This window comes from Pongo pygmaeus, chromosome 21 (genome assembly GCF_028885625.2).
Source record: "Pongo pygmaeus isolate AG05252 chromosome 21, NHGRI_mPonPyg2-v2.0_pri, whole genome shotgun sequence".
NCBI lineage: Eukaryota > Metazoa > Chordata > Mammalia > Primates > Hominidae > Pongo > Pongo pygmaeus.
Genome location: NC_072394.2, coordinates 32,277,341 through 32,539,917, shown reverse-complemented (window position 1 = coordinate 32,539,917; position 262,577 = coordinate 32,277,341). Strand labels below are relative to the sequence as shown.

Below are 262,577 nucleotides of genomic sequence, written 5' to 3'. Positions count from 1 at the left end.
TCCAGAGAGCAGCAGGATCACATCATCATTGCTACAATCTGGGGATTAGGAACTCCAGAGCCACACAGCAGCTGCCTATATCTGCACCAAAAAGTGGATGTCCTTCACACTGCCACTTGGACACCACTCAGCTAGCTCATCCAAGTTCAAGGCTCAATTGAATGCATCTGGTTGTGTTGGAACCTACATGGCCTCTCAAATGGTACTGGCATGGAATATTGGGGAAATGTCTTTATTCCCTCTTCCCACCTTTCCTGGAAGGTGCACTGGGACAGAGGTCTAGTGAGCCAATCTTCTGTGTTGTCTACGCCATGGACCATGATATAAATGGGTACCACAGCCTTGTATGCCTGAGCCTAACCATCTCCTGAGATGCTTGCTGTAAGTACACATTAGTACATGCTGGGCCCCAATCTAGATCTCAAGGGAATGGCCTTCAGATCCATTTTTTACAAGTTCCTTTTGTAATTCATATGATCATGCAAGTTTGAGAACTGAGAAGGGAAGGGAAGACCTACATCCTTGTTACTCAGACCACCAGCAACAGCAGCATCACCTGGGAACCTGTTACAAATGCAGAATCTCAAGCCCCACCCCAGACATTGAATGAGAATCTGCATTTTAACAAGTTCTCCATGAGATTTGTGTACTTAAAGTGTGAGAAGCTCACATGTACTATGTCTTTTTCCTTTACATGAATATCGAGTACAAAGAATTGAGCCAGTCAGTCCTCTTGGTTAATGGCACATTATGGTTAATGCATGCAAGAACTCTGATTTGAAGTTTTTGTTGATTTTACCCCCAGTATCCACTCCATTCCTTTGCCCCCATGGGTCACTTAGATGTGTTTCGTGTATCTTTAAAAATGCAGCACCTTTATAGCATACATTATATCTTCAAATCATAACCATAATGAGGTGTTATCCCCATTTCCTGTACCAGAAAAGGAAGGATTGGAAAGGTCCAGTAATTTGTTCAGGGTCAAGCAGGAGTCTCAGACTCAGTCAAGCGTGGTTACTCACAGCCCTCCCTTTGTCAGTGTGTGGCCTTCCTCATCCACAAAATGAGCATCACCCCTACCTACAGGATTCTTGCAAGATCCAACCAAATAATGTGTCTTATTAACAGAGAGTTGGGGCTCGGTGGGTGCTTGCTGCAAATGTTACTGAAGTCATATGGGTAGATAAGGGTGGGACTCAAGGACAAGAGAGGAAGCTTGGAATATCCCCCAGTGCAGGAAACAAGCATTTATCAGGTGCACACAGTGTGCTAGGCTTCTCCTCATCGCATGTAGTACCCCTGACAACCCCAAGGTAAACACAGCTAGTGGCATTAGTTGAGATGCTGCACCTACCCCCTGGGGTGGCAGAATCGTGATTGGAACCCAGGTCAGTGCTCTTTTCAGTAGAACTGCTGTACCCAGACTTCACATCCTCTCTAGGTGAGGTGCATGGGTCCCTGGGCAAAACCCATTCCAGAAGCTGGGAAACCACGTCAGGACTTGTGTGAGAAAGGAGTGCTGCTTCATAATCCCCAGGATGGTCTTAAGGCTCCTCAGTCAGTCCTATTTGCACAGCGTGCCTCATGCTCCTGAGTACTTCCACCTGCAGCCACAGTGCCCAGAGCACCTGGTTAGGAGGAGCATCTGAAACCACCTGCACAACCTTCATTCCACAGAGGAAGAAACAGGCTCAAGAAGCCCGTATGTGATGGGGAGCTCCTAACAGGCTTCCCTGGGCCACAGGAATGGGCTCGGGCTCTCTGCTGGGCTCTGTCACCTGGCCCCATGTGCTGCTCACCTCGGCCTTCTGAGTTTAGTAGGATGGCGGCTACTCTTCCCTATTGACAGGTGAAAAAGCAGGTCCACAGCTGTTGAGTGACTTTCCCAAGGCCACACAGACCACAAATCCTGGCTCCAAGTCCAGGGCATTTCCAGTAAGCACTGTCCTAATCAGTTATGGAGGTCCCTGAGTGACAAAAATATGAGGGACCCCTTCTTTCCCCCTCCCAGTTTCCGCAGCTAGGCTGAGTGTTAAGAGGAAGGTGCCACACAGGTTCAGCACCCTGGTCAGCGCCCAGCCTCCCTAAAGCCGCTGGAGGAGGCGTTTGGAGCCAGGTCAGGTCAGTGTCTGCTGCTTCCTCACCCAGGATGGCCCACTCTTGGGGACAGACAGGCATCCTGAGAGGAGGGGGCCTGGACCTAGGTGTCTTGCCACCCAATACAGAGCCCTGCCCTCTCCCTCTCCTTCAGAAGGAAGCATGGGAGCAGTTCCATCCTCAAGGTTTCTTGGTTCCCAGGACAGAAATTCGAGTGAGAAGCATATGAAGAGAGGGATGGCCCAGGGGCCCTTGGCCATGGTGGCCTTGGACAAGTTTGGCTTTCCCCATCTGTAAAATGTAGATAAGGATGGACCCACCTCCCCAAGATCCTGCCTATCTGTGAGAGTCCATGACTAAGTGGGCCATGGGCTGGACTGAGTTCAGTGCTCCCCAACCTGCCCTCCTCCTCTCCCCTACAGAGCTTCCCAATTTACATGTAAACCTTGGGCATCAAAGTGACAGCTGATAGCCCTGGTTCACCCACAAATGTGCTCTGACTGGCGTGCATGTTATTAAATTTGATAAGATGCATGATGGCAGCTATTAAATTTGAGTTTTGACTCTGTTCTTTACCAGTGGTGTGACCTTCGGCAAGTCAATGTGGCTGTGCCAAAGCATCCTCATATGTAAAATGGAGGTAGTGATAGGACCCCTCTATAGGATTGTTGTGAGCTTTAAATGATCTAGTCCATGTAAAGACATAGATGAGGGCTTGGCACAGAGAGAACACTATTGTTTAAAAATAGGGTGACTTAATGTGTGTAATAAGTAACTGGTTCATTGCAGTGTACAAACATGAAGTGTTTTCTTTTTTATTCAGCTGACCTCTATCAAATACTCCTTTCGTATCTCAACATCTTGGGCCCAGCCAATAACTAACTGGGCACTTTGATTTTCAAACTCAGTCCAGCCCAGCTTAAACTTTCCACCTCCCAAACTTCCAAGAGGTGGTCTCTGGCTTCTTCTGAGCTCTTGCTCCTCCAGTGTGGTGGGTGAGGGGGAGGAAGGGAGAAAAGTAAAGTCTCTTCACTGGCCATGGTGATGAGGATGGTGAGAGGAGATTTTGGTTTTTGTTTATTTGTTTTTTTAAGAAACAGAGTCTCTGTTGCCCAGGCTAGAGTGCAGTGGCATGGTCAAAGCTCACTGCAGCCTCAAACTCCTGGCCTCAAGTGATCCTCAAGATGGAGTCTTGCTATGTTGCCCAGGCTGGTCTTGAACTCCTGGCCTTATGTGATCCTTCCACCTCACCCTCTGGAGTAGCTGAGATTACAGGCACAAGCCACTATGCCCAGCTACAGGTGGTCTTACTCTAATTCATACTAGGTTTTTGGGTTTGGTTTGGTTTGGTTTGGTTTGATGCTGGGGTTTTCAGTAGACTACATGCATAATTTGGGAGTGGTGGTGAGTGCTTTGTCCTGGACCCTCAGAGAGGAGTGGGGATCGCTGTCCAATCTAAGAGGCTCACAGCCCATCTCTTTGACATAGTATGCTGGGCTACAGTCACTTGCGCCACCCACAGCTCAGCCTCCTCTCATCTCCCTGCATCAGTGCTTGGAGCCCCAGGAACACTGGGGTCCTTCCCCTACCTACAAGGGCTTCGGGACACTTGGAGGGGAGGTAGGACTGTCCCTCCTCCTCCCTGATCCCCAATACCACCATCCCTTCAAGTCAGCATGGGCTGTTCCCACGAGGGGCTTCCCACTTCAGGAATTCTCTGGTCAGAAATAGACCTCATCTCCATGTTCACAAACTCTTCTGAGCTCCAGAAGATACATTTTAAACCCTCTCAAGAATACTCTCCTTACATTTTTCATCTGTTCAGTGCTGTATCTCCAAAACCTGGCACAGAGTGCTCAAATCTTTGTTGAAAGAATGAATAAAGGGTGCTTGGATGGGTAACACTCAGGTGGTCCGCAGGCCCTGCAGCTCAGCCCTGCAACTGGGAGGCAGGCATCAGTCCCCTTCTTAAGTGATTTATTAAGTCCTGGTCAGGGGGAAGGGTGTGGAGGTCTGGTCCCAGCAAGTGGCATCTCATTGGACACTCCCTTGTCCTCAACCACCATTCTCAGGCAGCGGGATAATCCCTTTCAGCATTCTGTTACCCACACAAAGGTCCAGCAGTCCAGCTGCTCTTGAAAAATCAGAAGTTCTGGTAACCCTGAGCCCATCCACCACAGGGCAACAGCCAGCCAGAGTTGAAGCAGACCTCCCCTTTAATCCTGCCGCTGTCCACAGCCACCTGCTTAGTTTGTTAATGTCACCTGCTGAGCCCTGCAGGCATTTGCACTTGGGTCCCTGCTTTAATCTGATGAGAAAGGGTGGGGACTCTCAGGAGGAGAGTCAGCAGTAGTAACAACTCTCCTGTGGGTGCCTAACCCCCATGAGTGACTTCAGTAAAATGAAATGCAGACATGAAAAGGAATAAAAAATAGAGGGATAGGGAGAGATTGGAGGAAGGGAAGAAAGATGAGATGGGAGAGAAATGGCTTTGCTGAATGCCCTTGGCCCTAAGTCAGTACTGGCCCAGACACTGAGCCACCCGGGAAGAGGTTGGCATGGAAGCTGCCTTCTTCCTCTGCCCTCCCTGCTCCCCTGGAGCCAGCTTTCCTTCCACTTGCTAACCTCCCTCTCAGCCCAGGAGAGCAGCAGCCACCACCTTGACCTTCGTGGCTCAGAGTCCAAGTAGGGACAGGTTGTTGAGATGAAGTACCTGGAGCTTAAGGTCATGTCCTCTGGCTGCAGCGGGATCCCTGAGAGAAGGGCTGGGGGTACTGGAGTCCACAGTCCCATGGACAGGCCTCCCCAGCGCCAGTGTCACCCCTAAAGTGCATGACATCAGAAGATTCTTCTTGCCACACACATCTGCAAGTGATTATAATGGCTGACAGTGACCTCTCTCCATGTGCTATACACTGTCTCTGTGAACTGATTCTTCATAATGGCCCTGTGACTTCAGTACTGTGGTTGTCCCCATTCTATAGATGATGAAACACTGAGGCATGCCCTTCAGTATGCCTCATCTCCACACTCCAGCCCAGAATGCAGACCTCCCTCCCACCCCCTGCCACCCCCCTCCCCACCACCACCAACCCCCCTACTCCCACCACCACCGCAGTGCACGCCAGACTGTGTAGGCCTCTGAGCCTCTGCTCATGCTGTTCCTCTGCCCTGAGTGCCTTTCCTTCTCCACTCTCTCTTCACACTGGATACTGCCTCATTGTTTAAAATTCCCATTAGACACACCCTTCTTTCCTGGAAGAAGGGTGACCCTTTCTGACGCCAGTTCAGTCAGATCTCTCCTCCACACACACAGCCCACTGTGCATGCCCATCACAGCAGCAATCACACTGTCCTGTTGCCCCAGACAGCCTGTGACCAACTCAAGGGCAGGGTCTGTGTGTACCCTACAGCGCCTAGCTCAGGAAGGAATGCAGATTGTGTGTGAATGAATGAACGAACGAACGAACACAAATAGCTGACATCAAGCAATTATGGGGTGCCAGGCACCGTGCTAAGTGCTTTACAGGTATCATGTTATTTTCTGCTCACCACAGCCTTATGGGGAAGGCACTGTTACTAGCACTACCCTTTTACAGACGAGGAAACAGGCTAAGAGGCATTAAACAACAACCAAGCATCCAGGCAGTCACACTCTAATCTGACTTACACTCTCATTTGATGGACCATCCTCAGTGGACCTCCTCTGTAAGGGACCCTGCCTCTGACAAGCTCTCTGAGATTTGAGTAGGGAGAAAGCTCAGAATCACTTGGCCCTCTGGGAGGAGGAAGATGGTCTTCCTGCAACCCTCTGCACCATTTAGGTGTCCTGGTCCTGTCCATCTGCTCATGGAACAGCTTGATCTAGAAGAGAAATAATGTGGCGAAGAGGGTTTTTGGGGCAAAGACAAGAAGATACCACAGGGCCAGGGTTGTTACTGTCTTTAGCCAGGATCTGGCCATTGGGACATCGGCTCCCCTCAAAGGGCGGGGGGGAGGGGGGAGGGTTGGAAGCTTGGGGAGTCTCTTGGCTAAATCCTACCCATCTCCACTATGCTTCATCCCTAAGATATCCAACACCTGACCAGTAGATGCTAACATACCTCCACTGACAAGAAGCTCCCTACCACTCCAGCCCAGATCTCAGCAAGTTTCTCTTTCTCTAGCTGAAATGTACCTCTTGGGGAACATCAAAAGGAGTCCATTCTCCAGGAGAGACCAGCAGGCCCAGATGGAGGGCCTCCCTGACTTTGTGAGTGCCTCCTGACAGAACCTGACACAGAACCCCACCTCCTGTGGCTTCTTAATAATGCCTCCCTTCCCCCGTACTCCTGCCCCTTCAAAGCTCTCCAGACACACAGTACCAAGCTCTCAACTTTGGAAAGCCCTCTGCCTGTGTTCTCTGATCCCCCAGCTTTCAGAGAAGGCAGAGTGGGAAGGTTTCCAGTTTTCCTCTGGTAGACCAGAGAGATGGAGTAATTTGCCCAAAGGCCCACAGAGAGAAGGGGTGACCAACAGGATCTAGCTCTCCTGGTTCCCAGCCCAGGATCACACAGTCCCCTCCAGAAATGCCAGGACAGAAATGCTCTGGACATCTCTCCCCATCCTGCTAAGGGCGGGGGAAGCAGGAAGAATACAGAGAAACCAGCCTCGCCTGGGGAGGAGAAACTTGATTGTTGCTGTGAGGTTGGCATTCTGGGAACTGCAAGGCCTATGGCTGGTGGAGAAACAGAAAATGTCGTCAGTCATCCAGAGGATGTCCTGGTTTGAAGCTGCTTTACTAGATAGGTGTCCTTGGCCTCTGGGCTAGGTCGGACAAGAGAAAGCTGTGTGTGTGTGTGTGTGTGTGTGTGTGTGTGTGTGTGTGTGTGTGTGTGTGTGTGTGTGTGTGTGTGTACACGTGCATGCACATGTGTGTGCTCATGCACATATGCACATGTGTATGTATAGACATGTCCATTCAGTGAGGACATTTTAAAGAGAATCCCAGGGAAATTAATGCTTATTCTCAAGGAAGGGAGCAAAAATGGTAGAATCTCAGGCAGCTGGCATTTTGGGCTGGGAGATGCCTGAGGTAAGTGAGTAGATGTGATCATGGATACTGGGGTTCCAAAGGGCCAGGCCTGGGCACTCAAGGTCCTTGGATGGGAAGAATGTGGTTGGTTTATCTCACAGGCCCCTAAACACCCAGCAAATGTCTCCCAGGTTTAGCTGGAACCTGAGTATGTCCCAACAAGGTGGGGGGAGAAGGGTCTTCTGAGGGAGACCCCTGCAACCCTTCCACATAAAGCCCTACCAAGGCCCAGGGAGAGGAAGGCAAATGGATTCCCAAGTTCCCAGCTGCAGGGCCCACTGACAAAATCAGTGCCTTTGAGGCATGTGATCCTTTGCACAACTGATCGTCACCCCTAGAGAGGGCTCCAGGAGTCTGGGAAGGAACCATGGGCCTCCTGGGTCCTGCATATGGCTCTGCAGCACTGGCAGGTATAAGAAGCTTTTGTCACATTTATTCATCCATTCATTCAGCAATGAGCACTTACTATGTGCCAAACATGTTTCTAACACTGGGAGTACAGCAAGAACCAGTTAGACCAAAATTCTGGCTTTCATGGAGCTTGCAATCCAGTAGGGGAGGTCGTGGGTGGGAAAGACAAGTACAAGGCTCAGCCTGCTGGGTCATGATAAGTGATCAGAGAAAAATAAGGCAGCGAAGGAGAAAAGGGAATGAGGTGGGATGGGGTACAAATTTAAATATGGTGTTCAGCAAAGGCTTCACTGAGGAGGAGATATTTGAATAAAGCCCCTAAGGAGGTGAGGGAGTGGGCCTTGCAGATATTGAGGGGAAGTACCTTCCAGGCAGAGGAAACAGCACGTCTGAAGTCCCTTGGATGCGAGCGTGCCCAGTAAGGTTGAGGAATGGTCAAGAGGCAAGTGTGGCTGGGGTGAGTGAGCAAGGGGGTAAGGGGTGAGAGATGAGGTCAGAGAAGCACAGGGTCCCAATTGCTTAGTGCCTTGTAGGCCACTGTGAGGGATGAACCCTGGTTTGGGGGTACCTGAAGCTTATGCAGTCCAGTGGGGCATCCTCAAGATAGATAAACCAATTCAGGGCCTTGGAAGGGGCTTGTGCTAGTGAGAGGCCCGGACAGTTAAGCTTTGCCAGTCTTGCTATAAATCTGCCACTGGTTGTGGTGAGAATTTTGGCTTTTGCCTGGAGAGGGAGCCATAGGAGAGTTTTGAGCAGAGGAGTGGCCTGACCTGACCACCTTCTGGCCTTCCTCTGGCTGCTGAGTGGAGGATGAACCTGGTGATGGGGCGGGGAGGAGGGAAGGAGAAGGGGGTAAGAGAGAAAGCCAGAACACCAGTGAGCAACTCTGGACTGGCAGTGACAGCCGAGGGTGGACAGCAATCAGATTCTGAAAGTGGAGCTGACAAGATGCGCTGGTCTGGGATGTGAGGTGTGATAGAAGAAAGGCAGAAGGGTTGACCACAGCGTTTGAGGCCTAATCCAGCTATCCCCAGTTGAGGTGGGGAAGGAGAGCATCCTCATTCCTGGACCTCATACTATGCAGTTCTCCATTTTATCTGTAATCTGCACCACCACCCTGAGGCAGAGCTTTCATTAATTCCACTTCACAGATAGAGAAATCCCGACTCAGAGAGGTGGAGTAACTTGCCCAAGGTCATATAGCCAGTAAGTGGCAGAGCCTGGATTCCAACTTTAGTCTTACCAACTCCAAAATCGGTATCTGTTCTGATGCACCAGGAAAAGCAAGGTTTGGGGCCCTAGGAGCAGGTTAGGTGGGAGAGGCAGTTCCTGGAGGAGAGGCACATTCCAGTAACCACAGAGGCCCCTGGGATGCCTGCAAAGAAAGTTCTCAGCATCCTACTCCATGTTCCTAATCACCTCCTTCTTAAACCTGTTTCTGATCCATCAGCTGGCAGATCTCAGCTGTAATCGTGGGGAAATGTTTTTGTCATCTCTTAAGTTTTCTTAATTCACTGACAAGGTAATAATGCCTCAGTCCATTATACACATTTTCTAAAGGACTTTCAACATTAGAATGCAAAGCAGGCTTCTCTGGCTTAGAAAAACCTGAGATTCCTGGGATTTAATCATCAAACAGATTTAGCCCCTAAATCTGTTTGATGATTAACATCAAACATTTCATAAGAAAAAAACAAATGGCAGTGCGGCCAGCATGTCCAGGCCACCCAAATATGCCTGATTTCTCCCCTAAACTAACTCATTGCATTTAAACTGATAAGAACTGATGGTCCCAGATGCATTCACTCAACAGGTTTAGTATCCAAATGAGTCTGCCACCATCACAGTAATCCATATGACTTGGTTGATATTTTCATTATTATCATTATGGATTGAAAAGCCTTAGCCCATGATTTGGGATGTCCAGTCCTCTGTAGTTTACTTAGAACAGCTCATGCCACGTTCTGTGGCTGTGCCTTCTTGGAGCCTGGGAGAAAGCGACACAACAGCATAAGCCTAGGACTTGTGAATCTTTTACAATCTTGAAGCCTTGCTCTTTTCAAACCGTACCCCTTCAAGACCACAACAAAAACCTGGGAAGCCAAGCTAAACAACCCTTGTCCCTTCCAGCCTTCCTCTAGCTCTCTGCTCTTGGTAAAACCTACCAGTAGGAACAGATATTTGATCTGTCATAGAAGCTGTGATATTACACTCCCCAGATGTTCAACTCACTGGACTGAAGGCTCAAGTTACAGCTAATCAGGGCCTCTCTATCCTACAGACCCCATGCCCCCCCACCCCCCCACCCCCAAGAAACAGGATCCTCGGCCCATGTGGCCAACTGAGATGGAGTAAGTAGGACCTACATGGGGCAGGGGATTCACTAAAATGACTCCTGTAGGGTCTCTACACCAGTGGCTTAGAAGGCATGTGCTCTCGAAGCCCTCTGGGGCCATTCAGACTGAAGGATGCCTCCCCACAGTCCTCAAACACCTGTATCTCCTTGCCCCAGGGCCTACTTCCTTTCCTTATCAAGAGTTTAAAGAAAGTCTGCAGGAACCTAGAAACATTTCATAAGAAAAAAACAAACGGCAATGTGGCCAGCATGTCCAGGCCACCCAAATGTGCCTGATTTCTCCCCTGAATAAACTGTGGCTTCACCTTACTACTATATGGGGGAGATTAAGGTTACAAATTCAGCATAAAAATGTTTTTTCCTGCTATCCAAATAAGGTCAGGAGCAAGAGACATACTATGGAGGAGAAGGTGATCAAGGCCTGCATCATACCCACAGAAATAAAATAAAGCCCTCACCCTTTCCTGTGTAAAAGATCCTTCTTGCCCAGAGAACTGGGTAATATTGTGCACTTGGCTTTGTAAAAATGTGTCACTGCAGGAAATTAGACCCCAAGACCAAAACCAGGCTGTAGCAAACTTTGAACTGAACCCAACCCCACCAGGGAGCTCTTTCCTGAGACCATGAGAGCTGCTGGCTGTGGTGGTTCCTGAGGTCAGGCCAGAAAATGGCAGGGAGAATGGTTAGTGCCTGGTGGATGCCTTCCTCCCCTGGAGGGGTGACCGGACATAGAGACTGGGTTCCCATTCCCAGGGAAGAACTAGAGGGACCTGAGGGGTCATCCAGTCCAACCCCCTCACTTGAAGGCAGGGCAACTGAGGCCTGGTGAAGGTAGGATCACAGTTTAGTCAGTGGGGGCACTAGGGGTCACTCTGGTGCTGCTGACTTCTCCCCTCATCATGAAGCCACCTCCCACCTTAGATGGTCAGGGCTGAAAGGGACCCCTCCATGGCCAATCAACACCCTCATTCAGCCGATAAGGACAGAAGAGGTCCCTCACTCCCCAAGGCATGAGGGAAGACGATGGGCAATCTTTCAAAACAGCTCCCAATCTTGAGAAATGCCAAGAAACCTCATCCTCCAAGAGCAGCGGTTTCCAAACTTTTGTATTTTTAGCAGCAGAAGCCATCCTCCAAACAAAACCGTATGCAAAACCTCAGCTACAAAACAGATCAGTGGGCTGCTTGCCCGTGTGGGGCATGGGCTGGTCCCCGAGCTTTCCCTCCAGCACCCAGTACTTCTTCCACAAGGCCCTATGTGAGCTCAGTTTGAAACCCCAGGCCTTGGCAGGGGTCAGGCGGGCGGGAGCGGGGAGTGGACCTTGTAGCACTAGAGCTAAAGCAGCCACATAAGATGGGCTAGTTCTTAAGACCTCTGGAGGGTGTGGCTAGTCTCTGAGACCTGGACAACTTCATTCTCCACCAGGGCCTGGCCCCCATCCCCATTGAGCTGTCTCATGCGCAGGTTAATGGAGCCGTAGGTCTTCCTGGAGCCCTTGCCAGGGACGAAGGTCCTCCGGCGGTACAGCTCGCCCTTGCACAGGGAGACCATGAGCAGCACCGACAAGAGCATGCCGCCCACCGTGAGCAGCCCGAGGCCTGCAATGATGCACTTGTCCAGGTGGGAGCCTAGGCGGGCGTAGTACATCTCTAGTCGTTCCATCTCCCGCGCTGTCACTGTGTCCGGATTGACTCGAGCCTCACGGGGGATGGCATATGCTGTCACCACTAGAAGAATCCCACTCACCAGGAAAACGAGGGCGGAAACAAAGCCATAATCCACTGGGCGGCTCACGGGCTCCAGGGCTGGCCCCTCCTCTGAATGAAGGGACAGATCATCCCGCTGGGATCGGGGCAGTGAGGAGGCACCCCCAGGGGGACTGGGTGAGCTGCCCAGTCTCGTGTTCCCAGAGTTCTGGAAATGGGTCTCGTGCTCCTCTGAAGAGAAGCAGGCATTCTCCACACCCTCCCTGGATGGGGCCACTGGGCCCAGGGGAGCTGATCTCCTTGGGGCTTGGGGACCATTGCTCAGTGTCTTCAGTTCCAGACCAGGGTGAGATGCCATTGGGAAGGAGGGCCCCAGCTCATCCCTTGGCCCCTTGGCAGCTGGAAGAGAAAACAGAAAGTCAGTTGAATGTAGCAACCTCTCCCTGTTGTGGAGGACATCATACCAGTCCCCAAGCACATGAAGGTGAGTCAGGCATGATTCCCACTTGGAGGTGTCTGCCAGACAGAGGGGAAGACAGGGAATAAGACAATGACAGAACAGTGTGATCCGGGCCCAGATCCCACTCCACCACCAGCTGGGGTATGGCTGTGGGCAATTCACTAATCCTGTCTGGCTTCAGTTTCCCCACCTATAAAATACTACTACTACTGCTACCTTCTAGTTCGCAAAGCTGGAGTAGGATTGAGATAACCTATACAAAGTACTCAGAACACTGAGTGCTCAGTGTTAGCGATGAGTTCCTATTATAATGGAGGGAATGTAGATAGTGTGAATATCAGGCTCAAATCCCAGCTTCACCACTTGAGCTTGGGCAAGTGATGTGACCTCTCCAGATTCGGTCTTCTTCTTATCTGTAAAATGGTAATGAATAAAATGCCTCCCTCATAAGGTTGTTGTGAGGATTTAATAAAATAGTGCACACAAGACCCTGGCCAGTGCCATCCATGGACCTTGTTGTATGAGGGAAGGATGACGGAGGGGTGGGGGAGGGGGTAGAAATGCAGAAGTTGTGGGAACAAAGAGGAAGGGAAGTTTCTGGGAGTTGGTGGCATTTGAGCCAGATCTCAGAAGATGAATTGGATATTTCCCAGCAATGGAAGGTGATGAGGGCATTCTGGAAAGGGGAACAGACTGCCTCAGAGGCCAGCTGGGGCCGGCTCACAGAGGACTCCGAAAGCCAGGCCAAGGAGCTCGAGAGCCATGCAGAGCTGAGGAGCTGAAGCAGGAAGTGCTGACATCTGCCTCGGCTTCAGAAGAAAGGAGGACTGATGGGATGGGAGGGGGCAAAGTGGAGGATGGGGGTCCAGCAAGGAAGCCAGCAGGTTCGGATGGCATGGCTAAAAGGGCCAAGAGGAAGAGGCAGACAGGAGAGCCATGACTAGGTAAAAGCCAAATGCCTCTATGTAAACAGAAGGGTGGGGACCTGGACTAGGACCACAGGAGGGGAACCAGGAGGGAGAGGCAAGGAGAGGGACTCTCTCTGTGCTGCAAGAGGAGTTACCCCACCCAAGAACCTGAACACACACCCACCCAGACACAGACAGCACATGTGCATTCCCACTCAAGGATACTGACTTACAGCCTGGGGACCATATTTGGCTGATAGAAGTTTTGCTTTGTTTTCTTCCTGGCCTGTTCATTTGTTTTTGGTGAATTAGTTGCAAATGTATAAAAAGCAAAAGATTTTAGATTTTACATTTTAAATGCTGGATTCCTGGCTTCTCCTGCAAAATGAAAGAATCTGGCCACCTTAGGCCCCCGTTCCCTTGTATACTCACCTGGAGTTTGCAATCGGGGCTGTTAGGCAGATCTAGCCTCTCCCCGACAGGTCCCACCTCAGCCCCCTTCCCTGCCTGGCATATGTCATTCCTAATCCACAGCAGAACTGCATCATTCCTTGTATACACTGATGGCCTGAGGGCACATACACTCAGAGCCCTAGGCGCACAAGTCCATGGGCTACAGAGACCACCAGGTGCAGAGTGGCTCACATGCTCCGGTGTGTCTACGCACACATACATGCACACACACATGATTCTCTGCATTCTCATGCCGGAGTTTATTCTCCAGTGCACTGTGGTTCGTTCTGTGTGTGTGTGTGTGTGTGTGTGTGTTTCTCTTTCTATGTGTGTGTGTGTGTAAATATGAGCAAATGAAGTGAAGATGAATGGAATGAATGAATGAATGAAACTCTAAGAGCCTCAGTGCAGGAAGACATGTTTTTCAATCTTTCTGACCTTCTTGTCAATATGGACTAGCATCAGACACCTCCTCTTAGCACATATAGGGCCTTTCATGTGAGTACAAAGCTCTTTTCCCTTTACAACCCATTTCTATCACTACGTCTCTCTTTCCAGCGTCTCAGTTTAGTAAATGTTTACCAAGCACCTACTAGCTGTTGAGCCATGTACCCGACACTTCATGCAGGAGTATCTCATATCACCCTCACCAGCCCCACGATCCGGAATTACTGTCTCCATTTCATAAAACATGGCCAAGATCCCATGGCATGTATGGGAGGGTGGAGGACAGGAGTTGAATGCAGATTCCCTAAGAATTATTATCACGTACAAACCTGCAAACTCATACCCCTGTGCTGGTGGCATCACTCCACCAGCCTTCCCTGGCTCTGCATCCCTCACTCATAGACTCTTCATTTTATCCAGCTGTTTAACAGCAACCGTGAGCACCTTGAGAGCAGGGATAAGTTTGAATTCCATCTGGGTCCCCAGCCTGCGCCCAGACTGCTTTTACTTTCCAGTGAATAGACAGAAAAAAGAGATGTGTTTGTTGGTTGGCTTTTTACTCTTAGCACCAAAAACATTTTCCTGAGTGCCCAGGCACAAACAGGGACCAGCAGTGGGTGCCACATGGGTGCTCAGAAGTGGCCCCCACCCACACCCTCAGCACCTTCCACCCAGCTCAGCTCCTGGAGTGGCCCAGGAACCCCTTTCCCAGACTGACATATTGATGCCTCCACACCCTGGAAGAAATCTGGAGCTCCCAAATTCCGGGAGCAGAGCTCTCCTTCATGCTGCAGGGACCCAAAACTTTTTTCTTAGGATGCCAGTGAGAGGGCAGAGAAAAACGAGGATTCCTCTCACCCAGAGTTAGGACATCTCTCTGTTTCATGCACAGGTTCAGAGATACTCACCAGTTACACAAAGGCCGTGCCCAATTACCCTAACATAAGCAGAAACACACCAACTGACACAGCTGCTCCTGCCCACCATTCACACCCCACGACCCCACCAGTTACTCTCTAATTTCATCTGCAGTCAGACAGGTCCTGAAAGGAACACTCCAGTTCCACACTCACTCCCCCAGCAGCTGTTCCCACAGCAGTACCCACAGACTCCCAGAAGCCACGTAGTGTGACCCTCGGATCTTCGGGCCACACGAGTACCCATACCCTGGGAGGGGGCAGGACTGGTCACACGCACGCGCGCGTACACACACACACACACACACACTCTTAAGTGCCCCTGGGAGTAAGATCCAAGCCAGATCCACCAAGACCCGCAGGGGCCCAATACCCCATCCACCGCGCGCACCGACACCCGGAGAGAGGGACGCACAGCGGCTGTGGATGAAGCTTCACAAAACCCAATCGATAGACACACGCACGAGTTGTACACAAAGCCTTGGGGCGCGCAGATACGCACACGCAGGTCCACGCTGTTGTACCCAAAGTTGCGCGCAGAAAGCCCCAGCACGCCGGCTGCCCACCGCGCCCGCTCCCGCCGGCCCGCAGTCCACACCCCCTGCTCCTGCCCTTGACCACAGACGCGGGACGGGGCAGGCCGAATCAGACCAGGCGGAGGCCCGAGGAGGCCGGGTCCCCTGGTCGCATGTCCTTCGGCGGGCCGCGAGGTCAGGGTAGCTGTCCTTCGCCGCCACTCCCCGCCCCCGGCCCTCGGCCTCCTGCCGCCCCCAGCAGTCCCCGCTCCGCGTGCGTACCTGTGCCGGGCCTCCCTCCCTGCCTCCCCACGCTGGGGCGAAGGGCGCCCGGCCGCCGGCGGGCGAGGGTGCGTCCTCTCCGGTGGCCGTCCGCCTTCCTGCAGCCGGCGTCTGCCTGCGGGGGTCTCTCCCGCGGCGCAGCCCGGAGGGCGCGGGCCTGGCCGTCACTGCCTCGCCCTCCCGGTCTCCCGCCCGCTTCCCGGCCCGGCCCGGAGCCACTGCCGAGGCGCACGTACCTGCTCGCGCCGCGCGGAGCTGCACGGCGGCGGTGGCGGCCGCTGGGGAGGCGAGGGGGATCCGAGGACAGAGGGACAGGAGAAGGGGCGGGGGCCGGGGCTCGCCGAGCGCCGCCGAGCGAGCTCCGCCCGCGGCCGGCGAGGGCGCCCGGAGAGTTAGCATGGAGAGGGACGGGAAGGCGGGTGATGGGCTGGGGTGAGGGTGCGGGGGCTCCAGTCCATCGTCCTCCCCTCCCCTCCAGGCAGATCTGGATCGCCAGCGCCTGGGCTTAGGGAACTGGGGCTTCGAGCCCGAGGTCCCCGGGCGTAGGGGCGGGGCGGGCGGGGGGGTGCTGAAGAAGACCCCTCCCCCGCCGCCTGCCTCTCCACACCACTGGAGAGCCCCTATAGCGCCAAGCCCAGGTGCCTCCCCACTCCTCACCCTCACTCTTCCACTTCCCCTTCCCCCCACCCCCCACCCCACACACAGCCCCCAGGTAGGACCCTGGGTCCTCTCTGAGGTCCTTAGGTCGGGACGGTCTCCTCAGGCGCTTGCGGCTCCATGGCTCAAGGGCGCCACCTGAAGGCTGCAAGAAAGAATCTGACGATCCCCCTCCCCCTTTTCGCTGCAATTTTTTCTCCGTGGGACAGTGGAGTGCTCCGCCCAAGAGGGGTGTTCTCTTGGGGGCATTGCCAATGGCCAAACACACCCTCACCCTCCAAGGCCCAGCTGTGGGGCCTCTTCTCCTGGAACCCCTCCCTGGGCAGAAACCCACTCACCCCAGGGGCCCCTCCATCTGGGCTCTTCTTTTGCCTGCACTGTTTGCTCTTATCTCTGACGGTCGTGATTTTGTTTAAGGGTCAGCCTCCTCCATCGGACTGGCAGCTCCTGGAGAACGGGACCCATGTCTGATCGCCTAGAACGACCTAGGTGGGTGTGGGTGAACAGGCTATGAATAGGGGTGACTTTCACTTCTTTCCTTTACAGGGCCGGAGTTAAGATGAGTCCAGTGAAGTAAGTGCCTAGAGTACCAAATTCATGGAGACATTTCCTCTTTGGGGAACACACGTCAACCCCAGAGACAGGTTTGGTCTGAATCGTGCAGGTTCCGGAAAGACACGGTGACCAGCTGAATCGTGTGGTCTCGGGTAGTACCTCTGGCCTCTGAGCCTGTGTCCTCTTCTGTCCATGAGGATCGTGAATGTGCAGGCTTCAGGGCTCTGGGAAGGCCAGCAGAAGCTGGCCATGTGGAAGGACAGGCGAATGAGAGTGCCATGTCCTGCTTCTCGGCCACCTCATGAGCGGAGCCTGACCTGCCTTCCTCTAAAGTTCTGTGCAGCCCTCACCAACCAGGAGACTGGAAGTCACCCTGGATGATGGATGCCTGTGCCTTCAAGGCCAGCATAGCCTAGCCCTAGGCAGGTCCACCAGGGCTGGGAAGGCCTCCGTTTCCTCCCAGCCTTACAGAGGCCTGGCCTGTTGTTAGAGACTTCAAAGGGATACTAGGCCCTGGCACCGCACTCCTGTTCAAATCCCAGCTCCACCCCCACAGCTGGGTGCCCTGGTGTAAAGGACTGCCCTCCTGGAGCTCGGTTTCCTCCTCTGTGACACGGATGTAGGAAGTGTTATGGGAATGGGATGAGATACCTCCCTTAAAGAACTCACTGTTCCTTCCCTCAGTCATGCGCTGTCCTACCTCAGCCTTTGCGCTGGCTGTTCCTTCTGCCTGGGACGTTTTTCTTTCTGATATTTCCTGCACTCAACCCCTTCCCTCACTTCCTTCAAATCTTTGCTCAAATGCCACCTTCTCAGAGACGCCATTCCAGGCCATCCTTTCAAAAATAGCAGTGCCCCAGCACTCTTTACTCCCTCACTCTGAATTTTTCTCTATAGCATTTACCAACTGACATTAGTTTCTGTTTGATTATTGCCACCTCCACTAAAAAATAAGTGCCAGAAGAAGAGGGTTTTTGCCTGTTTCCCTCCCTGCAGTATCCCCAGACACTAGAAAAGGGGCTAACACCTAGGAAGCTCTGGATAAGTGCTCACTGAATAAAGAACAGAGAAAATGGGCAAATACTAGTTAGCTAGGTAGACTCCATCCCTACACTCAGGAAGCTCATATTCTAGTGGGAGAAAAGGATAAGTAAATGTAACATTGCTGTTATAGTAAATGCTACCAAATAAAAGTATAGAGTGCAAGCCTCAAACAAGAGTGCCAACCTAGTCTTGGGGATAGGAATGGCTTCCTGTAAAAGTGTGGATTGAGCTGAGATTAGAAGGGTGAGTAGAAGGCAACCAGATAAAGAGGGGAGGAAAGAGAAGTCCAGCAGAGCGCCTAGCATAGGCGAAGACCTTGGAGTAGAAGGAAGTGTGTGATGAGTTTGAGAGTTGAAGGAGACCTGTGTGGTTGTCATGGAGGGCCTGATAAGGAACCTGGTAGGAGACGAGCCTGGGCTTAGCAGGCCAGGTCAGTGCAGAGCCTTACAGGCCAAGTAATTTGTTCTTTATCCTCAGAGCAGTGGAGAGCCTCACTGATGAACATAAGTAAAGGGTTAACAAAACCTTTTCCTCTTTTGCATGAGAATTTGACCTTTGGAAGCTCTGTTTCCTGGAAACAGATAAACATATGTCTGCTATGTTACTAAGCAACATTGCTTCTGATAAAAATGACCCCTGAGGAGGAGGCTAGAATGATCCATGTGAACAGATTAGAATTGGAGATACCAGAATGAACTCATGTTTAGCTTAATATAGATGCAGATGATTACATACAGAAAGTTATATTTTTATATATATATACATACACACACACACACACACACACACGGGCTAGTATACACACATTTATTTCCTTACTGTCAGGCGAGAGGGCCTAGAAGCAATGATACTCCATAGCAACAAGCACACGTAGCACTGAAATCTTGGTTTCTAATACCATTCTCCAATAAAAGGATCCAAGGCTCCTTGGAGAAATTGCTGTTTATAGGACTTGGGCAGGAAACACTACAGGATGAGCCCAGAGCATCTGATAGTGCCAGAAAGTAAAGAAATGCTACACACACACACACACACACCACACACACACCACACACACACTACACACACATGCCATACACACACTCTACACACACTACACACACCACACACACTACACACACGCCACACACACACTTTACACACACACTACACACACCACATGCATACCACATGCACCACACACACCACACACACTACACACACACCATACACACAATACACGTACTACACACACACCACACACATACACTACATACACACACACTACATACACACACCACACACACTACACACACACCACACACACATACACACACACCACACACACACACAAATGGTGGGGGTAGGAGCTAACTGAAAGAGTTCCCAATGGCCAAAGCTGGAAAAATTTGAGTGACAAAATAAATAAGGTAATATTGGACTGTAACAAAAAGTATGAAATAAATATCTATGAGTCCATACCGATAAAAATAACTGAACAAACAGGTAGAAAAGATAAATCTCCCGTGCAGAATTCCCAATTCTGTATCTAGATAATTCAGTCCTTGAGGAGGGGAACTATAACTCCCCATTTTGAAAGTGTGAGTTGCACATAATGACTCCCTTTCCAAGAGTGTTTTATGGAAAGCGCTGGGGTGGCGGGGCGCGGGCGGGGGGTGGTGGGAAGTAACTTTACAGTGGAGAAACTGACAAACGTGATGACCTCAGCCAGGTGATGAAAGTCAACTCCAACAGTCAAATCATGTCACTAGTAGGTACCTTGGATATGATGCGGCACAAATGGCACTTTACCTCTGTTGTCTTCCTCCCCAAAACCCATAGCTGCAGTCTAATCATCAGATAAACATCAGACAAATCCCAATGAAGAAAATTCTACGAAACATCTGACTAGTTCTCCTCAAAGGTCATCCAAACAAGGAAAGTCTGAGAAATTGTCACAAACGATAGGAACCTAAAAAGACGTAACAACTCAATGTAGTGTGGTACCCTTGATAGAGTACTGGAACAGAAAAAGGAAATTATGCAAAAACTATGGAAATATAAATAAAGTATGGACTTTAGCTAATAACAGTGTATCAGTATTGGTTGATTGTAACAAATATACTCATGTAAGATGTTAACAGTAGGGGAAAGTGAGTTTGGGGTTGATATCCTTTGGATGTTTGTCTCATCCAAATCTCATGTTGAAATTTGATCCCCAGTGGTGGACTTGGGGCCTGGTGGGAGATGTTTGAATCATGGGGGTGGATCCCTCATGAATGGCTTTGTGCTGTCCCCACGGTAATAAGTGAGTTCTCACTCTATTCATTCACTAGAGAACTGATTGTTAAAACAAGAGCCTGGCACCTTCCTCCCCTCTCCCTCTTGCTCGCTCTCTTGCCATGTGATGTCTGCTCCCCTTCTCTTTCTGCCATGATTGGAAGTTTCCTGAAGTCCTCACCAGAATCAGGTGCTAATGCCATCCTTCTTGTACAAGCCCACAAAACCATGAACCAAATATTAATAAACCTATTTTCTTCATAAATTACCCAGCCTGAGATATTCATTTCTTCTCCATCCCTCCTTCTCCTCCTCCTTCTTGTTCTTTCTTCTTCTTCTTCTCCTTCTCCTTCCTCTTCCTCTTCCTCTTCTCCCACTCCTTCTTCTTCAGAGATGGGGGCCTCATTCTGTCATCCAGGCTGGAGTGCACCAGCACTATCATAGCTCACTGCAGCTTCGAACTCCCAGGCTTAAACGATCCTTGCACCTCAGCCTCCTGAGTAGCTGGGGCTAGGTGTGCACAACCAAGCAGGGTTAATTTTTTTCTTTTTTTGGTAGAGACAGGGTCTCACTATGTTGTCCAGGCTGGTCTTGAGCTCCTGGGCTCAAGCAATTTTCCTCCTCAGTCTCCCAAAGTGCTGGAATTACAGGCATGAGCCGCTGTGCTCTGCCTAGGTATTCTTTTATAGCAACACAAATAGACTAAGCGATATATGGGAACTCTCTGTATCATCTTCCCATTTTTGCTGTAAATCTAAAACTGTTCTAAAAAAACATAAGTTGTTGTTGATGATGCTTTTAAACACCTCTGAGAGATAACTTGCGTCTGGGCTGGAGGGAACTATAAATATCTGGTGGGAAGTCATACTTTTGGTGTCCTAAATATAGTGATTCATGTAACTGGACAGGTCCAAAGGCATTGGCTCCTGTGGGACATGAAACTTTTAAGCCAGGATCATTCCTGCACCCACCTGATGGGGATTTCATCTGGCATCTGAGTGGTACTGCTCTGCCGGAAGAAGCAAAGATTCCTGCCAAGAAGAGCATTGCGTGCTGTGCTAGCAAGTGGAAGTTCCTGTGCTGTATCCTTCAGAGTAGGTCAATGCCAAGTGTGGCTTGTGGTCAGCTGCTGAGCCTGAGTGTGTATTGAACCTAAGAAGACTCCCTTGTGGACATGGCAGTGGGTGATAAGCGAGGGAGTGATGTGAGTAGATTTGCACTGCGAAAACATTCTCCCTCTGGCTACTCCCAGGTGCAAGGGGACAAGAGAGAAAACAGACCATGTGGGAGATTATCATGGTCATGTTGGCACACAGAAAGTCCTCAATCAGATAGCTGTAATTATGTATCTGTGGAGATGTGTGATCTGTGAGACAGAAGGAGGACTTCCTATAGGAACGTGAGGAGAAACACTTAGTCTGGAATGTTCCAAAAGGTAGTGGTATAGAACATAATTTTAGGTGTTAAGTAAATAAAGATGTTTTGATTATCTATCACTGCATAACAAACCACCCCAAAACAGCAGCTTAAAGGAAAAATATTATTTATTTTCTCACAGTTTTGCAGTTTGGGCTGCTCTCAGCTGAGATAGCTCAGCTCTCGTCTGTATGGTGTCAGCTGGGGTGGCACAAACAGCTGGGAGCTGGCTCAGACTGGACTGTGTGTCTATAGGCTTGGTTCTCACTGTCAGCTGGGTTTTTTCATTCTCTCCTACATGAGCTCTCCATGTAGCTAGCATAGCCTTCCTTACATAATAGTGGTCTCAAGGTAGTCAGAGTTCTTACATGGCAGGCAACTTTCCCCAGAGCATGAAAGAAAAAGCTGCTGGACCATCTTAAAACTGAGGCTTGGAACTGGCCTGGCATTGCTTCTGCTGCATTCTATTGCTTAGTGCAGGTCATGGGCCAGCCTGGATTCAAGGGGAGGGGTCTATATAAGGATATGAATACCAGGAGGCATGTGTCATTGGGAGCAACTAGAGTAACAGTCCCCCATCATCTATATTACATTTATCTCTGTATCTATACACACACATATCTATAAGTGTGTATTCATTTCAGTGACTAAGTGTTTTAAATTGTTTTAGAAAATGTATAACTAGCGGCTGGGCGCGGTGGCTCACGCCTGTAATCCCAGCACTTTGGGAGGCCGAGGTGGGCGGATCACAAGGTTAGGAGATCGAGACCATCCTGGCTAACATGGTGAAACCCTGTCTCTACTAAAAATACAAAAAAAATTAGCCAGGCGTGGTGGCGCGCGCCTGTAGTCTCAGCTACTCAGGAGGCTGAGGCAGGAGAATGGCATGAACCCAGGAGGCAGAGCTTGCAGTGAGCCGAGATTGCGCCACTGCACTCCAGCCTGGGTGACAGAGAGAGACTCCGTCTCAAAAAAAAAAAAAGAAAATATGTAACTAGCTCATGAAACCAAAGATATCATGGGTGATACTGACGAGAGTAAGGGCAGAAAAATAAGTCTATATGAAGTTGATGCAATAAAGTCTGCTGGTTTCCTCCAGTATTCACTCACTCTTTCTTCCACTGTAATAGGAGCTTTGATCAATAGTGGGTACAGTGCACCAGAAGAAGGATTTCATTTCCCAGCCTTCCTTACAGCTAGGTATGGCCAAGTGGATGGTAAGCCATTAGGATATGAGAGGACGTAGTGTGGGAAAAATGCGTTAAGTCTCCTGAAAGGAAAGGAGTGTGCCCTCTTACTCTCTTTTTGTCCTTCCTGCTGCCAGGATGCAGAACTGATGGCTGGAACTTGAGCAACCATCTTGGACCATGAGGTGGAAGCCTATTAGGTTGGAAGAGCAACAAAATTGAAGGCACCTAGATCGCAGATGACTAGATGGAAACACCAGAATGGGATAGTTCCTCATACTTTTGTGGATGAGAGAAACAAACATCTATTTTGTATAAGCTACTACTACTTGGGATTTTCTGTCACTCAGAAGAACTAAGTCCATCAAAGTAGAATCAGGCTGGGTGCGGTGGCTCACCCCTGTAATCCCAGCACTTTGGGAGGCCAAGGCAGGTGGATCACCCGAGGTCAGGAGTTTGAGACCAGCCTGGCCAACATGGTGAAACCTGTCTCTACTAAAAATACAAAAATTAGCTGGGTGTGGTGGCATGCACCTGTAGTCCCCACTACTCAGGTGGCTGTGGCAGGAGAATTGTTCGAACCTGGGAGGCGGAGGTTGCAGTGAGCCGAGATCGTGCCATTGTACTCCAGCCTGGGTGACAAGAGCAAAACTCAGTCTCAAAAAAAAAAAAAAAAAAAAAAAAGTAGAATCAGTAGGCAAAAACTGAATAGGTATATGAATAGCTGAAGATTGAGAAATACAGATGCAATCTGATCCCTTGTGTTCCAGGTAAGAAATCTCTGAAGCCAGCCTGTAGTATGTCCAGGAGGATGATATGAAAGAATAACCCAAGGGAGACTGAGGTTTTGCTAGGTGAAGGGAGTGAGTGGAGCAACGAAAAGTTCCTGGAAAAGGAAACAACACTTAAGCCCAGAGATGAAGTAATAGTAGCAAATTATTTGTGTGTTTATTTTATTTGACAAACACTTATATAACCCTTCCCATATGCGAGGCACATGTTTTTACAAATATTAACTCACTCAATCATCTTAACCACCTGATCATGTGCATACTATTATTGTCCCCTTTTTAAGATGAGGAAATCAAGGCACAGAATAGCTAATAACTCTGTGTCCAAAGTTACACAACTGGTATCTCATGGTTTGGGGATTCAAAACCAGACCTCAGCTCAGTGCTTGTAACCACTCTGCTGGCTTTCATCGTAATTTTCAAAGCACTCACAAAAGTCTTGAGAGGCTGTTACTATCATCTCCATTTTCACATTTGGGAAATTTGAGTGCCAAGGAGAAAGGAGATTATCTTACCACTACACTAAGGAAGCAAAATTCCAATCAGACCCAAGGGCCCCTGACTTCCAGGTTGATTTAGGGACCTCAGATAGACCTAAAGTCCTGGGGCTGATCAGCCCCATGCCTAATCACCCATACCCCACTCAGTTTTCACCTTTCTCAGAATCTGGCTGGGATCTGGTGTTTGGGTTTGTTTACTTGTGTCATATTTACCCCTGGCATCAGCCTGGCTCATCTGGTTTTCCTAAAGCTCTAATACTTTCATGGAGTGGCCCTGATATCACCGTAATGGGACATGGTTCAGGGATTTCAGGAAATTAATTGGTGGTCATGCTCCAGGCCCTGGAAGGAGGGTCCACATTCACACTCACATGCACACAAATCTTCAGCTGGCCTGGCTGGCGTTCCCTCCCTTTCCACCTGGTCTGTATGAATCTCCCAGCCTTGGGGAATAAAAATCCTGAGTGTTGTGTTCTGTCTGTGCTGTGGAAAGAGTAAGGGGGGAGGCGAGGAAAAAGAGAAATCAAGACCCATATTCCTAGCTTCTACAAGAGTGAGTGCCCCTACCTAGCAGCTCCTTGGGGGCAGAGGTCTTATTGTCTCTCATCCATGTGCTAGCACAGGGCCTAGCACACTGGGGGTGCTGGGTTAGGTAGATTCCAAGCCACTCCCCTGGGAAAGGGCAGGCCCAGGGAGAAAGGAGGAGCCACCGTGATGGAGGTTGTTTGATGGTGCACCTTTTGTGTGGCAATCCCTGCACTTGGTCCTCTGCACTCTGACAGATTGGTAACCTGGAGTTTACTCACCATGGGAGGAAACTGGAGCTCAGATAAATCAGACTACCTGCCTCAGAGTCACACCCAAGGCTGGTTGAGGCCAAAGGATGCTCTTCTGTCTGTCCTATTCTGCTTCACCAGAGTCTCCACCATCTCACCAGGGTCAAGGACTGCCCTCCATACAGTAGAAGATTGCAGGATGGTGTCCTAGATACACCAGCATGAGACAGGTGTGTATAGGACACAGGTGCAGAGCAGAGGGTGAGAATACCCGTGTCCAGAACACTCCTGGATAGATATGCACAGGATAGATATGTCAGAAAGGGGTGCAGGGTGCTCATGTGTACAAGGCACATATGGATAGGACACTGTTTTTGTCCCTTTTTGCTGCTATAACAAAATACCTGAGACTGGGTAATTTATAAAGAACATGGCTAGGTGCAGTGCTCATGCCCATAATACCAGTGCTTTGGGAGGCTAAGGCAGGAGGATTGCTTGAGCCTAGGAATTTGAGAGCAGCCTGGGAAACATAGACAGACACCATCTCTACAAATAAATTAGCCAGGCATAATGGTGCACACCTATAGTCCCAGCCACTTGGGAAGCTAAGGAGGAAGGATCTCTTGAACCCAGGCTTTTGAGGCTGTAGTGAGCTGTGATCGCACAACTGTACTCCAGCCTGGGTGACAGAGACCTTATCTCAAAAAAAAAGAACAGAAATTTGGAGGCTGGAACATCCACAGTCAAGACACCAAAATTGGCATCTGATAAAGGCTGCTATGTTTCCCAGATGGTGCCTCATTGCTGTGTCCTCACATAGCAGAAGGCAGAAAGGCAAGAAAGTGCTCCCTTCAGCCTGGTGCCTTTTTATATGGGTGCTAATTCCATTCATGAGGTCAGAGCCCTCATGAATTGCCTCCCAAAGACCACACTTCTTAATACTGTTGCATTGTGGATTAGGTTTCAACATCAGTTTTGGAAGGGACACCAACATTCAAACCATAGCAAATGTGTTGTGAGTTGAGTTCCCTCAGAAGTAGGCCCAAGACAAGAATTTGAGTGCAAGTGGTTTATTTGGAAAGTCATCCCAGGAAGCACAGCAGAGGAATGGGAAGTGAGAGCAAAAAGGAAGTGCATCCAATACACTACAGGTGCATTAGTGAGTCCCTGACTGCCATGAGCAACTGGGGCTCAGTCCCATTGGACTGAGTACTGTTCCACCTGAGATCTGAGGCCACAGAGCTCTCACTATTTATCCGCCAGCACCTGTTTGTCATTGTTGGGGGCTATTCCTGCACTTCCAGCCTGTCCTCTGCACATGTCAAGCATGTTCCTTAAGCAGAGTGAGACCTACTTGCAGTAGGAAGCCATAGGCACACATGGAGAAGGTAAGTGTTGAGGGAATATGAGTGGGGCCCACAGCGTTTGCTAGAAGACACAGAGTACAGGGCACATGTGTTGAGGACCCAAAAGGACACAGTACAGGGCACAGGCAGAAGACAAATGATTGGATTACTGGCCTTGCTTGTCTAGGCTAAAGGAAGAGCCTGCTGAAAGGGGGTAAGGAGCGTCAGAGAGATGGTAATAGGCCACCTGAGCCAACTGGTGCTCTGTCCCCATGCCCCCCCGGTTAGAGCGACTGCATGTGCTTGTGTGGTAGGAAAGGCAGGTTGAAGGGTTCAGCGGCTCTAACAGTGCAGACACTTCTCTCTTCTAGACCTCCACCTCATTTGTATTTTACAAAGGAGATGAGGGCTCAGGTGCCCAGAATAGGAGGGGAGGCAGCCCAAAAGGATGGGAAGAGCCCTGGACTAGGAGTTGGACACAAAGGCAGAGCTAAATGTCATCTCCGAGCCCACTTGCCCCATCTGAGGAATGGGAATAACTCCACCCTTGTGTCTCAGGGCAGATTACCTACCATGCTTGCATCTTGTTTTCCCTGTCTGCATAGTGAGGGTCACAGAACTCTTCTCTCTCCTATGGACTTCACAGAGAGCTATTGTAAGGAGCAGATATGGTCATGAAAAAGAAAACACTTGAAAGAGGGTAAAACACTTAAATACATAGGTGGAGGGATTATGGAAAAGGCTTGGAAGGGGAAAATAGGGGACTTGGCTTCTGCTCTAGCTCTGCTGCTATATTGTTAATAAAGACATTCAAAATAATCGTGCTTTCAATAAAACAGAACTTATTTCTCTCTCACAGAAAAGTCTACTTAGCAGCTCAGGCTGACATGCTGGTTCACCAACCATGAGAGACCCGGGCTCCTTCTGCATTGTTGCTCGGCCATCTTGCACATTGCTGCTCCAGCTCCAGCCCTTGTCACTACATTGCATCAGCAGAAGGAGGATGTGGGGAAGTAGGAGGTACATTCTTCCTTCTTCTTAAGGGAAGACATTGAACCTTAACCTAGAAATTGAACTCATCACTTCCATTTGTATCCTATTGACCAGGATTTAATCACGTGGCACACTTACCTGCAAATGAGTCTGAGAAATGCAGTCTTTTGCCATATGTGAAAGGGAGAAGGGATATTGAGGGACAGCCTGCAATTTTTGTCATAGCCACTGACTAGCCTCATTTATGTATTTTATATATATGTTTATTTCTTTTGAGACTGTTGCCCAGTGTGAGGTGCAGTGGCTTGATCTTGGCTCACTGCAACCTCCGCTTCCTGGGTTCAAGCAATTCTCCTGCCTCAGCCTTCCGAGTAGCTGGAATTACAGGTGTGCACCACCATACCTGGCTAATTTTTGTGTTTTTAGTAGAGGCAGGGTTTCACCATATAGCCCAGGCTGGTCTCGAACTCCTGGGCTCAAGCAATCCACCTGCCTCAGTCTCCCAAAGTGCTGGGATTACAGGTGTAAGCCACCATGCCTGACCAAATTGTATATACATTTATATAAAATTATATTTATATAAAATACATGAGCCAGCTTCCCATATATGTATATTATATATATTTATATATATAATTTATATATGTAAACTTTATATATAAAAAATACATGAGCCCACTTGCCACATATATATATATATATATGCACCAGGCTTGTGGTATAAAGTAAGATTTTGAACCAGCTGATTGTGAATGGACCCTCTTACTTGCGGGCCGCAAGCCCTGAGAGGTCAGGCGTGAGGTCTTTCTTGCTCACCACTGTATTCAAAGCATGCATTGCAGAGTCTGGCACAGGGGAATCCATAGTAGTATTGGCTGCCCATGGATGAAGAATGGCTGGCCATTCTGGCTTTCGTATTTGCTAGTGACACTTTTCCCCACTCAGGGGTTTAAGTTCTTTCCCTTTGCAGGCCTCCTGGCTCCACCTTCCGCCATCTTCATGTGCCAAGCCTTTCTGAGCCCATGAAGTAAAATGTGCTCTGAGCCAGAATCCTAAGAGTGGGATTAAAAATAAATGAAAATGCATCAAAACAAGTTAACCACAAGAAATGGCTTTCCAGGGTAATTAGGTGTCAGCGCTGGAAGCCAAAGACAGAGCGCCAGACTCTAACTGCCAAGTGCTGCTCCTGTCAGCACCACTACTGTACAGGGCAGAGAACACCCTAGGCCCAGCCTGAGCCCCTGCTTGAGTCTCCACCAGTTCAAGACAACAGGCAAGACTCTCTCCCAGAAGGTGAGGGAGGATGGGTCCTAACTCTAGTTCTGTCACTTATTGGCTGAAGTGATCCTAGGGAAATCCACTCCTCTCTGAGCCTCAGTTTTCACATCTGTAATAAGTTGTGAATAATAGGATCTATGTGTAATCGTCTACAAAATGCAGATAATGATGATACCAACCTCGTAGGCAGAGGTCCCCAAACTTTCTCAATTCATGACACCCTTAGCATCTTAGTAATTTTTCACAGTATACCAGGCCCCCTAGAAGGTGTAGCAGTTGTTTATTAGGTAGTTAGCTTCAAACAACATAATAATAGTTGTTGGCATAGTATCTGACAGATGTCATTGCATTTCCCTCAAAATTTTAGATACGTTTCAGTGCCTCTGTGAGTTTTCTATAGTGCCTCAGGGTGCCTCAGTGCAGAGTTTTGGAATTGCAGTCATCAGGTTTTAAAGATGAAATGAAGTTATGCATGTCAAGGACTTAGTGTGATGCCTGGTCTGGAGTAGGAGATCAATAATGCTGGTTGTCCTAAATCATCCTTCAAGTCTTATCCTGAGATCACTTTCTCTCTAGTTCTTTGTGTGTCTCCTCTGACTGCCACAATGACATCTGTCTGATACTGAGCCAATAATACTTCTGGCCTCCCGCTCTTGCCACCTCATGGTCTCCACTTGCCACCTTCCCTCTGGGCACCTCCAGGCCTGTGGCCCCATTTCCACGCAATGCTGACTTCTGGCACAGAATTGTCAGTCTCACTTCTTCATCCCTCCCTAAGTCCACACACTTGCCAGGCTCTCTGTAGTGGAGCATACATCCTTGCCCCTTAGCTTTGGGCTTGGCCATGTGACTAACTTTGCCCAGTGGCACATGGCAAAAGCAACAATGTGACAAGGCAAAAGCCTTAAGAGGCTTCCCATGGTTCCACTTGCTCTCTTCTCCTTTGCCAAGAGAATGTGCCCCAGCAGCCCTGTGATTCCAGGAGAAGGACAGGAGATCTGTGGAGCAGACTCAGAGCTGCAGATCTGCAAACATGATCAATAATAAATGATTGTTGTTTGAAAGTATGGAGTTTTAGAGAGGTTTGGTACACAGTGTTCTTGTGATAATCCAACCTCCCAATCTGTGGCAAATTCAACATGTCTGAGAGAAGATCTGATTGGATCATCTGGTAACCACCCAAAATGCAGCTCCTCAAAAACCAGTCACCCATGAGCCAATGATCGCTCTCCTGTCCAGTCTGTAGATGGCTGCTTTGGGCTGGGGCACTCATCTCGGCTCCAGGCAGTTGTCCCATGATTACAGGGCATGTGACATAAAGCCTGGTGGCCTGTTTGGAGGAATCATCTCTGGTCCCTTGTGTTCAGAAGAGGTGTAAATGTGGCAGGCAGGAGTTTCTCTGATTCTCTTGGGTTCTGAAAAGTGACAGCTGAACTACGAGAAATAGCACATAAGATTTTGTCTGCATGTGGCAGTCAGAATGATTCTCAAGCTGTAAACGCCAGGATATAAGAAATGTGACGTTCCTTACAACTCGATTTAGTAACTATTTTGAGCCTCATTATGCCTAAGAGGGAAAAGACGAGGCCCAAGTTCACACAGATAGTTTGGCAGAGCTGGAGTTAGAACCCAGATATCCTGGCTCCTTATTACAGTATCCCTTTTCCTGCCTAGTCAGTCTTACACTTGGAAGGAACTCCAGGTCCCATCTTCAAGCCAGTAGAGCCCCTACTCCAGTCTCTCTGATCATCTGGGCTATGCTTCTGCCCTCCATTGACTGAGCGCCCACTGCTTGGAAAAATTCTAAACGACACCTTCCTCCTACTGAATCCCAGTCTGCTTCCCTTTGTCCTATATCCACTGTATAGGACAAAGGTAGTGATGTACAGCTACTGCTGTAGTGATGCAGGTGAACCCTAAAATTGGGGCTCAGTCAGGGAAGGTTCTTGGCTTCATAAAGGAAAGAATTCAAGAGTGAGCCAACAAAGTAAAGTGAAAGCAAAGCAAGTTTATTAGAGCAACAGAGTACAGGAAATGACTGCTCCATAGACAAAGCAGGGCTACCCCATCGGCACAGTAGCCTTCGTGGATTGCTGGCTGACTATATTAATAGCTACTTTTTATTATATGCTAAATAAGGGGTAGATTATTCACAAATTTTCAAGAAAAGGGGTGGGGTATTCCCCAGACTGGGGGTTCCTCTCCTTTTAAACCATATAAGGTAAGTTTCAGGCATTGTCTTGGCATTTGTAAACTGTCATGGCACCGGTGGGAGTGTCTTTTAGCATGCTTATGAATTATAATTAACATTCCGTGAGGAACGAGGGCTTTTATTGCCATCTCGATTTTAGTTGGTTTTGGCTGCCTACTTCATGGCATCCTGTTTGAACAGATCCTGTTTTGATCAGTGGAGTTGTGACTGGGATTGTAACCAGTGCTCAGAGAACAAGTCTTGCTGATCTCCTACCTCACTAGCTCTGTCTTCTGGTGCTACAATAAATATACACTCTTTTCTCTTTAATTTATAAACACTTATTGTAATTTTAAGTTCTATAAATTCTATTGCATTCTTTTTCAAATCTGCCTCTTAAAAAGTGTCTCTTTTGGCCGGGCACAGTAGCTCATGCGTGTAATCCCAGCACTTTGGGAGGCTGAAGCAGGTGGATCACTTGAGGTCAGGAGTTTGAGATCAGCCTGGCCAACATGGTGAAACCCCATCTCTACTAAAAATACAAAAATTAATTGGATGTGGTGGCAGGTGCCTATAATTCCAGCTACTTGAGAGGCTGAGGCAGGAGAATTGCTTGAACCTGGGAGGCAGAGGCTGCAGTGAGCTGAGATTGCACCATTGCACTCCAGCCTGGGTGACAAGAGTGAAACTCCTTCTCAAAAAAAGAAAAAGAAAAAAAGTGTCTCTTTTTTTGTATGATTTTGATTCTTTCTTGTATGCCTCTTCTTTTCAAATACTTGTCTTTTGAGACAGGGTAGAGTGCAGTGGTGCAATCAAAGCTCACTACAGCATCGACCTCTTGGGCTCAAGCAATCCTTCTGACTCAGCCTCCCGAGAAGCTGGTACTACAGGCACGTGCCACCACACCTGGCTAATTATTGTGTTTTATTTTGTTTAGATATGGGGTCTTGCTATGTTGCCCAGGCTGGTCTCAAACTCCTGGCCTCAAGCAGTCCTCCTGCATTGGCCTCTCAAAATGTTCAGATTACAGGTGTGAGCCACCATACCTGGCCTCAAAATACTTTTAATTATCTTCATCTGAAGTTCTTGGGGTAAGGGGGTGAATGGTGTCTGTTGACTCTCATTTATGGTGAATGGCTTCCTTGTGTGTTCTTATATGAGTTCATCTTCAGGGGAGCTCTATCTGAGGATATTTTGTGTAGCCAGATTGAGGGCAAGTTTCCCTAAACTGGGCTGAGTTTGCTTTGCCAGTCATTTCACATCTTTATCTGGGGTCACTGTGCTAATTCTTGGTTTGGAGTTTCCAGTGCATGTGAGTAGAATAAATTTATATATATACATTTGCAGTCTCAGTTCACTGCAACCTCTGCCTCCTGGGTTCAAGAAATTCTCCTGCTCCAGCCTCCTGAGTAGCTGAGATTACAGGCGCCCACAATCACACCCGGCTAATTTTTGTATTTTTAGTAGAGACGGGGTTTCACCACGTTTGGCCAGGCTGGTCTTGAACTCCTGGCCTCAGGTGATCTGCCCACCTCAACCTCCCAAAGTGCTGGTATTACAGGCGTGAGCCATCATGCCTGCCCAATAAATTTATATTTTAAAACATCTATGTGAGAATAGATTCTACGTATTTTCATCATAGCATTAATTTGATTGTTTGTTTCCAATGACTACTAGGATGTCAGCTCCAGGAAAGCAAGGCCTTTGTTTCTCTGATTTTGGTTGATAACCCCAGTGTCTAGAGCAGAACTCGGCACACAGTAGACATTCAATAAGTGTTTAGCGAAAGAGAGAATTGAATACCTGCTTCACAGTGTGATGATGTCAGTGGCATTTGAACCAGAGTAATTCCATCTTGAATAGGGGCTGGGTAAAATGAGGATGAGACCCACTGGGCTGCATTCCCAGATGGTTAAGGCATTCTAAGTCACAGGATGAGATCAGGACAAGATACAGGTCATAAAGACCTTGCTGATAAAACAATTGCAGTAAAGAAGCTGGCTAAATCTCACCAAAACCAAGATGGCCACAAGAGTGACCTCTGGTCATCCTCACTGCTACACTCCCACCAGTGCCATGACAGGTTACAGATGCGACGGCAACATCAGGAAGTTACCCTATACGGTCTAAAAAGGGGAGGCATGAATAATCCACCCCTTGTTTAGCAGATCATCAAAAAATAACCATAAAAATGGGCAACTAGCAGCCCTCAAGGCTGCTTTATCTATGAAGCGGCCATTCTTTTATTCCTTTACTTTCCTAATAAACTTGCTTTCATTTTACTGTATGGACTCCCCGTGAATTCTTTCTTGCATGAGATCCAAGAACCCTCCCTTGGGGTCTGGGTCGGGACACCTTTCCTATAACAATGGGAAGAATAAATGGTGTGTCAGGACAGTGTTTGCCTGCAAGTAGCAGAGTGTCCCATTAGAAATGGGGTCTGTTGTCTCATATAGATGCTGTTGCTGACTCAGGGGTGCAATGATTTCTAATGGCTCTGTGTTTTTCTTGGGCTTTGTCTTATGGTAGCAAGACAGTTACCATAGCCCCAGACATCACATCCACATTCAAGGCAGAAGGAAAAGGGAGAAAGTAGGAGTAAAAGGGAAGCGGCAGTGACATTTTCCCTTTTATTAGGAAGGTAAAAGTTTTTCTGGAAGCCTAACAGCAAATTGCTGCTTTGATCTCATTTGCCGGAAATGGGTCACATGGGGATTCCAGAAACAAGGGAAACTTGGAAAGTGAGCATTTTCTTTATCTAGACTCTATAGATAAGTAAATGAGGACGGGGACTTGGGACACCCGTGGAGGTATATGCCAAATGAGACATATACATACTTTATATGTAAAGAACAAAGCAAACCCTTAGAAAAGAGTGCCTGTTTTCATAATAACCATTATTGTTGCCATTTAAAGCTTTGCAGTCTCTGTGATCCTGTTGGCATCACATATTCTTGGCTTCTGGAACCAGCAGGCACCAAGGTACTCGGACCCATAATGGTCTCCCTCCCTTCCTCCTTGTTCTGTTCAGAGCACTAAAGCCCTTTAAAAAAAAAAAAAAAAGCATCAGATTACATTTTTCAATGTGAGCTACTTCCTGCTCTCATTAACTCCATCTTCAGTGATTTGGCCAGAACCTGCTGCCAGTCTGAAAGAGTTGGGGGAATGTACAAGTCAAAGATCCCTCAGGCCCAGAACCAGGTCAGTGTCAAGGTCACTCCCAAGGACACTGAGATGAAAACAGCGGAAGAGCCCAGCCCGAGTCTTGGGCAGACCTTGGAGTGGCTGAGAAAGGAGCTGGTAAGGTTTTGCATTTCTTTTCCTTGATGCCCCGACCACATATTTTCCAAGGATCTCTGGTTTTCCTTCCCGGGTCCCCCCTGGGGCAGAGGCTGCAGGCTACGGTATGGACCCTGCAGTCTCCCCTCTGGGACCTACCACACAATGCACAATTGTGATCTCAGGTTCAGGGATAAGTAGGTCGTGGCCTACATAGGAGGTGCTGGGTGTGGTGCTGGCCAGACTGGTTTTAGAATGACACTGAGTCCTCCTTGTGTGCAGAGTCCTCTGTGTGGCTCTAGCGGGGGTTTTATCTCTTTGAGCGTCAGTTTCCTTATCACAAAATGGGAATAACAATAGTACCAATATCGCATGGGGTATTGTAAGGATTCACTGAAGAGACGCTTGTAGTCCTCTTAATGAATACTTGGCACAGTGGTGTTGGCTATTATAACCCTGACCCATATGGACATGCGTACACCCAATGTCTTAGCCTGGGTCCTCTAGAAAGCAGAGGCTTGGACAAGGATTGAGAAACTAGCACTGTATTTGGAAGTACAAGCCAGGGTGGTGATAGGGAGGAACATAGGGTGTGGCAGCAGAGGCCAATGCTATGCCAGGCAATTACACCAGACATTGTATTACCAAGCAGCCTACTACTTCAGAAGGTGCCTTAAGGAGGCCCAGTGGGTGTCTCAGCAGCTGAGATGCTCTGCAGGGGTTGAAGGAGGAACTGCACATTGGGGGAGAGAGAACGAGAGGAAATTCATCTGCCCAGCTCATTCCTGTCTCTCATTTCCCATTGGCAAGGGCCTCCCCCATGGAGCACTAACTCTCCTGAACCCATGTTATGTTACTTGGTCCTGTGGTTGCTGCTCAGGAAGCCAGGCTTATGCCTTTCATTATGGTATTTTCTCCAAGTCCGAAAAAAGAGGGGTGCCCCCAAGTGTGTGGGGACACCAGCCAGGAGAGAGGAGGCAGCTCAGGGAACCTCAGAAAAGGTTTGTTTCTCAATATACACACCTCTCATTCTGGGGAGAGACAGACAGGATTGTCTGAAAATGACCTTTCTGGGTTGCCAGGCAACAGGCCAGCTGGGACCCAACCCTGTCATCACCCCAGAGGAAGGGCTGACCCAGTAGGGTTTCTCATGGGACCAGGGGATTCCAGCAGCAGGGACTGCAGCTTCCCACAGTCAGCAGGCATCCAGCATTGGGCAGCTGTCTTCCTTATGCTCCCTGAAACTGTGGGTGCCTGGATGCCTCAACATCACCTCCGTGCTGGGAACCCCATTGTGGTCTTGTAGGCACATACCCAGAAGTATGTGCAGGAGGAAAACCCTAAAATCGAGAAAACACAGAGTGAATGTTTTCTGAGGAATTAGGAAAAAATGGGCCCAGGACCACTCGCTCTGCAGCTTGAGTTGTCCCAGTGTTCTGAGGACTACTCCTTTGCTTCACGTCTTTCCTTTTTTTTTTTTTGACATGAAGCCTCACTCTGTCGCCCAGGCTGGAGTGTAGTGTGGCACGATCTCGGCTCACTACAACCTCCGCCTCCTGGGTTCAAGCGATTCCCCTGCCTCGGCCTCCCCAGTAGCTGGGATTACAGGAGCATGCCACCACGGCTGGCTAATTTTTTTGTATTTTTAGTAGAGACCGGGTTGCACCATGTTGGCCAGGCTGGTCTTGAACTCCTGACCTCAGGCAATCTGCCCACCTTGGCCTCTCAAAGTGCTGGGATTACAGGTGTGAGCCACTGGGCCTGGCCTCACATCTCTCTTTCTAGCTACATATTCTCTTGGCAGTGTTACTCATGCTTGAGTAGAGGATGCAGACTTGGTCTTCTTGCTTGTAATCAGCTTGTCACAAAAATGAAAACACTATTTTTAGTGGGGAAATAATGTTCATAAGTATCTCTTGCAAAGAAAGACAGAGAAAGAGAGAGGCTGAGAATCTGTATATCTAACCATGTGTTGCCCTGACCAGCTTTGGAAGGAAAAACAGAAGCATTTGCAGTGGCTGCCTCTGGGGAAGGACGCTTGAGTTGAGGGATAAAGTGAGGTGGGTGGGAGAGACTTTTAAATATATGTCCTTTTGTAGCTTTTAAATTTTCTATCATGTGTTAAGAATTACTTAGTCAGAGAATAGAATTTTAACATTTTTAAAGAGAAAGTAAACTTTGGGAGCTGAGTTGAGAGGATCGCATGAGCCCAGGAGTCTGAGACCAGCCTGGGCAACATGGTAAGACGTTGCCTCTACAAAAAATACAAAAAGTAGCCGGGCATGGTGGTGTGCACCTGGAGTCCCAGCTACTTGGGAGGCTGAGGTGGGAGGATCAGTTGAGCCCAGGAGCTCGAGGCTGCAGTGAGCCATTATTGCACCACTCCACTCCAGCCTGGGCAACAGAGTGAGACCCTGCCTCAAAAATAAATAAATAAATAAATAAATAAATAAACAGAAAGAAAGAGAAAATGTATGGGAAAAAATTATCAGGGAAAAATGGGAGAAAGAATGGAGATGGCTGAAGATGACAGTATAGTTCTAATGCAGCAGTTCTCAAACTTTTGGGTCTTAGGACCTCTTTATGCCCAAAAAAATTATTAAGGTCACCAAAAAGCTTTTGTTTATGTGAGTTATATATAACAATACTGACTGAATTAGAAGCCAAAGCTGAGATATTTTTAATATATTTACTAATGCATTCTAAAATAATAACAAACTCATAATATGCTAATAAAACATTACTTATTCAAAATAACTATATTTTTCAAAGCAAATATTTAGTGGGAAGAGTAGCCCCATTTTACATTGTGGCAAATTGCTTTAATGTCTGTCTTAATAGAACACAGCTGGATTCTCATAGCTGCTCCTGCATTCAATCTGTTGAGATATTACATGTCATTAGCTTCTGGAAAACTCCATGGTATGCTCATAAGAAAATGAAAGCAAAAAAAGGAAAATAATGTCTTAGTATTGTAACCAAAGTAGTTTTGACCTCGCTGACCCCTTGAAAGGATTTTCCCATGGGCAAATTCATTCAGTCCTCATGAAAGCCTTGAAAAGTAAGCAATTTGCTTTCTGCTTTGCAGAGCAAGAAACTGAGGCATTAGTGGATACGGCTTCTGTGAGGCTGTGCGAATCACAAGTGGGCTGGTCTCTGATGAGACAGCGAGGGAAGGGGCTTGATGGGGAAACATCCAGGGCTCCACGCATCCCCTCATAGGCTCCTTCTCTCTCCTAGTCTGAGATGCAGATTCAAGATCAGAGGCTCCTGCTCACACTGAGGCATCTTCACAGTGTCCTGGAGGAGCTGCGTGCTGACAGCACCCACTGGGAGGACGCCAGGTCCAGCGGAGGGACATCCCCCATCAGAGCTCGAGCGGGCTCCGAAGGCAGGGGCTGCCAGCCGGTTTGCTCAAGGGGTCTGGCCCAGCTCCTCCGAGGGGAAGACAGCAGACGAAGCTCTCTCCCTTAATTGGACAGAGATGACACTGGGCTTTAACACTCTCCCCATTAGTCTAAACTTTCACTGTGATATTTCAGGGGCAGAGTGTTGGAATGGGAGTCAGAAAGCCAGGGCTCTGGGTTCATTTCTGCCCTCATCTGCTGTGCATCCCTGGATCTGTCACTCAACTTCTCTGTGTCTCTGGTTCCTTTTCTGTTACTTGGGATTTCTTGGTGAGGCACACATAAGGTATTGAATGTGAACACACTTTTCGACTGAAAACACAAACGTGCTCTAGTGCTCTGGCAAGCACTATGGCAGTAACCCTATCCTTGGGAATTTTTCACAAGGCAATTGTTACAACAAAGAACTAGATGTGCAGTAATGGTTACCAAGTGTTGCCATGGTGAAAATTCCAAACCCTGTGTAATGACTTAGTGGCTGTTTTCTGTCTTCCCAGGAAGCCTTCCCATTCCCCTTCATCTGATAACATATTAGGCCCCATAACCACCCTGGCCATAGGCATGGGTATATTACCAGGCCTAGCCAATGATATAATCCATGGTTGCCCTAAAAAGATGATTGGCCCAATGGATGGGCATGTGAACCAACAGAGCCAATCACCAACCTTCCCTGAGATTGCTACCTGGATGTTCTTTCTATTACACTTAGGCTGAGGCTGCTGGTGGCCATGTTCCTACCAGGTAAAGAAGACCTGTCTGCAGTAGGAAGGAAAGAGGCTAATCTCCAAAGAGAATTAGAGAGAGGGCCACACAACAGATGGATGGAGAGGAAGAGCACTGGCTCTTTTTGGTCCCTGGTTTTAGGTCCTAGTTTTGTGAGTTAATCCTGCATTCTTTCCAGGGACCAAAGCCAGTCAATTTCACCCCCCACCACAGCCACACACAGCAATTTGTTTTTGGTTAAGCTGATTTGAGCAGTTTCCCTCATTTGCAGCTAGAATGGTCCTGAGGAATACGATCCAGATGTTCAAAGAATCAAAGAAGAGAAATCAATATGAAAATGGCATTTCATTCAATGAGGGTTTGTGACAACAACCTCTGTAACAGCAGGCAACCAGGCTTGTGATAGAGCAGAGACACTCAGTTGTGTGGGGTGCTGCAGTCATAACTGAAAAATTGTATCTGCCTATAAGAAAGACTAAAACAGAAAAGGTGAAAATAAAAAAGTCATGGTGTTAAGATGGTCTGATGATTGGTAGGCCTTTTTGTTTTTGAAAATCTACCTGTATGTTGCTAGAACATTGTTTTTATGGCTTTGAAAAAGTAAATCGATTGCATGTAGAGGCAGAGTGGAGGGGGTGCATTATAAGTATAATGTTTGTAGTCAGATCAACCTGTGATTTTTATATTTGATAATATAAATGATACCTGCTCTGTGATGCTGGAGCTGGGTCCCTGCAAAGCACCTTTTGGTGTTACCAGCTGCTCCCTGTTAGAGTTTGTTAGGCTTTGCCAATATACAGGGTGGAGTTAGACTTCAAGTCTAGAGGAGAGAAAAGGGACTTGCTCCTTCTTCTTGTTTCCCTGTGGGCTTCCTGTTCCTATGAACATCTCCCAGCAATGTTTCTTCACTACAGGCAGCAATTCCTTCATGACCAGACTTCTCCAGGATCCAGGTTCCAGACTCCTGGGGCCCCTTCCAGGAGCTCAGAGACATCAGCTTCAGATGCCAGTCCCTCCTCCCCTGAAGTGTGGGTCCCTGCCTTACCTACCTGGCCCTTTCCTGAGCTCAGAGATACCAGCCCCAGCTGAGCTGAGTTCCTTTCTCAGATAGCTGAATTTAAGCTCCAGGGAATTCCTCCTCTAAGTTTTAAAGTTTGATAGTTTCTGCCTCTTTTCTTTGTTCCCTCAGCCCTGGAGATGGCAGATGCTTGCTGCAATTGCTACCTTAAAGTTCTTTTTATAACCTTTCAGTCACCCAGTTAACAACTTTATACCTAGTTAGCAATTCTTTATATTAAATTTTCTGTGTTAAAATAACTGGTGTGGTTTCTGTCTCCTACCTGTCCCAGACTGACACAGCTTTTTGCTATTATTACCAATTGCCACTGTAACCATTCTTGGTTACACTGGAAAGGCTAATGAATGGCACCTTATTATTGCTGCATGATTATGTTCTGATTTGTGAAACTATGACTATTACAAATGGACAAGCTGATTAGCCACTATTATCTTGAGAGACATCTGCCTGGCCATGCAAAGTAGAAATGACATTGGTCTCCCATGCCCGATGCTAATCACTAGCACCCTCTGCCTCTCCCTGCTTTCCACATTTGGGCCCAAAGACCAAAAATCCCTGCCAACCCCTCCATCTCCAATCTGGAAAGATAGACCTAGAGACCCGGAACCTGCCTTTCTGTTGGGATATTTGTTGTTCTCCAAGACCCTACCTTTGGAACCAATGTTCACTTCCTGATCCTAGGTCAGAGAAAGCCAAAGCTGAGCCCAGATGCTGGACAGGGAGTTGGGATGGAAATGACATCTTCAGCGTTGGTCCTAGAGGTCTGGGTTGGAAATCATGGCCATGCAGGACAGTGAGCACCAGAGGGAGCATGTGGATCATGGTCTCAGGAAAATCCAGGGTTTTCTCTGCTAAGGCAGCAAAAACAGGACTGCACACCTAAGCCTGGCATCCAGGAGGAGGAGATGAGGGGACAGAGATGGAAAAAGAATTCATGAGGTCAGAAGCTAAAAATTTAGGAGCAAGAAGAACAGTTCAAGATGTGAAACCTAGAGTGGGTCACGGCAGGCAAGGCAGGGCTTACTTACACTGTGACTGATTAGAAATGATCTAATCTCTCACACCTTTCCATGAGAGCCAGCTTCCAGTCCTGGGTCAGCTGTGATACCTTACGGAGCCCATGTGTTGTGGTGTATATTGATGTGTAACAAACTGCCTCCAAACTTAAATACAGCAATCCCTTTATTATTGCAACAGCCATTTATTATTGCTGTAAATTATGTTTCCCATAGTTCTGGGCTCAGCTGAGTGGTTCTTGGCTTTGGGTCTCGCAAATGATTGCAGTCAGGTAGTGGCTGCAGCTCGATTTATCTCAAAGGCTTATTTGTTGCCCTCTGGCAGGTGATGCTGGCCTTAGCTGAGGCTGTAAGAAGGAATGCCTATACGTGACCCTGCAGGTGGCCGGGCTTCCTCACAGCATTGTGTCAAGTGTTGAGCTTTACTTTCCGGTCTTTCTGCATCTTTTCAGGTCCACTCCCACTGCTAAAGATTTTACTCTCCTGCTATTTCTTTAAGTCGCAGTTTATAGAGAGGGAATCTCATTGGTCAGCTTAACTTTTGACACCTGAACATATCATAGGTTATTGGTATAAAGGAGGTTTATTTTTGTCTTCCACCTCTCCTCCTTCCTCCTTCTTCCACCTCTTCTCCCTCTTTCTTCTCTTCCTCTTCATTATCATCATCATCATCATCATACATAGCTAATTAAAAGGGAGGACTTTGACATCAGGCTGCCTGGGTTTGAATACCAGATCTGCATCTTATCAGCTCTCTAACCTTGGGCATATAGCATAACTTTTCTATGCTTCAGTTTGTTCTTCTATAAAGTGGGGATAATAACAGAAATTACCTCATAGGACTATTGAACAAATGCAATGAGTCAACATGTTCCTGGCACATAAGCAGTGCTCAGTAAATCTTAGCAATTATTATTAATAATGACAGCTACCATTTTATTTTATTTTATTTTACTTTAAGTTCCGGGATACAAGTACAGAATGTGTAGGTTTGTTACATAGGTATACGTGTGCCATGGTGGTGTACTGCACCTATCAACCTGTCATCTAGGTTTTGAGCCCCATGTGCCTTAGCTATTTGTCCTAATACTCTCCCTCCCCTTCCCCCCACCACCAACTGGCTCCGGTGTATGTTGTTCCCCTCCCTGTGTCCATGTGTTCTCATTGTTCAACTCCCAGTTACGAATGAGAACATGCGGTGTTAGATTCTCTGTTCCTGTGTTAGTTTGCTGAGAATGATGGCTTCTAGCTTCATCCTTGTCCCTGCAAAGGACATGATCTCATTCGATTTTATGGCTGCATAGCACTCCATTGTGTATATGTACCACATTTTCTTTATCCAGTCTATCATTGATATGCATTTGGGTTGGTTCCCTGGCTTTGCTATTGTAAATAGTGCCGCAATAGACAGCTACCTTTACCTTTTTTTTTTTTTTTTTTGACATGGAGTTTCGCTCTTGTTGCCCAGGCTGGTGTGCAATGACACGATCTCAGCTCACCGCAACCTCCACCTCCTGTGTTCAAGTGATTCTCCTGCCTCTGCCTCCCAAGTAGCTGGGATTACAGGCATGCGCCACCACGCCCAGCTAATTTTGTATTTTTAGTAGAGATGGGATTTCTCCGCGTTGGTCAGACTGGTCTCGAATTCCTGACCTCAGGTCATCCGCCCGCCTTGGCCTCCCAAAGTGCTGGGATTACAGGCGTGAGCCACTGCGACTGTCCGACAGCTACCATTTTAAAAGTCAGGATAGTTTAGTGATTGTAAGTACAGCCTGGAGCCTCAATGCCTGTGTTCAAATCCCAGCTCTACAATATACTGATTGTGTGCCCTTGGGCAAGTCATTAAACTCTTTATGCCTTGATTTCATCATCTGTAGAATGGGGATAATAGTATTGCCTATCCCCTGGGGTTTTTGTGAGGAATAAATGAGTTAATACATGTAAAACACAACAGTGCTTGTCATCTAACAACAACTATGTGTCATGTAAGCTATTCATTATCATTATCAATCATCTGCCCTAAATACCAGCACCACACAAGGCACTGTAAAGATCTTATTGCACTGAACACACTCAACATCTCTGCAAGGGTGATATTAAATCTCCATTTTATGGATGAAGGAACTGAGGCTTAGTGGAGCTAAGTTGCCCCCCAAAAAAGCACAATGAGTAAATGGCAGTAGTGGCATTGAATCTCAGGTCTATCTCCTGCCTAAGCAGGGCTCTTACTATGATATGATGTTGCTCTTCTGATCAGCCACAGTGGGGGAGGGGCGCCATGAAGAGAGGAAGCAGTCATGTCAGGCTCATAGGATCCCTGCTCCCTCCTTCTGGCAGGATCTGGGGCAAGACAGTCTCTAATGTGTGTGAAGGCAACTCTAAGACAACACCTCTGTTATCTCTCTGGTAAGTAAGCAGACACAGAATGTGGTGACCCCAATAATGCACACCCATCCCTGCTCCCAGCATATCTTGAGCCCCAGTTCTGTCCTGTCTCTGCCACCCTGCTTTGTTTTGCCCAAACCCTCCCCAGGTCATGGGGACAGCTCCTGTTTCACTGGGCTGAGGTCAGTTTCACTGGACCAAAATCAAGGTGTTGGCCAGACTGTACACCCTGCTGACTCTAAGAGAGAATTCCTTCCTTGCCTCTTCCAGTTTCTCGTGGCTGCTGGCAGTCCTTGACTTAGGCTGCATAACTTCAGTTTCTGTCTCTGTCTTCTCATAGCCTTTTGCTCTGTGAGTGTTAAATCTCCCACTGTCTACCTCTTATAAGGAATCACATGATTGCATTTAGGGCCCACCTGGATAACCCAGGCTAATCTCTGCATGTCAAGATTCTTAACTTAATTACATCTCTAAAGACTTTCACCTGCCTTTCTTTCTATCTAATGTAACATATAAGGATTAGGACGCGGAGGCCATTTTTCAGTTTACCACAGTAGGTGATCAACAAAAGGGAATTTCCCTCTCATTCCTTCTGGAAAGCATTCTCTGGCCAATGTGCAGGGCTAAGAAGAATCTCACATAGCTGCAGACTACCTTGGTCGCTGTCAGAAGAACGTATGTTTGTTGAACACCTACAATGCACAGGCATTGTAACAGACCTGACCAGTGAGTACGTGTTAATATTTCCATTCGATCGCGGAGAAAACTGTGACCCAAGGAAGCAAAAGCAGGACACTTGCAAACAGATGAAACTGAAGGTTCAAAGCTGGGCTTCTGACAAATATGTTTAGATTCCGTACGTGCGCCATCGAAGACCAGGGTAATTACGCTGTGTGTGGGCGCCACCTAGTGTCCATACAGAGTAAGTCTTCCGTGAATCAGCCCGTTCCGGGTTGCAGGACTGGCTCCCTCACTATCAGCTTTCCCGTTGTGGGGCATCTTACTGGGAGGACCACGGACCAAGAGGCTTTCTGGCCCCAGAAATCTGCGTTTGAACTTTAGCTCTGCCGTTGACAGAGTGATCTGGGGCCTCCTTCTCTGATCCTTCACTTATCCTTAACTCTAAAATAAAAATGACACCTCTCAGAGCTGTGGAGAGGATGTTGGAAAGTGCTTTGTAACAAACTGGGAATAACTGGAGAGAATGGAAAGAAACATTGTCTGCAGTTGACCAGGCTTGGATTCATTTTTAAAAATACTTAATGTGCACCTGCTGTGTGTCAGGCACTGTTATGGATGTGGGAATGTCGCAACAAATAAAACAGACAAAATTTATGTTTTTGTGTGGCTAATAGTCCAGCATTCCAGTTTTTGAGTCATTCATTCATTCATTTACAAATATGTTTCTGGCACTCCTGTGTGCAGCACTTTCCCAAGCAATGGGCACAGAGGGTATCTAATATGGCTGGAACCGAAGAAGCCAGGGGAACAGGATGGAACAAGTCCAGCTTTGTGGGGCCTGAGCTTATATGATTTAGGGTATCAATCATATACCCTAAGAGAAAGAATGCAAAGTCAGAAATACAGAATTAGGCTAGAAAGAGTTTTTTTTATAATGAGAGATGAAATAAACTTTAGCTGGAAAAAATCACAAAACATAAAATCTAGAAAAATAGCACAATATTAACTGCATGATATGGCTCTATAATAATTTTTCTCTACTTTTTTTCTGTATCTTCTTTGATCATCTAGTCATGACAACAATTTTGTTATTTTATTTTCTTCAGAGACCGTGGAAATAATTCAGTCTCTCCTCTACAAGATTAATTTTTTTGTGTGGGTACTTTAAAAAATTTAAACATTGTAAAAATGCCATGTATATTTTTAGGATTATTGTCAGTTTTGGGGAAGCTTCTATGTTCCTTTTATATATGAGCTGTAAGCCTTCTTGTAAAGTGACTAATTTTAAATAGTATTTGAATGGATGGTACATTAGCCAATTTATTGTTGCTCTCCCTATTGTAGGGGTGTATTAGGAGTTCTACATTTTCTTCCTGTATGTCAGTATTTCATGTTAAATAATTGAGAAATTAAAACTTTCCCAATGTATTTATATGATTCACTCCTTTTAATTACTTAGATTATCAAACAATCTAAGTCCATTAATTACTTTTGTTGCCAGAAAAGGGGGTCTTGATCCAGACCCCAAGAGAGGGTTCTTGGATCTCGCACAGGAAGGAATTCAAGAAGAGTCGCAGAGGGCACTGAGAAGAAGTAGTTTTAGTGAAAGCTACTCAGTTACAGAGTAGGGCATCCTCAGAAAGCAAGAGGAGAAATACCTCATCTCTAAGTTTTTCTTATAGAGGGGACTTATCTATGTAAAGGCTAAGATATGTCTACATACTGGTGGACTAACAGCATGACAAAATTTAGTACTTTGTTGATTTAAAGAAAGTTATCCTTGGCATTTTAATGTATACATCCATCAAAATGACTACAATCAAAAATGTCCATCAAGACGACTATAATTATCTTGAAAGCACATATTGTTATGGATACTGGAACATCTGGACTTTCTGTTGTTGTAGGAGTGTGTCCTTGCAGGTATCTTTAAGTTGTTTTCTCAACTGTAAACGTCTTATGAACATGGGTCATGACTGGCCAGGAATGGGTCTTGCTAGTTTTACGATGGAGTCCATTTTAAAATGGTGTAACCCTGGCTCTCCTATGCTCCTGTTTCCCTGACACTTTGGTTTGAAATGTATCTATTTCTCTTAATGAATCACTACTTTTGTTATGATCTGTAGGCTAGTTCATCTGTAAACACCTGACATCGCGAAGGCAGAGATGGCCAAAGAAGACATGAGCCAGTACAATGAGATCATAAACATGCAGCTTCACACATGGATGTACTAGCTGTTTACAGCACTGCCGCATGTTTGTGCTCTATGAACACGAGATTCTGATATCTTCTAGTTTGTGCAATTCCTGTTAGAAAGGAAGAAAAAATGTGCAGTGCATTTATAATTGCATATGTTGTGTTGTCAGATAGATTTCAGGTAGACAGATAGACAGGAAAGAACTTCTGCTTTAACTGGGCTTTGATGAGAACCAAATCCTCTGCTTATAGTTTAATATGTCTGATGATTGGAAGAATTCTCAATAGACTAGTTTCTGACTCTGTATGTTTCAAATTTTGTTTCTTATCCAATACATATGTACTCCTGATGCTACGCATTAAAACGATTTATGGCCCTGTACCTTCATGTCACAGTGCAGGATGAGTCAGCATGGTGGGCCGTAGATGTGTTCCTGGAAGCCATTCCTAACTAAGATAGATAGCAATGACTTGACTATAGATCGAAGTGACTGTCAACCACATAAATTGATCCCTCTGAACCTGTATTAAATGTATATGTAACTCAGCTCTGCCTCAGCCGCATCCTTCAGCTACTCCATTGCCACCCACACAGTGTGACAGACAGAGAGTTAAAGGGGAAAGAGACATCCATCTTCAAAGATTACGGTAAAATACCTGATTTTTGAAAACTTTACAAAAACACACACGCATATGAAAACACTGCTATGCTTCTCCCAGGTCTTTGGAGGAGGCCTTGCAAGTGAGGGTCCTGAAACTGACAATTCCTAATTGTTAAGGTAAACCCACCCACGTGAAATGAAGCCAGAATTGCAAGTAAGGGGGAGACCATGTAGGGCCTTGTAGTTGTTAGGAGAAGTTTGAGTGTTATTCTAAGAACAACAGGAAGGCTTAAAAGCCTTTAAAAGGGAAACCCGCTGGTTGTGGGCGGAGGATTACCTAGGTGCCGAGGCAAGAGACTGAAGGCACAAACTATTTCAATATAATAAAGAAAATAGTTAGAATAAGAATAGTCATAATACAAATTAGACATAGAGATGATCATGAACAATTACCCATCATTATTATAAACACTCTTAATCATTAGCTTTTAATATTACTCTTTGTTGCATTACTAATATAACCTAGGAATAACCAGTGAGTATAGGGTCAGGTGCTGAAGGGACATTGTGAGAAGTGACCTAGAAGGCAAGAGGTGAGCCTTCTGTCATGCCTGCATAAGGGCCGCTTGAGGGCTCCTTGATCAAGTGTAACGCCAGTGTCTGGGAAGGCACCCGTTACTTAGCAGACCGCAAAAGGGAGTCTCCTTTCCTTGGAGGAGTCAGGGAACACTCTGCTCTACCGGCTTCTTGTGGAAGGCTGGATATTATCCAGGCCTGCCCGCTGTCATCCGGAGACCTAAACCCCTCCCTGTGGTGCTGTGCTTCAATGGTCACGCTCCTTGTCCACTTTCATGCTCCTCCCGCACTGCTGGTTCCTCTTTGAAGTTCATAGTAGATAGCGGTAGAAGAAATAGTAAAAGTCTTAAAGTCTTTGATCTTTCTTATAAGTGCAGAGAAGAAAACGCTGACATATGCTGCCTTCTCTCTCTGCTTCAGCTACCTAAAAGGGAAGGGCAGGGCCCCCTATCCTGTAATCACGTGACTTGCTTCACCTTGTCAATCACTTAGAAGATTCACCCTTCAAATACAGTGGCGCCAAGATGGCTGAATAGGAACAGCTCCAGTCTGCAGCTCCAAGCGTGAGCGACGCAGAAGATGGGTGATTTCTGCATTTCCAACTGAGGTACCGGGTTCATCTCACTGGGGCTTGCCAGACAAGTGGGTACAGCCCACAGAGCAGGGCAGGGCATCGCGTCACCCAGGAAGCACAAGGGGTCAGAGAATTCCCTTTCCTAGCAAAGGGAAGCTGTGACAGTCGGCACCTGGAAAATTGGGACGCTCCCCTCCAATACTGCGCTTTTCCAACGGCCTTAGCAAATGGCACACCAGGAGATTATATCCCACGCCTGGCTCGGAGGGTCCCACACCCACGGAGCCTTGCTCACTGCTAGCACAGCAGTCTGAGATCAAACTGCAAGGTGGCAGCGAGGCTGGGGGAGGGGCGTCTGCCACTGCTGAGGCTTGAGTAGGTAAACAAAGCAAAGCGGCCAGGAAGCTTGAACTGGGTGGCACCCACCGCAGCTCAAGGAGGCCTGCCTGCCTCTGTAGACTCCACCTCTAGGGGCAGGGCACAGCTGAACAAAAGGCAGCTGAAACTTCTGCAGACTTAAACGTCCCTGTCTGACAGCTTTAAAGAGAATAGTGGTTCTCCCAGCACGGAGTTTGAGATCTGAGAACAGACAGACTGCCTCCTCAAGTGAGTCCCTGACCACCAAGTAGCCTAACAGGGAGGCACCCCCAGTAGGGGGGGCGACTGACATCTCATAAGACCGGGTGCCCCTCTGAGATGAAGCTTCCAGAGGAAGGATTAGGCAGCAACATTTGCTGTTCTGCAGCCTCCGCTGGTGATACCCAGGCAAACAGGGTCTGGAGTGGACCTCCAGCAAACTCCAACAGACCTGCAGCTGAGGGTCCTGACTGTTAGAAGGAAAATTAACAAACAGAAAGGACATCCACACCAAAACCCCATCTGTACGTCACCATCATTAAAGACCAAAGGTAGATAAAACCACAAAGATGGGGAGAAACCAGAGCAGAAAAGCTGAAAATTCTAAAAATCAGAGTGCCTCTTCTCCTCCAAAGGAATGCAGCTCCTCGCCAGCAACGGAACAAAGCTGGACGGAGAATGACTTTGATGAGTCAAGAGAAGAAGGCTGCAGACGATCGGTAATAACAAACTTCTCCAAGCTAAAGGAGGATGTTCGAACCCGTCGCAAAGAAGCTAAAAACCTTGAAAAAAGAGTAGACGAATGCGAATGGCTAACTAGAATAAACAATGTAGAGAAGTCCTTAAATGAACTGATGGAGCTGAAAACTGTGGCACGAGAACTACGTGACGCATGCACGAGCTTCAGTAGCTGATTTGATCAAATGGAAGAAAGGGTATCAGTGATTGAAGATCAAATGAATGAAATGAAGCAAGAAGAGAAGTTTAGAGAAAAAAGAGTAAAAAGAAACGAACAAAGCCTCCAAGAAATGTGGGACTACGTGAAAAGACCAAATCTACGTCTGATTGGTGTACCTGAAAGTGACGGAGAGAATGGAACCAAGTTGGAAAACACTCTTCAGGATATCATCCAGGAGAACTTCCCCAACCTAGCAAGGCAGGCCAACATTCAAATTCAGGAAATACAGAGAATGCCACAGAGACTCCTCAAGAAGAGCAACTCCAAGACACATAATTGTCAGATTCACCAAAGTTGAAATGAAGGAAAAAATGTTAAGGGCAGCCAGAGAGAAAGGTCGGGTTACCCACGAAGGGAAGCCCATCAGACTAACAGTGGATCTCTCAGCAGAAATTCTACAAGCCAGAAGAGAGTGGGGGCCAATATTCAACATTCTTAAAGAAAAGAATTTTCAACCCAGAATTTCATATCCAGCCAAACTAAGCTTCATAAGTGATGGAGAAATAAAATACTTCACAGAAAAACAAATGCTGAGAGATTTTGTCACCACCAGGCCTGCCTTACAAGAGCTCCTGAAGGAAGCACTAAACATGGAAAGGAACAACCAGTACCAGCCACTGCAAAAACATGCCAAATTGTAAAGACCATCGATACTAGGAAGAAACTGCATCAACTAATCAGCAAAATAACCAGCTAACATCATAATGACAGGATCAAATTCACACATAACAATATTAACCTTAAATGTAAATGGGCTAAATGTTCCAATTACAAGACACAGACTGGCAAATTGGATAAAGAGTCAAGACCCATCAGTGTGCTGTATTCAGGAGACCCATCTCACATGCAGAGACACACATAGGCTCAAAATAAAGGGATGGAGGAAAATCTACTAAGAAAATGGAAAACAAAAAAAAGCAGAGGTTGCAATCCTAGTCTCTGATAAAACAGACTTTAAACCAACAAAGATTGAAAGAGACAAAGAAGGCCATTACATAATGGTAAAGGGATCAATTCAACAGGAAGAGCTAACTATTCTAAATATATATGCACCCAATACAGGAGCACCCAGATTCATAAAGCTAGTCTTGAGAGACCTACAAAGAGACTTAGACTCCCACACAATAATAATGGGAGACTTTAACACCCTACTGTCAACGTTAGACAGATCAACGAGGCAGAAAGTTAACAAGAACATCCAGGAATTGAACTCAGCTCTGCACCAAGCGGACCTAATAGACATCTACAGAACTCTCCACCCCAAAGCAACAGAATATACATTCTTCTCAGCACCACATCACACTTATGCCAAAACTGACCACACAGTTGGAAGTAAAGCACTCCTCAGCAAATGTCAAAGAACAGAAATTATAACAAACTGTCTCTCAGACCACAGGGCAATCAAACTAGAACTCAGGATTAAGAAACTCACTCAAAACTGCTCAACTACATGGAAACTGAACAACCTGCTCCTGAATGACTACTGGGTACATAACGAAATGAAGGCAGAAATAAAGATGTTCTTTGAAACCAATGAGAACAAAGACACAACATACCAGAATCTGTGGGACACATTTAAAGCAGTGTGTAGAGGGAAATTTATAGCACTAAATGCCCACAAGAGAAAGCAGGAGAGATCTAAAATTGACACCCTAACATCACAATTAAAAGAACTAGAGAAGCAAGAGCAAACACATTCAAAAGCTAGCAGAAGGCAAGAAATAACTAAGATCAGAGCAGAACTGAAGGAGATAGAGACACAAAAAACCCTTCAAAAAATCAATGAATCCTGTTTTTTTGAAAAGATCAACAAAATTGATAGACCACTAGCAAGACTAATAAAGAAGAAAAGAGAGAAGAATCAAACAGACACAATAAAAAATGATAAAGGGGATATCACCACCAATCCCACAGAAATACAAACTACCATCAGAGAATACTATAAACACATCTACGCAAATAAGCTAGAAAATCTAGAAGAAATGGATAAATTCCTGGACACATACACCCTCCCAAGACTAAACCAGGAAGAAGTTGAATCCCTGAATAGACCAATAACAGGTTCTGAAATTGAGGCAATAATTAATAGCCTACCAACCAAAAAAAGTCCAGGACCAGACGGATTCACAGCCGAATTCTACCAGAGGTACAAAGAGGAGCTGGTTCCATTCCTTCTGAAACTATTCCAATCAATAGAAAAAGAGGGAATCCTCCCTAATTCATTTTATGAGGTCAACATCATCCTGATACCAAAGCCTGGCAGAGACACAACAAAAAAGAGAATTTTAGACTAATATCCCTGATGAACTTCGATGCAAAAATCCTCAATAAAATACTGGCAAACCAAATCCAGCAGCACATCATAAAGCTTATCCACCATGATCAAGTTGGCTTCATCCCTGAGATGCAAGGCTGGTTCAACATATGCAAATCAATAAATGTAATCCATCATATAAACAGAACCAAAGACAAAAACCACATGATTATCTCAATAGATGCAGAAAAGGCCTTTGACAAAATTCAACAGCACTTTATGCTAAAAACTCTCAATAAACTAGGTATTGATGGGACGTATCTCAAAATAATAAGAACTATTTATGACAAACCCACAGCCAATATAATACTGAATGGGCAAAAACTGGAAACATTCCCTTTGAAAACTGGCACAAGACAGGGATGCCCTCTGTCACCACTCCTATTCAACATAGTGTTAGAAGTTCTGGCCAGGGCAATCAGGCAAGAGAAAGAAATAAAGGGTATTCAATTAGGAAAAGAGGAAGTCAAATTGTCCCTGTTTGCAGATGACATGATTGTATATTTAGAAAACCCCATCATCTCAGTCCAAAACCTCCTTAAGCTGATAAGCAACTTCAGCAAAGTCTCAGAATACAAAATCAACGTGCAAATATCACAAACATTCCTATACAGCAATAACAGACAAACAGAGAGCCAAATCATGAGTGAACTCCCATTCACAATTGCTTCAAAGAGAATAAAATACCTAGGAATCCAACTTACAAGGGATGTGAAGGACCTCTTCAGGGAGAACTACAAACCACTGCTCAGCAAAATAAAAGAGGACACAAACAAATGAAACATTCCATGCTCATGGATAGGAAGAATCGATATTGTGAAAATGGCCATACTGCCCAAGGTAATTTATAGATTCAATGCCATCCCCATCAAGCTACCAATGACTTTCTTTCTTTCTTTCTTTCTTTTTTTTTCTTTTTTTTGAGATAGAGTCTCTCTCTGTCACCCAGGCTGGAGTGCAGTGGCGCCATCTCAGCTCACTGCAAGCTCCGCCTCCCGGGTTCATGCCATTCTCCTGCCTCAGCCTCCCGAGTAGCTGGAGTAGCTGGGACTACAGGCACCTGCCACCACGCCTGGCTAATTTTTTGTATTTTTAATAGAGACGGGGTTTCACCATGTTAGCCAGGATGGTCTCAATCTTCTGACCTTGTGATCCACCACTTCGGCCTCCCAAAGAGCTGGGATTACAGGTGTGAGCCACCACACCCAGCCTGACTTTCTTCACAGAATTGGAAAAAACTACTTTAAAGTTCATATGGAACCAAAAAAGAGCCCACATTGCCAAGACAATCCTAAGCCAAAAGAACAAAGCTGGAGGCATCATGCTACCTGACTTCGAACTATACTATAAGGCTACAGTAACCAAAACAGCATGGTACTGGTACCAAAACAGAGATATAGACCAACGGAACAGAATAGAACCCTCAGAAATAATACCACACATCTACAACCATCTCATCTTTGACAAACCTGACAAAAACAAGAAATGAGGAAAGGATTCCCTATTTAATAAATGGTGCTGGGAAAACCAGCTGGCCATATGTAGAAAGCTGAAATTGGATCCCTTCCTTACACTTTATACAAAAATCAATTCAAGATGGATTAAAGACTTAAATGTTAGACCTAAAACCATAAAAACCGTAGAAGAAAACCTAGGCAATACCATTCAGGACATAGGCATGGACAAGGACTTCATGACTAAAACACCAAAAGCAATGGCAACAAAAGCCAAAATTGACAAACGGGATCTAATTAAACTAAAGAGCTTCTGCACAGCAAAAGAAACTACCATCAGAGTGAACAGGCAGCCTACAGAATGGGAGAAAATTTTTACAATCTACCCATTTGACAAAGGGCTAATATCCAGAATCTACAAAGAACTTAAACAAATTTACAAGAAAAAAACAAACAACCCCATCAAAAAGTGGGCGAAGGATATGAACAGACACTTCTCAAAAGAAGACATTTGTGCAGCCAACAGACACACGAAAAAATGCTCATCATCACTGGCCATCAGAGAAATGCAAATCAAAACCACAATGAGATACCATCTCACACCAGTTAGAATGGCGATCATTAAAAAGTCAGAAAACAACAGGTGCTGGAGAGGATGTGGAGGAAGGAATGCTTTTACACTGTTGGTGGGACTGTAAACTAGTTCAACCATTGTGGAAGACAGTGTGGCAATTCCTCAAGGAACTAGAACTAGAAATACCATTTGACCCAGCCATATCATTACTGGGCATACACCCAAAGGATTATAAATCATGCTGCTATAAAGACACATGCACACGTATGTTTATTGTGGCACTATTCACAACAGCAAAGACTTGGAACCAACCCAAATGTCCATCAGTGATAGACTGGATTAAGAAAACGTGGCACATATACACCATGGAATACTATGCAGCCATAAAAAAGGATGAGTTCATGTCCTTTATAGGGACATGGATGAAGCTGGAAACCATCATTCTGAGCAAACTATCGCAAGAACAGAAAACCAAACACCGCATGTTCTCACTCATAGGTGGGAATTGAACAATGAGAACACAGGGACACAGGTTGGAGAACATCACACACTGGCCTGCTGGGGGGTGGGGGGAGGGGGGAGGGATAGCATTAGGAGATATACCTAATGTAGGCTGGGTGAGGTGGCTCACGCCTGTAATCCCAGCCCTTTGGGAGGCCGAGGCCGGCAGATCATCTGAGGTCGGAGTTTGAGACCAGCCTGGCCATCATGGAGAAACCCTGTCTCTATTAAAAAAAAAAAAAAAATACAAAATTAGGCGGGCGTGGTGGCACATGCCTGTAATCCCAGCTATTCCGGAGGCTGAGGTAGGAGAATGGCTTGAACCCAGGAGGCGGAGGTTGCTGTGAGCCGAGATTGCACCATTGCACTCCAGCCTGGGCAACAAGAGCGAAACTCCATCTCAAAAAAAAAAGGAGATATACCTAATGTAAATGACAAGTTGACCGGTGCAGCACACCAACATGGCACATACATACCTATATAACAAAACTGCACGTTGTGCACATGTACCCTAGAACTTAAAATAAAATAAAAAAAAAAAGAAGAAGAAGATTCACCCTTCTTACCCTGCCCCCTTGTCTTGTATGCAATAAATATCAGCAAGCCCAGCCATTCGGGGCCACTACCAGTCTCCGCATCTTGATGGTAGTGGTCCCCTGGGCCCAACTGTTTTCTCTTTATCTCTTTGTCTTGTGTCTTTATTTATTACAATCTCTCGTCTCCACACACCGGGAGAACACCCGCTAAGCCTTGTAGGGCTGGACCCTACAGCTGGTAATAGGATTTGATCTATATTTTGAGACAGAGTCTCTCTGTTGCCCAGGCTGGAGTGCAGGGGCGCAAACTTGGCTCACTGCAATCTCTGCCTCCTCGGTTCAAGCGATTTTCCTGCCTCAACCTCCCGAGTAGCTGGGATTACAGGCACCCACCACCACTCCCGGCTAATGTTTGTATTTTTAGTGGAGACGGGGTTTCTCCGTGTTGGCCAGGCTGGTCTGGAACTCCTGGCCTCAGGTGACCCCCCTGCCTTGGCCTCCCAAAGTGCTGGGATTACAGGCGTGAGCCACCACACCCGACCATGATCTATATTTTTCAAAGACCCCTCTGGCTTCAGTGTAGAGCAGCAGTCTCCAACCTTTTTGGCACCAGGGATCAGTTTTGTGGAAGACAATTATTCCACGAACCGGGTGGGCGGGGGGTCATGAGATTCTCATGAGGAGCGGGCAACCTAGATCCCTCGCATGCGCAGTTCACAATAGGTTTCGTGCTCCTGTGAGAATCTAATGCCGCGGCTGATGTGACAGGAGGCGAAGCTCAGGCGGTGAGGCTCGCTTGCCCGCTGTTCACCTCCTGCTGTGCAGCCCTGTTCCCACCCGGGGCTGGGAACCCCTGGTGTAGAGAATGGGCTTTAGGGAGGTGAGTGACAGGAAGGAGACCGCTCAGGAGGTTGGAGCTTTTCCAGCAGAGAGGTGGCTTAGACTAGGGTGGAGTGGGTGGAGATCTTGAGAAGGGATAGATTAAAGTCATATTTGAAGGTGGAGTGATGGGCTGGCATTAAAGCAGACATGAGGGTGGCACCAAGGGTGTCTCCCAGACATCCTCTTGAATGGTTGCCGTGACATCATTTCCTGAGGTCGGAAATTGGGAGCTAAACTTCAATTTGAATCCTGTCTCTACAATTCCCAACCATGTGACCCTAGACAGGTTGCTATTTTTTCTCCAGCCCTTTCCTTATTCAAAAGGGGGAAAACCAATAACTACTCTGTGAGATTGTTTGAAGAGTAAATGAGACAACCCATGAAAATGCCCACCCAGGAGCCGGAACCTTATCAATAACCTTATATTGGATGCCATTGCCGCTCCAAGATTTATTAGTATTTACTATCAAACTCAAGAGAGGAAACCAGCCTTGCATCCTGATGCTCTTGCAGGATTTTTCTCAGGTTCTAGCACTTGGCCTTGACTACTGAGAACTGTGATATTCCAGGCTGGAAAATATTTGCTGTCCCCAAAGGGCAGGTCAATGTGAATAATCTTTTTAATAATAACAATAATAATAATAGCTAATATTTGTAGAGCACTTATTATCGCTTGGCTGTTTTCATGGTTCATTTTATTTATTTGTTACAATACCCTACGGCGCAAGTACTTTTATTATTTTCACTTTACAGATGAGAAAATCTGAGGTTCAAGGGATTAAATAATTTCTCCAGTGACCTCCAGCTAGTAAGTGGAAGAGAAGACACTGGACTGCATCATAGGGATGTTCAGAGGTAGGCCAGAAGGATCACCTTTCACAACAGGACTATGGGGGCCCAGGCCCCATCCCTGTCATGCCCCTGCTCAGGTATCTCAGGTCCGAGCGCCAGGACAAAGCCGGAGACTGCGCACTAGGACCGGTGTGCCTTGCTCACTGTCTGCCTCTATCCCTCCGGCCCCGTCCACTGTCCCCACCAACGCCCTGCACCCTTGTCCCTCTCAGTCCCGGTCCTCCCCACTCTAGCGCACTGCCCTACCCTGTCCTTACCCCCAGCCGCCGCCGCCGCCGCCGCCGCCGCGCCCAGTCCCTCAGCCCCGCCCAGTCCCTTGGTCGCTGCCCCGCCCTTCCCCGCCCTTCCCCGCCCTTCCCCGCCCTTCCTTCCCCGCCCTTCCCCGCCCTTCCTTCCCCGCCCTTCACCGCCCTTCCTTCCCCGCCCTTCCCCGCCCTTCCTTCCCCGCCCTTCCCCGCCCCCTGTCTCCCGTCCCTCAGCCGCTGCCGTGCCCCGCCCCTCCATACCCCTCCACGCCCCTCCCCATGTCCTGTTCGTCCCTCTCCATCCCCTGCACGCCCCGCCCCTCGCCCACTGCCCCGCCCCATCCCCCTGTCAGTCCCGTCCATCGCCCACTGCCCCGCCCCATCCCCTGTCAGTCCCACCCGTCGCCCACTGCCCCGCCTTCTCCACGCCCCGCCCCGCGCTTGCCGCGCATTGCAGACGCCCAGCGGCGCCAAGAACCCGGCGCCCCGGACCGGAGAAGCTGGCTTGGCGATTCCTCGCAGCCTCTACTCTGGCACGCCACACCTCAGACCAGGCTTTGAAAGTAGGGCGCAGCCTGAGAGGCCGGCCGGACCCCGAGTGCTGTAGGCGGGCTGGGAGATGGGGGCCGCCGCCACCCACATTCCCACAAGCACCCGGCTCCGGCGCCTCACGCCGCGTTAGCTCGCGGCGCCAAGCCCGGAGGGTCCCGCTTGAGGAAGAAAGGTCGCCCGCAGCCCAGCTGGGGCTGGAAGCGCGACCCGGGGTCTCCTTGCCCGCACGCGGAAGAAAATGGGCGCTGTGGCCTCAGTTTCCCTCTGTGAGCAGCCGGCCCAGAACTCTGAGGAGTCGTCTGTGGAGGAGCCTTTGGCGTCCCCCTGCACCTGAGGGTGGCCGTCAGCTCTTCCCAGCCCGGCACTTTGCTTTCCCCTCCCTCACCCCCGGAAGGGTCTCGCCGTCTCTGGCTCAGCCCTCCCTCCCCACTCCCCTCTCTCCCCACTCCCCTCTCCCAGGGTCCCCCCCCCGTCTCCTTCGGACCCCTTCCTCCCTCCCTCCGCTCCCTCCCCGCCACCGCGGCCACCCTGCCTTTCCCGGGCCGGTTTCCACGGAGTGGCCCCATCCCGTTAGCTTCACTTTGCACGAAGTCAGTTCAATCTAGAGACAGAAAAAGCCTGCAGGACGTGGGGCGGGAGGGGCGGGGGGGAGTTTGTGTGCATATTTTGTGGGGGTGGAAAAAAGGGTAGGTAATATGTGCTCGGGAAAATCAATGTCTCAGGAATAGTAAATCGCAGGGTTTGGGTTTTTTGTTTGTTTTTCTTTTTTAAGAAGTCCATCACTTAAAAAGTACATTTATTTTTTTGAGACGGAGTCTCCCTCTGTCGCCCAGGCTGGAGTGCAGTAGTGCGATTCCGGCTTACTGCAGCCTCCGTCTCCCGGGTGCAAGCGATTCTCCTGCCTCAGCCTCCCAAGTAGCTGGGATTACAGAGGCCCGCCACCGTGCCTGGCTACTTTTTGTATTTTTAGTAGAGACGGGGTTTCACCGTGTTGGCCAGGCTGGTCTCCAATTACTGGCATCAAAGTGATGCCCACCTCAGCCTTCCAAAGTGCTGGGATTACAGGCGTGAGTCACTGCTCCAGGCCAAAAAGTACATTTTAAAAGTACCTCACACTACTGGGAGCCATTTAAAAAGATAAACAGGAATTTATTCAGAAAGAGCGAAACACACAGACTAAAAAGGAAAGCAGTGGAACCAACGCAAGGCACAAGCCATATACATTAAACTCTCCAGCTGCCCCGTAGGGGAACATGGTTTAGCGGATTGCATCACCTTTAGTTGGGGCATAATGATTGAATTCTTGAGGTACAAATGGACACTGATCGAAGTTTACCTAAGTTTTTAATTCTGTCGCCGACTTTGTGTTCGTCTTGGCTCAGTTTTCTCTTTTATCAGTATCTTAAGTAGAAGAGAAGCAAAAAGAAGCTTCCATAGTGGCAGTGTAAGATTACTTATATGTAAGCAATAATTTGATTGTTCCCTAGAAGTCAACCAAAGTGCTATAACATCCCTTCTCATCTTTAGCTTAGTAATAGAGCCCTACGGTGTTACCAAGAATAGTACAGTTTGTAAAAATGTGCATTAATTCCTTCTCTTTGTTTTAAGTGAAGGTTTTCTTTTATCGTTCTTATTTCAAAACATTTAAATTCGATTCTTGTTTCTTCCCTTGCCTTCTAACTATTTTCTTATAGTTTCTTGTTTTCTTCATTTTTCCACTTTATGGAGTGGAAACTCCACTCCACTTTTTGGAATCCCATGATTTTAACTTCAAAAATTAAAATATTGTTGAATAAAACAGATTATCTTGAAGAGGGCAGTGAAATTCAACACCTGCGTATAAATCAATAATCCAATCCTTCTTAAATTCTTACGTTTTAGAAAAGAGGTGCCCTGTATTAGCTTTTCTTGGTTTTGTCTACCTTTTCCTACTCTTGTTTCTTATTTCCATATCTTATATTTTCAGCCTTCCTCCTTTATTTATTTGGCCATGTTAGTAAGAAGAGAACTCAAATCCTTTTTTGGATAAAATAAGTGAAATGTAAGAAGAAATCATTAATCAGGATGCATTTAAGCCAGGTGTAGAGGTGTAGTTCACAATTTACTAGAGCTTTGTCATTAGGTTATAATTTTATATTCTAAATAAGTTTCTCTTATTTACAAGAGAATAACTTGTATTGAATAATTGGATTAGAACATAATCTGAATGTTATTTTGTAGAATTAATAAATATTTTTCTTATAAAATAGCAATAAAAAGTTTTTGTAATAAAATTTTAAATATCTTTTCGTGTTCTCTCTAGTTTGTTAAATACAAGTAAGGAACACAGGCAACATGTTCTACACACATGTGCTTATGAGTAAACGAGGGCCATTGGCCAAAATATGGCTTGCAGCTCACTGGGAGAAGAAACTCACAAAGGCCCATGTATTTGAATGTAATCTAGAGATAACCATTGAAAAAATTCTTTCACCCAAGGTATGTTACTGATTAAAATGATAGCTTGTATTTACCATGACTTTGGAAGAGGAAAGACATGAAGATACACTTATATCATGAAGTATATTTTCAAGGAAGTTTTACTTGTCAAATGGTCTTTCCTTTAATTCCTGTAGCATTTAGTGTTATAACAAACATACTGGTTTCTGTTGGTAATTAACTTTGTCATATATCTATCGTAGATAGATTGGACCCTAAGGGATAAAGGCCATATTTTATGCATATTCATATTCCTTTCTTATTCACTAACAAAATACAGTAGACATAGTAGGTACTTAATAAGCATCTCTTAGAAAATAATGAACAAATGGGGAGGATAGAAAGCGGACTGGTTATAAATCCAAAAATACGTGAAAATATGTCATAAACAGTAAAGTACTATGTTCATTATAAAACACTAAAACTGATTAGAATTTGCATTACAGCATTTAATATTGTTATAAGTTAAGTATTTTTCAACTTTAGAGAAGGACAAATTGAAAGCCTATGGTGTGTTAGGCACTAGGCCGAACTTTATGCCTATAAGTCTATTTAATCTTTACAACAACCCTATGAGGTTGGCATCTTTTAGCTTCTGTGAACTGTAGTTACCATGTTTTGAGTTGGTCAAATTTATATTTAATTATTGCTTTATCACTTAATAATTATATTACTTTGGGCATCCTACTTAAAATATCTGAGTCTCAGTTTTTTCTTCTGTAAATAGAGGTTGTTGTCAAAATTAAATAAATTAGTGTATGAAAAGCTCTTAGGACAATGTCTGGCATAAAATAAGTACATAATAAATTGTAGGGAGGCTGAGGCAGGAGAATTGCTTGAACCCGGGAGGTGGAGGTTGCAGTGAGCCGAGATCGCGCCACTGCACTCCAGCCTGGGTGACAGAGCGAGACTCCGTCTCCAAAAAAATAACAAAAAAATGAGCTGTAGCCATTTTTATTACACTGAAGTTCAGGAAGTTTAAGTGACAGCCTCAGCAACTGAACCAAGACCTGAACCCAATTCTGACTATAAAGTTTATATTCTTCTCATAATACCAATAATAGTATACTTCACTTAAATGCCATATTAGATTAACTTCCTTGAATAAGAATAAAAAAATCATTTTGCAAGGTGAGGTAAAAAGTTAAGTGATATACTTTAAATAAGGATACAAAATATCTGCTTTTTTAAGAGAACCAATTCTTACGATGTCAGTAACTTTCAAAGAATAGGATTTATGAACCTAATCTTTACTCTTCTAATACTTCAAAAATTATTGAAAGGTGAAAATAGCACTTCGAACTTCAGGACACCTTCTTTTGGGAGTTGTTCGAATCTATAACAGGAAGGCAAAATATCTTTTGGCAGATTGCAGTGAAGCATTTCTTAAAATGAAGATGACATTTCGCCCAGGTATACATGTAATATTGATTTGTCTCCTTCTTGGTTCCGTTTTGCATTTTAATTGGGGATGGGCTCTTTTAATATGCTTCAGGCTAGTATGGTGAATGTAAACTTAGATTTGAATGAATCTAAGTTTCCATGGTTGAGGATAAATTGTGTTCATTTCCTTGCTCTTTTTCTATGCCTGCAGGAAAAGGTTATGCTTTCCAAAACTTGTAACGTTCCTACATATTTATGGAAGACATATACTTAAAGCCACTACACTTGCATAAGAAACTCTGATATTCTGTTTTTAATGGGCCATTTAGTTTGTTGTGCCTGTTTTTGCCTTTATAAGAGAAATTAGAAATAGTATGATTGACAAAACAGAGATATCAGTAATTTTGTTTTCAGAATTCTCAAGACTCCAAGCAGCTTGCTACTTATGACATATCAAAAATTCCTAAGCATTCCAAAGTGCCAGAGATTTACATATGTCATAAATATAATGCCTTCAAAATTTATATACCATCTGTTTCATTTTGAAGACATTTTTTATTTTCTACCTTGTATTATGGCTACTTAGGTACAGATCTTGCCTCTGTCACTAGTCTTGAAGCTTCTTGAAGGCAAGGTCTTTGTCATAATTATTTTCTGAATCTCTTATAATATCTGTCTCAATGCCTTGCACATACCATTTCCTCAATCAACATTTGTTGAATCAGGATTGACAGATTTTTTTAATCTTCTTCATTTAAAATATTTGTATAATCTCTAGGTGGATTTATATTCATATCAAGTATGGTTCATTTGTTCATTTATTATTTTTTTACATATTCCACAAATATTTATTGATTTCATACTTTGTACCAAACACTATGTTAGGCTCTGGGATATAAAGACAAACAAGATAAATAAGATCCTTTTCAGTCAGGTGAGGAAATCAGATAATTAAAGTATTTTTAAAACATTACAGTAATTGTAATTTGTAATTGTGCTATAAAGGAAAATAAACAGAGTGCTACAACAGAAAATAACAGAGAAGTTCACTTTAGTTAAAATAATTGGGAAAAGCCTTTCTGAGAGGATAGAATTTAAGCTCAGACTTGAAAAATGAGATCTACCCAGCCATGTAAAAAGTCCCTGAGGGAATAGCATTCTAGGCGGAGGAAACTGCAAGAGCAAAGGTCTTGAGGTGGAAAAATGCCTGACTTTTTCAGGGAACAAAAAGGCTAGTATGGTCAGTATGGTGAATGTCATTAGATGATGCCTCTTAGGTTTTTAGGGTTACAGAGGCTCCAATTAGAAATTTTGATTTTATTAAATGCACTGGAGAAGTCACTAAATCATTTTAAGTTTTAGAGGCATCTAATCTGATTAGTTTTTTAAAATATTACTCTGTCTGCTTTATAGAGAATGGACTACAGAAGGGTAGGAGTAGATAGAGGAAAACTAGTTAGAATAAGCAGTAGTCCAGTAAAAGAATATAGAGTTAGTTGGGAGTTCTTTGTTTCATATAGCATTGTTGCTTATTGAGTGTGGTTTTTGATTCTTTTCAGGACTGGTTGACCTTCCAAAAGAGAATTTTGAAGCATCTTACAATGCTATCACATTGCCAGAAGAATTTCATGATTTTGACACCCAAAATATGAAGTAAAATATTTTATTTATTTTCCTTCAATTTAATTTTCTTGATATTTGTTTTTATATTCAAATTTCATTGAGGCAAATGGAATGTAGTTAACAACTGAACAAGTACAGATGTAATTGATAAAGACTTATATTTGGTATAAAATCCCAAAGTACAACAACAAAAGTGTGTCATTTTATTTATTGAATGTAGTTTGCAATATTGACAGTATATTCATCTATTCATTCAGTAAATATTCACTGGGTGCCTTCCATATGCCGGAAACTGTTCTAGGCACTGAGGAGATAGCAGTGAATTAAACATAGCTGCTGGCCTCATGGATCTTAAATTTTAGTTGGGGTAGCTAATAAATAAACAAATAAATATATGTCAGGAAGTGACCACCATTGTGAAGAGAAACAGAAAATGAAATAAATAAACAGTAAGACAGGAAAGGCTTTTCTGAAAAGGTAAGAACAAATCTGAAGGAGGTAAAGGAACAAATCAGTAATGTGGGGGAAGAATATTCTAGGAAGAGCAAGTAGAAAGGCCCTAAAGCAGGACACACTGGACATTTTCAAGGACCAGCAAGGAGGCAAGTGAGACTAGTGAAGTAAATGAGGAGCTGAGTGGTAGGAGATGAGGTCAGAGAGGTAGCAGGAGACACAGATGATGTAGGGTGTGATATACTACAGTGGGACTTTTATTTTACTCAGGGAACACAGGAAGGTTTTGAATAGAGTGACGGGATCTGACTTGATTTCAACATCATCCCTCTGGCTACTTACTCTAAGGGAAAAGGGAGGAATCAGAGAGCCCATGAGAAAGTTATTGTAGTAAGAAGTCCAGATAAGAGAATATAGTATCTGTGATCAGTTCTCAGTCATCATCTCACCCAGGTGGTAGCAGTCAAGTTACAGATATATCTGGAAAGCGAAGCCAGGAGAATTTGCTAATGAATTGCATATAGCTTTAAGAGAAAATGAAGGATACTATATGATTTTTGGCATGAGAACAGACTTAACACTTAATAAGATTAGTATAATCAGATTTAAAGGGGGCAGAGAGAAGGAAGTAAACTAGGTTTTGTATATAAGTTTTGGGATGACTGTTACACATCTGTTATGGTATAAATGCATGTGTTCCCCTAAAATTCATATGTTGAAACCTAACCTTCAAGGTGATGGTATTAAGAGGTGGGGCTCTGAAGCCAGAATGACCTTTTAGGAACAACAACAACAAAAGAGTTGGAAGTGATTAGGTCATAAGAGAGGTGATTAAGTCATAAGAGAAGTGATTAAGTCATAAGAGAAGTGATTAGGTCATAAGGGCTCCACCATCATAAGTGAGATTAGTTCTCTTATGAAAGAGACCTGCAGGAGTTTTCTCACAGCAAAAAGACACCGTCTATGAGGAACAGGCCCTCACCAGACACCAAATCTGCTGGCACCTTGATCTTGTACTTCACATCCTCCAGGACTGTGAGCAATAAATTTCTGTTGTTTATAAGTTACCCAGTCTAAGTTACTTTATTCTGGTGGCCCGAATGGACTAAGACAATATCGAAGGGAGTAGGTAAGTAGTTGACCCTCTGGGTCTGAAATTCAGGAGAGAGGTCTGAAGTGGATGTATAAATTTGCAGGTTGTGAGTGTATAGATGGAACTTCAACCATGGAATCTAAGAGATCCCCAAGGTAGTGAGTATACATTTAAAAAAAATAGAGAGAGGGATCTGAGGACTGAGTATTTGGTCATTCCCAGTAGTTAGTCTGGGATATTAGGAACAGAAAAGGAGCAGATAGGAAGAAAATGGAGAAATAGTGATACCTCAGAGGCCAAGAGAAGAATGTATTCCATGAGGAAGGGAGTTGTTTAGTCTGTTTGGGCTGCTATAACAAAATACCATAAACTGGGTGGCTTATTAACAATAGAAATTTAGTTATCATCATTCTGGAGGCTGAGAAATTCCAGATAAACTTGCCAGCAGATTCATTGTCTGGTGATGGCCTGCTTCCTGATTCATAGATGGCAACCTTCTCACCGTATTCTCACATGGTAGATTGAGGCAGCTTCCTGGGGCCTCTTTTATAAAGGCACTAATCTCATTCATGGGAATCTGCCCTCATGACCTAATTATCTCCCAAAGCTCCCACCTCCTGATACCATCACATTGGAGATTAGATTTCAAAATATGCATTTGAGGTGAGGAAGACACAAATATTTAGGCCATAGCAAAAGTCAACATCTAAGTCAAGTGTTGTTTGTTTGTGCAAGTAAGATAAGGGACTGAAAATTGACCATTGGGTTTGGGAGCCTAGAGATTATTTATATACATGTATATATAATAAACTAGTGTTTATAAATAATACTATTGAGAAAATGAAAATTGTTTTAGTTTCTTCACTATATCAATGATATTTTTACAGTAATTGTTTTCTGTCCTCATGTTTTTCTCAACCTTATATTTCTCCATAGTGCTATTGATGTTTCAGAACACTTTACTCAGAACCAAAGCAGACCAGAAGAAATCACTCTTAGAGAAAATTTTGACAATGATCTACTTTTCCAAGCTGAGAGCTTTGGTGAGAATATTTGAGAACTCAAAATTACAAATTATAATCAATTATATTTGTATTTGTGTATTGAAATAATGCCAGTAGATGTAGCTATAGAATGAATCTTTTGATGTGTAAATGTAATTCCCAATACATTTTTCCTTGCCTTTTTCTAGTATAGATATCAATGCCAAGACTCAGTCTTAGGATATACTTCTATTCTCAGTGTATAACCATTTACTGAATACCTACTCTGTATCAGGTGCTATCAATAGACAGGGCAGTACCAAAATTTAAAGAAGCAGTTCCTGCCCTCAAGGAGATTCTGGGTGTGAGAGAGACACATAAATAAACAGTTAAGATGGTCAACATACATACAAGATTTTATATGTATGCTGCATGAAATGCCTTCAAAATATATTTCTTCTGGTATATGATAATATCAATTGTAAAATGATGCCTTTTAAATCAGCCTGGGGGTGAGGAAGAGGAAACACTACCACACTAAATGTGTATATTGATTGTGAAACAGAAACTGATTTTTAAAATGTTAAACTCTTGTTTGGGCAAGGCGATTGTACTTTATTTTTAATTTTTTTTTTTTTGACACAGGGTTTTGTTCTTGTCGCCCAGGTTGGAATGCATGATCATGGCTTACTGCAGCCTTGACCTGGGCTCACAATCTTCCTGCCTCAGCCTCCTGAGTAGCTGGGACTGCAAGTGCATGCCACTACACTCAGCTAATTTTTTAAAACTTTTTTGTAAAGACAAGGTCTTACTATGTTGCCCAGGCTGGTCTTGAAACTCTAGGCTCAAGCAATCCTCCTGCCTCAGCCTCCCAAAGTGTTGGGTTTACAGGCATAAGCCACTGTGCCTGGCTAGTGTACTTTAAAATGGAAGCAATATGGTGTAATTTAACTATAGAGTATTTGCTCTTTTTTTCTGGCATCTACTATTCCCTGTCTTATATCATGATATTTATACACCTCTTGTCTTGGTCTACAAACTCCATGAGGATAGAATCTGTGTAATGTTCATATTTGAATTTCCTATAGTGCCCAAAACAATGAGTATAGGAGAAAGATGGCCTATGTCTATCTTGGTTGGGGAGGGGAGTCAAGAAAGTAATGCTTGAGCGACATCTCTAACCTCAGCTTCTCATCCTCACTCTGCTTCCGTAACTCTTGCTATATCTGTAGCTGTGTTTCTCAGCCTGTGGTGAAGGACCAGTTTTCTAATATTTGTCCATTTTCAATCTGTATTATATTTTACTTTGTAAAATACAATAAAATGAATTATTAGAAAAATTAAAAATTTAAAAATCAAAATACAAGGCTCAAGTTTTGTAATTAGAGTCAACACATATAAAATTGCTCTGTCAAATTTCTGTAAAACTTTCTGAACATATACTTTTATTTCTGTATTTTCTTTCTTGTGGACCAGTACCAATTCACAGATTATACTTTAAGTAGCACTGATCTCTTACTGGGTATAACCCCAGACCCAGAATTGTAACACATTGGCAAAGAGGTAATCATATTCCCTACTCCCAAGACACTCTTTACAAATTCCCCTACTATTCTTATTTGGGCTTGAAACTTTAGGATCACTTTTTTTTTTTTTTTTTTTTTTAATGGGGTCTTGCTCTGTCACCCAGGCTGGAGTGCAGTGGCACGATCTCGGCTCACTGCAACCTCCGCCTCTCAGGCTCAAGCGATTCTCCTGCCTCAGCCTCTGGAGTAGCTGGGACTACAGGCATGCACCTCCACACTCGGCTAATTTTTGTATTTTTAGTAGAGACGGGGTTTCACCATGTTGGCCAGGCTGGTTTTGAACTCCTGGCCTCAGGTGATCCACCCACCTCGGCCTCCCAAAGTGCTGGGATTGCAGGCATGACCCACTGTGCCCAACCAGGATCACTTTTAACTATACTTTCTGTCAGCTTCATACTAGTGCTGGGTTGTTTGTTTTTTTTTTAATTCTGAAATGTCTTTTAGATCTTTTTTCTATTTCCTTAGCCAGTGATATAGTTCACCAGTACCAAAGACCTGGAGTACTGCAATACCCTCCTACAAATCTTCCTCCTGTCTCTTCCCACATTTTATACACCTTTGTAAGAGCAATTGTCTTTAAATTCCACTTTTGATATATCACATTCCTCTGCTTAAGTGCCTTGTGTCCCTGTGACTTACTGTATCACATATGTCTACCTACACTCAAGGCCCTCTGCCAATGTATCACCTTCTTTATTTTATCAGCTTTATTTGTTTTACTCTTAATATGGACTTTTTGCTCTAGTCAAGCAAATATCTTACCACCCAACCAATACAATTTAGTTGTTCACATTTCTGTATCTTCCTTTACAATTTTAAAAGGTGGGAAGAACATGTTCTTAGTAAATGGACAGATTTGGGTTTGAATCTGAACTTTCTCTGTTGATTTGCTGTGTGACACTGGGCAGATTGCCTAACCTCTTTGAGCCTTACTGTCCCTATTTGTAAAGTTGGGATATAACTAACAACATCATAGGGTTATTCCCCTTATTCCTTCCTTTAATCTTCTTCACCAATATGTGATTTTTCTCTTCTTTAAAAACTGCTTCAAACCTAATGTCCTGTAAGAAATATTTAAAATTAATCCATCTTATTCTGGATTGTAATATAATATCAAAGGCAATGATTATTTCTTTTATGTATTTTGTATAATCTGATATTCTTGTGATGTTCAATGCTGAGAATATAGTGTCTTCATAAGTCTTATTCTCTGATTGACCAACGCTGGCTTTTCCTTTGGGAGCTATCAAGCTGTACCTGGATGATGTGAATATATTTTTAGTTTTTGAAAAAGTAATTTAGTCTTTTCTTCTGAGCAATTCTTTAATCCATTGTCATGATAGTTGTTTTTTCCACTCTTCCATTCTAGAAGATTTAGGTCTATAGAAGAATTTTCAATATGGGTAATACTTCATGATTTTCTTTACTGTCTAACACTAACAAGGGTTGTTAGAGGGAGGAGAAGACTAACCTTGGACCTCTGGGGTTTCAGACTCCTGGACCTAGAGATTCAAACCCAAGAGAGGGAAATAACTGATTTCTGGTCAAGAGCTGACTTCTGGTCCCCTGGAACTATCAGTGTAGTGTTGTGATTGTCAGGATGCAGGCTCTGGAGTCAGAGCTGGGTTCAGATCCTGACTCTGTCATTTATTATAGTGTGACTGTGTGCAGGTTACAAAACCTTTCTGTGGATGTGTTTCCTCATCTGTACAATGAGAATTATAATAGTATCTTCTATTACATAATATAATACATACTATAAACACTCAGTTATTTTAGCTGACTGGGTTTGTCTTTTTTTTTTTTTTTAACAGACCTCTATCACTACCCCCTAGCATATTCGATATTTACTGAATGAATGTTGTAAGCCCATTCTTTAATATTTTACCTACGTTTCCATTTCCTAAGATGACTGACATGTTCCTTATTTTCCAAACCTCTACTATGCATGAACACTACAAGCAATTGTCCTTGAAATACTATGAAATATACTTGGTCAAGCAGAACTTACTTACTTAAAATAGAATAAATTATTTTCCATAGTACTTTTACCTTAGGAAGTTGTTAAACTATATCACAAGTATAAACTCTATGTAATATGTTGGCATTTTTTCCATTGTATTTGAAAGAGCATTAGACTAAAAGTCCTGTCTCTACTGATTGAGTGACCTTAGTTGAATAATTCAAGGAAGTCTTTCAGCCATTCTCTTCATCTATAAAATGAGGTGTTGGATGACAGGATTATGCTAGATGATATCTGAATTTCCTTCTAACCCTAAAATTCTGTGTTTCTATGAATTAGTATTAATGATATATATTTATTTAGGGGAGGAATCTGAAATTCTCAGAAGACATAGCTTCTTTGATGACAACATATTACTGAATTCCGGTGGTCCTTTAATTGAACATAGTTCTGGAAGCCTCACTGGAGAAAGATCTCTGTTCTATGACAGTGGAGATGGGTTTGGAGATGAAGGAGCTGCAGGAGAAATGATTGGTATGCTATCTGGTCATGTAGAAATAAAATATTTATTTTCATCAAATTACTACAATATATTGGTAGATTTATTATATCAATCTAAAATTTCAAATATGTTTTTGTGTTATGTAGGTCAATACTTTTTTTTATACAAGTTTTCAAAGTCTGTGGCATGTTTAAACATTTAGGCTAGGCCTAAGTAAATAGCTGTCTGTTTAAATATATTTTCTATAGAGGTTATGAACTACTGCTTGTTTTTATTTTTACAAATTCCTAATTTTTGGAGGGGAGAGAGTGAAGTTAGTATATTCCTTATAAAATATACTAGACTATGTACTGGAAAACGTTGTTTTCTTTAACATACATTGTGGGGCGGCTAAGGTATTTTCCAGAATTTTATATTATTATTTTATATTTATATTCCCCTGCTTAAGTGCCTTGGGTCCCCATGACTTACTGTATCAAATACCTCTACCTATCCTCAAGGCCTTCTACCAATTTATTGCCTTCTTTATTTTATCAGTTTTATTTGTTTTACTCTTAACATAGACTATTTCACATTATAAAATAGTCATAGAAATCGGGTAGACAAAAACTGAGAAGTCCAAGTGCACATGTTTTATTTATTATTATTATTATTATTATTTTTGAGATGGAGCCTTGCTGTGTCGCTCAGGCTGGAGTGCAGTGGCACCATCTTGGCTCACTGCAACCTCCGCCACCTAGGTTCAAGAGATTCTCCTGCCTCAGCCTCCTGAATAGCTGGGATTACAGGTGCCCACCACAATGCCCAGCTAATTTTTTTTTCTATTTTTAGTAGAGATGGGGTTTCACCATGTTGGTCAGGCTGATCTCAAACTCCTGACCTCAGGTGATCCACCCGCCTCAGCTTCCCAATGTGCTGGGATTATAGGAGTGAGCCACTGCACCCAGCCGAAATGCACGTGTTTTAAAGACTATTTATTGGCTGTTCCCATCAAATCTTTTTTAAAATTCTCTAGTCCATATTAAAAATCTGGTTATTCCTTTACAATGAAATGCATAAAGTAACATTAATAAATGTTTAGTGAACAAATGACAGATTCCAGTCTGTATGAAAAAGTATTCATTGTGTTTTTCAAGACAATCTATTGCAAGATGATCAGAATATCCTGTTAGAAGACATGCATTTGAACAGAGAAATTTCCCTGCCTCCTGAGCCTCCCAATAGTTTAGCAGGTAGGTTGAAATTTTCCTTTATGAGAAAGTAATGGGCACTAATGTTTAAATTAAGCCTCAGAACTTCTGAATTTAAGTAGCAATATAGTATAGTGAAAGATAAAGAACAATGTCTTTCAGACTCTGTTAGTCTGACTGTAGACAATATAAAATAGGAAATTAGATTCTGATAAAGGTACATTGAAGGGTATTTAGCCAGGATTGGGCTTAGCATGAGAGAACTCTGCCAAAATATTGGCTTTTTGAATTACTAAAATAGTATATGGTAAATGGTAAGAAAATTTATTAACTAGTATGGTTTGATAATCTACATACAATTTGAGAGAAATTACAAATTGAGGATATTTTCCCTACTTGAAATTCATATGGAAGTACCTCAGATGATTTGAGGTATTTTAGTCTGATTTTTCTTAAGAATTAAAAGTACAATTAGCCCCATTTTTTATTTGCCACAATTTTTGATGTTATATTTGCTTTCTAAAAACAATAGTAGAAACTGAAAATACAAAGAGCTAAGTAATAAAATTTTACTTATGGTTTTTTATGGATCAACTGATAAGTGATTTAACGGAATACAATTTTTTTTAGCAGACATATAGTCAGATTTTTATCAGTCATTTACTGTAGTTGCCACCACTGTTTTCACATCTGCTGTGACTTTAGCCCACCCTTAGATGTCTCATGTGCAAAAGGGGATGATGATACTTGACTCACTCAAATACTATGGGTCCCAGACCATATAATCTGTAAGCCTCTTCAGCTGTATTAAATAAATGGTTCTAAGAATTCAGATGTTCCAGTTAGTAATATAAATCTTCAGTTAGTTTATCTTTAATTCTCATACAGTCCTCTAGCCTGCATCCTAACTGGTTTTTTTACAATTACTTTTATGTGGATGTTGATTAGTTGAACCAGATAACTCAGAGTGTATATGTGTACCTGAAAATGAAAAAATGAATGAAACAACATTATTATCAACTGAAGAGGAAGGATTTACCCTTGATCCAATTGATATTTCAGGTCAGAGGCATTTACGGTTTTGTTTTAATTTTTAATACACTGTTAACTTATTTACTTTGAGATGTTTGAATAATCACTGAAATATTACAGGAGGTAGTCAATCTAGTAATAGCACTTGTAACGTAATAGAGGAGAAGACCGTGAAGGAAATTTTAGATGATCCTTTTGAGGTAGGAAGCGGGACTCAACTCCAGAATTGGGGGTTGGACACCGGACCAGATGAGAACTAGTTACAAGGTGGGTGAGGGGAGCTTTCAATCAGACCCACCCACCAGTGTGCCATGTCAATTTACTGCTGCCATGGCAACATTGGGAATTCACCCTTTTCCATGGCGATGACCTAATGATTCCTACTCCTTCCCTTCATAAACCAGCCTCCTTAATCTGCATGCAATTAAAAGTGGGTATAAATATGACTGCAAAACTGCCCTGAGCTGCTAGTCTGGGCCTGCTGAGTAGCCCTGTTCTGTAGCAGCAGTTACAGTGCTAGAGCTGTAACACCACCAGAGGTGTAACACTGCGTATTCAATAAAGCTGTTTTCTTCTACCTCTGACTTGCCCTTGAATTCTTTTCCTGGACAAAGCCAAGAACCCAGATGGGCTAAGCTCCACTCTGGGGCTCATTTGTCCTGTATCTGTGTATCACTTGCATTGTATTCAGTCCTGTTCAAACCATGTATCCAGTTTGGGAAACTGAAAAATTTTAAACTAAGTTCAATTTAGGAAGGTATTGAGCCATTACTCTGTGGTGGGCACGGGAATAAAGAAGACACACACTTTTTACTTTTAAGAAGCTTAGAAAACAATCTAGTCAGGAAGATAAATAGTCATGCAAGTGAATATAATACAAGGCAGAATAAAAGGATCAGAAGAGAAGCGAATGCCTTCTAGCATTTAACTTCAAGCATTATGTTTTTAGGGATAAGTAGTAAGTATGAATCTAATATAACTAATGTAACTACTAGTCTAATATAACTAATATAACTAGGTCATTTAGAAACATCCTAGTTGTAGGTAGTATAATTGATAAGAATTTCAGTTTATAAACTCAGGCATGCAAACAGTAAAGCATTTATTTATTTTTTTTAACTGAATTCACCACTGAGCCTCTATCTCACTAGGCTGGCAGGAAATTCAATCTGTGTAGCTTCCCTGTCTTATTTCCACCATGTAGTTCCAAAGTTTGGGGGAGGGGTGTGGAAGGTGGAAGGGGACTTCTGGTTATCAGCTATACCAATTTGTGGTTCTCAGTCCTCCAGCTTACATAGCCTTGGGGATCATCACATAGCCAACCTCTCCGGTATCTTGTCTTGTTCCTGGGATTTTACTGAGGCACATCAGCCAGCAAGCAGGTTCCTATACATTTTGGCTCCATTTGATCTTGGATCTTTATCAGTCCTGAGAAATCTAACCCTCTCTCCCCTTTTACAGCTTTACTAAAGAAAAGCTTGACTTCTGCTTTCTGCCTGGTAAAATTCCCTGATGGAGTGAAATCCTATGGACCTAGTTACCTGCTTGGAATGTCTATGAATTTCAGTGGGAGAGGGAAAAATACACTGGACAAATACAAATGAGTGTTGTATAAAGTTATTCTATTACATAAGCATTTTAAGGAACCTCCAAATTGGTGGACTTCCCTCTTCCCCACATTTCCTCAGTTGCTCACTTAACAGGTAGATCCCTTTCTAAGCACTTCCAAGCAACACCTTACAAAATGTATCAGCTATTGGTTGCTCAGCATAATTTTCAGAGGGGAGAAGGGATTTTCTTTCCAATGCAACACTGTAGGTTGTACTGTGGTAGAAATTTCTTTTCTCTTTTGGAGATAGAGTCTTGCTCTGTTGCCCAGTCTGGAGTGTAGTGATGTGGTCTCGGCTCACTTCAACCTCTGCCACTCAGGCTCAAGGGATCCACCCATCTCAGCCTCCTGAGTAGCTGGGTCTACAGGTGTGTGCTACCATGTGTGGCTAATTTTTGTATTTTTTGTAGAGACGGGGTTTAGCCATGTTGCCTAGGCTGGTCTTGAACTCCTGGGCCCAAGCAATCCACCCATCTCAGCCTCTTGAAGTGCTAGGATTACAGGCATGAGCCACCGTGCCTGGCTTAGAAATTTCTTAAGTATTTAGTGCCTACAATATGATTTTAGAAAGCTGTATAACCAATCACATTTGTGCCTATTTCTTATATTTAGACATTGCTGAGAAAAGGAAAGGCAAAAAGAGGAGATTGCTCATAGATCCTGTCAAGGAGCTCAGTAGCAAAGTTATACATAAACAGCTTACTTCCTTTGCGGACACACTCATGGTTTTGGAACTTGCACCTCCTACCCAAAGATTGATGATGTGGAAGAAGAGGGGAGGAGTGGATACACTTCTGTCAACTGCTGCCCAGGATTTGATTCATGCTGAACTGAAAATGGTAACAGTTTCTACCCTTCTACATGTGAGCAATGTCTGGTTATAAATAAATAATAAATAAATAAATAAACACATATTTACATACATATATAACAGAATTTAAACTTGCGAAGAAGTACTTCCTCATTTTGAATTAATTTTCTGGATTGTGTGTATGAATTATAGTTTTTCCTTTTTAGATATGTGCTTGTGTTTTCTTGAATTGCTTTGCTGGTACAAAAACAAAAAAACCAAAAATGTGTATTTTTACAGTTGTTTACAAAATGCTTTCTGTCCTCTGGCTTTAAACTTGGAAGAAAAATGATACAGAAGGAGTCACTAAGGGAAGAAGTGAGAAACCAAAATATAATAGGTGAGACTTCTTAATTTTGTTGATGTTGAGGGGAATGTTGTGGAAACAAAAATTTGATGTTTTAAATTTCAGAATGAAGATGGGATCCAATTCCATATTCTCAAGTATAAATGCTAACTCTGGAAGAGTAGTTGAACTTAAATGAAATTATTACTTCAGTATTGCATTTTTCTGCATTTTGGATTAATTTTTGTCCCAGAGATTTCGTTAAAAAGATGAAGTACATATACTATGTAAACCATTCTTATTATCACTCTTTCTACCTCCTTCACTCCCAAAGGCATACTCAAAAATCCTCAAAAAAGAAAATCTTTATATCTAGCAAGATAATGTTTCAATGTAAAACAACTAATATGAGAAGTCACATAAGGATAAGAACAGCACTTAATACAGTTAACCTGACGCGGATATTTCTGTCTACCCAAAAGGCACATGGAGTATTAATAATCACTGATTATTATCATGATAATTATAAAGTGATAATAAAACCAATTGATGTGATGAGTGAGCTTCCACTTCCTGATCACCCTTCCTGAAGGCATTAAAACCTAATGAACAATATACCACAATGGGCTTGAACTGTCCATGTTGTCTTGTGAGTGAACGTGTGAGAGTGTCTGTAGAGGAGATGGTTGGCAGAGAATGGGGAGTGGAGGTGATAGAGACAGAGGACAGGAAAGGGAAGATACATATGTGAGACTTGGGAGCAGTAAAAAAGTTTATGTATCCTTTGCTTAAATTCTTGGATCCCAACATGTCTGTCAGAAGTTTTCTTTTGTTACAACCATATCACAATTCAAGTTTGAAAGATATTTTGGTGAAATTGTCTTTATTTCCTTGATAATTCAGAGACATCCATGATAGAAGAGCCAAATTCCCAGCAAGAGTTAAGTAAACCCCAAACTTGGAAGGATGTGATTGGTGGATCTCAGCATAGCTCTCATGAGGATACCAATAAAAATATTAACTCTGAGGTAAGTTATCCAGAGAGAATCGTAAAAATATTTTATTTTCTACAGATACAGTAAAGGAATATTGGGACTCTGGTATATTTTCTTACATTTGTGTAGTTCATATTTCATTTTAAATTGTTTTGCAATTTGTTTAGTAAGTAGCAGGGTAAAACATGATTTTCTTCTGCAGAATTTTTCTGGGAGTTTAGGATGTAAATCGCAAGATAAGGTGGTTTCATACTGAACTAGTATTTTGCATGATATGTTAAATCAGTGATTGTCTGTATGTAAACCTGGTTATATGCTGAGAATCCTACTAGGCCTCATATTCTTTGTGTCATGGAATGTTTTAGAACTGCAGCCAGTATGCCTAAGTTTTGCTTTTCATCATGAATTCACCTGCATCTCTCTAAGAATAATATATTTTAGACCCACCAATTCCTTGGCCTTGAATCTGAAAGACTATCTAAAGATCTATGACCAAAACAAAATTTTAAACACTTTTTAAGATATAATTTTTTATTTGAAAAATATTACTATTTGGAAACATAATTGGAAATAATGTGCTTTGAAATATTTTCTCAATTGTTATTTTATTGGTTGTACAAATATAAATATTATAGCCACACCAGTTAAAAATAAACCAGTGTTTTTCTGGTCTGTTCGATTATCACTGTATTTTGATAACCACTCAGGGAATTCAAAGTCAACCCATGTTGAAACTGAATGCCCTTGGAAGGAAAGACAATTTCACAGTGCATTCAAACAGAATGTATTTTACTAAATATTTGATAATATACTGGATATTGAGATACTGGGTTGCTAGTACTACTCTCTCCCTCACTTGGGCTCAGGCATTTCTTAAAGTGTACCTACCGAAAATTATGATTAGGCAAACCTGTTTAGTTTATGATTTTTTGGAAGGAAAATATAACTGCGGTTATCACAGATATAACAAGATAGATTGTCCCATGGGCTTGAAGTAGAGAGAAGAGAGATCGATGTACCAGTTCTTTTGAACCTTTACTACTTTACCTTATGCTTATGCTTTAAACCTTCAATTCTGCTTCCAAAAATGGTTAACAAATGTGAAATATAGTCAAGCATAGGAGCACAAGAACAATAAGGGACAAGAGAATATTCATTCTGATGAATCATTTTCAAATCTTCATAAAACAGAATTTTTATATACCATAGCTGCAAAATTGAGAGTATCAAAAATGTAGAATATTCATAGAAATTGAAAGAGAAAAACAAGGCTTCACAAATATGTATATTAAAGAATAAAATGTAACTCCTTATGTTTACTAAAGTTTTTTAAAGCTGAGTGAAAAAGCAAATAAACTATCTTAGAGGAGGCCCTTAATCAAGATTGAGGAGGACAGCTGGGGAATGAAGCTTGGAGACAGGTTGAAGATGAAAAGGGGTTGATAGCTTCTATAGCAATGAGAAGGGAAGGAGATGATAGGGACTAGGAAATCTCTGTCTCTTTTTCTTTCTTCCTTTATGTCTTCACTCCCCTTCCAGCAGACAGGTTCTTCTTCCCTTTTGCCCGTGACAGCTCCAGCAGTGGTGGCAGGAATCCTGTCATGGTCCTCAGTAGGGATATTAATATCCCTTTCCTCACTCTCACTCCCTCTCTGCTTGCCTATTGCAGATCTCTTTCCTCTGCCACCTGGTATTGGCATGAGAATAGAGGTAGGGGAGTGGGGCTAGATAAAATGCTTCAAAGCAAAGTGGTCTCAGTAGCACAGCAGTAGAGACTTTTCATGTGAGGTCTGCAGTAGAGAGGGAAATAGAAAGGAAAAGGATAGGAAGCAAGGAGGGAAGGGGCATGCAAGTTCTTCCTTTATGGGAGGCATATGGAAAACAGTAACATTTAAGTCAAAGACTGCCTATCTGGGATATTTCAGAGATAATATTTTGAGAATGTGGGTAGTATTTTAAATTAGTTTGAGGAATGAGCATTCATGTGATTAAAGCATTTAATAAAATTAGATTGTTCCTGTATAACCACTGGCAGATTTACCTAACGTTCCCTAATTTGCTTCAGCAGGATATTGTTGAAATGGTGTCTTTAGCTGCTGAGGAATCATCTTTAACGAATGACTTATTTGCACAAGAAATTGAATATAGTCCAGTTGAATTGGTAAATATATGTGTAGTCTTGGGGATGTTCTTAAAAACTTTATTCCTAAATATTTAACACCTTATTTATCTAAAACTTGGCTTTTATAGCCGTCATGTTATTTTCTAAATTTATAATTTAAATTTGTGATTACAACAGAGATGTTTGTGAATAGTTTGATAAAATATTCTGAATTGCTCTGATTTTTTGTCTTTCTTTAATTTCTTTTGAAACTTCAAATACTTTTAAGGGAAAGTGTGAGATTTTTGTGTTTATCAAAAGTAGTGACAGGATTTTAAATGTTGAGAATCACTGTTTTAAATTATTGATATAACATCTCTAAAGAAACAGAACTATATTAAGAGTATGGCCTAGGGCATTTGAAATTTTATCTTATTTACAAAAAAATTGTGGGCAATTTTTCCTTTAACATTATGTGGCACAAGGCTTGTATCTATACAAGGCTTCTGGAAATCTGAAACAAAATAATCTGGCAGTCAGAGGCCACATGTCAATAGCAAAGACAGAAGTAAAGTCTGATTTACCTGACTCCCTGCTTATTAACTGTCTTATTTCTCTGGTATTGTCCTAGCATACTGAAAACATTTTTAAGATTGTAAGGAATTTTAGTAAAAGTTTTTTAGTAAATAATATGAAAACACCTAGTAAGCCTGATGTTAATTTGTTTCTATAAAATTATCTATATAATGAGTTCCAAGACTCTTTGATTGTTTTTCATACAAGGAAAAGAGGCCAAATTCTCTAGATAACCTAGGACAGAATAAATTACCTGAACTTTTTACCTGAAGTATCCAAACAGCTGAGCGAGAAGTGGGTTAGTTCATTTTTGCTATTCGCTTTGCTTCTATAGATGCAGGTTATTTTCATACATGGTCAAGCAAACCACAACACAGCACAAGTTCAGCTGTTTTAATAATCCACTGGGCTTTTTACACAATAGATTCAGCTGCAGGGTGTCCAGATAGATCAAGTAGACAGGCTTTAGCAGAATGCACAGACTATTTCTTCTGAGCCTTTCTCTGGTTAGTTTAGTTGTGCATTATAGATGAAGCTAGAGTCTCATGGATCTTTAACAAAGAGGTTTTTACATTTCAAAAACTGCATTTGTTTCTTTAACAATAAAATAAACATTAATAAGTGGGTGTCCTCATTTATCCAAGGACAGACCAGAAAAGAATAATCATAAATTGTAGCTGAAGGGATTTGGAAAACTCTCCAGAATAAAGTGACCGTATTTTCAAATCAGTCTCTTTGGGATATAAGAAAGCATACAGCATAGGCAGGCCCAGAAAGCTGGTATAGTTGGTGGAAATGGGTGGAAAAGTAGTTCCCAGGCTTAGTCAAAGAGTCCCTCTAGCCTCACATGATTTAAAATGTCATGCAGAATATTCTGGTGCTTTCTGTAATTGTCTTGGAGTCTATGAAATTGAAAGCACTTTTAGCAAGTGTCTGGGCTCCTATACATGAAGGCTAGACAAACAGTGGACATGAGATGAGAGTGACACAGATGCTGTTGGGCTGCATAGTCAGAATTAGCTTAGGAAAAATTATAAAGTAGGCCAGATTTGTGCCACTTCCCTTCCCCCACCCCTTTGTAAGCCTGCTCTTTTATCAGATTCATGAACACCTTTCATATGCCCAGTTTCTGTTCTCACATCATAAGGTGTTAGTTTGTAAGGGATTGGAATACCATTTTTAAATATTGAGGTATTTCTGAAAGTGGTTAAGCCTTAAATACCAAAAAAAAAAAAAGAATCTATTTAGATAACATGACAGATGTTGTCCAAGGCACAGATGCCTTGGACAAGGCATCTCGAAATCTGAAAGATTTATAACCCAATTGTACACAAACTACTAGACAGCAGTTATGTTTAGCACTTCCATTACCAGATAAGTTCAGATAAAAGCCTTTACAGCACAGAAATAGTTGTATGTTTACTCCTGTCAACTGAGTTCAGATTGACCAGAACTAGGATAACCCTAGGCAAAAGTTGTTGTCTTTTCTAATTTTGCTTTTCAAAGTAACCGTAAGGCCCTGGACATATTACCAAATAAAGATGGCAGAATCTCCTATTTTGGAGCCTCTTATCAGAAGACACCCTGGAGAGTACAGGTGTAATTGTGCAAAGGTGGTTTATATTTGTATGTTAGCCTTATTCTTTTTATAAATAATAAAGACTATAAGCTCTTTATTTGGCAGGACCCATTGTAATAATTGTGTTTCTTGTAGAAGCTAACACTATGATGGGCAAATAGTCAGCATTTAGTAAAATTTGCTTAAATTAAATATTTTATTTATCATTCAAACAGGAGTCATTGAGGAATGAAGAAAATATTGAGACAGAGAGATGGAATCGAAGAATACTTCAGATGTTAAATCGTTTACGGGTGAGATGCTAGGGTTTGTCAACCCTATTTTTATTTTAAAAAATAAGTAAATACTGACTTCAAGCTTCTATATATTAATGAAAATGCAATAATTTTCCTTATTTTTTTGAGGCCAAATCCCACTAGAGTGCAATGATTTTCAGTAGTATACCCAGGGCTAAATATAGAAGTTTGGGTTTGGTGCCTGCATATTCTAATCAACTTCTTACCCACACTCATACCCTTAGATATCTATTCTGTGTCCCATCCTTGTTTTTAGCAGGATACCAACTAATTCTCAATATGAAACTTAGTTTATAGCAGTTCAAGAGTGACAACTCAGGTAATTTTTGAATTTAATTTATATTTTTGTCAAAATAATACACGTATATTATTTTAAAAGTTCAATAGCGCCATGCAATAAGGCTGAAAAGACAGAAAGGCCTTTGTCCTACCTCTCCTTATCCCTAAGTCCTGCTCATCAGAAGCAACTACATTAAGCTGTTTCTTTTAGTATTTATATCTATATTCTTAATAAACATGCTTTTAGTGCTCTTTCTTGGTATTTCAGCTTTAAACTTTATCTACTGAATTCTTTTGACAGAAAACAAAAGTTAAACTTAGTTACCTTCCCCTCCTTAGTATACTTTTAGCATAGTGTTGTGTGTTTACAGTGTTATATTTGTAATAGTTATGATGCAGGTTTGATTGCGACAGGGAGCCAAAATATTAGTGGCTTAAAAAAGATAGAAGTTTATTTATCTCTCAGGTAAAGGTTCAATCTGGTATGGCAGCTATGCTCACAAAGTTGTCAGGGACCCAGGTTTCCTTTGTCTTCTCAAGATCCAAAATGGCTAACTACCCACCAGGTCTGTACTCCAATCAGTAGCAAAGTTTCCTTTAAGAGTACAACCCAGAAATTGTATCACTTTTTACACTTCATTGACCAGCACTTAGTCACATTGCCGCATCTAGCTGGGAAATGTAGTCTTTATTTGGTAAGCTTAGTCCCAACTAATAATTCTGTTACTATAGAAGAAGAGAATGGAAATTAAAGGACAAGTAGCAGCTGCTGCCATAAATACTATGTAAAAATTAGTTACATCGAAGCTTCATAGCATAATTACATTTCTTGTCAACTTTATGGTTGTTTTGTCATTAGGCTTTTTTCAAGTTAATCATTACCTCATTTTTTTTTCTTTTTTTTATTATTATACTTTAAGTTCTAGGGTACATGTGTACAACATGCAGTTTTGTTACATATGTATACATGCGCCATGTTGGTGTGCTGCACCCATTAACTCGTCATTTAAGTTAGGTATATCTCCTAATGCTATCCCTCCCCCCTCCCCCCACCCCATGACAGGCCCCGGTGTGTGTTGTTCCCCTTCTTGTGTCCAAGTGTTCTCATTGTTCAATTCCCACCTATGAGTGAGAACATGCGGTGTTTGGTTTTTTGTCCTTGCCATAGGTTTCTGAGAATGATGGTTTCCAGCTTCATCCATGTCCCTACAAAGGACATGAACTCCTCCTTTTTTATGGCTGCATAGTATTCCATGGTGTATATGTGCCATATTTTCTTAATCCAGTCTATCATTGATGGACATTTGGGTTGGTTCCAAGTCTTTGCTATTGTGAATAGTGCTGCAATAAACATATGTGTGCATGTGTCTTTACAGCAGCATGATTTATAGTCCTTTACTTCATTTTGTTTCATTTGCTCAGTGTCTATAAACCCATTTTAATTATTTTTCCAAACTCAGACAATATGACCAAACTCTGACAAAAATACCATTTTTATGGTTTTATAATATTTTATAATATCTCTTATCAAACGATCCATCAGTTCCATTTTTTTTCCTTAAAGGTATCTCTCTGGGAGCTTACCATCCTCTTGTTCTGATCCAAACCAGCGGCTCTTTAAGTCTGCTCCATAGTTTTTGTCTTGGGATATTGCTTTGTCATAAACATGGGAATTTGTCTCTTTCCTGTATGTATTATATTTCCTCTGTGGTTTTGGGTGCTTTGATCTTCCTTTATCTTAAATTTTTTGGTGGTTAACATCCTTTCATAATTTCCTGAGATAAAGAGTTCACAAGAGATAGAGGCCCTCCATACCAGCTTGAGCATTTCTTTTACCTTTAATGTGATTGATTGTCTCTAGACATAAGTTGAAAATATATTTCTCTCAGATATTGAAGGCTTTGTAACATTGCCAAGATTCTTGTGATGTTATTGAAAGGTCAAATATTGCCTTAGTTGGTGATCCTTTGTAAGTAACCTTTATTTTCTCTCTGGAAGCTTTTGATCTATTATTATTCTTATTATTATTATCATCATCCCTGGCACTCTGGAATTTCATTATGTGCTTTGGGTTTTTTTTTTCTTTCACTTATTTTCCTTACCATGTAGTGTGTTCTTTTATACAGAAACTTCATGTTCCTGAGTTTTAGAAAATTTTTAAAAATTTATTGGACTTTCTCCTTATTATTGTTATTTTTTAAAGTTTTTCATAGAGTCAAGGTCCCACTGTGTTGCTCAGGCTGGTTTCAAACTCCTGGCCTCAATTTCCTTGTTATTTATCTGTTTTGTCTTCCTGAAGGGCCATTGGGTCAGATGTTGGATCTCCTGAACTGCTCCTTTAATTTTAATAACATCTTTTATCCTCTATATTAATTTCCTTTGTATTTGTGTTTTTCTACTCTGGATTTCTTCAACTTTGTTTTCTAGATTTTACTGAATTTTTATATCTGCTTTCACTTTTTGTTTTCCAGGAGTTTTTTTCTTGGTTACTAACTATTCTTTTGTTTTATAGCATCACAATATTTTTATTTAATTATTCAATTAGATTTTTAAAGCAGCTTTGTTGAGATATGATTAACATGCAGTAAACTATTTATATTTAAAGTATGCATTAGATAAGTCTTGACATACGTGTACAACTGTAAAACCTTCACCACAATCAAGGAGTAAACATATCTCAAACCAGAAAAACTTTCCTTGTGCCTCTTGTGAATCCCTCATTTGCATACCTCCAACTGGTACCCCCATTCCCAAGCAACCACTGATCTGCTTCCTCTCACTACTATCCTAGCCATTTTTCATGGATCCAATGAAAAACTTCTTAACTTCAGAGGTTGCACTTCTGCTCCCTGCATTATCTTTCCTTAGTGATTTTCTTGAATGCATTCCTTTTTGCTCTTTAATATTAGAGATTTTACTCAAATGTCTTGTAGATCCTAGGGTTATCTGTTTTTATTTAAGATAGAGACACCAAAAAACTGACTGGAAGTTATATACGCATGAGTAGAGCTTGCAGACTTATGGTCTTTATACTGAGGTAATTGGGTGGCACCTCTCACCTTCCCTAGATTGTATTATATAACTGGGTTTTGTTCTCCCTTAGAATAGTCAGCTTTTCCAGAGTAATCTTTAAGTCTACTGCCTAGGAGATGGGATAAGCATGATGCCAGTGGCTGAGGAACCAAAAGGAGGTAAAGGAGAGGCTGGTTATCTCACTGTTCAGAGTGTAGAATTTCCCTTAATCCCACTGTTTGTGGTATGACACTTCACCATCTACAGTGCTAGTGCCGTAAGTTCAAAGCGTCAATGCTTGGTATCTCCAGAAGAGCAACTTCATGCCTTCTGCTATGTGAGTAGTGGTTTCCGATTCTGTGAGGTGGTGGAGTGGACAGAAGGTCTAACGGTTCCTAAGTAGATTCTCAAGGAATTCTCCTGTTTTCAGCTTCATCCCTCTCCCCAGTTTATGACACACTGATGTCTCCAATTCCTGAGCTTTTCCTAGGTACTGTGTCTCACTCAAATCGGCTTGCTTTTTGCTGGCTTTCCCCCTGCCAGCACTTAGGGTTCAGTTGTCTCCACCCTACTAAGTCAGTTATGTCTTCCACTTTCTTTGTCTTTGTCTCCATCCTTTGTCACTTTTTCTTCCTTTACCTTCATTTCAGAAGGGTTTCTGCAGGGAACACAAATAAACACTTATGTTTAATCTTGCATATTTGTCCCTTTAGGGTTTTTCAAAAGAATTCTTGAAATTGAACAAGCTGTCCGTATTCTCTCCCAGGGCGGAAAAGCCATCCAGTTCTCATCTTTTCTGTCAAGGCAGGGAATAAATGTAGGCTGGATATGCCATCTTTGAAAGGTTACTGACCCTGGGCCACACCTTTGGTTAAGATAAAGTATGATAAAGTATTTAATTTATTAATTTGTTGAATGTTATAGACAAGCAAAACCTTGTATATGGTATCTCTAAATATGCTTCACAACTATCCAAGGTGTATGATTCTCATAGGGACATTGGCCAGTATTCACTGCAGTATTTCTTTTTTTTTTTTCTTTTTTTGAGACAAGGTGTCACTGTCACCCAGACTAGAGTGCAGTGGCGTGATCTTGGCTCACTGCAACCTCTTCCTCCTGGTTTCAAGCGATTCTTCTGCCTCAGCCTCCCGAATAGCTGGGATTACAGGCGCGTGCCACCATGCCCAGCTAATTTTTGTGTTTTTAGTACAGACAAGGTTTCACCATGTTTGCCAGACTGGTCTTGAACTCTTGACTTCAAGTGATCTGCCCTCCTCGGCCTCCCAAAGTGCTGGGATTACAGGCATGAGCCACCGCGCCTGGCCGTACCGCAGTATTTCTAACTAAAAAATTATACTTCTGCTCTGGGACTCTGATTCCAAATCCTAGTCTTCATGAAAAGAGTTATCTTCATCCATAATTAAAATACTTTATTGTACCTCAGTTATTTTCAGTAGGTACACAGATGTCATGTAGTGAATCCGACATCTTTTTAATCTGTGCAAAGAAATTGGGAGTTGTTTACATAGTCATAATCCCCTGACACTGAAACTGGAGTTGTTTATAGTCAACACCAACACTAGTACCTTTAAGTAGAAGAAGACTGATAGGCTGATCATTTTGATTGTATTTGAAGCCTCCCAAAGTCCTGTGAATTTTTTTTTGTCTCTGCAAATATAGACTAATTGCCCTTTCCACAGGAGCCATTTATGTTAACATCAATTTTAAAAAGGCCTAACATTTGTATAACACATTATAAATGTGTATACCCCTTCGGAATTCTTTTGCATGCATGTTCTTCATGAACCAAGCTTGTGTACCGTGACTTGTGTTGTTTTTATGTTTACTAAGGAGTCGTTTCCCTTTTTCCATTTAAGGATTTTATAGTCATTTATCCAAAATGTCAATATTTTGTTGTTAATTATGCATTTATAGCCAGCTTTACTTCTAATGATCTTTTTCTTTTTTCTTTTCTAATCATTTCTTTTTTCTTTTGTAATCATTTTCCCAGGAATCTAACAAGATGGGAATGCAGTCCTTTAGTCTGATGAAGCTCTGTAGAAATAGCGACCGAAAGGAAGCAGCTGCCAAATTTTATAGCTTTCTTGTCCTAAAGAAACAGCGGGCTATCGAGCTGAGCCAGAGTGCTCCCTATGCAGATATTATAGCTATGATAGGACCAATGTTTTATAACATATGAAGGAAACCCAGACATACAGATTTATGTCATCACTGGAATTTCTGTGTAGATTGTTCAATTTAATGCAGAAGCCATCTGGAAGCAGCTGAAGATCTGATCCATTTCATAGACAGGCTGACCTATTTCCTCTCTGTAGTTCAGAATAATCATAGCTAGAATTGGAAACCTACATGCTTAAAAAGAAATACTTTAAATTCTGTTTTGTTTTGTTTTTTGTTTTTTTAAGGAGAAAGGTCTCACTATGTTGCCCAGGCTGGACTTGAACTCTGGGCTTAAGTGATTCTCCTGCCTCAGCCTCCTGAATAGCTGGGACTACAGGCACATGCCACCATACCTGGCTCAGAAATACTTAATTATAGCTACGTAATTTTTTTTAACTTGGCTGATTTGAATATATAGCATTTATCATTTCCCTGACTTGAATGTTGCATTTAGCATACATTTAGGATGCATTTTTAAAATGCTATATGTTTTTGACAAACATTCAAAGATGTTTCTTAAAAGGTTATTTTACACTGGAGTATTTACTTGAATTTTATGGGGTTAATGATGAAAACATCATTATTTCTACACAGACAGTTTATTTGGTTGCATTGTATATCATCCTTGATTTGACCTAATGCCATGGTTTTTAATCCAATATTTTAATTGAAGAGTTACAAAGCTCATCTTTGCTTTAAATTACCTGAGTGGGTTTTAGTCTATTTATAGGTCATTTAACCTTTTTATTTACTATTTAATGATTATTATAATCACCATTAATGTGTAAGCAAAACTAAATCTTCTTCTTATGTTTAAAAATACTAGCAGACACTTGTTCCTCATGTTGTTTGCAGCTACAGTCTGAGTAAAGATCACCAAAATAAATGTTCTTTTGCTTGGTATTTATTGAACATTTTTGACATTAAAACTGTTGTTTTCCTTTTTTCTTAATTGAAGTTTGAGTTAGGACATTTTCATATTATGCTCCGTGAGCTCCATTGTACACTGTAAAATGAAGCCTATGGTACTCATTAAAATGTTGTTTTATCTGGAATTATGCTGCAAACAACAAATTCTAAATAGCCTCTCTAAATGTATTAACTATAAATTTTAAATGGCAACATGCCTTTTTAAAATTTCTTTTATTTTTTAAATTAACATACAGAAAATTTGACTTCTTAATTTTGGTGCACAGTTCTGTGAATTTTAACATATTTGTAGAGTCCTGTAACCATCTCCACAATTAGGATTCCAGCAGTAACATCACCCTAAAAAATTATCTGTGTTATCCCTTTGTAGTAACACCCTTCCCCCATATAACATCTGGCAACCACTCTTCTCCATGACTACATTTTTGTCTTTTTGAAAATGTCATACAAATGGAATCATATAGCATGTAACCTTTCGATACTGGCTTCTTTCACTCATAAATGTCTTTGAGATTCATCAAGTGGTTGCATGTGTCAGTGGTTTGTTCCTATTTATTGCTGAGTAATATTCTGTTGCCTAGATATACCACAGTTTATTTATCCATTTACCCATTGAAAGATGTTTAAGTTGTTTCCAGTTTTGACAATTATTAATAGAGCTTCATACATTTGTGTACATTTTTGTGTTTTTATTTGTCTAGGGTAATTATCTAGAAATGGGATTGCTGGGCCGTATAGCAAGTATATATTTAACTTTATAAGAAATTACGAAATTATTTTCCAGAGCAGATGTACCATTTTGCGTTCCCAGTAACCATGTAAGAGAGTTCCAGTTGATTTTTTGTTTACTTGTTATTTTGAGATAATTGTAGATTCACATGCAGTTGTGAGAAATAATACAGAGTTCCCATGTATCAGTTTACCTCAGTGGTAACATCTTGCATAACTTTAGTATAATACACAACTAGGAAATTGGCATTGACACTATCCACCCAGCTTATTCAGACATCACCAGTTTTACATGCACTCATTTTGTGTATGTATTAATTCTATGCAAATTTATCGCATGTGTAGGTCTGTGTGGCCACCACCATAGTCGAGAAACAAAACAGTTCCATCACAAGGATCACTTGTGCTACTCTTTGTTAGCCATAGCCATCTCCCTCCTTACTGTCCTCCCTGGCTCCTGAAACCCACTAACCTGTTCTCCATCTCTATAATTTGTCATTAATACAGTTAACTTTTATAGATTAACCTTGTATCCTATGACCTTGCTAAACTCACAAATTAGTTCCAGGTGTTTTTGTTTTACATAAATGGAATTGAACAATGTTTTGCCTTTTTTTTTTTTTTTTTTTTTACCCAGGCTGGAGTTGCAGTGGCACGATCTTGGCTCACTGCAGCATCGACCTCCTGGGTTCAAGCGATTCTCCTACCTCAGCCTCCTGAGTAACTGGGATTACAGGGGCATGCCACCATGCCCGGCTAATGTTTTTGTATTTTTAGTAGAGATGGGGTTTCACCATGTTGGCCAGGCTAGACTCAAACTCCTGACCTCAAATGATCCACCCACCTTGGCCTCCCAAAGTGCTGGGATTACAGGTGTGAGCCACCACTCCTGGCAATGTTTTGCCTTTTGTATCTGGTTACTTTCACCTAGTATAAAGGTGTCAGGTTTTATCCATGTTTTAGAATGTATCTTTACATCATTCCTTTTTATGGCCAAATAATATTCCATTATGTGGATATACCATATTTTGTTTATCTACTCATCAGCTGATGGACATGTGGATTGTTTCCACTTTTTAACTACTATGAATAATGCTGCTATCAACATTAGTACATAAGTTTTTGTGTATATAAGTTTTGATTTTTTTTGGTTATATACCTAGGCGTGGAATTGCCAGGTCACATGATAACTTCATGTTTAACTTTTTGAGGAGCTATCAAACTGTTTTCCAAAGTAGCTGCACTATTGTACATTTCTACCAGCAATATATCAGAGTTCCAATTTCTTAATATCCTTGACAATACTTGTTATTGTCCCTTTTAAAAATTATAGCCATCTTAGTGAGTATCTCATGGTTTTGATTTGCATTTTCCTAATGACTAATTATGTTGACTATCCTTTCATGTGGATTTGCTAATAGTTTATTGAGGATTTTTGCATCTGATATTGGTCTGTATTTTTCTTTTACTGTCTTTTTCTGGTTTTGGTATCAGGGTTATACTGGCCTCATAAAATAACTTAGAAAGTGTTTCCTGCTATTCTATTTGTCTACAATAGATTGTGGATATTTGTGTTATTTCTTCTTGAAATAGTTGATAGAATTCACCCATAAACAATCTGGATCTGGATATTTATATTTTGTAAAGTTTTTTTAACTATGAATTTAATTTTTTAAATAGTTGTAGGACTATTCAGTTACCTATTTCATTTTGAATGAGTTTGGGTAGTTTCTTATTTAAGTAATTGGTCTATTTCATCTACATTGGTGAGTTTAAGTGTGTAGAGTTGTTCAGAGTATTCTCTTATTATCCTTTTAGTGTCTGTGGGGTCCATAGTAATAACCCCTCTTTCATTTCAGACATTGTTAATTTGTTTTCTCTTTTCAGTTGTGCTAGAGGCTTATTAATTTCATTGATCTTTTAAAAGATTTTCTCTTTTGTTTTTCTGCTTTCTGTTTCATTTCATTTATTCCTACTTTTACATTTATTATTATTTTCCTTTGGTTTGCTTTGGGCTTATTTTGCTCTTTCTAGTTTTATTAAGATGGAGGCTTAGATAACTGATTTGAGATCTTCCCTCTTTTCTAATATAAACACTAAAGCTCTATGTTTTGTTCTAGGCACTGCTTTAGCTGCATCACACAGATACTTATATGTTGTATCTTCACTTTTGTTCTGTTAAAAATATTTTCTAATTTCCCTTGAGACTTGCAGGTTCTTTTACCTGCAAATTATTTAGAAGTATAGTATGTTCAGTTTCTAAGGGATATTTCCAGTAATTGATTTTGAGTTTAATTCCATTATGGTAAGAGAACATACTTTAAATGATTTCAATTATTTTAAATTCATTAAGATTTATTTTATGACCCTATACTAAGTTGAAAATTTGTGTATACATTTTGACTCCCCAAAATCTTAACTACTAATAGCCTACTGTTGACCAGAAGTCTTACCTATAACATAAACTGTCAATTAGCCCATATGTTATATATGTATTATATACTATATTCTTACAATAAAGCAAGCTAGAGAAAAGAAAATATTATTAAGAAAATCACAAGGAAGATAAATATATTTTCTATTCATTAAGTGGAAGTGGATCAACATAAAGGTCTTCATCTTCATGGTCTTCACATTGAGTAGGCTGAGGAGGAGAAGGAGGAAGAGGAGGAGTTAGTGTTGCTGTCTCGGAGATGGCAGAGTCAGAAGAAAATCCACATAGAAATGGACACACACAGTTCAAAGTTGTGTTGTTCAAGGATCAATTCTGTTCTGCATTTGTTAGGTGGAGTGTTCTATAAATGTCAGTTGGACCTAGTTAGTTCATAGTGTTGTTTAGTTCTTCTACGTCCTTGTTTATTTTGTCTACTAGTTCTATCAATTACTGAGAAAAAGCGTTTGTGTCTCCAGCTCTAATTGTGGATCTGTTTATTTCTCCTTGCCATTCTGTCAGTTTTTGCTTTATATATTTTAAAGCTCTTTTATTAGGTGCATATACATTTATAATTATTACATCTTCTTGGTGAAATGACCCTTTTATTATTTTATAATAATTCTCTTTATTCCTGGTAATATTTTTTGCTCTGTAGTCTACTTTTTCTAATATTAATATAGTTATTCCAGCTTTCCTTTGATAAGTATTTGTATGGTATATCTTTTTTTATCTTTTACTTTTAGCCTACCTATATCATTCATTATAGTTAAAGTGAATTTCTTATAGACTGCATCAAATAAAGTCATTTTTTATCCATTCAGATAACCTCTATTTTAATTGAAGTGTTTAGATCACTTATATTTAATGTAATTATTGACATTTTTGGATTTCAGATTTTATTTAGGGTTTTTGGATTTTATTTTATTTATTTATTTTTTTACTGTTTGTTCCCTTTATTTTTTATTCCTCTGTTTTCCCCTTTCTTGCCTTCTTTTGGAATATTTGGAATTTTTTGGAATTCCATTTTTATTTCTTCTTCTTCTTCTTCTTCTTCTTTTTTTTTTTTTTTGACAGAGTCTCACTCTGTTGCCCAGGCTGGAGTGCAGAGGTGCAGTCTCAGCTCACTGCAACCTCTCCCTCCTGGATTCAAACAATTCCCATGCCTCAGCCTCCTGAGTAGCTGGGATTACAGATACACACCACCCCACTCAGCTAATTTTTGTATTTTTAGTAAAGACCGAGTTTTGTATTTTTAATAGAGACCTGTTGGCCAGGCTTGTCTTGAACTCCTGGCCTCAAGTGATCCACCCACCTCTACCTCCCAAAGTGCCGGGATTACAGGCATGAGCCACTGCACCCGGCCTATTGTCTTTTTATTTTACTATATTTTTTGTTATAGATTTTAAAAATAGCTATTCTAGGGGTTACAAAATACACACTTAACTTTTCATGCTCTACTTAGAATTGATATTTTACCACTTCAAGAGGAGTGTAAAAATCTTACACCATATAGGTCCCTTTATATTGTAAAGGAATATACATATTCCTCCTTTATATTGTACTTGTCTTATCTACATACATTAAACCCCCATCAACAATTGTTGCTTTCCACTGTCAAACATATTTTAAAAGATCAAGAGAAGAATAGCCTATTAAATTTACCCAAATATTTACCATTTTTGTTCTCCTTCCTTCTTGATGTTCCAAATTTCTTTCTAATATAATGTCCCTTTTGTCTGAAGAACTTAATTCAGTAGTTCTTTTAGAGCAAGTGTGCTGGCAATGGATTATCTTCATTTTCCTTAATTGGAGAATGTGTTTATTTCACTTTCATTTCTGAAGGATATTTTTGTTGGGTATAAAATCCTGGTTGACAACTCTTTTCTTTAAGCAATTTAAAAAAATTGTTCTGTTTTCTTCTGCCCTCCATGGTTTCTGATAAGAAACCAACAGTTATTTAAATTATTATTCCTGTATTTTTTTTTTTTTGGCACAGGATCTTGCTCTGTCACCCAGGCTACAGTGCAGTGGTACAGTCAGTCATGGCTCACTGCAACCTCGACCTCCCAGGCTCCAGCAATCCTCCCACCTCAGTCTCCTGAGTAGCTGGGACTACAGGCAAACGCCACTATACACAGCTGATTTTTGTATTTTTTATAGAGGTGGGTTCTCGCCATGTTGCCCAGGCTGGTCTCAAACTCCCGGGCTCAAGCAATCTGCCTCTTGGCCTCCCAAAGTGCAGGAATTACAAGTGTGAGCCACTGCATCCAGCCTATTCCTGTATTATTAATGCATCATTTTTCTCTGACTGCTTTAAAGATCTTGTTTTGTTTTTAATTTTCAGCAGTAACTGAAAACTATTATTATTATCATTATCATCATTTGATTTATTCTCTCTGGGGTTCACCAGAGAGAATTTATTCTCTCTGGAGTTTTATTTACTCTGTTCCGCTTTGCTGCCTACTTTCCACAGTTGAACTTGCATCTGGGACCAGGAGGTAGGAGGACAGAGACAAAAAAAAAAAAACAGAGGCTCACCCTCCCTCAGGACTACAGCTACTTTTATTGAAGAAGTTTCTCCTCTCTCAGAGTTTTGGGTACCTGTGGGTTCCTGCTGTCACAGACACCACTGCAGGATGGCCTAGGGCCTGGGTCATGAGACAATGGAGAAAAGATTTGAAAGGAAAAGAAAAATGATATCTCCCACATACTCTGAGCATCAGAAGTCCCTTTTCCTGATGTTCAAGTCAAAACTAGGGAGAGTCTTTGGGAGCTTTCTCTTTATTGAGCCCCAATTCCAGATTTTGATCTGCCTTGAGACCAGGCCAGGAGTTATAGGAAGAAATAAAAATGATAAATTCACCAGTAGTTCAGTGGTAGGATATGTCAAATTCTGGCTTCTTCCCCAATGTGCCTGCTAGTATTTTGTCTTCAGAATCCTCAAATAGCTGCTACATGCATTTTGTTCAGGTTTTATTGCTGCATTCTGTGGGAGAGTATGCTTAGCCAGAACTGGAATAAAATTGCTTTTGAAACTAAAAAAAATTGTTATGTATTTTCAACTAGTCCAAAACAAAACAAAATTACTAACTTATTAGGAATAATTTTGTTTTATACTTATAATCCTCATTTGTTGCAATTTACATTATAACTAAACACCAGTTCTCTTCTCAATCATCTGCTTCCTGATGCTAAAGAGAATACTTTACTAGCTAACACCATTCCAGATGGGAGTAATATGAGTGAGGTCGCTCTCTTGCTTTGGGGAAGTTCCTTGTGGAGATTTCTGGGAAATGTAGTCTTCTAAGTATCAAGCAAAAAAAAAAAAACCAAAACCAAAAAAACAAAAAAAACCCCACACAAAACCCTACACACATACACACATGAGGATGGGACAGCCAGGCATGGTGGCTCAAGCCTGTAATCCCAGCACTTTGGGAAGCTGAGGATTGCTTAAGCCCAGGAGTTGGAGACCAGCCTGGGCAACATAGTAAAGCCCTATCTCTATTAATAAACAAAACAGCATGGGAACAGACAAAAAAATATTTTAATGACAATCTCGGAAATGTTCTCCTTCTAAACATATAATAATTACATGGCTTCCTTTGGTTTCACTTTAAGTGTAAAAATGTCACTGATAAATTTCAGTGAGCATTAGAGCAGTTAAAACATTTTATCAATTAACTTGCTAATATAGCATTAGGTGTTTTGGACAGAAGGCCTCAACATTTCACATTGCTTTTTCAACTAGTTTCCTATTCCTGCTACAATTGCTCTGCCATGTTTTTCTAGAAAACATAATATAATAATGGCTATCTGATAGGATACAGTTTAACTGAATACAGGAGAAAATAGAATCAATGTCCTCTCCAAAATTTATTAGCATTTGTTGCAAAAAAAAGTAATGGATTTATTGCAGCTCAGAGATACAGGAAAAGATTTGACGTGAAAAGCAACAGTAAACTTAAAATAATTATTTTTTCATGTACATTATCAATATTAACTATTTCTCACCAGGCCAGTACTGCAGAGTCATGATGTAAATCAGTGAAGTCACTTTACAAATTCTTCTCTTGGAAAAGTCAGGTTGGGGCAGAGAGTAGAGGGTACCAAGTTCAGCACCGGTGAGAGTAAACAGACTTAAGGACTTAAGAGCCTTAAGAGACTTAAGACAAAAGGACTTCCAGGATGGCACCTGGCTTAGTGTTCCCATAGAAGACTGGGGCCTGGCACAATGTGTGCTTGCTTTCTCATTTACTTAGTCAATATTTATTGAGCTCCTACTATGTGTTAGGCACTGCTCTGGGCACTGAAAATACAGCAAGGGAAAAAAACAAGTTCCTTCCCTCATGAAGTGTACATTCTAGTGGGAGTGACAAATGACACATAGTAAATATATACTATGTCAGCTGGTAATTAAATATAGCAAAACTAGGGGCAAAGGAGGTGGAGAGGAGGGAGTTAGTATTTTATGTAGAATGGTTAAGGAAGGCCTCTCTGAGACAGTAACATTTGAGCAGAGACCTGGAGGAAAGGAAGGATTGAACCATCTCTGGTGTGTTCTAGGCAAAGGGGACAGCAAATGCAAAGGCCCAGCAGTGAGGCCTCAGCAAGAAGGACAGCTTGATGGGAGAAAAGTGAGTAATGGGGAGAGCCACGCAAGATGAAGTCAGAGAGCTGGAGTAAGATGAGGGCATGTGGCAGAGAGCGACACAGAAAACCACTGGATGGTTTAGAGCAGAGTAATGACAGATCAGATAGGCCTGGTTCAGAAAGAAGGAGCCCATTCCCACTCCGCCTACTTCCCACACATGAAGCAGATAAGAAACCAAGCCCAGAAAGTGAGTTAACTTATCTAAAGTTGTATGGCTAGAAATGGAAGGGCTAGGCAGAAAATCCAGTTTTTTGGACTTTTTGGTCTTCCTGTTTTCCCTGTGACAGATGGAAGACAGAGGGAAAAGAGCCACAATGAACATTTTAAGTTGTGATTGCTTATCTCTCCGAGATCTTTCCAATGATTCACCTTTTTACTACTTCAGAGGAAAACATTTCCATTTTCAGACACTTAAGATTCCTGCTGTCATCGTTAGTAGCCCAAGTGGTTGCCATTCACATTAAATACCCCTGGTACTCAGACTTGGTTTGGGCAATGAAAAATGTTCCTAAAGGCTTTTAGATAAAAATTACTATTTGACTAGAGCCAACTATGTGCCAGGGAGTGAGATTGGTATCATCACCCCATGTTACAGAAGAAAAAGCTGAGGCCCAGAGAGGTGAAGGGACTTGCACAGGGTCACACAGCCGACCAAGACGCTTTCCACCACGCCCAATCGATCGCCCAGCTCAAAATACTGGCTGGTGTGTAGGTGGGAGAGGCTCCCGCTCCCCGTGTGCTCGTTGTCTCTGCTCCCAGGCCTTCTAGAGCAAGATACTAACTATCTCTTTAAGAAGGAAAGTAAAGACGGGCCGCTTACGCAGCTGCCGGCGAGCCGCCGACTGGCTGGTCCCTTCCATCCACCTCACCCTCCCCGCCCCTCCCTCCCGGCAGCCCCAGCCCCGGCGAGCACCCAGCTAGCCGCCTCCTGCAGGGGCTCGGGAGAGCAATTCGGCGGCCCCGGCAGGGCAGCTGAAGCCATGGAAGCCTCCGCAGGTGATGACAAGGACCCCGGGGACCTCCGGGCCCACCGCCCAGCTGCACCCGCCGCAGTCCAGAGTGCCAAGTGCCAGGGGGTGGGGTGGGGGCCGCGGGCCGCGAGGAGGAGGGGACGGAGCACCCGGCAGGCAGCCTGCCCTCCAAGCCTTCTGGCTGCAGCGGCCCAGCTGTCAGCGGCCGGGGGCTCAGCTGCCCGGGTGTCCCCCGCCCGCGCTCACCCGCCCCGGTCTATCTCTTTTTCCTAACCCCGCAGGTCGCTGATCAGGGCCAGGCGGCTGCAGCAGCGACTGCAGAGGCGCTGCGCCAAGCCGGGCCAGAGTGGTGCCAGCCGGCGGGGCTGCGGAGGGCGAGTGGACTCAGGTGAGGAGGCCGCGGCGGAGCGGGGAGCTGGCCCTCCGCTGCACCGCGGCAGGTGGGGGCCGCTTGCAACCTCTCGCTGCGGTAGAATCCCTTGGAGGGCACCAGCCTGAGAGGGGTTAATCGTGACTCATTCTTACCCTCCCTTCATTCCCCTACATCCCTTTAAGCGCTTCCCTCCCTCCCCCTCCGTGAAATGTACGAATTAGAGGGTGCTTATTGCAGCAGAGAAGATGCCCAAAGTGGGCGATTAGGAGGTTTTTAGGGAACCCACCCCCCCCCCAATTTTTATTTGTCTTCCTCTTCTGGCATTTGGCAAACATTTAAGCTTCTCTTTTCCTTCTTGGAGGAGGAGCAGGGGTACCTGGGGGTGGGAGAAGGATGGAACCCCACACCCACCCCAAGGTCAAGTGCCAATGACTGCTTCCATCCCATCTTTCCCTCTGAGAAGCATCAGGGCCCTGCAGTAGATCTGGGGAAAAAATGCCCATAAGTCTTAGAGTGGACGATCTGAGCCTCCGTCTCCCCGGAGCTTCCCTGGGATATGAAGCCTTCCACTCCCCAGCCGGGAGCTGGGCTGTTTGCAACACCTACTAGCCTGGGGAGCCCCGTATTCCCTTCCCAACCCTGCAGACTGAAAGAGAGGCCAGTCACATGCTGCCTGTTTCCTCTGCCTTCTCTGCCCATCTGGTGGTGTCCGGATGGGCTGAAGGAGCTTCTTAGAAAAAGGTGATCTCTGCAGGCAGAGTCGTATAAGGAAAGTGCCAGAGATTGGGGTTCTAGGCCCTTAACTTGCTAGTTGGCCACAAGTAGCCATTTTAAAATTCTTTAGGCGTGGGTGTCTGTCTGCTCATCTGTTAAATGAAGGAATTGGATTAAATGATCTGTATAATTTTAGTATATCACTCGAGCAGCTTTTACATGTCAGGGGGACCCCTCTGCTAAGGCAACTTAAATTTAGGTTCATGAAATAATTGGGGTTTCCTCAGTTGATATCTTTCAACTCTGACTTCTTGAGTGAAACACTGACCTTGTGGGCCTCAAGGAGCTGGAGGTGCCAGACAGTCCTATGTTGACATCCCTGAGCTGCCAAGTGACTTGCCTTCCCCCAGCTTCAGTTTCTCCATCTGTAAATCTGGGGGTACAGCCCGCAGAGGGCTGATGTGAAAATTAAATGAGATGTATGTGGAAGCACCTAAAATAGTGCCAGTGCCTGGCGCATAGTAGGTTCTCAGGAACTCAGGACTTGGGAGATAGGCTGGGGGAAGAGAGGAAGAGGTGACTGCTTTTAGTCCTCTTCTCCTCCCCATCCCCTGCCTGTCTCTTCCACACCCCTGCAGATGGTGTCCCTGCCAAGGGTAATGAATGCTGAAGTGTACTGGGCCACCAGGCTGAGGGCCTAGGCAGGCAGCAACATTTCCACTGCAAGGGTTGTGACATCATTCTAGCAAATGATGGTCCCAAGGAGGCCTGTAGCCTGGCTTTGGGTTTGGAAAATCCTGGCATCCAAGGGCGGAGTCTCTGAGGGAACAGAAGCAGCAGAATCTTGTGTGCTGGCAGGAGAGCAGGGATCAGGTCTTCCGGATCTCACACGAATCCCACTGTGGCTCTCTTGCCCTCCCTGGAGTGTCTCCCTAGAGTCACCCTGAGGCCAGGCAGTCAAGTTTTTGGTGCCTGTATTTTCGATTCTTTATCTTTCTTCCTGCTGTCATTTTCAGCCTAGCACTCAAGCCTTTCTTGCTTGTCTTTATTCCACAGATACCTCCTGCCTTTTGACAGCATGATAAAGGAGGTTCTCCATAGGGTTGGGTGGGGAATTTTGCTGCTGCACCATTTGGACCAAAAGAAGTTGTCATATCCCCCCACTCCCACCCTAAATTCCTATTTGGCAGAGGTCCTATCATTTTCCTTTCTATGTCTCCAGCCTCTGGCCCATGAGTAGGCCCAAAGTAGGTGCTCCGTAAGTGTTGAATGAAACAAACTTGAGGAAATTATGTCCCTAAGCCAACTAGGTTAGGGAGAAACTGTAGGAATGTGTTGATTATGTAGGTGAAAGCCCTTTTAAGAGTGGGACATCGTCCAGGTTATTGGTTGTCATTCTTATTGCTATTACAACTACTGTTATTATTGCTATTGCTGGTGATTAACAGATGCTTTGCCTACTCCTCTAGGGCTCCTGACTAGACCAAAAGGGGCCAGATGTGCCTGGGAGGGTGGTGATGTTGGCAAAAAGGGATCCAGATGGTGCTGGCTGGTGTGAGATGACTGTGAAGGGAGGAGGATTGGGAAGGGAATGATTCTAGCCATTTTCTGTGTTTGAGGGAGGAGAGCAGATAATTAGAATCCAGTGGGACAACATGGATATGCAGTAGAAAGTCAGGAGACCCAGGTCCCATGTCCCATTGAACCACTGCCTTATTATGTGACCTTGGGCCAGTCAGGCCTCCCCTCAAGGCCTCTGTGTGCCCATCTATATAATGATGGGACTGGACTAAGTGATTTCTAAGACCCCTTCTGCTTCTGACATTCTGTCGAGTGGATTTTGTTAAATAAAAATCAGACAATTATTATTACCCTCAACGTCATTTATGAAGTCCCAGACCATTAACTATCTCAGGTAATCCTTAAAGAAAATTATGACTGTTTCAAAGATGAGGAGACTGAGGCTTGGAGAGATTAAGTGACTTGCTGAGGATTGCACAGCTAGAACTGTTATCTGACACCAGGTCTGTCTGGATCATCCTCTTCCAAAGGTTTCACTGCCTCTTCATGCATACCTTGCTGATGCTGTGAGTTGTGTGTGCACTTGCAGGTGTGAATAGGGGTTTGGAGAAGAAAAAGCTGTGAACAATTTGTGGTGAGAGATCAGGCATTTCTCCTAGGTGATTGGTGCAGGGTACTTCCCGGTTGAAAACTGTGTGAGCCAGGAATGGAGAGTTTTCCTTTCACCATGAGCCCTGCTTTGCTGATGGTTGGTGGATGCCCCTTTACCGAGGATAATGGTTAGACCTGAATGACAGTCAGGACAGACACACTTTTTTAGTCTTCTTATGTGTCGTGCTCTGTTTTACACAGGTTCAATAATTTACTGCTCAGATCATCCCATTATGTAGGCACTATATATAAATTTACCCATTTTTATAAGTGAGAAAGCCAGGGCAGAGAGGTGAAGGGTCTTACCCAGAGTCATACAACCAGTGTGTCATAGAACCTAGAAAATGTTTAGCTGGAAGTGCACTGGACTGGGTGTCCAAAGGGTTGCTTTTAGTCTGAGCCCTCTCAATGACTGAGTAACCTTGGGTCAGCTAGTTTCCCTCCGAGAGTTCCCATCCCTCAAATGATCTGCATGCATCTACTGGCTCCAAAAGGCCTACATGCACCCTTGTTCCAGTATTGGAGGTGGAGGGGATTCCTTAACTTGCTAAACATTGACCAGCATTTGTCCTTATTTATTAGCTAGGCCCTGGGCTAAGTGCATAGCATGCAGGAAAGAGTAAATGGTGAGTCCTAGTTTCAAGAAGCTCATATCTAACAGAGGGAGACAGATACCTAAACATATAGATATGAGAAAACATCTGGAAGCTATAAGACATACTGATATGTGTGTGATGGGGTGGCGGGACAGAGAGAGGGGAAGGATCTTTCCTACTGAGTGGGTCAGGAAGGCTGTAGAGAGATGATGCCATTGTCATCTCTATTTTTGGCATTGAGCTTGTGAATAATAATTTAATAATAATAGTAAAGGGTTCTACTTGATTTAGAATGTTTCCAAACAGCCCTAAAGACTTGTTGGCTCCTGTCCTCATCGATCCAGAAGGTGGACACAGAGTCTGGGGGACCATCCAAGCTCACTCTGTAACACAATTTTGATGGAACTATCCGTTTGTCCCGGGTAGACCAGAACCTTTCCTGTCCTTAAAGGCTTCTAGAAGCAGGATTTTGAAATTCCTCTGACAAAGACTGTCTTGTGCCTATAATCATCTGATAGGCTTGGGGAGTTCTTCTTCATGTCTATTCTAGGCATCCCACCTGTCTGGAGGAATGCCTAACACCTGAGAGGTGAAGTCATTTGCCTAAGATTACTCAGCAGGGCTTGGTTCATAACTCTGGCCTAACGGGGATTGCATTTCTAAGCCACATGGGGTCTTTCTACATCTGGGCCACCAGAGGCCCTGGGTGCCAGTTCTCCATTTGATGGGCAGCTGGTGCCGTGGGAAGTCTCGATGCAGGTGATGTGAAGCTCAAGCCAAGGGCCTTGGAGAGGCTGAGGCCTGTGCACCCCAGGCTGATTTGCATTAATGGACAGATATTTATGATGTGTTTGTCGCATACTCAGCACTGTCCTCTGAATTGAGGGGCTGAGCCAACCAAAAGGGAGTGGCTGGAAAGCAGCCTGGCACAGCAGGAAGAGCCAGCACTGAGGAGTCAGTAGACTTGGGTCCTCACCCCAGCTCTGCCATTGACCCACTGGGTGGCCTTAGGTCAGACCCTTTGCTTTTCCATGCCTGCAAAATGGGAGTCAGAGGTGATGATATCTAAGAGCCCTTCTAGCTCTGAGTGGCTAACAATTCAGAAACTCTTTCTTCTTCTTCTTCTTCTTCTTCTTCTTCTTTTTGTTTTTTGGAGGCAGAGTCTTGCTCTGTCACCCAGGCTGGAGTTCAGTGGCATGATCTTGGCTCACTGCAACCTCTGCCTCCCGGGTTCAAGTGATTCTCCTTCCTCAGCCTCCCGAGTAGCTGGGACTATAGGCATGCGCCACCATGCCCAGATAATTTTTGTATTTTTAGTAGAGAGGGGGTTTCACCATGTTAGCCAGGCTGGTCTCGAACTCCTGACCTCAGGCAATCCATCTGCCTTGACCTCCCAAAGTGTCTTTCTTCTGTTCTGTAATGACTTTAGGGGGTAGAAGGGTGGATAGGATACATATAATTGTAACTTGAGGAAGAATAAGATAAATATAACAAAAGGCATGAACAAATGCTTTGTGGATTTGCTGGAGGGAGAGGGGTTGGGAAAGACTCAGTTCAAAAGCCACCTCTTCAAAAATAGAATGATGCAGATATGGTTAGATGAAGTTATGAGTTTTTGTTTTTTGTTTTAACCAAGAGGAATAACAGAAGATTGCTGTCATACTGGGAGAGGAAGTCTGTAGCAGAGCAGTGGGTCTTGGACTTATATTTCACAAAGACCAGTGCATTTGGGAATCCATCCTCAGTTAGCTAGCTTTTTATTTTACCAGATGAGGACATTCAGATGACACTTAGGGTTCTCTTTACCATCACTATCATAAAATAAGAGAAAGAACATTTTAATATTTCTATTCCCCCAAGTAAGAAGGCCATATTATCAGGGGAAAAATGGTATTCCTTCAAATTGAATACATTTTGCTTTGTTAAAAACTCACTGCATTGTCTGTATTTTCCTCATTTTTGCCACAGACTAGTGTTCTCGTGTTTGGCTCTGAAGTTGGGCTGCTGGGGTTTGAATCTTGGCCCAGTTATTTTTTTCCCTCAGAGCCTCTGTTTCCTCATCTGTAAAACTGGGAAATGATGTTGTCTCCTAAGGTCATTAGGAAGACTTTACACCAAAATGAAATATGTTAAGCAAGGATTGTCAAATGTAATTGTCTACAAAGGTAAAACAGGCCGGTTGGGCTGTTTGGGGATTATAGCACATTGGAAAGTGCTTGCTTGAAAGAAGCAGCTGCTATCCCGCTCCCACCATTCTTGCCTACAAGAACATGTGCCCAGTGTTGTCAGATCTTCTGATTTATAAGATAGAAATCTGCATATTTGTTTGTGACATCTCCTAATTTTTAACATGTAGCTGATTAGGCAACATTTTTAAATGCACATATTAAAATGTGTATGTGACCGGCCATCCGTCTGTGACCTCAGATGTAAAGTTTTAGATGCTGGGCACATAGTGCTCAGTCATTATTGGCTGGCCCACGGATGAAGGCAGAGAAAGGAAAGAAGGCTGGAAAGGCAGCCTAGGCCAGGGAATGCCTTGTTTGCAAGGCTAGGGCATTTAGCCTGACTTTGGCAGCTTGTGATCTTCTGCTTCTGGCTCCCCCAGCTTCAAAGGCCCTGATGGTGCCCCTTCCCTTTCGGCAGCACTGTCAGGATTGAGTCTCTGGGGACTGAGGCCTCCAGATACCTCTGTACCCCTTGAAGCTGGCCCTAGCCATGCCTCCCTACCACAGGGTCTCTGGAAGCTTGGTCGGCAGCTTCAGAAGAGGGAACTTGGCTGGTGGCCTGTGCAGCCTGGCACAGAAGCCACCTTTGAGAAAGAGGGGTACAGAGAGGCTCCTGGCAGGTCCTCAGTGGATGGGGTAGTTCCTGTTCTTTGGAAGCCACACCAGCCTTGCAGCAGAGCTTCTGCTGCCCTCTCCTTGGGTTGTGCTTTGATCTGGACAGCAAGCAGTCTCTCTGTGGGCAGCTCTGACACATGGTCCCTGCAGAGGAAAAGTTGGGATCTGGTTGCAAAGACAGCCTAGAGTGTTCTTAGAGAAGGACCTCAGAGGAACTCTTAATTAGCAGAAGGAACCCTACCACGGTTTCAGGGCCTTCTAGGATTCAGACTAAAGCCACTGATGACAGTTCACATTTTTTGTGGCTCCAGTTAATCAAATATTCATCAAGCACCTATCATGGTAAGGTTCTATTCTGGCCACGGTGAAGGAATTCAAAGAAGTATTTATAACCATTCATTCAACCAACATATACTGAGGATCTGCTGTACACACAGGCACCAAGATGTGGTCCCTATCCTCAGGGAGCTGTTTAGGTTGGTTGGAGGGAAGGTATGTGGGTGGTGCACAGGGCCTGACACATAGAAATATTAACAACAGCTGCCATTTGACTGTGTGTCTTCTGAGTATGAGGTGCTAGCCCTCATAGCACCTATTTTAGAGGGTGGATGGGAACTGAGTGGAATCTTCATCTGAAGCACTCAGCACTGTGCCTGCCACACAGTGATATAGCTGTGTTATTCGTAGCCTGGAAAACTGGGCAGATGCGGAAGAAAGGCAACATAAAGATGGGTCAGAGAAAAAAAGAAGCAGTCAACCAATCCGGGCCCACTTAGCATATGTTATCCTTGTTTTATAGAGAAAGACACTGAGACTCAGAGAGGGGAGGAAATTTGTTCAAGGTTACACAGTGGCTGTGTAGCAGAGCCTACACTTAGATGCCAGTCTCTTTGGCATCAGAGCTACTTTCTTCCCTCTAAGCCATACTGCCTCTAAAGAAGTGATCGGTGAACAAAAAATAAATAACTACCGTTAGTTGAACACACACAACAGGTGAGGCACTGTGCTGCTTGCTAAGATAGGAAGTTTTTTAATAGTTGAGGAAACTAGGACCACTAGAAAGAAGAAACTGGCCCAAAGTTATATAAGCACAAGTGCTGGGGTGGGGACTCTGACACAGGTATACAGGATGTGGCTTCCCACACTGTAGTGACAGGATAGCAGTTTTCAGGGGTAAAGGTATTCAAAGTGCAGGCATGGGAGAGAGTGCGGGCTTCTGCATGCCCTGAGAGATAGATACCAGACCAGTCCTTGCAAGTGCCAGCAAGGAAGGCAAATTTTGGCTCAGTTCAAGGGATAAAAGGGAGAAAATTCTAAAAAAAAAAAAAATCTAGTAACAAAACAATGTATTTTGAGAGCTGGCACCTCATCTCTGGGCTGCTAACATAGGGCTGGATGTTCTAGGAGGAATTCTTGCCATAGGATGGAATTTGGAAAGGCTGTGCTTGACAGCTGTAACCCAGAAGATCTGGAATCCTAGTATAGGGCTGGTCACAGATGAGGCAAGCAGTGGGTGCTACTGGCATTCCTAGGAGAAAGAATAGCTGTAGGTTGAGACTATCTGAGAAGGCTTCTCGGAGGAAGAGGAGGAACTAGAACAGGATCTAAAGAGCTGGCACTCGGGAAGGGAGTGGAGGAGGACTGTGTAAGGACAGTGAGTCTGAGGACACTGAGCTCTCTATTCTGGCTAGTCCATTGGTCTGATGCCCTTCAGCAAAGGGCAGCTCCCTGTCCTTTCTGGCTTTTAAAATGGTGGAAACAGAGGCACAGTAAATCCTGGGTCCTGCGTCTTTCCCAAAGCCTCATTAGGCAGCCAGTTTAGCACCACTTCCCCCGTCTTACTTCCCACACATCCCCTCTGTATGCATTGTAAGATTCGCCTCCCTTCCAGCCTCCCTTTCAGAAGTGGCAGACTTTGGACACGAAGCCCCAGAGGGAGAAAGGGTGTGCTAAACATCACCTCTGCTGTGAGGCAAGTGTCATGAGGCAAACTACGTCTTCTGACAGTAGCCACCTTCCTCACTTTTGGGGCTCAGAGCCAAAAGGGGAGGAGCCACAGCTCCATCCACTTAAGCCACCCTGGGCCTTCTGGGAGCCACTCACTTCCTCAGAGTTAGGCCTGGCTCATTTCCAGTTCTGCCACTTGTTAGCCTGGGACTTCAGACAAATTGTGTTACCCCCTGGGCCATTTTCTCATCTGCCAAAGAGAAATCGATTATTCCTGCCTGAGAGGAGATGGGATGATCTGTTGTGGTCCCCTGTGGGAAAGAGCCTGGTATATAGCAGATGTCCCCACAAACACTGCTTCCTCCTGTCTCTATGGGCCTCGATTGCTTTTCTGACCCTCTAAGTCCCGACTCTTGTCCAGGTTAATGATAACAGCTACACTACATGTCGGGCACAGGGGATATGTGACCTTATAGCATCTTCCTGACAGCCCAGGTAAGGAAAGCATTATTATAGAAAAGGAAGCTGAGTTATAGGAAATTTAAGCAATTTGTCCATGGCCCACAGCTCTTACATGGTGGCTGAGCTACCAAATACCTGATTCCAGGGCCCAAACTCTCCCTGCCCCTCATTTTGCTTTCTCATTCTTTTCCTCTCCCCATTTCTGTTCTCTTAGGCCTGTGAATGGGCATTCCTTCCTCCTCAAAGCTTAGCTGGGCTCTTACACCAAGGTTGCTAGCCCTGGACCTGATAGGAGTGAGGTGGTCTAAGAGCTAGAGAAGGACATTTTGATAGTTTATGACTTCAGAAAAGTCCCTGAGTGACCCTTGGACGTGTTCTACCCCAGGTCAGCAGTATTTCCTCCCTGCCATTCCTTTCTACCTCAATTACATTTACTTGCCCTGTTTCTTCTGTCTGAAATTCTCTTCCTACTACTACTGCTATCTCCTCATGTTCAGATCTGTCTCAAGGCCCAGCTGAAACACTATCTTTCAGGGGACCCACTTCCAACTCCCACAGCTCCTTCACAGAGCCCAGGCTCTTAGTCACCAGCCTAAGCTCTGTGCTCTCAGAGGATGGAGAGGACCTGACCCCTCCACACCCTCCTATTCCCTGACTGCAGAGACCACCCCTCCCTGGGTGGCACCCAGGGCCCAGATTGGAGCTGGAGACCATTTGAGCCAACTGTCTGTGGCTTCCTTCTGGAGAGCCCCTTCCCCCTCCATAGGAGGGGGGCTCCTCACTCTGGGGCCGTGTGTCTGAGAGAGAAGGGCTCAGAGGTTGTTAGGCCTGGTGGAGGTTGGTTTTGTAAGGAATCCCTGAGGCCAGCCATCCAGATGAAAAAGCCCAGGATCCAAGCCTAGGCAGCACCGGCCCCCTTGCCCTGCTCTCTGAGTGGTTGGGAACAGAGAGCGCAGGTTGGAGTTGGATACACTTGGACTGCTGTCTCCGTCTCTGCCATGGACTGACTTTGTGACTGGGCAAGTCACTTAATTTATCTGACCCATAGTACCTCAATAGTAAAAATGGGCATCATAATCATAACTCAGGCCTCCTGACAGCAAAGCTGGCATGAGAATTAAACTAGATTGGAAATCTTCTATGTGTAAAGCCCCTACCTAGCCCAGGGGCTTTATTTATTAAACACAGTAGGTACTTAATAAATGCCAGTATCCTTCCATCCGTGTTGTATAGGAATCACTTTATAACTTCCCTACTTTCCCAAAGTGCCAACACATCTTCATTTGGTAGTGAGCTCCCTCCTCACTGGAGGTATACAAACTGGGTCCGGGTGACTGCAGAACAGGAATGTTATTCCGAGAAACAGAACTTCAGTCAGATGGATGTTGGGCTTTGAAACCTTCAGATTCTTTCCTGTCCAGAATTTTTGCGATTCTATGAAGACTTGACTCAGATCTCGTTGGTCAATTATTAGAAATCAGTTGGGGTTCAGCTTGGATGTCTGTTTTGCACAGATAAAAGACAGACTTCTGCTGGAGTTGTGAACTAATTGAAGGCTTTCTCCCAAGAGGTGGCAAGGGTAGAAACAAAATCAGGCCCAGGAGGAAGGACTCCAAGGGATCCTGTGAAGGGAATCTGGCTGGGATATTAGGGGCATGTGGCGAAATGTTTAGGTTGAATTTGGGGAAGGCTATACCATGGCTGCTAGAAATAGTTTCCTGGGGCAAGGATTGTTTGATTTGTCTCTGAACCGCCAGTACCCAGCACAAACCAGGTACACAGGAAACATTCTAGAAAATGTTGAGTAAATGACAAGAAGCTTTGGTGTCCCTATCAGATGGAATCCTGGATTGAGGGATTCCTTGGGACTAGAGGCCATGTGGGAGTTTCATACTCTGTGTGTGTATGTGTATGTGCCTGTGTCTGTGTGTGTCTGTGTCTATGTGTGTGTGTGTCTGTGTGTATGTCCGTGTGTATGCCTGTGTGTCTGTCTGTGCCTGTGTATCCGTGTGTGTGTCCGTGTGTGTACCTGTGTGTGTCTGTCTGTGCCTGTGTGTCTGTGTGTGTATCTGTGTGTGTGTCGTGTGTCTGTGTGTGTGTCACTGTCTGTCTCTGTGTGTGCCTGTGTGTGTGTGCGTGTGTGTGTGTCTGTGCCTGTGTGTCTGTGTGTGTATCTGTGTGTGTCCGTGTGTGTGTCCATGTGTGTGCCTGTGTGTCTGTCTGTGCCAGTGTGTCTGTGTATCTGTGTGTGTGCCTGTGTGTGTGTCTACGTGTGTGACTGTGTGTGTGTCTGTGCCTGTGTTTCTGTGTGTATCTGTGTGTGTGGCGTGTGTCTGTGTGTGTGTGTCAGTGTCTGTGTATGTGTGTCTGTGTATGTGTGCCTGTATGTGTGTCTGGGTCTGTATGTGTGTGTATCTGTGTGTGTCAGTGTGTGTCTCTGTGTGTGCCTGTGTGTGTGTCTGTGCGTATCTGTGTCTGTGTGTCAGTGTCTGTGTGTGTGTTTGTGTGTCAGTGTCTATATGTGTGTATCTGTGTATGTGTGTCTGTGTGTGTGTGTGTGTGTTGTTTGTTTTGTTTGCCTGGCTTCCTGTTTGCTATGCTTTCTGTTTTCTTTCCTCCACTCTTTCCCATCCTCCTCCTTCTAGCTTTATTGAAATATAGTTGATATACAACCAGCTTCACATATCTAAAGTACAGTGTGGTAAATTCTGACATATTTCTATACTGATGAAACCATCACCACAATTAGGATAGTGAACATCTCCATCGTCCCCAAAAGTTTCCTCCCCCCTCATCCTCAGGCAATGACTGATCTGCTTTCTGTCAGTACAGATTATTTCACATTTTCTAGTAGTTTATATAAATGAAATAATATAATATGCACATTTTTGGTTTGGCTTTTTCACTCAGCATAATTATTTTGAGATTCATGTTGTATATACCAATAGTTTATTCCTTTTTTTTTCTTTTTTGTTGAGACAGAGTCTCACTCTGTCACCCAGGCTGGAGTGCAGTGGTGCGATCTCGGCTCACTGCAACTTCTGCCTCCCGGGTTCAGGCAATTCTCCTGCCTCAGCCTCCTGAGTAGCTGAGATTACAGGCGTGCGCCACCATGCCCAGCTAATTTTTTTTAGTTTTAGTAGAGACAGGGTTTCACCATACTGGTCAGGCTGGTCTCGAACTCATATTCCATAGTATGGAGAAAGGATAAATCATCATTTGTTTATACATTCATCTGTCTGTTGATGGACATTTAGTTTTTTCCAGTTTTTTGGCTATTACAAGTAAAGCTGTTATAAATGTATGTGTATAAATGTTTCAGTGGACATACACTTTCCTATTTTCTTGGGTAAGTTCCTAGAAGAATGGCTGTATCATTTGGTAAATATATATGTAATTTTTTACTGCCCAAGTGTTTCCAAAGCACCTGTACCATTTGACATTCCTATTCACAGCATTATGGGAGTTTCAGCTACTCTACATCCTCATCAGTACGTGGTATGGTTAGTCTTTTAAATCTTAGCCACTCTAATAGTTTGTAATGGTATCTCCTTATGGCTTTAACTGGCATTTTCCTAATAACTAATGATGTTGAGCATCCTTTTGTGTCTATTTGACAGCCACATATCCTCTTTGGTGAGGTATCGGTTCAAGTATTTTGCCCATTAATTTTTAAAAACTGGGCTGTTGGCTTTCTTATTGAGTTGTATGAGAGTACTTTATACATTCTGGGTATAATTTCTTTGTTAAATATATATTTTGCAAATATGTTCTCCCAGTGTGTAGGGCTAGCCCTAGAGGGCCTTGTGGAAGTTTCATACTCAGTGTGTATGAGTGGGTGAGAGAGACACTGATAGAAAGACTGGTTTCCTGAGAGACTCCGGCTTCTTCTTTTTTTTTTTTTTTTTTTTTTTTTTTTTTTTTTTTGAGACAGGGTCTCACTCTGTCAGTCTGTCACCAAGGCTGGAGTGCAGTGGCACCATCACGGCTCACTGCAACCTCCACCTCCTGGGCTCAGGTCTTATTTTGCAAACAGGGAGCCTAAGTCCCTTAGATGCCATGAAGGTTTAGTGTCAGAGCCCACAAACAGCTCTGATGTCTAGAGAGGCCTGGCTGGCCCTTGATGCCTTTTATTCCTGTGACCCTGGGCGAGTAAGGTAACTTAGCATCCCTCATCTTGTGAAGATGTGCACAGCAGTGCCTTCCTGTGGGTGAGAGACTGGAGTAGAGCTCTCCAGCCGACCCTCCCAACAGCAAGGGCGAGGAGTGTGTGTCAGTGCCAATGCCATCAAAAGGCCTTTTGGAGGCAGAGATGGAGAGGCTAACTATTCAGTAAGGAAGGTTTGTTGGGCTCCACACTGACCAGATTGGGGGATGCACTGGCTGGAGCGGTGCCCACAGCTTTTCTGCTTTGCTCTGAGCTGTGTGGAGCCTGGACGAGGACCTTGTGACTTCTTCTGCCAGACCTCTTTCTCAGCTCATCAGCATCACACACACATGTGTGTGTGCATGCACATATACTTGTAGGCTCAGTAACTCCCAAAGGGTGGGAGACTGGCCTACAGGTGGGGATGTGTGTAAACAGCCTGTATCCTATTGGTGCACGATGTGCTCTAGCTGTGAATTCTGTCTCCCTTGAGGCTACACACAAGCATTCAGGCCTGGATTGAACTTGGAAAATAAGTAGGATGAAGAGGCTTGGGAGAGCTTTCCAGGAAGACAGCACAGCATAGGCAGAAGTCCAGTGAATTTTCAAGATGAATTGCAAAGGAGGTGTGTGGGAAATGAGGCTGACAAGGCAGAGGTCGGGTTGTCACAACTGCTCTATGAGGTGGGATGTGTTATCTCCACTTTATAGATGGGCAGACTGAGGGACCCAGAGGTCAAGAGAGGTATGCCTTAGGTCTGAGTCATACTCAGTGGCAGAGCTGAGTATCCTAGCCCCAAGTACTGTGGTCTCCATACTGTACCAGGCTTTGTCCCAAGAGAGTGAGAGGATGGAGCTACCTCAGGGGCCCTCTTCCTGGTTCCTGGATTGATGGAATGGGGTTCTCAGAACTGTCAGGTCATCTGTTTGGCTGCCTGACTTCCCTCAGCAGGTGTTTACTAAGCCTTGATTTCGAATCCAGCTCTGTTCCTAGCACCTGGGAAGACTCCAAGCCTCTGAAGGCATGATGCCCATTCCTCTTTTAGCCCTTGCAGGATAGCAGACACCTAGCCAGGTTCCCAAGCCCAGGGTGCTGCTGTTCACAACTCACAGGCCAGAACTGTCTCTGCAACTCTGGGTGGAGTGGGGGGTGTGTTTGTATGTTTTAAGGTAGATATATTGCCACCCCTGAATAGGGTTCTATTATTGAGGGAGGAGGGATAGAATATTGGGTAGGCAGTGAAGCTAACCCACACAGAGGCCTGGGCGCCATCACAATTCTTCCCTTTCCATCATTCCCTACAGCCTATCTCTTCTGGGGACCCTCAAGAGTCTACTTCCTAAATTTCTCTTGAAGCCACCTTTACTTCTGTCACCTCCTCACCTCCACTCTCATTTTACCTTCTATAGCCTTCGTTAAAACTTCGTCATCCCTGACCTTCTGTCCTGGTGCTTCTCTTCATCTCTTCCCAGTCCATACTTGGCAGAGCTCGTACAGGGTTATCTTCTGTAATATAAATCTGACCTTGAGCCTTAGGCCTGCCTTGACCTTGAACTGTAAACCTGACTTTGACCTTAAACTTGATCAGAACATTTTTCTGTAAGCTCAAAAGGCTTTTTTCTGCAGGCTCAGCCCTTCTCTCTACTCTCCCTATGCCCCTACACTGTGTGGTCTAGCAGTACCCAGCCCCCTGTAGCTCTCTTACTCTTCATGACTCTGTAAATGCTAACCCCTGTTCCTGCACAGAATGTGGAATGCTCCTCCACAGGCGGCTCCTGGGTACCTGGAGAACAACTATGCACCTGTCCTCCAGAGCTCTGCTCAAGGGCACCAGCTTCTGAGTTCTGCAGAGGAGTCCCTCTCTCTTCTGCCCAACCCCTCACTGACACGTGCTTTGATTATGGGACTATTGGCAGAGGAGGAAGTGGCACACAATAGACACTTGGTAAATATTGACTGAAACAGCCATGCCAGAGCTGCCACACAGATAGGAAATGCTGTAATTAGAAGGGGGAGTAGCTTTGGGAGGCTTGCTTTCAATCTGGGAGCTAGGCCATTTCTGAGCTCGGCCTCAGTTCCCCGCCTGCATTGCCATGGGGCAGAGGGTGGAGGGTGGAAGGCGGGGGCGAAGATACTTGCCACAGGGCCGGAGAGACATGGAAAAATCATCTTGGATGATTTGTATGTCTGAGCTTGAACACTTTGCCTTTTAAGGCTTTGGCTAAGTGCTGGTGGTTTGATCAAGTAGAAAACCCAGCTAATAGGTGTACATTATGGGTGGGAGAACCAATAGGCAACCTAGCCCTTCGGGAAAGCAGTTTGGCAGCACATTCATACTTTTCAACCCTATAAATCCATTACCAGAGAACCAGCCTAAAGAAATAATTCTAAATACAGGAAACTAATTATTCACAAAGATACCTATTGTAACATCATTTTTGATAGAAAGTCTAAATGTTCAACAGAGAGGGAGGCTAAATGAACCATGACACACCCATCAAATGGAATACTATGCAGCCCGTAAAATACTTTTTATAAAGGATATGCCATATGGGCGATTCTTAAACTATGGTACATTTTGAAAATATACAAGTTATATATTTTCCACGACTGTAACTGTGTAAATATAACAACCCCTCGCCGCCTAAAAATGTCTGTGCTTAGAAAAAGGCCTGAGAAGGGGCAGCAATCAAATTAACCAGTGGTTTATCTTTAAGTAGCAAAACTGGAAGGCTTTTAAATGGGTATGTACTACTTTTACAACTATATTTAAAACTGTAAAATTACCCAGTTGGAGCTAAGGGAGCCCATTTTAGTTCGGTACCTTTCTGGTATAAGTTATTCATTTGTCTCTGGGCCTTGGTTTATAACATACGGGAAAGAAATTACTGTTCATCCAGCAGTGTGTGTGCCAGGCTCTTTGCATGCACCACTCAGTTCAGTCTTCACAACTGAAACCCCATTTTACAGATGAAGTTAAAGCTGGTGTCAGCCCTATGCTAAGAACTAGGTTTCCAGCTTGATTCTGCCCCAGGACAAAGCCCCCGCTCTTTACATCATATCAGGGGCCCCTAGGATGCCTGCTCTCGGGAAAGCGGAGTGAGAGGGACACTTGAGAGTGTTATGTCAACAGAGCCAGTGTAGGCTGAGCCTTTCCCCTGAGTTTATTTTACAAGGTCGGGGAGATCAGTGTTTGCCAGCAAGTGGGAAGAAGAGAGGTTTTAGCTGCATGTAGCCGGAGATGGTGCTCTCTGCTTTACCTCTCTGGCCCCACCAGCCTTTTCCTGAAACGGATTTCCCCCTCAGCCCAAGTGGCCCATTCTTCTTACCTGACAGCTGGGAACCAACCAAAAGAACGTTGCAAGGCTGCATTCTCAGCCTCCTTGTACATCCCAGTGCCCTGGATTCAGAGTCGTAAGCCTGGGGTTGCAGTCCTGGCCCCACTGCTGATTTACTTGGGGCCTTGGGCAAATGCCACCTACCCCCACGCTGACCTCAGATCTTCTACCTATAAAATGAGACTGGACCGGAAAAGAGATTCCAAGCTCCAATGCCAGGCCACTAACAAAAAACACAGACCAATTAAAGAGCAAGAGCTCTGGTAAGAACTCTGACAGAAGGGAACAACTTCTCAGTCTCAGACAATCATTGCCATGCAGGAATGCAGGCACGGAGCTGAAAGATCTTTTAATTTGTTTGAGACAAGCCAGAAAACATGGATTTTAAAAAAATATGAAATCTCTCAGTTTATAAATATTGACTGAATTGGAATACATATACATGCAGGTCTTCAAGCACGATACAGCCGTGGGCTGCCAGTTTGAAATCTCCGTAGTCACCTGTCTCTGGGCACCTTCCTACCCCAACCTTCTGGTACCTGGACTCCTGGTCTACAAACACTTGCTAGGGCCAGTGCTGGGCAGAATAGGACCCGGGGCTGTGACAGCAAGGTCAATCTGCTGAAAAGGAGGAGAAGGCCCTAAGTTTGCTTTCCTGGACCCCCAGGCTCGCATTTGCCCAATACTTAGCCTTCAAAGGCTCTGCCCAGCTACCTTCTAGAAATCCTATCCCAGCTGTGACATGCACCGTGTACCAAGGGCTTGCTGTATATGCTCAGCAGCACAACCCTCCCTTCGTTGTCATGGCAATGATTAACCTCATGTACACACGAGGAAATTGGTCCTGATACTGATGGGCCTGAGGGCACACAACTCCCAGCTGAGCTCTTGCATATAGTCATTACAGCCCTTAGAGGGGACCCTCTGGTGCTATTTTTTCAAAGATGAATAAAACTCTTCCAGCTCATAACTTAGCAGGAGAGGCAAGCCCACTAAATAGGACACTGTGTGTAGAAAGGACTATAATAATATAAACAAAGTACCACAAAGCTTTTTTTTCCCCCTTTTGTTGACTTGCTAAGAAGCCTACACTTACTTGGGTGGTGACATCTACCCAAATCAGTGCAGACCCCCTTATTCATTCAGCAAAGATTTATTGAGGGCCTGTGGTGGCGTGACACTAGTCTAGGCACAGGAGACTAAATAAAGCATAAAATGGGCATCTATCCTTACCTCTCTGGAGCTTATATTCTAAAGACATAAAATAAATACATACATAAATATGTTAGCTGTTGCTAAGGACGGTGGAGAAAAAAGAAGCATGGGAAGAAAGAGGAGTGCTATAGGAGGAGGGGTTGTATTTTAAACACAGTGGTCAGAGAAGATTCACTGAGAGGGTGACCTTGGAGCAAAGACCCGAAGAGGGAGAGAGAATACACGGGGCAGAGATCGAGGAGAAGAGCATTCCAGGCAGAAGGAACGGCATGTGCAGAGGCCCTGATGAGGAGATGTGCAAGAAGGCAGGGTGGCTAGAGCAGAGTGAATGAGGGGGAGAGGTGATGAGGTCAAAGAGATAAGCAGGGGTCAGGGGAGAGATGCACAGAACTTTGCATCAGCCGAAGAAAAGGCTTTAGCCTCTATTGAAAGGAAGGACCGTTGGAGGAGTTTTGAGTAGAGGAATGACCTGATCCAATTTATGTTCTAAAAGGATCCCTTTGGCTGCTGGGTAGAGTTTGTAGGAGATAATGAGACCTGCATCATCTAGGAGAGACATGGTGGCTTGGACCAGGGATGGAGCAGTGAAGATGCCGAAAGGTGTCAGATTCTGCGACTATGTCAGCCTCAGTTTCCTTATCTGTAAAATGCATACACTGTGCAGGGAATAAAAGCTGACAGGCTTTTCTGATAGACATGAGAGTGTTGGCCTACTCCACTGGAATGATGGGATTGCCATTAACTGAAATGAGGGAAGCTGCAGAAAAACAGATTTTTAAGGCAAAATCAGAAATTCATATTTTGGATGTGCTAATTTTGAGATACTCTGTTAGACCAAAGTGGCAATGTCCTGAAATCCTGTTGTTTGGTAGACAATGATCGGTTTGGGGTTTTTCTTTCCTTTTCTTTTTTTGCAAGTAGACTTAAGAAAGCATAAAATGAATCTGTAGTCAGGAACCTCTCAGATACAAATGAGTATAGTATTTCAGATTAAGATTTTGGACAGGGAGAAAAATGTAATATACATGAATAACATTGAGAATAAGAATATATTCAGGCGAATAAATAATTACTGCTATTTACGGAGTGCTGTCCCTATGCCAGGTCCTTGCTAGGCATTTCACGTGTGTTATCGCACGTTGTGATTATACTCATGGACAACTGTAATTAGCCCCATTTGACAGATAGGAGAATGAGGCTCAGAGGAGTAAAGTGGCATTCCCACTGTCATAAAGATGGTGGGTGAATTCAAATTTCCAAATCCAGTCATATTTGATCTAAAATTCAGTTACATTTGATTCTCAAGCCATGGTTTCTTTCTGTCGGGTTAGTCTGCCTGTCAGCAAAAGGGGAAAACTCGTTCTGAGATAGATAAAAGGTGGCCGGGCGCAGTGGCTCATGCCTGTAATCCCAGCACTTTGGGAGGCCGAGGCAGGCGGATCACAAGGTCAGAAGTTTGAGACCAGCCTGGCCAATATGGTGAAACCCCGTCTCTACTAAAAATACAAAAATTAGCCAGGGGTGGTGGTGGGCACCTGTAGTCCCAGCTACTGGCTGAGGCAGGAGAATTGCTTCAACCCGGGAGGCAGAGGTTGCAGTGAGCTGAGATTGCGCCACTGCACTCCAGCCTGGGCAACAGAGCGAGACTCCATCTCAAAAAAAAAAAAAAAAAAAAAAAAAGATAAAGGGCCTTTAAAATAGGACATAGTTGTTTGTAGAATCTCCCTTTTAAAACATTTTAGAATGCTTACTCTGGCTAAATTAAGAGGTAGGGCAGCTTCTCTAGAGAAGGAAAACTTATTAGGAGAGGCATTTATTAATCATCCACCCTCTTCCAGCAAGTGCGAGCCACATTGGGCATTGTTGAGGCCCTGGATCTTATTGAAGGTGAAAGAATTCAGCATGGCATGGGAAGTACCACTGGGAATCAGGTGGACAGGGATCAGCTGCTGAGGACAGCAGGGCAGCTGCAGCTGGAGAGGGAGAAGGGAGCTGGGAGGAGAGATGAAGGAGCTGCTGTGAGATGGGCTCCTGGGCTAAAACAGGCACGGTTGGGTGTGCTGGGCTCCGTGTCTCCCTGTTGAGCCTCTGGGAGCTGCAGGAAGATAGATGAACCTTGGCTTCCAACAGGAGCGGCATGCCTGGAACTGTTGGTGGGATTAGAATGAGCTGGCCCTGCTTCTATGGCTCCATTGTGGCCTTTGGCAAGTCTTCACTTTTCTATCTAGAAAATGTGGCAGTTGGGACTCGATTGTCATGAAATGCCAGGAGAGAGAGAGTGTGTGTGTGCATGAGTGACAGGGAGAGAATGCAAGTGCAAGAGACAGCATGAAGTGATTTTATGTGGTTTCTTGTTTTGTATTACCAGGAACAGGAAGCTCTATGATCTCAGGTTGGGTGGGGTCTTTGTCTGTGGAAAGGGGCTGTCGTCGTAGGCAGAGCAGATGATGTCTCCACATCCCTTTAGTCCTTTGGTCTGTGTGTTCCATGTGTTCTTCAGTCTCACGTGAGCAAAGCACAGCACACACAGGGCAACTCTGGGGAGCTCTGAGGGCACCATCTTTCCTTGGGACCCACTTTGCAGACTCCCAGTGGACCATCATCTTGCCCTGCAGCCAACCCCATGCAAAAATGTTCCTTTTAACATTCCTTTTAGGGAGATCTTTATTTCTCCCAAAGAACCAATTTTCTTCCTGCCCGCCCATAACCATGAGAACAATAAGACTGAGCATACTTTCCCTTTTGGCATCAGTGGCCAGGAAGCTTGGAATTGAATCTCAATGTCATTATTGCCACCATGTATTTGTGGTCAGCATGGATATTCCCTTCTTCCCTGGGCCTCTGTTTCAATGCATATTTTATTGCATGTCATTTATGAGCTGCCTTAAAATGGTCAGGACTTCTCCTGTCATACCCCTAGGCCTTCCTTCCAAGATTTCTTTACTTGAAAAGGTACCCTTTGTTCTTTTTTTTCTTAATTTTTGCCCTGGTGAGGGCAAGGGTTGTGGTACAGAAGCTTCACTGATAGATTCAGGAGTCTAGCCCCAAGCCCAGGCTCTGTCCCTGACTTTCTGGGTAACCTCAGGCAACTAACATGCTTTTTCTGGGTTTCAGTTTCTTTCTCTATAGAATGATAGGTTGTGGTGAGGTCTACTCCAGATCCTTTCCATTCTGATTCTGAGAGTGTGTTAGTGCCTGTTGGTACTTGGGGTAAATGCCAGGGGATTAGGCATTTACCTAATCTTACATCCAGGATCCGAAGAATCAAGGCAGAAATCTGGAAAAAATGAGAATTTATAGGGATGGAAGTCTTACCATTTTCCTCATCCTGTGATGCTTTAGAGCTGGAAGCTTGGGAGAAGGGGGAGGGGAGAGAAGCCGGACTGAGGCTTGACAGCTCTATCAGTCAGGAAGCCCAGGGAAGCATATGCTGTGGCCAAGGTTGCTGAAGGGCCTCCATCTGCCAGGAGCCACTTGCCAGGCAGCCACCAAGCTGGGGCTGGCACCACTGCCCCTCCGTTCCTCACATTTCTCCATGGGTGTCTGCAGAGGGGCAGCTGTGAAGCAGCTGGGATGGTGGAAGCATGGGAACCAGTGTTCCCCCTACTACTCCCTACCCAGACAGGAGGCCTGCCAGACATTGCCCTGGAAAGCCAGCCCAGGTCAGTTGGCCTAGCAGAATTTGCCAGTCATTTCAGAGTCACTCACGTCTGGGCCTGCTGATGTCTGCTGAGGTGATAAAGCAAGAATTATTTCTGAAGAAGGGAAAAAGAGAGATCTCCTTCGACAGGTAATAGTGATAGCAAGAAATGTTTAGTCCTCTAATTTCCCAAGAACTGCCCCCATCCCTCCATTCATTACCTCGGTTGGATCCCAAAGAGACAGGCAGGGCCAGGAAGGTGGTGTCTTCCTGAGTGAATGCATGAGACAGCTGAGATGAACAGAGGTCAAAGACCCAAGGTCACCAAGATGGACGATCTGATATAGCTCAGAGGAGCTGAGGGTCTCTCAGTGGTGGGCTTGCACAGTAGCTGGGCTGCTGGGTGGGATGCAGCAGTTGTTGGAAGAGGAAAGAGCAGTGCTCCTCATGGAAAGGGCTTCTCCTTTGCCTGTGAGGCTGATTCTTAGAGGAACAGGGAAAGTCACTAGTTAGGGAGAAGGCACATGAAGAATTTCTTTTTTTTTTTTTTGTTTGAGATAGAGTCTCCACTCTGTCGCCCAGGCTGGAGTGCAATGTCGTGATCTTGGCTGACTACAACCTCCGCCTCCCAGGCTCAAGATATTCTCCTGCCTCAGCATCCCGAGTAACTGAGATTACAGGCACTCACCACCTCGTCCAGCTAATTTTTCTATTTTTAATAGAGACAGGTTTTTGCCATGTTGGCCAGGCTGGTCTTGAAATCCTGACCTCAGGTGATCCGCCCACCTCGGCCTCCCAAAGTGCTGGGATTACAGGTGTGAGCCACCTTGTCTGGCCAAGAATTTCTTTTTAAACACCTTTCTGTAGTATGCTTACCTCTTATGTCTGTGATGTCCTGCATTTATGGAAGCATGACCAGCCCAAAATGCAGGTATATACCTGCTCATCTCCATTGTGGTGTCTTAGAGTCTCATGGAAAAGTAGGTTTTTTCTTTTATGCAGCAGAATGATAAGCGTCCCAGGTCTACTGTATTATGAGACCTTCATGATGCAGTAGAAATGCAGGTGCCCATGACCTGGAAATCCAGGGTCCAGCCCTTGGTGACTCTTGTAACCTCTGGGGCTTCAGGTTTCCCATAGATCAGATGGACTAGTCTCTACCTGGCCTCCCTCTATGGGGAACTTGTGTGGGGATTCAACGAAGTTGTGAATATGCAAGAGCTTTAGGGGTAGCCTCAGCTACCGGTCTGCTCCAGGCTGACCCAGAGTCAGGAGCTCTAGGGAAGCATCCTGGGCCCAGCTACCTGAAGTCAGGTAGCGGGGGAGCACTGGCTCTTGCTCCCCTTCTGCTGCAACTTGCTGAGCCATTCTGGGAGAGTCCCTACCCCTTTCTGGACCATGCCTGTCTTTTTATTAATACAACGGTTCATTTAAATACACACACACATGCACACACACACGTGTATGCATGTGTGTGTGTATATATATAATGGAGTCAGGGGAATAGTGGCTCACACCTGTAATCCCAGCAACTCAGGAGGTGACACTGGTGGATGGCTTGAGGCCGGGAGATTGAGACCACCAAGAGCAACATAGTGAGACCCCACCTTTAAAAAAAATAAAAAAATAGATTAGCCAGCTGAGGTGGCTACTGGAGAGGCTGAGGCAGGAGGATCGCATGAGCTCAGGAGTTTGAGGCTGCAGTAAGCTATGATTTTGCCACTGCACTCCAGCCTAGGTGACAGAGTGAGACCCTGGCTCTAAAAAAAAATTTAATATATATTACGTGTATTTTTAAAAATTTGTTTTTTATTGAGATATAATTTACATTCCACAAAATTTATCCTTTTAATGGCCGGACGCAGTGGCTCACACCTGTAATCCCAGCACTTTGGGAGCAGGGAGGCCAAGGTGGGTGGATTGCTTGAGGCCAGGGGTTCAAGACCAACCTGGCCAACATGGAGAAACCACATCTCTACTAAAATATACAAAAATTATCCAGGTGTGGTGGTGCATGCCTGTAATCCCAGCTACTTGATAGGGTGAGTCATGAGAATCACTTGAACCCGGGAGGCGGAGGTTGCAGTGAGGTGAGATCGTGCCACTGCACTCTAGCCTGGGCGACACAGCGAGACTCTGTCTCAAAAAAAAAAAATTAAATTTTTAAAATGTACAAATGAGGGATTTTAGGATACTCACAAAATTATGTAACCATCACCACTATCTACTTCTAAAACGTTTTTTATCTTCCCAAAAAAGAAACTCCATTCCCATTACCAGTCATTCCCTGTTCCTTCTTCCCTTCCAGTGTGTTTTCTGTCTGTATGCATTTGCCTGTGCTGGACATTTCATATAAATGGAATCATGCAATATGCGGCCTTTCGTATCTGGCTTCTTTCATTTAGCATAATGTTGTCAAGGTTCATCTATGTTGTAGCATGGATCAGTAATACTTCATTCCTTTTATAGCTAAATATTCCATTGCATAGACGTATCACATTTTGTTTATCCATTCTTCTATTGATGGACATTTGGGTTGTTTCCACCTCTTAGCTATTGAGAATAGTGCTACTGTGAACATTCTTAAACAAGTTTTTATCTGAACATCTATTTTCCGTTCTTTGGGGTATATACCTAGCAGTGGAATTGCTGGTTCATATGGCAATTCTATGTTTAACTTTTCGAGGAACCACCAAACTGTTTTCCATAGCAGCAGCATCATTTTACATCCCCACCAGCAATGCATGAGAGTTCCAACTTCTCCACATCCTTGACAACGCTTGTTATTGTCCATCTTTTTTATGCTAGCCATCCTAGTGAATGTGAAGCAATATCTCATTGTGGAAAATAAGTAGTCCATAGATTTTTAACCTGAAAAATCCTTTTTAAAAAGTAGTCTTACTTCATACCTTCCATGTGTAAAACACATACGAGAGGAGCCTCTTCAGGTGAAATGGGGAAGGAGGCCCAAGCCACCCCTCCCAGTAGATGCAGAGGCAGGTCCTCCTGGGTGGTTTGAAGACCTAGGCTTGATGCCCTTCAGCTCTGGAATCTGAGTCTAATCTCTGGAGACACGTCCTGTGTAGCAGCTGCCTCAGCGCTCAACCTATGCTGGTTGCCTGGGGAACCTCCTCACAGCATTTGGCCAAGTTGTGGGTCTGCCTTGCCGCTGTGTTGGGGTTGCCACAGTGAGAAGAAGTCGGATGGCACCTCATCCGTGGTCCCAGCTTTGAGGGTGGCTTGTGTGGGAAACAGGAAGCAAGCTGGAGAAATGCCAGCAAGTCCTGGAAGGAAGATCCTAGGTTTCGTTGACAAAGGAGGAGCAGAGGCGCATAGTGGCTGATGAGGCCATAGCCAGTGCGGGGTTTACTGAACTCCTCAGCTTTGAATAGCCCTGGTAGTGCTAATCTTTTGAGATCTAGAGTGCGGCTGCTGGAACACTCCCAGGCCTGTCTTCTATTCCCACCTCTCTGCATTAGCATTCTAGGAGCACCAGGCACTCTGCTGTCTGATGGGTGGAATGTTCTGCGTTCTAGTGTTGCCTTGGCAAAGAGAGGATCCCTCCCAAGTTCTGCTCTGTTGATTGCAATGCGCTGCTTTCCACAGCTGTCGGTGGTTTGAGTCATCAGACACAGATTGTTCTGTTCCCTCGGATTTTAGGATAGCTTTCTTCTTGTATCAATGGCTAATTCTTTGAAAGAAGATAAATTATAGTACGTACAGGGACTTTTGCTTAGCTGGAATATTAGATTAACCCAAGCACCTGGTTTTTCCCCCATGACTGTTGATTAAAATGCTATCATGTCTCTTTGAAGAATGGAGCTTCCTAATTTTACATATGTGGAAACTGAGACCCAAAAGTCCTAGTAATGAAGGAGAAGGAAGCATCAATTAGAAGCCCATAATTTCATTGACAGCTCTAGAATTACAGAATGTTAGATCCAGAGCACCTTAGAGACCATCTAATCTGACTCTTTGGTCTATTCAATGTGCTGGTTTAAACCATTGTATTACCAACAGTTGTGTGTTGATTGTGTTTGTTTTTATGAAATTTCCCAGGGGATGGTGTTGCCTGAGTTTTAGTCCAAGGCATAGCATGCTAAGTGGTCAAGACAGTAAGTGACAGGAGAAGTCACTGGTGGAAAGGCTGTGGGTGGGGCCTAAAGAAAGAGTGCAGTGTATGCTTGAGGACAGGCAGGGAAGATGCTGCAGACGGGACAAACAGCCCATGTAGAGACGCAGATTTGGGAGTGACTAGCTGAGGTCTCCTGGATGTATCAGAGCGCCAATTGGAAAGGGTGTAGATGGGAGGGCCTTAAACACCCATATCAAGAGCTTTGCTCTGATTTTTACCTAATCTGGGACTTCCAAGGAATTTTGAACAGGATCCAGGCCCTTTTCTCCATTGTTGCTGCCATGACCCTGGCCCAGGCCCTCCTAATTTCTCCCCTGGTTGGTAACCTCCTAACTGGTATCTGGTATCCCTCCCTCTCCACACAGGCTCCCTATCAGGAACTTTCTAAAATGCAAATATGATTGTGCCCCTTTCCTATAAAGCACGTGCATGGCTTCCTGTTGCCCACAGGACAAGATCCTGGCTTAAGTGGCTCTGTGTGGCCTGCCCTCCTCCTTCTGTAGCCTCACTCCCACTGTACTTCTGCCCTCAACAGGCTCCCTAGTTTCCAAGCAGCCAGCCGTCACTCACTGCCTGTGTCCAGCCTTCTCCTTCCCTCCCATTTGCTGCTGCCACCTGGTGAACTTCTATTCATCCCTCAAGACCCAGTGCAAATTTCTTATGTAGAGAAGCATTCCTGGATCCTCCTGAAGACACTATTATGCCTTGAATGTGTTTCTGTTTTGAAGCTCACTTCATGTTACTTCCAAAATACTGGCTGCTCCCATGTTTTAGTGTTTATTGTGTGATAGGCACTGACCCAAGCCCCATACTCACATTATTTTATGTTATTCTCACGGTAACCATATGAGGTGCATTCATTACAGCACCAGTTGCAGATATGGGCACTGAGGCTCAGAGAAGTGGGTGACTTGCCCAAGTCATGCAGCTGAAGGGTGACAGAGCTGGCATTTGAGCCCAGATCAGTTCATATCGACTTCTGCAGTCATTAGTCTCGTGCTCCCTGGACCCCCATTGTTGGGGGGGTTAGTTGAGCATTTGAGGGAGCAGTCAAAGGAGTGGATGCAGCAGGGTTGCTATGGTGTGGACAAGATGGGGAAGTGGAGGGAAGTTCAGTGAGGGCAGGAGCTGGGTTTACTCTGGGGTTAAAGTGATGAGAGACTATCAGCCCAGCTTCCCACAGTTAAGGGTTTTCTTTCTACCTTCCTTTCCAAGTGGCAGCCTGTGGCCACCTAGGGAGAGGCCTGCGGGACTCCAGGCTAAGCAGGTGGCATGGTGACAAACACCATGGCAACCTGCCTCCTTGCTAGGGCCTAGAAGGGAGGGAGGACCTGAGAGAGCACAGGGTGCACACTGAGTTTTCTGAGTAGGATCCTGAGAGGTGGCTCCCTTTGGGCCTGGGTGGCTTCTGCCCTCCCACGAGGGACCCTGCCTGCAAGGTCCCATCCCAGCAGGGGAAATGCCTCTTCCACCTTTGTCCCTGATGAATAGCTGGCTCTGGGTTCCCAGGAGACTGTTAGCTGTACCCAGGTACAAATGCCACCCCCTTCCCTCCCTCAGGCCAGGGAGGAAGGAAGAGGGAACTCAAGAGGAGGCAGGTGTGGTGTTGCCAAGCAAGATAGTGGCAGGGACAGCTGGGACAAGGCCCTCATTGTAGCAAGGCCACACGCAGCTCCAAGACAAACCAGGCATTTTGCCTGCCTCCCAGGACTGGGCCTAGTACTCTGCCTGGACTTTCCTGGCTCCTTAGAACACTCACTCACACTGGCTTGGAAGAGCACATTCTCAGATCTGAGTCCTGCCTCTGCTGGAAAGTCCTCCTGAAGGCTCAGCCTCCTTTTTGCATCCTCCCAAAAGCCAGAAGGGCAGGGGTGATGGTGGGAAAGTTGTTGGTGAAGCCAGGCTGACCTGGGCTGGAAGCCAGAGCATGTCACATCTGCAGCTGTGTGACCTTGGGCCCAAATGCAGTAACAAAGCCGGTCTTGAAGGATTGCTGCTTCAAGTAATGGGCCAAGGCAGATGAGAGCACTCAGCATGGCCACCTTACCACTGAAGGATTCAGGCAATGGCAGGTGATCCTTGGAGCCCTTGCCCATGTGCCCCTCTGCACCCTAAGCTGTTCCTGGTCAAGATCCTCCTGTGCTCAGGAGGCAGTGAGCCATTTATGGCCATCCTCACAAGCATGGAGGAGCACTGATGTCCTCTCACCCCCAAATAGCCCCTCCTCTATGGTTCCTGCTCTAGGGGCCAGCCCTACAGTTCCAGGAGGCCCTGCCTGGGTGACTGGGGCATGGAGTGGGAAGCATTGCCAAGCTGGGGCAAGCAGCTCAGGTGACAGGTGTGGTGTCGGCAGGTCCTGCAGCCCAGCACCCGACACCTCCAGGCAGACAATGCTGGCTGTGTCCAGACCCTCCAGGGGAACAGGCCGTGTTCTATGTCCCCGCCAGGAAACAGGCCATCTGAGTAGTGCCTTTGTCCACTCAGGAGGCAGCCCCGCCGCTGGCTGGGATGACCAGGCTCCGGGGAGGCCCTGACGTGGGAAGGGGGTGGTCCCCGGGCCAGAGACTCTGGGGTTTGAGATCCAGCCCCTCAGCATCTGATGTTGACCTGGTTTTGATATTGGCTCTGCCACACACCTGGGATGTGACTTGGCCAAGTCCCTTCCCTCTCGGTGGCTCGATTCCTCATCTGTAAAAGGGGACTAATCACAGCACTTCCTCATAGGGTTGTTGAGAGGAGTCAATGGCATAATGTACGTAGCGTGGTTGGCACGAGGTCTGGTGAGGAGTGGGGCTCGGTGAATGCTTCCCTCCAGCATGGGGAGAGGTCCGGGCATGACATCCTCAGCCAAGTCTCCTGTAACCCAGGCTGCTGTCCTCAGTCCCTGCTGTTAGTGTGGAAGGAGGGGACTGAGGTCTTTGGAGCTGGCACAGGACCAGCACATTGGCTGCAAAGAGCCCAGGTTCCCCACTCTGCCCCAGACTCCAGTAACTTTGGGCTAATGCCCAGTATAGCCCTCCTCACAACAGCCAAAATCCAGCCCAGCATGGGGCCTCTCCCCTCCTTAAACCCTGGAAAGGCTGCCCTTGGAGCCCAAGCCTCTACCCAGGAAAGAAGCCTAAGGACTCGGGGACAGGAACCAGGGGCTTGAATCTACCTGCCCACTTAGCAAGAGGCCCAGTGATGGGTCTCTCTAGGCATGAATGCTTCTTCCTGGGTCCACCCACTGGGACACCCCCAGCGGAGGGCCTCTGCTCCCATCCACCCCAGTGCTCATCTGCTTTAAGTCTTTGCCCCTACATTCCTGGTAGATGCCAAAACCAGCATGCGCATTGCTTGGGTGGGTGTGGACATGCCTGTATGCCGCATGGGTTTGGGAGGGCCTGGCTGCATGTCCTGCATCATGGGGTCATGGGTTGGCTGCCTGAGCACGTTCGTGGAGACACGTGTGGCATGTCTTGGAATGGCAGGGACATGGTACCTTCTTGTGTTGGTATGTATCCATATGTCTTTCTACACATGTGCTGGTATGTTGGTCTGTCTTGTCTCCCCTGTAGACGGGAAGCCCCGAACCACGCGCCAACTGGGAAGGTGATGGTCGGCGAGACCAGCCCATCCTAATTTGGGGTTCCTGGTCCTGCTCCAGGAGTCCTACAGCCTGCAGCCCCTACCAGAGAGGGAGGACTGAACAGCAAGGGGGTGTGTGGGTCTGAGTATCAGGGTCCTGGGGAAGAAACAGGCCTGGCTCGTAGAGTAGAAGACTCGGTGCTGGCAGTCAGGAGGCCCTGCTCCTGAAGCCTCTGTGACCTTGGGCACGGCCTTCACTCTGTCTGGGGCACATTCACTCATCCGGAGAACACAGGGTTGGACTGATTATTTTTAGCCACTCCTGACCGTTGTGGTTTTAAGTTGGGTGGTGGGAACCTGTGCACCAGCCCCATTCAATTCATTGGTGGAGGCAGCCGTGGCCTGCCAGGCCCTCACTCCTGGGGTGTCCTGCCGAAGGGTGAGAAGAGAAGCCATGCCGGGCAGCGGTCCCAGCGACAGGATGACGTGGCCTGGCCCGGCCCTTTCTGCGGGCCCCCCAACCCGCCCTCTCTCCTCAGCCCCCGGGATACCGCCCATCCCACCCCTTACTCGGACCCGCAGCCTCATGGCCATGTCCCTGCCGGGAAGTAGACGGACCTCTGCCGGATCCCGCAGGTGAGTCTCCCCCTCGCTCACAGCCTAGGCTTCAGAGGGCGGGAGGAGGGCGCATGGGCTTCTCTCCACCTGCCACCAACTTGCAGTGTGTCTTTGAGCAAATCATTTCCCATTCCCATCTTTAAAATGGGCTTGCTAACATCTGCCTCCTCCTGGAACTATTTAATGGCTCAAATGACACAGTGGATGTGAGAGTTCTCGGAAGGCGTAAACCACTGGATTCCTACCAGCAGTAGCCTCATCAATATTGTTTGATTTTCACAATGACTGGAGGGGAATTGTGCAGTCATCCACTCAGACTCACTTGGTGTCCCTTGATTTTTACCCCCGAGGGTCCTCCTCCTGTCCCCACCCCTGTCTGCCCCGTTCTTCTCCACCTCTTTCTCAGTCTATGCAGGGATCTCCTCTCCTGGGTTTGGGGAACCCCAGAAGTTGAGGACCTTGATAAGAGCATATGAGGCCCCACCCTTGCCCCGCAGCCCTGCCGGCCCCCATTCTTGTCCCTGGGGGGCCAGGAGGACCAGCCTTCTTCTGGTTTTCCATCTTGATTTGCACTGTCTGTTCTGTCACCCCTGTCTGTGCGTCTCTCTCTCCCTGCTTCTCTCCCCTGTGGTGACCCCAAAGCGGGGGCACTTTGGGCCGCAGCGGCCTGGCAGTGTTCGCCCAGTGTCCGCAGCTGCCCGCCAGCCAGAACGAGCACCTGCCTCTTCTTCCTGCCTCCAGGCGCACCTCTCCACCTGTGAGCGTGCGGGATGCCTACGGCACCTCTTCGCTCAGCAGCAGCAGCAATTCCGGCTCCTACAAGGGCAGTGACAGCAGTCCCACACCAAGGTAATTGGCCCCTCCTCTCTGGGCCTGGCCCTGCTGGCTGGGAACAGGTTGTCCTGGGGTGGGAGAGGTAAGGGAGCAGGGTCGTGTTCTAACCACCCCCGACACCAGCATAGCCGCTGGCTGTGTGACCTTGAGCAGATCATATCTCCTTTCTGAGCCTCAGTTCCTGTCTGTAAGATGGATATGATAATATACAGCTGTACATAAAAAAATACAGTGGCTTAAACAAACTGGGGTGATACTTGCAGAACAAGGCTCCAGGGGTCAGCAGCTCCCTGAAGCGTCAGGGACCCCGTGTCTTCTCCCGCTGCTCCACCATCCTTGGTGTACAGCTTTTGTCTTTGTCATCACAGGTGGCTTCTGTACCTCCAGACATCAGGCCTGCCCTCCAGGAAGGAACAGGTGGAAAGGACCAAAGCCCTCCTCAGAGGTTGTTTTTCTGAGAGGGACACCTTGCCCCCAAATCCTGCCAGTTCTTGCTGGCCAGAACTGGGTTATGTGAATAACTCTAGCTGCAGGGCCAGTTAGTGTCTTCCCCAGAACAGCACCACCCCAGACAAAATGGGGGTTCCGCTAGGAAGAAAGCAAGATGAGTATTGGGAAGCAGCCTGCAGTGTCTACCATCATGCACTTCTCAGGGCAGCCCTTTGAGAGTGGCAGAGGTGGAATTGGCTTGGAAGGCGAAATGTTACGAATGCAGCATATGCCAAGTTGTAGTCTTGGGTGAGGTGAACTCGGACTCACAAAGGAGGATCATGTTGGAGAAGCAGATGTAGGGGAGCTGTGGGTCCTTGAAGACCAGGAAGCAAGAGCTGTCGTGGTAGGCCTTGTCCTGCTTCCCCAGCACTGAAATACAAGTGGGAGGTTGGGGCATGTGGGGAACGAACATAGGCTCTGGATTTGGTCTCTTCCTGTCTTGAGCCTCCATTTCCTTTTGTTCAAAGTGGAGCTAATAACTCGGAAGCTTCAGTGACTTGATATCTACACACCGCCTATGCATCCTAGTTGGCCAATAACTGATACCTCCTGTTGTTAGAGCTTTGATCTGACTTAAGGCCAGGAGATTCCTGGCCTGTGGCTCCCATGGATGGATCACCTCCTGGGAGGACTCAGTGGAGAGGACGTCATTTGTGCGAAGTGATGTCCAGAGCCACCGAAACAGCAGCTCTTAGATTTCCATCGTGACACACATGATGGGTAACACCCATGTGCAGGACCCATGCCCCAGCATCCTGGCTGTAACACCACCCCAGAGACTGGGGGACATAGGAGTAAAGCATTAATTTACATTTTGAAAACTATATAATTGGCAACTTTAATCTTTTCTATTAGTAACAGATTTTGTAACACATCTTGTAACTGCAGCCCATGGAGGTGATCCCAACCCCAGGGCTGAGAATTGCTCCCAGTGAAGGGTCTTCTTCCCCACAACAAGGGTTGCTGCCCCTGGGTGAGCAGTGGGGCCACAGTTAGGTCCCCTCTGCAAATAGCCAGGCTTTCCAAGGCAGGAATAGCTGAGAAACATGCATCATAGCGTATTTTTTTTTCTAATTTTGGTGTGTGTGTATATATATATATATATATTTATTTATTTATTTATTTATTTATTTATTTATTTTAACAAAGAGCTAGTGACTAAAAATGTATACGTGTTAAATTTTATATCAGGGAAAAATACTCATGAAAGCAAAATGAAAAGAATGTAAAATAGTTACTTCCTCTCTAATCCTCAATCCTTACTAGTTAAGCTAACATTGGTTCCCCCACTCCTACCACCCCTTGCCAAGGGGTGACTCCTCCGCCCCTTGCCAAGCAGAGAGGAGACCTGCGTGACTTGGCTTGAGTTGACCTAGGGGCCGTGAGGTGAGTACATAGAAGAAAACCACTTCTCATTCCACTTCTATCACCACTTTCTCTTTGACAGTTTACAACTTACAGGTACTTTTTCCTCGGTAAACACTATACAGCTTCCATGGAACTTTTAAAATTGCCTCCAACTTGGCTGCTTCAGCAAATGGGCCTCACCAGGGCCTGCCTTTTCCAGGCTCATAAAGGGGCATTGCCCCTCCCTAGACCTGCCAGTCACTCTCCCCTCAAGGAGCAGAGTTGGATGGCAACAAGGCCTGAGTCTCTAGTCGTGAGATACATGCCCAGGTTTTAAGCCAAGATCCAAGGTTTATTTATGAGCAAAACAACCAGCAGCCAGGACACTGAGAGTAGAGCTGGCTGGGCCATAGTCTGTTGTGGAATTGGGGCATTCTCCTTCCCCCTGAAAGCCTGGCCCTCCCTCCCCCACTGGCACCTGACTGCCCTCTGGGTGGAAATTCCTTCTCCTTTGCCCTGGTAGGGCACCATGTCAGTGCCGCCGTGCTGGGAGCAGTGCACTTCCAGCCTGCTGCCACCCCAGAGTACTGCAGTGGACAGGTCCCTGCCCAGAGCCGGCAGGTGTTCACGTGTGTGCTCCCATGTGCCCCCGGAGGTGAAAGCGTGAACATGTGCCTGGGCTGGTGCCCTAGTATGTGTGAGTACCTGCGAGGCACAAGTGTGTCTCCATGTATGTGGGCATACAGGTGCAAATGGACTGGGAATTGACATCCCAGGAAGTGTGCGTGCATGTAGTGCACACCCACGTGTATGCAGTGGGGGTGAGGAGTGAGAGTGCCAGGGCGTGTATGGAGACAGCTGTGCCTGTGCATGTCTGCCCTCCCTGTCCCCAGGCTGTGAGGGGTCTCAGCTCTAGAGAGGAGAGCTTCTGCCTCCACGTGGGAGATGTATCCTCCTCTGTGGGGGTGAATCCTTATCTGCCATGCAGACCCAGAATCTGCCACTTACACCTCAGTTTCCAGCCTTCAAACTCATTCTCTGGGTTGGAAGACGAGGTACCTGGGTTCTGGGGCACACTACCAGGATTGTCTGAGGGGCTCAGGGCAAGAGCTAACCTCTCTGAGGCCAGCGGCCCCTCTAAAAGATGAAGACAGTCCCTACTTCAGGGCTGCTATAAGGATTGATGGTATTGGTCAAGCGCTTGGCCTGGTTCCAGGTATACACCTGTGCTCTGGGATATATCTCCCCACCCAGCCCTAACTAGAGGAGCCCTGAAGCCCGCATCCTGACATGGCGGTCTTCGCTTAGAGGAACTCTACTAAAACCCACCTTCCAGAAGGCTGAGGGTTCTCCTGCCTTGTGTGGGAGGCCTGGCTTGGAGCATCTGGTGGCCAGGGATGGTGAGGCTGGTGTCCCCTTGCTCCCCAGAGGTAAAGCACCTGTGCCTTACCTGACCTCTTCCTCCCTCCCTGATGATGGGCGTCCCCTTGCAGGCGCTCCATGAAATACACGCTGTGCAGTGACAACCATGGCATCAAACCCCCGACCCCGGAGCAGTACCTGACCCCCCTGCAGCAGAAGGAGGTGTGCATCCGGCACCTGAAAGCCCGGCTGAAGGACACGCAGGACCGGCTCCAGGACCGGTGAGCGGGTGGCCACGAGCAGCCCTGGGGGCACCCCACAAGCTCCACACTCGGGGAAACCAGGGCTCTGGGGTGCCTCTTGGAAGGAGAGGTGGCTGGGGGTTTCCCAGCATCCATCTGCTCTCTCCTTCCTAGCAAAGCCTTGTTTGAGCCCACTTGCAGACCCTCATCCCCAGCAGCTACTCACCTTGACTGCTCTATGAGGCTGTTGGGGGCCAGGCGGGGGCAGTTTCCCATGAGGGCCTGTCCTGTGGGGCCTCCCGCCTGTGCTATCCTCTCCCAGCTTCAGCCTGGCAGCCCCTTTGGCTACTTCTTTTCCTCTGGCTCCTGTCTTCCAGGAGTTGGAGCACAGGGCTTCTTTCTGACTTACTTGTCTCTTTTGGGGGAGAAACAACTCTTTATCCTTCCTCACTTCCTCCTGAGTGAGTCACCAGAGGGCTTGTGGCCAAGCCCCAGAAGCCATCTACTTCCTGCTGTGGAGGATGATCATGAGAAGCCTTTTGCTGAGCTCCTCCCCAGCCCAGGTGTCTCCCAGGAGCCCCCGCAGGCCGTCTGAGCTCATTCTCAAGTGCTTAATCCCAACCCTCCCAGCTTCTACCCTCCAGCCCAGTGGCTTCATCTTTGTGATCTACACTTCAGGGCGTTGATCTCCCATTGTCTTAACTATCCTTCTCTGGACTGTGTCTATGCAAACGTGCAGCCTATTGTGAGCTGGCCAAGGTGCTATGTGGGGCTGGAGCTCAGAGCAGGCACGATGATCGCTCCTTTTTTCCTTTCTTTTTTTTTTTTTTAAATACAGCAGCTTTATTGCAATGTAACTTACATACCATATAATTCACCTATCAAAAGTGTACAATTAGATGACTGTTAGTATAGTCACAGAATTTTGCAACCATTACCACTATCTAATTTCATAAATATTCCTATCACTTCAAAATAAACTCCATTCCCATTAGCAATCACCCCCAATTTCTCTCCAACCACCCTAGTCCCTGGTAACCACTAATTTTTCTGTCTCTATGGATTTGTCTATTCTGGACATTTCATATAAATGGGATCATGCTGTGTGCATGACCACATCGTTCTTGACCACAGCTCTGCCAAGCAGCCAATCCGGTTTGGATTTGTTGTGGTTTTAAACTGCAGGCGGTTACGGGTAGCATTCAGCGAGCTTCATTGTCTGCAGAGGGAGGATTTCTATTTTTATTTTCCCTCATCTTCCCAATGATGCCCAGGATCTGCGTGGCCTTTTGCACTAATGCCTCAGGGAGCAGATGGCCCATCTCCCAGCTTCATTTCTAGGGCCAGCCCCATGGCTTAGAGCAGACCATCTGCCCTGTGTGGTTTGGGCAGGATGCCCTGGTATGGGTGTGCTAACACCTTGACTCCCTGGTCACTGTCTGCCTGTTACTCCCACAGGAACCTATTGCAGGTCTTTACATGAAATATTGTCACTCTCCCCACACTCTCTCCATATCGAGTTTCATGCCTGTGCTTCCTGCAGTGGTCCACCTTCTGTTCCTCAAAGACACCATGTGCTTTTGCACCTCTGTGCTTTCGTATCTGTGTCCCCACTACTTGAGATGCCCTGCCCTCTATCTTGCTCCCTGGGCAAACTTACCCTTCAAGACGCACTTCAAGTGTGATGCCCACTGAGGCGTGGACAGGGCTCGAAGCCATGGCTCCCTGGGGTTTGGCTGGGCCCCAAGGAGAGAGAGGCAGAGACTGGCTGAGCAGATCATGCCCAGTTCCTTCTTTCAAACTCACTCTTTCTCCCGGGGTGAGGTGTGAGTGAGGAGCAGGGTAAGAGGCCAAAAGGGTTACCTAGAGTGGGCCTCCCACCTGGAGGCAGGAAGGGTGAAGGCCAAGTATCTCCCGCCCCTCAGTACCTGTTGCCTTGTCTGTTATTGGCACTCTAAGCAGCTCCAGCTGTGTCCTGATGGGTGGATGGGCCCCTTCTAGGTGATACCATTGCTGACCTTTATGGCCGCTGCATCCCCTCAGCCCCCAGTCCCTCCAGCATATTGTGGAATGAGATTCCTGGGCCCATTTCCTGAAGGAAAATTCTGATCTGGCTTTGAAAAGTATATGGTGCTTGATCTGGGATGGTCATTCTGCTGGGCTGATAAACCCCAGAGTGACAGGCACAGCATTTGTAGATTTTACGGATGGGAATGTAGGGTTTAGGCTGAGGGGGCTCATGTGGGCTGCCACTAGGAAGTGAGCGAGAATGCCCGGGACGGGGTTTGACATCTCCTGGATGATTTTCCTTCTTCCTCACTACTGTTAATGAGTCGCCATTCTGTCTCATTCTGGTTTTACTTCTAGACCTGATGGCATATTTTTCTAACTTACCTCCCTCCCCTTGCACCCCTGGATTCATCGGTGACTCGGGAATTTGAAAAGCCTGAGCATTTCTGGACAAGAGTCTGCTGACTATCTTGTTCAACCTGGTGCTTGCCCCTGTTGCTCAGGAGTAACTCTGTGCCTTTCTCGTTGATCTTTTCAGCCTTTCCTCTTTAAGATACGAGATACAAGGAGATACAAAGATACAAAGAGGAAGCTTCTAGCATGGATAGATGAGAGCTACCCTGTTCTTATCACTCTCCCCATTCCACCCACCACTTCTCATCGCTCTGCGTGAGGGATGATGTAAAATCATCAGCCTCCCCCAACATTGAAAGCTGTCATTTCTCTCCCCAGGGGTCTCTGGCCAAATATTCCTCCACTGAAACTTTCTGCAACCTGCTTTAGTAGGTAGTGGGAGGCTACATCACTTTCTATAGAGCAGAGATTTTCTGCCTAGTTTTTGTTGTTTCACATTAAGATTTTATTAGGTTTTTATAGCAGTAGCTATAAAACTTGTAAGGATCTTTGTTGTCTAGTCTCTTCTCTAGATGATGGATTTGAATGTTGAGAGTCGTCTGCATTCTGGGGGTGGGGGGGTGGGGGAGGGAATGCGGTGGTGTCTCCTCCCAACCTTTCTTCTCTCTCCAGGCAGAGGCTTCTCCTGTCTTCACCCCTCAGCCCCTCTCCCCAGCCACTCTTACTCCCCACTATAATAAAAAGGCGTTGAGTTTGTCCTTCTGTTTTGGGTTCTGAGCCATAGCAGCACAGGGCCCTTCATCCTTGGCAACATTGTCCTCTCCCTGCCTCTCCTTGGCGGTGACGGACCAGGCAGGCAGGCAATGAGCGTGTGTGTGTCTCCTTGGCTCGCAGGGACACAGAGATTGATGACCTGAAGACGCAGCTGTCACGCATGCAGGAGGACTGGATTGAGGAGGAGTGCCACCGCGTGGAGGCCCAGCTGGCCCTGAAGGAGGCCCGAAAGGAGATCAAGCAGCTCAAGCAGGTCATCGACACTGTCAAGAACAACCTGATTGACAAGGACAAGGGGCTGCAGAAGTACTTCGTGGACATCAACATCCAGAACAAGAAGCTGGAGACGCTGCTGCACAGCATGGAGGTGGCTCAGAATGGCATGGCCAAGGAGGATGGCACTGGGGAGTCAGCCGGTGGGTCCCCTGCCCGCTCCCTCACCCGCAGCTCCACCTACACCAAGCTGAGTGACCCGGCTGTCTGTGGTGACCGCCAGCCGGGTGATCCCTCCAGCGGCTCTGCTGAGGATGGGGCAGACAGTGGCTTTGCGGCAGCCGATGACACACTGAGCCGGACGGACGCGCTGGAGGCCAGCAGCCTGCTGTCATCGGGGGTGGACTGTGGCACCGAGGAGACCTCGCTGCACAGCTCCTTCGGCCTGGGCCCCCGCTTCCCCGCCAGCAACACCTATGAGAAGCTGCTGTGTGGCATGGAGGCTGGTGTGCAGGCCAGCTGCATGCAGGAGCGTGCCATCCAGACAGACTTCGTGCAGTACCAGCCTGACCTTGACACCATCCTGGAGAAAGTGACCCAGGCCCAGGTCTGTGGGACAGACCCTGAGTCAGGGGACAGGTGCCCAGAGCTGGATGCCCACCCTCCAGGGCCCAGAGACCCCAACTCAGCAGTGGTGGTGACAGTGGGTGATGAGCTAGAGGCCCCAGAGCCCATCACCCGCGGACCCACCCCACAGCGGCCTGGTGCCAACCCCAACCCTGGCCAGTCGGTGAGTGTGGTGTGCCCCATGGAGGAGGAGGAGGAGGCTGCCGTGGCTGAGAAGGAGCCCAAGAGCTACTGGAGCCGCCACTACATCGTGGATCTGCTGGCTGTGGTGGTGCCGGCCGTGCCCACAGTGGCCTGGCTTTGCCGCTCCCAGCGGCGCCAGGGCCAGCCCATCTACAACATCAGCTCCCTGCTGCGGGGCTGCTGCACTGTGGCCTTGCACTCCATCCGCAGGATCAGCTGCCGCTCGCTGAGTCCCAGCCCGGCGGGCGGCGGCTCCCAGCTCTGAGGGGGCCCATTCCGGCAGCGGCGCCTGCGGCCTGACCACTGATTGTAGGGATGCTGTTCCCCCCTCCCTTCTCCCATGGGCATCATCTTATTTATTTAGTTTTGGGTGTGGAACTGTTTCTTTTTTTCAAGATGTTAAAACAGTCTTGTGGCAGGAGCAGGGGTTGGAGAAAGGCATCCCAAAGCTTCGATGGAGAGCAGGGAAGGGGGACCCAAGGCAGGAGGCACACCAGCTGGACAAATTGCAGGGAGGGGAGGGAGCGAGGGCCAACCCAGCCCCTCTGTCCCCCTGGCCCTTCAGACAGGGCCAGCCCTGCTCAGGAAGTCTCTGGCTGTCTTCATCTGGGGAAGCCGGGCTTGAGTTGCCCACAGGCCCCTGCCCTGCACCATCCTGTCCAGTGCCCTGCTCACTCCATGGCGTCTCTTCCAAGCCACCTTGCCCGCAGCCCAGGCTCCTGGGCCAGCGCTCTCTCCTCAAATGGAGGCAGCCATGGCCTGAAGGGCAGATCACTGACCCAGGGCTCAGAGCAGAGGCCAGAACCACTGGGCTGGCCGGCATTCCAGCCTCCCCAGACTGCTCCCCACCTTGGGACTCAGGAGCTCAGTCAAGGCCACAGGCTGGAGGAGAGACAGGGCTGGGCGCAAGGTGGCGGAGGGCAGTGTGGGTTCTGTGTCTGTCTGTTCATCCCAGGCCTTCCCGTCATCCCTTTCCTCTTGGCACTTCTGGGTGTGTCAGTCATTATTCCTGTGAGGTAGCTAAGCCCGGCAAGCTCAGTGCTGGGGTAGGAGGGCCTGCCTGTGTCCCAGCTCCCAGCTGGAGAATCCACCAGCACAAGAAGAGGAGGCAGGGGCAGAAGCCCAAGGGGGCTCCCCCAGCCTTCCAAGGTGAGGCCATCTCATCTGCAGGCTGGGAGGCAGGGCTGGACTCAGGAACCCACAGCTTACTGAAAAAGCCAGAGGCCATGACTGCCCCCATAAACTTGCCCCGAGTTTCTCTGGGGCCCTCGGGCCCAACTTCTGCTTTGCACTATGTTCACTTTGGGGTTGGTTCTCAGCCATCCAAGGGTCTCCAGTGAGGTGGCTGCTTGCTGTCTGAGATAAAGGTTCCTAAACCTTAAACCTCTCTTTCCTCTGGAGGAGGGTGGGGGATTCTGGCAGGATGAATCGCAGGATGGCGCGTACTGAAGCCACGATGTTCATCCAGGCCAAAGCAGGGTGTCCTGGGATAGGTTTCCCAGGCAGGGGCATGGCAGAGCAGGCAGGTGCCCTGCAGCCTCCCTACTCCCAGCCCAAGGCCAGTCGGCCTGGGAAGTTCACTGCCCCAACTCTTTTCCCGGGACCATACTGAGTCCCCCAGCCACGCTGCTGACATTCTTATTACCATTATTATTTTACCAAGTAAACTCACTCCTCTTCCCCCACAGGGGTTACACCCATCTGGTTGTCCCACCCACTCTTCAGAGGCTAGGCTCCACCTCTGGGGGGTTGGAGGGACCCTGTGTCTTACTCGCCCCTCTGGCCTAAGGGCCACTCTGGTTCTCTGCCAAGGTTGCTTGCCCTCACCCCAATGCTCCAACAGCCATTGCCTAACTCATGGGCTCTGCCCTTTTGCTTGGTGCCCTCCACGCGAGGCGGGGCACCTGCATGCACTGGGAGGGGGCGGCTGGCCCAGCCCTCGGGGCAGGAGCCTCCTCTGCCACACGCTTGGTGCCTCCAAAGCTCCCCCGGCCTTGGTCAGGGCCTCAGACCAGCCAACCTTTGTGGAATATGCCCCAGCCCAGCCAAACCAAACCCAGATGCCTGAGGCCTGGCTGGGGCTGCCCCCGCAGGACACTGTGGCCATGCCATGGAGGGGGCAGTGGAAAAAACCAATCCAAAGCCAAGCCGGGACTGGCCGCGGACCCAGCCTCCTGTGCCGTGCACTCATGGAGCTGCGTAGTCTCCTTAGACATAGTCAAAGCTTTGCCGAGAAAAGAAATGTATGAACTATATTTGACAACATAAAATCTCTCTATTTTTCACCACTGGAATTTAGTCAAGCTTCAAGCCCCTCTGCTCCTGTCTGTGTCTTGCGTCTGTGGCCTTCCTATTGTGTCTTGTGTTTTGGTGGATGTGACGGCTGGGGCCACAGTCTACTCTCTCTCTGCTGCTAGAGAAGCCACCTGTGGAGGAGTGGGCTGTGGTTGGGCCTGAGGCCTGTGGAGGAGGTGAGTGTAGCCAGCAGCAGCCCTCTACTCCTGTTCTGGCCTGAGACCACCAGTGTGGGTCATGAGGGCCCTGGCCCACAGTGTTGAGGGTCCTCTCTTTCGGGGGTTCTCCTGGGGCCTTCGATGGGCTTTTCTTCTTGTCAGTGGAGGGAGCAGCTCCCCACTCAGCCCTGGGACAGGCCCTGGGACTGTGGTGGCCAGTGGCCCTGGCCCAGCTCTGGAGTGCGTGTGTGTGTGCTCAGATCACGCATCTATGCAAAGGTGCAGGCTGCCTGTGCAGCTCCAGGTGGTGGAGGTGCGGCAGCTGCTGCTCAGGTGCCATGCCCTGAAGAGGCAGGGTACAGATGGGGTTGGGAGGGCAAAGATGGGGCGGGGCGTCCCCCTGAGAGAGCTCACCCTCCACAGCGACCCTTTTCCTTCCTGCCTAATACCTCCTCCCGTTGGGCTGCGACCTTTTCCTCCTGCCCTCAGCCTCTGAAACAGAAACCGTTGGGGCCTCCCCATTCCCCAGCGTCTGGCCAGAGCTGATGAGGTCCTGAGGAACAGTGTCTCCAGGAACCACCTTCTGGAGCCTAGTGGCCAGAAGTGGCTTCTCCTGAGTTCTAGGGCTCGGGCCAGAGTGGCCCTACTGCCCGGCCAGTCCAGGCTCAGGCAGGAATCGGACGCTGGGGCCTGGGCTCTGCACAGAGAGCTGGGCTTGAGTGGAGTTTATTGTAGATTTCTCCCAAGGGGATCACTTAGCTTCTCACTGACACACCCTTCCCAATTGCCACAAGCGCAGGCGTATCTTACAGCACTTTGGGGAGGGGTGGGACAAACTGCAAGGTTCTGGGGCCAAGGCCTACCCAGGGGCCTCTGCCCAGAGAACTCACAACCCCCTCTCTGACCTAGGGGACAATGCAAACGGGTCACAGTGCATTCCCATATTAGGCCATCCCCTTCACAAAGAATTCAGGGGATGTGGGAAGTGGGGAGGCGGGGAGGGATCTTGACTCTTGTCTCCTTTGTCCTTTTGTTCAGACAGAGTTGTACCTGCAGCAGACAACTCTGAATTAAAGCATGAAAACACAGCAAGTGGCCTGTTTTCTTTATACTGGGTGGTTTCTCTAAGGGGGGCAGTGGGAGGGTTCACACCGTCTTCCTCCAGTGCAGGGGTCACAACACTCGCACAGGAAAAAGCCACGTGGGCAGCGATCGTCTCTGATGTGCAGGGAAGCAGAGAGCTGCGTGGGCCTGAGGCACCACTGCCCTCTTGGGCTCAGGCTCAGGGTCTGGAGCCACCTCCCCCTGCCCCCACACGGCACACCCTGCTGGGCGCCATGAGCACATCGCATTTCACCCTCCCCAACACCCCCTGAAGTGGCTTCTCATGCCCACTTTGCAGAAGCAGACGCAGCCACGGTCACAAGGGGGGTGCCCCAAAGCCAGTGCTCACTCTGCCAGCCCCACTGCCCCACAGTCCTACCCCGTCCCGACAGTTCCATCCTGTCCCCAGTTCCAGTCAACCCCACGCCAGGCTGGCAGGTGGCACGCGACAGAGGCAGAGCCAAATCATGGCTCTCAGAGGCCACGCATAGAAAAGGCCCTGGTCTCACCACGGTTTAAGAGGAAACCAGCCCTGGCACGTCAGGGGACCAAGGATTCCAGAATTTTCAATTACCTTTTTATTTTATTTTCGATAGTTTTGGGGGAATCGATTACCTTTGCGGACAGGGTTTTGTTTAAAATCAAATCTTTATTCAAAAGATAGTCAAGGCTGACAACTTATGCAGTCTGTGACAAAGATCAAGGCAAGGCAAGGAAAAAGCTCTCACAAAGAACATAGCTCTGTTCTCTTAAAATGTGTAACTGTTTTCCTGGTAGTGCAAAATTTCTTGAAAGGGGTCCAGTTGCAACTTTAAGCAGTGTTTAAACAGCCTGCCTCCGTGTCCAGCATTTAAATCAGCACAAGAGAATCGGCTGCCTGTGGGCCCTGCCTGAGCCTCAGCCCAGCTTGGAGTCTGAGGCTCCAAGGAGGCCTGTGTGTATAAGTGACGGACCCACGCCATCCCATGGTCACCCTCCTGGACACGCCCCCCTCACGGCAGCCCCCACCTTAAGCAAGCAGCAAGCCGGCTGCAACCCATCATCCGAGGGTGGTTGCCCTTTGCTGCAGGAGGGCAGGAAGCCCGCCCTGCCTGCCCTGCCCTCCAGTGGCTTCAGGCATCTGGGATGGAGTGGTCCATGGTGTGGTGGAGCAGGAGTGGAGACAACCTGGATACAGCAACAACAGTGGCCAAGTTGGCAACTCCTTCTCTCCACCCTCCAGCAACCTCCACCCCCTTCTGAGCCAGTGCGTCCCATGTGGGCCTTCACTCCCAGTTCTAAGACTTTCGAATCACCAGAAGCCACAAGCTACCTTGGAGGGAGGGGAAGGGAGGATGGAGCTGGCTGAGTCTGTGCCCTGTGTCAGTGCTGAGAAAGTGGAGGTGGCTGAGCCAGGTGCACCTGGGAGGCCAGGAGGTGAGGGGGATGGCAGAGGAGGGGTGAGGAGGGGTGCAGCCTTACTTTTTGACCATGTGCTCGTAGATCACACTGGGGATGATGGTCAGGGTGACAACGTTCCCAGCTGTGGCCAGAATCTCCATGATCTTTTTGTCCTAGAGAGGAGGCAAGGAAGCGATCACCCTAAGGACTGGGGACCAGGGGCAACTCTACAGGCCCCTCTGTGGAGGGGTTGGCATGGCCACTGCTAGAGGACACCACTGATGGCTGACTGCAGGGCAGGGCTGCCTCGGACCCCGAGCCTGTCAGATGAGGGTCCCAGCAGACTCCCAGGTAAGGTCTTGCTTGAGTGAGAACATGGGTCTCCCACCTGAGGATCTCCTTGGTCAAATGAGCATGCCTCTTCCCACTCTCAGCTTGAAGGCCAGCGGTGTGAGCCTGACGCATAACAGGGCCTCATCAATGCGACTCTCCTCCCCCTTCCAAGGGCTCCCAGAGACTCACCAAGCCCACGTCACATTTGGGTTCTGGCCTCAAAGCATAAATACCTCCCCATCCTGTGGGAGGTATTAGGCATACCCATCCACCCTCTGGCTCCTGCTGCCGCCAGGGCCATAAGGGTCCTCCTCCTTTTACATCCTCTTACATTTGCTTGTTTGATAAAAAGAGATGGGCCTGCAAACACTGCTTAGAGCACGGGAAGAACAAGAAATTAAAAGTCTCTATGCAAAGCATGCCAGGCGGTCCAAACACTAACGCTGTGGCCATAGAAGAGCCTCTGGCCCTTACTCAGAGCCTACTGACCTTTACTTTACACATGTATGTAATCTGGTTATGTGTTTTCTTGGTTGTTCGAAAATAAATGTGAGAAGATGTGCTAGACAGGACTAGTGATGGCCACAGGTGGAAATAAACTTTGAAAAGACAAATGATCTCAAGAAGTGTGGCGGGCTGGGACAAACCCAGTTCTGAAGAGCCTCACAACCCTATGGATTTCTGAATAACAATTTTCTAAAACATTCCTACTACTGAACATGATCCACTATGCCAAAAAAAGTGCCATACAGAGCGAGGAGGTGTCCGTGCAGCCAGCAATAGCTGTTATTTATTAAGCACCTACTGTGTGCCTGGCACTGTGCTCAGAGCTCTAAGTACACTGTCTTTTTTTTTTTGGAGACAGGGTCTCTCTCTGTTGCCCAGGCTGGAGTGCAGTGGCATGATCATAGCTCATTGCATCCTTGACCTCACAGGCTCAAATAGTCCTCCCACCTCAGCCTCCTGAGTAGCTAGGACTACAGGCGTGCACCACCACGCTTGGCTAATTTTTTAGTTTTTTTTGTGGAAAGAGGGTTTCACATTGCCCAGGCTGGTCTCGTACTCCTGGACTTAAGTGATCCTCCTGCTTTGGCCTCTCAAAGCACTGGGGTTACAGACGTGAGTCACCACATCCAGCCCTACGAACACCGTCTTACTGAACCCTCACAGCAACCTTAGGAAGAGGATGCTGAGGCTCAGGTGGGGTAAGCAAGCTGCCCAAAGACCTGAGCCCTCCCACCACCTGGCAGTCCCTCCCTGGCGTGGCCACCAGCCTACCTTCAGCCCGATAACATTCTGCCCGTCCACCTCACACACGTAGTGGTTGGTGAGGAGCCCGTTGCGGGCCGCAGAACTCCCTTTGACCAGAGAGACAATCTTCCCCTTCTTGATCACGAAGCCGACGTGGCCCATGCTGTCCTTGTGCATGGTGACAGTCCGCTGGAACGGCCTGGCAGGAGGGACAGTGAGCTGTCCTGGGGACATGGCTGGGGTCAGACAGAGAGGCTGCCCGGGCCTGGCTACTCACCTGTCCCGAACCACCATGACAATCTTATCGCCTGATGCCTTCTTCACCACCTGATGGGCTTTGTGCGAGCTCCAACCAGCACAGTCACGCCCGTCAATCTGCAGGATCTGGTCCCCAAAGCGCAGCCCCACAAGGGATGCAGGGGTGTTGGCCTGGACCAACTGCACAAAGAGCCCCTGGGGGAGGCAGGGCCCCAGAGTCAGCGTCCCTGGCCCACCCTAGGCACAGATCCCTCTTCCAAGCTGTTGTTTTCCTGGAGTATCAGGAACCTGGCACAGGGTGCCAGGGACACAGCTCTGCATGGCAGGCACCAAGGTTACCCCATTTACCGGGGAGGAAACACTCTAGGCCTCATAGTTAGGAAGCAGGTGAGTCAGGATTTCAACCCTGGCCTGGGACTGCACTCCGAAACACTCCACTGTACCATTCACAAAGGCATGGGCTTCCCTGGCGTCCGCTGTCTACACCGTCGCCTGGAAGCTAGATGCCCTGGGCAGTGAAGGGCAGGTGGGGAAGGCAGGCTCCTCCGAGCGACGGAAGCCCACGGAGAGGCCAGTGGAGGGCCCTGCGCAATCCAGCACCAGCCCCGCCCGGGTCTCGAGGAGGAGGGACTGGGGTCAAGAGCCTGGCCGCTGGGGTTAGGAGGCCCGCTCTGCACCTTCCTTACTGTGGACGGGACCTCTGAGCTCTGAGGCCTGGCGGGAGAGCGCGTGCAGCCAGCCCCCACGCCCTACCTGGTCGACCTTCCGCAGCCTCAGCCCGGTCTTGCCGCGCTCGTCCTTGCACAGGTGGATCTCGCGCACCCCGGGCTTGATCTCAGCTCGCCGCACGCCCAGGCTGTACCCGGATACCGGTGCCACCATCTGGCCAGGCCCGGGGCCCGAGACCGCTGTCTGCAGACACCAGGGAGCAGAGGGTCAGCCCGGCCCGTGGGGACCCTGTGCCTCAGGAGACACTGGGGTGGGGGTAGGGATGGGGAAAGGAGGATGGAGCCGTCCCCGGGTCCCACCACATCCCCAGTCCACTCTTCTCCCCTAGGGGTGACAGGAGACGTGGCTCCACGCGGCCACTAGGGGGCGTCAAAGTCCATGCCCCTTAAAAGCCAGGGAAATGGGGAAAGAAGGGGCAAGGATACACGAAGAGGCCCTTCATTTTCCAAGGGAAATTGGCATCAGGAAAAGACTCCTTTAAAACCCACTTAAAATAGAAAAAGTCACAGTAAATAGTGAGCAACAGGGGATAAAAGGCCTGGATTTTTGTCTTGAGAAAAATGTAAAAATATAAAAATTAATGATGCAGAGAAAGGCAAGGAACTTCACTCTCCCAACACTATTAAAGATGGTACTGGAAGACCTAGCCAGCACAGCAGGCAAGAAAAGAGGGGGAGTCACACAGATTAGAAGAGAAGAAATAAAACGGTTCCTATTTATAGATGGCATGATGGTCTACTAGAAAATCCCAAAGAATCTACAAATAAACTCCTAGACCAAATAAAAGAGTTTAGCAAGGTCCTGGGATACAAAATTAACATATAAGATTCAACTGTACTTCTGTATGCTAACAACGAACACATGTAAACTGAAATTTAAAATACAACACCAGGCTGGGCGTGGTGGCTCATGCCTGTAGTCCCAGCATTTTGGGAGGCCGAGGCAGGTGGATCACTTGAGCTCAGGAGTTCAAGACTAGCCTGGGCAACTGTTGAAACCTCCTCTCTACTAAAAATACAAAAATTGGCTGGGCTGGTGGCAAGCACCTGTAGTCCCTGCTACTCAGGTGGCTGAGGCAGGAGAATTACATGAACCCAGGAGGTGGAGTTTGCAGTGAGCCAAGACTGAGCCACTGCTCAGTCCAGCCTAGGTGACAGAGCAAGACTCCACCTCAAAAAAAAAAAAAAAAAAAGAAAAGAAAAGGAAAGGAAAAGAAAAGAAAAGAAAAGGAATGCAATACAATACCACTTACAATCACTCAAAAAAAAAAAAAGAGGCCGAGCTCAGTGGCTCACTCCTGTAATCCCAGCATTTTGGGAAACCAAGGCCGGATGATCACTTGAGGCCAGGAGTTCAAGACCAGCCTGGGCAACAAAGCAAGACCCCCATCTCTGTTAAAAACAAAAACAAAACAAAACAAAACTTAAAAATAAGAACAACAAAAAGAAATACGTGTAAATCTAACAAAACACATACAGAAATTATATGCTGAAAACGACAAAATACTGATAAAAGATATCAAAGAAGACCTAAATAAATGGAAGATTCTCTGTATTCACGGGTTGAAAGAATTAGTAAAGCTGTCATATGTCGCCAAATTGATATACAGATATAACACCATTTCTATCAAAATCTCTACAAGATGTTTTGCAGATCCAGGCAAGGTTAATCTAAACTTCATATGAAAAGACAAAGGAATTTAGAATAGCTAAAACAATTCTGACAAAAAGAATAGCGAGAGGAATCACTACCAAATTTCAAGACTTATTATATAGCTACAATAATCAAGACAGTGTGGTACTGGTGAAGGGACAGACAAGTATCAGTGGAACAAAGTAGAAAATCCAGAAACAGCCTCAAATGAGTAAAGTCAACTGCTTTTTGCAAGAGTGCTTTCAACAAATGGTGTTGACTGGGCGCAGTGGCTCATGCCTGTAATCTCAGCACTTTGGGAGGCCAACACCAGGAGATCAGCTGAGGTCAGGAGTTCAAGACCAGCCTGGGCAACAGGGTGAAACCTCATCTCTACAAAAATACAAAAATTAGCCAGGCATGCTGGAACGTGCCTGTGGTCCCAGATACTCAGGAGGCTGAGATGGGAGGATCACTTGAGCCCGGGAGGCGGAGGTTGCAGTGAGCCAAGATCATGTCACTGCACTCCAGCCTGGGTGACAGAGTGAGACCCCATCTCAAAACAAACAAACAAACAAAACAACAAAAAAAGCAAATGGTGCAACCATGGCAAAAATATGAACTTTGACTGAGACCTAACTCCTTACAAAAAAATTAACTCAAATTCAATCATAAATTTAAACACAAAACATAAAACTATAACCATTTTAGAAGAACACGAAGGAAAAAATCTTTCGGACTTAGGGCTTGGTAAATATTTCTTTACAAAGTATGAGCCACAAAAGAAAAAAAATCAATAAACTGGACCTCATAAAAATTCAGAACTGTTAAGCTACAGACTGAGAGATAATATAAACCACATATCTGACAAAGGACTTTAGAATATATAAAGAACTCCCAAAACACTACAAACAAGCCCCAGCCTGGCCAACATAGCAAGACCTTGTCTCTACAAAAAATAAAAATAACAATAATAAAAGAAATTAGCTGGGCATGGTGGTGTGCACCTGTGGTCCCAGCTACTCGGGAGGCTGAGGTGGGTGGATCACCTGACCTGGGAGGTGGAGGGTGCAGTGACCTGTGATTGCACAACTGCACTGCAGCCTGGACAACGAAGCAAGACCCTGTCTCAAAAAACAAGAAGAAGAAAACAAGCCATTTAGAAAATGAGTAAAATATATGAAGAAACATTTTACCAAAAAGAATATACAGATGGTAATAAGCACACGAAAAGATGGTCCACATCATCAGGTGCCAGGGAAATGCAAATTAAGACCATGATGAGCCATCCCTATACCTATCATAGTGGCTAAAACATAAAATAGTAATAATACCAAATTCTGGTGAAGACATGAAGAAACTGGAGCACTCATGTATTGCTCACAGCAAAATAAAATGGTATAGCCACTCCAGAAAATAGTTTGGCTGTTTCTTTTTGAGACAGGGTCTCACTCTGTCACCCAGGCTGGAGTGCAGTGGTGTGATCTTGGCTCACTGCAGCTTCCACCTCCTGGGCTCAAGCAATCCTCCTGCCTCAGCCTCCTGAGTAACTGGGGCTACAGGCACAAGCCACCATACCTGGCTAATTTTTGTATTTTTTGTAGAGAGAGGATTTCACCATGCTGCCCAGGCTGGTCTCGAACTTCTGGGCTCAAGTGATCCACCTGTCTCAGCCTCCCAAAGTACTGGGATTGCAGGTATGTGCCACCACACCTGATGGCAGTTTCTTTAAAAAACTTAAACATACGTTTGTCATACAGCCTAGCAATTGCACTTTGGGCATTTATCCTAGAGAAATGAAAACGTATGTCTATACAAAAACCTGTATAAGAATAACTTTGTTTATAACCACCAAAAACTGGGAACAACTTAGCTATTCTTCAACAGGTTAAACAAACCCTGGTACATTCACATCATGGAATACTGCTCAGCAGTAAAAAGGAATGAACTATTATTGACACACACAACAGCCTGGATGGATCTAGAGGGTATTGTGCTGAGTGAAAAAAGCCAACCTCAAATGGTCACATACTGTATGATTCCACTTATGTAACATTCTGAAATGACAAAATTATAGAGATGGAAAACAGAGGGCTGGATGCCAGGGATTAGTTAGGGAGGGTGGCGAGCAGGCAGGCATAACTATACATAAGCAGCCTGGGAGGGAGGTGGTTGTGGTGATGAAGTAGTTCTGTATGGATTGCGGTACTGGTTACATGAATCTACACACTGATGAAATGACATAGAACTAGAGACACACTGTACCCACGTAAGACTCCTGGTTTTGATAGTGTACTATAGCTGTGGAAAACGTAATCATTGAGGAAACTGGGTGAAGGGTACTAACAACTTCTCTGTACTCACTTTGCATCTTCCTGGGAATCTACTGTTTAACAATAAAAAGTTAAAAGACACACAAAAATTTAAATTATAAAAATGTATTCATCATCTTGTATTTTATCAAAATTAAGGTTGAACGCATTTATGTCTTAATTATAGGAACAAAGAGTGATGACAGTGGGGCTGCCTACAGAAGGACCTTCTTTGCTTTATGTCTGCCTTTCACAGCACGACCATGAAGGGGGCCACTGTGGAGAAACACCCCAGGGTGCCATCAATTCTTCTCAGGGTCCCACAAGGCCTCATCCTTGTGGATTTTCTCCTGTCAGATCCTCGTTTTGGCAGTGGCTTTGTATGTGTCTGTGACAGTTCTCTATCATCATACCCATCAACTTCATGAAATTCCCCAGCCTCAGAAAACTTTGCAGTTTGTACTTTCGGTTTCATCGGCTCAGGATGAGCCTGGCAGGAAGACTGACAGGTGGGACGCAGGGATGCTAGAGCTAACTGGCAAGGGGCTTGGGTGGGGACTGGTTCTACAGGTGAATATGTTTTCAGCAGCATATATTTCTGTGATGGTGTCTTTTGCTCCCTGAAGCCATGGAAAGCAGGAATCGAGCCTTGTTGTTTAATTTGGGGACCAGAGCTGGGTGACAAGCTCCTGCCCTCTCAGCTCTGCTTATCCATGCAGGCAGCCCTGCTTTTGATGCCCCCAGGTTCACGCTGGGCTTAATGACCTCCCTTCTCATCCAGCTCAGGCCCAAAGTCAAAGAGCAAGCCCTGGTTCTCCATCCCCAAGGCTTGTGGGAAGATCTGAAACCATAAAAGCCCACAGTGGTTTTCATGAAGCCTCAAAATGAATGGTGCCATCAAGAAACAGAGCCACCAGAGTGCTGGGGAGAGGGGAGGTCCAAGCACAGAGAGAAAGAAGGTCGGTTGAAATGGCAACACCAGGAAAGAGGGAGTATTGGGAGGTTCTGCGCCCACAGCAGGCAGAAGACAAATACATACACTGTCACCCTCCGGAATCTGAAGCAGGCTCTGCTGGACTTCTTGGCTGGACAGGGAAAGACCCATATAATTTTCCAGTTCTGCCAAGTTTGGGTACAAAACTGATAGGGAAAGAAGGAAGAATGAGTGTGTCGTTTGAGGACATGTGCTTCCCTATACCTGCCTGGCTCCCCTATGGCTGCTCATTTTTATTAAGAAATGGAGCCTGGGAATGGTATTTATTTCCAAGACTGCGGGGTATCCCCAGGAACACTCACTGGTGAACACTCCTTGGAGGGCCCAGGTGCAGGGTGGGACACCGAGTCCTCATGCACCACTTTGCTATTCAACTCCATTGACTTTATTTGACACCCAGAAACCTCTGCATCCCTCAGCGAATGGTTCCCACCAGGACTGGCAGGGTCCTAATCCCTTCTTATAAGGATTTGTGTCCTTATAAGAAGAGACAACAGAGGGTTCATGCATGTGCTCTCATGCTGTATCTCTCTCGTGTTCTCGTTTTCTCTCTCTCTCTCTCTCTTAAGCAAGTGCACTGAGGAAAGGCCATGTAAGGACTCAGCCAGAGGGTGGCCATCTGCAAGCCACGAAGGGAGCCCTCACCAGAAACTGAATTGGCCAGAACCTTGATCTTGGGCTTCCAGCCTCCAGAGCTGTGGGAATATACATTTCTGCTGCTGAAGCCATCCAGCCTACGGTATTTTGTTATTTTGAAGCCTAAGCTGAATAAGGCAAGTGGGGTTCTGGCCCCTTCTCTCTTTGAGCCGCTGCCGTCCACTTCTCCCCCACCTGCCCCTACCCCAGGCCAGTCACAGTTCCAGCAAGGAAGTCGGACAAGTGTGGTATTTCATTCTTGGGGTCACATGAGATTGGATCACCAGAATGGTGCTGAAATGCTGATTTGAGGTGACTCAAATCATTTATATAGACAGAGGCCCCACAAATGATATCACATCCTCAAGGCAGCCTTGCTGGGGGCATCAGAGAAGCCACAGCTTCCCTAACTTGAGCTGGGTTTGGAAGGATAAACAGGGGTTCACCAGGCAGTCAAGGAGGGAGGGGAACAGCATGGGCACAGGCTCTGGGAGGTGAGGTGACTCAGCCCAGGTCACGCAGGCAGTAAGAGGTGGGTGGCAACTGGAAGCCTGGTCCTCTCCTCCCACCATGTTGAGTCCTTAACCCTGGAGCCTCCCATACCTTTGGCATTGCCAAGCTTCCCTGATGACCTCTTCCCTGAAAGGACTTGGCACACAGGAGCCCCTCATCCCAGCCCACTCACCTGGTGGTGGGGAAATGGCTGCTGCCTGGACTGGCAGGTCTGGCATCTTGGGTGAGGCTCTGGCCTGGGCCTGGGGAGGAGCAGGGAGCACTGGTCAGCTGTGGCCAGGACCCCAGGAACCCCAGAGCCTGGAGCTCCATGAGGCCAGGGTCTGGGCATTAGGGGTGTGAGTGGGCCTGGGGTGTGGGGGGAGTGTCCACCAACCCTCAGCGCTCAAGATCACGTAAACGTGGCCTCCGCAGATGTGTCTTTTCCTGGGAGGAAGTTCTGGGGGACTGTGACCCACCCTATGTCACAACCCATTTACTGCCTGCAACAGGCAGAACATCAAGGCCCATCTCCCAATCAAATTCTCAGCTGAAAAGTCTCAATTTCTCAAAACCCACTGGAACCACAGAGTGCTGGGATGGAGGAAGAAGGGGGCTTCTGGGGGCTGAGCAGACCAATGCCTATGCCCACTAGTCTTGTTTCTCCTGAAAGCCTGCCTTAGAGCATGGGGCCCGCCCATCATGGAGGGAGGGAGAGCTGGGCCTGGGCAGGACAGAGCGGGTATGAGAGAGGCATGCGTGCGCTGCTTGGTCTTTTCTATTCTTGCTGTAACACCATTGGCATTGCCCCCTAGATGTCTTCTCTGCCCAGCAGGCCCTGCAGTGGACACCTACATGCCCTGAGGTCTACGGGAATCTCCAAGTGGCCCCAATACCCAGCACCTTCCAGGGTAATCCCCAAGGTCCCCTTCAGTGAGTCCAGGCAATGGGGCCTGGCAACTTACCTGAATGGCTTGGTCCACTTTTAGGTCCTCTAGAGATGGGTACAGGGATGACATGGCTGATTATCGGAACACCCTGCAGAGTGCAGAGGGTGGGGAAGGATAAGGATGCAGCTGATGCCCCCTTGAGAGGAGGCACAGACATCCACAACAGCAAGTGGATTGGAACTTAATATTCAAACAGAAAGGCAGCAGGGCACTTAGAATGCCTCCCCGAACTCCACCCCTAATCCCCTGTTGATATTTGAACTCTATTGTATTCCACTCATCTCTAGCCTCACTGTCAACTTTCAGTCTTGGCCACAATGAAGTAAGACCAGTAGGAAATTTATAAAGACTCTCACACAAACTGTAGCAGAACTTAGACACTCAACAGGGCACTGCTCCAAAAGGAGGAGGGAATGGTGGGGTGGAGAGGCACCACGAGCACTTATTTACTAAACACCTTCTCATTGTCCCAGGGAGATTCAGCAGGACCTCTGAGCAAGGTGCCCAGAGAAAGTGAAAGGAATGATGACCTCTCAAGAAATGTTTTATTCCCTTCCTGACGAAATGTGGGGAAGGAGCAGTCTGCCTTTCTGGGTTCCTTCCCTTTACCCACTAACCACTGGCTCTGTCACACCTCCAGGCTTCACTGGGCAGTCCACTCCAACTGGAGCCCCTGCCCAACCTCCTCGTCACCCTCGGTTCCTGTGGGACACACCTCCCCTGGCACCCAGGCAATACGGTCACTGCCTCTCCCATCCAGGACCCTGCCCTCCGGGACAGCACTGGGCCAGCCTCTTGCCTGAACTCACCACTTGTCCTGACTGCAGTTCTGAGGGGTCAAGGTGTGTCCTATTCACCCCACTGAACTCACATGTGATAGGTACACATGATAAAGGAATGCCCGCTGGTGGCACAGGAAACTGAGGGTCCTGTGCCTGAGTGATGTGACTCCAGGCTTCCCAGGATCAGATCCGCTGGGCACCTCCCTGAGTGACCACAGGCGCGCCGAGGACGTCCTCATCCATCACTGCTCCTTCTCCTCCCTCTGCACCTGCTGCCTTGACCCCTGTGTCATCCTTGGCCCTGCCCCCACTATCCCTTCTTATCTGTCATCAAATCCCATCTCTCCCACATCCCGTGTTGTGCAGGTCCCCATCATCTCCCTGGCCCTCTCCAGGTGCCACAACACCCTCCAAACACGCTGCTGCCTCCCCTCCTGCCCTCCTGCTGCTCTCCAGACAGCAGCCACCCGGCCCTTTGTGTACACACTTGGGATGTCATGCCCTGGCTGAAAGCCCCTCAGTGGCTCCCCTGCCTTGGGAATAAAGTGGCTCACAGGGCCTTCACGATTCCACCAGAGACTGGAACTGGTGGGCCCAGGGCCAGATGGAAATAGATTTTATTTGACCTTGTGGAGTACTGTAAACGTTCAGATTAGCAGCTTAAACACAAAGCTCAAGGTACTGGATTTAATAATCGAATTTCCCACTGCTCCTGAAAAACAGGAAGCTTTGGCAACCCTAGGCTATAGCAGAGTAGCTACAATTGAGTAGCAGCAGACTCCAGGGTGACCCATTCCACCATCCTCTGTTGGCTGTTATACCCATACCATTGTACTCACTGGTACCAAGTCCCAATAGATATTTGTTTGTAACCCTTGTCTACCTCTCCAGCTTCATTTCTTGCCTTATGTCCTTTCAGCTGCTACTTTCAGCTCCAGCCACAATGAGCTACTTTCACGTCCTTGCATGTGATTCCCTCCTGTCTCTTTTGCATGTGCCTTCTATCTGGAATACCCCTCCTCTCCCTGCTCCTTGCTTGGCCAACTCCTAATAATTTTCAAGTCTCAGATCAGTGAGCTCCTCTTACAGGAAGCCTGCTTTGATTTGTGATCCCCCTAGCCCCTGCTCCATGTCCTACTCCTGTTGAGTATTCACCACTCCTGTGGTTGCCTCTTTACTTGTCTGTCTACCTCCTTAGGAGTTCCAAGATGGCAGGAACAGGGGCTTCTCATTTGCTGTGAAGCATCTAACCCCTAGCATGGAGGCTAGCCCAATAATATTGCCAGAAGCAACGCATTCTACGTGGGCTTCCACTTTTCTCCTTGTAAAGTAAAGCTCTCGTATCCTAAGAACACCCACCTTCCTGGATGAAACAAGGACCAGAAGTCCCAAATGTGCCTCTCATAGTCCTGTTTTATTATTATTTTGAGACAGAGTCTCACTCTGTTGCCAAAGCTGGAGTACAGTGGCGCGATCTTGGCTCACTGCAATCTCCAACTCCTGGGCTGAAGCCATCCTCCCACCTCAGCTTCCCAAGTAGCTGGGATATAGGTGCATGCCACCACACCTGGTTAATTTTTGTATTTTTTGTAGAGACAGGGTTTCAGCATGTTGCCCAGGCTGGTCTTGAACTCCTGGGCTCAAGCAATCTGCCCACTTTGGTCTCCCAAAGTGTTGGAATTACAGGCGTGAGCCACTATGCCCAGCCTTTTGTTTTTAAAATCTGAATTAGTGCCAATATTTAAAAATCTGGAAACACAAAATTCGTCACTTCTTACTTGGATTGAAAAAAATACAAACATTTGGCAAGGCAAGAGCTGGAACAGTGCATGGCAACACTCAGCCCAGCTGAGTCACAGCCTACCTCGTAAATGGGGCTGTACGTGCTTTCCTGTTTCCCCAAGTACCCATCAGCCCTTCACTGATTTACGTTGCTTGGTTCCTGGAGGCAGCCAGTTCCAGACCCTTGCCCTAGCCTGGGCTTTGGGGTAGAAATGACCATCCCAACAGGATAGGAATTTCCTAGGAGGGGAGGGAGTCTGGCTCTGACTTCCTTTAGACCACCTGGGGGAAGAGACCCCTTTGCTTATGGCCTTCCCCACTGTGTACACATGCTATGAGATTTTTAATCTTGGGATAGTCCTCAGCAACTATCATCTGCCAAAACATGACCTGCCACCAGGACCACGCATGAACAACAGATGTGAAAATAAGCAGCCACTCCTGCCCTGATTTTCCTAACATTTAGCCAGTAGAGCACTTATATTTTTGTCAGCTGTCCCCTGGGAGAGCAGGGAGTCAGAGATCCATTTCCTGGAAATCACTCCCGGGCCAGATCACATAACCTTTTTTCTGTGTCTGAGATCCTTTCACCACTGCCACCTTCTCATGGTCCCATCTCAGTGCTGGGATGTGGGGAAGTGAGAAAACAGGTACAGTCGTTCCTTGGGCTAGGTTCCAGGACAATGCCCCTCACTCCCCATCCCTCGGATACCAACATCCACAGATGCTTACGTCCCTTACATAAAGTGGCATAATATTTGCATATAACTTATGCACATTCTTCCGTATACTTTAAATCATCTCTAGATTACTTACAATACCTAATACAATGTAAATGCTAAACAAAGTTATACTTTATTTTTATTTGAATTTTTTGTTGTTTTTTTTTAATTTTTATTTTTAAATATTTTCTGTCTACAGTTGGTTGGATCCATGGATGCGAAACCTGGGGATAGAGAAGGCATACTGTATCCCCTGCCTTGTAGCAGCTCACAATATAGTGGGGAATGGTTCCCTGCCAGCGAACATGCTGTGTTTCATTAAATCATTCAAAACATTTGAGTGTCCACTGTGTGCCAGACGTGCTGGTCCCTCTGCTTTGCACATCATCCTCCTTGGTGTAATGCTCCTTCAAGGCTCAGTTCAGATGCTACTTCTCTGCTTGGCTTTTCCAGGCTGCATGATACCCAGGCTGCCTGGCTGGGTCTTCCCGTGTATTCCACCCCTGACCTGTACTGCCCCTGTTGCCAAGCTATTTATCATATTATGTGATTAATATCTGGGTATTTTCTTACACTGGACCTCACTCATAAGGGCAGGAGCTCTGTCCCATTCACACACGATCCTTCCCCACCACAACACTGCCCAGCACACATATGCTGGCAAAAATTATTTCACTGAATAAATCAGTGGTTTTCCAAGGAACAGATTGGAAATTTATGTGGGCATTTTTGGGTGTCACGAGACTGAGGGGACAGTCATATCCCTGTCTGGTGGGGGGGCAGGGATATGAAACTCCTGTAATGGATGGGACAGTCCATTACAGTCACCATAACAAATGGTCCTGTCCCGCACAACTTTCAGATATCCTGCCAAACCTTCAAGTAAGCCAAAAATCTGTCATAATTGGTTGTATATACAATCACGATGAATTTTTCCCTAGTTTTAGTACACACTAGATTGTCTGGAAATGCATACATCAGGTTGGTTGTGGGGAGTTACACTTTGCTCACCATTCTGGAAAATCACTGCCCATCCTGCTCACCACGGGTGAGTCACCCGAACAGCATGCCCACGTCTGTGCGCATGTGTAGCTGTCACAGTGACTCCACGCTTTTATATAAATATATTTAGCCTTTGACTCAAGATGTCAGATATAAACTGTTGGCAAAATTCAGCTGAATATTGTCTTCTAGTAAACCTAAGCTGATTCCTAAGTTGGGTACGAGCATGATGGGGTGTAAGCCAGCCTCAGCTTTTACAAAGTGAAATGCGTATTCTTTTATTAGAAATTACTTTCATTTCCCTGCCTTCTCCTTTATAAAGAAAGGGCATCATATTGATTTTTTACCCGGAGAACCATCCCCTGGGCTGCAGCCTCAGGACGAACCTGTCCCTTCCCTCGGCCTCAATTTCCTGCTTTGGGAAATAGGAGCCACAAGCCACAAACTCCATCCACCGCGCCACAGGAGAGAGGTCCAACGCAACGGTCCCTAGGGCCTGCCTCCACCCCAGCCTCAGTTTCCCATCTGTCACATCGTTCCATGATCTCGAAATGACTACAACCCGCTTCGCAGCCCCAAACCAGCCAGAAGCGACATCTTCCGGTTGCTACGGGTTACGGCGGTTGCTATGGGCTACGGCGCCTGCGCAGAAACCCCGCCAAGTGACGCAGCAACTTCTAGAGCGCATGCACTTCGCCTACCCAGGCCCGGGCGCTGTTAGGGGTGACTCCCACGATCCCTAGCGGCTGCGGAGTGGAAAATGGCGGCCTCCTTGCCGCTTGGGTTACCAGAGTCCACCCGACCTCGTGCTTTCTCCGGGCGCCCGTAGCTGGTGCCGGCATCCACAAAAATAGATCAGGTAAAGCCGCAGAGTAAGGGATAGGAAGACTCGGTTGGGCTCCGCGGCCCCTCTTTACCGGATTGGAGGCTGCGCGGGTGAAATCGAGCTTTAAATTCCCCTGGCCTCGGAACACCATTTGTAGCCTCTGAAGGAGGAGGACTTATAAGATTCTGTACTAAGGCAGCCGTGGGAAGGGAGGAGAACCAGGTCGGCCCGCCCGCTCCCGGCTGCTTTTGCTCTCCTTTTGGTTTCGGAAGCGTCAAGTCCCAAGGTATTTCCTACCAATTGTGACGTCACCCTTCCTCCCCCCTTTCTCACCCGTTTCTTGTCTGGCCATGACTTCTGACCCAGTGTTGAGCTAAAAATGCCCCGCCCCACCCTACGCAGATTCACCCCGGGTCCCACCCACCAGTGACTGAGTGATTGGGCTTCTGCTGCCTAGGGAAGGGTTCTTGGCTTGGCCGGGCAAATCAGTTCCCACAGCAAAATCAGACCGAAAGCCTGTTATGAGGGACTCAGGCAGTTGGATCTGGCGTATAGGAGGAAGGCTAGGGCAATCAGGAAGGTCTCCTGGAGGAAGGAAGAATACCCTGACTGGCCGTGTAGGATGGATGTTCAAGTGGGAAGAGAGTGTGCTATTCCAGGGACAGGGAGGCCCAGGCCTGAGAGTCCAGTTGCCTTCTGGATCCCGTTTACCTCGCAGATTATCCAAACTGGACTCATGATTTTCCCCAGCTGTGCCGCGCCTCCACAGCAGTCCCACTAAATCCACCCATGGGCTATGTCAGAAATCTGGGAGTTATCCTCAGCTCCTCCCTTTCCCTTCTGAAGCCATACCTAGTTCTTGCCCTCAAATCTCTGTGACCTGACTTCTGGTAATGTTTCTATTCTCACCATCTCATTCTTCTCCACACTTAACATGAAGTTCATTTATTCCAGACTACTTTAGGTTGAGACCTAAAAGTCAGCCTGCTAGTTCATGCCTCCATGCTTTTGCAGGTGCTATTCCCTCTGTCTTAAGAGTCATTCATGCCTTCTCTCTTTTCCTTGTTGTGAACTCTTCTTCCTCCAATTTAAAGAAAAGCTTTCCTCCACATGTATCCATGGAGATTGGCAAGCCTCCCTTCTCTAGACGACAGCATTTCTTGTATTTGCCTCTTCATCATATATTCCACAAGTGTTTATTAATCACCTACTATGAGCAAGGCCTTCTGCATTTCCTGGGTTGGATTTCCACTGTGCTGTGTTTGTTTGCTCATCTCCCTCACTGGTCAGGAAATGTCACTCACTAGTTAACCCCCAGTGCTGACCACAGTGCCTGGCACACAACAGGCGTCCCATTACTATTTCTGAAAGGAGTGGAAAAGCAGGCACAGAGAGAAGAGAAAGCCTGATATCCTAAATATACAGTCTTTCTTCCCATGCCTGTCTGTGTTTGCAGTCAATAAGTAGAAAGTCTTTCGAAGAATAACCTGGGCCTGGAAAGGGAGAGAAACCATGGCCCTAATGAGTTAGGTTGAAAGGCTGCCTGGCTCCTATAATCTGACAGTGGAAGTTTGCTCAGTTCTGTGCTGATGGCTTCCCACAAGTAATTGGCTCCTCTGAAGAGAAAAGAACCCACCTAACCCCTCTCTCTGAGGAATTTTCCTCTCCCACAGCCATTTCCAGATTTCCATGCCTGAGCTTCTGTACTTTTTGATATAAGCAATAACAACACCCACAACAAACCAATAGTTGGGCTTTGGAGATCAGCAGGGCTGACAAGGGGACTTCAGCCCCCATCTTTGAACTTAGAGTGAGAACACTCTTTGGAACACTTTGTTCCAAAGAGCTGAAGTGATGGAACTCCCACTCGTTCCTGTGGACAGCTCATCCATCCTTTACAAGACAGTGCGCGGGAGGGAAGCGTGGGTTAGAGTGTCAGAGGAATAGCTCCTGGAAGGCCAAATTAGCCCAGGGATATGGTGAGTCGGAATAGAAGAAGCTGTTGCTAGGCCACCAGCATGTACCCCCGCTCCTCCTCTTGGTGCTGCACTGCCTGCTGGAGAAAAGCTGTGACTTCCTCAAGCAGACACGCCTGAACCCAGGCCCAGGAAGGGCAGGGTTCAGACTGACTGCTTCTGACTTGTGAGAGCACAGCATAGGCAAATCCCCTTTGAATGTCATTTCTTCCTTTGTAATCTGGATAACAATAGTTGCATCACAGTTGTCTGGAGACTGAAAGATTTTTAAAAAGAGATAAGGTGTATATGGAAAGCATTTAGACAGTACCTAGCACAAAATAGGCATTCAGCAAAAGTTTGCTGTTTAGTCATTGTTTCAACGCTTACTTACTCAGCACCTACTAAGTCTGAGTACTGTTCTAGGTATCAGCAGTGAAGGAAAGAAGAATTGGTCCCCAAATGTACTTTCTTTGGGGTAAGAGCTGGATAAATAGGCTCTGTGACTTTGTGTGCTGTGTTAGATGGTGGGAGGCACTGGAGAGAAAGAGCAGGATGGAGGGTCATGTCAGGAGGTTCAGAAGCCTTGCTGGCTGGGTGGGGTGACATTTGAGGAAAGGCCTAATGGGGTGGGCACGGCCATTGCAGAGCCTCTCAGGTGGGAGTTGGTGTTGTGTTTAGAGGGCACCTGCCAGTGAGAAGCCGGTTGTGCAGAGAGGGAGTAAGGAGGAGTAGTGGGGAGGAGGCTGGAGAAGTGAGAGGGGCCAGATCCTGGAGGGCCTGGAGGTCATGGTGAGGACTTTGGCATTTACTGTAGTGAGATGGGAGCCACTGGGGGGTTTGGAGCAGCAGAGTGCCAAGGTCCAAGGGTTATTTTGACAGGCCTCCTCTGGCTGATGTTTGGAGGATGGGCTACAGGGCAGGAGTGGGAGCAGCAGCCCAGGTGGGAAGTGATGGTGGTGGAATTGTCATGAGCTTGGGCCACTGTACGTGAAGCTGCCTGTCCAGTGCCCGCCCAGCCCATGCCAGGCTCGTTTTCTGCCCCATTTTCTGAGACCCTGCTGAGGAGGGCATGCACTGGCTCCTGTGTCCAGTATGTCATTCCATTCTCCTGACTTTGTGGGCTATTTTCAGTCTCCAGATGAAGAAGCCAGTTCTTAGAAAGGTGAAGCCCCTGGCGCAGTTCCCCAGCAGGTGTTTCAGTGCTGTAGCAGGAAGGTTTTTTGATAGAAACAGCCTCAGGCCGGAGAAGTCGGCCTGAGCTGTGGATTCCTTGGGAGAAATGGGCTTTTTGCCTGCCTGCAGCCTCTGGTTTCGGCTGGAATTGGCCTTTCAAGGAGCAAAGTGTGGGTCTCATCTCCTTGAGCACAGTCATGGGCAGTCAGAAGGCATCGGGGGCCCTCATGATGTCTGGGTGAAGAAAATCACTCAGCCCGCAATCAAACCTGGCCCAGGGCTGGGATCAGAAGAAGAAACCCCACTTCACACTTGACTGCCTGGAGTGAAGCACTTCGAAAGGAAGCTGCCTGGGAAGTCCCAGACGGGAAGGGGCAGGGAGGGAAGGGGACAGGGTGAGAGCAGGTCTCACTCATCCCAATCCCAGCCAGGATCGGGTCAGGGCCCCCAGCACTTACCTGCAGGCCAGGTGCTGCTCCACGACCTTCTCCAGCTGCTGCCGCTGCTGAATCTGTTTCCCTCCCTGAAACACAGCCCTGTCTCAGCTGGCTTCCTGCTCTGGGAAGGGTGGTGCCTGTCCCCTGTTCAGCTGACTCACCTTGGACTGGGATGGGCACAGGTGAGGGCTGTGGCTGGGTAAACAAGGCAGGTTGCCAGCCCAGAGGAGGCCTTTGGCCTTAGTCTATATTTGGAGGTGGGATTAAGGCCCTCACAGCTGCTCAGAAGGTTATGAACCAAGACTTCTTGGCCTTTTCTTAAATAGCTCTAAATTTGGGTTGGACACAGTCCTGCTGATCGAGGCAGTTGACTAGAGGGCGGTTTGTGATAGGTATCTAGGGGTCTAGGCCAGGATATTAAAAAGTGGTCATATCCTGTGACCCAGCATTTCTTCTAGGAATTTGTTACAGTGGAGTCACAGGGCCCATCCATCACTGCTGCTTCTAGTAAGGAAAATGTAGAAATCCCAAATGCCCATCTCTGTGGTCTGCTTAAATAAATCATTGTCTGTGGAAGATCACAGAGCTATTAAAGTCATTTAAGGAAGAAGGTATGAGGAAACATTTCTGAGATTCTAGTGAGATGTTGAAAAATCAATATTGTGAATCTCCTCTTGCATTTTGTTTTCATTTTTTGTAAAGTGGATATGCTTTGAAAGCAGTCTAGGAGGACGTACGCTAAAATGCTGAGTATCTCTGGATGGCGGCGTTGAGGGTGAGGTTTTCAGTTTGTACTTTTGTGTGTTCCAAGGTTTTTTTTTTTTTTAAGTTAGCTTTTACTCTGAATGCTCATGACTTTTGTAAGGGGGAAGCAATTAAGTTTAATTATTTTAATGGGAATTTAGAGTGGTTGTCTCCTGGGAGCGGACCTAAGGAGCTGTGTGCTGAGGTGGAGATTTTTTTTTTATGGCACATTTTTGGTGTCTTAAATTTTGAAATGTTTAAATGTACTACTTTTTCCAAAAATAATTATATAAATTTGAACAGAAAAGGAGGAAGAATTTAGTTTAGATCCTGCTGGGTTTGGTTGGGTGAGGGTACCTGTCCCACTGGGTGCCTGGGGAGGGACGAGGGACTCGTGTGCTGGGCAGTCCCATGAGGATTGACGCTGTACACACTCAGGGTGTGTCAGTATCTGGGCTGCTTCCCGGGCCAGGCAGGCCCACGTCACAGTCTCCATGACCCACCTGGCAGAGTTGCACTAGCCTTGGGTGTCAGATCTTGTGCCTGCCTATGAAGAGCTTACAGCCCAGAGTCCCACACAGGAAACACACAATAGGAATAATAACAAGAAAGACATTTGCCACTAATTCAGCACTTACTCCCAGAGAGCACAGAGATTCTACCCCTGGCACTTTAAAGGCATTATCTCAATGGCTTCTCATGCCATCCCTGCAGAGTAGGTGTGACTCACACTATTCCTCCAGGTGGGGAAACTGAGGCACAGAGGCAAAGTTTCTCTCTCAAGTTAGCTGGAAAGTGGGCCAAGGCCATGTCTTCTCTTCTATGGGACACGCTGTTTCAGAAAGCTGAGGTGTGGGGCATACCTCAGGGTAAGCTGTGTGGGCCTGAAGCTGAGGTAACGTGGGTGATGGACCCACCTTAGGTCAGGTGTCCAAGGCCAAAGCAAAGTGGAAAATAGAGATCCTAACTGAACCAAGCGACTCCTCCCCCACCTCGCTTCATTCAGTCATGACCTGAAAGGACCTTTAGAGAAGAAGGAGGAGGAAGCAGGCCCTTCCAAGTGAGGGGCTTGCCTGTGGTCCCAGCATGTCAGCATGGAGCCCAGGTCCCCTAACTCCCACCTATTTAATACATACAGGGACTCTCTTTCTATTCCCTCGTTGGGTAGTTGCCACCCATCACTGACTTCCAGCCACCTAGAAATACCTTTCATTGGGCATGCCGTTGCTCGAACTCTTCAGTGGCTCCCTCCTGCTTCAGGGTCTGGACTAAACTCCCAGGGCTGACATGGAGACTTCCACAGCCCACTCCCTTTCTTACCTCCTCAGCACTCCCCCAGCACCTCTGCCTCAGCTGGACTGGGAGCCCCACCATTCCTGCCCCACTGCACACCCACTTCCTACCTGCCTTGACTCCATACCTTTGCCTGTCCTGCTGCTGCCCCTGGAACACCTTCTCCTGCCCCCACCCACCTAGCCAAATCCACCACTGGGCTCCTCCAGGAAGCCTCTGGGATCACCCACATCCATGTGGCCTCTCCCACCTCTGACTCTGGATCAGACCCTCCTGTTCCATTCTTTAATAATAATCATCTTGTATTCATGTGTACCTTAGGCTACTAGTTAGACCCTAAGTTCCTTGAGGGCAGGGCCAAGTTATTAGCTCTACAGTGGTTTCTCTTCTTTGGAGACAGCATTTCGCTCTGTCACCCATGCCATAGTGCTGTGGTGCAATCATGGTTCACTGCAGCCTCGACCTCCCAGGCTCAAGGGATCCTTCCACCTCAGCCTCCCTATTAGCTGGGACGACAGGTTCACACTGCCACACCTGGCTAATTTTTTTATTTTCTGTAGAGACAGGGTTTTGCCATGTTGCCCAGACTGGTCTCAAACTCCTGGGCTCAAGCAATCTGCCTGCCTGAGCCTCCCAAAGTGCTGGGATTACAGGTGTGAGCCACCACACCCAGCCAGTTACTCTTTTCAAAATAAGGAATGGAACTGTGCTGTGACCAGACTATATTTCTGCTTTGTTATATATTTGTATGAACAAGTCTAAAACTTTGGGTGGCCAGTAAACAGCACACACTCAGAAACTCCCTGATAGCACCCATGGCACCCTGAGTAATCAACCACTAATGTCCTTCCTGCCGGGCCCAGAGGCCTCTCCGGATCCTCTCGTCATAATGCTGCAGGCAGCTACTGTCACCTAGAGTTGGCTCATGAGGTGAAGTCTCCATGCCATCTGGAATGGGTGCTCCATGATGGCAGGGGCTTGTCTTATCCCTGAGGCCTAGTACTACGTCTGGCACACAGCAGGCTCACAGTAAATTTTTTTTTTTTTTTTTGAAATACGGTCTTGCTCTGTCTGCCAGGCTCAAGTGATCCTCCTGTCTCAGCCTCCCACGATCCTCCTGCCTCAGCCTCCCACAATCCTCCTGCCTCAGCCTCCTGAGTAGCTGGGACCACAGGCGTATGCCACCACAGCTGGTTAATTTTTGTATTTTCTGTAAAGGTGGGGTTTTGCCATGTTGCCTAGGCTGGTTTTGAACTGCCGGGCTCAAGGGATGTATCCACCTTGGCCTCCCAAAATACTGAGATTACAGGCGTGAGCCACCACACCTGGCCTCAGTAAATATTGACTGAGTGAATAAATGCCCCTCCTAGAAAAGTCAATCACAGTTAGAAACTTAAATGGCTGACCCTTATTTAAAAGATGGGTTGAGCTGGGGCATCAGATCTGAGTCCCAGCTCTGTGATTGTTGCACATGTTACTAAACCTCTCTGAGCTGTAGTTTCCATACCTACCTTCTTTATAGACTTATCCTGAAGACTAAATGAGGTAACCATGTGAAGTACCTAGGACACAGCTGGCATTTAGTAAATGTTAGTTTCCTACTTTCTCATGGCTGCATGTTACAGAAACAGTCATCTGATTGGAGTGAAAATAGAGATACTCTTCCCAGAAGAAGAGAGAATGTCAGCTGGGCAGAGAAGGAGCTGCTCTACACTCCAGCCCTCTGCGTGGAATCTGGGTGGTGCAGCAAGACCCTGGCTTATGTCATCACAGCTTTGTTCCTACTGAATGATAATAACAGGAAGCGTAGCATTTATTGAGCTCCTGCACACTGGGTGCTCTGCTGGGCACTGGGCATACACTGATCTCATCTGTTCACCATAATTCCCAGCTTCAGAGTGAAGCACTTTGCCCAAGGCAACACACCCTAAGAGTGGTAAGGCCAGGTCTTGGCTCTGAACCTCTAGGAGTCTCCTACTCTGGTGCAGCTGAGTCACAGATTTCTCTTTAAGAAACCCACAAAGAAGTCCTTAGGTGGCAAAAATTTGATCACATGGCCACATAGAGCTGCATGGGAGGCTGGGAAATGGAGGCAGTCTATTGCTAGCAGGTTCTGTGCCAGCCTCTACTATAGCATGCTGTCAAGCCCCTGCCCTCTCTGGGCCTCAGTCTCCATATTTGGTCAGGGAAGAGTTTGGATGGATTTTCTCCGAGGTTTCCCCTAGCTGTACTAAGGCCCCACAAAGGGCCAACTCTATTGCCACTTCCAGTCCCTGCTGAGGCGTGAACACCAAAGATGTCCACTCTGAGCATTTGGTCTCCAGAGACAATGTCCTTCTTGCTATTTCTGAGCTCCATCTTGGTTTTGCTTTTTGGAGATGTGTGTGAATTAAGGTAGGCCAGGTTATGCTGCAGCAACAAACAACCCGAAATCTTGGTGGTTCCTAATAGGAAGTGTCTTTCTCATGCACACTACTACCCGTCAAGGGCTGGCAGGGTCCCCATATCTCCTTACTCCAGGACTGGGGGTGATGGGGCAGCTGCCATCTCAAAGGCTGTCAGAAGCCACGGCAGAGGGAAAGAGATCTCTATCTGGCAATTAAGTGCTCCAGCCCAAATGATAGATGTCACTTCTCACACCTTGTTGGCCAGGTTACCCCACCTCCCAATCACAAGGGAGCAGGGCTGCCATCCCACCACATGCCTGGAAGGCAGAGAGTAGGAAAATATAGGAGGATGACATTAATAACAACCTCAGGCCTCTGTTCCAGAGGGTCTGCCAGCCGGCTCTGATCATCTGTGTCGGGGCAGGGGTAGCAGATGTGGCCTGGGAGGCTGCACCGACCCTGCTGGGACCTACTTGGGGAGTGAGGGGCTGAAGAGATGGAAAGACATCTGACATTCTGGAGTCTGGGGCTGAGGCTGGACAGCGCAACCTGCCACTGTAGGTAGAATTCCTATGTTGAAACTGAATCTCCAATGTGATAGTACTAAGAGGTGGGGACTTTTGGAAGGTGATTATGTCATTAGGGCAGAGATTAGGGCTTTTATACAAGAGGTCTGAGGGAACTTGTTTGCCCCTTTACATGACGATGCAGTGAGAAAATGTAATCTTTGAAGCAGAGAGCACCTTGATCTTGGACTTCCCAGCCTCCAGAATTGTAAGCAGTAAATTCCTGTTAAAAAATTACCCAGTTTAAGGTATGTTGTTACAGCACCCTGAATGGACTAAGACACAGTCCCAGCCAGGAGCGTTAGTTTCCACTTCTGTAAAATTGGGGCAGTATTCCCTAACCTGCAGAATTTTGATGAAGATGAAATGGATGAGTAACAGTGGGGAAACGCCTGTCTACTCCCAGCAGCCTTCTACAGAAGGTGGACTTTTCAGCAGAAGACTCTGCCCAGCTGAGCCCTATGCTGGATTTGGGTGGTCAAATTTGAGAGCAGGAGCTTGGCAAAGAGGGGCTTTGGGGAGGCAGTCAGTTTGGCGGGGGCTTATTGTAAGACTGCGTGCTTACAAAAGCACAATATATTCCTAAGATTTCTTTGGGGTGACTTTATTTGGGACAGTTTTGGGGGAGTTGATGGAGATGGGGGCACTCTGGCCCCTGATGCCTTCCCCCATTCAAACAGAATTGGGGGTTCCTGTGGCAATGTACAAGATGGGGGTGCAAAAAGGGGGCAAGAGAAGGAAGGTAGCATGATGGACGGAGGCTGGACCAGTATAGTGACCCCCAGGGAAAGTCCCCTGGGAGGGTGAAGGCAAGTAGGAGGGTACTCTGAGAATAGAGTTAGGTTCTGAAGCTGTTGCCTTCCTATGATGCAAGCCCCAGCTCCTCCTCCATCCTCAAATCTTCAGTAAACGCCCTCTGTTGACAGTACATTCGCTACTGCACAGTGGTCACTCAGTGTGCTACTTTGTGTCATCTCATGTGTCATGACATGTCATGTCAAAGCCAACCTGTGGACACACAGGTCCTCTTGGCTTCCCTCAGGTGGGGGTGGGGAGAAAGCAGGTCAAAAGCCCAGCCTTGGTGGGAATGTAAACCAGTACAACCACTATGGAAAACAGTAAGGAGATTCCTTAAATAGCTGAAAGTAGAACTACCATTCGATCCAGCAATCCTATTACTGGGTATCTCCCCAAAGGAAAAGAAGTCATTGTATGAAAAAGATACATGCACACACATGTTTACAGCAGCACAAATGGCAATTGCAAAAATATGGAAACAATGTAAATGCCCATTAACCAATGGGTGGATAAAGAAAATGTGGTATATATACACAATAGAATACTAAGCCATAAAACGGGACAAAATAATGGCCTTTGCAGCAACTTGGATGGGGCTGGAGGCCATTATTCTGAGTGAGGTAACTCAGGAATGGAAAACCAAATATCATATATTCTCTTGGGGTTTTTTTTGTTCTTTTGTTTTTGTTTTTGTTTTTTGAGACAGAGTCTCGTTCTGTTGCCCAGGCTGGAGTGCAGTGGCATGCGAACTCGGCTCACTGCAACCTCTGCCTACCAGGTTCAAGCAATTCTCCTGCCTTAGCCTCCCAAGTAGCTGGGACTACAGGTGCGCACACCACCATGCCTGGCTAATTTTTGTATTTTTAGTACAGATGGGGTTTCACCATGCTGGCCAGGCTGGTCTTGAACTCCTGACTTCGTGATGTTCTCTCTTTTAAGTGGGAGCTAAGCTATGAGTATGCAAAGGCGAAGAATAATATAACGGACTTTGGGGACTCACAGGGGAGGGTGGGAGACGTTGAGGGATTAGAGGCTACATATTGGGTATAGTGTACACTGCTCAGTTGACAGGTGTACCAAAATCTCAGAACTCACCACTAAAGAACTTATCCATGTAACCAAAAACCACCTGTACCCCAAAACCTATTGAAATAAAAAAGCCTAGCCTTGGTCCTGCCCAGCGCAGAGAGATATGAAGCTATGACTTGGATTTACTCTTCCAAAAGCCTCAAATAGCCAGCCCTGCTCTGCTGACACAGTTCCCCTTCTGAGCAGAGAAATGGAGGAGAAGGCAGCAGAAAGATGAGAAAGAATCTCCCCTGAGATCAGGAGCTAGCTCATTAATCTAGGTGAGTATGCCATTTTGGAGATTAGACAAACCGAGCCCTGGAGAGGTCAAATGACTCAGTAATGCAGCCAGACTATGGCACAGGCAGGGTGAGGAGCCACATCTGCCTTCCTGTAGCCACCAGAGAAGGGAAGCAGGGGCACAGAACAGTCACATAGCAATTCAGTAGCAGAGCCAGGATCCAGTGACCCCAAACCCCGGTCTCTCCCAACTGCTAGCCTGGGAATGTTGCCCAGCTCTTTCACCCACTTTTGGCCTTGCCTCTTCACCGCACCTGAGGATCCAGTGACCCCAAGCCCTGGTTTCCTGGCTGCCAGCCTGGGAACATTGCCCAGCTCTTTCACCCACTTTTGGCATTGGCTCCTCACCACACCTGTGCCAGTGGCTGGCTGGGTTACTGGGAGTCGTTTGACTCCTCCAGGGCTCAGTTTGTCTAATCTCCAAAATGGCATGTTCACCTAGATTGAATAGCTAGCTTCTAATCTCAGGGAAGTGTCTATCTTGTCTTTCTGGGGGGATTCTGGGTGTCAGATAGGGAGAGGCAGCATGATCTGACAAATCTAAGCCCCAGACACTAGAGGCGGAACTGGTCCCCCCCGCATCCTGGCCGGAAGCAGCATTTGAAAGCTGATCTTGAGCGAGACAATATGAGGACAGCCATTGTCATTGTTGCACGCATGATCTTACTTAACCCTCAGGTGGCCCTGTCAAGTGGGTTCCTTCGTTTTCTAGTTTTTCCATTGAGAAAACACAAGTAGGATTCAGTCTGAAGACTGGTAGTTCAGTGCTCCCAACAAGGGGCAGGAGGGGCCTGGCTGAGCACCCTGAAGGTGGAGTCGGGGCAGGTGCCAGAACACGGATGCTTTCCTGTCTGGCTGGAGCTGCTCCCGCCGTGTTCCGGAGCAGGGCAGAACAGGAAGGCAGGAACAATGGGCAGCTGGCAGTGGCGGGGTGCTGGGGTTCCTGAGCCAGGGGTGGGGAGGCTCAGGCCTGGTCACCACCAAGGCTGGGGGTGCAAGTTTCCTGTGCAAGAGACTAACAAGATTAACCACTAACATTTTTGAGCACTTACTGTATGTCCGGACCTGTGTTAGACACTTTAGATGGATTAGCCTCATTTTACAGATAAATTGGGGCACAGAGAGTTTAAATGAAATGCTCAAGGTAAGAAAGAGGTGAAAGATTTGAACCCAGGCAGACTGGCTCCAGATCCTATGCTCTTAACTACTATAACTTTATACATGTATACATACATATATGATTATATACATGTTATACATACTTTCTCATAATTTTCCCCTTTCACTTAATTTATCATTGCCAGTTTTCTATGTCATCAATATCATCCTTGTTTAAAGTGCTAACATGCCGGGAAGACCTTGTCCATGTGTCCTGGCCACATCCCAGTCTGTTTTTCCCATTACCTGAGGGGTCTGGATTTCCACTATTGGTGCTGTCATTGAGTTAAGGTGTGGTGCCTCTCGTTTAAACTGGTGATAACAATGGTGGCACCAAGGTGTGGGCTGGGGGGTGCTTAAGCCCCTTTTAATCTCTCTCGTAATAACTCCCTTATCCAAATAAACACCATCGACATAAAATAATGTGCTTTTATGCAAACAGTACTTCAAGACAGGCCTCCCTCCCCATCTCAATCATTGCTGCACCCAAGCATTCCCAGGAGAAGTCCCCCAGGCAGCCTGGCTGGTGGGTTAACGTCAGCGTGGTGCTGGCTCTGAACACAGCTGTGGGAGCACTGCTGGTATCTTAGGATCTGGTGGGGTGGAGATTTGGAGCCCAGGAAGACCCAGCCTGACCTGGTGGTGGTGGCTTCAGAAAGAGCTGGCGAGGGTAGAGGCTCTTGCCTAGGGCTCTTACTGCGTTTTATGTAAGATGAAGGCCACAGATTGGTGCTGTCAAGACTGGGAAGGCCTGTGGGACTCAGGACTCCAGGGTAAGACTGACCTGCCCCTCCTTTCACCTGAGACAGACTGGGAGATCCCAGGGCATTGGGGCAGGGGAGTGGAAGGGGCCTGTTGAAAATACTCCACCATGGCAGCTAGGAGAGCCTGCTGGAGCCGCTCCTCCAGGGGTGATGAACAAGCTGGAGGACCCCTCCTAGAACCTCCTTTTTGTCCTCACAAGGCCAGCTGGGAGCACTGGATAGGGAACGAGACACCTGAGTTTTGTGTTCTAGTTTCATCACTGCCTGTGGGTGGCTGTGTGGCCCTGGGCAAGTCACTTTCCCTTGGTAGCCTCTGGCTTCCCACCCCTACCATACCAGGGAACACCATGGACTCTCCCGTTCTGCCAGATGGTCTAACAAAGATGCTTTCCCTTTTGGGTCACCTGGGCTGGCAGGTAGGTGACTCAGAAGTCACCTTTCTGAACCTCCAACTATTATTACATATTAATATACATTTACATAATTACCTTCCAAGTATGGCCTTTGGGGGTCACCTGTTATCCACTTCCCCTTCTTATGGTAGCTGTCCTCTTATTTTCATCTGGGGAAGCCTCCTCTCCTCCACCTCAGCCATGTGCAGTGGATGGAGTTGACTCTTCTTCTGGCTCCAAAAGGGGAAGAGAGGCTTGCGGATCTGTGCATTCCATTCCCCAAACCTCAGAGGAGTGGGGGTTGGGGTGGGGCATGTGACCCAATTCCAGTCCATGGCATCAGGCTTAGAACTGGTCCTGATTATGGAGAAGTCTGGAAGCTTCAAACCTGAGAGCATTTGAGGTTGGAGTTAACTGGCAGCCATCCTGCCCCCATGGAGAATGGAGTCATTGCAGAAAAGGTGGAGCTGGGGATGGAGAGAGAGACCAGGGCCTCGTGATGCAGCTTAACCCCTCAAGTCCAGCTATGCGTGAAGCCAACTGCTCACCCTTAGGCTTTTCAGGTACAAGACAATCAAATGCCTTTTTCACTGAAGCCAGTTTGAAGTGGGTTTTCTGTTGCTTACAGCTAGAAAAAGCCTGACTTTTGTTGATGTTACTTAATTCTATGCTGCCATCAAAGGTATGATGGTTTTTTAAAGGAAAATATTAAAATAACAGGTTATTTTTATTTTTTTGAGAAGGTCTGGCTCTGTCGCCCAAGCTGGAGTGCAGTGCTGCAATCTCGGCTTACTGCAACCTCCGCTTCCTGGGCTCAAGGCATCATCCCGCCTCATCCTCCCAGCCTCCCAAGTAGCTGGGACCACAGATACATGCCACCACACCCTGATAATTTTTGTATTTTTGGTAGAGATGATGTTTCTCCATGTTGCCCAGGCTGGTCTTGAACTCAAGCAATCCACCCACCTCAGCCTCCCAAAGTGCTGGGATGACAGGCCTGAGCCACTGCACCAGGCCTAATAACAGTGTTTTTTTTTTTTTTAATTAAAAAGATGCAAATCAGGTTTCCCCTGTAAAAAAAACTGACACTAGTGTATTTTTACTTATAAAATTGCATACCACCATCTCCTTTGGTGATATGATCAAAGTTCTTCACATCTAGAGTCTAGACTGTGAGAAACAAACTCACCCGTCCAAACCCAAAGAATGGACTCAGAGACACGGAGAACAGCGGAAGTGAGACTTTTAATACAGTCTTGCAAGATCGGGTGTCTGGTGGGCAGGCACGCCCCGCACGGTTACAACAAGCAATTTATCCTCTAGTGTGCAGGTCCCTCTCCGGGTTCCTCATAGGCTGAGTATTATGGAGTCACAATCTTCCTAGATGTCACCTGTTGGTTGTTGAGTAGGGTTGTTTTTGTTTGTTTGTTTTCTGAGATGGAGTCTTATTCTGTCGCCCAGCCTGGAGTGCACTGGCATGATCTTGGCTTACTGCAACCTCCACCCCCCAGGTTCAAGCGATTCTCCTGCCTCAGCCCCCCGAGTAGCTGGGATTACAGGCGCCCACCACCACGCCCGGCTAATTTTTGTATTTTTAGTAGAGACAGGGTTTCACCATGTTGGCCAAGCCGGTCTCAAACTCCTGACAAGTGATCCACCCACTTCGGCCTCCCAAAGTGCTGGGATTACAGGCATGAGCCACCGCGCCTGGCCAGGTAAGGGTTTGGGGTGTTTTCTTTAGGGTTGTCTCGCTGCATTTTGTTGCAGCCCATAATGCATTGCAATTATAGTCTGCTCAAGGGCTTTTTAAGTATTTGACCTATGACCTAGGTAGTCAGGCAAGCTGATAAAAGAATAGATAAAGTGAGCTATTTTGCAGGCTAGTAAATTTTCATTCTAGACTAAACTCTTAGGTTCAGATGAGAGCAACTAAGGGCGCCCCAACAAGCAGGCTCCAGCTATTAAAGCAAGGGCCTAGTATATTCTGTCCTTCTGTAGTTTGCAGACCCAAGCCTACTTGAGGCACTTCGTCTTGGAAATGGACCACCATTTACATATTTCCTACATAGACTTTGGAGGTGTTTAGCAATTTTTACTTTCCTTTTTCTTTTCTCTCTTCTTTTTTTTTTTTTTTTTTTGACAGAGTTTCATTCTGTTGCCCAAGCTGGATTGCGGTGGCATGATCATAGCTCACTGCAGCCTCTAACTCCTGGGCTCAAGTGATCTTCCTATCTCAGCCTCCTGAGTAGCTGGGACTACAGGCATGCACCACCATACCCAGCTAATTATTTTTTGTAGAGATGGGGTTTTGCCATGTTGCCCAGGCTGGTCTCAAACTCCTGGACTCAAGTGATCATCCCACCTCAGCCTTCCAAGGTGCTGGGATTACAGGCCTGAGCCACCATGCCCAGCCTTCTCTTTTAATTGCATTGTCTGGCTAGCAATAAATCAGTCTTCTGTATACTCAATATAATCTGTTATTTCCACGTGGCATCATTTTAAAAGTCATTTTAAGTGATAGTTAGGGAATCGGGTAAAATTCCACTGGACTTTATCACAGCCACCCAAACAAATGGATAGCAGATAGTGACAACACCTAACTCCCCCTCTGCCTGCTGGCTGGCAGATTTCTTGGACATCCATTCTCGGGCACACCCTTATTCAAGAAACTTTAAGATGGTGCTAATGGGGAGGTAGTATGTGAGAATGAGTTACGATCATCGTTACCATTTCTTTGAAGCATTCCAAATTGCTAGCAAACTTGAAACAAATGCCCCTGGCTGAGTCTGGGTGTGTTGGGGGCCAAGTATATAACTGGAAGTTCTCTGGATTAATGTCTATATATAATACAATGCTTATTACAGGTGGTTTTTAAATGTGCTAATATCATATTAAAACTTAACCATAACCACAATGATTGTTTAGAACTGAAGACTAACAGAAGGTTTTTTGGACTAATTTAATCACTGACTTTGAAATTGCCAGTGCAGTGATACTAAAAAGCAGACCTACTTTTGGTGGTTTTCTTGTTACCTTCAACCTTTCTGCAGACTACGTCCCCCTCACTGCCTGTATGAGGTGGGTCTCCCACTGCCCTATTGTGCTCAGTAAATGTTTTGATGATCATAAGCAGAGGTCCTTAATGGGCATCCCCAGAAAGGAGTGAATGAGGGAGTGATCCAGGACAGGGAGCCATCGCTTCTGAGTCTTAAGCCTGACTCAGTTATAATATGCTATGTGTCCTTAGGGAAGCCACACCCTCTCTGTGCTTCAGATGGGATACCCTTTCCCTGCTCTGCTTAGCCTGGATGATGGAGATGTCAGGCCTTGGGCAGAAGTGAATGACAAATGCTTGCCTGCTCCAACCCTGGGCACCCATCTAGGAGTCAAACACATGCTGTTGCTGGGCCAGGTCAGCCTCATCTGCCCATCCCCTTCTACTCTTGCTCCCCAGCTATCCTTCTTGCTCCCCAGCTATCCTTACACCTAGCTAGGCCTTTTAATGCTTAGTAGGGGCCCCTCACGTGAAGGGGCTGATCTCTGATGCTCTCAAGGACCCCTGTTCCCAGAGTTGCCCCATGGCTGCCACTGGGCGCCTCTTCCCAGCCTGTGCAAAAACACCTTCCCAGTGTCTCACTGCTGCACTGGTTTCACAGCCCCGGGCTGTGGCCCCAAAGGACATCTTCCAGTCCTGTCACTCAGCCATCCAGTGAGTTATGCTACAGCTGAGCTTGGTTAAAAGGCAGCCTCATTCCTGCCTGGAACTTCTCCTCCTTTCCCACTTTTAATCTGATGGCTGAGTCTGACTCACTGCAGGGCTGTAAGGACAACAGATAGCCCAGAAGAGAACAAATGCACACACACACACACGCACAATATATACACCCCATGTTTCACATTACTTTAGCTAAGGGTAGTGAGATGACCACAGAGCAAGAGCAGATGCAGCCAGTCATGGCCTGGCTTTTGACCTTCCCCAGTTCCCTGTGCAGTGGTTGCTACTTTCTTTGAGTAGGTAGGATCCTTCCAGAACAGAGTAAAGGCTGAGTTCCTGCTATGCCACAAAGTCTTTTATACTCAGTTTCCATCACTTCCAGAAGAACGTACATAACAATGAAGGCCTGCCCTTGTAATGTTCACCAAGGTCGAATTTCCCTAGTTCCTAAAGCTTCAATATTACCATTCCAGTCTTCCCGTGACCTAGATAACTCTTCCAAGCTCATCTCACCAGTGTCCTGAGTCCATTATTTCCATTGAGGGACCACCTCATATCCATCAAACATGACAGGAGAGATCTGAATGCCATTGGTTGGCAGAGATTGTTTCTTCCCTAGTTCTCTCCGGTGAAGACTGAGAAGTGGTCAGTCTGCCAACATTGAGAGACAGCTCGGGAGGTTTTGTCTGCCTGGTGTATACAGAGGAGGCCATGATGGGTCACATCTAATGTCTTTCCAGAGCAGAGAGGAGCCCATGATGGGGATGTCCCTGTCCTGACAGGTGAGGGGCAGGACACCCAAACATGTATGCAATGCATACACTGGAAGTTAAGGTCCATGACGACAGGGACTCTTTTGTTTACTATTGTGTTATAGGACCTTAATGAATATTTATTCAGTGAGTCACTGGAACCACACTTACAGTATATTAAAAATATGCATAGAACGGCCTGGCACGGTGGCTCATGCCTGTAATCCCAGCACTATGGGAGGCCCATGAGGGCAGATCACCTGAGGTCAGGAGTTTGAGACCAGCCTGGCCAACATGGTGAAACCCCATCTCTACTTAAAATACAAAAAATTTGCCGGGCGTGGTGGTGGGCACCTGTAATCCCAGCTACTCGGGAGACTGAGGCAGGAGAATTGCTTGAACCTGGGAAGCAGAGGTTGCAGTGAGCCGAGATAGCACCATTGTACTCCAGCCTGGGGGACAAGAGTGAGACTTCGTCTCCAAAAAAAAAAAAAAAAAAAAAAAAAAGCATAGAACAGCAAAATACTTTTTCACTCATCATTTAGCAAACATTTAAAAGATGATAACATCCAGGCTGGGCATAGTGGCTTACACCCGTAATCCCAGCATTTTGGGAGGCCAAGGCAGGTGGATCACTTGAGCTCAGGAGTTCAAGACCAGCCTGGGTAAAATAGTGAGACCCCATCTTTACAAAAAATACAAAAATTAGCCAGGCATGGTGGCACATGCCTGTAGTCCCAGCTCCTCGGAAGGCTGAGGTGGGAGGATGCCTTGATCCTGACAGGCAGAGGTTGCAGTGAGCTGAGACTGCATCACTGCACACCAGCCTGGGTGACAGGGCAAGGCCCTGACTCAAAAAAAAAATAATAAATAAAAGATGATAATACTGTTTTGGTGATAATGCAGGAAAATATGTGCTCCTCACTGCTAAGTGGGCAACACTGCCACATATAGTGGCACGGGCTATGCACTGCACAACTGCATAATTGTAAGAGTGTTACCGGTGGAGGGTGTCCAGGTTCTTGGCGTCTTGAACAAATAATTGGACAAAACGCTCAAACAAAGCAAGGAAAGAATGAAGCAACAAAAGCAGAAATTTATTGAAAATGAAAGTACACTCCACAGTTTAGGAATGGACCCAAGCATAGGGGCTCAAGGGCCCCATTACAGAATTTTTGGGAGTTTAAATACCCTCTAGAGGATTCCATTGGTTACTCGGTGTATGCCCTGTGTAAACGAAGAGGATGAAGTAAAGTTACAAAGTCATTTACTTGGTGTATGCCTCATGGAGAGGCTATTTCCTGTCATAGCTGAAGTGTGAATTGGCCTTATGTTCCCTGCCTCCAGACCCTATTTTCCTGCCTCAAGAGGAAGACCTGATGGAAGGGATTTTGATAAAATGTATCAAAAGCCTGAAAAGTGTACATACTCTTTGAACCAAGAGTTCTACTACTTCTAGGATTTAGCTCTAAGGAATAACTGTGAGGTGAATGAAGATTTAGCCAAGGATCTTCATCACATCGTTTATAGTAGTGAAAAAAAGTCTAGGTGATTAAAAATAGTGATTGACCAAAGAATGTCACACACACACTCATATAGCAGATAGCTCTTCAGGAATTTAAATGACACTCCAAGAATAAATTTAATAACCCAGGTAAGCAGTGGCATATGCAGTAGAAACCCACTTTTAAAAGGTGTGGGTATATATATGTATATGAATTTTTATGTGTGTGCACAGGAAAAAAACCTAGAATAAACCTAGAATAAATAAATAAATCTGGTTGAAAAATTACAAATGCTAGTAATTTTATTGTTTTTGGTTTTTATCTATTAAATAATTTTTCCAAAATGAATATGCATTAGCTACATGTTTTATAAAATTAAAAAAAAAAACTTTATTTTAAAAATACTGGAAGAAAATACAATAATGAATTATTACAAGTTGTTTTGGAAGGGATAAGATTTTGAATTCTTGTATACCTCTCTCTTTTACTATAAAGCTGTAGTAATTTTATAATGGAAAAATAAACTTTTAGAAGAGAAATAGATTTGGGGATCAAGTGGATAGATTAGCACATGCTAAAATCTATCTTTTTACTTGAAAAACACAAAAATGATAGAAAAAAATTTTAAATATATACATAAATATAAACATACACACTCAATCTCAAAATCTTTCTCGACCAGAAACCAAAAATAAAGGTCCCACTGTTGGAAGTAGGGATTGAACCTCAAGACCTGTGGGAGCTGGGTCTAGAAACAGGTTTTGGGCCTGTGGTAGCCAGCCTTCAGGATGGTCCCAGATGACCCTTACCTCCTAGGTATTCATGCCCTTGTGTAGTCTCCTCCCACAGTGAATCAGGGCTGATCTGTTACTAGTAGAGTATGAGGCAAGTGACAATGTGTGACTTCCAAACTAGGTTATAAAAGGCACTGCAGCTTCCATGTTGGTCTTTTGGATCACTGGATCTGGGGGAAACCAACCACCATGTTGTGAGGACACTCAAGCAGTTCTGTGGAGGCTCACGTGGAGAGGAAAGAACCAGGGGACAAGCTATCCTGCAAATCAACCCTAACAACTTGGTTGATGACACAAAGACCACAAAGGAAAGAGTACATGAAGCAGGGCCCTTTGAACCTATGGAGCACAGTTTGGCACTATGTACCAATGACACTTTTGTTTTAATTAATAAACCAATATTGATACATTATTATTAACTATAGTCTATATTAAGGTTCTCTTTTTTTGTATTGTACAGATCTGTGGGGTTTTGACAAATGCATAATATGGTGTATCCACCATCACACTGTCATACAGAATAGTTTTTACTGCCCTGAAAAGCCTCTGTGCTCTACCTATTTAACCCTCTGCCCTCACACCAAACCCCTGGCAACCACTGACTGACCTTTTTACATTCCCTGTAGTTCTGCTTTTTGCGGAATGTCATAGTAGAAATCATACACTATGTAGACTTTTCACACTGGCTTCTTTCATGTAACAATATGCATTTATTTCTTCCATGTCTTTTCTTAGCTTGGTAGCTGATTTCTTTCTGTTGCTGAATAATATTCCATTGAATGGATGTGCCAGACTTTGTTTATTCATTCACCTATTAAAGGACATCTTGGTGGCTTCCAGTTTCTGGCAATTGTGAATAAAGCTACTATAAATATTTATGTGCAGGTTTTTGTGTGGACATAAGTTTACAACTCAATTGGGTAAATATCTAGGAGTGCAATTACTGGATCATGTGGTGCAAATATGTTTAGTTTTATAAGGAACTGCTGAACTCTTCCAAAGTGGCTGTAGCATTTTGTATTCTCACCAGCAATGAAAGGGCATTCTGTTGCCAGCATTTGGTATTGTCAGTTTTGTGGATTTTAGTCACTCTAAAAGATATGTAGTGAAATCTCATTTTAATTTGCAATCTCCTAATGACATATGATGTGGATCTTCATTTCTATGCTTATTTGTCACCTGCATATTTTCTTTAGTGAGGTGTAATTTTCAGACCTTTTGCCCATGTAAAAAATTAGGTTCTTTTCTTATTGTTGAGTTTTAAGTGTTTATAATTTTGAATACCAGTCCTTTATCAGCTAATGTGTTTTGCAAATAACTTCTAATCTTTGGCTTACCTTTTCATTCTCTTAACATTCTTTCACAGAGCAGAAGTTTTTAATTTTAATAAAGTTTAGTTTAAGAATTTTTTGTTCCATGGGTTGTGCTTTTGGTGTTGAATTTAAAAACTCATCGCCAAACCACAAACCACATAGATTTGTTCCTATATTAGCTTCTGTAAGTTTTGTAGTTTTATGTTTCACATTTAAGTCTAAGATCCATTTTGATCTAACTTTTGTAAAAGGTGGAAGGACTGTCTGGATTTTCCCATTTGTTAAAAAGATTATCCTCTTCCCTCTTCCTGCAGTGAATTGCCTTTGCTTCTTTGACAAATATAATTTGACTATATTTATGTGGGTGTATTTCTGGGCTCTCTATTCTGTGCTGTTGATCAGTTTGTCTGTTTTTTCACCAATACCACACAGTCTTGCCTAATGTAGATTTATAGTAAGTCATAAAGTCAGGTAGTGTTAATCCTCTAACTTTGTTCCTTTTCAGGATTGTGTTGGTCATTCTAGGCCATTTGACTTCCCATATTAACTTTAGAATGTCAATATTCACAAAATAACTTATTCGAATTTTATTGGAATTGTGTTGAATCTATAGATAGAGTTGGAGAGAATTCTCATCTTAAAATTATTGAGTTTTGCTATTCATGTACATGGAATAGCTCTCCATTTATTTATATTTTCTTTGATTTTGTCATCAGAGTTTTCTGTGTTTCCTTATATTGATCCTGTACATATTTTGTTGGATTTATGCCTAGGTATTTCATTATTTTTGGTGGTAATGTAAATGGCATTATGTTTCTAATTTCAACTTCCAACTGTTCATTGATGTCATAAAGGAAAGCACTAAACTTTTAAATATTAACTTTATATTCTGTGAACTTCCTATAATCACTTATTAGTTCCAGGAGTCTTTTGTTTTGAATCTTTGGGATTTTCTATGTAGACAATCATGCCATCCTGTGCACAGAAATAAAAGACAGTTTTATTTCTTCTTTCCCAATTGGCATGCCTTTCATTCTCTTTTCTCGTTTTATTGCACTAGCAAGAAATTCTAGTGCAGTATTAAATACGAGCGGTGAAAGGGGACATCTTTGCCTTGTTCCTAATATTAAGGGGGAAAACATCCAGTTTCTCATCATTAAGTATGATGTTAGTTGTAGAATTATTGTAACTCCCGTTTGTTAATTTGAGAATGTTTTCTATTATTCCTAGGTTGCTGCGAGTTTTTATTATGAAAGAGTGTTGGATTTTGGCAATGCCTTTTTTGCATCCATTGATATGATCACATGATTTTCTTAATTGATTTTTGAATGTTGAACCAGTTGTTCATGCCTGGAATAAATCCTGCTTGGTCAAATCATGGTGTATAATGATTTTTATACATTGTTGGATTTGATTTGCTAATTTTTTAAAAAAAAATTTGGGGTACATAGTAGGTATATATATTTATGGGGCACATGTGATATTTTGATTCAGGCATTCAATGTGTAATAATCACATCAGTGTAAGTGGGGTATCCATCACCTCAAGCATTTATTCTTTCTTTGTGTTACAAACAATCCAATTATACTCTTTTAGTTATTTTAAAATGTGCAATAAATTTTGTTGACTGTAGTCACCCTGTTGTGCTATCAAATACTAGATCTTATTCATTCTGTCTAACTATATTTTTGTACCCATTTACCATCCCCATTTCCCTCCCTACTCCCCCAACTACCCTTCCCAGCCTCTGGTAACCACCATTCTACTCTTTATCTCCATGAGTTCAATTTTAAAAAACTTTTAGCTCTCCCAAATAAGTGAGAACGTGCGAAGTTTGTCTTTCTGTGCCTGGCTTATTTCACTTAACATAATGACCTTCAGTTTCATCCATGTTGTTGCAAATGACAGGATCTCATTCTTTTTTATTGCTGAATAGTACCCCATTGTGTATATATACCACATTTTCTTTATTCATTCATCTATTGATGGACACTTACATTGCTTCTAAATGTTGGCTATTGTGAATAGTGCGGCAATAAACATGGGAGTGCAAATATCTCTTTGATATACTGATTTCCCTTCTTCTGGGTATATATCTAGAAGTGGGATTGATGGATCATATGGTATCTCTATTTTTAGTTTTTTTGATGAACTTCCAAATTGTTCTCCATAGTGTTTGTACCAATTTACATTCCCACCAACAGTGTATGAGGGTTGCCTTTTCTTTACATCCTCATCAGCATTTGTTATTGCCTGTCTTGGATAAAAGCCATTTTAACTGGGGTGAGATGATATCTCACTGTAGTTTTGATTTGCATTTCTCTGATGATAATGATGTTAAGCACCTTTTCCTATGCCTGTTTGCCATTTGTACATCTTCTTTTGAGAAATGTCTATTCAGATGTTTTGCCCATTTTAAACTCAGATTATTAGAATTTTTTTTCCTGTTGAGTTGTTTGAGCTCCTTATATATTTTGGTTATTAATCTCCTATCAGATGGATAGTTTGCAAATATTTTCTCCCATTCTGTGGGTTGTCTTTTTACTTTGTTGATTGTTTCCTTTGCTGTGAAGAAGCTTTTCAACTTCATGTGATCCCATTTGTCCATTTTTGCTTTGGCTGCCTGTGCTTGTAAGGTATTACTTTGCCCAGTCCAATGTCCAGGAGAGTTTCCCCAATGTTTTCTTTTAGTAGTTGCATCATTTGTGGTATTAGATTTCAATCTTTAATCCATTTTAATTTGATTTTTGTATATATTGCAGGAGATAGTCTAGTTTCATGCTTCTGCATATGGATATCCAGTTTCTCCAGCACCATTTATTGAAGAGACTGTCCTTTTCCCAATTTATATTCTTGGCATCTTTGTTTAAATAGATCAGATGGATTTGTTTCTGGGTTCTCTATTCTGTTCCATTAGTCTGTCTGTTTTTATGCCATTAACATATTGTTTTGGTTATTATAGCTCTGTAGTATAATTTGAAGCCAGGTAATGTGATTCCTCAAGTTTTGTTCCTTTTGCTCACAATAGCTTTGGGTATTCTGGGTCTTTTGTGGTTCTATATAAATTATAGAATTTTTTCTATTTCTATTAAGAATGTCACTGGTATTTTGATAGGAATTGCATTGACTCTGTAGATTGCTTTGGATAATATGGACATTTTAACAATATTGATTCTTCCAACCCATGAACATGGAATATCTCTATTTTTTGTGTCTTCCTCAATTTATTTTAACAATGTTTTATAGTTTTCATTGTAGAGATCTTTCACTATTTTGGTTGTTTATTGTTAGGTATTTTATTTGTGGCTATTCCCATTGGAATTACTTTCTTGATTTCTTTTTTAGATTGTTCATCCTTGGCATATAGAAATGCTACAGATTTTTGTATGCTGATTTTGTATTCTGCAACTTTAGTGAATTTATCCGTTCTAACAGTTTTTTGGTGGAGCCTTTAGGCTTTTCCAAATAGAAGATCAGATTGTCTAAAAACAAGGGTAATTTGACTTCTTCTTTCCCAATTTGGATGCCCTTTATTTCTTTCTCTTGTCTGATTGCTCTAGCTAGGACTTCCAGTACTATGTTGAATAATAGTGCACTGGGTATCCTTGGCTTATTCCAGATCATAAAGGAAAAGATTTTAGTTTTTCTCCATTCAGTATGATACTAGTGATGGGTCTGTAATATATGGGTTTTATTATATTGCAGTACATTCCTTCTCTACCCAGTTTTTTGAGGGTTTTTATCATGAAGGGATGTTGAATTTTATCAAATGCTTTTTCAGCATCAATTAAAATGATCATGTAGTTTTTGTCCTTCATTCTTGTTGGTAAGATGTATCACTGATTGAATTGCATATGTTGAACCATCCTTTTATTCCTAGGATGAATCTCACTTGGTCATAATTAATTATTATTATTATTTTTTGAGACAGACTTTCGCTCTTGTCGCCCAGGCTGGAGTGCAATGGCGCAATCTGCAATGGCTCACTGTGACCTCTGCCTCCCAGGTTCAAGCAATTCTCCTGCCTCAGCCTCCCAAGTAGGTGGGATTGCAGGCCCCCACCACCATGCCCAGGTAATTTTTGTATTTTTAGTAGAGATGAGGTTTCACCATATTACAGGCGTGAGTCACCATGCCCGGCCATGAATGATTTTTTAAATGTGTCTTTGAATTTGGTTTGCTAGTATTTTGTTGAGGATTTTTGCATCAATGATCATCAGGGATCCTGGCCTGTAGTTTTCTTTTTTTGGTGTGTCTTTCTCTGGTTTTGGTATCAGAGTAATACTGGCCTTGTAGCATGAGTTTGGAAGTATTCCCTTCTCCTCTATTTTTCAGAATAGTTTGAGTAGGATTGGTATTAGTTCTTTAAATGTTTGATAAAATTCAGCAGTGAAGCAATTGGGTCCCGGGCTTTTCTTTGCTGTGAGACTTTTTATTATGGCTTTGATCTCATTACTTGTTATTAGTCTGTTCAGGTTTTGGATTTCTTCATGGTTCAATCTGGGTAGGTTGATTTATCTATTTCTTCTAGATTTTCCAATTTATTGGCATATAGTTGCTCATAGTAGTGTCTGATAATAGTAGTGTCTTTGAATTTCTGCAGTATCAGTTTTAATGTCTCCTTTTCACCTCTGATTTTATTAGAGTCTCCTCTCTTTTTTTTTCTTAGTTGGGCTAAATTTATCAACATTGTTTGTCTTTTCAAAAAAACAAATTTTTGTCTCATTGATCTGTATTTTTTAATTTCAATTTTATTTACTTCTGCTCTGATCTTTATTTCTTCCACTGATTTTGGGTTTGGTTTGCTTTTGCTTTTCTAGTTTTTTAAGATGCATCATTAGATTATGTGAAGTTTTTCTACTTTTTTGATGTAGGTGCTTATTGCTGTACATTTTCCTCTTAGTGCTGCTTTTGTTGTATCCCATAGGGTTTGGTATGTTGTGTTTCCATATTCATTTATTTCAACAATTTTTTTTCTTTTTTCTTATTTTTTTCTACTTGTAAATTTTTTATACAATAACAAAATGTTTTTCACTTTCCTTCTTAAATTTCTTTATTGACCCACTAGTCATTTAGGAGCATATTGTTTAACTTCCATGTGCTTGTACAGTTTCCAAAATTCCTCTTGTTATTGGATTCCTAGTTTTATTCCATTGTGGTCAGAGAAGATACTTGATAGTATTTCAATTTTTTGGAATTTTTAAAGACTTGTTCTGGGGCCTAACATATGGTCTATCCTTGAGAATGATCCTTGTGCAGAGAAGAATGTGTATTTTGCAGTCATTGGATAAACTTCTATAAATATCTATTAGGTCCATTTGGTCTATAGATGGAATCTATAGTTCAGATTAAGTCCAGTGTTTCTTTGTTGATTTTCTGTCTGGATGATCTGTTCAATGCTGCATGTGGGATGCTGAAGTCTCCAGTTATTGTACTGGAGTCTGTCTCTCTAGCTCTAATAATATATGTTTTATATATCTGCGTGCTCCAGTGTTGAGTGCATATAGGTTTACAATCGTTATATTCTCTTGATGAATTGACCTCTTTATTATATAATGATCTTCTTTGTCTCTTTTTATAGTTTTTGTCTTGAAATCTACTGCTCTTTTTTGGTTTCCATTTGCAAGGAATGTCTTTTTCCATCCCTTTATTTTTAGTTTACGTGTGTCTTTAAAGTGTGTTTCTTGTAGGCAAGACATTATTGGGTCTTATTTTTTTAAAATCCATTCAGCCACCCTTCCTTCCTTCCCTTCCTTCCTCCCTCCCTCCCTCCCCGCCTGCCTGCCTGCCTTTTCCTTCCTTCCTTCCTTTCCTTCCTTCCTTCCTTCTTTCCTTTCTTTCTTTTTCTTTCTTTCGATGGAGCCTTTCTCTGTCACCCAGGCTGGAGTGCAGTAGCACAATCTTGGCTCACTGCAACCTCCAGCGCCCAGGTTCAAGCGATCTTCTTGCCTCAGCCTCCCAAGTAGTTGGGACTACAGACACGCCATGATGCCTGGCTAGTTTTTTGGTTTTTAGTAGAGAGACGGTTTTGCCATGTTGGCAAGGCTGATCTCAAACTCCTGACCTCAGGTGATCCATCTACCTTGGCCTCCCAAAGTGCTGGGATTACAGGTGTAAGCCACTGTGCCTGGCCTACTTTAGTCTTTTAACTGGAGAGTTTAGTCCATTTATCTTCAATGTTATTATTGATAAGCACTTACTCTTGCCATTTTGTTATTTGTTTTCTGGTTGTTTTGTAGTCTTCTTTTCCTTCTTTCCTTCCTTTCCATCTTCCTTTTAATGAAGGTGATTTTCTCAGGTGGTATGTTTTAATTTCTTTCTATTACTTTTGTGTATCCATTGTATGTTTTTTGATTTGAGGCCACCATAAGGCTTGCAAATAATATCTTGTAACCCATTATTTTAAACTGATGACAACTTAACACTGATTGCATGAACAAACTAACAAAGAGATTAATAAAAACTCTACACTAACTTCATCCCCTTGCTTTTGACTTTTTGTTGTTTCTATTTATATCTTATTATACTATGTCTTGAAAAGTTGTAGTTATTATTTTTGATAGGGTCATCATTTAGTCTTTCTACTCAAGAGATCAGTAGTTTACACACCACAATTACAGTGTTATATTCTGTGTCTTTCTGTGTACTTATGATTATCTGTGAATTTTATACTTTCAGATTTTTTTTTTTTTTTTTGAGACAGGGTCTCACTGTCACCCTTGCTGGAGTGCAGTGGAGTGTGGCTCACTGCAGCCTCAACCTCCCAGGCTCAAGCAATTCTCTCATCCCAGACTTTCAAATAGTTTGGACTTTAGGCACATACCACCATGCCCAGCTAATTTTTACTTTTTGTAGAGATGGGGTTTCATTATGTTACCCAGGCTGGTCTTGAACTCCTGGACACAAGCAATCCCCCAACCTTGGTTTCCCAAAGGGCTGGAATTAAAGGTGTGAGCCCCCAGATGATTTCTTATTGCTCAATAACATCCTTTTTGCTTTTTTAATTGAAGAAATTCCTTTAGCATTTCTTGTAGGACAGATCTGGTGTTGATGAAATCCCTCAGGTTTTGTTTGTCTGGGAAAGTCGTTATTTTTCCTTTGTGTTTGAAGGATATTTTCACTGGATAAATTCCAGTATAAAAAGGTTTGTTTTCCTTTAGCACTTTAAGTATGTCATGCTAGTTTCTCTCCTGGCCTGTAAGGTTTCCACTGAGAAGTCTGTTGCCAGATGTATTGGAGCTCCTTTGTATGTTATTTGTTTCTTTGGCTGCTTTTAGAATCCTTTTTTATCTTTGACTTTTGGGAGTCTGATTATTAAATGTCTTGAGGTAGTCTTATTTGGGTTAAATCTGCGTGGTGTTCTATATAACCTTCTTGTATTTGAATATTGATATCATATCTCTAGGTTTGAGAAGTTCTCTGTTATTATCCTTTTGAATAAACTTTCTACCCTAGTCTGTCTCTCTACTGCCTCTTTATGGCCAGTAACTCTTAGATTTGCCCTTTGGAGGCTATTTTCTAGATCTTGTAAGCATGCTTCATTCTTTCTTATTCTTTTTTCTTTTGTCTCCTGACTGTATTTTAAAATACACTGTCTTCAAGCTCACTAATTCTTTCTTCTGCTTGACAAATTCTGCTGTTAGGAGACTGATGCATTCTTCAGTATGTCAGTTGCATTTTTCAGCTCCAGAGTTTCTGCTTGGTTCTGTTTAATTATTTCAACTTCTTTGTTAAATTTATCTGATAGGATTCTGAATTTTTTCTCTGTTATCAACATGATTTTGTTGAGTTTCTTCAAAATGGCTATTTTGAATTATCTGTCCAAATATTCATAAATCTCTGTCTGAGATTGGCCCCAAGTGGGTCCATAGATGTCGTCCAGAAGACAGGGCCTGTAGTTGGGAATCTTAGGAGTCTACCTGATGCTCTATTCTACTGTGGCTGAGCTGGCATCCAAGCCACAAGACAAAGTCCTTTCCACTATTCCCTCCCCTTTCCTCAAGCAGAGGAGTCTCCCCATGGCCACCACTGTCCTAGGCCCGAGGTGAGTACTGCCTGGCTACCACCTATGTTCATTCAAGACCCAAGGGCTCTTCAGTCAGCTTATGGTGAATGCTTGTAGTCCCAATTCTCTCCTTTCAGGGCAGTAGGCTTCCCTCTGGCCCAGTACAGGTCCAGAAATGCCATCCAGGAGCCAAGACCTGGAATCGGGGCCCCAGAGTCCCACTTGGTACTCGGTACTCTACCCAACTGTGGCCAAGCTGGTACCCAAGCTGCAAGACAAAGTCCTCTTTACTCTTCCCTCTCCTTTCCTTAGGCAGAAGGGGTCTCTCCCTGTGGCCACCGTAGCTGGGAATGTACTGGGTCACACATGAAGCCAGTGTGGCTGAGTCTCACCCAAGGCCTGCGGCCAGTACTACTTGGCTAACACTGCTGATTATTCAGGGCCAAAGGGCCCTTTAGTCAGCAGGTGATGAATTTTGCCAGAACTGGGTCCTTCTGTTCTGGCAGTGGGTTCCTTTCTGCTAAGTTTAGAAATGTCATCCAGAAGCTAGAGCCTGGAACAAGTGCCTCAGACCTCTGCTTGGTGTCCTGTTCTACTGTGGCTGAGCTGGTATCCAATTTGCCAAAAAAAAAAGCCCTCTTTACTCTTCTCCTCCTCTCCTCAAGCAGAAGTAAAGAGTCTTTCCTGTAGCTGTAAGCTGTGCTGCCTGGAGTTGGGGGAGAGATGACACAAGCACTCCCTTGATCACCCCAGCTGGTGTCTCACTAGGTCACATGCCTCCCAAGTACACTGGCTCTGAACACAGCATAGCACCAGGACTTGCCCAGGAATTGCAGTCCTTCTGGTCCAGACTGCCTTCCAAATTTATTTAGGACCCCAGAGTACTTTAGCCTACTTTGGCGGGGTTTGCCAGAACTCAGGTTCTGACTGCTGGGATGGATGATTTGCCCCTGGCTAGGGCATGAGCACTCTCAAAATTCTGCCCCATTGCTTTCCACTGTGAGAGGGCAGCACTGAGTTCCAATGCAATGTCCCACAATCAACTGTGCTCTCTCCCAGAAGTGCACATATTCTCTCTCCATACCACACTCAGTGCCTCTTTCTTTAATGTGATTTTAATATCAAGTACTGTAATCACTCATCTGATTTTTGGCTCCTATGAAGGTGCTTTTTTGTGCGGATCATTGTGCAATTTGGTGTTCTTGCAGGGTAGACAATTGCTGGAGGCTTCTTTTCAGCCATCTTGCTCCACCTCCTGATTTGCTAATATTTTATTGAGGAGTTGTACATCTATGTTCATGAGAGATTGGTTTTTAATTTTCCTTTATTATAATATCTTAATCTTGTTTCGGTATTAGGGTAGTGCTGGCCTCACAGGATGAGTTAAGAAGTATTCCCTCTGCTTCTGTTTTCTGGAAGAAATTGTAGAGAATTGATACTATTTATTCCTTAAATGTTTGGTTTTACCAGTGAAACCATCTGGGCCTTGTACTTTCTTTTTTTGGAAGGTTACTAATTATTAATTCAGTATAAAACCAGCCTTGCATTCTAAGAATGAGTGAGAGGCATACAGTTTAATTCCATCACAACTGATCAGAAAACATACTTCATATAACTTCAATTATTTTAAATTTGTTAAAGTTTGTTTTATGTCCCAGGATGTGGTCTGTCTTGGTAAATGTTCCATGTGCACTTAAAAAAAAATGTGTATTCTGCTGCTGTTGGATGGAATGTTCTATAAATGTCACTTAAATATTGTTGGCTCATGTTGTTAATTTCTTCTAATCTTTGATGATTTTTGTTTTGTCTAATGGTTCCATCAGTTAGTGATAGAAGGATGTTGAAGTCCACACTGTAATTGTGGATTTATCTATTTCTTCTTTCAATTCTGTCAGTTTTCACATTATTTTATAACTTTGTTGTTTAGTGCATACTATTTTAGGGTTGTTATGTCCTCTTGGCTTGGGGTTTTCTGAGTTTCTTAAATCTGAAGATTTACGTCTTCCACCAAATTTGGGGAGTTTTCAGCTATCATTTCTTTAAGTATATTTTCAGCACTGCACTCTTTCTCTTGTCCTTATGGAACTCCAATAGATCTAAAGAGTATTTAGATCTTGGAGTATTTTCCCATAGGTCCTTAAAGTCCTATTCATTTTTTAAAAATCTATAGTTTTTCTTCCCTCTGTTCAGACTGTGTAACTTTTATTGGTCTGTCTTCAAGTTCAATGTTTCTTTCCTCTGTCATCTCCACTCTGCCATTGTGTCCATCCAGTGAGTTTGTTTCTGTTATTGTATATATATATATGTTATTATATATATATATATTTTTTTAAGTTCTAAAACTTCCATCTGGGGCTGGGTGTGGTGGCTCATGCCTGTAATCCCAGCACTTTGGGAGGCTGAGGTGGGCAGATCACTTAAGTCCATGAGTTTCAGACCAGCCTGGGCAACATGGCGAAACTCCATCTGTATAAAAAATACAAAAAATTAGCTGTGCATGAAGGCATGTGCCTGTAGTCCCAGCTCTTCAGGATGCTGAGGTGGAAGGATCGCTTGAGCCCAAGAGGTGGAGCTTGCAGGTGAGCTGAGATCATGCCACAAGGCTCCAGCCTGAGTGACAGAGACAAACCCTGTCTCAAAAGAAATAAGTTAATAAATAAAAAATAAAATAGGCTGGGCACAGTGGCTCACACCTGTAATCCCAGCACTTTGGGAGGCTGAGGCAGGCAGATTGCTTGAGCACAGGCGTTTGAGAGCAGTCTGGGCAATGTAGTGAGACCCTGTCTCTATTTTTTAAAAAGTGATTTAAAATAAAATAAATCTTCCATTTGGGGTTTCTTTTTCTTTTCTTTTTTTAAGATGGAGTTTCACTCTTTGTTGTCCAGGCTGGAGTGCAATGACACAATCTTGACTCACCACAACCTCCCGCCTCCCGGATTTAAGCGATTCTCCTGCCTCAGCCTCCCAAGAAGCTGGGATTACAGGTGCATGCCACCACGCCCAGCTAATTTTGTATTTTTAGTACAGACGGGGTTTCTCCGTGTTGGTCAGGCTGGTCTCAAACTCCTGACCTCAGGTGATCTGCCCACCTTGGGCTCCCAAAATGCTGGGATTACAGGCATGAGCCACCGCACCTGGCTGGGGTTTCTTTGTATCTTTTGTTTATTTATTGAACTTTTGTTTTTTGAGTGTTCACAGTTTCTTGTTAAAAGTTTTTTTGTTTGTTTTTAATGATAGCTGCTTTAAAAATCCTTGCCAGACAATCCCAACATCAGTGCCATCTTGGTATTGGCATCTGTTGATTGCCTTTTCTCATTCTGGTTGACTTTTTCTGTTTTCTGACATGACAAGTAATATTCAATATTATCAGTACTTTGGGTATTATGAAACTCTGATTCCTTTTTATATTTTCTACTTTAGCATGCATTCAACCTGCTTAAATTCAGAATGCACATCATGACTCACTTTTGTGGTCTGTGAGTTTGAATGTCAGTTTGGTTTCAAATTCAGCGTTATCTTGGTCTGCTCTGCCTGTGTGCTACCCAGAGACCAGTCTGAAACCGGAGTGGTATTTCACAGCATAGCTCAGTTCTTAAAGCTTTTGCTGTGTTAATTCTGATGAGTTTCACACATAGGCCACTTGGGGATATGCACAAATTGAAAGACGCTTTTTCTGCAGCTCCCTCCTGTTACTCTGCCCACGCTCTCTGTGAGGGGGTAGGTGCTGCCTCTGTTACTGCAGGGCAGGTGGTAGTCAACAGGGCTCTACCCTAGAGTCTCCATAGCATCCCATGGGAAGAAGGAGGAGGGAGTGGGTGTCACCTCTTATCACATTAGTGCAGGATGGGGCTCATTAATAGAGCTCCACTTGTCTCCAGAATCACTGGTGAGGAAGGGGAGTGGTGCCCCCACATTAGTGCACAGCAGGGATGGTTCACCGAACTCCACACTAGTCTCTGCAGAGCCTGTTGGGGAGAGGAGGGCTGTGGCTTATTTGATGGTGTTCACCTGGAGTAGAGCAAGTATTGTCAAAAGAGTCATCCTCAGAGGTTGCAGTGAGCCGAGATCGCACCGTTGCACTCCAGCCTGGGAGACAGAGCAAGACTCCATCTCAAAAAAAAAAAAAAAAAAAAGCCATCCTTCATTACTGTCCTCTTCTAAATCCTTTGACTAGAGAAAGCATTTTCCTTAGGACTTTTGTTGTCTGTGCTTGTTGGTCATTTCGGATTGTGCCTTCCTCTAGGTGCCCAGGTTGAAATGTGAACACTATGAGAGCCTCTGGGAACTCCCTGCCAGGTCATCCCTTGAGACTCAAGTTGCCTAGCCAGTCTGCCTAGTTTACTCCACCTTTAGAGGTTTCTGATAGTTGCTTTGTGTATTTTGTCTAGTTTTTAGTTGTAATTAGCAGAAGGAATAGGGTGGAATCCACTTACTTTATCTTGTGTGAACATGGAAGCCCCATGTATTTTTTTAATAAACTTTTTGAGGTATAATTTACATGAAATAAAATGTATCCATTTAAAGTATACATTTCCATGAGTTTGACAAATGTATATACCCATGTGACCCTAACCACAATCAAGATACAGAACATTTCCATTACCCCAAAACGTTCCCTTTGTCTTCCTTCCTAGTCAGTTTCCTCCATCCTGAGCCTCAGACCTGGCCTGATTTCTGCCAGTATAAATTGAACTTGTCTTTTCTAGAGTTCCATATGAAGAAAATCACATAGAATGTAATGTTTGTAAAAGTCTGGGCTGGGCGCGGTCGCTCACGCCTGTAATCCTAGAACTTTTGGAGGCCAAGGTGGGCGGATCATGAGGTCAGGAGATCGAGACCATCCTGGCCAACATAGTGAAACTCCATCTCTACTAAAAATACAAAAATTAGCTGGGCATGGTGGCGCATGCCTGTAATCCCAGCTACTCAGGAGGCTGAGGCAGAAGAACTGCTTGAACCAGCGAGTCGGAGGTTGCAATCAGCCGAGATCACTCCATAGCACTCCAGCCTGGTGACACAGTGAGCTTCCATCTCAAAAAAAAAAAAAAAAAGTCTGGCTTCTTTTACTTATTATAATATCTGTGAGATTCATCCACATTGTTGGCATTTCAGTAGTTCATTCCTTTTTATGTTTGTTTTTGCTTTCATTTGGATTGTCACTATCCTATGCTCTTGCCTGACAGACCCCGAGAGCCTACTGACCACAGCAGCTCCTGTTACCACAGCTGCCATTTCTGCTCTCAATGCTACTGCTCATTGATCCCAGGGAGGAAAATTCTGGTGCATCACTTAGTACTTATTTCAGGTATGGTTAGGACAACATTTCAGAATAAAAGGATGGCTTCTCCTGGATGTATCTGTATTGATCTGCTGTCATATACTGATGAATCACATGCTCAGACCAAAGTACATAAAAATGTCATTCTCTTGCCAGATAATTTTAGGGGTTTGTAACCTTGGTCTTATATTGCTCCATGGCCTATGAGTTAGTAACAGGACTAGTGAAATTCCTAGTAACATAGTCGTGTTACTACAAGATTACCCATATCCTTTGATGATCCATCTACTGCAAACTCATAGAATTTACTGGACAGTCTTCTTCATTTTATGTAAGAATGACCACTGTATCATCATATGTCAATGTCCTGCATAACTGTCACCATCCCTCCATGCTGAATACCTGGTAGCTTGTGATGAGTTGAGAACCTCACTAAACAGTCTTATCTACATCCTCAGGTTCTCTGAGGTTTTCCTTTTGTCCAGTCCATGCACTTGTACCCCTGGTGGTCAAAGTACAGTCATGCACTGCATATGATGTTCTCATCAGTGGTAGGCTGCATACACAACAGTGGTCCCATAAAACCATAATGAAGCTCAAAAATTCCTATTGCCAACTGGCATAACGTCATGTAGTAACACATCACCTTTTCTATGTTTAGATCTCTTCAGATACACAAATACTTACCACTGTATTCCAATTGCCTGTAGTATTCAACAGTCACTGTACAAACCTGCTGTATAGGTTTGTAGCCTAGGAGCTACAGGTTGTACCGTATAGCCTAGGTGTGTGGTAGGTAGGCTATACTATACAGATTTGTGTAAGTATACTCTATGATGTTCACACAATGGTGGAATCTCCTAATGACACATTTCTCAGAATGTCTCCCCATCACTTTGGCCAGCTGACTCACTTTGTGATGGCAATTGTCAGACCAGTTGAAGGGTGATCTGACCTGTATATTCTCTTGGTTAATTGTATTTACAAATTGGATACATGATTTCTCTGATTGCTCTCTTCACAAACTACATTTGAATATACAAATGAAGTGCTAAGTGGTTTTCATACAGGGAAACAAAGCCAGTTTTGTTTTCTACCAATGCAAGTTTGGATAAATTCTTTTCAAGAAGATGACTAAATATTTCCCATTTAGCAAAGTCCTCAGATAAAGAGATGCCAGATATTTCTTGTTATGTTGGTTTCTGTATTACTATCTGTTCAGACACAAGCTTCCTTAAAAATGTGCTTAGTTGTAATTTCTTCATAGATTTCAACCAAAACAACATATTGCAAGATTGAATGCAGAAGTAGATGTGAGAACTCATTTGTGTTCTATTAAGCCAAGCGTAAATGTTTAAAAATGTAAAATAATACCACTCTTCTGATAATTTTTGGGAGAAAATATATTTATGGAAAATACACCTATCAAAGAAATATCAGAAACCTTCCAAACTGAAGGACACGTGTATCCAGATTAAAATGACCTTCCGAATGCTTAACATAGTAAACAAAAAACAGGAGGAAAAGGAGGGGAGAAAAGGAAAAAAGAAGACTCACGCAAGGCTGTATTATGACTTTTCATCATACCATAGATAAATTAGATCCTGAAAGATTTCAGAAAGGAATATGAGATCACACATAAAAGAACAGGAATCAAAATGACATTACCCTTTTCAACAACACTGGCAGCTCAAGGGAGTGCAGCAATGCCTTCATCCTAAGAGAAAATGATTGTCAATACAAAATAATATTCACAGCTAAATTATCAATCGTGAGGGTAGAAGAAAGGCATTTTTAGCCATTGTATGAGAGTGTTATAATAATGGTCCCAGTGAACCACACCTCCCTGTATCCGCACCACTTTGCAATGAGAAATTTGCTGTTTCTCCTAGTGAGAGAAGGAGTCTATTTCTTTACCCTTGGGCCTGGGCTGGCCTGGTGACTTGTTTTGACCAATACATTGAAGAAGTGACATTATGTGAGTTCTGCAGCCAAGGCTTTAAGAGGCCTTGAAGTTTCTCCTTTCACTTTCTTGGAACCTTGAGACCACCATGCTGTGAGAAGCCTGGGCATATCTACTGAAGGCCGAGGGGCCACATGACACATCTAAAACTCATACATCAAGATACGGTAATATAATGTGAAATTCCTAGAGCAGCTTAATGCTAGTCTCTATTTGGCTACCTTTTTCTTTAGAATTGTTTATATAGTTAGTGTATGAGATTTTTGTTATATTTTGCAAATATTTTCTCTCCATTATAGCTCATCTTTTAGCTTTGTTGATGGCATGTTTTTATGATAGAGAAGTTTCATTTTTTATTTTTAGGTGGTTACATCTATTAATAATTTCCTTTGTGTCTTTGAGGTTTTGTTGCTTAAGAAGGACTTCTCAAAGATTTAACCTTATTTTTTACTTAAAAAGCAAAAAAAAAAAAAACAAAAAACAAAACAATGATCACAATATAAGTCAGTATAAGTATAAGCAACTGGTTAGTGCAGGATGGTGGTAGTTATCAAAGAGAGCTGAGTCTAAAGCTCTAAGGAATGGTCTGGAGAAAGCCAGGCAGGGACTTGCTGCTTTTCTATTCTACCTCTTTCCCTTATAATCCAACCTGAAAGCTGCACCCATCAAGTGTGTCCTGAATCTGACGATTCACTGTCTTCACTTCTGCCAATCTGCTCCAGGCCTCTATCCTTTCTTGCCTAAATGAACCCCAAAGCTGGCTTGTGTCCTGCATCCATCCGTCACTCTTGCCCTTGTTTCAGTTATCTATTGCTGTGAAATAAACTTCAAAACCAAGTGATTCAATCTCACAATTCTGGTTTTCCTGGGCTGAGTGGGGTGGTTCCTCTATTCGTGTGATGTGGCTGGAGCTGTGGGCATTTGTGGGCTTGAATGGGCAGAGTGTTCACCGTGGTTCATTCACGTGGTGGCAGTTGGCTAGGTTCTCAGCTAGGACAATGGCCTCTCCATGTAGCTTGGGCTCAGAGCTAGTGTTCTGAGAAGGAAGTAGAAGCTGGCAGTCCTATTGAGGCCCGGGCTTGAAGTCCCAGAACATCCTTTCCCACTGCCTTGTAATGATCAAAGTAGTCACAGGACCAGCCTAAATTCAAGGGCTTGGAGGAATACTACCTTTCAGTCAATTTCCCAGTTTCCAGAGAATTTAAAAAAAAAAAACGGCTCAACACAGTGGCATGTGCTACTTGGGAGGCTAAGGTGGGAGGATCACTTGAGCTTGGGAGGTTGAGGTTGCAGTGAGCTGTGATTACACCACTGCACTCCAACCTGGGTGACAGATCAGACCTTGTCTCAAAACACTCTCCCCAAAACAAATAGACATAATTCTCCTGCTGAAATCCACTGCTCACTAGACTTATATTGTAATCGCCTGCCTCACCTGGCCCCTGCCTGACTCTGTCCCTCACACCTTTGCTCTGTCCCTAAAGGTCATACTGCTGTTTCCCCAGCACCCCAAACTCACCACCCCTCAGGGACTTAGCCTAGAACAGTTTTCTTCCAGGCCTTCACTTGGCCACTTCACTCCGTTGCTTCCAGATGGCTGACATTATTTGCCCATCTGTTTTGGGTCTCCTTCACTGGCATGAATGTAAGGTCCTTGCCAGCAGCGCTTTTCTGTCCTATCCTACATTCACTCTTAGCATCTAGAATGGTGTTATCACAGGAAAGGCATAAAAGTATACTCTGTGGTTAACTGAATTTACTTGCCTAAATCTTGGGCATGTGCTGCTTTGAGAAATATACAAATTAATGTTAAATAGAACCACAGTGGTCAGTAGCAGGCACATCCAACAATCCACTAGTCCTGCATACATACCCACTGGCATGTTTCTACCTTCCTAATAAGAGCTGACAGCTGTTTTGCTGCATGCTGTACAGGGCAGCTGCTGCTGCAAACTCAGCCTCTGATGGGCCCATAGTCGATCTGCCCACTGCATGCCTTGAACTCAGGGAACTCAGACGAACTTATCACACACTCCAGCCAGAAGCTAGAGGGCTGCTGGCCTTGACATTTTAATGCGTTTTTGGTGTCAGCTGCCCTTCTTTGATTCACTGAATTATAGAGGTCTGAACGAGAATCCCTACACTGGCTTCTCAATGGTTCTTAAGAAGCCAGTGCAGCCCAAGGTCATCAACCCAAGTGAATCCACATTTATCCAGGAAGCAAGAGGTGTGGTAAGGGCAGAATTCTAACAGACATCCATTCCACATGTGTCAGAGACAAAACTAAGTCCAAGATAAAATCGACAAAGGCTATTTATTCATAAACATGCAGCAAGGGAACCCTTCTGCTGAAACCTTTGTTTTGGTAAGGGTTCAGAGGTGTTAGACGTTATAGAGTAAAAAGGGGAAATACTGACAGTGTTGACTTGGCAAATGTCATATAAGGGTAGGATTTGTGGAAGCAAGCCAAGAGACAAAGTGGTCTTCAAGTACATTTGACCATCCTTGATTAGCTTCAAGGAGGCAAGTGAGCAGTTTGGGAACATTTCAAAAGAGGAAAGGGGCGGAGAGTTTTGTGGCCAGCCATTTCCTGGAAAAAGTGAAGGTTGATGGGATGCTTTTTTGCAGTCTATCGTCATGGTTCTTAGGGGTGTAAAAAGTAAAGTAGAGGTTCCTCTTCAAAGACTTTCCTCCCTGTCTAATTAAGAATAAATAGTAACTTCTCTTGGGAGCAAAACTTATTCAAAGACCTGTGCTAACATTCTTAAATATCTGCTAGCCGTAATAAAGAAATCAATGTACTTTATGTTCTTAGCTCCCACAATTTAGCCTATTTGCCCTGCCATGCTTACACTGGTCCAAGCAAGCATTAGGTCATAGCCTGTTCCTCTTCCTTATTTGAAGGTGTTTTTACCTTTCTCAGCATTCCACAAGTTACTTCCTCCTTCATTCTCCTCTGCCTTTGCCTCTTTTAAAAAGTTCTAAGTTGCTAGCCAATCAGGACAAATACAGAATGTGAGGTCCCGTTCCAGCCAATGGAAACCGGACACAGCAGTAAAGTGGACTTGTCAAGTTAGTTATAAATGACCCTGTCTCCTTTGTTCGGTGTACTCTTGTGGCAAAACTGCTGGCGAGTGTACCCTTTCTGCAGAAAGTATAAAAATGACCTTGCTGAAGAAATTAATGTTCAAGTGCTATTTCTTTATGGCACTGAAGAACAAGCATTTCAAACAGAGGGTAGGGTGGGGTGGTGGTGGTGGTGTGTGGTTGCCACAGCAGTAAGTTTCTCACATGGATCATTAACTTTCAAATAATTAAAATTTTAGAGATGCAAGGTATCTTAAAGTTCATCTGGTCACTCTGACCACCCACATTCACACTCTCATCCCAAGTTCATTTAATGGATGGAAAAACTCAAACAAAAGGTAATTTGGCGTCTAACCCTTAGCAAAGGTTAGATGTAGAATTAGAAGTTTTCCTGAATCCTAGGACTGTAGTATAACCATCATGCATTTCAAAAGTAAAACGAAAAAGGAAATTAAAAAAAAAGAAAATACAGTAAGTAGCCACATAAACCACTTCCAGCTGGGTCCACTGGTCCCCCTGCTTCTTGTTTATTAACAGAATCTGTTCAGGGGCTCTAGGGCTCAGAGCTTTTGGGGAGTCTGAGCCCTTCTTCAGCCCTGGGGCGATGGGTCTTGATTGATCCAGGTCAGTCAAATTCTCTAAAGATTTAATTCTGGCCAATGAGTATGAGAAGAAATGAGAAGGTGGAAGGGTGACTTAGTCTACTTTTTGCTGCTATAATAAGAATACCAATACATGGGGTAAATTATAATGAAGAGAAATTGATCTCACGGAGTTCTGGAGGCCGGGGAGTCCAAAATCAAGGTGTTGGCATCAGGCGAGGGGCTTCTTGCTGTCACCCCATGGTGGAGGGTGGAAGGGCAGAAAGAGAGAGAGGGCTGGAGGCCAAGAGGTGGCTGAACTCATCTTTTTATGAGGAACCCACTCCCATAATAACAGCATTAATCCACTCATGAGAGCAGAGCCCCCATGACCCAACCATTTCCCGTTAGGTCCTACCTCCCCACACCCACTGCACTGGGGATCAAGTTTCCAACACATGGAACTTTGGGAGACACATTCACGACATAGCAGAGGACCACTGGAGAAAGGAAGGTTTTTAAAGATTTTTTTAGGACACTATGGAAGCGATAGCCATTGGACATGGATGGTGTTTTTGTTTTTGGCATAGGAAAAGGCTTATACAACTCTGGTCAACTTGGCAACGCTAATCAAAAGTCACAAAATCTCCTTTGACCCTAGGGATCCCCTACTATTAACAGTATTGTATCTTATAGAACCTAGGTATTTAGGAAAGAAAAAAAATGTTCAAAGATGTATTGACATTTAACAAAAGCAAATAACTGGACATAACCCAACTATCCAAATACAGGCTATCAGGAAACACTGAAGGACTTTGAAATAGGTCTTGCCCACCGCCCCCACCCCTGCCTCCAATTACTGAGTGTTCTGTCTAATCTAGCCCACCTTTCTGAGTTGATTCCCCCTTTCATTTGACTGCCTTTGAGCTACTTTACAATTATGTAAATTAAGGGAAACTGATAATGCAGATGATTCTTGTTCATAGAAATGCAAATTGTGACCAATGGAATATAACTGATTATTGTTCTGCAGATATCGGCCAATTTTGCCAGTTTTATAACTATGAAACAAACTCATTTCAGCATTCCTGCTAGGCTTATAATTATTTGTTCTTTGGATTCTCCTTTGAGCCAATTAAAGTGTCCTACTGGTTCTCTCAATAATTAACAAGTTAAATACAATCTTTGACATGTTAATTTTATATTTGTAGGAGTGATAATTTTAACTTCTAAAAAAATTATCCTTTAACAAGGTAGTTAAGTAAATTTAATGTTCATGTGATATAATTTACTTAACAGCCCTCTTAAAACAGTTATAAAAACCATATGGCAACAGGGACAAATACTCCTGATAAAAATGGCAAGTGGGGAAAAAAGCAGAAATGCAAAATTTGTACTACGTTGTGATTAAAGCTAAACGTTGTAAGTGCTTAGGGCAAGAAATAGGAAGGAGAAAAAAAATTGAAGTTGGATTTGTTAGGGTGGTAGGATCCTGGATTAAAAACAAAAACAAAAACCTGACTTATTATTCTGTTATACATTAAAAATAATATTGGCGGGCATGGTGGCTCACGCCTGTAATCCCAGCACTTTGGGAGGCCAAGGCGGGCGGATCACGAGGTCAGGAGATTGAGACCATCCTGGCTAACATGGTGAAATCTCATCTCTACTAAAAATACAAAAAATTAGCCGGGCGTGGTGGCACGTGCCTGTAATCCCAGCTACTAGGGAGGCTGAGGCAGGAGAATCACTTGAACCTGGGAGGTGGAGGTTGCAGTAAGCCGAGATCGTGCCACTGCACTCCAGCCTGGGAGACAGAGTGAGACTCCATCTCAAAAAAAAAAAAAAAAAAAGTTGGCCCTGTATTAGTTTCCTATTGTTGCTGTAACAAATGGTTTAAAGCAACACTAATTTATCACCTTAGTAATAAATTCTGCAGTTCTGGAGGTCAGAAGTCCAAAGTGGGCAACACAGGGCTAAAATTAAGGTATGGGTAGGGCTGTGTTCCTTTCAGGAGTCCTAGGGGAAAATCCGTTTCCTTGCCCTTTCCAGCGTCTAGAGGCTGCCAGCATTCCTCGGCTCGTTGCTCTCCTTCCTCCATCTTCAAAGCCAATAGCTTAGCATCCTCAAAAGACTGTCCACCCTCACGTCGCCTTCACTGATGCTTGTATGGATCCATGTGCTTACACTGCATCCGCCCAGGTAAATACAGATAATCCTATCTCAGGGTCCTTACTTAACCACATCTGCAGAGTCCCTTTTGCCATGTAAGGTGACACATTCACAGGTCCTGGGGATTAGGATGTGAACATCTCTGAGGACCCCCATCCTCAATCCAGAGGATTTCCCTGAAATGCAAGTTCAGTGAGAAAGCTTCCCATATGCCTGAGTGAAGGCACAATACTGACTGTGCAAAAGGACATAGTGTGGGATTCCATTTAAATTAAATTTCACAACAGGCAACACTAGCCTATGGTGGAAAAGAATTAAATTATCACCTCCAAGGGCAGGGTGGGGTTGACTGGGGAAGGCCATATTAGAATTTTCTGGTATGGTGATGTTCTTTATCCTGGCAGGGGGACAAAAGTGTAAACAAACACTACTCTCTAGTCAATGACACGTACTGGGGGAATTGTAGTGATGTCTGCCATTTACTCTGAAGAGACATAATGGATAGTTTGATGGACAGATAGATAGACAGGTGATATATAGATACAGTAACATGTTTATGATGGAATCTAGGTGGTGGGTATACAGGTGTTCATTTTAATCATCTTTGTGTTGTTTGACAATTTTTATAAAAATGTTGGGGATGGTAAGATATGACCCTGGAATATGACTCTGGCACTCTAAAAATTATAAATTAACAAAAAGAACTTAAAAAGCCATTAAGCAAGCTGTTGAATAATTTCCTATTTAAAATCAATGGTTCTCAACCCGGGCAATTTTGGAAGGTGTCTAGAAAGGTGTAGGAGCATTCTTGACGGTCTCTAGAACTCTCAGTAAGGGCAGAGTGTTCCTGGCACCCAGGGCAGGGACCACAGAAGCTACTGCAACCACGCAGCCTCTCTACAGGACTGTCTTTCTACATTAAATGTTACTGAGGAATACCAATTTAAAATCAGAATCTTCTCTTCGTATCTCTTCATTAATTTGCTTGCAGTTGTTTGTAGCACATCTCCAAGTGGACTATGACTCACTTCTCAAAAGTGTGTTGTATCATCTCCCACTTTTCTGTAACCCAAGAACACCCAGCATAGTGCTCTACCCAGAACACATATTTAATAAACATTTGCTAACAGGGGAGGGGGATGTTCCCTGACTATCCCAGCTTCCCCTTTCAGGCAGTTCCTTTGATGCAAACCTACCCCACATTCCCCCTCCTCCTCCGACCCCCAACCCCTTAATAGCCAGTGAGGAAGGATGTTCACTGCTGCATTCTTCTGCCAAGACACAATCTTGAAACTACATCCCCACTGCCACCCTCCTTCACCCTGCCCAACCCCATCCCCCTGCACCAAATGGCAGGGGAGGCACCTGAAAATAACCACCATGACACAGAGCTGAGAAAAGCCGGCATAAAGCACTTTTATTGCAATAATAAAACTTGAGACTCATAAATGGTGCTGGGGGAAGGGTGCAGCAACGATTTCTCACCAAATCACTACACAGGACAGCAAAGGGGTGAGAAGGGGCTGAGGGAGGAAAAGCCAGGAAACTCTGAGATCAGCAGAGGGAGCCAAGCATCAAAAAACAGGAGATGCTGAAGCTGCGATGACCAGCATCATTTTCTTAAGAGAACATTCAAGGATTTGTCATGATGGCTGGGCTTTCACTGGTTGTTAAGTCTACAAACAGCACCTTCAATTGAAACTGTCAATTAAAGTTCTTAAGATTTAGGAAGTGGTGGAGCTTGGAAAGTTATGAGATTATAAAATTCCTGAAAGTCCATTAGAAAAACCACAGGATGAAAAAAATAATAATAATAAGTCAGGCCACAAAGAAGGCTTCAGAGGTCCCTGCTGGCCCAGGGACAGATACCTGTAGTGTCCAGCATCGCAGTGAACATGATCTACTTTCAAAGGCAGAGGGTTTAAGGGGAGGGTGGGTGGGAATGGTGGAGGCAAAGGCTCTCCCCATCCCCACCTCAGTTTTAGGTAGGGCTTTTAATTTAACCCAAGGACATCTCTCAACTTGGAGAATATTCAGTCCTCAACAGCGCCTCAAATCTGCTATGGCTTTGCAGCGCAGCAGCAAGAATGTTTAATATATAATAGATAAAAATTTCATCCAAAAAATTAAAATAAAATATTCTTGCAACCCCCCCCAACACCAATTCCTATTCTAAAGTTAACCTACCACTTGTGCTGTTAATACTTGACCATGTACTTAATTGGAAACCTATATCCAAAAGACTGAAACTGAATCTTCACCCCAAAATGAAAACAAAATAAAATGAATAACTTGAGGTTTATGGCATATAGTTTAGGTAAACACACATACGAGGAGAAAGGGGAAGAGGAAACGGAGGTGTCAGAAGCAAAGCTGAGTGACAGAACACATTCAGTCAGGGCAGATGTCTATACAAAGTGGAGTGGAACATCAGGAAAAGCTCCATATGGATTCATGTGCACACGTCTGGAGACACCAGATCCCTCCATGGCAGATCTGTTGGGGACAGAAAATCTGTGAGTTTCCAGCAACTCAGTGTTCTTTGTGTGCAGTGGTGACAGCCACGATGCCATCTGCCACGCCAAATCCCTTCCCCAACAGCTGAGCAGTCTGAGACCAAGCCACTTCTGTTCCAGCTGGAGACAGCCAGAAAGGCTTGGGCTGGGTCCCAGGTGAAACAAACTTTCTCCTTAAATTGATCTGTGTGTTTTGTTTTTAATCTAAGGTTAAGTTTGCCTTGCTGAGACCAGCAGGAGGGCTATCCACCCATGCTGCTGACAATACAGTTCCCCACTATCATTGGGTCTCCAACTGTGCTACATATAGGCATCACCTGGGGGCTTTAAAAAACTCTTAATGCTTGGGTTCCACTCCCAGTGATTATGATTAACTGGTTTAGGGTTTGACCTGGGCATCAGGAAAGTCTTAAAAATTTCCCAGGTGACTCTAATGTGCAGTCCAGACTGAGAATAAACTGGTCATTCATAATGTTGAGTATACTGGGAAAATATCTCCAGTATTCATTCATTCACTCAACTTAAAACTTTCTGGGTTTGCCCTTGGACTTTCCTTCCAGACTCTTGCAAGAAGCTGAGACATTCTTTGGCAGTGGGTTGGGAGGGTTACTCGGGGTGACTTGTAGCCTTTATCCCTCTCTCCCCTCCCTCTACCTCATCAAGTTTACAGAAAGCCTGTTCCCAACCAGGAAAATAATTCCAAGGCTCCCTCGAGTACAGTTATGTTCAAAAAATGACTCAGCTCTCAAAGAACAGGAAAGGGATTTTGGCCTAGGTGCAGACCTCTGGGCAGACAAAGGCTCTGTAAAGTGCCAGAGATTCCCTCCCAGTAGCAATGACAGGTGAAGAAACCAGTTATCAAACTTAACCAGGCCTGTATTACCAAGGTGTGTGTGGTTCAAACTGAGAAAGACAGTTTAAAAAGCCCCTCCACTTACAGATGTGCACAACAGGACAAGGTTACAAGTAGCTCTGACTGCCATCACAAATAGGATGGCAGTCATTTGTTGTGGCTTTCAAACAAAAGTGTCCTCACCCAGGCCTTGGCTGTGGCCCTCTGCTTCCTATGGCAGGAGAGGAGCAAATAAAAAGGTCTAGGGCCAGTTGGAAGGAAGCCAATAGCATTCATGTACTTAATGATTCTAACACTTACATGAAAAGCTATGTGCTACTAGGATACTGAGTTTAGTTCCTAAGAAATGAGGGTGGAAGAGGGGAAAATCAACAAACAGGCTCTGTTCCTACTTTGCCATTGCCTGGATGTGACCTTGGGTAAGGCCTTTCTCTCTGGCCCTGCTTCCTTACTGTTGCACAATAAAGCTGACGCAGAGGTCCCTAAGATCCCTTCCTAGAACTGTCTGATCTAAGAGCATCCTTTCAACTTCACAAGCATCCTCTGGCTTCATTTTTCCACTTCACTCACTGATAACAAGCTGGCCTGGGGGCCTCAAGTGTCCTGGGTGTGGACCCTGAGCAGGTGGACCGATGCAGTAATGCCTCCCTCATACCATCTAACAGTAACCAGAAACCACAGTGAGGAGAGAGCCGCAGAAGCTAGGACATGATATTCATGTCCAGAGGGCTTTTTTTTTCCCTCTAGCTTCTAGAAACACAGGGTAGAACAAAGTCATTCATTAAGAGTCTTATTTCCAAAGAACTAAAATGTTAGCACTACAAATTTGGCCTACATTTCCATAGTCCTCAATTCAGTTTTAATTTATAAACTACATAGAAAAACATTTAAACAGCTGCCATCTCCATGAGTTCAACTGGGAACATACACATGCCACTTCCTTTCCTTAGGGTGACCAATTTTTACATTCAAAGCATATACTAATAACACTGAAGGGATACTCAATACAGAAAGAATGCAGGGGGAAAAATAGCCTTGTGGTGTTTTTTGTTCTCTCTGCTACCCATCAAACGCTGGGCATAACATGGGAGGAGCAAAGGTAGTGAAGGGCCCTTCAGCATTCCATTTCCTTACCCAACAACAAGGAGCTAAGGGAGGAGGCCATTCCTGTCATTCCAGTTTTAGAAGCTCCACATCGAAGACGAGAGTGGCATGTGGTGGGATGATGCCTGGGTGCCCAGTGGCACCATAGGCATAATCTGGAGATATAGTCAGTTTGGCTCTCTGACCCACACTCATCTGTGAAAAGAACAAGGAAGAAAGACTCAGCTGGACACACGCCCCCAACTGTCTCTGTAAGAACAAGAGCTGTTTACCTAGGTGTTCCTTGGCCAGGATGGTATTGACTTTCCAGTGACTTTGCAGCTGCCCAGGCATCACCACCTCCTTGTGCAGGACTTGGAGGTTGACAGTCAGATTCCATCACCCCTGCATCTCACTCCAAGAAGCCCAATGGCAGTTCAAAACCCCTCCTGACTCTCAGAACGGTCAGGCCCTCAACCTTTCTACCCAAGTCTTAATGACTAACGCTAGGCAGGTAACATTCCAGATGTCTCACCACCTAGTCCCCTTCAGTGATCTGTCACTCAAAGGACATGTTAAGTGCCATCTATGCTCTTCTTGAAAAAGGAATACTCAACTTTGCTTTAAAAAAATATATACACAGAATGTAATACTTGAGGGTAGTCTATTTTTTCTGTATTTTTTCTATTTATACTCTTTTACACATATAGGAAAACTTCAAAAAAGACAATATGATTTTCTGGGCTACACAATAGCATGTACTGAATACCATTTGTGAAAATATTGATACACCTACAACAGAAAACATCTTTGGAAGGACATACTAGACATTTGCTGTGAGGAGAACAGTATGGATAGTGAATGACCAGTAAGGAGAGATTTTTACTTTAAAAAATATATTTGTGTATATTTTCAGTTTCAAATTAAATACACAAATAAGTATAAAATATCTACTTTTTGAACAGTGAGCAGGTTCTCTGCAGTATTTCCATCCTTTGACTTATCTCTGCTTTTGGTCTCCATGTGTATGTTCCTGGCTTTCCGACTCCACCGGACAGAGGATGAATAAAGAGGAAGCTCCAGGCTGTGAGGTGTCTAATCCTTGCTCCCCTCAGAAGTTGGGACATGTTGGACCAAGGTGGTAAGGATAGTGAGGTATGGCTTTACCTGGTACAATTCAAAACAATCATATTCCTTGACTCAGCAATTCTATTTCCAGAATATTCTGCTAACTCAAAAGTCCATCATAGAAGGAGTGGTTTCATAGGCATATCCACACCAGGGATTAGTCGTGAGAAATAATATAGTAGTGGCTTTAAATGTATTAACATGAAAAGATGGCCAAGATGGATGAAAAAAAGCTGCCAAAATGGTCCCTGTGGCAGGCAGGATTCCATGTCTGCAAACATGTAAAACCAAAATAATATCAAAAGGAAAGGAAAAGGGGCACAAGTCAATGTCTCTGTGTTTTTAACTCACTTGCTGAAAAAATATGCTGTGAAGAATTTAAAAGATGTTTTACGTAGATCTCAAACTACCCAGACTTCTCACAAATGACAGGGCTGTGACTCACCCCAAAGCACCAGTTAAAGGGGGAGTCAGGCATCTGTCCAATACTTGACCATGCCTCTCCAAGCCTGGGAAGTGAAGTAGGCCGATAACACTATCTCGATGGCAGATACAGCACTCAGTACATACAACGCAGTGATTGTTCCAATGCTGGAACAGTCATAGAAGATGGGTTGTGGTATGAACAATGGCTGGCATGCAAGATGGGGGATGGGCTACAGATCCAAGAGCCAGCCAGACTAGGGAGACAGAGGCAAAAAGCTATGGTTGGCAAGGTTTCCCAAGGGAAGTAAACTACAAAGCCTCTTCCTCACACTGCCAACCCTCTGCCCTGCAGGAACAGAAACCCATACACCTGGGAGTGGGACGGCTTCAAGTTCCTGAAAGTTGAGCAGTTTATTTGGAGATAAATCAGTGATATTTTATAAAGGAAGTAGAGCAATGTGTATTCTGGAAAAAAAAGAGACAGAAATCTGTCTTGTCATCTCGGTTAAATTTCTAGTTCTCCTGGGTGAGAGGGAAGCAGACTAATTACCCATCATGAAGAGCCTAATTATAAAGTTCCTTGGGTCTCAGGTCACTGAAAAACATCCCTTTATCTGGTTAGAGCCAAGAAAAAATTCCTAGGTTTGATGGAAAGACAGAATCCAACTAAAATTTGGCAACCCTGGGGTCCCTATTGTCTCCTGGGAATTTTGTAGTGTTGGCAGAACAAAAGCTGTTTCCACAAATGGGGAGCAAAGAGATTAGGAAACACACTCAAGACAAACGAAATGACTTTCTCCGTAAGTATGACCTCTCAGAAGTGGTCTGACGCAATATGGTTAACAGATAAATACAAATTAAAACTACTGATATCATGTTTTACTCTTATTGTCCAGAGGCCAAAGATTTAACAATACACTGTGATGCTGGGGCTGGCTGGGAGGAGATTGCACCTTTATAGCCCGGTGGTGGCAATCCAGAGTGCAACCCCTAGAGATGGCAACTTGACAAGACCTCTCAAAAAACACTACACACAGCTTTTGAGCCCCTCAACCCACTTCTGAGAGTATGTCCTATGGCAACATGTGCACACATGGAAAATAAAGCCTGTACAAGGTGAGTTACTGCAGCATTGTTTATAATAGCAAAATACTGGAAATGACTCAAATACTCATTAATAGGGCACTAGCCAAGTAAATTATAGCACACTTACATAAACGAGTACTAGGCAGCTGTAACAGAGCTTACTCCTCATTTTTTTTTTTCTTTTTTGAAGTGGAGTTTCGCTCTTATCGTCCAGGCTGGAGTGCAATGGTGCAATCTCGGCTCACTACAACCTCTGCCTCCCGGGTTCAAGTGATTCTCCTGCCTCGGCCTCCCAAGTAGCTGGGATTACAGGCACCTGCCACCACGCCTGGCTAATTTTTGTATTTTTAGTGGAGATGGGGTTTCGCCATGTTGGCCAGGCTGGTCTCGAACTCCTGACCTCAGGTGATCCACCCATCTTGACCTCCCAAAGTGCTGGGATTACAGGCGTGAGCCACCGCGCCCAGCCTACTCCTCTTTTATGTACTGGTATTGGGAGTGTCAAAAATGCATTAAGTGAAAAAGTAAACTGCAAAACAGTATGTGTGTGAAAGCAAGAAAAAAGTTATGTTTTTATATGTGCTTAAACCACAGTACAAGAAACATTAACAACAGGAGCTTCTTCTGGGGGTATTGGTCAGATGGGATGGGATGAGGGTGAGACTTTTCACTTTTTTTATTTTTGAACCGTATAAATATGCCACCTATAAAAATAATATAAAAGGTAAATACTAGAAAGCAAAACAAAACAAATGAGAGAGCATACCTGGGCAACCCCTTCTTCCCAGCCTCGGATCACCTCCTGCTTGCCTAGCATAAACTTAAAGGGCTTGTTTCTGTCCCGGGAGGAATCAAATTTCTTTCCATCTTCAAGCATCCCTGTGAAAAAGGCCACTGTAACATGAGCAACAGAGTAATGACACAAGACAAGTCAGAAACCAGCAGCAGAGCACTCATCAGAGATGCCAGTGCTGAAGAGTCTGGCAGGAATTGCAGTATCTAAGGAGGATTTCCTGTGACCTCACTGGACATCTAAGGAGTTGTGGTAGTCCTACTCCAAACCTGTGAATGCTCTTCCCTGACTCCAAGCAATAACTCGACTACAAAAGGACCCCGCGTACCAGAGATGGGTGGCAGTCCACCACCCTCTGGAGATGGGGAGTATAACTTGCTCCTGCCCTGACTCTCCTAGCACCCTGTGGATTGTCTCCCCAACTAAAAACAACTGTGGTCCCTCAAGGTGCACACAATGTCTAGAAGTCACACACAGTGGAGGAAGCAATATTCCTTCCCAAAATCCCCCATCATCTTTCACATATAATGTGTTTATATATTGCTCCTCCATTGTTCAGTGCAGGCAAATCCCCCTCCACCATCTGCCACCCCCATGGTCTCCTCTGTGGGTCACTAATTGTGACCTACACACATTGCTGCTCTCCAGGCTGTGGGTCAGCACTATGGGATGTGGTAAGAGGGAGCTATAAGGCAAGCTTTCACCCTCATTCTAGTGCCAAGTGTCTCACACCAACAGGGAACCTGGGGCATAAAGCTGGGCCCTTGTAGGCTGGTTCCTGAGTTGTCATAATTTTCTTAGGAAAGTAAAAACCAACCTGGGCTGAAGTAGAGAAATGAAAGGAAGAATCTGTGCAGCATTCATCCCACTTATTTTATCCAATGCTGCCCCAGAAAACAACCCGTGCTCATTTTTGCACAGCTAATACTTTGTAACAGAGATGATTGAAGAGAACAGGAATACTAAGGAGGTTGAAGTGGTTGCCCTTCAAGAATTAACTCAGTAAACCCAGCCCACTGCTAGCAACTCTGTGGGCAGTGGTTCCACTCTGAGTTACTCTAAATGGGCTAGGTGCTTTCCACACATGAACGAATTCAATTCTTTCTCCACAGCACTATCCCCATTTCACAGATGAAAAAACTGAGGCAGATAGGGAGAAGTGAAGTAGCTTGCCAAAATAGTAAAACTACGTTATAAATTATAAACTCAAATACCATGCTCTTTCTATTATCCCAGTTTCCCAGAAGCTGGACAAGCCACGACGGCGCCTTCCAATAAAAGGGGAACTCCAGAGACGCTATGAGAAAAGAGGAACAGACATCTGCAATAGATATGCGCAACTTCCTTTTCAAAAACACCATCGGCATTGCTTTCTCAGGAAGCCACTGCCAGCCTATTGTGATAGCTGACACTGAGTTCCTGAAAATTCTCTAATTAGGATCCCAGACTGGAGGGTCAGCCAGTGGTTAACATATAAATGGACACAAAACTGATTTTATTGGAAGACTGAGGGTGGGCACTCACCATGGTTCTAAGCATTACTCAGAAGATCCATAAAAACATTACAGTTCTGTTGTGTAAGAGTTTAGGAAAAAAAGAAAATCCTGACAAAAATCCCAACCTAAAAAACAATGTCAACATTTGTAAGTAGGATGGGGAGGCAGAGATGAATTGGCAGCGTTATCACAGCTACTGGACTATGTGGACTTTAACAAAATAAGAAACAGGGGTGGGGGTTGGGTGGTGGTATCTTAACAGAGCAGGAGTAGAGACGGATGTCCTGGGGCAGAATGGGTACCAATGCTGCCTGAAGCCTGGAGCTGGGAGCTGAGGACTAAGAGGTAGACAGGAGGGTGGGGACCCGTACCTGCTCCAAGGAACTGGTGCCCCAGAACTGGTGAGCTGGGGTATGCATTTAAGCTCATTCGTTTACCAGAATGCAGTCACCACCTGATGAAAGAAATGACTAATGGCAGGACTTGAACAGTTCTCTATAAATGAGTACCTGGGAGAAAAACAGGTCTCCAGGCTCCACAATACCCAACAAACACACTGCCTTTAGCCCATTTCAAGCTGCACTTCTTAACACCGAACCCAACCCAACCAACCTCAGAGGTAAGGATGAGAGCAGGCAATGAACAGCTATGATTCTCCATTCCCTGGCCAGGCAGGGAGCCTTTCCAGCCACCCTCGTGAGACTGCTTGTAACAGAAATAAGGAAACCAACTCCAAGACTCAGTAACTCACCCAAGGTCAGAACCACTGAGTGGCAGGGCCTGTGAGCCACAAAGGAAACTGAAAACCAGAAAGAGCTTCTCTCTGGTCTGTTATTTTAAGAAAAACATGCCCAGAGGGGCCACCTGGAACCAAGGCTGTGGCACCCTCACCTTCCTCTCTAATTAAACAACAACTTCCCAGGAGCAACAACAGCAGCAACAGGCTGGCCCAGCAGATGAACTGGAATCAATCCAAGCCTTTCCCCTATGCCAGGGCTGGTGTAGCATAGGCATACGGGTCAGTTTCGGCACTAACACCTACTTAGTTTGGGCACTACTTTACCTGCTGTGAAGTCTACTGGGATCTTCCAGGAAAGTCCTACCTCATTAGTAAAAAGAAAAACAAAGACTCAGGAAGAAAGTTCCTGCTCTCCCTGTTGAATGCTGTGTGAGGATAAGATGTTTGGAGCATGGCAGTCACCCTGTGACTATGAGAAGGCCAGGTGTACCACAGGGTGGTCATTCCAGTGCTCTGGATCAGCCCCAAACCACTTCCCTCAAGACTCATGTTCTAAGGTGATTAAAAGTGTGCTTTGAAGGTAAATCTATGGTGACAGTCAACAGATCAGTGATTGCCAGGAGTCAGGGGTAGAGGGAGGGAAGAACAGATGTAGCACTGAGAATTTTTAGGGCAGTGAAAATGTTCTGTATGATACTATATATAATGGATACATGCCATTATACACTTGTCCACACTCACAGAATGTACACCACCAAGAGTGAACCCTAATGTAAACTATGGACTTTGGGTGATCATGATGTGTCAATGCAGGTTCGTCAATTGCAACACATGTACCATTCTAGTGGAGGGTGTTGATAACAGGAGGCTATGCATGTGTGGGACCAGGGGATATATGGGAAATCTCTGTACATGCCTCTCAATTTTGCTGAGAATCTAAAACTGCTCTTAATAAAGTCTTACAAAAATAAAGAAGTCTGCTTTGCCTTAGGTTGGGTCTTCAGTTACCTGCAGCCAAATGAACACAACTGGCATGAGGTAAACCTTTGACATTTAGTGAGCATACTACAATGTAGTGCTGCCAGGAAAGGAATAACAAAGAAATGGAACTCAACAACCAAAACCACAAAGAACTATCCCTGATCTGTGACAATGGGACCAGTGTCTCATGTCAGGACCCAGTACACATACCCACATTTTGTCTGTGTATAAACAAAATTTACATGTAAGTTACTACATGGAATATACTTCTCATTTTTAAAAAGAATGCTGATTGTGACCCACTACATTTATTTCATGATACATTAATGGTTCATAACCCACAATTTGAAAAGTACGGTATACCTATAAAAAAATCAGCCTTATTTCTTGCCAAGCTTGAACACGGCCCTGACCTGTGCAAGATCGTATTCTGATTGCAATGAAAGCCACAGCGTACTGAGACAGACTCCCTAAACTTCCTTTTTATTCCTGATCAAATGCAATGGCCAAGCAACCTCCAGACACTACATGCATCAATGTATCAATGTTGCTTTGCCTGAGGTGAGATACTTCAACTATCTATCTGACTGGTACCAGGCTAGGAGCACAAGGCAGGACACAGCCTGAATCTGCTGCTGCTGCTGCTGCTGAGCCAGCATGGAGATGTGCATGTTCTTCAGTGGCTCTATGTGAGGATGCCTGTCTAACCCCAGTTCTCCTGAGCCTATCTTGGACACTGAGGGGCAAACCCCTCCCTAGTATCATAAAACCATAAAAGCCAGGAAGCAGGATTTCTAAGTAAAGGAGCTTTAAGCAGGACCTTTGCCAAGGATCTTAATCTTCCTATGCTATTTTGGGTGCTCTGTTGTCCCTGGGAAAGGGGTGTGAGACTTGCTCCAGAATTTCAGACCATAGTCACCAACTGTCAATCTCATCTACTTTCTAAGGAGAAATCTTCACAGGGAAGGGTTGGGTGGTGGCAGTGATGTTGGGGTTCCTTGAGTCCAAGGAGAGGATTTCCCATAATCAAGTCCAAAAGCTAAACAGTAATCCCCAGAAACGGGTGGGGTGGTATGTGATTTAGTGGGTGTCACACAACTGGCACAAGCTATAGGACAAGGAGAAGGAGGGCTTCCCCAGTGGGGAGGAACAGGCCACTTATCTATGGCCCTAAGTTGTCAGGCTGGGGGAGAAGGTGGAAGCAGTGTTTGTTAAGCTGGAATAAATGTGCATGTGTAGAATTATGCTGTTCAGTCTGTAATGTCAAAACAGGTAGTGAGAACTTCCATTTCTGGTCACAGTGGAGGACAGGGATCAGATTTGTTCATGAAACAACCAACAACCAACCAACCAACCCCTTCCTCCCTACAAAAAGTCCATTAAAACCTAAAAACCACCTAGACAAAATAGCTACAACGATGGTTTGTAGGACACCAGACATCTGTAATGAAGAACAACAATCCTGAGACATGGGAAACAAGGGCAGCCTTATATCCTTGGGAGTTTCCAGGGAGAGGGACCTGGAGTGGAGCTCAAGGCACCTAGAGTCCACAGGACACAGTACCAGCAGGAGAGAGCTATACAGAGATCCTCAGAGATCTGCAGAAGGTCCTTGTTGAGTATTCAGCAGAGTCCCTCTCAGCACATCTATCTGAGTCAATTATTCAAGGCCAGGAAAAGAACTATCCAAAAGGCTTAGAGGAACAGTATCCAGTGCTCACACAGGGCTGGGATTAGTGCTTATTACCCCCGGTCAAACTGGAGAAGCTCATGATTGAAACAGCACTGGACAGAATACTCAGGAAGATCTTGCCTATAGTAGGAAATAATCAGCCCTAAACTGAGCTCTAGACCTACCTAACAAATCACAAAAGCAAGACTCGCAAGCATCAAACTGTTTCCAGGTAACTTAAATGCTTCTCAGTATAAAACTCAGGAAAATTTATAGGAATAAAAATATCCAGCACTCCAAAAGGTAAAATTCACAATGTCTGGCATCCAAAGATTACCAGGCATGCAAAGAGGCAGAAAACAGGACCCACAATGAGGAGACTTATCAATCAATTGAAAGCAACCCAGAACTAACACAAATGTTAGAATTAGTAGAGGAGAACCATAAGACTCCAACTTTCAGAGATGAAAACTACAATGTCTGAGATGAAAATTACATTGGGCTGAAATGACAAAATATCCACACATAACACAGTAAAAACTTCACACCATTATCAAACATTAACTCAAAATGGATCCTAGACCTAAATGTTAAGTACTAAACCTATCAAATTTATAAAAGAAAACATAGGAAAGAAATCTTTGTGACCTTGAGTTGGGTGAAGATTTCTTAGTATGATGTCAAAAAGCCCTATCTATAAAAGAATAAATTGAACTTCATCAGAATAAAACAAATTCAGTACTTTAAAAAGCACTGTTAAGAAAACGAAAGACAAACCATACACTGGGAGAAAACTTTTGCAAAGTACATATCTGATACAGGACTTATATCCAGAATATAACAAACCATCAAAATTCAACAATTAAGAAAACCAATAAAAAAGGGCTAAAGATTTGAACAGATACTTCATTGAAAAAGACAGAGGGCAGGTAAGCATATGAAAAGATAGTAAACATTCCTAGTTATTATAACAACGCAAATTAAAACCACCAGGAAACGCATCTACCACCACTGATTAGAATGAGTAAAGCTAAAAAGACTGACCATGTCAGGTGTTAGTGAGGATGTGAAGGAACTGGTATTCTCATACACTGCTAGTGGGAATATAACATAAAGCTTCAGAAAACAGCTTGATAGTTAAGTTAAACATACACCTCCCATATGACCCAGCCATTCTAATCTTGAGTATTTATCCAAGAGAAATGACACGCTATGTCCACAGAAAAACTTGTACACAAATGTTCAAAGCAGATTTATTAGCAATAGTCAAAAACTATAAACTAACCCAAACATCCACCAACGGGTAAGTTGGTAAATACATGTATCTATATATAGAAAAATATTTACCAACAAAAAGGAACAAACAACTGATACATGGGACAATACAGATGAATCTCAAAATAATTATACCAAGTGAAAGAAGGCAGACATAAGAGAACGTACTGTATGATTCCATTTATATAAAACTTTAGAAAATGCAACGAATCTACGCTGACAAAAAAGCATATTAGTAGTTGTTAGAGGAGGGTAAGGAGGGGGTGAATTCAAAGGGAAACAATGACACATCAAAATTTATGAAGCTGTACATTTTTAAAATGTGCAGTATACTGGCTTTCAATCACGCCTCAGTAACTTTTTTTAAAAAGGAAAAGAAAAAGAGTAGGCAGTGGCATTTACTAAAATCCTATATATGTTTAGCTCTTACATACACACTGGCAATGAATGAAAACTGCTTCTTCCTCTCTTTGGGGAGGGAACAGGTAAAGCAGGCAGCAAGTCGAGTCTCAGCAGTTGCTCCAATTTTAACTCTGGAGATCACTTGTGCCAGGAGCTGGAGCCCTTGAACAGTGAAACCACCTGCCAAGTTAGTGCCATAATTTCCTAGAGAAAGCGTGCCCTGCTGAGAGAAGGCAACTGAGGTTACAGTGCAGATAAGACAGCTGACAGTCTTTAAGCTCTAAAGGCCACTCAGCATAAAACATCACAAGCATTGCCTTCTAATTGCAGAACTGACCAATTTCATTCCTGGCCATACAAGCCTATAACTCATGCCTAAGAAACTGCCTGGAATAGCTCCATATTCTTATTTTAAGTATTTAGTCTTGGCTCTCCTGACTGAATGCAGCCCAAGCTCACAGACCTGGCCTGCGTTCTGTGTCCTGGTGGCACGTGTGGTGCTGGTACTCAAGAGCACTCTTGGATTTGCTTTACTTGCATGATTTTTAAGAACCAGAAGGACAAGCATGAGGCCTTCATATTTAGACCTTCTTCCCTATATAGTAACAAGAATATGAGGGGTAATCCCAGAATGGTAAACTTTAAGCACCTTTAGTTACTAATCAGTGAGAAAAATGTGAAAATGTGCTCCAGTTAAAAGCACAAGACCATGAAAGGAGCCAAAGCTATGACTGACTGCATGCAAAGGCTGTTGACGTCATCTTCGCCTGGGTCTCCTCCTGAACTGAAATCCTTGGCAAGGGAGCAAAAGGGTTTAAAAAACAAGGCGGTGCAGAGAGTCTCAAGTCTGTCTACCCCACAGCAGCCTGCTCTTTCCCGTTGCTTTTCAAGGAATCAGCAGTGGGAGACCTGGCCAACAGCCCCTGGGCAGCAAAGTATCCCCAGACTGTGTTCCTGGTGGTTGGCTCAAGCCACTGAAGCAGTGGTTAAGACTCAAGACCAGGACCTGGAGATTCACAAGGACCACTGGGATATTATTTCACTAATAACCCAATAGAAATGGAGTCACTTCCAGGGCACTCTGCTTTGGGGAAGGGCAAAGTGCCACATACCTTCTACTGGGTAAGAGGACTGAAGAAGGCACCTCTACAGACTTATGGCTTCACTACTTGTGGTGAAAGCTCATGACTCACAATGCAGTTTATAGTTGCTCATGAATCTTTGCAGGAGTGTTTCCTATAGGCAGCATTTTACAGGGACCAAAATATGGGAGTTTTAAGATTAAAAAAAAAAACAATGACTAAACTAAACCAAAAATCAAACATAACAAAAAACCAGAATATTCTAAGCCCCAAACCTTCAAAATAAAATAAAGTCCTTGCCATTTACAGTTTGGAGAGGGACAAAGGATTTCTACTTTCAACACGCAGGTGAGTTTCCTAATGACAAAAAGTACAATGAGGCCAGCTGCAGAGGAGGCTCATGCCTGTAATCCCAGTGCTTTGGAAAGCCAAGGCAGGAGAATCACTTGAGGCCAGGAGTTTGAGACTGGCATGAGTTTGCAACCAGCCTGGGCAATACAGCAAGACTCATGTCCCCAATCCTGTTTCTGCAAAAAAAAAAAAAAAAAAAAATTAGCCAGACATGGTCCTAGCTACTTGAGTGGATGAAGTGGGAAGATCGCTTGAGCCCAGGGGTTTGAGGTTGCAGTGAGCTATGACTGCGCAAGTAACTCCAGCCTGGGCAACAGAACGAGACTCTGTCTCTTTAAAAAAAAAACAAAATAAACAAACAAAAAAAAGGTGTAATGGTTGAACGGATGGAGGTAGGGGGAGCCAGTATTTTTCTGCAGCTTTGCATTTGAAGCCACTCAGAATATTCCCAGATGGGTGTATGGCTCAAGGTCTAATGGTTTAGCTGTTTGCTTTCCCTCTTCTTATTAGATACGGAAGCTCTCTTAACCACCTTTTACTCAGCTGCCTTACTTGGAGACTCATAAAACTAACAGCCTTCGTACCCCAGCATGGTGAAGAGCACTCCCCTCATGCTTTAGTCTCTAGCTCATGATCACTTCTTCATTCCCATATGAGTTCTATGTTCACAAAGGGAGGAGTGGTTAGCTGTGTTTGTCCCCAAATCCATTTATGGTAGCTATATTTACTGTGTAAATATAATGTAATTAAATAGTATGTGATCAATAAAATGAGTGTGAATACAAACAGTGGTTCTAGCTGACTGCTGGGAAAGACTCAATAAAGGCAAGTCACTAAAAAACTATTGCTACTGAATAATCATATGAGAGACTACATTTAGAGAAAGAAATCTTAAAAATAAAGGTTTGGTTTTTAAATGTTCTCACAGTAGTCTTTGCTCTACTTTAAAAAAGGTCAAATTGGTTTTTGCAAGAACTATGATGGGAAACTCCACTAGCAGAGCCATATTCAAAGATAAAGACATAGTCCTTTAGCAAATGATTTATGTTAGAGTTCGAAATAAAATGTTTACAGAAGCCATGTCACTTTTATGTTAGCATACCAACTACCCACTTGTCTCAATCATGATGCGTAAAAAGGGATTCTACATTTAGATAGACAAAAGACACAAATTGAAATTTTACGTTCTTATTCCATTTCTGGGTCTCTGTGGCTATATTCCAGCACAACCTCCCTGAAGTGGGGTTCTGAGAACTCCTTATGAGTGAGGGGTATGACCAAAGGTCCAAGTGCCTACCCAAAGAGGGAACCAGCTCACTCTCACCATCATTTTCCTGAGATCACAAACAGTGAAAGCACATTTCCCATACGCGGTATGGAAATGCTTTTAACCTTTGGCTAAATCCCTTTAGATCCTATAACCAAAAGTGTATTTTCAAAGGCAGGGCCCATGATGGGAAGAATATGCAGGATCCAACGGCAATAAAAAGAACACAGACCAGAATGCGTGCCCTGTGGGTGTGTCTCTCCATTTTCCACTTTAATCACAGTATAAATAAGAGGGGTTACTACATTATATCGCATGGGGAGGGGGAGAAAGAAATACCACTAGGCCGGACGCAGTGGCTCACGCCTGTAATCCTAGCACTTTGGGAGGCTGAGGCAGGTGGATTGCCTGAGCTCAGGAGTTTGAGACCAGCCTGGGCAACATGGCGAAACCCTGTCTCTACTAAAATACAAAAAATTAGCCGGGCATAGTGGCGTGCGCCTGTAGGCCCAGCTACGTGGGAGGCTGAGGCAGGAGAATTGCTTGAACCCGGGAGGCAGAGGTTGCAGTCAGCCGAGATTGCACCAGGGCACTCCAGCCAGGGCGACAGAGTGAGACTCTGTCTCCAAAAAAATAAAACTCAAAAGAAATACGACTTAACAATAGCTAGCTGGAAGTGGTAGAAATATGCATTTTCTATAGGGTATAATGGTTAAAGGCATGAGTTCTGGACCTCTGTTACAGACTATTATTGTAACTCCCTCCCTGGTCTCCCTGCTTCTGCCCTTGCTCTCCTACAGTCTAAACCTGACACAGCAGCCAGACCCTACTACCCCTCGGCTGAAAAACTCCTGTGACTCCCCCATCTCAGGAGATAAAACTCTTAAAATGGCCTAAAGACCCTCTAAGAGCTGTCAAGCCTCCGCCCCTAACACCATCCCTCTGACTTCACCTCTGATTACTCTTGTACTTTTCCAGTCCCAGAACACTGTTTCCTTATGTTCTGCATACACACCAGGGATACCCCCACCCATGGGCCTTTGCATTTGCTGTTCTCTCTGCCTAAAATGATCTTGCTCAAATAGTCACATAGGTTACATCCTTACCTCCTTCAAGTCTTTGCTCAAATGTCACTTTCTCATTGAGGCCTTTGCCAATCTATCTAAAATCTCAACCTTTTCCTATTCCCTCCTTAACACTTACTAGCTTATACACAACAGTCTTGCTTACTAATCATATTTATTATGTCTTTTCCACTACAGTGTAAGATGAAGGCAGGAACTGTGTCTTCACTCCTAAATTCTTGGTAGCCAGGACAGTGTCTTGTACATAGCAGACATTCATCAAGTACTTACAGAAAAATCAAAAGGTACCCTTTTCTCTTCCTGGCCTGTGTATATACTTGGAAGACGCTTTCCTCCTGCCTGAATGCACCATACACACCCAAGACCAAATGGCACTTCCTCCAAGAAGTTCTAGCCTATAGGTGTAGGTTGCCTGAGGTACTTTCATTGTAACTGACCACTCCCTATAGGGTAAGCATCTTGAGGGCAACACTGAGGCTTTGCCCAGCTCCTTATATATTCACTGAGTGACCGAGGGAATGCCAGGTCCTAACTGGCCACTCATTCAAACAGTCACTGAATAGCTACTCTATGCCAAGACTGATGGGGAGACCTTGGAGAACAACACTAGTGTCGGTCTGGCCTCCTGGAGCCTTCAGTCTGTTGGGGAAAGAGTAGATGTTTAACTACATGGATCCTGACTATGATGGGGGCTAAGAAAATAGATGGGTGCATTGTTGCAGAATTAGAATCATGCATGTACGCATGCAAAGTGTTACTTAAGCTGTGCTATAAAGAAAAGAAAAGAGCCTGTCATGCAGTTGGGAGTGGGGGCAGTGTGGTGGCACCTAAGCAAAGGGGCAGAGACCTCCATGTGGGAAAAGGCTTGGAGCATTCGAGGAATGCAGGCCAAGGTGGCTTGAGCTCCTGGGAGAGGAAGAGTAAATGTAACAGAAAGAGACAGTAGCATCTAGGAACTGGTTATTTCTACCTCCCCAACTTTCTGCACTGCTAGAATACACCTGGTCAAAATCAAAGGGGTCCAGGGGAGGGAATGCCAGAGACTTGGTTAAGCTTTTTAGCAGGAAAAGAAAACAAAAAAACAAAATAAAAAATAGAAGTAAAAATAAACAAATATCACCATGAGCACCAAAGGGAGAACTGGATGCTACGTGATTAAGTTATTCATAATAACCTTGGCTTCTTCCATGGGAAACAGCAGGTGACAATATTTTTGGAGAAAATTCCAAGACAGACAAATGATTTCCAGTTTATGGATACAATAAACCCCTCAGTACTTCATAAAAATCAGTTTAAGCACTAAAAATGTTCTAGTTAAAACATCTATGAGTAAATAGGTGAATTTATGGTATGTAAATTATATTCAATAAAGCTGTTACCAAAAAAAAAAAAAGTCATGGACCCCACTGAAAGGAACCAGAGCTCTTTGAAAGATGGCTGATAATTGGACCAGAGTAGTAAAACCAAGAAATGGATGAAGGAATGGTGGGAGCCTGTCAAAAAGGTACTGGAGCCAGCCTGAAGGGCTCCTACTGGCCAAATTTAGGATGATATTAGCATCAAAAAGAATAATGGGTATCATTGATCTTAAGGCCCTGACAAAAATTTTGAGCCCACAGTACAGTAAAAGCAAATAGAGGGGGAAAAAGTCACTTGCCCCCACTGGGAATGGCAACACCCCATCAGTTAACATTCATTTTTCTTTTTAAAACATTCATTTTTCTTTTTAAAAACTGGTAATTAAAGGCTGGGCATGGTGGCTAATGCCTGTACTACCAGCACTTTGGGAGGCTAAGGAGGGTAGATCACTTGAGGCCAGGAGTTTGAGACTAGCCTGGGAAACGTGGCGAAACCCGTCTCTACAAAAATACAAAAATTAGGACAGGTGGCATGCACCTGTAGGCCCAACTATTCGGAAGGCCGGATGGGAGGCTGGGATGGGAGTCTGGGAGGTCGAGGCTACAGCGAGCCATGATGAAGCCACTGCACTCCAGCCTGAGTGACAGAGACACTGTCTCAAAAAATAAAAATAAAAATTGGTATTTAAAGGGAAAGAATTAGCTTTACCTTATCTTATAGAAGGATAACAGCTAATAAGTTTAGAAAGAATGAAGGAATTTTAAAAATCAACACTTTGTGAATGCCAGTGACTTCTCCAGGGGAAAATTATCAGACGGTGTAAACACCACTAGGTGAAGGCTGATGAGCAAGAGACCATCTATGGCTACCTAAAGCACTCCACAGATCACTGCTAAATGCAAAGGGAAAAATGTACCTTTACAAAAAAGATCAAATTTAGCATCACAACTAGTGATGTTTCCCATGTGTGCTGAGGATGAAGTACTCACACTAAAATGTTTAAACAGAATCTATTCAGACACTTAAAACATTAAACATCCGGTTCAGAAAATCAAGGCAGGGAACAAGTTAAACAATACCATGAGAAAACAGTAAGACAGATGTGGAGTATTCTATCACTAGCCTGCTCTCTTTGAAGAAATCAGGGTTATTAAGAAAAAAACAGCGTAAGGACTCTTCTAGACTGAGATTACAGACATAACAACTGCGATGAGTGAGGCTCAATGGAACTGTGGTTTTAAAAAAGAGTAACACTTTGGAGACAACTGGGTAGTCTCAATAGGCATTTGCTTCACAGCAGGCATCGTTACTCCCATTTTATAGACAGCATGTGGAAGCTGGGAACTGTGGGACAATTTGTTCAAGCTCTCATAGCCTGTTATATGGCAGGGCCAAGATCAGAACACAGCAAAGAATCCACATCCTCTTTGGGGATCACTGTCCACCTGGCACCACTTCTGCCCACTGCCTGAGCGGGCACTCCACACACCTGGGATACAACCAGTGTCCTGTTTCTGCCTTTGCCCCCAAAAGCCCATTGTCCACACAGTAGCCAGAAGGGGGGGGGGATGTTAAAAATCCAAGCCAGCCAATGGCTCCCACCTGAGTTAGAAAAAGGCAACGTTTTTATAACAACCAACGAGGCTCCACCATCCCCTCATCTCCTGCCACATACCCTTTCACACAATCCACTTCCTGTTCCTCTAACGCACGGGTCTTCTTGCTGTTCGTCTAATGCACCAAGCAGGCTCCAGCCTCAGGGTCTTGCACTAGCTCTTCCTTCTGCCTGGATACTCTAGACAGCCCTGTAGCTTCCTCTCCAATGTCCTTTGAGTGAATGTTAAAATGCCATTTTTTTCAGAGGCCTCTTCCAATCACCCTCACGAAAAGCAGCCAACTTCCCTTCCCATCCCTCACTCTGCTTTAGTCTCTCCACAGTGCTTCTTACTACCTGATGTGCCCCATGGCCATACTATTAGTCTCCTCATCATAAGCAAAGCCCCACCAGATCAGGTCTTTGTCTATTTAGTTCACTAGCCATGTCCCTAGAGCCTGGCTTGCTGCTATTGCTCAAAAAACATCTGCTGTGGGAAGGCAAAGGGACTTGCTGCAGCCCTGCCCCAACAGTTACAGCCTGTGTGCCTCAAGACAGCACACGTCAGGGGAAGCCATCTGAGGCATCTCTGCTGAGGGTGAGCCTCCCTCCAGACATCAGATCACCAACCAAGAGATACCTAGCAAGGGAGCGGATGGAATAAAGCAGAGGAGAGGGGGGAACTAAGCTAAGGAAAAGCAAGGGGCTTGAGGGAGGCTGCAGCATGGTGGCCACACCTGTCCTGGGAGCCTCAGCAGCCCTCCCAGTCAACCTCCTGAGGACATGAGGTTGAAGGCTCTTGGTTTTTCTCAGTCAGAAGCCGGGAGGCTATACCTGACTTAAACCTGATCCCAAGGACAAAATGTCCAGTTAGTTACTTTTTAAGAAGAAAAAAGAAAACATTCCTTCAATCCCCTTAAGGCTGCTCTCACAATGGCAGGCACACGGCCTGCTGAAGTAAGTAAAAGAGGTCTAAACCTAGCTGTGTGCCAGGACAAGCTCAACAGCAAAGATGATGAAGCTATTGGAGGCAGCAGGGAGGGGCCATGAGAATTCGCTGGCTCCTAAAGGCTCTTACTTGGCAGCTTACCTTTCCACCACCTCCCTCCCACCTCAATGCCTGTCATGCTCCTAGGAGATGCTTAGCTGGTGATAGTGAACTTTATATTTTCCCTCTGGTACCACAGAGGTAGTGCAGGCATTCCTTTGAGGCCTTACTCATGCTGTGCTCTGCTAGAAAGTCACAGAAGTCACCAGAGGGACCCTTGAGAGTGGCATCAAGGTGACTGACAGCCATTAGTGGCATTTAAAGCATCCACGTGGTAAAGGTCAGTCTGTGCTGTGCACACCTGTGATGGCTAAGGGGAGATTTTGGCCACCTTACTTCCACTCCTCTTTCTCTGGACCCGTGCCCAAATCAGCTGAGTGGACACCTGGCAAGAGCTGACTGGATCAAGAGTGTTCAAATTACTCAAGCTCTTCTTCTCAGGAAAAGTAACAATCAGAATCACAGCCAAGAAATCTGAGCCAGATACTCAAAAGAAGACAGAAGCTGGCCATGGGGAGGGGTGAGGGGTGAGCATACAGGGGACTTCCACCACCCACCATTTGGGAGAAGCAGACAAACACAAATCTCTCACAGGAGACGACTGAGGCAGTCAGGCAGGAAATAAAATAAAACACAAAACAACAACCAAAAAACACCAAAAAACAGAGATGAGAACTAGGGGCATCATGATTATTTCTTTTCCCTTCTTAGGACCCAGTGGGCTTCCCGCCTTTGAAAACCCCTGGAACCTTTATAACCTCCACCTTCTGATCATGTTCCCCCAAGATGGATTCTGTTCCCAGTGACTTAAAAGCCTTAACTGCTACAGATGAGATCTCACAGTGCCTACCCACTCCTCTCACGCCCCCGCGGGTCTCAAACAGGTTATTCCTGGGAGGCTGGTGACAAAGACCCACGGGAACAAAGCCGCCAGCCTGCTCGAAAACAGTCTATTCTGTGAGCATGAGGCAGAGCTGGCTTCTCACTAAGGCGTCTTTATAGGGCTTATCAAAACGAAATCAAAAAGAAAGCTTCTGTCCTAATGCATGCCAGGGTCCTGCTGCTGCTCTGGAAACATGTGGGTGGGTGCCACCCGCGAGAAAAACACAGACTTCAAGAGGCACTGGAAACCCTGATGGTGTTCTGGGTCTCATGACCATCTGTTCTCATAGGAAAAGGCTCCAGACATGCTGTGTGGGGATATTTCACCAAGAGGCATGGTGAAGTGCGGCACTGCCTACATGCTGGGGTCCAGTCCTGTTGGCAGCACCAGAACACGGGCGAGCATGAGGGGCAGACATGGGAGTGGGACACATGTTGCCAAGCACCCTAGTGTGGCTATGTACAAGCTAGGGTGGGGAGGGGGTGCGGCAGAAGGCAGCTCCTCACGGCTTGAGTCCCAGTCTTTGCCCCAGTTGGCTGCGGAACTGAATGAACTGCCCACTCACCCCGTCACTGTAAATGGTTACTCTTCTCATCCTTCCGATGAAAAATCACCAAACGGATGCGCTTTCGTCTACCAGACCTCCCAGGCTCAGGTGCTGACTGTGGCCTAACAAGGACAGCTCTCTAAAACATCAAAAGCACTTTCCAGCTTCTTTCACAAACATGAGACTGCTTGCTCCCTACAAAGATGGGTTTCAGTAACTCCTCCTTTGGCAGCATTTTTAAAATTCTAGTCCTTAACTTCTACCTCCTGCCCCCATTTCTACCCATGGAGAAGGGCCACAGAAATAAAAGGGCATGGGAGGAGGGATGTTAGTTGCCTTTTCCTCTTTTCAATGAAAGTCATTTCCCTCAATAGAGGGATCCCTCCATGTTTCCATGATTTGGAAGAGAAAGGTGGAGCTTATTCGTGAGCAACTTGGCCAGAACTGCCCACAGCCTACTACCCAGGAGGAAGAAGAGGAGGAGAGGGAGTGGGAAAACAGAGGGAGGAGGAGGGGGAACAGAGGAAAGGGTGGGAAGGTTGAGAAAGGGAAAGGAGGAGGGGAAGGGAAGGTTATTCGTATCAACAACTGTGGCTACACCAATCACTCCCACCCTTGTGGGACCCACAGCCACGGAGTCTCCGCCAACTCAGCTCTCCCCCTCCCCCGCCCCCATACAAACCAGGACGACCTTGTAAGGACAAGGAGTAAGACAGCCCCAAGGCACACGACTCTGATGTTTGAATTCTGGCTGGGGAGGGGGAGGTGTCTAAAATTTCCTTTGGCTTATATTATCACTCTGTATTAGCCTCCAGATTCTTTATCTTTAAAATGAGGATAAGAAGTCTCTACTTCTAGAAGAGCTGGGGGACTAAATTACACGTGCAGCTTTCGGTCAGCCTGAGCCAACGCTGCCACTGAGCCTTGGATTTGTAAGTAGCTCAAAAGTAAAAAGACGGAAAAAGGCCGTGCAGCTCTACTTCCCCCAAGGCCAGGAAGAGCCAAAGCAATGACTTAGGAAGTGGGATGTTTCCCCACCCGCGGCAAAGGGGCGAATTCCGAGTTCCCCGGAGGAAGCAGCAGCTCTGCAGGCTCGGAATTACCTCGTCCTCATCTCCAGGGAAGGAAGGGATGGAAGTGGGGGCAGGGGCACAGAAATGGTACAAATCCTTCCTAATGGTTCCTGGCCAGAGCTCTGCCCATTCCTGAAAGTGTGACCTTGGGAAAGTGACTTCGCCTCGCCAAGCCTCAGTTTCCTCATCTGTGCAGTGGGCATAAGGGCAGCATCTAAGGTGCAGAAATGATTCTGATGGGTTAGATAACGCCTAGCCCGCAGCCAATGCTCACAACCGCCGATTCAGACCCGCCCGGGTTCCGCAAGCCCGAGACTGCCCCTGAGCCACCGCCCAGGCCTCAGCCTCGGGCCATGAGGGCCTCGCCGCCGCCACGCCCCGGACCCCAGGCCCCGGACCCCCACGCCTTGACGGCCAGCCGCACCCGGGCTGCGGACTGCGGCCCGGGCCCCCTACCCGCCGGGCCCCCGACTCACCGGTGTAGTGCACCACGCAGGTCTGGCCGCGCTTCGGGAAGGTGCGCCCTGAGGAGACAGAGACGGGCATGGTGAGCGGATGTGCGCGGCTTCAGAGGCACTCCGAGCCGCCGCGCGCCACTACTCACCGTCTCCTGGGGAGATGGTTTCCACCTGCACTCCCATGGCGGCGGCGGACGCTGAGCGGGCGGGCAGCGCGACGGGCGGCGTGGACCGACAGCGACCTGGCGGCGGCTCCACGACTCTGCCTACTCCCTCGGCGCGTCGCCTGCGCACGCGCACGCCCCCTCACGCCCAGCCCTGCGTGCGCGCCCCACACGGCGCGCACGTCCCGGAAACCCAGGCCTCAGGAAGAGGGACCGGAAGCCCGGAAGCCCCGAGACCTCCGGAAGTCCCGAGGCCTCCGGATACAGCTGTGTTTGCCGGGTGACTTGCTTGGTTCTCCCGCCCTTCCTCTGTGCTTCCAGCCGGTTAAGCATCTCCCTGCCCAAAGAATGGGAGTAATAATAGGCCAGTCACTGACTGGGTGACTGTCATCAGGTTTCCACTTACAAGCACACAGTTACTCATCCTGGGAAGAGCATGGTTCTGAGAAGACAGCACACAGGTGGTAGTATGTTAGCATTTTATAAGTGGCTCAAGGTTCTGAGTTCTGCTTTTCTTCACTGGAGGAGGAGTTGTCCAAATTCATTCACTCACCCATAGCTTACATGCATACATTCTTATTGAGCATGTGAAAGTTGATAATACGAATTGGGTCACTCTTGTTATGCCCAACGGAATCAGAATCCAGGGGCCAGGGGAAAAGCACTGGAGGCACACAGCGCCTGCGCCAAGAATCAGTATTTCCACTACCTCTGCTGCTGAAATGGCCTGCTTTCCGCCTAAGACCAGATTCAGCTAGTAACTGCTGAAACGACCCGCCATAACCTAATGCTAGTTTTACTTACCACTGTCAGTCACCAATCAGAGCTTGCCAGCTCCCTGAAACTTTACTAGTGCCAATGCATTTCCCTTTCTAATAAAACTCCCAGCCTTCTCTTTGTTTTTCGGACATACCAAAGACCACCAGATCTGTGTGTATGCTCCAAGTTGCAATTCTTGCTTCCCCAAATAAAACATTACATTTAGAGATTCATCTCCATATTTTATTTTGACTTTGACAAGCACCTTCTGTATGTCATGTACTGTGCTAGGTGCTGAGGATACAGCAGTGAAGGAGTCAGATTTAGTCCCTGACCTCACAGAATCTATGTATGATGTGGGAGAGATAATCAAATAACCTGTTTAAGTAAAAAAAGATACGGAATAAATGTAAAGTTTCAAATCTGTAATATTATGAGACAGTAATGCATGCTGTGAGGGGCATGTTAATATAACAGAGATGCCTCACTTAGTCTGGAATGTGATCAGCTATTTCCCTGAGTTAGCCAGGTTTAGCCAGGTTTAGCCAAGGTTGGAAGGCCAATTGTGTGTATGTGTTGGGGTAAGGGGAGGCAGAAGGAGCAGTACCTGCAGAGGCACTGTAACCCAAGAGAACACTGTGACATGGTCTAGGACATAAGGAGGCACATGTGACTAATCTTTCTCTAATCTGTGTGTGTGTGTGCTTCTGTATTAGTCCATTCTCACACTGCTATAAAGAATACCTGAGGCTGGGCACGGTGGCTCATGCCTGTAATCCCAGCACTTTGGGAAGCTGAGGTGAGCAGATCACTTGAGGCCAGGCATTCAAGACCAGCCTGGCCAACATGGTGAAACCCAGTTTCTACTAAAAATACAAAAAAATTAGCCAGGCATGGTGGCACATGCTTGTAATCCCAGCCACTTGAGAGGCTGAAACATAAGAATTGCTTAAACCAGGAGGCGGAGGTTGTAGTGAGCCAAGATTGCACCACTGCACTCCAGCCTGGGTGACAGAGTGAGAACCTGTCTCAAAAAAAAAGAATTCCTGAGACTGGGTAATTTATGGAGGAAAGAAGTTTAATTGACTCACAGTTCTGCATGGCTGGGAATCCTCAGGAAACTTACAATCATGGCAGAAGGGGAAGCAGGCATATCTTACATAGCAGCAGGCACGAGAGAGAGTATGTGAAGAGGAACTTCCAAACACCTATAAAACCATCATTTCTCATGCGAATGCACTCACTACCATGAGAACAGCATGGGGGAAACCACCCCCGTGATCCAGTCACCTCCCACTGGGTCCCTCCCTTGACCTCAGGATTATAGGGATTACAATTCAAGATAAGATTTGGGTGGGGACACAGAACCAAACCATACCAGCTCCTGTAGTGTTTTAAACATGACCTCACAGTTGTTCGACACCCTAACCCTCATCTATGTCCCCTTTCCTAAAATCTCAGTGAGCTTGTGACTGCTTTGGAAATTTTAATGTAGTAAGAATACAGGCTGTAACAGAACCAAATTAACCGTGGCTGAAAAGAGACAGAAGTTGCTGTCTCTCTCATGTAACAGTTCAGAGGCAGATGGCTCAGTGCAGGTAGGACTTCACAGGTTGCCCAGGGACTTACCTTCTTCTACTTATGGCTCCCCATCCTTAGAATCCTGCCCTCATATGCATGGTCCAAGTTGGCTCTCCAACATATTTTCATCTCAAATAGTGGGAAGGGGGAAAGGAGGAATGTGGGGGTACATTCCCTTGTCCTTTAAGGGCACAACTTAGAATTGCACCCATCTCTTCCCCTCATACTTCACGTTGACTATAACTTAGTTCTATGGTCAAATTTAGCTGCATGGGAGGCTAGGAAATAAAGTCTTCATTCTGGATGTACACACATCCAACTAAAATCAGAGGTTCTGTGCCCATAGAACGGAAGAATGGATATCGAAAGATGAAATTAAAAAGAGGGTCCCAGCAGTTGCCGGGACACTGCTTCACACCACCTAGAGAAAATCAGACTGCAGCGAGAATAAATGATGGAGAATGAGAGCAACCAGGGGCAAGAGAGTTCCTGGATTCAGTTTTCCCTGAAGCCTAGCAGAATAAGGCTTGCCTCACATTCATCCTGTGGTCTCTCATGGCTCTGAATTGGGTATCGGTTCAAAACATAGACCTGCCTTTGAGACAGTGGCCATCTCAATCCATGTATATAAGTTTGTTTATATAGATGGGGGTTCCCCAAGAACCTCACATTTGCACCACTTCTTCCTCAGTGCTTTGGGAAAACACAGGAAAGCATGTAGCTATCAGTTCTGCCACCAGACCTAAGATGAATTGGACCTGAGGACAAGGGGCACTTATTAAGCATTTATCTGATTTTTTGAAATAACTGGGAGAGTTCCTTTCTAAATTAATTTAGATTCTGTTTATATATAGCCTAGTTATTAATGAACAACTCTGTTAAGTAGTTAAGTTCTTTGGGATCACCCTTTAGCAAACCAGAACAAAAAACAGAAAGAGTGAGTGACTCTAAGAGATGGAACTGGGAGAAAGAGCAGGAGATTCTGACTTTCATTTAATATCATTCGGAACTGATTAAATTTATTTTCACTGTCTTTGTGTAACAGGAGACAGGGAATCATTTCAGTCTGAAGTCATAAGCATCCCTGATGACAAGGGGAAGTGACTCCCTCCCTGAAGTTCTAAAACCTGAAAAATGGGGGTTGGATTTCCTTGGGTTTATCCTGTTTGTGGTTTACTCAGCTTCCTGAGTCTATAGGTGTATGCCTTTCACCACATTTGGGAAGTTTTCAGCCATTATTTCTTCAGATATTTTCTTCTGCTCCATTCTGTTTCTCCTGTTCTTCTCAGATCCTGGTAACACGAACATTAGATATTTTGGAATTGTCTCACAGGTGCCTGAAGTTCTGTTCAGCTCCCCCCAGTCCTTTTTCTCTGTTGTTCAGATTGGATAATTTCTATTTTTCTATCTTTGAGATCACTGGCATGTTTCCCTGCAATCTCCATTCTGCTATTGTACCCATCTGTTGGAAGCTGAAAAGGCCAAAGGGATTGTGACCAACTCAGCATTCCACTGAAGGATATATGATCAAACAGCAAACTGTTTATCATGAATGCAGGATGTGGGCAAACTCACAACTGCGCCTGCCACCAGGAGGTTTGCTGAGGGCCCTGGCGCCATGCTCATTGAGGTTATCTACTGGGACATCTAGATCCTATTGTTCAAAGACTGCAGTCTTGCAAGCCTGCTGTAAATCAAACTGCTAACCGACAATCACCCCCCACTTCTTGCTATCTCTTTTGCCTAATAAACGTGAAGGGCTCTGAAGCTCAGGCCCCTTGTTTACTAGAAGCAAGGAGCCCCCTGACCCCTTCTTTCAAATATACTCTCTTGTCTTTGTCTTTTATTCCCATGTTTGCCCCTTTTGTTCAGTCCCCCAAGGTCTGTGCAGGTGACAAGTGGCAACCCAGAACAGGGACTCCAAGGATGTCGGACACGTGGCATCTGAACACAGGGACTTTGAGGATGTGAACAAAGAAGGTCTGCTGGAGCAGAGGAACTGAAATTGACAAGATGAATGGGGACCCCAGGATAAGTCTGCTGGCAGCAGATATAAGGTCAGTGCCCTAAAGAGGTACTGGGAATGATATAAGGTCAGTGCTCTAAAGAAGTACTGGGAATGGGAAGTTTTCTGAATCAGGGTAACATGAAGCAGAATTTATCTATTGAAGAAAAACATTATGTGCAGTTGCTTAAAGTTCTGTTGAGACAGTCTGGAGCTCAGGTTAATTTGCAGGCACTAACTAACCTCCTGCAGAAGCCACAAAAGGTTATTATGCATAACCCATGGTTTCCACAGGCAGGCACTCTTGACGTGGAAAATTGGGATAGACCAGGAGAAGGATTAAAACAGGCTCATCAAAAAGGTCTTAAAGTTGATTCTTCTGTTTTCTCCACTTGAAGTCTAGTTTGTACTGTTCTTCCGCTATCTCCTTATTATTCTGCTGGACAGCAGGCTGAGTCTAAAAAATCTGAAAGAATCTGTTGTCCCACCCACAGCTCCAATTGAAAATAAAAAACGGAGAGGGAGGATAAAAATTGGCCTACACCGCCCCCTCCAGTTGCAGAAACATCTGTACCGCCTCCTTTGGTAGCAGAAATAGAGACCCCAGTACAAAGAATTTTATGCTCTGCTGCCATAGCTGGGGAGCCCTTAGGACCTTGCACTTTTCCTATTTCCGTAAGGCCTGATCCAAATAATCCACAGCAGTTTATTCATGAACACACCCCACTAGAGTTTAAGTTGTTGAAGGAATTAAAAACGAGTGTAGCTAATAATGGGGTACAGAGCCCATTCACTTTAGAATTGGTAGAATCTGCATTTGGTGCTATGTGTCTTCTACCCTTTGATGTAAAACATTTGGCTCAAACTTGCTTGTCTACTAGTGCATGTCTGACATGGTATTTAAATTGGCAAGAACTGTGTGCAGACCAGGCTAGACAGAACCATGTTGCTGGACATGGAGACATTACAGAGGATATGCTATTGGCTAATGGCCCTTATTCAGACCTGGAACGTCAAATGGCACTCCCAGACGCTGCTTATCAGCAGTGTGCACAGGCTGCTAAACACACCTGGGCCACAATTCCTGAAGAGGGAGTCCCACTACAGTCCTTTTTACATATCATGCAAGGGTCACAGGAACCCTACGCACAATTTCTTGAAAGATTACAAGAGGCAGTGAAGCATCAAATTCCTCATGCCACTGCCACAGAAATGCTAACCTTAACTTTAGCTTTTGAGAATGCAAACTCAGATTGTAAATGTGCACTGGCACCTGTGAGGTGTACAAAAAACTTTTCTCAGAGCTTGTCAGGATGTTGGAACTGAGCTTCATCGCTCTTCAATGTTAGCGCAAGCAATGGCTAATCTAGTAGTTGACAAATCTAAAAGGAGCCAAGGATTAAGCCCTGAAGTAGGAAAATGTTATAATTGTGGAAAAACTGGACATTTTAAAAAGGAATGCTGCCAGATCTCAGGACAGAAAGGATCTAATAATGCAGTACCCCCCCATAGTGGAAAAAATTCCAGGACTCTGTCCTCGCTGTAACAAAGGAAATCACTGGGCTAATCAGTGCTGCTCAAGATTTCATCAGAATGGCAACCCCCACTGTCGGGAAACGAGAAGGGGGCCTGGACCTGGGTCCCTCAAACAATGAGGGCATTCCCAGTTCAGACCACAACCCCATTTCAGGGGTGGGTCCCGGGAGAAACATTGATTCCCTCACTCCAGGAACACCCAGAAGTGCAGGATTAGATCTCCCAGAGAACAGGTAATGTTAGTTGGTGGAGGCAAACCTATCAAAATTCCCACTGGCGTCGGGGGACCTTTACCAGCAGGATACATGGGACTAATTTTAGGCAAAAGCCACCTTAACTTGCAGAACATTAGTGTAGTCCCAGGAGTTGTTGACTCTGATTATGAAGGAGAAATTCAAGTAGTTTTAATGTCACAAGATCTTTGGGTTTTTGAACTGGGAGAATATATAACTCAATTATTGCTTATTCACTGGAAATTATACCCTTCTCCACGAAAGGAGAAACAAGGAAATAAAGGATTTGGGAGCACAACTACACGAGAAATCTATTTATCACAATCTGTGGCCTCTAGTAGACCCACCTGTGTAGTACAAATTAAAGGAAAGAAATTTTATGGGCTTATGGACACAGGAGCTGATGCGTCTGTAATATCCAGTAAGGACTGGCCCCCACCATGGCCTCTCAGACTAACTGCCACATCCCTAGTGGGAGTAGGAGCAGCTAAAAGTGTTCAACAGAGTGCTGAGATTTTTATCTTGCCTGGTCTGGATGGACAATCATGTACTTTTCAGCCTTGTGTTGAAAATATAGCTATCAATTTATGGGGTCGAGATTTACAGCATGGGATATGAGACTTACAAATGAAAACTTTGATAACCCAGGATTTAAAATGTTGAAGGACATGGGATATCAGAGTGGGAAAGGTTTAGGGAAATTCCTACAAGGAAACCCTAACCCGATATCCATAACTGGAAAGGCAGGTTAAACCCTGCAGGGAGATTCTTCATTAGATTCCCCGCAGCAATTAACCAGAGGCAGAAGTTGAGTTCAGCAATGGCATGCCTCCCAGCTACAGCTACAGCTACAGCTACAGAAACCTTTGCTTTCATTATCCCTCAGACAAGATTTTGCAGTTTTATAAAGTCCATTCTTTCATTCTTCCTGTGATTACTCATCACAAGCTTATTCCAGGTGGCCAGACTTATTTTACTGATGGCTCTTCCAAAGGTCATGCAGCTATTTATGGACCTAAACATACTCAAACAATAATGACCTCTGGGGTTTCAGCTCAACACTCAGAGTTGACTGCAGTCATTCAGGTTTTACAGCTCACAGCTGCAGATCCTATCAACATTGTCTGTGATTCAGCTTATGTTGTAAATGTAGCCAGTCGCATAGAAACTGCTACAATTAAAAGTACACTAGACCCAGAACTGCTTAATTTGTTTCACTTATTCTCATATGCTGCCCACTACATGCCAAACAGGTGAGACAGCTGGTCATGTACGGCCACATTGTCTGTCATCATTTGCTCATATGGGGATTCCTCAACAATTAAAAACTGACAATGGACCCACTTATACTAGTCATGCTTTTCAAAATTTCTTACAGTTTTGGGCTATAACCCATAAAACAGGAATTCCTTACATCCCTTGAGGACAAGGCATTATAGAGTGGGCACATCAAACATTACAATGTATGTTGAATAAACAAAAAGGGGGAGTAGGAGACCAGTTACCACCTCAAACAAAATTACATTTAGCTTTATTTACTTTAAATTTTTTGACTCCTGGTATGGATGGTAAGACTCCAGCAGAAAGATATTGGTAAGTGTTAGAGGGAAAGAGGAAAGTGTATCCGAAAGTGTTATGGAAATCCCCAGAAGAAGGACAATGGAAAGGTCTGGTGGATTTACTGACGTGAGGAAGAGGGTATGCTTGTGTTTTTACAGGAGATGGACAAACTGTGTGGGTGCCCTCAAGGTGTGTGTGACCATGGAACGGGAGACTGGAGGAACCCAGGGTGGCCAGCCATGGGCCTGGTCCCTCCAGTATAGGCCATGAGCCAGCTGAGCCTGAGTGCGAAGATGGAGAGAAGGCCAACCAGAGTCACGACACAGTCTTAATGTTACATTTGTAAAGAATATCACCACTCAATTTATGGTTTGTGTTTTTTTGTTTGTTTTGTTTTGGTTTTTTTTTTTTTTGAGGCGGAGCCTTGCTCTGTCGCCAGGCTGCAGTGCAGTGGCGCGATCTCAGCTCACTGCAAACTCTGCCTCCCGGGTTCACACCATTCTCCTGCCTCAGCCTCCTGAGTAGCTGGGACTACAGGCACCTGCCACCATGCCGGGCTAATTCTTTGTATTTTCAGTAGAGATAGGGTTTCACCGTGTTAGCCAGGATGGTCTCGATCTCCTGACCTCATGATCTGCCCGCCTCGGCCTCCCAAAGTGCTGGGATTACAGGTGTGAGCCACTGCGCCTGGCACGGTTTGTGTTTTTAATCCTTATGTTTTTCTGGCAGCTAAAAAGCACCAGCTCCAGGTAAACAATACCCAATTGACCTGTAAATCTTGTCAGTTATATCACTGCATTAATCACAGCACATTGCAAACACAGAATACCTATACTTTGATAATTCTGGGTCGCATCCCTGGACTGTGGATTCCTGTTAATCCATCCAAGTCTTGGGCTGCCACCCCTGCTTTACACTTTGTGAAACATCTTCTAACTCAACTTACTCATTGTGTCCGTAGAGCCTCAGGCATGATAATTTTTGCTATTGTTTCCTTAGTCACACTGGTAACTTCTATTGTGATGTCCTCTGTAGCTTTGCATAGTTCTGTTCAAATGGCTCAGTACATAAAGAACTGGACACAGTCAACCAAGTACAGCCAACCAAGCGTGGCTACTTCAGAATAAAATTAACACTGAGTTACAAACTGAAGTGTCAATGTTGAAATCCCCACAGTTAGGGCAACAAATACAAAGGTTACAATTGCAACAGCAATTGTGCTGTCATTTTAATCACACTCATATTTGTGTAGCCAACTTAGATTATAAACAAAGTAAGTATCCATGGGACCTTGTGAAAGCTCATTTGCAGGGAGCTTTCACATCCAACATCACCTTTGATATTGGTGAATTATAAAACAAAATTCTTGATTTACATAGGCAAACTCAAGAGTTTCAGCCTTCTTTAGAAGACTGGACTGAATTCCAGCAAGGCCTGGAGAGCCTCAACCCTTGGGCCTATCTAAAACACCACATTAACATCTTATATGTAGTTCTTGGAATAATGTTGTTTTGTCTCTGTCTTCTGTTCATTGTCTGTAAAATCCGTTGGACTGCCAATCAGAAAATGAGAGCTGCCCAGCCTGGCCTTATGTTCTTTCAATTAATTCCTAAACAGAATGGGGGAAATGTTGGGAGCTGAAAAGGCCAAAGGGATCATGACCAACTCAGTATTCCACTGGAGGCTACATGATCAAACAGCAAACTGTTTATCATGAATGCAGGATGTGGGCAAATCCACGACTGCACCTGCTGCCAGGAGGTTTGCTAAGAGATATCACTCCCTGGCGCCATGCTCATTGAGGTTATCTACTGGGACATCTAGAGCCTATCGTTTGAAGAATGCAGTCTTGCAAGCCTGCTGAAAATCAAACTGCTGACCAACAATCACCATCCCCTCTTCTCACTATCTCTTTTGCCTAATAAATGCGAAGGGCTCTAAAGCTCAGGGCCCTTGTTCACTAGAAGTGAGGAGCCCCCTGACCCCTTCTTTCAAATATACTCTCTTTGTCTTTTATTCCCATGTTCGCCCCCTTTGTTCAGTCCCCGAAGGTCCATGAAGGTTACAAGCCCATCCAGGAATTTGTTGTTGTTGTTCTCATTTTATTTTTTAGTTCTAACATTTCCACTTTGTTCTTCCTTATATGTTCTATTTTATTTGCTTAAACTTTCCATCTTGGCTGAGCACGGTGGCTCACACCTGTAATCCCTGCACTTTGGGAGGACAAGGCAGGCAGATTGCTTGAGATCAAGAGTTTGAGCAACAGCAAAGGTGTGCATCTATGCTAAAACACCTACAGCCTCAAAAGCAGAATGTGCATTCTGAAAGGGCCTCTGCAAATCTGAAGTTTGGAAACATACCTGAGATGGATGGGGTCTGAGATCCCCAAGGTGGAACTGCCAAAAGTCCCAACCACCTTCTTCTCCCTTTGAGCTCCTATGGCTCTCTTCTTTTACTCAATGGAGAAAACCTTCTGGATTTGAAGTATCAAATGTATAAATGTCTGACAGTATCTTGACTATATGTTTTAAAGATTTATACCTTAAAGGGTTTAAGAATTCTGGTTAAGGGACAGTCTCTAATGGTGAAATTTCAGACATTCATCAGTAGATGGAGTTGATACATTTGAGCCTTATCACAGTCTTAGGAGGCTCCAGGAATCAGAGACATGGTCTCCACTTAAATGCCCAAATCTCCTCCTCAAACAAGCTTCCAATGGGCTGCCCAGGTTCTGCTTGAATATCTCCACTGACAGGGAAGCCACTACCTCCAGGAGTAGAAGCTTTCACCTTTGGATAGTCTGTGTATTGAGTGAAAAGGCCTGTGGGAATGGGGATTAGACCTTAGACCAGCTCTTCTGCTTGTGGGGGGAAGTGAGTACATGAGGCCAACTCTGAAGGTCCTAAATTTGATGGGCAGCAGGAGGGGGAGGTGAGATGCATTGCTGTATCAGTATCATCAGGGTGTGACTGGGACTGTCTAATACTGCACAAAACATAAGGCTTGGATGAAACTATACCTAGCCAAAACTCTTATAAATTCTATGGTGGACATTTGGTGACATTTGTCTTTTCCAGTAATAGCACTTTGGTTTTCATGTGGGGAAGCACTCCTTCTCCACTCTTTGCCATGATGTTCAAGCGGAACTAATGCAACTCTCAGCTCCAGGAGTGGTCATGTGACACAAGCCCTTAAATACAGTGACTGATTTAGGAATGGGCATGTCTTAGTCCATTCTGGCTGCTGTAACAAAATACCATACCTTGGGTGATTCATAAACAACAGAAATTTACTTCTCAGAGTTCTGGAGGCTGGGAAGTCCAAGATCAAGGCAGATTTCATGTCTGGTGAGAGCAAGCTTTCTGGCTCATAGATGGTGCCTTCTTGCTGCATCCTCACATATGGAAGGAGTGAGAGGTCTCTCTTGGGCTTCTTTTATAAAAGAACTAATCTTGCTGGGCGCAGTGGCTCATGCCTGTAATCCCAGCACTTTGGGAGGCTGAGGCGGGCAGATTACCTGAGGTCAGGAGTCAAGACCAGCCTGACCAACATGGAGAAACTCAGTCTACTAAAAATACAAAATTAGCCAGGGTGGTGGCACATGCCTGTAATCCCAGCTACTTGGGAGGCTGAGGCAGGAGAATCGCTTGAACCCAGGAGGCGGAGGTTATGGTGAGCCGAGATCGCACCGTTGCACTCCAGCCTGGGCAACAATGGCGAAACTCCGTCTCAAAAAAAAAAAACAAAAAAAACCCACAAACTCATCCTATTCATCAGGACTCTACCCTCATGACCTAATTACCTCCCAAAGTCTCTATCTCTTAATACCATCACCTTGTGGGTTAGAAATTTCAACATATGAATTTGGGGAGTGGGACACAAACATTCCAACTATAACTGTATATGATCCAAACAGAGTGTCCTAGTTGCCTCAGGCTGCCATAACAAAATACCATCAACTGTGTGGCTTAAACCACAGAAATTTATTTTTTCACACTTTTGGAGGGTGGAGTCTGAGATCAGAGTGCCACTATGGTTGGGTTCTGCTGAGGGTTCTCTTCCTGGCTTACAGACAGCTGTCTTCTTGCTGTATCCTCACACATGAGAGATAAAGAATGAGGAAGAGCTAGAGAAAAACGAGAGGGAGAGTGCACTCTTTTGCTGTCTCTTTTCTCTAATCCCATCATGAGGGCCCTACCCTCATGATTTCTTTTTTTTTTTTTTTGAGATGGAGTTTCACCCTTGTTGCCCAGGCTGGAGTGCAATGGTGCGATCTTAGCTCACTGCAACCTCCGCCTCCCAGGTTCAAGCGATTCTCCCACCTCAGCCTCTGAGTAGCCAGGACCACGGGCATATGCCACCATACCCGGCTAATTTTGTATTCCCAGTAGAGACGGGGTTTCTCCATGTTGGTCAGGCTGGTCTTGAACGCCTGACCTCAGGTGATCCTCCCATCTCCACCTCCCAAAGTGCTGGGATCACAGGAGTGAGCCACCGCGCCCATCCATGATTTCTAAACCTCGTTACCTCCCTGTTGTGTCAAACCCCTACTGACTCCAATGGGGATGGCATCAGGTTCAAGAGGCCAAAGAAGAGACCTAGAGCCAGCAAATGAGACATAAGGTTTTATTTGGGGCTTACATACAGGAGAGAGAGTCCAGTGGTGGTGGGCTGGATAGGAGAACTGCGGTACATACAGTCCAGTGGCAGCAGGCTAGATGGGATAACCACATGGCTCAGTGCTGGTGGCCTGGGCAGAAGAACCACAACTGCTTGTAAAAGACATGCAGTTTATATAGCATTTTCACTTAGCACCCTCCCCCAACAGTCTCCACCTAGCAACTTCACCTGACCTAAAACAAAAGGTCTCGATCCCCTGTATGGCCCGCATTCCACAGGATGGGCCATAGGTTCCTCATAGACTCAGATGTTCCTCATACAGAAGGAAGGAATCTCCAAGTTGGCTACTCCCAGATTTCCTAGCTTGGAACCCACATTCAGGTGCGTCTGCCATACAGAGTCATTCTCAGGGTATACTTAAGTTATTGCTATTAGGCGCATTTACCATACACTCCCAAAGGCCCTATCTCCAAATACCAGTACATTGGAGGTTAGGGCTGTAGCGTATGAATTTAGGGGCAACATAGTTCAGTTCATAGCACAAAGTTAATCCCAAATTCTTGTGGGTGTAGTTACTAATTAAAAGAGAACCCTGATTATAGTAGAGCCAGCAGTGTCAGAATCTAGATGACCCTTAAGCTTTCCACTTTATAGGCCAATAAATTCTCCTTTTTGCCAGTCTAAATTCAATTTTCTGACACTTGCAACTAAAAGATTCTTGAGTAATATGATCCCCAAACTCGCAGATCACTTGATCTCCAAAGGCTGCACTCGCTGGTTAATCAGTTACTTTGGGTGTGTGTGTAATGACTATAGGAGGTTCTTACACTTAAGCCTTCATCAGAATCACTTGGAGAACTTGGTAGAGCCCAGATTGCTGTGCTTCAACCTCAATTCCTCATTCTGTAGGTCTAAGATGCAACTTGAGAATTTCCATTTCTAACAAATTCTGAAATGATGCTGATACTGTTAGTCTGGGAATCCCACTTTGAAAAACGGTGAAATGGAAGCCCTTGACTCCTGAAATGAGGATACCTGGAATCTTTGTGGCCCAAGATTGAGACAAGGGGTAGGATGAAACTTTTCTTTAGTGGGAAAGAACCATTTTGGTATGTCCTGGGAGTCCTCAGGAAGTTCAATCCTTACTCTTAGCTCCCAAAGGGGAGGTAATACAGTTCCAGAAGAGATTTTCTTAGAGATCCTTTAAAAATGTCTGTGTGCCTCCCTACAGGGCTTTTCTATTGCACTCAGAAAAAATTCAGGTGCCTTACAAGGCATTTCATGATCTGGCTTCACTGGGGAAAGTGGAAGGGATCAGAATCCTTCATTCCCTTGACTCTCCTCTCATGTTCTATGTCAGTAGCTACAGGGCTTATACATGCTGGAATTTCCTGGGCCACTCTGACAGCAAGGAGCATTTTTCAGGCTATGAGATGTAGCAAAATTAATCTTCATAATAACAAAAAACACACCAGCTCTTCTCCTCAGCTCTCTAAATGTCTAGGAAATTCTTATTCTGTGTTGGTCTAAGCTAAACTATATCTCTCAGATGCTTTGGAGCCCGAAAATAGTTCTTAGACTCCCAAGTATGTACTCAGATATTTGGATTGAGAATTGTGATCAGTAGATCATAGTGGCTACAAACAATGACCCATGGCTTTAGGAGGATTCACCAAGCAGTGTGTACCAAGGGCCAAGACAGGGGTCTTAATGGCTCCAGGAGATCAGGAAAGTGGCTCTTCACCATGTAGCAAGGCAATAGGAAGCTAACTCAACCATAAGAAATGCAGTGATAGGTGTTTTGCTTAGAGTGGCTTATGTAATCCTGATCCCAACATCACTATTATTACCCCTCTTTTACAGAAGGGAAAGCTGAGGCTTAGTGACATAAAACAACTTGCCTATGGCTACATGTGGTAGCTTGAAAAATGACCTCTCAAAGGTACCAGGTTCTAATCTCTTACCTTGCATGGAAACAGGGCCTTTGCAGATGTGATTAAGTTAAGGATCTTGAGATGGGAAGGCTGTCATGGATTAGCAGGGTGGGCCTTAAATGCAGCTGCATGTATATAAGAGGAAAGTAGAGGAAGATTTGACCCCCCACACACAGAAAAGAAGGTACTGTGACTACAGAGATGAGAGATTTGAAGATGCTGGCCTTGAAGATTGAAGTGATGTGACCATAAGCCAAGGAATGATAACAGCCACCAGAAGCTGGAAGAGCCAAGAACAGATTCTCCCCTAGGACCCCCAGAGGGAGCATAGCCCTGACAACACCTTGGTTTTGCTCCAGTGATACTGATTTCAGACTTCTGGCCTTCAGAATTGTGAAAGAGTAAATTGTGGAAGAATCAATTTCTTTTGTTTTAAGCCACCTTATCTGTAGTAATTTTGTACAACAGCCTCAGGAAACTAAAACACATACACCCAGAAATGTGCCCAAGTCTGACTGGCCCCAATAGCCCTGCTGTTTGCTCTGTACTGTGGAGCCATGCAGGAGAAAACAAATGCTACTCCCCGTGTTCTGCACTAATAGAGATGGAGTGGGCATGGAAACCCACATAGGACCATTATTTGGCTTGGGGACATGGTGTACTTTTTTTTTAATTATGAAGATTTATTTTGCTACATGTGGTAGCCTGAAAAATGCCCCTTGGTTCAGGCTTCTGAGTAACCAAGCATTGACCTAGTGGGCCCATAGTGGCAGGATAGTGAGGAGGGGTGATGGGCAGGGACAACCTAGGATAAGGGATGTGCTACAGATGACCCCCAGATGGGAAAATCATGTTGATGTGAAAGTGATATTGTCAGATAGGCTAACAGATTCTAAGAAGCATCGGAAGCTGCCAGGTTGGCTTGCCACTCTGCCATCGATTTAGCTGCTGGGAACACATCAAGCCCATATAGATTAAGACGACTTATTACTTACACAGACAACAACAGTATTAGCTCCCCATGGCCCTTGATCACAGGATGACACTGGAACAGAAGGGGCCAAGTGACATGCAACAGAGGTGATGGGTCCCTGATGCTGAGAAGCCAATTATATGCTGCAGCGAAGCAGCTTTACAGCCTGCAGCTGTACCCTGAGGGGAGGAGGGGAAGTGGACAGGCCCGCTTCATCAAAACCAGCAAGGCAGATGAGAAATGGCCAAGACAGTCTTCCTGTAGATAGAGAGGTGGGTGAGAGATGGCCTTGTGGCAGCTCCTTGCAAGCCCACCTGACTTCTCATGATCTGGGTGACCACGGAGTATCCCACCAAGACTTAGGTCAGCAGTGGTTAAGCCTTGCCCCGTAGCCTAGGTAAAAATGTGCAAGGTTGTCAGGGCACCAGCATGGAGGAGTTCCCCTACATACATGAGCCCTTCAGAGTGAAAAGGCAAGAACTTAGATTTTGCCACTTCTTTGAGTCTTCATTTTTGTATGAAGACTCGTGTGTGTGTGTGTGTGTGTGTGTGTGTGTGTGTGTGTGTGTGTGTAACAGGGTCTTGCTCTCATGCCAGGTTGGAGTGCAGTGGTGCAATCACAGCTTACTGCAGCCTCAACCTCCCAGGCTCAGGTAATCCTCCCACCTCAGCCTCCCAAGTAGCTGGGACTACAGGCACTTGCCATCACACTGGATAATTTTTTGTAGACACAGGGTTTTGCCATGTTGCCCATACTGATCTCAAGTTCCTGGGCTCAAGTGATTCTCCTGTCTCAGCCTCCCAAAGTGCAGGGATTACAGGCGTGAGCCACTATGCCTGGCATCCTTATGCAGACTCTTGTGTCATGTAAAACTCACATTAAATCTGTAGGCTTTTCTCCTGTTAATCCATCTTACATCAATTTAATTCTCAGGCCCAGCCAAAGACCTTAAGAAGGGAGAGGTAATGTTTTGCTTTCCCTACATCACCCTAGAAAGTTTCCTATTGTCCCTTTCCAATCAACCACCTCCCAAGAAGCAATCACTGTTCTGATTTCTATCCCTGTGGATTTGTTCGACAACATCACTGTCCAATGGGTCTTTCTGCAATGATGAAAATGTTTCATGTCTTCACTGTCCAGTACAATAGCCAATGGCTACATGCAGCTATTAAGCACTTGAAATGTGGCTAGTGCAACTAAAGAAATGAAATTTTTATTCTACCTAATTTTAATTAATTTAAATTTAGATAGCCACACTAGGCTAGTAGCTACCATATTGGACAGCTCCAGCTCTTTCTTTGTGATTCTGATGTTTACATTGTTGTGAGCCTCACCAGTTTCTTACTGCTGAATGAGGTTTTTAAAATTTTAAAATTTATTTTTAATTGAGGTAAAATATATATAACAGAGAATGGACCATTTTAACCTTATCTTTTTTTAATTGAGTTAGTGTCTCACTCTGTTGCCCAGGTGGAGTGCAGTGGTACAATCACGGTTCACTGCATCCTTGGCCTCCTGGGTGCAAGCATCCTCCCACCTCAGCCTTCCAAGTAGCTGGGACTACAGGTGCACACCACCATGCCTGGTGAATTTTTTAATTTTTTTGTAGAGATATCGTCTCACTATGTTGCCTGGGCTGGTCTCAAATTTTCAGGCTCAAGCTATCCTTCTGCCTCAGCCTCCTCAAGTGCTGGGATTACAGCAGTGAGCTACTACACCTGGTCCCATTTTAACCATCTTTAAGTTTAGGTTCAGTGGCATAAAGTACATTCAACATTGTTGTGCAACCATTACCACCATCCATCTCCAGAACTTTTCCCCTTCCGCAGTTGAAACTCTGTACATTTTAAACAATGACTCCCTGTCCCCTTCCCTCAGCTCCTGGCAACCATCATTCCACTCACTTTCTGTTGCTGAGTACATTTTTTACTGCTGAGTAGTTTTTTTAAAGCTCAGTACTATCCCTTGCCTCCTTGATATTGCTCTGCTTTGTATATGAGTTGAATCCTTGAAGGTTAAATATGCACATGACACAGTTCATCTACATGCCTTGGTTTCAGCATGCTCTCTTTGGCTAGAAGAGTCTTTAACAGCACAGCCATGCCTTCTGTTTCTCTGAATCCCACATTCTGAATGTCCTGCCATGCTGTTGGTATAGACAAGATGTCTGCTCATTGTGAGTTCTTGGTACCTGATGGTGAAGTTGGGTAGGGCACAAACTTTGCTGAATTCCCATGAGGTATCTGAGTCCAAGGCTTTAGAGCAGGTCATACCACAGGGAAGGGACTTTCCCACGCAAACTGCTGGTTTTCCACCGAATCCATGAGGCTGAGCATGTGGTCACTTCCCCTGAAACTTCATCTTGATTGCATTCTAGATGACATGCCCAGCTGGCTTACATTCTCCAGCCATGTCAGGTATGGCCATGTGACTAGGTTTTGGCAGTGGAACTGGAGCAGAAGTGTCCTGGGACTCAAGCTGAAGACACTGGACCAGTGTCTTCCACTATTTCCTCTTCCTTCTAGCTGGAACTTTGACACAACATCCTAAGTTGGGGATCACAACAATGTGCTAGAGGATTGCAGGGCCACCCTCCTCCCAACCTGGGACTCTGGATGACTTCATGGAACAAGCCTGCCTACTTCCCTGGACTGTTATGTGAGAGGAAGATAATGCTCTGTCTTGTATAAGCCATTTCATTTCGGGGCTAGCCTTTGCCCTAACCATTACAACCACAGACAAGGCTGAAATAGAACCTGTACCTCCTGACTCCCAGGCCATCCCTACACCATAGTACAAGGGGTATTAGATTGGAGGAGAAAGAGAAGTGAGTGTCGCAAAGCTATCTTCAGTGGCAGCAGGAGAAATGCCTCTGCTCTTGCCTGAAGGTACTTTCTGTCTGGGCCTCAGCCTTAACATCTCACTCCTGGTTGTTTGCAGTGGCTTCCTACTTGGTTTTCCTATTTCCAGCCTTTCTTAGGCTGGCTAACCCTCCTTACCATAATCAGAACAGTCTTTCCAATACCTATGTGGTCTCTGGAACAGACATTTTATCCAGTAGCCATTCCTTTCCACTGTTTCCCTTCTTGGAAAAGCCTATCTTCCAAGACAGATGTTGAAATATTAGTGATTTGTTCTCCAGTGTCCCTTGCAGCAAGGATTGGCCATGTAGCCAATGGGACACATTGACATTGTTGTATATGGTAATTTTTATGTTTAATTTTTGAGGCATTTCCAAACTGTTTTCCAAAGTGGCTGTACCATTTTACATTCCCACTAGTGATGAATGAGGGTTCCAATTTCTCCACATCCTCCCCAACACTTGTTATTGTCTCTCTTTTATTATAGCCATCCTATTAGGTGTCTAGCCAATGAGAACTATGGGAACGTCTGTCAGAGGACTTTGGGGAAAGATTTTCCTCCCTAACAAAGAGATATATGGAACAAAGACATCACAAGAAAAGAAAACTACAGACAAATATCCCTGATGAATAAAGATGCAAAGATTCTCAACAAAATAGCAAACTGAATCCAGCAACATAAAAAAAGGCTATACACCGTGACCAGAAATGCAAAGATGGTTTAATAGCCAAAAATCAATCCATAAAATACACAACATCAATAGAATAAGGAAAAACCAAACGATCATCTCAACAGACACAGAAAAAGCATTTGACAAAATCTAACACCCTTTCATAATAAAAATGTTCAACAAACTAGGAATAAAAAATAATTTCCTCAGCCTGATAAAGAACATCTATTAAAAAACCAATAGCTAATATAATATTTAATGATTAATGATTGAGGCCAGGTACGGTGACTCTCGCCTGTAATCCCAGCACTTTGGAAGGCTGAGGCAGGTGGACTGCTTGACCTCAGGAGTTTGAGATTAGCCTGGGAAACACGATGAAACCACATCTCTAAAAAACATATAAAAATTAGCCAGGTGTGGTGGTGTGTACCTGCAGTCCCAGCTACTTGGGAGGCTGAGGTGGGAGGGTCATTTAAGTCCAGGAGGCAGAGACTGCAGTGAGCCAATATTGCACCATTGCACTCCACCCTGGGTGACAGAGTGAGAACCTGTGTCAAAAATAAATTAAAAAAAAAAAAAAGATTGAATGCTTTGCTCCTAAGATCAGGAACTGGACAAGAATGCCCATTATTATTTCTATTCAGTATTGTACTGGAGGCTCTGGCCAATGCAATAAGGTAATAAAAGAAGCTAAAAGGCATCCAGATTTAAAAGGGAGAGGTAAAACCATTTCTATATGCATATGACATGATCTTGCATACAGACAATACTAAGGAATACACAAAAAACTATTAGAGCTAATAAACAAGCTCAGCAAAGTTGTAAGATACCATATAGATATACAAAAATATTTGTATGCCAGCAATGAATAATCTGAACATGAAATTAAAAACCAAATCTCTTTATAATAGTATTGAAAATAATAAGATAATTAGATACAAATTTAACAAAAGAAATACAAGACTTGTACACTGAAAACTACAAAACATTGCTGGAAAACATGAAAAGGTATAAATAAATGTAGAGATATACTATGTTCATGGATTAGAAGACCTAATATTTTTTAAATGACAACACTCTTCAAACTGATCTAAACATTCAATAAAATCTTTATCAAAATCCAAATGGCATTTTTAGCAGAAATGGAAAAATGAATTCTAAAATGGCAGTAGCTTTTGTTCAAGGCTCCTTGTTAGTGAGATAATCTTCCTGTCTTCACTGATCCTCCTGACCTTCACCTGATGCCGTTCTATGGGGGAAAATGGAACACTGGAAAGCCAACACTTTTTTTTTCTTTGTCTCTGGACTTCACTATTCTAATAAGTGAACAAAGTCTTGACTATTAATTTCATTTGGCTTATTGTCCTAACTGACCATCTCAACACCTGTCATCTTGACAATCTTAAATTATTAAATATAACAATCAAAAGACAGATTGGCAGGGTATGTTGTTTATGATAAACTCATTTCAAATTCAACAATTTAGGTGGCTGAAAGTAAGCGATATAATAAGACATACTATGCAAACATTAGTTTAAAAAATAGAAGTGGCTAAATGAATATCAGATACAGTGGACTTCAGAACCATGAAATTTACTAGAGTCAAAGAGGGATATTACATAGGAATAAAAGGATCAATCCACTAGGAAGACAAAACAATATTAAATGTGCATGCACCAAGCAACAGAGACTTAAATATGTAAAGCCAAAGCTAATAAAACTGAAAGGAGAAATAGACAAGTCCACAATTACAGTCAGGGGCATAAACAACCCAATCTCAACATTCAATTGAACTACTAGGTAGAAAATCAGTGAGGATTTAGAGGATCTGAACAACACCATTAAACAACGGTATCTAATAGGCATGTATAAAATGCTCCAACCAACAACACAGAATATACGTTAGTTTCAAGAACCCAAGAAGTATATACCAACATAGACATATCCTGGACCATGAAAGAAACCTCAGCAAATTTAAAAGAATTATAATTATAGAGTATGTTCTCTGACAAAAATGGAATAAACCTACAAATCAATAGTATAAAGGCAGAAAATCTCTAAACATGTGGAAAGTAAACAACATACTTCTAAATAATCTATGGCTCAAAGAAGAAGTTTAAAGGGAAATTTAAAAACTACATAAAACCAAATAAAAGTAAAAATACAAGATATCAAAATATGTGGGATGCAGCAAAAGTAATGCTGAGAGGAAAGTTTATAGCACTAAATGCTTAACTAGAAAAGATGAAAGGTCTCAAATTAGCAATTTAAGTTAGTACCTCTAGAAACTAGAAAAACAAGAGCAACATAAATTCAAAGCTAGCATAAGGAAAGAAACAGTAAAAATCAGGGCAGATATAAATAAAATCAAAAACAGAAAAACAATAGAAAAACTGCAAAAAAGCGGATTTATTAAAAAATAAATAAAATTGATAAGCCTCTAGCAAGATGGAAAATAAAAAGAGAGAAGATACAAATCACCAGTACCACAAAGAAACAGGGAATGCCATTATAGATCTTGTAGCCATTAAAAAGATAATAAGGAAATACTGTAAATAAATTGATGCTCATAAATTTGATAACTTAGAAGAAATGAAACAATTCCTCAAAAATAAAAAAACTTCCAAAACCCAACCAGGATGAAACAGATAGTTTGGTCAGTCCTAAAATTGTTAAAATGGCCAGGCGCGGTGGTTCATGCCTGTAATCCCAGCACTTTGGAAGGCTGAGGCTGGTGGATCACCTGAGGTCAGGAGTTTGAAACCAGCCTGGCCAACCTGGTGAAACCCTGTCTCTACTAAAAATTCAAAAATTAGCTGGGCATGGTGGCAGACACCTGTAATCCCAGCTACTCAGGAGGCTGAGGTAGGAGCATCACTTGAACCTGGGAGGTGGAGGTTGAGAGCCAAGATCACGCCATTGCACTCCAGCCTGGGTGACAAAGCGAGACTCTGTCTCAAAAAAAAAAAAAAAATTCATTAAAATAACTGAATTCATAATTAAAATGCTCCAAGCTGGATAATTCTACCAAACATTTGAAAAAGACAACACCAATTTTACACAATCTCCTCCAAAAAATAGAAGCAGAGGAAACACTTTTCAATTCATTTCATGAGGCCAGTATTATGAGACAAAATAAAAAGAAAGGAAATTACAGACCAATATCTCTTATTAATTCTGATGCAAAAATCCTTGACAAAATATAAGCAAGCCAAATCCAACAATGTATAAAAATAATTATTCACCATTATCAAGTTAGATTTATTATAGCTACAGTAGTTCAACATTCAAAAATCAATCAATCCACCATATCAACAAGCCAAAGAAAGAAAAGCATATAATCATATGAATTGATGCAAAAAGAAAGCATTTGACAAAATCCAAAACTCATTAAGTCTCCCAGCAAGTCATAAATAGTGCAAAATTATTTCAACTTGATAAAGAACATGTAAAACAATTATACAAAACAAAAAATCCACAGCTAATATACTTAATGGTGGAAGACTGCTTTCCTCTTATGATGCTTTCCTAATGGCGCTTTCCTCCTAAGACGGAAACAAGGATGTTCTGTCTCACCACTTTTATTCTACACAATACTGGAAGGTCTAGCCACTGCAACAAGGCAAGAAAAAGAAATAAAATGCCTAACATCACAAAGGAAGAAAGAAAACTGTACTATTTATAGATAGCCCGTTTGACTATGTAGAAAATCTAGAGGAATTTAAAATACAACAAACAAACTCCGACTAAAAGGCGAGTTTACAAGGTCATAAGACACTAGATAAACACACAAACATCAGTCACATTTCTATACACTAGCAATGAATCTATGGAACAAAACTTTAAACCACAATACCACTTACAATCTCTCCAAAGAAAATGAAATATTTAGCAAAACATGCATAGTATATGTATGCTGAAAATTATAAAATACCAGATAAAAGAAATAAAAGATATAAATAAATGAAAATACATACTGTGTTTACAGATTGGAAGTCTCAACATAGTAAAGATATCAGTTTTCCCCAAATTTATCTGTAGGTTCAATGTTTATATCAAAATCCCAGCAAGATTTTTTGTAGATATAGATAAGTTTATTTTCCAATTTATAAGGACAGGTATAGTCTCTAGAATAGCTAAAATAACCTCAACAAAGAGGAATAAAGTGGAAGGAATCAATCTACTCAATATTAAGGTTTACTGTATAGCTACAATAATCAATACAGCTTGGTAGTTTCTTATGAAACTAAACATGCAACTATGATATGATCTAGCAACTGCACTCTTGAGCATTTCAGAGAATTGAAAACATGTTCACTCAAAAATCTGTGCACCTATGTTCACAGTAGCTTTATTCATAGGAACTAATAACTAGAAACAACCCAGAAGTCTTTCAGTGGGTGAACAGTTCAGCAAGCTGCAGTATATATATGTCATTAAATACTCCTTAGCAATAAAAAGCAGTGAACTGCTGGTATGTGCAACAACTTGGATGAATCTGCAAGGAATTATGCTGCGTGAACAAAAGCCAACTGCTAAAAGTTACATACTGTAGGATTCCATTAATATTTACTCCATAAATATTTATTTTTGTAATAATAAAAATTTTAAAATGGAGATCAGATTAGTTAGTGGTTGTCAGGGCTTAAGGATGGGTAGGGAGTGGCTGAAGGAAGAAAACGGGATGCTTATAAAAGGATAAAGTCTGTGATATATTTGTGATGATGAAGGTGTCTATCATGATTACGGTGGTAAATACACACACCTATGCCTGTGATAAAATTTGCATAGAACTAAATACACACCCAACACACACGAGTACATGTAAAAGTGGGAAAATCTGAATAAGATGGGTGGATTCTATCAATGAAAATATCCTGGTCATGATATTATACTACAGTTTTGCAAAATGTTATCATTGGGGGAAACTAGGTAAAGGGCATATATGGGATGTGTCTGTATTATTTCTTGGAGTCTGTAGTTATTTCAATAAATATTTTAATTAAAAAAGAAGCAAAATACATCTGCCTACTTTCTGATCCAGTAAATCTGCTTCTAGAAATATATTGAATGGAAATATTTGCATGAGACAGGGCAATGGAGGTGGGAGGAAGGGTTAGATTCTGATCAGTGTTGAAGCTGGAGCCACCAGGACTTGCCAAGGAATTGAGAGTATCCCCATGTCTCTGGCCCAGTCTCCTCATGGTTTCCTGGCTTCACTCTGCAACATCTAATCCATTTGCCATTCTGTAGCTGAGATGATCTTCTACAAACTCACCCTGACCATGCACCTCCCTGTAGAGCCTTCTATGGTCCCCCACTGCCCTCAAAAGCCAGCATTCTTTTCCCTGGCATAGGAGATACTTTGATCTGGCCTCTCTGACTCATGCTCAGTCCTGTCCTGCAGCTCCCCTGACTCATTGCATTCCCTCTTGACACGAGGCCTGCGCAAATGCTGTTCCCTCAGCCTGGAGGACCTCAGTTTGGGTGACTCATGCTCACTCTTTAAGTCCCTGGTCAGACAGCACTTCTTCCAGGAAGCCAGCCTGACCTTCTCAGCAGGGTTCTAAGACCCATATTTCCTGCCTAATCACAGCCTTTTGCTAAAGTGAGTAGTAGTTGTCTCCTCACTGGCTAGGCACACAGTAGGGGCTTAGAGTGTAATTCCTCGAAGTAGAGGGGCTCCCCGTTGCCTCAGGACTAAGTCCAGATTCTGCACCATGTTCAGGAGATCCTGTAGCGTCTGGCCGCTCCTGACCTCCCAGCCCTGGATCTAGCCCCCATCTCTCCACAACTTTCTTTATTCAGCCTGTTGGATTTTAGTAGTTCTTCTAACTCTCCTCATGGTCTTCTCTCAAGGCCTTTGTTGATGCTGTCTTCTCTGCCCAGACATGCCTCCTTCTTCCCATTTTCACCTGGGTACCTCCAACTCATCCTTCCCACTTCAGTTAAAACATCACCTCCTCCAGGACGTTTCCCTGACAGCCGGGGCCAGGTGAAGGCCTCTGTTATGACCTTTCCCATGGTACTCTGTGCCTCCTCCCTTCCAATGCACATCATACTTTCATTTATTATTTTTTTCCTGTACTTACACCAGAATGTGAAACCCATGAGGGCAGAGCAATTTATGTCTTACTCACTGCTGAATAGTGCCTGGCACCTAGTAGGAGCTCAGGATATGTTTGTTGAATAAATGATTAATATCCCTCCTGAGAGACAAATGCAGGCATGTGGCTTGCCCAGTTGACCAGGGGCCTTTGTGAAGGGGCCAGCAATTCTGGGCACCAACTGCATGACAGGTACTCTCGAGACCCCACTTATTCCTCACCATAGCCCCTTGTGATAAGTGTATCTTCCTCATTCTACAGATGGGTAAACTGAGGCTCCAAGAGGTGAAATAACATCTGTAGAATCACTGCTGGTAAGTGGAGAGTCAGGATTTGAACTCAACTCTCTGGACTTTGAAATTGGTTTCTTACTGCGAAAAAGCACTGCCTCTTGGTGGTAAGAAACCAATTGGTTTTTCCAGATGACCCTGGGAGCTAAGAGAACCAATGCTTCTTGCATGCCCGTTCTGTGCCAGACACTGACATGCTGATCTTGCTCAGGCTCACCACAGCACTGTGCGGTGGGAATTAGAGGAGGAGCCTGAAGCCCTGAGAAGCAAAGCCACTCACCAAGATCACACAGCTGAGAAGAGCTGAGCCAGGATTTACCCCAGGGTGTTCTGACTCCAAGGCTGGTGGGCTCAGGCAGGGTGGCTACACATTGGTGCCACCTCCCACTTCCTGGACATACCAGCATGATGACAAGAGGCACTGGAAGCTCCCACCTAGGCCTGCAGGGTTACTACAGAAAAAGACAAAGATCCTTTGAGTCATCTGGGTGAGAAAAGGCAGGGAATGACAGGCACAGTGTGTTGCGCTAGTGATCGCCTGTGCACAGATGGGGCACCTTTGCAGGGTGGAGAAAACTGAATCTGGAGAGAGTATGAATTTGAAGCCCTGTCCCCAGCTTGCACAGGGCTGCAAATCACAGGGTCACACGTGTTTCCTGCCTTCCTGGTGTGAAAGTGGCTGAAGAGATTGTGAGGCCAGCCTCAGTTTCCCCATCCCAGAAGGGGAAGATGCCCTTAGAAGTTGCCCCTGCCCTTCTGGAGACCCTCTTGAGACTGCAAGATTGGCCTCAAGGAAGAGGTCATCAGGTCTTTGCCAATTGGTCCCTGGGGCCCAGAGAGGGGCAGAAACTAGCCCAAAGTCACACAGGGATGCTTGGCTGACCCAGAATTGGGGCAGGCTTTGGAATCCCCACCCAGTGCTCTTTTTGCTGCCTCAGGCTGCACTTATGCTACCCCCTTCCACTTGGAAAGCCAAGGAGATGAAGAAGCAGCCACTGAGTCTAGGGGTGATGGTGGAGGATGTGCTGCAGGCTGGGAAAGAGAGTAGTGAGGATGCTGCCAGGGAGCTGAGGAGCCAGGGAGGGGAGGGCTGTCTTAGTTATGTCAGGTTGGGGTGTGCCACGCACCTATCATCTCAGTCTCATGCTCTCATCTTGAAGGAACAGCACCCAGATTTTCCTTTACAGAGTCCCCTCCCAACTGCCCCCAAGTCCACTCCCAATCCCCAGCTTCAAGGCTCAGCCCATCAGTGAACTTCATCCCCCTGGCTACAGTGATTGGTTTAGGCAGTGTCATATGACTCCATTTGAGCAATGAGAGGCAGCTCTGGGATTGTTGCTGGAACCTCTGTGAAAGGGGAGGAGGCTGGAAAGGATGTAATACAGTAGCTGCTGATGATCATCTTGCCACCATAGGGGTAAGTCATCTGGCAAAGAGGTCAAGATAATGATAGCAGGGTTGAGAGCCTGAGGCAAGGACAGATTCCTGAGGACATTGTCTGGGCATCTGACAATGGGTCATCCTGGCTGCCCTCTTTCCTAGCCTGCAGCACATCCTCCACCATCACCCCTACATCCTGTTGCTCAGGCACCCAACCATGCCTGAACAGCTATGGAATTTCCAGTTTTGTGAACCAATATACTCTCCCTTTGGTTAAGGCAGTTTGAGTTGTGTTTCCATCATTTGCAATTAAAATATTCCTACTACAAAGCCCTCATGGATCTGCTTTATTTCTCCCAGGTCTCTTCTACCACTAGAGAGTTGTGGACTTTTGGTGAAGGAGTTAATAACACTACTCACAGTTCCTTTCTTCATTCAATAAATATTATTCTTTACTTCATATGTTCCATGCTCTGGCTGTTTTGTGGGGAGCAAATGAGAAGTTCCCATCTCTGTTTATGTTAAAAACAAAACAAAACAAGACAAAATTAACAAGCGAATACATACTGATTATAAAATAATGTGACGTGAAGAAAAAAACTGCTAAGAAAGAATAATGAGGTAGGAGGGGGCTACTTGAGATCAGGTGGTCATGCTGAGAGTTGAGAGTGGAAAGGAGCAGCTGGGAAGGTGTCTGGGAGAAGGCTGTTCTAGGAGGCAGAAACAACATGAACCAGAAGCTTGAGGAAAGACTGTTCACTAGAGGAACAGAAGGAAAACCAGGGAGGCTGGACAAGAATAGGGATGGGAAGCTGACTAGAGTGTAGAGAGAAAACTAGGAAGACCTTATAGGGCCTTGTGGGTTTGAATGTAATTCAACCAAAGAAGCCACTGTTCTTGCCTCCTCTCTCATAGGAAGAGAACTCCTGATTTACTTATTTTTATTATTTTTTTAAACTGTTAACTTTTATTTTAGATACAGGGGCTACATGTACAGATTTGTTACATGGGTATATGGCATGATGCTGAGGTTTGGGGTATGGTTCCCATCATCTGGGTGGTAAGCATATAGTTTTTTCACCCATGCCCCTTCCTTATTTCTCCCCACCAGTAGTCCGCTGTGTCTGCTGGAGTGTCTGTTGTTGCCATGTTTATGTTCATGTGTGTTGTTCCCATGTTTATGTCTATGTGTGTTGTTCCCAATGTTTAACTCCCACTTATAAGTGAGAACATGTGGTATCTGGTTTTCTGTTCTTGCATTAATTTGCTTAGGATTATGGCCTCCAGATGCATGCATGTTGCTGCAAAGGGCATGATTTCATCCTATTTTATGGCTGCATAGTATTCCACGGTGTATATGTATCAAGTTTTCTTTATATAATCCACTACTGATGGCACCTAGGTTGATTCCATGTCTTTGTTACTGTGAATAGTGTGGAAATAAAGATATAGGTGCATGTGTCCTTTTGATAGAATGATTTAGTTTCCTTCAGGTATATACCCAGTAATGGGATTGCTGGGTTAAATGGTAGCTCTGTTTGTAGTTCTTTGAGAAATCTCCAAACTGCTTTCCACAGTGGCTGAACTAATTTACATTTCCACAAATGTAACAGAAAGGCCCCAAATTAACAGTAGATAAGACTTTATTTCTCTCAGGGAGAAAAAAAAGTCAACTTATAAAGCAACTCTTTATAAGGGTTCTTTTTTCTCTGCAGCCTCGCTAGCACCTGTTGTTTCTGACTTTTAATAATAGCAATTCTGACTGGTGTGAGATGGTATCTCACTGTGGTTTTGGTTTGCATTTCTCTGATGATTGGTGATGATGAATATTTTTTTCAAGTGTTTGTTGGCCACTTGTATTATCTTCTTTTGAGAAGTGTCTGCTCATGTCCTTTGTCCATTTTTTAATGGGGTTATTGTTTTTCTGTCATTGATTTGTTTGAGATCCTTATGGATTCTGGGTATTAGACCTTTGTTGGATGCAGAGTTTATGAATATTTTCTCCCATTCTGTAGATTATCTGTTCATTCTGTTGAGAATTTCCTTTGCTGTGCAGAAGCTCTGTGGTTTACTTAGGTCCCATTTTTCAATTTTTGTTTTTGTTGCAATTGCTTTTGGGGACTTGGCCAAAACTTTTTTGTGAAGGCCAGTGTCAAGAAGGGTATTTCCTAGGTTTTCTTCCAGGATTTTCATAGTTTGAAGTCTTACATTTAAACCTTTAATCCATCTTGAGTTAATTATTGTATATGGTAAAAGGTAATGGTCCAGTTTTATTCTTCTGCATATAGCTAGCCAGTTATCCATCCCAGTACAATTTATTGAATAGTGAGTCCTTTCCCCATTGCTTGTTTTTGCCTTGTCAAAGATCAGATGGTTTATAGGGTGTGGCTTTATTTCTGGGTTTTCTATTCTGAGAACCCCTGATTTATATTTAGGCACAGAGGACCTCTGATTATGGATACCATTTCCCAAACTCCCTTGCAACTAGGTGTGCCATATGAGTAGATACTGGTCACTGGGATGTGAATAAGTGTGAAATGAGTAACATCAGGGTCCTTCCTGTTAAGAGCAGAGAAATACCCACTTTGTCCTCTTTTCTCCCTAGAATAGCTGGCATGCAGGGATGATCCAGAGCCATCTTAGACTGTGGCAGGAGGGCAACAACTTAGGAACAGCTGAGCAACAAGCCAGACAGAGCCTGAGCTCCCAACAGTTTCATGGAAGAGTTGCTTTATAGGTTGACTTTTTTTCTCCCTGAGAGAAATAAAGTCTTATCTACTGTTAATTTTGGGCATTTCTGTTAATGCAGCTGAAATTATATAGAGATGTTTAAAGCTATGGGTTAGGATGAGACCACCCAGGACAGTAGTCCTCAAACTGTGTTTTTGGGAGCTCTGAGAACTCTGAGGGTCATTGAGATGCTATCAGGGGTCTGTGAGGTCAAAACTCTTTTCCTAATAATGCTAAGATGTGTGTACCTTTTACACTCTCATTCTCTCACCAGTGTATGGTGCAGCTTTCCAGGAGCTATGTGCATGGGATAGTGCAACACAGTGTATGCAGATGTGTATGCAGAAGTAGTATGAAAATCCAGCTGTCTTTTTTTTAAAGCCAGACAATGCAGGGATTCACAAAAATGTAAAACAATGTACTCTTCCCACAAAATGCCTTTTGTTTGGAAATATGGTCAGTTTTGAAAACAGATTATATTTATGTTAACATGTAATGCATTCATAATTTTAAAATTAATATTTTTAACTTTTCTCCATTTTACTAACATAAATATTAATAGATACAAACCCACCTAAAAAGCTCTTTCAGATCTTCAAGAGTGTTTAAGCATAGAAAGAAGCCCCGAGACCACAAGGGTGAGAACTACCATCCTCCCCGCTGTCCGGATGCTCCCACAGCCTGGGCTCCCCAGTGCAGGTAGGGACTCCCCAGGGCACGAGACCACCCCTGCCTCTCTTGGCCCCATGATCTCCCTCTTACCTAACTGTTCCTTCATCCCCAGAGCCAGCACCAAGCAGGAGATGCAGTACAGCGTGCCCAGGACCATGGCAGCCATCACATATGCCCTCCACTGGGGAACAAGAAGTGCGTTAGGCTGATGTACTCCACTCCACCTCCCTACGTGTTTGTGCAGTGACACCAGCCTGGAGGGCCTTCTATCCCCATCTCCCACCTCTGTAAATCCTACCCACTCTTTGAGTCTTGGCCCAAGGGCTGCTCTCTCTCTCTCTCTCAAATGATTTCTGTGTTCTCATTTGTCTCTGCCTTCTCTGGGAATCTTTGGTGCCACAGGGTAATCTCCTGTGTGTCATTCCTGACTTCTTAATTCATCTGCCATCTCCTTCCTTGAAAGCGGAAATAGTGACTTCTTCTGCTTGCCTACATTGCCTAATAACAATAACAACTACCATAATAATAATTGCTAACAATTATTAAACAGTCGCCATTATAATATTAGCTCATTTACTCCTTGCAACAGCTCTCTAAGGTGGGCTCTATGATATTAGCCTCATTTTACAGATGAGAGGACTGAGGCTCAGAAAGGTTAAAGTACCACCCAAGCCACACAGTTCAGAAATGGAGGCCAGCATATAAGCCAGTCCAACTCTGATTGGCGACTGCTAGAAATCAATGGAGTAATATGCACTTAACACTGTGCCGGGTGGATAGAAAAGTGCTCTACTACCCAGTAAGCATTTATTGAGCACCTACTATGTGTCAGGCACTGCTAGGTGCTGTGGGTTCAGCTGTGAGCCAAGCAAAGTCCCTTCTCTCCTCGTGCTTGTAGGCTGTTGCTGCCTAAGCCTTCCCTCTGCTGTTCCCTCAGCTTGAAATGTTCTTTCCCTGGGTTCCCACATGGCTTGCTCCATCACCTCCTTTAGGTCTCTGCTCAAATATCACCTTATCAGTGAGGCTTCCTCTGACCTCACCACCTAAAATCTCAACTTGCTCTGCCCTTCCCTGCAGCACATCCTGCCCAATGCCTGCATGTGCTATGGGCCTCACTCACTCATGGGTAATATCTGTTTCCCCTGCAGGATGTCAGCTCTGTGAGGGTGGAAGATGTGTCTGTCTTTTCCCTGCTATAGCCTCTGGCACAGCATAGCACCTGGTATACAGTAGATGCTCAGCAACCATGTGCCAAATGGATGAATGAGCATGGTTGGTGGTGAAAATTGTTATGAGGAAAAATGAAGCTAGTCAAAGAGGATGGGGTCTGGGGGTCCTCTTCCAGAGGGGGCATAAGATTGGAGACCCGATTAGAGCATGGGGGGGGGGAGTGGGGTCGGGGGGAATGTGTCATGTACAGAACGGGGAGAAGTGTCTTCCAGGCAGAAGAAAAGCATGTGCAAAGGCCCTGAGGTGGGAGCATGCAAGGCATGTCTGAGAAACAGAAAAGAGGCCGGTATAAGGGAGAAGGGTGGGAGATGAGGGAGAAGGGCCGGGGGCCAGCTTGTCCAGGTCTTTCGGACCATGCTGAGGGATCTGACGTTTCCTGAGGGTGACGGGGAGCCATGGAGGAGTCTACAGACATTAGCTGTTATTACTATGTTTCAAGGGCTCACATGGGCCAGGCCCAGGTAGGCTGCCTTACACACACACACTCCCATTTGATCTGTGTGTCCATGCTGCAGGCTTTCCTGTCCCCTTTTCACAGACAGGGAAGCAGAGGCCAGTAGGCCCCTCCTTACTGTGTTCTCCAGAGAGTTGGTGAGCAGGAAGCTGCTGTTGCCATCAAGGGAACCATTGTCCCATGAGCCATTGAACTCCACGGAGCCCTAGTTTATGCTGCTGTGGAAGTGGATCCCCAGCTTCCCCTAGATGTGGGCTCCTACTAGCGTGCTGACAGCTTCCATGCCTATGCCTGCGGAGGTGACGTAGGAGACCAGCAGGACTTACTTCCTGGTCCCAGGATGAAGTAAAGAAACCAGCAGATGGTGCCAAAGGCAACCTCTAGTTACCCTTGCCTCTCATTAGCATAAGAAACTCCCACCAGTGCCATGACAGTTTACACATGCCATGGCAACGAGCTGCAAGTTACCACCCGTTTCCATGGCAACAACTCAGCAGTTGTTCTTTTCTAGAGCATTCTGAATAACACGCCTCTTAATTTGCATGTAATTAAAAACTTTTGGGTCTGGTAAAGATCTTAAATGTTTTTAGCACACACACACACAAATGTAAGTAGGTGAGGTGACAGATGTGTTAACTAACACGATTGTGGCAGTCATTTCACAATGTGTATCAAATCAGCATGTTGCACACCATAAATTTACACAGTTTTGTCAATCATACCTCAAGAAAGCTGGGAAAAAAAAATCACATACCACAAATTCACTCTTTTAAAACATGCAATTAAGTAGTTTTAGTATATTTACAGAACTGTGCAACCATTATCACTACTAATTCTAGCATATTTTAATCATCCCAAAAAGAAACCCTGTACCCATTAGTAGTCACTCCCCAATCCTCTCTCCCTCTAGTGTGTGGCAACAAGTTGTAGCATGTATCACTACTTCATTTCTTTTTATGGCCAAATAATATTCCATTTTATGGTTACACCACATTTTGCTTATCGATTTATCAACTGATGCACATTTGGATTGTTTCTACCTTTTGGCTGTTGGGAACAGTGCTGCTGTGAACAGCCCATGTATGTTTTTGTCTGAACACTTGTTTTCAATTCCTTGGTCATATACCTAGGAGTAGAATTGCTGGATCCTATGATAACTCTGTTATCATAACTTTTTGAGGAACTGCCAAACTGTTTTCCAAAAGGGCTGCACCATTTTACATTCCCACTTTCAGTGCATGAGGGTCCTAATTTCTCTACATTTTCACCAACACTTGTTGTTGTCTATCTTTTTTATCATAGCTATCCTAATGAGCGCAAAGCGGTATCTCCACGTGGTTTTCATTTGCATTTAAAGATTACTAATGAATTAGTCTGGCGTGGTGGTGTGTGCCTGTAGTCCCAGCTACTTGGGAAGCTGAGGCACAAGAATCACTAGAACCTGGGAGGTGGAGGTTGCAGTGAGCTGAGATCTTGCCACTGCACTCCAGCCTGGGCAACAGAGCAAGACTCTGTCTAAAAAAAAAGAAAAGAAATTTAGTACTACTAATAAGCACATTTTCATGCTGATTTGTTGTTTTAAAGATGCCAAAGATCTAGATGGGTTTTTATGTGTGAAATTTTCTGATTTTAAAATGTTGATCCCAGATCATGGGGTGTTCAGAGCAGCAGACTCCCATGCTGGAGGGCCACACCACCCCCTGGCCAGCCCTGCTCAGCATTGGATTATGTTTGGCCCATGTTTGCCAACCACCTCCTTCAGTTCCCTGTTGTTCCCTCCATGTCAATCACTTTGGATTTCTTCCATTCCTCACACATAGCAAGTTCTTTTCCACCCCAGGGCCTCTGCACTTGCTGTTCTTTCGGCCAAGCACACTTTCTCCCCAAATCTCTGCTTGGTTGGTTTTTCATCATGCAGGTCTCAGCTCAAATGTCAACTCCTCAGAGTTGTGATCCCTGGCTACCCTGACATAGCCCCAAAATTTGCCGCTAGTAACTGTCCCATTTCTACTTCATTGTCTTCAGAGAACTATTGCCATCTGAAATTACCTTGCTGTGTATTTATTTACAGCTGTCCTTAGTTATACACAGAGGATTATTTCCAGGACCTCTTGTATATACAGAAATTCACATGTGCTCAAGTCCTTTAGTGTTTATTGGAGTCCACGGATACTATATTTCTTTCTTTCCTCTTTTTTTTTTTTTTTTTTTTTTTTTTTTAAGAGAGAGGGTCTTGCTTTGTTGCCCAGGCTAGAGTACAGTGGCATGATCATAGCTCACTGCAGCCTTGAACTCCTGGATTCAAGCGATCCTCCCACCTCATCCACCCAAGTAGCTGGAATTACAGACATGAGCCACAGTGCCTGACACAGATACTTTATTTTTTATTTACATTTGGTTGAAATAAATTTGCCTATAAGTGGAATCACATAGTTCAAACACATGTTGTTTAAGGGTCAACTGTGCTCATTTACTATCTATTCCACTATGATATAAACTATAAGAGCAGAAATCATGTCTCTTATTCCCTGCTATAACTTCCGTACCCTGCACCTAGCAGGTGCTTAATACATATTTGATGAATGAGTAAATAAGCTACAAATGAGGAAAATGAGGCTTTGAGATGTTAAGTCACTTGCCCAAGGTCCCACAGTTAATTAGTGGAAAAGCCACAACAGAAAAGGTTTCCTATGTGCAGATCCTGCAGCCCAGGAAGGAGAGACTTGCCTGAGTCTAATAGCAAGTCAGCAAGAAAACAAAGGCTGCCAAGGTCTTTCCATGGACTGCTGAATGAGGTTGGCACTGGGGGCCTGTCAAGCTCCAGGGGCCTGTCTGCAGTCGGTCTCAGCTGAGGGAGACCCTCCACCTCCAGGGAGTCAGTCAACAAGACCTGGCTCCTCTAGAAGCCTCCATAGATGAAGGGCCCCCGGGAAATCCCCAAAGAGATTTCTGGAGGCCAGAGGTAGGGGGACAATTCAGCATCCAGAGGAGAAAGGACTTTCTAACAGGCAGAGCAGCAGTGATGGAAGGACAGGTGGTGAACTCCCCATTGCCTGAGGGAGATAAGTGGAGATGAGTATCAGGAGGGGACCAGCTCCACTCAGCTCTGCCACACGTTACACTCAGGAAAGAGGCTGGGGGAGCGCTGGCAAAACTCAGGAGAGGAAGAGGCACCAGTGCCCAGTCTAGTGCATGTGACATTTGACTGAATCAGTGGGACCGGTGGGAGCAATGATAATGCAGCTTTATTTTGACCTCCCAGTGTCCACACACCCTGATGGGTGAACTGGAATCTTCACAGGCACTGAGATGGAATCTAGGGCAGGTCCCAGTGACTCTGGTAATTGAAAGTCTTCCTGTCACTTTTTCCCCTCAAAGAGCTTCAATTCATCTATTCATAAAAATAAATTTCTGCAATGATAAAAATGTACCAGAAGCAAGTCAAAAGACAAAAAACAGAATAGGAAAAAAAATTGTGATTCATATCTCAAAGTGTATGTCTCCCTGATTCTGAGACATTAGTTTCCTATACATAAGTGAACAGAGGATATGAATAGAGGTTCACAGAAAAGAGGATGCAATGGCTTCTGACTGCACGAAAAGGTACTCAACATCCTTCATAATCAGGGAAATGTTAAGGCAAACTATAATGGGGTCAGATCTAGTTCTGGGCAAGATGGAGTAATAAGCATGTTCCACCCCACCTCTCCTGCTGAAGGCAGCTATAAAACCTGGACAGGATGCACAGGCCAGCTATATGAGGACTCTGAAAAGTAAATGGTAGAAGGTAACTTGAAGAAGATCAGAAATCAAAGTACCATCCTGAGTTTACCTTTTTGCCCCCTTCTTGTTTCCTGGCTAGAACAAAATGTAGCCTGGAAGTGGGGACTGGGACCACACAGGAAAACTCCAGTAGAAGCCCTCTAGTGCTGGCTCAAGGATCAGGAATTTCTAATGCCACTCTCCTGCCCTGAGTTTCTTTCTTCTTACTGCTCTCCTATGCCCCAGCCACCAGGGAGTCCCTGGCAGGAATGACAGAGGCCTCAAAGCATTGGGAACCTGCAGGAGCCGAAACTCAGAGGGAGGAGAATGTTCTTCATGCATCAGCAGAGTTGTGATCCCAAAAGGAAGGGAGCAAACCCCTGTTGCTTTTTCTTCTTTGTGCTCCCACCACCTGGCCCTGTCATGAAGAGTGCAGCACAGCGGGATGCTGAAGCTTTAGCTTTCTGGCTGGAAGCGTGAAAAGGGAGCCCCAGGAAACAGGAAAGTACCAGGGAGATTGTAAAAAGGGAGGAGCTTGTGAAAGCAACCCCATTACATTGTTAACGAACTCCTTGAGGCACTCTCCAATTGCACATGTGTGGATCCGATTGTAATCACCACATAAAGGCTCTGAGAAATGTGCTAACAGGCCACACGCTCAGGTCCCAGACTCCCTGCTGGGTAGTGCACACAGGGTACCAGTCAGCAAAGGCTTTGCAGACTGAGCTGACATTGGAACCACCACACACAGAAGGTTGGGACTTGAGGCCTGAACCTGATCAGGTTGACTGCCTGCCAAAACACAAGATATAAATGTTTCCCATAGAACTTAAATAAGACCCAGAGCCTCAAAATATAATACAGAAAATGTTCAGGTTACAATCCCAAACTACTCAGCTTGTGAAGATCCAAGAAAATGTCAACTCTCCTGGGAGAAGACATCAACAGATGCCCACTCCTAGATGACACAGATGTTGGGGTTATCTGATACCTTTTGAAGAAGTTACTACAAAAATACTCAAATGAGTAAGGGTAGATATTCTCTTTTTCTTGAGATAAAATTCAAGTAACAGGCCGGGCGCGGTGGCTCACGCCTGTAATCCCAGCACTTTGGGAGGCCGAGGCAGGTGGATCATGAGGTCAGGAGTTCAAGATCAGCCTGGCCAAGATGGTGAAACCCCGTCTCTACTAAAAATACAAAAAATTAGCCAGGCGCAGTAGCAGGCGCCTGTAATCCCAGCTACTTGGGAGGTTGAGGCAGGAGAATCACTTGAACTTGGAGGGTGGAGGTTGCAGTGAGCCAAGATCGTGCCACTGCACTCTAGCCTGGGTGACAGAGTGAGACTCTGTCTCAAAAAAAAAAAAAAAAAAAAAAAAAAAAAAAATCAAGTAACATAAAATTAATCATTTTAACAGGGCGTTTAGTGTGTTCAACGTTGTGTAACCACTACCTCTATCTAGTTCTAAATATTTTCATCACCCCAAAATAAAGCCCAGTATCCATTAAGCAGTACTTCCCATTGTCCCTTCCACACAGCGCCCAGCAACCATCAATCAGCTTTCTCTCTCTATGGATTTACCTACTCTGGATATTTTATATAACATGTGGCTGTCATAGTATGTGACTCTTGTGTCTGAGTTTTCACTTAGCATAATGGTTTTGAGGTTACCTAGAGTTAGCCAAACTGCAGGTAACCTCAAAAACATTGTGCTAAGGTAGGGTCCTCCAGACCACCAAATTTGACTCCCAAGACTCTGACACAAATTTCAAGTTCAAGGATTTCCTAAAACCACCCTCAGGTTGTATAATTCACCAGAAATACTCACTGAAACCTATTATATGTAGGTCTATGTTTATTACAATAAAAATATACTTAGAACCAGCCAGAGGAAGAGATGCATAGGATGGAGTTGGGAAGGTCTAAATGGGGAGTGTCCAGGGTCCTCTCCCCAGGGTCATGGACAGTTACTTCCTTGTGGCCATGATGCGTGATAACATGCGCAGAGTATTGCCAACCAGGGAAGCTCACCTGAACTTTGGTATCTAGAGTTATTAATGAGGCTTCACTACATGGGTATGATTGATGAAACTCAATCTTCAGCCCACTCCACCCCAACCCTGGAGGTTGGGTTGAAAGCTCTCACAGTAAATTCTATGTTTGGTTTTTCTGGTGTGGCCAGCCCCACCACCCTAAGACTATCAAGTGTGAGTGGCGTTATGAATAATCTCATCAGCATAAACTATCAGGTGTGGTCCCAGTGACTCAACAGGAATAAAGAGGACACTCCTGTCATGTTTGAAATTCTAGACATTTCTTTGAGTGAGGCCAAATTCCTTATAACACGGAAGTTCATCCATTATAGCATTTATCAATACTTCATTACTTGTTTCTGAATAATCCATTTTATGTGTACACGATTTGTTTATTCATTTGTTCATTGCTGGACATCTGGGTTGTTTCCACCTTTGGGGTATTTTGAATAATGCTGCTATTAAACATGGATGTACAAGTATCTGAGTACCTGTTTTCAATTCTTTTGAGTATGTATCTGGGATGTTTAACTTTATGCATTAATTTGACTGGATTATGGGATACCCAGATATATGGTAAAACATTATTTCAGAGTGTGTTTATGAGGGTGTTTTCTAGATTAGTATTTGAATCAGTAGATGGAGTAAAGAAGATCATCCTCCCCAGTGTGGGCAGACATCATGGATGAACTTCGGTGTTGAAGGCCCATTAAAATAGAACAAAAATGTGGAGGAAGTGCAAATTCTCTCTCTCTTTTTGAGCTGGATCACCTTCTCCTGCTCTCAGACAATGGAGCTCTTGGTTCTCAGGCTTTTGGACTCTAAGGCTTATACCAATAGCCTCCCACCCCCAGATTCTCAGACCTTAGGCCTTGGAGTGGGAGTTACACCACTGGTTTCCCTGATTCTCAGGCTCTCAGACTTGAACTGAATTACATCACCATCTTTCCTGGTTCTTCAGCTTGTAAATAGTACGCTATGGGACTTCTTGGCCTCTGTAATTGCATGAAACAATTCCCATAATAAATCTTCTCTGTATGTATTCCATTGGTTCTGTTTCTCTGGAGAACTCTAATATAATTCCTAAGAGTGGAATTTCTGGGTCATATGTAATTCTATGTTTAGCTTTTTGAGGAGCCACCAAATTGTTTTCCACAGCAACTCCCAACAGTGTACAAGGTTTTTTTTTTTTTTATAGGTACAGTATTCTTTATTATAAACAATCAGACAACAGTGTAAGTGTGCATTTGATGGATAACCGAAGCCAAGTTATTATAATAGAAACCATGACTTCACTCAAATAGAAAGTTTCTTTGTTGTTGTTGATCCGTTTTACATTAATTTGAATTTAACATATGCTAGGATCACCTAAATTTGTCATACAGTTCTGGTATTAAAATTGTAACAGGGAAAGACAAAATGTGAAATGCATGTTATATTTTGCTTTATTTGTTGAATATCTATCTATCTATCTACACTAAATATTTGGGACACATTCAAAGTTAAGCAGGTGCTTAAAGTCTATCAAGTGATATTTATGAAATGTTTTTGTTGCTGTTATGGGAACATCCATATCCTTAGAAGACAATAAAAAAGAGGATTCTAAATGCTAGGTGGCTGGCTAAATTTTCCTGATTTATACTGAGCGTAAAACAAAATAAAACAAAACGTAAGGTATATGTGTTAAGTAGTGACATCTACATAGTTCCAAAGCACTGGCAACTATTAAAATATCATCCAGCTAAAACAAACTTTTCATTTTTTTAACAGAAAAATAATAAACCAACAACAAAAACTGGTAAATGTTCTGGGTCTTGTGAGCAGACCAAAATGTTACTACAGTGTTCTCTGTTGTGTGATCCCAGTGTACAAGAGTTTCTGTTTCTCCATATCCTTATCAACATTTGCTATTTTCCATGTTTTTGATTATAGTTATCCTAGCAGGTGTGAAGTGGTTTATCTCTTGCAGTTGTTAACTGGTATCCCACTGTGGTTTTTATTTGCATTTCTTTAGTAACAAATGATGCTGAACATGCTTTCATGTGCTTATTGGCCCTTTGTATGTCTTCTCTGGAGATATGTCTATTCAGGTTCTTTGCCTATTTCTTAATTTTTTTTTTTTTTTGTGGTTGAGTTGTAAGTGTTCTTTATATATTCTGGATACAAGTCCATTATTTGCAAATACTTTCTCTCATTTTGTGGGCTGTGTTTCTACTTTCTAGATAATATATTTTATTGTGCAAATGGTTTTACTTTTTATGAAGTCTAATTTATCCATTTCTCCCTTTTGTTGCTCATGCTTTTGGTGTCAAATCTAAGAATCCATTGCCAAGTCTGAGGTTATAAATATTTACTCCTGTTTTCCTCTAAATAGTTTACCCCTATGTTTTCCTCTTGTATTTGGGTCATTGATCCATTTTGATCCATTTTGAGTACAGAGTGAGGTAGGGGTCCAGCTTCATTCTTCTGCCTGTGGTTATGCAGTTGCCCCAGCACTGTTTGTTGAGGAGACTATTCTTTCCCCATTGAGTTGTGCTGAATGCTTATTGAAAATCAATTAGCCATAGATATTTATTTCTAGGCTGTCAATTATATTCCACTGGTGTATATGTCTGTCCTTATGTCAGTACCATACTGGTTTGATTATAGAAGTTTTGAGTATGTTTGGAAATCTGAAAGCATGAGCCCTGAAACTTTGTGTTTTTTTCTTTTTTGGTGTGTTTCTTTTTCAATAGTATTTTGACTACTTGGGGTTCATTCCAGTTCCATGTAAATTTGAGGATTAGTTTTTCCATTTCCTTAGGAAATGCCATTGGAATTTTGATAGGGGTTGCATTGAATCTGTGGATCATTTGCAATTAATATTCCAATACATCAACATGTGTTGTCTTCCGTTTATTTAGGTCTTCTTTAATTTCTTTCGGCAATGTTTTGTAGTTTTCAGCATAGAAGTCTTTCTCGTTGGTTTAAGTATTTTACTCTTTTGGATGCTGTTATAAATGGAATTGTTAATTTCATTTTCAGACTGTTCATTGCTGATGCACAGAAAATGGACTTTCGTGTACTGATCTTGTAATCTGCAACTATGTTGAATTTGTTTATTGGCTCTAGTAGTTGTGTGCATTTTTGTATTGTGATATTTTCTATATATAGAATCATTTCATCTTCAAATAGAGATAACTTTACTGCTTCCTTTCCAATTTGGAGGCTGCTTATTGCTTTTTCTTGCCTAACTGCTCTGGCTAGGACTTCCAGTACAATATTTAATAGCAGTGGTAAAAATTGGCATCTTGTCTTGTTCCTGCTCAGTGGGAAAGCTTCTGCTCTTTTACCATTGAGTATAATGTGAGTTGTGGGTTTTGTGTAGTGCCCTTTATCATGTTAAGGAAGTTCTCTGTATTCTGATTTGTTGGTGGGTGTTTGTATCCTGAAAGTGTTTGAAGTGTTGAATTTTGTTGCATGCATTTAATGTATCTATTGTGATATCATTTCCCTCTTTACAGAGTTGTGTTACATTGATGGATTTTTTTTCTTATGTTGAGCCACCCTTGCATTTCTGGGAGAAATCCCACTTGGTCATGATATATAATCCTTTGAATGTGCTATTGGATTTGGTTTGCTATTTTGTTGGGGATTTTTTGAGTCTATATTCATAAGATACACTGGACAGTTGTTTTGTCTGCCTTTGATATCAAGGTAACAGTGGACTCATAGATATTCTGCATTTATATTTTTATAATCACAATTTGTAAAGAACTCTCAAAATCCAACAGTAAGAAAACAAATAATCCAATAAATAAAAAGGCAAGGACTCTTTTTTTTTTTGGAGACGGAGTCTCGCACTCTCACCCAGGCTGGAGTACAGTGGCACCATCTCGGCTCACTGCAAGCTCCGCCTCCTGGGTTCACACCATTCTCCTGCCTCAGCCCTCCAAGTAGCTGGGACTACAGGCCCCCGCCACCACGCCCGGCTAATTTTTTGTATTTTTAGTAGAGACAGGTTTTCACCATGTTAGCCAGGATGGTCTCAATCTCCTGACCTTGTGATCTGCCCACCTCGGCCTCCCAAAGTGCTGGAATTATAGACATAAGCCACCATGCCTGGCCGGCAAGGACTCTTAAAAATGCTTTATCAAAAAGGATTTATGGGTGGCAAACGGCATATGAAAAAATGTTCAGCATCATTAGCATCACAAGACATGCTAATGTCAAAACCATGACAAGAGATAACTACACACCTATTAAAATGACTAAAATAAAAATGCTGACAATACCAAGTGTTGATGAGGCTATGTAGCACCCAAAAATCTCATATATTGCTGACAGGAATGTGCAGTGTGACAGCCACTCTGGGAAATGATTTGACAGTTTTAAATAAAGTTAAACACACACTTACCATATAACCCAGCCACCCCAGACCCTAGACATCTCTAGAGTATTCACCCTAGAGCAGGGGTCCCCAAAACCTAGGTCATGAACCAGTATCAGTCCATGACCTGTTAGGAACCAGCCGCACAGAGGAGGTGAGAGGCTGGTGAGTGAGCAAAGCTTTATCTATATTTACAGCCTTGCCCCACTGCTTGCCACCTGAACTCCACCTCCTGTCAGATCAGATCAGCAGCAGCATTAGATTCTCATAGAAGTGCAAACCCTATTGTGAACTGTGCATGTAGGGGATCTAGACTGTGTGCTTCTCATGAGAATCTAATGCCTGATGATCTGTCACTGTCTCCCAACACCCCAAGATGGGACCATCTAGTTGCAGGAAAACAAGCTCAGGGCTTCCACTGATTCTACGTTATGGTGAATTGTATAATTATTTCATTATATATTACAATGTAATAACAATAGAAATAAAATGCACAATAAATGTAAATGTGCTTGAATCATCCTGAAACCATCCGCCTCACTCCCCAAGTCTGTGGAAAAATTGTCTTCCACGAAACCTGTCCCTGATGCCAAAAAGATTGGGGACTGCTGCCCTAGAGAAAGGAAAATTTTGTTCACAGAAAAACCTGTACATGAATGTTTATAGCAGCTCTATTTCTAATTGCCCCAAACTGGCAACAACCCAAATATCCTCTAATGGTTGAATAGATAATCAGATTGTTGCACATTCATACCATGGACTATTACTTGGCAATGAAAAAACAATGAACTTTTCATATGCACAACATATGAAAATTGTTCCTCTGGATGAATCTCAGAGGAATTATGCTAAGAGGCCAGTCTCCAAAGGTTAAATACTGTATGCTTCCATTTACATGATGTTCTGGAAAAGACAAAACTACAATGATGAAGAAGAGATCAGTGGCTATCAGGGATTGAGTTTGGGGGGTAGTGTGACTATCAAGGCATTGCATGAAGGAGGTTTTGGGATGATGGAATTGTTTCATGTCCTGATTGTGGTGGTGGTTACATGAATCTATACGTGTGCTGAAATCCGTAAAATTATACACAACATAGTTAATTTTACTGTATGATAATTTAAAAAATTAAATGAATTAGAAAATGGTTAACAGTTAATACTCACTCATATGGCTAAATGTATAACAACTCTTATGAGGCAGCACTCTGGCAGAACTTATTTTCTGGTCACAACCCTGCTGACCAAAACAGGATGTGGTCTATACAAAGTGAAGAAACAG

The 262,577-nt window shown here is 44.8% G+C and overlaps 6 protein-coding genes and 2 long non-coding RNA genes across 28 annotated transcripts; 4 read left to right on the top strand and 4 right to left on the bottom strand.

Annotated features, from left to right (window-relative positions):
- Nucleotides 1-11,026: 11,026 nt before the first annotated feature.
- On the bottom strand, nt 11,027-16,410 carry TMEM74B (transmembrane protein 74B). 2 transcript variants are annotated; one of them, XM_054467702.2, is made up of 2 exons: nt 15,863-16,410; nt 11,027-12,043 (listed from the first exon to the last, which is right to left on the bottom strand). In XM_054467702.2, exons 1-2 carry the CDS (start codon nt 16,023-16,025, stop codon nt 11,304-11,306), a joined length of 903 nt encoding a protein of 300 aa, XP_054323677.1. In that variant the 5' UTR covers nt 16,026-16,410; the 3' UTR covers nt 11,027-11,303. The 2 variants fall into 2 exon arrangements, with proteins under 2 accessions (XP_054323677.1, XP_054323678.1); XM_054467703.2 differs by lacking the exon at nt 15,863-16,410 and adding an exon at nt 15,627-15,844.
- Nucleotides 16,411-33,721: 17,311 nt separating this feature from the next.
- Nucleotides 33,722-39,342, top strand: C21H20orf202 (chromosome 21 C20orf202 homolog). Its single transcript, XM_054467701.1, has 2 exons — nt 33,722-33,919; nt 37,139-39,342. The coding sequence occupies exons 1-2, from the start codon at nt 33,785-33,787 to the stop codon at nt 37,370-37,372; spliced, it is 369 nt and encodes a 122-aa protein (XP_054323676.1). The 5' UTR covers nt 33,722-33,784; the 3' UTR covers nt 37,373-39,342.
- Nucleotides 39,343-56,263: 16,921 nt separating this feature from the next.
- On the top strand, nt 56,264-85,861 carry RAD21L1 (RAD21 cohesin complex component like 1). 5 transcript variants are annotated; one of them, XM_054467696.1, is made up of 14 exons: nt 56,264-56,373; nt 58,665-58,840; nt 60,124-60,253; nt 61,783-61,876; nt 64,329-64,435; nt 68,288-68,458; nt 69,563-69,658; nt 70,565-70,678; nt 72,870-73,096; nt 73,348-73,447; nt 74,297-74,421; nt 76,457-76,549; nt 78,860-78,937; nt 84,243-85,861. In XM_054467696.1, exons 2-14 carry the CDS (start codon nt 58,697-58,699, stop codon nt 84,429-84,431), a joined length of 1,668 nt encoding a protein of 555 aa, XP_054323671.1. In that variant the 5' UTR covers nt 56,264-56,373; nt 58,665-58,696; the 3' UTR covers nt 84,432-85,861. The 5 variants fall into 5 exon arrangements, with proteins under 5 accessions (XP_054323671.1, XP_054323670.1, XP_054323675.1 ...); XM_054467695.1 differs by having other exon boundaries at nt 56,294-56,628; nt 76,454-76,549; XM_054467700.1 differs by lacking the exons at nt 56,264-56,373; nt 58,665-58,840; nt 60,124-60,253; nt 61,783-61,876 and adding an exon at nt 63,222-64,055.
- An 8,173-nt stretch (nt 85,862-94,034) lies between these two features.
- On the top strand, nt 94,035-135,877 carry SNPH (syntaphilin). 10 transcript variants are annotated; one of them, XM_054467692.2, is made up of 8 exons: nt 94,035-94,155; nt 94,412-94,518; nt 122,438-122,465; nt 123,271-123,412; nt 123,820-123,916; nt 124,541-124,747; nt 128,065-128,214; nt 131,434-135,877. In XM_054467692.2, exons 5-8 carry the CDS (start codon nt 123,867-123,869, stop codon nt 132,599-132,601), a joined length of 1,575 nt encoding a protein of 524 aa, XP_054323667.1. In that variant the 5' UTR covers nt 94,035-94,155; nt 94,412-94,518; nt 122,438-122,465; nt 123,271-123,412; nt 123,820-123,866; the 3' UTR covers nt 132,602-135,877. The 10 variants fall into 10 exon arrangements, with proteins under 10 accessions (XP_054323667.1, XP_063515547.1, XP_054323665.1 ...); XM_063659477.1 differs by lacking the exon at nt 122,438-122,465 and having other exon boundaries at nt 124,640-124,747; XM_054467690.2 differs by having other exon boundaries at nt 123,271-123,916; nt 124,640-124,747.
- A 645-nt stretch (nt 135,878-136,522) lies between these two features.
- On the bottom strand, nt 136,523-155,668 carry SDCBP2 (syndecan binding protein 2). Of its 5 annotated transcripts, none has more exons than XM_054467682.2 (9): nt 155,564-155,668; nt 146,876-146,948; nt 146,104-146,173; nt 144,828-144,928; nt 139,869-140,027; nt 139,135-139,310; nt 138,885-139,056; nt 137,355-137,446; nt 136,523-137,060 (listed from the first exon to the last, which is right to left on the bottom strand). In XM_054467682.2, the coding sequence occupies exons 2-9, from the start codon at nt 146,927-146,929 to the stop codon at nt 137,006-137,008; spliced, it is 879 nt and encodes a 292-aa protein (XP_054323657.1). In that variant the 5' UTR covers nt 146,930-146,948; nt 155,564-155,668; the 3' UTR covers nt 136,523-137,005. The 5 variants fall into 5 exon arrangements, with proteins under 5 accessions (XP_054323657.1, XP_063515557.1, XP_054323658.1 ...); XM_063659487.1 differs by lacking the exon at nt 155,564-155,668 and adding an exon at nt 152,308-152,360; XM_054467683.2 differs by lacking the exon at nt 155,564-155,668 and adding an exon at nt 152,066-152,275.
- Nucleotides 151,852-205,269, top strand: LOC129021810 (uncharacterized). The gene is made up of 4 exons (XR_008496149.2): nt 151,852-152,007; nt 199,688-199,784; nt 201,080-201,299; nt 203,299-205,269. It is a non-coding gene; the product is annotated as an uncharacterized LOC129021810 (long non-coding RNA).
- FKBP1A (FKBP prolyl isomerase 1A) lies at nt 195,570-219,770 on the bottom strand. Of its 3 annotated transcripts, none has more exons than XM_054467686.1 (4): nt 219,521-219,770; nt 219,393-219,440; nt 198,681-198,845; nt 195,570-196,673 (listed from the first exon to the last, which is right to left on the bottom strand). In XM_054467686.1, exons 1-4 carry the CDS (start codon nt 219,555-219,557, stop codon nt 196,630-196,632), a joined length of 294 nt encoding a protein of 97 aa, XP_054323661.1. In that variant the 5' UTR covers nt 219,558-219,770; the 3' UTR covers nt 195,570-196,629. The 3 variants fall into 3 exon arrangements, with proteins under 3 accessions (XP_054323661.1, XP_063515558.1, XP_054323660.1); XM_063659488.1 differs by lacking the exon at nt 195,570-196,673 and adding an exon at nt 202,036-202,163 and having other exon boundaries at nt 219,521-219,683; XM_054467685.2 differs by lacking the exon at nt 195,570-196,673 and adding an exon at nt 202,036-202,148 and having other exon boundaries at nt 219,521-219,680.
- A 23,174-nt stretch (nt 219,771-242,944) lies between these two features.
- LOC129021806 (uncharacterized) lies at nt 242,945-251,559 on the bottom strand. Its single transcript, XR_008496147.1, has 4 exons — nt 251,254-251,559; nt 249,542-249,632; nt 246,470-246,561; nt 242,945-245,121 (listed from the first exon to the last, which is right to left on the bottom strand). It is a non-coding gene; the product is annotated as an uncharacterized LOC129021806 (long non-coding RNA).
- Between the last annotated feature and the right edge of the window lie 11,018 nt (nt 251,560-262,577).

Coding starts and splice junctions, on each gene's coding strand:
- TMEM74B (XM_054467702.2), bottom strand. CDS start 16,025: ATGCTAACTCTCCGGGCGCCCTCGCCGGCCGCGGGCGGAGCTCGCTCG. Junction 12,044..15,862: donor GCTCCGCGCGGCGCGAGCAG/GTACGTGCGCCT, acceptor TTTCTCTTCCAG/CTGCCAAGGGGCCAAGGGAT.
- C21H20orf202 (XM_054467701.1), top strand. CDS start 33,785: ATGTACAAGTCAAAGATCCCTCAGGCCCAGAACCAGGTCAGTGTCAAG. Junction 33,920..37,138: donor AGTGGCTGAGAAAGGAGCTG/GTAAGGTTTTGC, acceptor TCTCTCTCCTAG/TCTGAGATGCAGATTCAAGA.
- RAD21L1 (XM_054467695.1), top strand. CDS start 58,697: ATGTTCTACACACATGTGCTTATGAGTAAACGAGGGCCATTGGCCAAA. Junction 64,436..68,287: donor TTTCCAAGCTGAGAGCTTTG/GTGAGAATATTT, acceptor ATATTTATTTAG/GGGAGGAATCTGAAATTCTC. Junction 68,459..69,562: donor AGCTGCAGGAGAAATGATTG/GTATGCTATCTG, acceptor GTGTTTTTCAAG/ACAATCTATTGCAAGATGAT.
- SNPH (XM_054467689.2), top strand. CDS start 123,735: ATGCCGGGCAGCGGTCCCAGCGACAGGATGACGTGGCCTGGCCCGGCC. Junction 123,917..124,540: donor ACCTCTGCCGGATCCCGCAG/GTGAGTCTCCCC, acceptor GTGACCCCAAAG/CGGGGGCACTTTGGGCCGCA. Junction 124,748..128,064: donor GACAGCAGTCCCACACCAAG/GTAATTGGCCCC, acceptor GTCCCCTTGCAG/GCGCTCCATGAAATACACGC.
- SDCBP2 (XM_054467682.2), bottom strand. CDS start 146,929: ATGTCATCCCTGTACCCATCTCTAGAGGACCTAAAAGTGGACCAAGCC. Junction 146,174..146,875: donor AAGTGGACCAAGCCATTCAG/GTAAGTTGCCAG, acceptor GCTCCTCCCCAG/GCCCAGGCCAGAGCCTCACC. Junction 139,057..139,134: donor GTCATGGTGGTTCGGGACAG/GTGAGTAGCCAG, acceptor CCCTCCTGCCAG/GCCGTTCCAGCGGACTGTCA.
- FKBP1A (XM_063659488.1), bottom strand. CDS start 219,557: ATGGGAGTGCAGGTGGAAACCATCTCCCCAGGAGACG. Junction 219,441..219,520: donor AACCATCTCCCCAGGAGACG/GTGAGTAGTGGC, acceptor CTGTCTCCTCAG/GGCGCACCTTCCCGAAGCGC. Junction 202,164..219,392: donor CTGCGTGGTGCACTACACCG/GTGAGTCGGGGG, acceptor CTCATGTTACAG/TGGCCTTTTTCACAGGGATG.